Source organism: Dermacentor variabilis, unplaced genomic scaffold (assembly GCF_050947875.1).
Source record: "Dermacentor variabilis isolate Ectoservices unplaced genomic scaffold, ASM5094787v1 scaffold_13, whole genome shotgun sequence".
NCBI classification, from domain to species: Eukaryota; Metazoa; Arthropoda; class Arachnida; order Ixodida; family Ixodidae; genus Dermacentor; species Dermacentor variabilis.
The window spans coordinates 42,677,377-42,965,734 of record NW_027460291.1 but is presented as its reverse complement, the minus strand read 5'-3'; the positions used below and the strand labels follow the sequence as shown (position 1 = coordinate 42,965,734).

The following is a 288,358-nucleotide window of genomic DNA, read 5'->3' as shown; positions in this document are numbered from 1 at the left end:
AAATGATATCACAATTCTGTGAATTGCACCTAATACTACATCTACAACGGACAAAATTTCTGTGTTACACGTGAATCTCAAGAAATCAACATTATGGGAATACGGCTTTCGCAGAATCCCTGTACATAACGCAGCCAATTCCCGTAAGATACGAATTGACACGCCAAATTCGTCCGCTTTGACTGTTATAATAGATGCCGTTTACTGAAAAGCGACATGTGTGCTTGATGCAGAGCAATTAGTTTGTGAACGTCATGCTTTTAGTTAGTTAATTAGTTGTAAACGTCAGCGTTTCCCCCTTGAACATTGCCAGTATTATATTAACCACATCAGTGACGTGGGGACGGCATTGTCGTGGAACAAGATGACCCGATTCGTCAATTTTCCACGTAGTTTGTTCTTGATAGTGACACGCAGCCGATCTGGCGTTTTAAAATAACGAAACGAATTGAGAGTCTCTCAAGATGTAGCAAATTCTATCAGTAATAGCGCCTGATGAGCGAAAAAAAATGCCTCAAACACCTTTCCGGCGGAAATGACGGCCTTTCCTTTCTTTTGGGTGGTGAATTCGAATGTTTCCACTGTAAGCTTTGCTGTCGTGTTTCAGGTTCGTAGAAGTGGCACCATGGTTCGTCCTCGATCACAATTGGAGACAAGAAGTCGTCACCCTTATTGTGATACCGGGTCAGATGAGTCAAGGCAGCGCTGAACTTCTCCGTCTTCTGGCCGTAGTTCAAAATCTTTGGCAACCATTGTGCGCACAAGAGCGGATAACCGAGATGTTCCTGAATTATGGCGTGAATTGAACCGCGACTAATGTTCACACGCTCTGCCAGTTCATCGATGCTTATCTTCCGTTCTTGTCTCATCAGCTCATCAAACTTTGCAATTTTGTTAGGGGTGATTGCACGATGGTTTTGGTCCGGTCTTGGATCGTATTTGCAACTTTCACGTCCTTCTTTGAATCGTTTGCTCGAACGCTTCACAGTGGCCAGTTAATGCAATATTCAACGTACACGGCAGCCATACAGCGACTAATTTCTTTTTGGTAAATAACTTCAGCTGTCAAAAACCTCAGGCCACCACGCTGCTCAACTTCTAGAGTGTCCATTATGTCGCGCAACCATGTTCAACCCAGTGCATGAGAGCATTAAACAACCTTGATACTCACACCTGCGTGTCACTTTTGTAATAGAGATATGCTTCTGTGTCACGTGCATGCCTCGCGGCGAATGGACCGAACAATTATTGCGCGGGGTGGGTAGGGTCACTCCATTAGAAATGCGAAGACACAATGGAATATACAAATGCGAAGATACAGCTTGATAGAAGGCAAAAAAGTGTTACTGGAAACAAAGTTCACTGCACGTATACACAAAACCTCGCAACAAGATATTTAAGTATACGTATAAGTCTCCAATAAAGGTACGTATCTAAAAAACGTCAGTGTATACAATGCGTCAAACAAGGCAAATAAACATGTTGCGCAATCAGAGATTCACTGAATCCTAGATCTCACCCCCGTTCCATCCACTCCCCCCGATGCGCGACGGAAGGCGGCGCGCTTGCTCCCCGCTTATCTCTTTTGCGCACACAAGACTGAGCCACCATCGCCGTCTCACCCATTCCAGCCCCCCATCCCCCTCCCTACGCTTTCACTCGCAGATACAGCATGCGGTGCGCGGTGACGATGTTATCGCCCTTGGACTTTATACGAAACATGAGGGTGATGGCGACGGCAGGAATGCGCCTGGAGTGTCCATATAACTGCTATCGCAATACTATACAATAAGACTATCCGGCAACTGAAGCGTCCCGGGGCCCATTACTGTCCGCAAAAGAAGAAGTAACAAAATCGAACTTTCACCATACGAAAATTCGCTGCGCCACATCTCTTTTTTTTTTTCTTTTTTGGGGCCGGGGCACCTAAATGAAAAAGCGCAAAGTATGTTGGCCACAATCAAATGCCTGCTTTGGGCACCTGATGTAGCTACTGAAAGAATATCGAAGAAAACGCGAGACGCATGGTCCACCGAGAACCATACGCATACTGCTCGGTATCCTACACTGGCGAGACAAGACTTTCCGTAGAGGTTGCACTCAAGCGAACGCGGTGCAATTCGTCGAGTCCCCAAAGTGATGGCGGCGAACGACGACAGTTTCTGTTTCTCGTCTGCTAGCCAGAAAGTGCCCAAAACTCTGCCAGACGAAAATCGACTCGGCCAGAAAAAAAAAAAAAGAAAAAAAGCGAACGCGCACTGAAGTGCGCCGCGCAGTGGTCGGGGTAACACCAGTTTGTATAAGTGTTCTGTGGTAACACGAGAAGAACGCATGCACTCTAGCTGCCTCTGCAGCCCTCGGGTATTGGGTAGCGAGGACAAAAAAAATTGAAGAGGCTCAATGTGCCCTCGCGAATAAAAGTCGAACTAGAAAAAATAAATAAGAACGTAGTTACCTTGGCTGACTTTAGTGTCTTGACATGGATGCTTTGGCGTAGGTGAAAAGAAAAATGATATTTTTTATGTGTCATGACGGCAAAAATGAACCACCACAACACTTCATCCCATCCGACCTCGCTGATGGCTTTGTCAACTTGTGTGATAGTGTGTTGATTTGGCTTGTCTCGTTGTATGGTCTGATGTAAGACTTTAGAAAAGTCAATGCACCTCTTTCGTCCAATATTTATAGTAACGTAAAATCCACAAAGTTCCGCAATTGAAAATCTAAAGCACAACTTTGGAAATGTCAGTGCACCTTTTACATCAAAAGTTTATGAGAACTTCACACCCATAAATTTCGGAATTGACATCCATGTGCTGCGTAGATTCCGCGGCCTCCGCAAGATGCCGTGGCGAGCCCGTTCGCCATCAAAACGCCCTTGAAACTTTGTGCTCGGTTGTGGATGCTTGCGTCACGTGACTCCCGGTGCGTGGGTGCTGCCGCGAAATCCAGCGCGAGTTCGCAAGGTTGACGCTGAAATGTCTTTTCGAGCGTGAAAAAGACATTCTAGAGAAAATTCCGAATGATTTCCGGCAGCGGGGATTGCTTGGGTGGGCAGTGCATGGACAGCACGAAAAAATTTCGGGGGGGGGGGGCTGAAGCCCCATAAGCCCCCCTCCCCGCCCCCTGGCTACGCCCCTATCTGTGGTGTTTTATAAGCAAAACGACCATCTGATCATGAGGCACGCCAAAATGAGGGACTGGGGATTAATTTCTCATCAGTTGGGGTTCTCTAGAGGGCCCCTAAATCTAAGTACATAAGCATATTTGTGTTTCGCCCCCGTAGAAATGCGGCCACTGCGGCCAGATCAGAACGCACCAGCTCGAACACAGCCGCGCAGCTTATGGGCTTCCTGAGCTTATGGCTCTAAACGCGTTCCGAATATTAATTGCAAGAAACAATCTGTTTCCCCAATTTTTTGCATTTACCTAAACAAAAAAAGGAACTACAACGCTGTCACAAAACAGTGAAAATAAAGAAAGAACATCAGCTCCATCAGTGCATCTACGGCCGTCTATTGAGTACAGTTCAACCTTGTTATGTCACTGTCTCCGCCTTGTACTTACCAAAGGTTACGTGCCCTTGGGAAAATAATAAAAATAATGAAATTCAGTTCAGAAGCTCCTGCAGACCACAAGTTGACATTCTACTTAGCGATATTGCGTCAGTAATACATGCACGAAGAAGAGTAGAATGTTTAGAGCTGAATGCTGTGTGCCCTGAAAATACTGCGATTTCAATTTTCTCCGATGTAACACAGACTAGACACGTTCGCAGCAACATTGGAAATACCATACACCATACATGTTGAGTAACGGATACACTAATAGCGTTGCTCGAGTTATTGCTATACTTTCTTTTACTTAATTCTTTGTACCTTCTCCAATCGGTACATGACCGAGTGGTACCTAAGCTTCACTGCTACCACGCGCCCCTGTCGATCGCGGATGAATGTCATCGTCAGTACCAACGCACAGAGACGCTGACGTGCAAGTCCAGCTTTTATCAGTGTTATCGTAGCAACAGAAAGTACCAGACCGGCTCTAGAGCACAGGACGACCGCTTACGGCATATGCCCGCATAATTTAATAGAATCATACCATGCGCACTGTTTTTAGTGTCGCCAGCACATCGTAAAGAGCAGCAAGAAGACTCCGCGGCCTTAGGTATCCGCAATTGTCGATTATACAGAGATCCCTCGAAGGTTTCTTGTACATAAGCATTTCGATGGCAGTAATTAAAACGGGGATATTGGGAACGGGAAGCGTTACGAAGAGGTCAGAGGAAGAAACGGCGTAAGAAAGCAGATGTGCACGGTTTCGTTCAACCTGCCGGGTTCAACTGTCGAAGAACGAAGGGGGTACGAGAGGTGACATGAGGAACGGTTGCTCAGTAATTTCAACACTTTGTTTTTTTTTCAAACACGCCACTCATGCTTTGAACGGGCTGGTGTCTTCTTCATACAACCCTCTTCGGGAAGCGGAAGGGAATGCACTACACGTCCTTGGGCTAAGAAGCGGAACCTCCCATTGAGACGTCAAGCGGGGTATACAGGACACTCGAACAACTCTTAAAACTCTGTCGTCTTATCGAATGCAAATTATCTCCGTAGTTTTGCGCAAATGTTGGTTGGAATAACCTGTACAGGCCACTGAGTGGTTCTGGCTTCTTCAGGCTTAGCCGGGCTGCAGCGAACGCATATCTGTGGGGTCCGCTCATTTACCTTTATCGCGCACCATTCCTCAGGTATGCGCAGAAACACCAGTCGTTCAATGGCAATCCGCAGCCTATTTTCTGCATTGTCCCGTTAAGGCATGCATGGTTAACTGTAGGAGCTGGGCTAGCGTAGCTTCTTTAGATTGCTGCGATAGTTTCGTTACAGTTGAGGCTTAATCGCGCTTTTTGAACGAGAAGCCTGTCCGAGGCGATGACAGACGGCTCGCCATCACTTGTGCTGGGCACTCTTCTTCGCACTTTGGCAACCAGTGATATTTGTGCAAGACTCACCACGTCGACGTGGAGACGTCCGGTTCCTGTTTCTGCAACAGCGAATCCTCGCACTCCTGCAACAACTACACCGTCGTGGAGGTCAAGTGATTGAAGAGCAAATGCCGCGGGACAACTAAGCGCGTGAGTGAGCACAGCCCCAACGGACCGCCTACTAGTAAGTTGCAATATTGCGTTTGTGCCTCTCGACGTCTCAAATAATTCCGTAAATTCTCAACACATACCTTGGCTACTCTGGCTCTGAAAGGAATTGATGAGGTGCGTTTAAACACTAAGAACAAATGCAAGCGTTATTTACGAGGTCGTGATTGACATAACAGATGAAGAATTCCAAGGGCTTCTGTCTTGAACAGTGAAGGTCATCGACGAGCTTCAAGCTTCTTTTCGAGGGAGACACGATACCTGATGACGTCATGGTAAGCTACGTGAGACACACGGTGCGTCCTTACGTGCCCCAACTACTGCGATGTCGCAAGTCCCAAAAACTTGCCCATGCCAGCGCTGTCTCCAGAGGCCAGATAATGCAAGAGGATTGGCAATGCAGGCAGCCACTACACGTGTTTATGCACGGTCGAAAAAAAAATTAAGTGCTTGACCAACAAAGAAGCACACGACGCAAATGCCAATAATTGTCCCCAATAGAAAAGAAGATAAATATTGAACCAAACGAGCAAGAGAATTATATCACACAAAGGGGTGGCAGCGTCAGCGCAGCACCGGAAGAGACTATCGCGTCGTCGACGTGAACAAGCTGTAGGTCCAAATGAGATTCCCCTGGATCCCATTCCGCAGTTCCAGCGGAAGGTACTTGAATCGGCATCGATGGGCCTCTCCAAGCCATATTGCTTCAAGCGAGCAGCACAGGCCTGGAATCGAATGTATGGCCACGCCTGCCGCCGCGCACAGGGGCCTTGGACTGTGAGCGCCAGGAACGGCAGTGCAACGAAAAATCACCAACGGGCTCTCGCATCAATGTCATGCTGCGACATATAATCGACGTCCTGCAGCTGCTACTATCTGGTTTTAACATTTCATCGGCTCCAAGAGCTGAAAAAAATCTTGCAAGCTATAGACATTGTCGTAACTACACAGCAGTAACCTCTACCTCCATCCGCGAAGATGACTGTGCTGCTCCATGAAGTGTGCGTGTACGCGGTACAGAGGAACAGTATGCTACGCCTCTCTCATCATTATCATCATCTTCAACACACCACCACCTCCCTTTCGCTTCATAGCCTACCTCTGTTATTCCCACAATTCCCTTCAACAGCGAGTAGTAGCAGGTTAGAGGCACTTCACTCACGCCGACCTCTACCTCTTTCTGCAACTGAATACTGCCTCTATCTCTCTCTAGTCAAATGTGTAGCATCGGGATGTTCAACAACACATGTATTCATTATTTTTGGTGAAATAAACATATTCAACACTTTTATTTGCGTCTCTATCTCTCACCTTAACAATTATCACGACAGATATGCACAAAAGTTCCAGCATGCAAGGTGCCATTGAATGTATCTCCGGCGCTCGGCGTAATCACACCGACACCGACTTCGCATCATCAAAGTTAGATGGCGCAGCGTCTGCAATGAGAACCATAAGAGTGGGCCCAGGCTGTATACACGTTTCGGCATCGGAAGTACCACATGTCACTATATAGCTTCAATGCCAATCGCAATAACGTAGATGTTCATCGTAAGATGAGTTCTGCCGTATTTTTTCTTTCATTGTGTTTGTGCCTCACATTTTGAGGATAATTCGAAGCAACCATGAAAGCGGTGCACTTGAGATACACTAGTAAATATATTAAAAGGATGTCAATCTGCACTGTATGTAGCATTGCCTTTCTGGAATGGCAGGAGACACCCTTCTCTGATTACAAACATCTCTTCGAAATGGTCGTACTACATCGGCATCAGAGGTGCAGACTACGATTGATCTCTGCCACGTATTACGTTTCCTGTATCTCCTCTCCTTTATTTCTGGCTTTCCTTTGAGTGCCTTTCTTGTACAGCTTCATTTTTTGCTTCCTCACTAATGAAACCTAAGCAGAAAAGCTTGCCAATTTAATAACAAAAAAATGTCACCATGGTTGTCGATGAAAGCAGCGTATTTGTAAAATATAGTTTCCTCTGCAGTGGCGCGCAAACGTAAAAATATGAACCTCGTTCCGAAAAGCCGGCCTCCATACGGATCATTGAGTCCATGAAAGTGCCAGGTTTTCACAAGTGGGTATACAACTATCGTACCTCTGTGTGGATGTTCATGACAATAAACACATTCCATTCTCGTATTCATAAGCATATTAATAGCGATGCCCGTCGCGTGCGAGCGAGGATCACGTGCGCGTAAAAGACGAAGCGCCCTTCTACGTTCGATGCTGCACGAGACGCTGCACGAGGGCAACCAGCCAACCGAGCGAGCACTTCGGAGACGATGGCGCCTTCATCCGCTCTGAATTCCAGCACGCGTTCCCGTATGCCAAGGCACCCTCACGCAAGACGTCAACGGCGCATTGATGTCGCCCACCGTCCATCGCCACTCTGCATCCGACGTCGTGCAGACTGGGCTACGCCGCGGACATCGACCGACCAGTTTTCGCTCCGGCTGCCTGGGCGCCACAAGGACTGCAGCAGGTCTCCTCGCCACGTCTTCCAGCGCAAGTGCCAACAAGACGCCATGTCGGCCTGCGCTCGGGGATCAGCAGCAGCACCTGGCAACTGCAGCATCGTACCGTGCTTCTGGCTCCGGCACGAAAGGCTGCGCTCCTGCAGAGCCCTGGTAAGTGATGTTTATTCATTGGCCCTAGGTGTATGTAGCTGCCCTGCCGTCAATATGATTTCATACGCGCAGATGGAACGGTGCGTCACGGCTTATCTTCATACTGAGTATAAGATGCGCCTTGCTGACTTTGTGACCTTTAACTTTTTGGATAGAAAACCGCTTCACAATAATTGTCAATAAAAATGGAACCGTCGCTAATGTGCTTGTTTATTCATTTTAATCTTAAAGCTGGTGTCTTCGTGTACATAATGGTCATTACGTATCTGTAACTGTCATTTACACGGTTTTACAGAGATTAAGCCCCGAAAAACATGTAATCAAAGAAGGGCCTCTGTGTGCAGCCAATCTATCCATCTTTTGTACAGATATTTTGTCCACGCAGTGACCGCGGTTCTAAATATTTTATAAAGAGAGAATAAGAGTAGCAACTAATAGATGACCAGGCAATAGGCAGTCATGGTAGCCCAGTGGTTATCCTGTCGCGCTCCAGAGGTCGAGGTCATGGGTTCGATCGTAGAGAGCGGGAGCCAAATTTCTATAAGGGCCGAATGCGAAAACGCTCGTGCAAGATAAATTCGGTGCACGGTAAAGAACCCCCGGTGGTAAAATAAATGCCGCAGTGGTGCGACTGATCATCGGATTGTAGTTCCGGCATGCAACTTCCGGTAGAAAACTGAATCATTTAGAACGACAAAATTATTTGATCTGAATGGCTGCTTCATTGTGTAGTTGCGCAAACTGACCAAATATACATGCTGACTTCGTGCTGACGGGGCTACGCAGCGGGCTTCCAACGCCCAATTTTCGCTCCGGCTGCCTGGGCGCCACAAGGACCCCAGCAGGTCTCGCCACGTCTTCCAGCGCAAGTACCACCGTGACGCCATGTTGGCCAGCCCTCTGGGATCAGCAGGAGCAGCAGGCGGCAACCCCCGCCAGCTACCGTGTTTCTGGCTCCGGCACGAAAGTCTCTGCCCCTGCCGAGTGATGGCAAGTTCTGTTTCTTCATTCGCCATGAGTGTTAATAGCTGTCCTGCCGTCAAGATTATTTGATAGGCGCAGGTCCTAGAGTGCGTCACGTGATCTTTTTATATTAAATTTGACGCTACGATGGTGCGGTCTCTTTTGAGCGCTTGCATTCGGCACGTCTGTTTGGAGCGCCGCGCTCCCATTGAGATTGTGAGGAGGCGGTGCTGCATGCCTGCAACCTGAGAGCGCGACCGAGGTCCGACAGAAGTTCCATCACGTGTCTACTCCCATAGCTCTGGCAGCAGCTAGCACGTTAGGCTGAGGCAGTATTTCTGCGGCTCCAATCTCGAGGGGCTCCGCATCCCTGTAAACCGACTTGGAGCGTCGTAGGAACCAGCAGAGTGTACCTTAATAGGCACCGTGTTGGCCTATTTTCCCTAAACAATTTGGATTAATAGGCCTCTACTCATCATGAAAAATTGAATGGCATTTCAAGCGTTTATTTTTTATTTTTGAATTTGGATGCGTTTGGTTAGAGAATATTCAGCATGTTTTCTTGTTTTTTTTAGTTATGGGGTTTGACGTGGGGCAAACCACGATCTGCTTTTGAGGCACGCCGTAGTGGGGACTCCGGAGTAATTTGCACATTTTGGTTTCTTTTTAACGTGCACCTACATCTAAGTACACGGGTGTTTTCACATTTCTCCCGCCATGGCTAGGATTGGATCCCACGACGTCGTGCAACGACGCGGGTTACAGCGTGTTTGTATAAGTCATTTGCAAAGAAAGGTTAAACCGAAGAAGTGCTTGTGTGTTGCTTGTGTGTCCAGTCAATCATAAACGTCTTCTTCTAATATATTTCGTCCATGCAGCGATCGCCGTTCTGCAAGATAAGAAAAATAAATCAGTTATTCTAGCAGCTATATCTTCGCGAACTTTTCTTCGCGCGACAGCGAAGGCTATGGAACTAAAGCGCCACCGTTGCAGGAAGAAGTCCCGCAGTTTATTTGACGTTTTCTTACGGTCGAAGAAACACATTGTCTTGTTTTTTAGAGCAGCTAAATTGCAACAATGGGTAACATTCAGCAGTAAGCAACTGACATTTTGCTGTATTCATTAGTTTTCCCAGTAGAGTTTTCAGATAAGCGAGAAAATAGCCCATTTTTGGCGTCCGTCAAAGTCAAAATGGCAAAGGCAAAATGGCGGCCGCGTCTTATGGTGTGTGTTCGTCGCTTGCTGTCCCGCCTGTCGGTTGATCACCCGGTGGTCAAAATTAATCTGTAGTGTCCCCCAATACGGAGCAAAACCCCAGAATTCCCCTTGGCACGTAAAACGCCAGAATTCATTCATTCCGTCTCTGATCTCCCCCGATGGACTGATGACCAACAAAATACTGTTGAGGCAAACAGAACAAGTTTTTACACTGTCCACGTGGAAGCACGCTCACTACGGCATGCCTCATAATAATATCGTAGGTTTGGCTCGTAAAATGCCCAAATTAAATTTTTGAGAAAGACTCAGTAACGAGATGGATCATTTAGTTGAATGCCAAAAGAATTATCTGAAAACTGCAGTTGCGTGTTGTGGTTGCACAGTCTGACGAAATGTACTAGCCAAACTTTTCCTCACCATTTAATGACGTGCTCGTCGGGGCACTCAAATCATTTAAGCATGCAGTAATTATAGCCAAGAATAAAAGAATTACGTACACGCATCCCCACGCCTTAAAATCTCTGACGGTCAACGTGCCGCGAATACGTTGCGGCAGTTTTGTTTTGATGGTTTTGTAAGCGTGAATTACAACAGAAGTACGCTGTGTGTATTCTGTACGCACTCCATTATAAGCAATAATTTCGCATTTATTCTGCTAAGTACAGGGAATAGCAACTTCCTCGAAAACTCGCAATCTCGACACGAGCAAGACGTACTTGAACTACGCGCGAGATAGCTGAGCACATTAGTTTAGTGAACTGTACAAAACAAGACCTTCCCCCCATATAAATAAATAAATAAATAAATAAATAAATAAATAAATAATGTACCATATGCGATGTCCTTCTAAGGCAAGTATAATTAAAGTGAACTATTCTCAATAGTCGTCACACCTGATTGCTCGATAAAGATTAGGAGGAATTTCGACTGCCTTTATGTTCAAATTGTCCAGGAAAAAAAAAATCCGAGGACACTTAAGCACTTCTTACCAGTTATGAATATGTAAACATAAACGTAGAATTCAACACCGCTGGACAATCTTTTGAGTTATGAGCTCTTCGCGGGTGTTAAGACAAGCGCGTCAAGACGCTTGGCCAACGCCTCCTAGGTAGCACAAGACCGGTGTACTTCGATCAGTGACGTAATGCTACCTTGCCCGCCTGCCATGGAATCTAATGGGGACGCTTCCGAGTAAGTCGGTTTGATGTTGATGTCACTGCATGCGTCACGCTGGGCTTGGCAATCATGATCTCATAAAGCAGAGTGGAGAGGCATACGAAGCGCTGTTTTAGCCGAGTGGGTAAGGCATTCGGCTTCTCAACATGGGGTTGGACGTTCGAAACTCACCATCAACAATGTCTTTCCCATCATTTATATTCTGTTTTTTATGCATTAATTTCTTTATAGCGATTACCGAGGTGAAGGTAGAACGCAGGCGAGAGCTTGCGCGGTCAAGGAACGCGCTGATAACACAGGCTTCCGAGAGCGAGGGTAGCGTGCATAGCGGCGATGCCCTCTCCCTTTCCGTCGAGGCGCGCACGTGACATGGCAATGTAGCCAATGGGAATTTAGGTGCCGTTTCGCTGCTAAGGACGCCGGTATTCATCACCGGTGCACGTAGGGACGATAAAATGAATCTGTCCGCGACCACCGACACAGTAACATCTTCATTTACTAGGCTACCTCTCTTTGCCAGTGCGTCAAGCTGGGTTCACACAACGGAGCAAACACCTGGGAAAGCATCACGCGACTGAGCTGCAACGAACTGCTCCGCCAACAGCTTATCTGCTTACTTCTGTGCGCAGTGATTGGGCAACACTATAGAAGTCGCCTAATGCTCGTCCGCACAATTTGGTACATCCCGTGAATCCAGCTTGAGTGTGTGCCTAGAAGCGGAAACGCAGCGCAAAAAAAACGAGGATGTGTGTCATTGAAGCTCACTGGCCTCTTCGTTCGATCGCCAGTGTTGTCTTCAGCTTTCTTGTCGTTTTCAGGGGGAGTCTTTGTAACGCAAAAAACTTTCCCACACTAAATGAAAGGCTAACACATTAAACCATCTTTAATATGAGAGAGTATTTCAGTAGCCTTGGAAGACTCTTAGCAACGCAGTCGCGCAGAACACGAAGGAAAATGTTGTGAGTTGCTCCCCTTCATACTGCATGGCTTGGTACCTGCAGCTCGCAGTCAGTGTTGCCCGCAACCTCCGAGATCCCAACGGTGCAAAATGGCTCGCATGTGATCTCTGAGGCCAGGTGCTGCCTAACTGCCGCTCGCGAACCTCGCGCCTTGCGTTCCTCCCGAGAGAAAGACAAGGCGCTTGAAAATTGTTGCGAACTATACTAAGACTTGACATTGATAGTTAATGAAAAGCATGCGCATCTGGTTTACCTCTGAAAAAAAGTATTAATAGGCTTGGACTTATTATAGCCTCCTGAGACCCCGCTATGGGAATTTGTCCAATATATTGGACATTCAGATATGAGACAGTACTCCTGTGACAAGGCTTTCATCGTCATAAAACCGCACTGTACAACTATTGGACACCTGCTTGCGCCATCTATGCAGCATTGATGAAAATACATCGTTCAAATTCCCGCCGAAACAGTTTCACAATGGCGGCATTAAGCGGCGCGGCGTTTTACGGCAGCCGCCGGAGAAGTAAGCACTGTTTCTCGCATTTCTACCTGCTTTTACGGCATATCTTTGATTTTATATTCAAGTTAATACAACAGCGTACGCGCAGAATACAAAATTTTACCTGTTCGCGCGCTTACCTTTTTTTACTCTTCATTTGATTTCGCGTGTCCATTACGTTGGACGCTAGGACTCAACCCGGTTATTTTGACCGCGCTTTTGCGATGGCCTTGTTATGAACAGCAGGCGAGTACTGTTCGCGTTTAGCGGCTTGTGGACGAAATCGCGTCTCTTCTTTTCTTCGGGGGACCGGCCTCGCGTGTCTGATGAATTAAGCCAATAACGTTTCTTTTTTCAATCCATGGCTTGGACCCGCAAGACACCTACTGTCGAAGGTGGTCTTGTAAGGGAAAAAGATATCAATATCCCTCTACCAGATATTGTTCGCATGTACAACTTCAACATGGGCGGTGTTGACAAGGCGGACCGAATGATAAGTTACTACATGTAAAAGCAGGCGTCAACAAGTGGACAATCAGAGCCATCTTTCACCTCTTCGACATTGCCCTCAACAACTCCTGGGTGCAGAACACGCGGGACATACGCTCCCTAAAGAAACAGCGGAAAGATATACTCAAATATATGCAGTTCCACCAATCTGTTGCTGAGAGTCTCGTGGCTCAAGGGAAGAAGCAGGATGAAACGGAGAGTGAGAACGAAGCCGAGCGGCATCCGCCATCAAAGCAGGCTCGGCTGCCTCCTCGAGAACCCCAAGAAAAGAGCACTGCCCACTACTCAATACTAGCAGACACTACAAACGCTGCCCGTTGCAGACTACAGGGCTGCGACATGAAAACAAAGTTCTTTTGCACCAAATGTCGGCTCTTCTTCTGCATCACCAAGGACAAACAGGTGTCTTGAAATTGCCCACTGGAAATGAACACAAGAGCAAATTTTTTTTTTGAGCAGAGGAATGCTCTTCTTATGTACTTTATTGAATACTTTGCCTTTTGAGTTATTAAAATATTTTTGCTCACGAGTTTTGCGTAATATCTGCGGTACGTCATTACGTGCGCGCTGGGTGAAGAAAGACCGGGTAGCATCCTTGTGTCCAATATATTGGACATCGCGCTGAGCTCAAATTATCACGGCTACTGAAAAAACATTTAACACTTTTCACCTACATAACAATACTGATTTATTCTGAAAGTTTCGGAAAAATCTGTGAACCCAAATGCATCCCGGGTCTCAGGAGGATAGGCTGCCATCAACCTGTGTACTGAAACATCAGTAACCACCCTTCGTAATCACTGCCGCATTCTTCACCCTTCTCATCAGCGTGGGAGAGCTGCGAAGCCGTGAAAATGTTGACTCCGGTGGAGCGTGAATGAATGATTTCTGGGACGTTACCTGACAAAACCGCGATTTGATCATGAGGAGCGCCGTAGTGTTGGGGCTCCGGATCACTTTTGGCCACCAGGGGGTCTTTAACCACCCCCCTAATGCATGATATACGCGCGCTTTTGCATTTCGTCCCGATCGAAAAATGGCCACCGCGATTTGATCCCGCTACGTCGTACTTAGGAGCGCAACGCTGTAGCCGCTAAGCCACCTCGGAGGGTGCCTTTGAAGCATGTTACTGATTAAGAATGGCCTCTAGTCAAAATTTTCCGTACCAACCCAGAGAGTTATCATCTTGCGCTGCCGTCTAGTTTTCTGCCCCAAATGTTGAGAGGTGACGTGCAGTGGTATGGATCAAGCACTTATGGGGTGTACTGCCTGCAGCAAGATAAGGATGGTGACAAAGATAGGCATGCCCTGAAAATCTTTATTTATTTATTTTTATCTTTATTTCGCATTCATTCATTCATATACAAAAAATGAACGCTGGGACAAGAACTAAAATCTGCTTTTTTGCAGCTTTGCAAGGTTCTTGCCCGTATTCACGACAACGGGGACATAACATAATAAAGTTTGTGCACTTTAGTGTGTGCAATGTACAAATGTATAAGTGAAAACAAGTAAGGCGAATTGTACAATCAGTGATACAAAGCAGTGTGTTAGTTAGTACGAATGACATATATGAATATACAGCACAATGTACAATCAGTGATATGAAGCAGTGTAGTTAGTCAGTACAAAGGAGATATATTAATATACAGTATATAAGAGAAATACATAATTATTTTCAATTGCTGAAAAAATTATCATATAACGTTCTCTTAACATACGGAAACATAGATAGCAAATGAAGGTGCGCATAAATGTCTTGCAGATTACATCCTATATGCGAAAATACCATCAAATATAAAACCACTAAATTAAAGTAGGTAAGTAGTGACTTCCCCGAGCCAAAGGAACGTTTAAAAATAATTACTCAGTTTGAATTAGGAAGCCTCGTATTGTTGTCCTAGTAATGTCGGTTATCTCAAGACCGTTTTCATGAGGTTTATTTAATAAGGATGGGACGCGATTGGAAAAATGATTTGATTCATAATTTGTACGGGAGAGTGGTAGCTGCCACCTCTTTCTTTCCCTAATGTTATAGGATATATGTCTTGGTTCTGTTAGTTTGCACAACCTCAAGAACGCCTCATTGTTCTACTTAAGGTACCTCGGCTACTTTAGGGCAAGGTTAACGTCATATAAACTTGTTCGACAAATGATATTAAACTTCGAAAATAGTTCAGATGTACGTGCATCGAATGGCGCGTTTGCGATATGACGAACAGCTTTTTTTTGCAGCAGTAATAATTTACTAATATTTAACTTTGATGTGCTACCCCACACAAGGTGGCAATACATTAAATGACACGAGAATAGTGAATTATAAAGGATCAGCTTAGCTTTAGATGGTATCGTCTCACGGAATCTACAAAGCACGCCGGAAGCTTTGACTACTAAACGGGATTCAATAAGTTCCACATGTTCATTCCACATTAATTTTTGATTAAATATAACACCCAAAGTTCTGACGTTAGGAACAAGTTCAATTACTTCAGAGCCAACCTGCAACAGTACGTATTCTCAGATGTTATTGTGCAGGTGCAAAAATAACAGCTTTTGCTTTTGTTGCATTTAATTTGAGAGCGTTAACCTTGCTCCATTCGGCTAATTGTTTGAGTGTGACATTTGCCAACAACGAGAGATCGCCGATATTACGAGACTGAAAAAAGAGGCTGGTGTCGTCCACATAAATTGTGAAGTTCGCGTCATTAGAAATCTTTACAATGTCGTTAACATATATATTAAACAATACTGGCCCTATTATACTTCCTTGGGAAACGCCCTGTGTAATTTCCCGGAGACGTGAGTGTTCTGGTGAAATCGAAACGATTTGTTTCCTGTGGTTAAGAAAAGATTGCAAGCGTTTGAGAGAAATGCCCCGAAACCCATAATGCTCCAGTTTAGTAAGCAAATTCCGATGATTTAGCCTATCAAATGCTTTAGAGTAGTCCACGAAAATTCCTAGTGTTAGTTCCTTATTTTCAAAACCATTTAAAATGAACTCTTTTTGGGTTAGCAGAGCCAATTCAGTTCCACATTCCCGCACGGAATCCAAATTGTTTATTTGATATGATGGAATGTTTATCACAAAATGACTTTAGTCTTTTACAAATAACTTTTTCTAGTCCCTTGGATAGGACAGGTAGTACTGAGACTGGCCTGTAATTCGACAGCATATTTTTGTCACCGGATTCGAATAAGACTAACTTTCGCGTGTTGCATTTCGTCAGGAAAAATTCCAGTTGACAGCGATAGGTTAAAAATATGAATAATTACTGGGAGCAAGAGATGAAACACAAACTTAATAGGTATTATTTGAAGCCCGTTCACATCACGGGATTTACGATTTTTTAATGACATGAATATCGTGTAAACTGGTGAAATAATCATTAAACACATTTGCCAATTCTTTGCCTCTTAGTGTTCTATCCTCAAGTACAAGTTAAAAGACAACACTATTGTGGACATCGGAAAGCAAAAGCTTTTTTAATTTCGCGCCATCATAGACTGCTTCGATTACTCACCTCTTGAAATAGGTCCTCGTAATACAGCTTTCTAGCATTTCGTACAAATTTTGTGACATAGTTCCGGTATTTCCTAAAGCCTGCAAGATCATCAGGGTTCCTTGTTCTGACAAACTTATGATACAGTGAATTCTTCTCAACGATCATCCTAAGGCATTCGTCATTAAGCCGCCGTTTCCGTTTTCAAATTGACTTCGTTACTCTTTTATATTTAAAGGAGTTGTCATGCATCTTTTTAAGGGAGCGCATGAGTTTACCATATGCATCATCAGCGTCCTGAGATTGAAGCACCGAACTCCAATCAATATTACAAATTTTTTGCCAGGAAGTGTTTAGTGTTTTGTAATTAATTTTCTGGAAAACAAATGACTGAGTCTTACGCACTGGTTTTGAAGCCTGATGAAGCTTACAGAACATGTATATCGCCAAATGATCGCTCATACCAGCTACAATCACTCCCGATTTGGTGGTATCCTCAGAACAGTTTGTGAGGAATAGATCGAGTAGGTGTTTCAGATGTATAACTTACACGCCTAGGTTCTGTAATAACATCCCTGCAGTAAAAAGAGTGGAGGAGTAGTTGTAGTTCTTGGGATTGCGAAGTACTTTGTAAAAGGTTGACATTGAAATCACCACCAACGCAAAAGTTCATGTCGTTTAGAAACACGAAGCTGAGAATCCTTTCAAAGAAAGTAATAAAGTTATCGATCTCTCCCTCAGGTGGGCGATACACAACCACAAGAACGTATTTTTTGTACTGCAAGCTTAAAACTTCATAATCTGGCGTTATAGTAGAGAACTCAGGGATCAACATGTTCTGCTATAGGGAGGAAGGCACAGCGTAAGTGGTGTTCCGACCCAGGCGTCCCTTGCTAACTGGGTAGCCTGCTCCACCTATGCGTGGTCAACGGTGGGGACGGCACCTCTGCTGTTCGGCACGTGCTGCTGGTGCCACGCGATTCCCCTAGATGGCGCTTACGACAGCACCCATTGTTCCTCTGCTCTCTAAGCCATCGTCCCGCTCACTTCCATCAAAGGTACTAAATTCGATGAGATTTTCGAGGAAATATTCTGTAAATATTGATACGCGAACGCAGGATTAAGAACTGGAGACTATTTACAAAGTACATTTACAAAGGATAACTGCAGCGCTGGCCAGTTCAGCCGACAGCTCGAGAGCCAGAAAACGTTCGTCGTCTTCGTCGGGGCGCCCGCGTGCATCGCCCACAAGAAACACGCAATATGCATGTATCATTATCCCCGGCGGCAGAATCACCGTTCTGGGGCGTCCAAATAGCGGTGATAACAGGAGAGTAATACGGTTTGAGGCGTGCGACATGTACAACGTCAGTAGAATTCGAGGCAGATGAGGCACTGGTACTGACTGAGGCGATTTCATACGTTACCGGAGTCACAGCACGCAGCACTCGATATGGGCCTGTGTACCGAGACGGGAGTTTTTCTCTCACGCCAACGTGACGAGTCCGGGACCGCAGGATTACCAGAGATCCAGGTTCAAAGTGGACGTCTCTGTGTTAGCGATCGTACAAACGCCGTTGCTTGTCTTGGAAGGTCAGGAGGCGAGCGCGGGCAATTTCACGTGCTTGGGCTGCACTGGTGATGGCGTCAAGTGCATACTCGCTGGTCTCTGCTGCGACGGATGGAAGGGATGTGTCCAGTGGCAATGTGGGTTCTCGGCTGAACTACAGAAAGAGCGGGGAATAACCGGCAGTGTCGTGACGCGAATAATTATATACAAAAGTGACATAGGGTAGGGCAAGGTCCCAATCAGTATGGCCGGACGAGACGTACTTTGCAAGCATGTGTGTTAGGGTGCGATTCAGATGCTCCATGAGACCATTAGTCTGTGGATGGTAAGACGTAGTCAGCTTGTGCTTGGTCGAGCAGCACTCCAGGATGTCGTCGATCACTTTAGGAAGAAATGTCCGAGCACGGTCTGTGAGCAGTTGGTGTGGAGCACCATGCTGCAGAATCACGTCGCGTAAACGAAAGTCGGCGACATCTGTGCCGCAGCTTGTTGGAAGCGCTCTGGTCATGGTGTAGCGCGTGGAGTAATCTTTCGCTACAGCGACCCACTTGTCAGACGTGGATAGAGCCATCAATGATGGCGCGCAAGGTGGCATTACGGCGTTGCTTTTCGGCAACGTGTAGCAGCTGAGAAACGGAGAAAACGCAAGCGTCGGTATCGGGGTCAGGGTCGGCGGGTGGTTCATCCACTGGATAGCGTGATAAACAGTCTGCGTCTTGATGTAATCGGCCCGACTTGTACACTACTGCGAAGGCATATTCTTGCAGCCGCAGAGCCCAGCGACCAAGCCGACCGGTAGGATCCTTGAGTGCGGTGAGCCAGCAAAGCGCGTGGTGGTCCGTGATTACAGAGAAGTGCGTGTCATACACTACGGGCGGAATTTGGAAACCGCCCAGAAGAGAGCCAGGCATTCACGATCTGTAATCGAATAGTTGTGCTCCGCTTCTGTGAGGAGGCGGCTAGCGTAGGAAAAAACACGATCTTGGCCCTGCTGGAGCTGGGCTAAGACGGCTCCGATACCATGATCACTGGCATCGGTACGCACCTCTGTAGGAGAGGACGTGTCAAAGAGGGCCAGTATAGGCGGCGTGGTGAAAATGTTGGTGAGGTGGGCAAACGCGGCAGTTTGTGCGGAACCCCACGTAAACGGCACGTCCTTCTTGAGAAGATCAGTAAGTGGTCGGGTAGTCGCTGCGAAGTCTTTAACGAAGCGTCGGAAGTAGGAGCAGAGTCCTTCAAAACTTCGGACGTCTTTGACAGACTGGGGTTCAGGAAAAAACGTGACAGGACGAATTTTCTCTGGATCTGGTTGAATACCGGAAGCGTCGACGAGGTGGCCAAGCACTGTAATCTGCCGACGACCGAAGTGACACTTCGATGAATTTAGCTGGAGCGCAGCCTCACGGAAGACTTGAAGAGCAGCTCATAAGCGCTCAAGGTGGGTCTCGAATGTAGGCGAAAATACGAGAACGTCGTCTACGTAGCAGAGGCATGTTTACCATTTGGACCCTTGAAGCAAAAAGTCCATCATACGCTCCAACGTTGCTGGGGCGCTGCATAGACCGAATGGCATAACTTTCAATTGATATATACCATCGGGGATAACGAACGTGGTCCACTCTTGGTCCTTGTCATTCACAGAAATTTGCCAATAACCAGACCGAAGGTCTATTCATTAAATGTATTTGGCACCGTGGAGACAATCGAGGGCGCCGTCAGTGCCAGACAAGGGGTAGACGTCTTTCTTGGTAATGATTGATTGATTGATTCTTTATTGGTTTATCACATATAGATGTGGTAAGAGGCGAAGGGAAAAGCCATTCAAGGATGGCTTGAGGGAGTCCTTCGCCCCCATACTGGCAAAGACAACAGCAGAAGCACATACATTTTGTTCACATGGTCGTACAATTTTTCTCAAAACCATCATATTAAACACAACATCGTCATGCACTTTGACAAAGCCGCAAAACTAAACACATCATTAGTTACTGTCCTACGTAGGGCATCATGCGTTAACATGCGTCACATGACCTGAGCGTCGAATGCCAGCACAACATTTCATAACAACGTACGCGTAGTAATAGTGGCATTAAAACAATATAAATAAATAAAAATCATAAACAGCTCTGTAGGTCAATGTTAGACTATAAAGAATGTGTAAAAGTCAAGTAATTTTACTTCGAGAATATCGATTTGTTTTTGATTAAACTCATTTAGTAGACGTGGAAGTTTGTTTTGAAGGTTTTGCCGACCATAGCCAGTGCGACAATACGGAACATTCCTTATTTCCGTTGTTCTTGTGTAATATTATACTTCCTTCGGATGGAGATTTACTAAACGCATGAAGAGAGAATTATGACAGTCATAGTTAAGGCGATATTCACGCAAGAATGTATGCTCATATGTGTCTTGTGCTCTAATTATGTAAATTTTTTTAAAGAGCTCCACAGTAGAATGCCGGAGTGGCACATTCTCAGTTATTCTGAAAACTCTTTTTTGCATTACTAATAGCCGCGAGAAATTCGATTGTATAGTAGTCCTCCAGACCAAATGACAATAGTTTAGATACGAAGCGAAGAGGGCATTATAGATCAACAGTTTCATTGACTTTGGAATTAAGTAGCGCTTTCGGTTCAAAATTCCCGTTATCGCACTTAACATTTTAATTATCGCATTGATATGCTCATCCCACTGCATTGATTCTGAAAAATGCACACCAAGTACTTTAACAGGGCTAACTAGCTCTATCGCTGCGCAGTGAAAAACTACGTTACCTACAACTAAAACCTGCCTACCTATAAATGAAACATCACAGCCTTTGTCTTTTGTTTCTTGTATTTATCTGTCATTGGTTATTAGCTGCCCGCGTACTTAATTCCTCTAAAATGGCATTACCTTTATGAAAACGATCGGCATCTGGCGAAGACAAAACAAATATGCCAGTGTCGTAAGCATAAATTATAAATTTACCTGCTGAAGGTATATGCACTATGTCTACCCTGCGGTACTCCTGAGATTATTTGCTTTCTGTCGGATGCACTTTCATTCATCGACACAAACTGACATCTATCCGAACGATAGCTTTTCAGTAGCATCAAGGGAAGCCCACGAATGTCACAGTGACTTAATTTGTCAAATAAAATTTCATGATTTATGTAATCAAAGGCTCGCGTAAAATCAAGAAAAACAACAAGAACAAATAGTTTTTTTTTTGAAATTTCTCCAATACATATTCTTTCTGGTCGAGAAGGGCTAGTTCTGTTGATCGATTTTTTATAAATTCGTAGTGGCATTTTGTTATCACGTGCTTGTTACAGAAAGGATATAGACGATTATAGATTGTTCTCTTGAAACCTTTAGAAAATACAGGCAGTATCAATACTGGTTTCAGACGGTTTCAGATAATTTCAGACGGTTTTTGCCTCCTTTTTTATATAAATCCACGCCACTACACGAACCACTTGCATTTTGGATGGAATATATATATATATATATATATTGACGCGTGCATTCGACTTAGAGGACAACGACTATGGGGGTATTAACGGACTCCGTATAGTGGGTGGCTGAGATTGGGTGAGGGCGAATAAGTGCTTTTTGTTTCAGTTTGTTTTTGAACAGGTTGTCCTGTTGTTCTTGAACGTCTCCCTGTCTTCTGTCCGCGTTGTACCGCGACACTGGTGGAGGCGCTGCGTACTCAATTCGCCGGATGCTCCGGAGTCATTCCGGGAGTCGTTCATCTAGCCCGGAGGCATTGTCACCAGTTACGACACCCGTGCATCGGTTTAGTCGCCGACTGCTAAGCCTTGCCCCGGAGTTTTCCCCTCTTCAACCACTTCTCTCCGGCAGCTGCAGACATCTCGCAATGGCCGAAACCAGCTCACCGCAATCACCCCAAAGCAGCCGGTTTCCCAGTCCACAACAGGTAACCATTCTGCATCCACTGGTTCCCGATCGCTATCGCGGCGCCGTCTTCGAAGACATTGAAGACTGGCTTGACAAGTATGAACGCGTCCCACAGATTAACCAGTGCACTGATCAGCAGAAGCTGTCCCACGTCCATTTCGCCCTTCGCGACAGTGGCCGTACTTGGTACGAGAACCGTGAAGCTAGCATGACGACATGGAATGACTTTCGGCAGAAGATCACGGATACTTTTGCAAGTACCGACCGGCGCGACCGCGCCCATCAGATGATGGAGCTACGGGGGCAACAACCTAATGAGTCGGTCACAATGTTCGCCGAAGACATGGCCCGCCTCTTTCGTAGAGCCGACCCGAACATGACCCAAATAGGAAGTTGCGCTACCTCATGCGAGGTGTAAAGAGCAGTTGTTCGCGGGGCTTGTGCGGAATCCACCAGTCACCGTCACTGACTTTGATATCAAAGAGGCTATGGCTATTGAGCGGGCCCTTCATCAATGGTGCAGGCAGTACGATCAACTGTCCACCAGCAATGCAATCAATGCCGCCGCAGGGACTGCCGAGTATCAGAATTCCTTGCGTGAACTGATGAGAGAGCTTGTGAGAGAGGAAGTGCAAAAGATTCTGACACGGACGTTGGATAGACACGTAGCATCAATCGCCGAACTGGTGCGCGACGAAATCAGGCAGGCGTTCCCGGCAGCCGAGCTTCAAGATCACCAGCGTCTCATGACTTACGCCGCCGCTGTCCGATGTCCACCACCCGTCACAACCACACCGCCGTACCACCAACCTCCGACAGCCGCTCCTTGGTCGCCGCTGCAAGAGTATGCCCCTTGGCCAACGCCGCAAAACGACGCTACGGGAAGGCCGCAATTTCGGAGAATGGACGTATGGCGTACCGCCAATAGCAGACCACGTTGTTTTGACTGCGGAGGTGCCGGCCATATTTCGGGTAATTGCTGGCATGGCGACACATCATTTCGACCTCATCGTCCGTGGTCCTATGGTCGACGTGCAAATGACGATTCCTTGCTGCGCCGCGCCGACGCTACTTTTCGGGAACCTCCAATAACGCACCCGAATGACGAATCCGTGCCCAACGATAGGTCCGATTTCGGCCGTCGGTCGCGTTCTCCAACCCCTCCACATCAGATGTTCACCTACTGGACGTACTTTTGCTGACTTCCGAGGTCGAAGGTCGCCCAGCCCACGCCGGGGAAATTGAAGGCGGCGACCTCTGGGGGCAAGGTTGCAGGCCCGCCGCAAGACAATAAAAATCCCCCAACACTCCCGCTGCAGAACGCTGTGAAGCCGATAAACACCGAAGATATTGTGAGCGCCGACATTGATTTTTGGTGGATGGACAGCCTGTGACAGCGTTAGTCGACACCGGTGCTGACTTCTCTATAATGAGTCAGGAACTCGTCCGCCGCCTGAAGAAAGTAAAGACGCCATGGAAGGGACCTCACATAAGGACGGCAGGCGGCCAATTACTGATGCCTACTGGAAGATGTTTCTAGAATTAATATCAGGGATTCTTCTTTCGTGGCCGCTTTCATCGTTTTGCCTGTGTGCTGTAAATATTTAATTATTGGAATGGATTTTGTGAAAGAATATGGTACCGTGATTAACATCCCGGATCGCATGGTGACGTTTTATAACAATCCTGGTTTAGTCTATTGCTTAACGCCGCAACACCACTCCTTTCGTGTAACAGAAGACGACATTGTCCTCCTACCTCGATAATGCACCCTTGTTTCGATAGCATGTGACGTACAGTTTCATTGCGAAGGAGTTGCCGACAAAATAACCACATTGTTGTTCACTCATGGTATCTCGGTCACACGAGGAATCGTAAATGTCCCCGACGGGCGCACGAATCTGTTGCTAACAAATTTTAGCACAGAGCGACGGCGCCTTTTAAAGGGCACGGCTGTGCTTATTTTGACGGTGTTGCGTATGTCCGCGGCTGCTGTTCACTTTTCTAAGAAGCGCTTACACAAGACCCAGCTCCTGTACTTGACGTCAGCACTGCTTTGTCGCCACACGAACGAGAACGACTTCTTACACTACTGGCCAAATTCAGCGACTGCTTTGCATCGACGTCGAGCGTCGGTCGGATACTTGTAACAAAGCACCGAATAATTACAGAGGATACGGCAAGACCAATTCACCAAAATCCTTATCGTGTTGCTCCCAGAGAACGTGAAGCCATACAACAACAAGTGATACAAATGCTTAAAGACGACGTGATCCAACCATCAATGAGTCCCTGGGCATCTCCTGTAGTTCTAGTGAAGAAAAAGGACGGCAGCTTGCGTTTCTGTGTGGACTACCGAAAACTAAATCAGCTGACAAAGAAAGACGTGTACCCGCTTCCCCGTATAGACGATTCACTCGACAGGCTTTGACACGCGCCTTACTTCTCTTCAAAGGATTTAAAAAGCGGATATTGGCAAATCGAGGTAGACCCGAGAGACCGTGAAAAAACTGCTTTTGTGACACCAGGCGGCCTATACGAATTCACGGTTTTGCCCTTCGGCTTGTGCTCTGGCCCTGCTACGTTCTAACGCCTCATGGACATTGTGCTTCCAGGCCTCAAGTGGAAAACCTGCTTAGTGTACCTCGACGACGTGATCGTGTTCTCCGCAACATTTGAAGAACATCTCGAACGGCTTGAAACGGTTCTGCAGTCCATCCGATCCGCCGGCCTCACCCTGAATCAGAAGTGTCACTTTGGCTTTGCGGAACTACAGTTTCTTGGTCACATCGTCAGACACGCAGGTGTCCGCTTGGATCCCGAAAAAATTGCCGCCGTCGCACAGTTTCCCGTACCATCCGGCAAAAAAGCTGCCAGGCGTTTCCTTGGCCTCTGTGCCTATTACCGGCGGTTTATTGCAGAGTTTGCTCGTTTAGCGTCGCCGTTAACTCGCCTGACGAGACACGACGTTGCTTTTGTATGGGCCGACGAAGAGCAAGGTGCATTCTACGACTTGCGGGAACATCTCCTGACACCTCCAGTGCTTGCTCACTTTGATGAGACCGCTCCTACATTGCTCCACACTGATGCACGCAATGTTGGCTTGGGAGCTGTTCTTGTGGAGCAGCAGGAGGGCACAGAACGAGTACTTGCCTATGCGAGTAGAACACTCTCACGCACAGAGCCTAATTACTCCCCGACTGAGAAAGAATGCCTCGCCGTAGTATGGGCGGTTATGAAATTTTGCCAATCTTTGTATGGCCGCCACTCCACAGCTATCAGCGACCACCATCCACTGTGCTGGTTGACAAAGCTTAAAGATCCTTCGGACGACTGGCGCGTTGGAGCCTACGGTTGCAAGAGTCTAACATGACTGTCAAGTAGAAGTCGGGGAAACGACATACGGATGCTGACTGCCTGTCTCGATCGCCGATAGTATCGTCTGCTCTCCCGAAGAAGATTCGGCATTTCTTTGTGTTTTGGACACATCCACCATCGCTCAACAACAACGGGACGACCCTGAGTTGCTTGAACTCATGAATTACTTAGAAGGCAGATCTGCGAAACCGCCTAGAGTTTTCGCAAAAGGACTGTTGTCGTTTTGTTTGCGGGCGAAAGTACTTTACAAACGAAACTTTTCATCGACCGGGCCCCCCTATCTACTCGTCATTCCTGCAGCTCTTCGTACGGAAGTACTTGAAGCCTGTCACAACTAGGTGACTTCTGGTCACTTAGGCTACATGAGAACGCTGGCCAGAGTGCAGCAGAGGTACTACTGGCCGAGACTTAACACCACCGTGAAACATCACGTCCGCACTTGCCTCGACTGCCAGAGGCGCAAGTCGCCTCCGTCGAAACCAGCCGGCCTCCTGCAACCCGTCCAGGTTCCTCGAAGACCATTTGGCCAAATCGGAATGGATATATTGGGCCGACTTCCTACTTCTACTGCAGGGAATCGCTTTGTTATCGTCGCAACCGACTATCTCACACGTTAGGCTGAAACAAATGCAATCCAAAGAAGCACAACAGCCGAGGTGGCGCGCTTTTTCATTGAGCATGTTGTGTTGCGACACGGCGCACCAACCGTCGTAATAACATACCGAGGAACCACATTCACGGCTGCACTTTGAGATCACATCTTGCTGCTAAGTGGAACGTCTCATCGGAAGTCAACCGCCTGCCATCCACAAACCAACGGATTAACAGAACGCCTAAACAAAACCATTGAAGACATGCTCTCCATGTACGTGGATGTTGAACAGAAAAATTGGGACGACATGCTACTTCACATCACCTTTGCATATAACACGACGAAACAAGACACAACGCTCATAACTACGTTCACCCTTGTTCACGTACGGGATGTACGAACGATGTTGGATGCAATGCTTCCACACGACTTTGACGACACTGATACGGGCGCCGATGTGTTTACGCAACGCGCAGAAGATGCTCGGCAGCTCGCACGCTTGCGGACCTGCCAGCAGCAAGGCTACAACGCAGGGCGCTATGATCATAACCTTCCAATGGTAATCTATGACGTCGGCGACAGAGTGTGGGTTTGGACACCCATACGGAAACGAGGCCTCTCCGAGAAGCTGTGAAGACGATACTTCGGACCATATCGAGTATTGCGTCGACTCAGTGATGTCACGTACGAGGTCGGCCCCGATAGTCCCAGTTGTCCTCGGCGCCGCTCGCATTGTTCTGAACTTGTGCACGTTGTCCGCATGTAGCCGTATGTGAGCGAATGTATATATATATATATATATATATATATATATATATATATATATATATATATATATATATATATATATATATATATATATATCATACAGGAGCAATTTTATTTATCACATATTAGACTGGCCTTACTTGCAGCGCATCAGCATCGCAACTACGGCTGTTTCTGAAGCCTAAGAAAACAGCGCAAACATCATGTTCTACTGTTGCTTCTAAAAGAACGTATTTACATTATGAGGATTAAGCGCTGTGTAGGATACACGTGGCACTGTGTCAAAATCTCGCTGCATGAAATAGTTGTTAGAACGTTTACCATACGGTCACCACTGACTTCCCCCACCGTGTAAAAATTCCGTCACCGGTTCCTTCCTGTCACCCCGTCCTATAAGTGAAATCAGCTTGTTCCACAATACATCTGTTCGTTTAGAACAGGAAGATTATAGATGAAAGTAATACATTTCCTTTTATTTTTAAGTTCCTTACCTAAGGCATTTCGAAACCGCTTAAATGCAATTAGGTCTATTTCTTTACACGTACGCATAAACTTCTTAAATAAACAATCTTTTTTGTCAATCTTGTGCAAAAGTTCACGTGTCTCCATGGCTTTCGACAGCCTTTCACCCTTTCTGGACATTTGTAGATGAAGTGTTTTTTGTATACTGCCGAGAAACAACTCAAAAAAGTATCATAAGCCACATTGGCATCACTAGAATGAAAAATATTGTCCCGACACACGCTACTTATATCCTAATTGAAACCATCCAGAAACGTTTGGGAGACGCACTGCAAACCAGAAGCAAGCATCAGTGTGCACTCTAGGGCTGTCGGTCTTAATACAAGAGCATATTGGCCTATGGTCGCTGATGGGGTACGAAGGCACACCTGTTGTAACCAAGGACATATGATAATTTGTTATAAACAAATGAATAATAGGCTGCGAGCACATGGTAACCCTTGTCGGAATACTTACTATGTTTTCACAGCTATAGCGTGAAAGCAGAGTTTCGAACTGAATTTTTTTTTTACATTATCGGAATTCATATGTATATTGCAGTCTCCGCAGATGACATTATACTGATTTTCATTCACAAATGTAAGCAAGTTATCTAAGTTAACAAGAAAAGGATGCATGTTGCCATCTGGAGGACGATAACAGATTCGGTTTAGATGACGATAATCTACGCAGAAACACCAAGTGCCAACTTTCTTTTTAACAAGTACCACGGGCGTCACCCAAGGGCTCGACGAAGGTTCAACAGTGCCTTTGGCAAGCATCTTGTTCACTTCAGCTTGAGTAACCTAACGTTCTGCAGCAGAAACTCTATATGGCCGGCGATCAATAGGACTGGCATCACCAGTATTTGTGTGATGCTTAAGAGGAAGCTTTAGCTCGAGTGCTCCTATCTAAATACATGTAAAAGGAGAATTCGTTTTTCTCGGCAACCACTGCGCCAAATTTGACGAGGTTTGTTGCATTTAAAAGACAAACTTAAAATCTAGTGACTGTTGGTTTCGAATTTTTGAGTTAGATCGTCAATTTTTTATTAAAAATTGGCAAAAATAGAAAATTTTCAAAAAACGAAACTATCTAGTTTACAACTCTGTAACTTAACCACTAAAAATGATAATACAATTCTGTGAATTGTATCTAATAGCACATCTAAAGCGGACAAAATTGATATGTTACACATAAATATAAAAAAATTTAATCATAGAGAAATACAACTTTTGCAAAACCGTTGTAACCAACGTAACAAATTCACATAAGATGTAAAATGACATACTGAATTTGTCCGCTTTGAATGATCTAATGGATGCCGTTTACAGAACCGCGATATCTGTTCTTGATGCAGAGCTATGAATTTATAAACTTCGTGCTTCTATTTTTTTCAAATGGTCAAATATTTGAAAATCGTTTTAAGAAAATTCAAGCCCTAAATCGAAATTCCGCTTCCAACAGTCACTAGAATTTAACATTCTCTTTCAAATGCGACAAATTTCATTAAAATCGGTCTAGGGGTTATCTCATAAAAACGTTTTTGCGTTTTACATGTATTTGAATAGGCCGCGTCGGAGTTGGGCCCGAGCTAAAGCTTCCTCTTAACAATTGAAGTCTGGCCATATTGGCGATTGTCGAGGTTGAAGATATCGTGGTAGGAAACGAAAAGGCGACACAGAGCTGCTGCTTGTTCAGGCAATAGGTCCGTAGCTATCATGGGACGAAATGGTGCGTCAGGGCAAATAGCATCCTGTGGACATGGTGAAGGATCTGAGCAGAAGTCTACTGAAAAAGTCGTGGCGTGGTCATCTCCGATAGCACGCAGCGTGGCAACCGATATGCCTTGGGGTAGAACTTCCTTTGGCAGGCCCAAATTGACGATGAGGAGGCATGTCGGTTATCGGCGACGGTGACGACGGAGTGCGGCACAGTGATATTGCGCACCAAAAGGACATCAAAAACAAGTGTGGCGACGTAATCACCATCGGGCACAGGAAAAGATTACAGCGAAGCACCGAAAGTCAAGGCTTTAGGCGGCAGGCGGGTGAAGGCGGGATAAGAAAAGAGCAGATTGGGTGAGGGAACAAACGCGAGTTAATGACATCTTAGTTGAAATCAAGAAAAAGAAATGGGGGGCATAGGCAGGAATGAGGAGGAGGGAATGAGGAGGGAAGATAACCGATGGTCATTAAGGGTAACGGACTGGATTCCAAGGGAAGGGAAGCGTAGCAGAGGGCGGCCGAAAGTTAGGTGGGCGGATGAGATTAAGAAGTTTGCAGGGACGGCATGGCCACAATTAGTACATGACCGGGGTTGTTGAAGTATGGGAGAGGCATTTGCCCTGCAGTGGGCATAACCAGGCTGATGATGATGATGATGATGATGATGATGATGATGATGATGATGGGTGAAGGCGGTCGTACTAAAGCTGTGCGGCAGTTCGATACGAATATGCGCGAATAGAGGAAGTTCGAGGCAAAGGGTACCGGCAGAGCAGTCGATCAAAGCTGAATGCGCCGTAGGAAAGTCGAGTCCGAGGATTAGGTCATGGGGACAATTGGTCAGCACTGTAAAAAGAACAGGAACGTGGTGGTCGGCGACACTTATACAGGAAGTACACATTCCAGTGACGTCAACAGTGCGGCCATCGGCCACGCGTGCGGCTCGTGTAGTAGCAGGCGTGAGAACCTTCCTCAGTCGACGGCGGAGGTTGAAACTAATTATGGATGTCTCGGCTTCAGTACCTATTAACGCCGTCAAGGGTACACCGTCGACGTGAACATGATTTATTATTATTATTATTATTATTATTATTATTATTATTATTATTATTATTATTATTATTATTATTATTATTATTATTATCAAGTAAGTTCGGGTTCGTTGGGAGCGTCAATGGAGGATTTCGACACGACGAAGATAATGGAGCACTACCTCCGGGAGCTGCATGGTCTAGTTTTCTGTCCGGGAGGGTCCATAATTGGTCGGCGACGAATAGCGGCGTGGCTGGGGCGACGGGGACCGACGGCGCTGAGGTGACGGCGAGCGAGCCGGACGACTGTCATCGACGGATGCGTCAGAGGTAGCAGGCATACGGCGAGGAGACGGCGAAAAGGAGTTTGAATACCGCGACATCCAGGAGGCGCGGCAGTGGCGAGCGACGTGGCCAATGCGGAGGCAACAGAAGCAAATGGGCTTGTCGTCCGGAGTTCTCCACTCGGCAGGGTTGCGTTATCTGGGAGGGGAATACAGATCGCCGTGAGGCGGAGCACTCGACACCGGTCGGGCGTACAGGTCGCGAGACGGATCAGCCACTAGGAAAACCTAGGTTTGCAAATTTTTGCCGCACAACTACCTGAATGGGAGAGATCGCTGGGGCTGGTTGGTCAATGGTGGGGACAAGTGGGCGTGAATAGAACGGCTCAGGATTTGATGCCTCGAGCTCGCAACAAACAATACGTGTGAGGAGCTGATTTAAGCGTGGTGAAGCGGTAAGGTCGACGCAAGACGACGTCACCGCCGTGTTAGGGAGCCGGGAGAACTGTGCAATGACGGGGCGGCTTTTGGCGAGCTGAAAGCGGTGGCATTCCTTGACACTAATTAAGTATTTATAATTATAATATACATTATGTATTAAATATTATATAGATATATATTTCTAAGTAAATAAATGTTTATTATACCAGCACAGCAAATGTATGCTCAAGTCAATATTTTCCGTATCGTAAAAACTGTACAACGTAGGGGAAGTTGCTAGTGTAGCCACCTCATTTGGTTCAGGTACGGCAGTTCTTTCAACAGCATGCACTTCTTCGGTCGTGCTATTGTGCCTGGCTGACCACATGTGAAATCAGCTGAATCATTTTCCATGTAAGACATGCGAAAAAAAACTGTTGTGGCAGTTTTCACGTTGCTCTGGTTTACGTTTCTTATTTCTTGCACGCTCAATATATTGTATGGAAACGAAATGACAACCTCATCCGTAAAGAAGAGATTTTGGTATAGCAGCTGCAAAGGCTGCACTATTTAAGCGATACATTTTAACAGTAACTGAGAGTTCATAACGAATTCTTACGCATAAGTCCGTCGAGACGGTATTTGTGCCTAGCTTTCCCGTACAAAATTTATTATTTCGCTAGTACCTATTGGATTTCCGTCGCGTGACTGCACGGGCACTTATAAATTCATAACCGCTTCTGTATAGCACTTCGACTGAGTGCGGTATTCCTTACTGTATTTGCCACAGAAGTGTCACGCAAGGATGACAAAGGGCCTCTTTTGTGCTGTCACGGTGCCAGGACATGTGGCCACGCTGCCCTTCGGCGAGGCTGCGGATGCTGCTCGACGCCTAAGAATCGCACGCAGCAGCACAACTGGCGTCGTTGAGCAGGTAATGCACGGTGTGTGCACATCGGTCATTAGCGGCGGTCTACTGCGAATTGAGCGTTAGAACTCACTTATTGATCATTTGGCGCGTGAGTGCTTCCGCAATACTTAATGATATTTTGCGATTAAACTTTCTGAAACAAGACGGAAAAGTGGGTCCGATTCCTTTTGCAAGGCTTGCTATCTGCGTAGGCCGCAGTAAGGGTTTGTAAACACTGCTTGCGAAACACAAGATTGTGCAGGACAGGAAGACATGAGGCAGCAAGGCTCACAACGCTTATAATTTTCTATAGAAAGTCTATAGACATTTGTCTATGAAGTCTATAGACTGTCTAGACATTTCTTTAGACTAGTCTATAGACAGTCTATAGACTTATGACTATACACGTTTTACCGACTAGTCTAAAAAAGTCTGAGTCTATAGACTTTCTATAGACTGTCTATAGACTTATGGCCATACACTTTTATAGACTAGTCTATAAATTATAAAGTCCGAGTCTATGGAATGTCTATATACTGTCTATAGACTGTCTATAGATTACTGAAAATTCGTTTGTAGACAATTGTCTGCAGCATGTCTATAAGAAGTGCATAGACTTATAGTTAGATCTTCTTTTGTAGACTGAAGTCTGTAGAATGTTATAGACAAACGTCTATAGACTATCTATAGACTATTCCTATAGACAAGCCTATAGACAGTCAAGACAAGGTATAGACAGTCTATAGACATATGGCCATACACTTTTTATAGACTGGTCTATAAAAAGTCTGAGCCTATAGACTGTCTATAGATTAATGAAAATTCAAGCTTTTAGACAAATGTCCGCAGTATGTATATAGACAAAAGTATATAGGGTTATACAGTTCTATTTTTGTAGACTGAAGTCTATAGAACGTCTATAGACTATCTATAGACATTTATCTACAGACATTTTATACACTTCAGTCTACAAAAGTATAACTATATATACAGTTCTACTTTTGTAGACTGAAGTCTAGGGAATGTCTGTAGATAGTCTATAGACATTCTATAGTCTTCAGTCTACAAAAACAGAACTTTATAATCCGATACACTTTTTTCTATGACATTCTACAGGCATTTGTCAACAAACATGAATTTTCATTAATCTATAGACACAGACATTTTATAGACAAGTCTACAAAGAGTGTGCAAGGCCATAACTTCATAGCTATCGGCTATATACAAGTTAGTTTACATTTTTGTTTACATGTGGTAGCAGAAATTTTGGATGTATTTATGCATGTGCACATGTTGCTTTTGATCTGCACTTACGCATTAACGTTAGTAGATTAATAATGCTCCTGAACTAGCTGTACTTTCATATATGTTGCATAAACAGAACGAATTTAGTGCTGAATCATGCAGTGCAAAAAATAAAACGAATACACCGGCAATGATTTAACTGTTTTTATTGCACGATATAATAGATGAATTCCTTAAAATGCATGTCTTATGCAATTATGGAAACAGACTAAATATTTACACTACTTCCCCTTGGCAAGCATGGTCGCCAGGCTGGCGTTGACCTTTGTGTCATTAGTCCCGAAGGTGCTGCAGGTGTATGCTGCAAATAAGTAGATGCAGCAATATGAGGCAAAAATAAGTGTGTATATTTTGTATGGTCATTAAGCAGCTTAATATATTTGCTCAAACCATCTAAGTCAATACTTCATGCGGTTTAACTATGACTAAGGGCTGCTTCTCAATACAAATCAGTACCTTTATACAATGTTTTATTTTATGGTATGGTAAACAATTAAACAGTCACAACTGCAGCTAGTGCCTGCAACGGTATGTTCCCTTTTATGACAAGCTCATATACGATGCATTAATGTACTTAACCCAAATTATTTCTATATTTATTGCTGAAACGTTACCCAGTTGGACTGTCTGTACATTATTTTTGGATGGTAGTTAAATATGCCCGTGCAGAGGGATATGCTCAGAAGACGTGACTGGAGTGTCCACAGTAACATGCGAAAGTTTGTAATTTATTTTGCTTAGTACGCATTTAAATGTCTTTCTCAGACTCTTAAATGAATGGGTCATTGGTCATAACTTAAACAGAAGGCAGATGGATTGATTGTATTGATATGGTCACTTAGTTTCTTACAGGTAATGAGGCCTCTTGGGCATGCTAACAGGATTCCAAGTTAGGTATACCACATGCGCACCCGAAATACCACGCAACCACTTTGTGTCATGGCACGACAGATATGTACCTCCTAGGAAACAATACTGATACGATAGTTCGAATGAATGCTATCACAGTAAATTATTTAAGGTGCTCTCAAAGATTAAACATTTTTCTAGGGTTTCGAGGTTCAGGACTTTTATTAACGCAAAAAAAGCACAAATTGAGTAAGAAATGCTTTGTCAGTATTCTTGACTTTCTTTATTTTCCAAATAATGGAACCAATTTACCTCAACTTTTTATAAGGTGAAACGTTTTTAAAATATATTTAACATAGAGATTCTCTGGAAACTTTGTATGACATATAACAAGACAGCATACCTATGTGGCCATTTTAAAATTTCCCGATCTTTTTCCAAGCCTTCCCTGGCTGTTTTCATGAAAATTTTCTGGCAATCTATGACGCCCGCAGCTTAAGTGTAATAAAAAAATGGTTTAATGCTTGCCAAGTATTGCCAGTCCATAATATTTAGATAAAACCAATAACACGTCAGTCACTTGACATGCAGAATTAGATTCAACTGACTTGAATCCCGTGTTTAATAAAGCTGAGAAGTGCTTGGGGCGAGTTCGTAATTGATGGCCACACGAGTACAGCACGTAAGACAAGGACACAGAGACACACAGGTGAAGCAAATGCAACAATGTGAGGGAAAACTATTCAATTAGTTATTTTTGTGGTTAATAGCAGTTTTCTATATCATTTGCTCTCATCACTTATGCCTCTAGTTAACTTTGTTTACATCTGACTAAAGACTACATGGCAATATCAATCAGTACCATTAAGATGTTTCCTTATATTACAGTATGATAAGCATATCATGAGAAGCCAACAAACACTGACACCAAGGACAACATAGGGGAAATTACTTGTGCTTAGTATATGGAATGAAGAAACGATAAATTAATGGAAATTAAAGTGGATGAAAAGACAACTTGCCGCAGGTGGGAACCGAACCCACAACCTTCGCATTTCGCGCGCGATGCTCTACCAATTGAGCTACCGCAAAATGCGAAGTTTGTGGGTTCTGTTCCCACCTGTGGCAAGTTGTTTTTTCATCCACTTTAATTTCCATTAATTTATCGTTTCTTCATTCCATTTACTAAGAACAAGTAATTTCCACTATGTTGTCCTTGGTGTCAGTGTTTGTTGGCTTCTCATGATATGACTAATAAAAACCGGGCCCTCGGTTAACCCCCTTTCTTCTCGAGTATGATAAGCAGTTAGACAACCGTAATGGTCGCCGGTGCCAGCAACGTTTCCTTTCAAGACAGGTTCATGTGACACACAAGGTACTTATAAAAATCAAAGAAATGCGAGAATCCCAAACGATTCCTATAATAACAATTGTTGAAACAAAAATACCCGGTGGGACTGTGCATACTTTTCAGGCGTTAATGCAATATGGCCGTGCTGAACGAACATGCTCAGCATAGTGACTGCAGTTTTGAACAATCACGTTAAGAATTGCAATTTATTTCCGCTTAGAACAGTCTGCAATGTCTCTTTTCTCATACTTCGAAATGAATACATTTGCCACACTTTCAGTAGAATACACATGCATGGGGGCGTATTGATAAGTTTACTTATCAACTAAAACATGTTGCGATCTCTTAGGTGTCTTGATAAGGGTAGAGAAAATGCAATGTCCACTAAATTATTTGAATAATCTGTGCATCATCTACTAAGAAAAGACCACCAAATGGATAATCTGGCTCTTTTTTCTTTTGTACAGCGCATATTGTATGCAGTCTGTCTAAGACGACGGCACTGCATGCAACAGTAATGAAAACCGGAACACTTATTACGCACGACAGGGGCTCCATACCATGCACGACTGGCACAATGCGAATCTGCGCCAGCAGCAGCCTAGTGATTAACAGCACGTAAAATGCATAACGCCGAAGCATCGAAAGGCGCTTAACGCTTTTCATATAGCCCGAAAAATAACTTCTAATGCTAAACATTTTATAAATGAGACAAAAAAACAAATCTTACAACTACCGTAAAACGCAAGACCTTCAGTTCGAAACGTGTAAAGGTGCTTCCCGGAGCAACTAATTTATTCTTCTCTAATTCTTTCGGCTAAGTTGCGAAGTTGCGAGTGACTGAGCTTATCGCAGGTTTCGGGCTCCAAAAGCGTTTGCGGTTGCACATGAATAGATTGGGTGAATCTATATATTTGTGCTAGATATTTCTTCAATTCTCGTGTTTTGCTTGGGGTAACTTCCGAAATTTATTTGGATAAGTTGTCAGGAACCTTAAAAATACTGCTACTTTTAACTATACGAAAATGGCAGCGCACACACTGCTGATGCATGCCCCGCAAACACGGCCTTTCATCCGAGTACGCTAGCAGTTACTCAACTATACGTGTCGGTTTGAAAATTCTTCATGCTAACACAATTTCGAGATATATACGTAAAGCGTGTCACGAGAATTTCACTACACATGCGGCGAAGCATTCATCGCGGTCGGATCGAGCGCCACGAAATGAGATCTACCACACTGGCTGCCCAACACACACAATCCGCTTAGTGGCTGCTCAGTATCAAGTTAAAACATGGCGTACTTCCTTTTTTACGCACCTAAACTATAACACTAAAATCAACAAGCCCGAGCGATCACTCGCCGCAAAACATTCCGTATAGCAGAAGCGAGAGCAAGAGCGCGTTATCAAATAATGTCAACGACAAACCGACACTATATATCCGAGTCGCGCGCCTGTGCTACATGAAGCCGGTTCGCGCTACGAAATGCGCTCACATAATCATGAGTTATTGACACAAAACATCTTTGCTAAAGCTTACCGCTCAGTGTAGTTGACGCGTGATGTCACAAAGAAGACACGCATACAGACACCAAGGTTCAAGCAGGCACCGCTCACCGCTACAAGCGTTTACGGGCCTGGCGCACTCTTAGAGAGTTCAAACACAGAACACCTATGGTTCAAATTGACGAGGACAGACGGTGCACCGCCGCGCATGCGCAAGAGCTCTGCGCATGCGGAGGAGCTCCGCTCGCGCTAGGGCGGGCGCGCTCCGAGGAGTGTGAGCGCGTTTTCCTTTATCTTTTTTTTGTCTCTTTCTTTCTCTCCCTGGGCGCCATGTACGCCGGAACGGGCTGCTTTTCTTTTAACTTTTCATCTTTTTTCATGGACGAAGGAAATGCGCTGGCAGGTTGTATTAGAAACGCTGTGGGGGCTATCGTATGAGACTGGAACGTACTATCGGCCAAAAAAGTAAACGGACCACGGCACCGCTGGCCGGAGCGGCTGCGGGGCCGCACCGGGGCGCTGCTATCTCGCTCCGCGCGCTGACGGCGAGAGTGCCCCGAGTGACGCCAGACTTCGCCCTCTCTCTCTCTCTTACGGATCCTTGTCACGCTTGATAAATTTCTAGTGCGCCGTTCGGTTGCTCTGCTGCTGACGGTCGCGACGAAGGGGACTGTGCATCGCCGGTAGTTTAGCACATGGCGCTGTCGAACAGTAGTGGACGGCCGCGGGGCGTCAAACCGCGCCACTGAGAAGGAACGAAGACTCGTTCTTAATGTTGTTTTGCTTATATTCACCATACCTCTCATATGAGTGCATTTCGCTGGCGTCCACCGCTGCTCGATTTTAGACAACACAACGAAAGCAGCCGCAGCGGCGGCTACGGTGACGCGCGCTTGCAGGTGCCAAGCTTTACTGCCGGCGCGGGTTCTCTGTCGATATTACTTTTCCGGCATTGTCTCCAGCAGTGGGTTTATTAACTATAGCAGTGCGCCTCTTCACACTGCTTTAATTCGCTACTACAATACACAGTCCGTTATGAAACTTTCCTTATAAAAGTACCGTCAGAAAGAGATGATTGGAAAGACTAATCGGAAAGAAAAGTCGCTCGTGAAAGTTTATTCACGGATGAAAATAAAAATTGGGGTTCCATGCGTTGAAGATGTCCTCAATGGGATGAAAATTCGTCGTCGACTGCGATGACTTGGCCTACTCGCCTTGGCATCGAGACATAGAGCGCGGCCACTAGCTCCGGACGTCCGCGTAGTGCTTCCCACTCTTCCTTCACGGCATGCCAAAGCTGATACGCTGTGCCACCACACAGGCGCCGTGAGGCAAGAGTCTTCTTCAACATTGCCCAAATGTTCTCGATGGGGTTAAGATCAGCCCCGTTAGGCGGCCACGGAAGCTGACTCACGGCGTAGCTCTCCAGAAGTGCACTCATAGCGCGGGCTTTGTGCACAGGGCTGCGGTCGTGCTGGAACATGTAGCACCCGTCCCGGAATGGCCCGTCCAGAACGTATGGAATCAAGTGCTTGACGAGGAGTTCGCAGTACTTCGACCCAGTGAACGAGCCCTCAATCCGCACGAGTGGGCCAAGGCCGTCCTTACTGATGGCGCCCCAAACACTAACCGAGCAGCGGCCGCTGCTGAGCACGCTGTGGATGTGGCCGGGGTCATATCTGGGCATATGAGAGAGCTGTCATTAACATATGTCGGGTACAAAACTTAACGCGCAGCCACCTCACTCTGCTGTAGAAAAGAAAATAATGAAGGCTTAAATCATACCCTGTCTAACATTCAGCTCGCTGATATGCAATGACGCAAAAGAAACACTTCGTAGTCAATACTGCGCCTACGTGTAGTCAAGCAGTAAGACGAGAAATGAGGCTGTACAGCATTCTTAAGGCTAGTATGCGTTGCAAACAATCCCTATTTTTTAGCACTGACTAGCTATGCAAACTTTACCCGCAACTTCCCTCAGCTGCAAGGATGACAGGTCGTACCTGCTGTTCAACGGACGCCACAGACGCTGCTGTTGGTCCCAGCGTGTGCTGAACGTTGACTCATCCGTGAAGATGACCTGCCGCCACTCCTCTGCAGTGCATTGCTCGAACGCTCGGGCAAAATTCAGTCGCTCTTCCCTCTGCTTCGTCGTCAGGTGCGGCTTCTGAGCGGCAACGCAGTTCATGAGACCTGCCTCTCGCAGTCTGCTCCTGATAGTCTCGCTGCAGCAACTGAGGTCCAGTGCGTCGCGAATTTCCCTGGCGTTCAGAAAGGGGTCAACAACAGCGGCAGCAACTATCTGTTGGTCCTCTTCCAACGTTGTAAGCCTTGGCCGCCCACTGCGCTGAGCATTAGCAATTCTGCCGTATTCATCCCTATAGGCTTGAATAATGCGGTTCACCGATGTTCTGCTCCTCCTAGTGCGGCGGCAGATTTCACGCTGAGGGACACGTTCTATGCTAAGCCGCACGATGCGCTTTCTTCCTCGATCGGCACCCGGGATGGCATTTTTGCGACGAAACGAATGCGACCGTTCTCGTTTTTAAACATTTCCTAGTCTTCCAGTGTCCAATGGCTGGACACAACCATATCTGGATAGCAGCGCGCACTACAAAGCGCGTCGCCGACACCGTTCCAGAGAATAAAAAGGTAATATTGAACGCCGGTGTCCTATTGGCCCCTTTGCTGTGGCACCGCGGATCAGCTGCATCACACCGCGAAAGAAGGGTGGGAAGCACTACGCGGACGTCCGGAGCTAGTGGCCGCGCTCTATGACTCGATGCCAAGGCGAGTAGGCCAAGTAATCGCGGACGACGGCGAATTTTCATCCCATTGAGGACCTCTTCAACGCATGGAACCCCAATTTTTATTTTCTTCCGTGAATAAACTTTCACGAGCGACTTGTCTTTCCGATTAGTCTTTCCAATCATCTCTTTCTGACGGTACTTTTGTAAAGAAAGTTTCATAACGGACTGTGTATTGTAGTAGCGAATTAAAGCAGTGTGAAGAGGCGCACTGCTATAGTTAATAAACCCACTGCAGGAGACAATGCCGGAAAAGTAATATCGACAGAGAACCCGCGCCGGCAGTAAAGCTTGGCACCTGCAAGCGCGCGTCACCGTAGCCGCCGCTGCGGCTGCTTTCGTTGTGTTGTCTAAAATCGAGCAGCGGTGGACGCCAGCGAAATGCACTCATATGAGAGGTATGGTGAATATAAGCAAAACAACATTAAGAACGAGTCTTCGTTCCTTCTCAGTGGCGCGGTTTGACGCCCCGCGGCCGTCCACTACTGTTCGACAGCGCCATGTGCTAAACTACCGGCGATGCACAGTCCCCTTCGTCGCGACCGTCAGCAGCAGAGCAACCGAACGGCGCACTAGAAATTTATCAAGCGTGACAAGGATCCGTAAGAGAGAGAGGGCGAAGTCTGGCGTCACTCGGGGCACTCTCGCCGTCAGCGCGCGGAGCGAGATAGCAGCGCCCCGGTGCGGCCCCGCAGCCGCTCCGGCCAGCGGTGCCGTGGTCCGTTTACTTTTTTGGCCGATAGTACACACGAAAGAATGCGCTCTTTGTAAAAGCCGTTACAGGGCCCTTCAGACGCTTCAGACGCATTATCGCCAGCGACGATGAGTAATACAGCGCATTTGTAGCATATCTTCCAGCGTACCGCCAAATGTGATGCCCGCACGTATGTTAGTGCTATTTTTCCGTTCCAATGATAGGTCAAAGCAATCAGTACAGCATTGAGGTACTCATATGCGTGGCGGCGCAGGCATACCGCCGGCGAAATACTGGGTGGGCTCAGAGAATTTGGCACATTTCTTAAGTGAATGCGAAACTTTGATCACTTTATAGTGCAGGATATCAGTAAAAAAAGCCGCCCGATGTTAGTGATGCAGCCGACATATGAAGACAATGTGAAAAGTATCTGAGAATCGGACGACACACAACGCGCACACCACAAGCGCGACATCGCTTCATCGCACACTCACAAATTCCGCGTTGTCAGCTACAAACATTACGAGTCTCTGCGCTGTTAGCTTGATGCCTGTTTGGAATCCACTCGTAGCTGAAGTTGGCGTTCATAACATCTATTATCATAATTGGATCGGCGTTCTGCTTTCTTTATTCTACTGCCGCAAAAGGGATGCTATGACAACTGTGAAGACTGTCTTGGGATTGCCGAGAGCGACTGCGTAGGTCATATCATGTGGTCAACACATGCCGGAGGTATAGACTATGTGTATACTAATGTCTACAAATAGGCTCTACAGCAATCTCAGCTGTATACAACTTCAGTGGCTTATATCAAACGCAGCTGCGTATTATCCACTGGTACCTGTAGGCTCTTGGTTACAGCGTACACGGGTTGGGCCCAGATTAACGATGCTTGTCTATTGTCAATCTATAGACGCCTTGTAAACCTGAAGCAATAAAAATTTTACAGTATCGGCTGTTTTATACTTCATCTCACGCCTTACCACAATCGGTATATGGGCTGCTCGCACAAGTTAACATTACCTTTCGTGACGTCCCACTCTAGGGTCTTCACCGGCGGTGATATAGGAAACCGTGGAAAATACTTCGAATTGCAAAGAAGTATACGGGATGTTTAACCTAATTTCAGCCAGGTTTTAAGATATGCAAATGCTTCGTAGCTGAAGAGAACCAAGGTAATATGGTTTGCCATCGCTTGGAGACACTCAGATTATTTCTTTTGCATTTCCCGGTTAGGTAATTAGGTAATTAATGTTAATTAATTTCTCAACTAGTTTAATTAGACGAAAATTCTCAATGATAAAATTGTGAAGCAACATTAGAAACTCCCGATACAGATTTCTGTTCAACGCGTGCTCCATAGAAGTGTTGTTCCGAGCGTGAGGAAGCCCGCGATTACACGCAATGTGACTCGAGCGGCCGGGCGCACAGCAATATATATATATTTCTGTGTGTGTGTGTGTGTGTGTGTGTGTGTTTGTGTGTGTGTATGTGTGTGTGTGTGTGTGTGTGTGTGTGTTTGTGTGTGTGTGTGTGTGTACGTGAATATATGCATGTGCGTGTTTGAAGAACTACGTAGAGTGGGAATAGACAAGAAGAAATATACACCTTATCAACTCTCGTCTATAGACAGTCTGAAGACGAAGAATGAACAACAATATATAGAGACTGTACCGACTTTTGTCTATAGGTAGTCTATAGAGGGGCAGTAGACAAAAAACAAACAAACACCTTATCCACTTTTTTTTCGATAAACCGTCTATAGACTGCAAATAGACAAAAAGAAATAGATAGCTTATCGACTTTCGTCAGTAGAAAGTATGCAGACAAACAATAGACAAAAATAGAGACTGAATCAACTTTCGTCTATAGGTGTCTGTTTTGGGGCAGTAGACAAAAAACAAACAAACACCTTATCCACTTTTTTTTTCGATAAACCGTTTATAGACTGCAAATAGACAAAAAGAAATAGATAGCTTATCGACTTTCGTCAGTAGAAAGTATGCAGACAAACAATAGACAAAAATAGAGACTGAATCAACTTTCGTCTATAGGTGTCTGTTTTGGGGAAGTAGACAAAAAAGAAACAAACACCATATCTACTTTTTTCTATAGACCGTCTATAGACTGCGAATAGACAAAAAGGAATAGAAATCTTATCGACTTTCGTCTATAAAAAGTCTACAGACAAATATTAGACAAAAGTAGACTGTATCGACATTCGTCTATAGGTAGTCTATAGAGGTGAAATAGAGAAAAAAGAAACAAACACTATATCGACATTTTTCTATAGACTGTCTATAGACTGCCAATAGACAAAAAGAAATAGAAATCTTATCGACGTTTGTCTATAGAAAGTTCATAGACAAATAAGAGAGAAAAATAAATAGAGGCAATATCGACTTTTGTCTATAGGTAGTCTATAGAGGAAAGTAGACAAAAAAGAAACAAACACCTTATCGACTTTTTTCTATAGACCGTCTATAGACTGCAAATAGACAAAAAGAAATTGAAATCTTATCGACTTTCGTCTATAGAAAATCTACAGACAAACAATAGACAAAAATAAATAGAGACTGTATCGACTGTCGTACATAGGTGTCTATTGTGGGAAAGTAGACAAAAAAGAAATCAACACCATATCTACTTTCTTTCTATACACTGTCTTCAGACTGCAAATAGACAAAATAAATAGAAACTTTATCGACCTTCGTCTATAGACTGCCTATAGACTTTATAGACGACCTTTCCTTTCTATGGAAAGGCAAGGTCGTCTATAAAAAGTATATAGACTTTCTATAGAAAGTCTAAAGTCATTTTGGTAAGAGATGGGAGAATCGTTGCCAACTGCTAGAACGATATGTTGCTCGTTAACGAGCATTCGCGCATGCCTGGTTACCTGTATGCGGAAAATCGGTGAATTGGCTCTCCCCAATTTGGTTGCAAATGGCCTATGCACTTCATTCGTCATCATCCTCATGAGAGATTTTGATCGAACGAAGAGTTATACTTCTTTTTGCTAAATGTGAGAGCCACGGGGGTGGTTGCTTAATATTTGAACCTCGCAGTGTCCCGACCAGCCGGCGTGCAGCCCTTCGGCGAAGCTGCGGTGGCTGCTCGATGCCGGAGAATCGCACGCAGCAGCAGCGCCACAAGCAGCGCGCACTTCGCCAAGTGCATCGCATGCTGCAGCTGCTGCGCCCGGAGCGACCCAGTGTTGCCGAATGGGGTCACGTGGACTTCTCTGTCTCTAGAAAGTGCCCGCGTGCGTGGCCAGCACGTTCATGTTAACGTTCTTGATTTCATGATCCGTCGCTTTTTGTTCTTGTATTCCTTTAACATTTTAATAAATATGGTTTTGATTGTCTAGTCTTGTGACGTCTACGCTAAAACGCTCTCGTTATGCGAGAAGAGATGATTTCAAGCTGTGCCGAAGTCTCTCCAGTCCTATACCCTTGCTATTAACAATCGCAATAAGGGAGTACAACTACTGAATAGATTACGGTGCGTTTCGCGGTAGGTTTGCGAAGCCTCTAGTTTAGAGCAGCAAACATTTTTTTTCTTAATCTGTATTTCCTGTACCATTGTGTAATAGCAGTGAGATTAATGATCCGTGTACACTGTTTGATGCAACCTTACACGTTTGTGTGCACACTAATTGCGTTTCAATGCCGGTTCTGCGCTCTCTCGGCTCTCTGTGCAGACTATGATGGGAATTATATTGTCCTATACCATTCCGCAAGTTGTACACAACTACCTGTGTTCCTTAACTTGAATGCGCATCAATGGTCTAGAAGAGAACTTCACTATTCAGCAGTGACATCGTAGAACAGGTCTAGAAAATGTTTCTTCGCACATACCAACATCGCTTTCATTACACCGGCACTGTACCTCATTCTATAGCACGGTTGGATTATCGGCACTGACATGACTTCCTTGCCGATGTAATCGTGCTGACATTCTTTTCTTTTTCAAACTTCTTCCTTGCATCCATACTAGCACCCGACTCCTCGGTGGGCAGATTAGGGTAAGCAGTTCAAATTACAGGAAGCGCGTTTGAAAATTACACTTAGACGACTCGCCGTGGTTCCTTCGTGGTTATGGTGTTGAGCTGCTTAGCACGAGGTCGCGGGATCGAATCGCGGGCACAACGGCCGCACCCATGTACTTAGATTTAGGTGCACGTTAAAGAACCGCTGATGGTACAAATTTTCGAAGTCCCCCGGTATTAGGCGTGCCTCAAATCAGATCGTGGTTTTGGCACGTAAAACCCCATATTCTAAAATTACTTTTCTGGCGTTTGCATTTGAAAGCCAGGACTCTATAGCTAAAAGAGACATGCATTGAGGGGGTCCGAATTATTCTTTGATCGCCTGCGGTACTTTCACGTGCGCCATTGCTCGGCACGCGATCGTTGTTGAATTGCGTCCCTTTCGGAATACGGCTAACGCTGTCGGCAGGAAAACCCGCGATATCGCGTTCAGCAGTGACACCGCTGAGCTGCGGTATGCCACTGAGCCACCGCAGCCTGTCTTCGACCCATCCTCTGTCGGCCGCGACCAAATCGGTGGTTGCGGGAGAATCTTCACAGATGCGTTTGTGTTTCCTTTTTTCTTGGGGGGGGGGGGGGGAGGGAGGGTCGGTGGCGGAATTGTTTTGCGAGGAACAAACTTGTCACGGATAATTTTTGCAAGAGATGAGTAGCCACCAATGCCGAAAAAAATAGTGGCGCCACCAGGCGTCAGCATCGAAACCGATGACCTGAGTGCGCCAGCGGCACTCCGAGAAGGGCGGCTGTTTATCGAGGCTGTTAACATTGCTGGGCGCAGCATGGCACGCGGCGGCTATTTTTACGTTGCGATCGCTTCAAAGCGAAAACAAAGGCGGCCGAAGGCTTGCTGCACGGGTTTTCCAGCGTCCGTCAGCATCAACAGCGCCTGCTTCGACGGAAGCGTCGTCTGTCTTGAGGCTGCATCGTTCGCAGTTAATGGTAAGTCATTTTCTTCTCACTTGAATCTATGATAGCGACGAAATAGTTCTTTACACTCCTTTACGTCTTAATTCTTTAAACCCTAAAATGAATCAGGTACTATACACTAGTTTAACATTTGTCAATATTTACTCGGGAATCATTAGAAAGAGCCAAGCGCAAACGTGAAGTAAGGAACTAGTTACTCTATACTTGTATTTAGTATAGAATTATCACGGCAATAGGCTTCTTTTCAAGTTCGCCTCCCCTTCTGCTGCGGAGTGAGTGAGTGAGTGAGTGAGTGAGTGAGTGAGTGAGTGAGTGAGTGAGTGAGTGAGTGAGTGAGTGAGTGAGTGAGTGAGTGAGTGAGTGAGTGAGTGAGTGAGTGAGTGAGTGAGTGAGTGAGTGAGTGAGTGAGTGAGTGAGTGAAAACCTTATTGAGCTCTAGTAATTTTGTTCTGCGGCTGGGACGGCTTCTTCCGGGTAGTCTTCCTCCTTGTGTCTTTCCCAAAGGTCTTCACCAGCTGCTTCGTCCATCCTCTATCGCAATGGTCTGCTGACCTCAGTCCAGGGCTCCGCTGGCCTCTGCTGTCCGTCGTGCAGGCCGCACTAGACCTAACTGGTTACAGAGACAGTAGGAAACGGTACCCCCCCCCCCCCCCCGCACAAGCCCCTTAGCAGGCAAGAACCTGTCACATGGTGATAGCTACAAACAGGGTGGTACCCTAACCTTCTCGTACTAAGTAAAATGCACCCCACACTATATAAGGACACTTGTCCATGGTGCAAGAAGAAGACCACATTATACCACATAACATGGGCATGTCAACAAACTGACGTACTCCCAGTCATGTCACACCCAAATGCGGAGCGATCGGAGGAACTGCTGTCCAGTGACCGCTGCGGAGAGACAAAACAATTTCTCGCCTCGGCAGCAGCGAGCCGCCTGTGCCAATGAAACTTCCTGTCCCCGTCCTATCAGTGTATGTGTATGTGTCGGAAAAAAATAGGTTGTTATAACGCATGCCGATATGCACCGTGTCAGTCATTTCTTCTCACACCGTATCTAGCTAGTAGAAGTCTACCTTTCAGCTTAATACACCTAAGAGTAGGGATAGTAGCCGTCTTTTGTAAGCTGTAACCTAGCCCTAGACTTCTACAAGCCAGCTGGTACCTTACCAGCTGTACCAGCTGCAATGTACCATCTGGTACATTAGCTCCCTCCACGCACGGCTAGTAGCCAACTCGGCAAACACTGCTGTAGCTGCGATGTGGACATTGAATGTTCAGGCTTGTTTTAGCCTCGCAGCTGCTATTGGCTTTACTGACCATGTTTGCGAGCCTGGAAGGTTGAACACTTATCTTGCATGTCACTACACTAGCACAAGGCATGCAAGGACCACGGTAAAATTTTCACTTTGACTGTGGTCAGTGTCTTTCTTATGTCAAGTTCATTCCCAGATAGATTAGCTGTTTTCATGCCCTTGATTCCATGCCACTGTGATACTGCACAATTAGAAAATGTCCCTGATAGTCATTTAAGGAAGTAAATAATACAGTTAAACAGATTAGTTTTTGTCAACAAGTAGCACCAGTACCGAAATAGTTATTACAAGATGCAAGAAATGTATTTGTTCTCTTTATACTGTTCTTCTGTTAAGCTGCAACACAACAGTTTGTGAAACCAAGAAATTAGTCTAAACTCCTGCTAGTATCAGGATTTCTTGTAATAACATGACGCCATGTGATTACAAGAAAATTACAAAAAAAAAACGCCGACCGATAACAGCTTTTTTGCGGTCTACTGCTCGCAACACTGGCCGACCCACTCCATCGTCTTGTGTATAATGATCGCGCGCACGCAGATAGTGGGCTGCCAGGGGCTGCCAGCACCGCACATACGTCGATGCTACTCGCATGGTAGAAACACGTTTTGTGGAGGGAGTACTTTTTGTTGAGCTGTTCGCTCATGCATAGCGATTAACAGAGGAACGGTGCAATGGTGTCTGCGCAAAAACGTTATTGAGTGCCCGCTCCGGGGCCGAGAACAATCAATATTCAGCACGGAGTTACACATCACGTCAAATTTACAAACGGGCAGCACACGCGTGTACAAAGATTCGTATGTGTAGCATTTATTTCGTGGACATGAAAACTGCAGTCGATGTTGATGATAGAGCGGTCGCGGAGGCAGAATGAATTGAGAAAACGACTCTCACTACTCCGTGTGGTGAAAGTAAACGGATTCCCTAATATTCTATGAAAAGTCCGAGCACGTAGGAGCATGAACTGCGATTCTTGAATAAGCTCTTGTGCATTTGCAGTGCGACTTTCCCATGATATTTGTAGGAAAGCAACAAAAAGCACACTACAAGGCTGTGCTCAGTATAGAGTGAAGCACGTCGAGAGTGTACCTGCCACGAAGATGTCTATATCGGAACACTATAGCATTTGGGGACGTGCTATGGCTAAACATGTGATATTTGGCTGCCTAAATACTCGTAACAAACAGAACTTTTCTTTTATTCCCTATACCTGAGGACAGATATTGCGCTAATGTTCTAACGGTATTTGAGGCAGCTAAGAAAAAAAACTTTGCTTAGCTTCTGAGCCACATACCATAGTATTTATTTGTTTAGAAGCTAGTATTCGTTTTGTTTTTGTGTGCGCTGTTGCGGTGATTAATGACTTGCGGTATACTTCCGGCACCCCGCAACGCCATAGTGCACGCTCACGTACAGTTCGCGATTTTGTAGAGAATGACCAACGGAGAAATCGACACAGCACTGGACATAGAGAGAGAGAGAGAGAGAGAAAAGGATGCATAAAAAGGCAGCGAGGTTAACCAGAGGTAGTTGCATTTGGCTAACCTGCAGGGGGAGAAGGAGTAAGGTAATAAACAGAAGAAAAAAAGAATTGTGGAAAGGAGGAGATAGAGAAAGAGAGACGAGCACAAACAAACCACGTAAACTATAGAGCGGTTGGCGGAAGATTTCTTAAAGTCTGTCGTGAAGGCCCGTAGGCCAGAGGAACTTTAATAACGCGAGTAAGACCTTCAGCGCGAAATTTCTTTGGGAGCCCCGGCCTAAAGCTGTTAATTCTGATAGTGAACGATTGTCCAGTTCAACAATCGTCCACTATCAGAATTAAAAGCTTTAGGACGTGTTGTGCTCTCGAACCATACCAGATATTGAAGAACTTATTACGACTATATTGACGCTCAAATGTTCGGGCAGCCTTCCGGAATGCGATGACGTTACAATAATACTTAAACTTAGATTGCACTTCTCTTGAAAGTTGCAGAGGTTGCCTTATCTTATACCTGCTATACTGAAGAGTATTCGGCAGGGTGCCTGCGTATTATGTGCATGTGCTCTCAGGACCGCCAAATCCTGACTGAACACATTTTAGACATCCTTCCTCGCGTTTGCCCGACATGCCTAGTTGAAGGCGGACATTCATAAACTATCCATACGTGATCGACATGATGAATGTGGAATATACGAGCGGGGGAGAATCGCGTAGTAAGATAGTCGAATCATTGCTGTAATGTTTCTGCAGCGCTTTATAGTGGTGATAAATAAGCTTATATATTATTTTTTTGCACAACTCCTCGCGCTCACTGCGATTGATTTGCGGTGAATGTTGCCATTGTTAACGCTTTTATCTCAACAGCTTTTTTTTCTTAATTTTCACAAAAACAGTTAAAATTGATAATGCTACGTTACCTCCCGATGTCGCCTAGTACTGACACCCGTTCCTGCTATCAGGTCTATCATCTTTGTTGCTTGCTTTGTGTGCTAAAGATCAATATGTATTGAGGGAAGATTACCGTAAAAAAAATTTGAAACACACTTGGAAGACCTGAACATTTCTATCACAGCTAAGACAGCTGTTCTAGTTACGTCATATTTGAAACGGTCCTACCGCTGGAAACTGGTTACGCAACAAAACTGAAAAGAAATAGGAATGAACGCCAAAGAAAAACAACATGCAGTTCACGTAGAACAAGCAAAGCAAATGATGAACTGTATATATAAAAAAAGAAAGTTACAGGGCTTGCCACTGTGAAAAACGCTATCAACGGAACCAAACGTCCGGTTACCGGACAGAACTTCGCGCGAGACGTGTAATATCAGCACACAGCAAAAGGGTACAGGTAACGCTATTCTCGGCCAATAATCACAGCTCGCTCATCCGCACTCGAACACTCGTACCGCTCGTTTACATTAAGCTCAGCGCGCAACTCTCGCCGGCGCACATGCCGGCGATACATAAACGCGGCCTCGGCGCGAAGAGGAGGAACGATCGGCTTCCGCGTAAACCGAGAGACAGCCGCCTCGGTGACGTGCCTGCTCAGCGTCGGCGGATGTCAAAGTCGCGAGCGTTAACAGCGCAGAAAAGGAAGGGGAGACGGGCTCCGGCAGCAGGCCTTTTGCTTCCGCTTGCTGTTGCCTGCCGAGCCCCATGCCTACGTTCGGGCCGGAACCTTGCACATCCTTTCCAGCGCCCGAGACAAAGAGCGGCGGACCTCCGCGAAGACACGGCCACCCAGCCTTGTGGCACCTTGTGGCATCGGACGCCGCAGCAAGCGTGTACGAGTTGCAACGGCTAGTCTTCACTCGTCGTGTTCGCCGCTCGCTGGGACCTACTGGAATACGGTAAGCTCGTGACTTCGTGAAAAAAAAAACCTTTTTCTCAGAATCTTTGACAAGGCTTTGACGAAGGTGAACCCCGTGATGAGACAGGCCAACTCACTGCGACGCGCCCACGTGCAAATCAGCTTCACTGCTACGTTTGCGCTTGGACGCTGGAGCAGCGACAATGAGACGAAGCTGTCGAAGTGCTCGTATGTTTTGAATATACCTATGTGTAACTCTTGTGCGCAGTGGGCGATGAAGCGTGCCGTTGACAATTCTTTTTTTTTACCTATTAAAGGCACAATGGCTTTTTTTCTTTTCTTTTTTTGTCGGAAAGCTCTGCAGACTCAATATTGTTATGAGATAAAGCGGCATTCAGAATGTTAAAGTGGCATTTGTTGAATGAAATGTTTCCCCATTTTATTACATGAAACGTGACATAGTTGCTTTTAAGGAAGTGTAATAACTTTACTCAGCCCTCCGCTTCTCCGACGCGCCTATCATTGTAGTTGTTGCTACAGTTACTAAGCTGGGATCGGCGTGCGCGACCAGTCGGTGAAAGAATTAGCTACCTTTAAAAAAAAGATAAATAAAACATCACACCTTATTCTTCAAATTTTGCTGGCGGAAGGATAAACTGTTCATAGAGTCGTAGACCGTGCAGTTTCCGGTCCAGTGACTTTCATATCTACCTTCACTATCAGTCGTGAAGATGTTTAAACCATACGATGGTTGCATACCACCTTCTGCGTATATTGCCTAAAACAAATGAGAACCATGACTCTAATTATGTAAAGGCATTTGTGAATTCTAATTAAGACATAACTTCAAATAATGTTGTATAGAAAAAAATCAGCAATGTAAGCGTTAAATAGATGTCTTCGATGAACATTTTCACTATTTCTGTGGACATAACTGTAGAAACTTCCAAACCGTTTGTTCAAAAATTAGGGCACAACAGCAGTCAGCTATCTCCTCGTACGCTTTTTTAGTTCGTAGTTTGTGCGACTGGATATGCGCGTAAATACGGCCATCCACAACCAACACCGTGACCCACCAGTCTTCGCTGGTCTGCAGGGACATGACGTCGAGGAATCGCTCCAAAACTACAACCTGGCAAGCGACTTCACTAAGTGGGATAATTCGCAGAAGTTGCAAAATGTCACCTTCTACCTCACCGATGTCGCGAAAACCTGGTTTTGGAACCATCAGCCTGATCTCCCTGACTGGGAAGCGTTCACGCAGCAACTTCATCAGATCTACGGCGCTTTCATTGTCCGCACTGAGGTCGGGAAGAAGAAGCTCGGAGAGCGCGTCCAGTTCCCCGGAGAATCGTACACATCCGACATTGAGGATGTACTAGCTTTGTGCAAAGATGTCAACGCCACCATGTCCCAGACCGACCGCATATGGCATATTATTAAAGGCATAAACACTTTTAGTGCCCTTTAGCGCACTTTAGCGAGTCGCCTTTAGCGCACTCGACACACAAAGTCCTGCCACCCTCCAAGATGTAATAGCCACTTGCCAGCGCCTAGAGGACCTTCAATCGCTACGGCTATGCATGGCTAACAGAGACCTTAGTTTGCCTTCAGCAGTAGAATCGCGCGCCATCATACGTGATATCGTTCGGGAGGAACTTCACGGGCGGTGCTTTTCACGGGAGGTGCGCCAGAACCTGGCGTCGCCCCTTCTCCGACCGGCTTACGCGAGATGATCAAGCAAGAGATCGCCTCTGCGTCGCGTCTAACGTGCTCCGACGGCGCCTGCGCTCGAGCGGTGGCAACGTACGCCGACGTCGCGGCACTCTCTCCGGTCACCGCGGCCCCTCTACAAACGGACCACTATGTCCTTGTGGCTTCATTGTCGCCATCAGTGCGTGTACAGCCTTACCGCTTCGCTCTGCGTCCTGCTCGGCCCATTTTCTGCTACTGTGGCAATCGCGGGCACATCTCCCGGTTCTGTGGACAGCGTCAACAGGATGAGCAACGTGGTTATACATCCGAAGAGCCAACAGCCGTCCGTCCAGCAGCGGGCTACCAGAGAACCTCCTACCACTGTTCACTTCACCGAACTCCCTCTCCACCGTACCCTACCAACACGCCTCTGAATTATCGAGAATCTCGCCACAGATCGCATTCTCCACGTCATCGTTCCGCATCACCTCTCCCACCTGCTTCTCATGTCTGCAACGCTCCCTCGGAAAACTCTCCGATGCAGCTTTAGGAGGATAAACTGCATCCACCGGACAGCCTACAATTCCTCCAGAGCGAACGTTGAACTTGGGGTCAGTGGTTGCGGAAGGTGTGCCCGTCACAGCTCTCATTGACGCAGGTGCCGCAATTTCGATTATTCGGGCAGACTTTTGTTCCCGCCTCCAATAAGTGATGACGCCTCATTGCGGCCCGTCTCTTCGTGCTGCGACCAATGCCATTCTTCGTCCCATCACGCAATGTACATTTCGAGTATTCACTGACGGAATACGTCATCACATTGTTGTTGCTGTGTTTCACGGGTGTTCCCACGAAGTTATCTTAGGATTGGATTTCTTGTCTTTGGCGTTCGCTGTTATATCTTGTCGTGAGCGACTCGTACACCTGAATGCCACCGGTTATGCTCTCTTCCTGATTATGAAGAACGCATGCGCCTGGTCAACTCTCCGATTATGTTCTTTGGCCATCGAGTGAAGAAATAATGGGTGTTAATTCCAGTGACAATCGGGATGGCCACGTTCTCATTCTTCCCTGCGGTTACACACTATACAGAGGAATTCTTATTACCCGTGGCCTTGTTCGCTTCTCTCATGGCTCTGCATTCTTCACCTCGTTAAACTAAACTACCGAACCTCGAGTGTTACCCCGCGGATCAAGTGTCGCTTGCGCTGCTGATACACAGCTTAATGCAGTTGTTGCCTTTTCGACTCTGCTACCAGAGTCAACTTCGTCGGCACTCACTGCCTCTTCGACACCGCTGTCGGCAACCATAAGCCGTGACCTGACCCCTGCCCAGAGTCGCGATCTGCTCGCTCTATTAGAAGAAACCGCGTTCCTTGTTCGACATCAATTCGCCAGTCCTCCGAATAACGGCTGCTGCGACTCGTCGCATACACACTGACGGCTCCCGCATTGTTCACCGGCAACCATATCACGTGTCTCATAAGGAGCGCGAAATAATCGAGGAAAATGTATCGGACATGCTTCGACGGAATATAATACGAACTTCCTCGAGCTCCTGGTCCTCTCCAGTTGTTCTAGTGCAGAATAAGGACGTTTCAGTGCGTTTTTGTGTTGATTACCATGCCCTGAACAAAATCACGCCCAAGGATGTTTACCCTTTGCCACGGATCGACGACCCACTAGATTCTTTACAGGGTGTCGATTATTTTTCTAGTCTTGATCTTAGATCCGGCTACTGGCAAATACCGGTGTCAGAGTCCGACAAGGAGAAAACCATTTTGGCGATTCCAGATGGGCTCTGCAAGTTTAATGTGATGCCCTTTGGGCTCTGCAATGCGCCTGCCACCTTCGAATGCATGATAAATAATGTCCTGGGCGGTTTAAAATGGAAGGCCTGTTTTTGCTATCTCGACGATATCGTAGTGTTTTCAACCACGTTCCCAGAACACCTACAGCGTCTTAAACAAGTGCTAACCTGCCTAGCAAACACAGGACCACAGCTGAACACGAAAAAATGTACTTTCGCAGGAAAGACTATCAAAGTTCTGGGGCACTTAGTCAGCAAAGGTGGCATTCGACCGGACCCGGAGAAACTTTCCGCCGTTCTTGAGTTTCCTCGTCCTCTACGCCCAAAAGACCTCTACGCAGTTTCTCGGACTGGCTTCGTACTTCCGGCTCTTCATATGCAACTTCGCTGCCCTTGCGTCTCCGCTCCATCAACTCCTCTCCAATAACGCACCCTTCGTTTGGTCCGCCGATTGTGAAAGTGCCTTTTTGACGCTCAAGCAGGCCCTAACGTCCGGCCCAGTACTGTGCCTCTTTGACCAAAGTGCAGCTACTATCATTCACACTGACGCCAGCAGTCATTGTCTCGGTGCTGTTCTCCTGCGACGTGACACCACCTTGCGTGATCGAGTCGTTGCTTACGCCAGTCGGACGCTGACTGCTGCTGAGAAAAATTACACCATGACCGAACAAGAGTGCCTTGCTGTTGTATGGGCAGTGCAAAAGTTTTGGCCTTACCTCCACGGCCGTCCCTTTACAGTCGTCACCGACCATAACGCACTGTGCTGGCTATGGTCGCTAAAGAACCCATCGGGTCGCCTTGGTCGCTGGGTGATCCGTTTACAGGAATATGATTTCGATGTTACCTACAGGTCTGGCAAGAGTCACCAAGACGCAGATGCTCTATCTCGTTGCCCTTTGCGGAGCAATAATGGCTCAGCATCGCCTAACTGGACTCCTGTGCGCGTTCTAGGTTTAAGCGAAAAATTCGCCAGGCGTTTTATTGGACTCTACACGGTCATTGAGCAGACATCTCCGGTTAATTACCGCGTTTCACCCCTTAGAATTGCTTCCGACCACCGTTGCCGTGGTACAGAAATTGTGCAAGAATAGCGCTTAAAACCGTACATTCGCTGCGTTTCATAATAATGCCGCGCGACAAAGTGGCCGCTCCAACCGCGGGAGTGAATTAGTGGAAGCGCGACCTATAACTGACTTTTCTTCATCTCTACACATCATCATCACTTGTACAAAATCCTCATCTGTAATTATCATCATCAGCCGCACGGCTTGTTCTTCTTCGTCGTAGCTCGAGCTCGGCTAGATTAAACGGTTCCTTATAATCTATATATAATTAAATGAAATAGATGTGGCGATTCACTGAGTCATGCCAATTGATGCGATGAGCGGCAATGTTGGGTGGTCGCCGAAGCGACGCATTAGAGAAATAGAAGCCCAGGATACGCTAGGAGTTATAGGAGGAAGCTCAGAATAAAAAAAAAAGATAAAGTAAAACTAAATTATGGCGTTTTACGTGCCAAAACCACTTCGTGATTATGAGGCGTGCCCTAGTACAGCATTCCAGAAATTTCAACCACCTGGGGTAAATTAACGAGCACCTAAATCTAATTACACGGGTGTTGTCGCATTTCGCCCCCATCGAAATGCGGCCGCCGTGACCGGGATTCCATCCCGCAAACTCGTGCTCCGCAGCCCAACACCATAGCCACTGAGCAACCACGGCGAGTGATAAACAAAATAAAGAGTCGTACAGTCTAGCTACTTCGAATGACATGGCGGTGAACAGTTTAAGCGATTGGGAATGAATCTACTTGCGACAACATAAGTTGCCTGCTACGTATGAACGCCTGAAAGAATGCTTGCTTTGTCGCTAATAATGTGCCTATTTAGGGAGAATCGAAAGAATGGCGTGCCAGAGTGCGGATCGAATCGGCAGTCGGCCAGGTGGCAACCCAAAGGACTGTCCGTATTCTTTCAGCATTTTTTTTGTTGTTATTGCAATGCAGACACAGTAATGATATCAACACGCGCACGCTGTCTACCTTGTGCCGGTGACCATTTTGCACAGGTTAATAAGTGTTACAATATCATCGCTCGGCGCATGCATGACGCGAAAACCATGTAACAAAAGAGAGACCTATATGCACAACGATAGGTTACGGTGTCGTGTATCATCGCGGTGTCGACGCTGTAGAGCAAGGAGTGCTATAGCGACGGCTAGAACGATGTTTTGCCAGCGAAGAACACGCCTGGGGAGGACACGACCACATCATTACAGTCACATAAACGTTCTCTTTGTACACTCGCCACCGACGCCTACGGTTTCTCCCTCGGATGCCTCTGCGGCATTCTGCAGGGCGTCAAGTGGCCGCATTCACTGAGAACACGATGAGCGAACCTGAAGCCGCCGTTGTCACCGCTCGCCGTCATGTTCAGGGTCCAACAGCCGCCGCACTTTGCTTTCCCCAATGCCAGCGAATGGCTTGCCTGTCTGGACGATTTAGAGGACTACCTGTTCGATTCAAGAAGGAACCGGAGTCTCAAGTAAGGACGCTTTCGTACTGCATGAACAGAATAGCACGAGATCCTGAAAAGATTCGACTTTACAGAGGAGCAATTCTTGTAACAGCGCGCTTGTATGCAGTCCAAGTTTCTGCGCGTAGCTTGTAAATTCGAGAAACGTTGTCTACGAGAGCACCCGTTTCAACAGGAGCAACCCCCGAACTTGGAGAGAAAGCTGACGAGTTCCTGATGGCACTTCGCAGCCTGGCTACTCGTTGTGACTCGGGGGATATCAAAGAGCGCCTGATCCTACATCGCGTTGTCGTTACACCGTGAGACTCCGCTCTGTCCGAATTGCTACAGGAGGATGCGAGCCATAGGCTACAGACTGCAGCAGCCAAGTCAAGGCTCAGAGCTCATTTGCTCCGGCAATTCGCATGGAGGTCCGCGACCAAGTTGGTCGCAAATATTCTAGCACACTCAAGTCACACAGCGACCGATTGCTAACAGTCGCAAATGCTCGTTTTTGCTAGAAAAGCGACTATTCGTTACTCCTTCGCCGCTATCAGGCTACCAGTTGTCACTGGCACGCTGCTCGATTTTCCACTCGCAAACCTACAACCTACTAAACCAGTCAGTGGCGCAGGAACAGGAAGTCTGTTAACGCGGATGCTTATTTTGCTTATTTTACTTGGATATCGCGGTTCGAGTAGATGTGAATAGCACCTGCCGCGAGACATTTGAGTGTGGCGACGGGCATGTTGCGCTTGCCGGCATGAATATCGGGCACCCTGAGTCGCTCCTTGGTAGCCATTCGCGATCGGTCCCGCGACCGCTGTCAGTTGCCGGTATGAATGAGCCCCTAAAGAGAGCGTCAGGAAACAGCAGGAAGGGTTCGAGTTTCGGAACCCAGAAACCTCTATAAGACCTGCGAATCTGAACGCTGACGCTGTTCGACAGCCCTTGAACGATTCTGCGAAACGTGACGGGACCTCACTGGGCATGTTTTGCGACTACAACAGCCACCTAGAAATCAAGACTGCTAGCCCGCAGACGGACGTGCGCGATATGCGAAAAGAATGGCTACTTACGAAGATGTGTCCAAGCTCATCTAGCACCCATGTCGGTGTGTGAAAAGAAGAAAGCACTAAACCTTTTTTTATAGCCCCAAAGTGGCCCTTAAAAAGATTAGGAGAACACTTAAAGGGGCCCTGAAACAATTTTGACGATTTTCTACAAACGTACTGAATCGTTAGAGTAGGTCCTTCTGATCATTAATTGACACATCTAAGTGCTACGCGTGAAGCGTGTAATTTATTATAAGGTTTTCAAAATGTACATCGCTGCCGATCGCAGCACACTGCTCGGCGGAATTTTAGGCCGCCCCTACCCATATGACGGAAATCACCCATATGACGTCAGTGGGGTCAGCTATCCGATTGAATGACCAGGGCGCGTGATCGATAATTTTTCCAACTTTATAGTAAACAAATGATGTTTGTAATAGTTGGAATGTTAGTTAAGTTGTTCTTATAAAAAGAAAGTAACATAAAGAGAATGCACAAGAACAATTTTTCAGCACACTTAAGCAATTCCGGCACACAGCAAGTGTCCTCTGCTGGTGTTACAACGTGCTCCGTCTTTGACGAGAGCTCCGCCGTGAGTGTCGGTCTGTGTTTTCGCGAGCGCTATGATTCGACTTTGTTGCGTTATGGACTGCAAACGTAGCGACTGGCAATATATCAAGCTGCGACATCGTGTCCCTCTGCAAGCCAGTAGACGAGCGGATTGGCTGCAGCACATTAGACTGCCGCTATCCAATGGGCGCCAGGATTTGCGCGATTGCGGACGTCACTTTACACCGGAAGATTACTAACGGAATAGCGTTTCGCGAGTCCGGTATTAAGGTAAACGCAAGCGCAAGGGGACAGGGCCTGGCCGTGTCCCCTTGCGTGGCGTTTCAGGGGGTGAACAGAAGCGCAAGTGTGAATGGTCTGCACGGTGCAGCCACCTGGTGGCATAGAGCTCAGCTGCACACAGTAGCAGTAACAAAATGTATTCTTCTTTGCTGCTGGTGAAAACGTTTCGCAGGAGTGTAATCGTTAACACGTTGTTTTTATACATGTTTAAAACGTTTTACACTTGGTTAGGGCAATATTAGCTCTTTCTTTAGCTGGCTAAGCTCTGCGCCAACGGGTGGCTGGACCGTGGAGACCGATGAGGCAGCTCACGTACGTCTACGCTAAAGTTCCTTCATCAGCTTGAGTTTATGCCTTCACCGTTCCGTCGAAACGTTTTGCTAGTGAGTGATTACCGGAATATCAGACACGTTCGGCGCTACGACAGCATGCTCGCAACGCACGCTGCTTCGATAGCTCTCGCTTGGGGTTGACGGCCAAGCCGCTGGCGGAGACGTTTCGCGCGGGCGGGGGCGGGCTGCAAAACAACCGGAAGTGGACGATGTGACGTCTCATCGTGACGCAGAACCAGTGAAGGCGGATCTTATCCCCGATCGCTCGGCGAACTAGTTGAGGAAGAAAAGCATGGCTAGGGAAGAGGGTAACTTGTAATCGCTTGTAGCTCCATTAATACGTAACGCTTGACTTAAATTGCGGTGCGAATGTTCTACTTAAGCTGTACCCTACGCGTCTACAAAATTTTTCCGAACCGCTTCAGGGGCCCTTTAGGCTTCGCCTTTAAGAGTGGAATGCGATAGCATTCAAAGATCCCTGACGGCTTCTCACGCTTCCCAGCAACTGCAGCTTATGTACCCGTAATGTTTACCGTATGCGTATGCACGAAGGTAAGATTTCTGGTAGAAACGCGGCCTCTTGCGTGGGCCGATCCCGGAGATAGTGCACAATCGTGCCAAAAAATCACATAAATTTCAGGTTTCCGTTATTGTTTCGGACTTTTAATATCTCAGTCTGAGAAGCATTTACATAAAAGGCATGCACTGTCAGTGTTTTGTTTCATGACATTTGATTTTCTGCTGTCGTTCTCAAAACTCTGAGGAATATCTCTGGGAAGAATGTAAAACAAGGTATGAGCAACTTTAGTTATAGAAGTGTGCTGCAATATAACCCGTATATACCGCATGTCCACATAGCAAGATGTGGCATATGTATGTACCTAAATATATGCGGCAATTTTTGCTCACACAGGACGCCAACGCCGGCTACGAGGTCGACACTGTATTTTCTGCTACGCGGGTGCTTTACGCTATCGCGTTGAAAGGCCGGTTTGCCGATGTCACAGTTACCGGCTGTCTGTTAGGTGCCAATATAGAATTTAACATCTCAAACGTGGCGAAGTACTTAAGAGGCCAAGTGAACAATACGTAGGCAAGCTTCAAGTGGAGATTATTTGGAAATAAAAACAGTTAACCCACATGATTTACGTCATCAAGGGCCTAAAGACACCTATTGACACTACCAGCAATAGAAGCGTTAGGTCTTGTCCTTGTTTTGAACGTTCTTACCGAAAAAGACTACTTTGCAGCTAAAGTTCCCAGGCTTTTTGAGGGCCTGGTACTTTTTCCTGGTGAATACATAATTTGTCCGAAGTGAGGGGCACAGCCTTTCTCGGTTTCAGCGACACGAAAGATACCATTCCCCATGAGGCCAGCAATTCAGAAGGAGCTGAGGCGTCTGAGCTGAAGGCATTATCAACAATGTGGAGGGTCCAACACATTGGTACGCGCCTACTGTCCCTGTACAAAATGCGTCCAGCGAGATTCGTATCTGTGTCGTCGTATCCAAGCTAAACCGATAGGTTCGAAGATAATTGAGTTGAAGAATTGAATTTCATGTCTTACCGACGGTACGTAGCAGAGACATTGGCTAACATGGGTGAACCCATGCACTTCTCCATGGTTAACGCAACTCTAGCTTTTACCATATAAAGCAGACTGTAGACTGCCAAAAACTGACCACACTCATCACATCCTTCGGAAGATATTTTTGTCATCGCCTGCTCTTAGGAATTTCTTTTGCCTTTGATGTCTTCCAGAAGAAGATGTCCTAGATACTTGAGGATCTGTCTAGACTGCACAACTTGGTGGACGATATCTTTGTTTATGGTTAAATGAAAGAAGAGCATGAGAGGCACCTGAAGGCCGCCCTACAGACTCGCCGACTTTGGCATGACGCTGAATGAAGAAAAATGTCATGTAGGCTTGACAAAGGTGCCTTTTTTTGTGAACCATAGCAGATTTCAAAAATACAGAAGCAATCAAGCCCCGGCTGGCATCCCAGAATGCGCTAGCGGTCTTGCGATCTCTTTGGACGATGAACCATGTTGGCGACGTTCTTCCAGGGTTCTACGAAACTACCGCACCTGCGAGGGAACTTCTTCGGAAGAGCCTACACTGGAGCTGGGGCATGCCACCGCAGGCTGCTTTTGAAACTATTCATGAAGTCAGAAGCATGCCTAGCGAGATAAAGCGAAGTACAAGAGATGACGCGGGAGGAATAACAACAGTGCTGATGTGATTATAACGCTGTTTACAATACCTGTCACCATCTGTGAAGAATTTTATAGCCAGCAGAAAATGTCGCACTGAAATATAAGTGAAAACCAATGATATGTGCTTCCAGAACAAATAAAATGCTATTCCACGCTAGAAAGCTAAGCGAACAACTGCATTCATTTTGTTCTATCGCTGTAAGGTACGATGTGGAACACTCATTAACGGCGTTTCTCGTTTTCGAATGTTTACAAACTTTGGAATAAAACATACTGTACGATGAAAAGGAAGAACCTGCACATACAGCAGTGCCTCCCACACTCAGGCTTAATTTCGCAACGGACTGGAGAATTCCTTGATATAGCTGATCGAAAGCGACATTTTAGTCACGTTTGCAGGACCCCTTTTTTCGTATGGCATACTAAGAAAAACGTACATTTATTTTACAGCGAAGCTGTATGTGAGTATGGTTTTGTGCATTTTTGTTCTCGGTAAACAGAAATCATCATCAATGGCTCATACCCCCGTAAGCATTCATGCTCTCGTAAGCAAGCCAAAAATGCAATGGCTCATAGCCCCGTAAGGCAGAGGCTACAAGCACTCAGCAAAGTGAAGCGAACAGTGCTTAAATTCTTTCTAAGCACGCATTCAACATACAGAACAGCATGTCGAAAACTCTCATCATCAATGGTTCATACCTCCGTGAGCAATGGCTCATACCTCCGTAAGCATGCAAAAGGTCAAATGATTAATAGTTCCATAACGTTCATGGCAACTCACTTAGCGTGAATTAGCTGCGATGACACTAACCCTGTTGCCGTTGTCGGTGATTTCAACGTGGATCTGTCGGTACCGAAAAGGGAGGAGTTTACGCGTTCCGTGTTGCAGACACATCTCTTGCGATGTCACACCGATGCGGCCCAACCGCCCACTCAGTGGCGTACGTGCATCGATTTCACATGATCAAATTACGCGATTGCAGTTGCGAGTGAAATGACCCCCGATTAAGACAATCAGTGTGCGTCCCTTTCGTCTCGATGACCACTCATCAAGACAATAAACGAGTTCGTCCTTTTGTTCAAAATTATGTGTCACCTCAGTGTCGTATGCTAAACAGCTTCGCTGGTCTACCACCTTCACCGAGTGGAGTAGCTCAAGATTTTCTCAATTGTGTATGTAGGAGAACAGCGCTCTACATTTAACACTAAACCTGTGCATTTAAGGGAGCGTTTACTCTCTGCAACGGGTCCCGAGATTAGGGTCACGTCTTATAATGATAGACAAGCATAGATATATTCCTTATAGAAGGAGTTATATTTCCAATTCAACACCGATAGTCGCGAGAGGATTACACGGATTGACATAGCATGGTTAAACATCGCAACGGAATCAGCTGTCTTCGCACGCGACGTCCATAAATACATAGGTATTCGTTAATGGGACCCTCATTAGGGCCCACAGCAAATTTTGGTTATGCGCTGAAAGTTGTTACATGTCCTCTAGGGAGCGTTCTGCCGGAAAACATTTTCAAATCGGGCCCATTAGTAGTCGAGATAGAAATATTTCAGTGACGCGAACCCATCATTTCAGGAGGCAAGCTCCACTGCATAGCCAGACACTCTCTCTGCTCGGCCCGGCTAGCCTACGCAAGCGAAATTCCTTCCCTGCGTTCTCCCATACCGGACCTCGAGGATCGCGTGACGCATACGTAACAGGCCCCGACTTCATTTTTTTTTCTCCTCGCTTTTCTTTCGTTTCTTCTTTTTTTTTGCGGCACTGCGCCTTTTTGCTGATGGCGTTGCGCATTAGCTGTTGTGATTGTCTGGCTTCGCGCAGGGCACGATTTTGCGCGCTGTGCACAAGGGCACATGACTAGCGGTATAATTCAGTGCTACACGAATACTGAGGCAGACCAAGCGGATCGCAAAGAATGATCACGCACTAGAACACGGTAGAAAACGGCATAGTTTCGGTGCCCGCGCACGTGACTGCACGGCCGTGGGAACGAGCACACGAAGCGGAAGTACATCTCTCTTGCTTCGGTGCGATGTAAAACAAAAATATCAGTGCCCTTTCCACTGTGTGAAGAAAGATGACCAGCGAAGCTGCCTATGAGGGCCCCCAAATGGCGAAGTGCGCCTCCGCCGCAGGTCGGCCCGGCATTGCACTATGTCCGGGATCGGCCCACGTATGGGGAGTTTTTTTTTTTTTTTTGCTTACGACAACGACAAGAAAATTTCCTTAGACGGTAGAGGTATACAGTTTCGCTGTAACTACGCGCAGACATTCCGTTTGTGTGTTTAATTATTTCTCTAAACTTCACTTCGTCAATTCAAGCAAGAGATCACGCAAATAACAGATTGCCTTGAATAATTCTCGAAGTCACATGTCACCACGAGTGACGTCATTTGCGGACCCGAGTACGAAGGCGCAGGGACACCAGCACGTCACCGTCCGGCTTGGAGAGCGGTCGCCGGAAGGAAAGGGAAAACAGCGCTCGGATTGAAATTTCAGACCTCTCCGCGGCACGTACATATGTAATTCTTTGCAAACACGATCGTTAGCGCGCATTGTATGCTCTCCGCTTGTCACGTCAAAATGGCCCCCTCTGGTGAGGGGTCCTTTAACCGCTGCCAAGTAGGCTGTGTTTCCTGTCAAGCTTATGTCTACGCTACCACTCGTGCTTGTCTATCTTTATTCTTCTGCGTGTAACGACGACTTTGTTCAATATATGTGGCAACCGCACTGTTACGATATAAAAAGAACGTGGCTGTCTCGCAACACCGCCGACACAGACGAGACCGCGCTCGCCTGATACGACTCGGTGCTGTTACGTCACTATTGCAACACCGCCGTTGGCAAATCACTGTGCGGCATAACGAACCCCGTTTCTCTGGGCTTCTGTGCCCGTAGTTTCGCACCGTGCTCTGGCTTTTCAACGGGAATTATTTTACTTAGCCCTGTATGGTAGTGAATTGCTGAAATATGGCCGCAGCCATCAGACCATGTGTCCTCCCATCGGCTTGAGGTGCAGCCTTGTGCGCTTCACGCGTGCTTATACTACGTTCCCCGCTTCCGGTTCCCTCTATAGGAGTGTCGTGTGTCAGTTCCATACTGTTGCGTTGTCGCTTTTTTTTTCAAATGCTTTTGTGGCACCGTCTGGTGACCGCGTGCTTTCCAATAACCGGTAATGTTCATCTGTGTAACGCTCACCGTTTATTTGACTTGCAGTGAGAATGTTACTTTATACAACCCACAACCTAAGCAGGTAACACAAGTAGGAAGAAAAAACGAGGCTGTCAGTCGCAGGCTGTCCTCAGGCGTGAGCGAAAAAATTTGGGCTCAAATCATCTACGCTGACTAAGTATGCGAACAGCCTAAACATGTCACGTAGAAGGCCTGTGCTGCAGCCGGGCTCCATGGCGCTTCCCTCTGGATATGCCATCCATTTATAGCAGTGCGCCCGCGAAATATACAGCGTGGTCTCAGAGATACGGGGCGCGTCGGTACGTGCAAGCACTGAGAAATAATCCCTATCTGCCCGGCTGGGCATTTGTGGCCTAAAGCGTCCGGCTGCTCTGCTTGAGGAATCCGTGTGACACGAGTTCGATTCCGCCCTGCACCGAGGAAATTGTAACGTATTTTAGACCACACTACCTTAGGGTCCCACCGGAATCGGCTCACGCAAACACTTAAATGAGGTGGATATATAGCTTGAGAGAAAGCTTTCAAATTTTCGTCCTTCTTCTTAAGAAAGCCTTTGTAGGCATTTCTGAGCCCTGCGCAAGAATTTACTTAGGCTCTGAACAGTTGTACGCAGCTCCATGGCTGCTCTGTAGCGGACAACTGGCCATGACGGCGTCAGTCGACCGTCGTTTCTGGTCTGGAATCACAGAGAATAATAACTTTTCGGCTTTTTTTTCCTAATCGTGAAGCATGCAAGATGCGTAATAATGTGGGCCGTGTCAGCAATATGCAAACATATGCGCTACTTAAAATGCGTTCTTCTGACAGCGTGTAATAATAATATTTGGGGTAATAATAATATCTGCATAGCGTCGGTTGGATATGATGCAATAAGATGCCGAGGGTGAAGGTATTAGTCTGGAGTGACCTGTAGTCGGCGCTTTCGTCTCTTGTTAGTTTTCGATGTGGGGGAGGTAAGTAAGTGGCATGGTTTCTGTTTCCTCCGCTGATGTGAGTGGGTGGGACGTGTGTAGGATATCGTGCTCAGAGGCCCGGTGGACGCTTGCGCGGGCCGCGATGTATGCCGTTTCATTCCCTTGGAGGCCCTAGTGTCCCAGAACCTACATGATGCAGGTGTAGGGTGGAGGAGCGTCGCTGCATTTCAGTATATTCATCGTTGTGGTGGAGATCCTGCCCCTCATAGTTGCGTGCCGCTGTTTGGGAGTCGGTGAAGACCACAATGGCATCCTCGCTCGTCTGAGTGGGGAGTGCTATAGCGGCCTCCTCATCTGTGTCCGCGCGTTTGGCGAAAATTGTCGCCAGTGCCAGTGTCGTTCTCTTGGAGTCTGTGAAGCTGAGGACGAGGCTTTTCGGCTGGGATACTTGGCTGCGTCCACGTAGCGCGCGCGCGGGTCATTACGGTGGTTGTGTCTAATGGCATTTACCCTGGCAAGCTGTCTGCTTTTGTGGTGTTCAGGACGCACTTTCCGAGGGATCCGGTTGACTTGTAGACATTGTCGGAGTTGCAACGGGATCTTGTCCTTACGTTCGTCATCGGGTTCTAGGCTGGTTGCGTACTGTGCGTCGGAGGACTGCTCGGCCTATGGGTGGGAGCTTGAGCCTCTCAACCTGGTTGATGTGGCGTGCTTCGGCGAGTTCTTCCCAGGAGTTGTGAACACCCATGCGAAGCAATCGTTCGGTAAAGGTGGTTGGTGGCAGTCCAAGGGCAAGCTTCGTGGTCTTAGGTATTTTGAGGTTTAGCTTGTGTTTGCCCGCTGCCTTCAGGTTGTGGCATGGAGTTCCGTTTGTTATGCGTCTGTAAATCAGGGCTTACACCATTCGCAAGGTGTGTCGCCCTCTTTGGGGGCACTGCTGCGGTTGGCCACCGGCAAAAGAGAGAGAAAAAAGGAGGGCCTATTAAACATTCACACAAAACTTATGGGTCAGAACAGGCTGCAAAGATTATGCTGAGACAGTAGAGGTGTGTAGAGGAAATAAGTTTTATTGCGATAGCACTTAACTTCACTTATGACCATTACCATCGGTGGTGTCACGGTATGTATGCGCACACGCTGCATGAACGTGGAAGACTATTGGGTATCCAAAGGCGCGACAGACGCGCTGTGCCTCCTTGTGCAGAATCCAGGAAGCCAAGTGAACGCACGCTCATGCCCCGCTCAATTGACTCTGTATTGGAGCTAGGACATCATTCGGCTTCCCACTGGGGGCATTGTGCACACCACTAACCTTTCAGCCGAGTAGCTGCGTAACACCGTGGTGCATACAGATTGCCCCACCGGAACGGACAGAACACTTTAAGATGAAAAACACTGACGTTTTTTTTTTTATCGGTCTCACATGGTGCACCATTGAGGTACGACGCCTGTAACGCCACTGGAGGCGCTGCTCAGTACGCCAGTGTTGCGTGACGCCTGCTAGGATGTTGTGTCTGCTGTGGAGTGGCGGTCGCAAACTATTGCGGCCCCAATAGTTTGGAGCCCCGAAGAGCTTTGCGGGTGTTAGCACTGGGGCACGAAGGAGTGAAGAGTTTTAGAATAGGGCTTTGCTTTTGCGGATAGCGTCTTGCGCTGACAGCGCCACTACGGCGTCAAAGAAAAGCTATTAGTAATGATTAAATGAAATATACCATTTTATGATAGGAATAGTAATTTTTTCTGGCGTGTATTCGCGTTTAATCACAATTTAGAGGTTATTCATGTAAGCAGCAAACTATTAGTTGCGCTTAGTTTTGAGCAAACCAACTTTACGTGCCTTCGCCAGCCAAGCTTAGCCGTGTTAGGCCTACGAGCCATAAAATCCACAATCGAATTCGGAATCAGCGGCGTCTAATGAATCAATCTTCATAACACACGCTAGTTGAGAGAAAGCGATAACTGCAGTGACTTCTCCTAGCTACCCGCCGTGGTTGCTCAGTGGCTATGGTGTTAGGGTGCTGAGCACGAGGTCGCAGGATGGTCGCGGGTGTTTTCGCATTTCGCTCCCATCGAAATGCCGCCGCCGGGGCCGGGATTTGATCCCGCGACCTCGTGCTCAGCAGCCCAATGGGCATAGAATTGGCGACAACATTCGAGAATGTCCCGATGCAGGAAGGTGCGTCTTGCACCGGGTGATAACTTTGTAACAGTGGTTAGCCTGTGGAAAATAATCGCCGGAAGAACAATGCACACGTGTCAATATTCTTAACCATTACGCAGAACCTCACCTATCGGCTAATGGGGCTATTTTCTGACTTCTCTATATTACAGGACCATGCAACGTCTGGGAACGTGCCTCTGTGTTCTGGCCAGCGCGCTGTGCTGTTCCAGCCAAGGATCCGGTATATTTTACTTGAAAATGGGAGGCGTGGCACCGACAGGTGACACGTCACACGTAATACACCTACAAAACGTACTCCTTCTATACATGCGTTCGCTACTTTGTGTCTGCGAAGAAACCGTAATCGCGAAATTCGTGACTCGGGTTAGCAGCATAGGCACCTGTATAGCCATTTGTAACGGTACCTGTCGTGATGAACGTTTTTTTTTTAATTACGCTTTCTGAGTGTGAGAACTAAGTATCGCATTTTCGTGCTTTGCAAAGCACGTCGCAGGCATGCTGTGTCTCGCAGAAGCTGCCAGGCCAGCATGTTGACGGCAGGCGCCTGCATGGATGACGTCTCGTCGCTACGCTAGCCACTCCCAAACCCCTTCATTCATTTATGAGCAGCACCAGAATATACAAGGACCGTAAATTATTTAAATATAGAAAGTATTTCAACAAAGGATAGATATATATATAGATAGATAGATAGATAGATAGATAGATAGATAGATAGATAGATAGATAGATAGATAGATAGATAGATAGATAGATAGATAGATAGATAGATAAAACTGACAAATGATGTGGTATTAGAGAAAGAAAAATGCTTATACAATGTGGGACTATATCTTTGTGATGTATGCAACTCCACTTCTGTACGGTGTAGAAATTCATGTTGTGCAATTCGACATGCATGGACAGACTATAACACTCTCATAGTTCCCGTATCTAAGTAAACTAGATGTATTTAGTTCAAATGTACAGCTTTATGGAACCGTATGCTCGCAACACTTAAGCCAAAGACGGTCCAAATTTTGTAATGTTAAACATTTGAATGAGACAATATCAGTGCATCGTGCTTATTTTTGGTTCTTTCGTGCATAATTATGGTCAGGTTGACTTGTGATCAGTGCAATAAATTTCGAGTTGTGTAAGACAATCATAATTTCTGTTTGCGTAATTTAGTAGGCATATTTTCTGCTTACGTAATTTAGTAGGACAACGTCCAAGCACCTATCGGCCCTGTGTGACGGCAATGTGGCGGGTGGAGTTACCTTTAATTAGTATCACATTCCGTTACGCCTTTTTCGAAATTCAGCGAGAAATATTTTTTTAAGTCTCTGCTTCAGCCACCCCTAATGCAGCACTTGCCATATTAAAGGCGTCTTGCTTTCCAGACTCGATGAGTAATCTTTAAAGTTCCGGCTGGGGGTCATTCAATTACTTGGCCAAAACTTATTCAACTCACGTCACGAGCAAAATAACGCAGTGCCTCCTACGAGATGTGAGCGAAGGTTGTTTTCTTTTTATTTCTGCCCATTTTCAATGCTGTTGTACGAGAAGGTAAATCAAAACTGCGCGAAAAACGAGGACAGCGAAAGAAACACACAACACGAGCGCAGGGGTGTGAGCACTTGGCGGATGTGAATCTCGTGAGCTGCTATGCAAAAAACTGTGCGGCGGAAATGTTGCGACGTCGTTGTTTTCAGTAGCACCGTCGCACTTGTGTTCCACCAATCGCCCCATGCCCCATTATGGGTATTTGCTATGTTTGAAGCTCATGACCATCAGCCCCATGGGCGCTCCTTTTGGGCCATTGAAGCTGTCTCCACGATCTTGCCAACAAAAAAGCTGCACGTCAAAACACCGCTATTCTGTAAAGAACTACTTCTATAAAATGCACATCATTTCATCCCAGTCCACCATAACATTGCTTGTTCTAGGCTCTGAAAAAAAAAAATGTTTCGCGATAAGGCAGTGGTTTGGTCTCTCGACACACATATTGCTGCACTGACAGAGGTTCGAATCCCAGTAACGACAGCCATAAGCAATGTTTTCATTTTCTCCACCATGTATAGAAAACCAGTGCTGTAAGCGCTTAAACTTCGCGTTCCAACAGCCTCGCGGTAACGCGCAGCCAAGCGGGCGGAGAAAAGTTTTTAGTAGGATATCGTCGTCGTCGGCTTAATGAAATGAACGGAGGGACAAGGCAAAGTCCTGTTAGAACCGCTTCACAGTGAATGCCTTTCTTGAGACATGACCAATGTCGAGTATGAGAACCCTGCGGTAAGCTGTGTCGTCTGTTGCTACTTTTTTTAAGTAGCGTTCGCAGTCTGCTTGAGGGCAACACTGCTGTGGTGCGCAAGCTGGAGGTCACCACGGTTGTCATTTTTCTTTAATTTTCGGGGGCTATCGTTCTAACGCGGAATGGCCACGCAAAAGTTTAGCGCGCCGCAATCATCTGAAATTAGTTTGAATGTCTTCTAGAACGTAGCAATGGCCATGATAGAATAGGTAAGCGCGACTGCACGAGGACGTAGAAGGAAACAGATGCACACAGACAGCGCCACTTTCAACTATAGATTTTATTTTCGCACGCATGGATAAATATGCACCGAACAAGCGGTGAAAAACGAGACCAAGAAGAACATTCAGCGGTGCATGTCGATGAACCGCGCACGTGTCTAATGCATGATCAAAACATACACTACAATAGTTACAACGATAAACCAATAAATCGTATCTCTTTTTCAGATAGCGACACTGATGGCATGCTCACGTACCTTTCCTCTAAGTTTGCAATTTCATAGGCTTCCACAATCTCCCTTGTCATCCTTCTATGAGGCCTCTGCAAAATAGACGTAATTTAAAACATGGGATTGCATTGAAAATCTCGCAATGAATGTCCAAATGGCTTGAGATTACTCTAGTGACATTATATCAATTATCTTTTAGTCTCTCATTGAACATCTGCCAGTTTGATCAACATACGTTTTTCCGCCCGAAAGCGGAATGGCGTAGACAACGCTATGAGTGCAGGTTACAAATTGTTTACGATGCGGAGTAGAACATGCGTTCCTTTTGGTATTCTCTTAATTGACATGTTTGCGTAGCTTCTGTAGACGCAGAGAAAACCACGTCCACCCCCTACTTTGCCGCTATTCTTCTGAGATTGTGTGAAATACAATAAATACATCAAACAACGGCAACTTTCATTATTCTAGCAGTGCTACTGCTTTCCTTCGATACGTTTTGATACCTCCAGCTTAAGTGCCCCGTAGCCGAGGTGAGCATACGCATCGGGTAACCAGAAAATGCCAGGCGCTTGGCGTGATCTCTGAAACCGGTTTACACTTTGTGGCCACATGACTTCATGAGATAATTATTGAAACAAGATGTTACTTTTGCGCGTTTTACGAGTTTTAATGAGCGGAATGAAATAGCATTGGATTATTGCCTCTCTTCTCATGCCTCCAGCAGACTTTTGAGGTAAAATCTAGAACTGTGAAATTGCCTACGGGTACTTCGTGCGTCAATGACAAAGGAGGCAAACTTCAGTGATCGAGGTTAGGGTATTTAAAACCACCGAGTGAAAATTACGTGATTCGTTATTCAAAATAATTCAAAAATTGTCAACAAGTCTGAATACTTTCACGACAAAAGTGTTATTTTTCAGGCGTTCATAAGCATCCTGGTCACCTAAGCTAGATATAGGTCACCTAAGCAGGGATCAATAGATGACCCAATACATATGCCATCTTTTTGTTTGACAACATTTCCCTCCCAAGTCGCGTACTTCGAGTTAGGATAAAAACTAAGAATTTCTAGAAATTTGTCGCAAGTCAAACAGGAAGCTTTTTGAAATTCAACTGCTCCAGACCTGTCAGTGAAGTCAGTTACACATTTCATGACGCCATTTTAAGGAAGAGAATAGTACAAGTTTTTTTATTCAACAGAAAAAGCAACAAGGTTCCCGTCTTGCCAGTTTTTAAAAAAATCCACCACTTGTTCACACTTAGTTACCAAAAATGGGTCGTGTCGATTGGCAAGAGCTTGAAGTACTTTTTTAAGAACGTCGCTACATGTTTCTGCCAGGTTGCATTCTCTGACACTATCACTCGTAAGGGACATTCCGGCTTGTGATTTTTTCCTGAGAAAAACAAATCAACGTTCCCGTCTATGCCTTTTTTGATTGACTGGGATAAGGCACATTGTTTGAAAATTTTGCATAGATTCCTGGCTTCATTTTGTACTTTCTTAAGTGTTATGTCTTTGTGCATCATTAAAGCTGACGAAATCACCTCACGAGCCTTTTAATCATACACCGTCCTATTCATCACCACGAAACCACCCTCCTTATCGCGGGGATAAGTGTGATTTGTAACTGCACGTTGCCTATGCTATTCCGCTTTCGGGCGGAAGAATGTACGTTGTCAAACTTGCACACGCTTCATTGAGAGACTAAAACGGCATCAATACAACGTCATTAGTGTAATCTCGGGCAATTTGGGCATTCATTGCCGAGATTGTCCCTGCAAACCCATGTTTTAAACTACTTCTATTCTGTATATAGGCTCATAGCAGGATGACAAGGGAAATTGTGGAGGCCTATGAAATTGAAAAATCAGAGGAAAGGTGTGTGAGCAAGCCATCAGTGTCGCTATCTGAAAAAGAGATACGCTTCCTCTGTTTATCATTGTAACTATTGCAGTGTATGTTTTTATCACGTCTTATACAGGTGTCCGTTTCTTCGACATGCACCACTGAAAGTTCTTTTTTGCATCATTTGCTTCCGCTCCTTCGGTATATATTTATCCATGTGCGCGAAAGCAAAATCTGTGATTGAAAGCAGCGATGTCCCTGTGAATCTATTGCTTTCTACGTCCTCGTTCAGTCGCGCTTACGCATACTACCACGGGTTCAAACCAACTAGCCCGCCAACGTGTTTTAGCAGCAATGACATATTTGCACTGGCCGTAGCATTTAATATCAGTGGAATAATCGTTGAAAACTAAATATACAGAGAGAAAAATACTCGAGGCTTATAGAGACTATCGTTTTAGCTTAAGCCATTGAGAATATATAGTTCGCTTTGCTTTAAACTTCCAGCGTAATAGCTTGGACACCCTGTACACCCTCTGCAGTCTTCAATAAGATGATTTTGTTTATTAATAATCTTTTGCGTGTTCCTTCGTCATATTTATTATCGCGCTCAATGTGCTGGAGTTGAACTTAATTCTGGCGGCGATGAAAGAAAACACTACGTGATTTGGTCGGAGCAGGAGCAATAGCGTACAGGCTAGATTGCCGAAACACTGTTTGTTGTCGTCACCACATGGTAAAAAAAGATGCTTTTATAAAAGTAACAAGTGTAACAAGAGTATCTGAGTGTGCTGACACATCTTAAGGCACAACTTTTCATTATGTCCACCAGGGGGAGGCCAAGGTCACGGGGCACTTCGGTTCACGGTGACTGTTGGGACACTCCGCACGTTTGATGACGCTCGTGCCTTCTGTGGTACCGACAGGTACCTGCTCAACCTACATGCTGCCGTGAACGCGTCCCATGTGCAAGAAACCTTACTGCAGAACGGTGAGAAGACCTAACGTTCGGGAAAACCATAAATAGGGCTAGGCTTCTCAAACATTAATAATGAAAAGTTTCCGGAAATATGGTAATGTAGGCATCGGACGAAAATTCATATTTTAAAGAAGTTCAGTAAAGAGTTCTGACCCATCGTAGTTGCTTAGTGGCTATGGTGTTGGGCTGCTAAGCACTAGGTCGCGGGATCGAATCACGGCCACTGCGGCCGCATTTCGATAGGGGCGAAATGCGAAAACACCCCTGCACCTAGATTTAGCTGCACGTTAAAGAACCCTAGGTGGTCCCAATTTCCAGTCTCCCACTACGGCGTGCCCCATAAACAGATCGTGGTTTTGGCACGTAAAACCACGTAATTTATTTCTTTGGAAAGTTATAAAAAAGAGTGAAAGACAGAGCTCTGAGTAACAAGTGAATTTGGTTCAGAAAATAGCGGCCTTATTAACATTTCTTCTTTAATTTTGCACAACATACGAACTAACCACGTATAGCAGCTTCGGTCTTCGGGCGAAGCTTTGACACCGATAGCAAGATGTTACGCAAAGTAAAGGTCGTTTTCGATGGGCACTGCAACATGCTCACGCCGGGTACGATGTACGTCCTCTTCCTGGTCCTGAACCACACGGGACCCGTCAGGGTTTGCGCGTTGCCTCAGCCGTCTTAGTGCTGCAATGCCACGTCTACGCGACTCCGCCATTGAGCTGCAGCGGTCATCACCCGCGCCGCTGTGGTTCCATAGCGTCCCTGTGTGGGGCCACGTGTGCTTATTTATGTTTTCCGGTGACCGTCTTTCATTGGCTGACAAAACCTGAAAGTAATCGCCCAGCGCAATACGCGCATTTCTGTATCGCAAGTTTCTGTAACGTTATCGTTGGTTCTATGTGTTCTTTATGTTATCACCGAGCCGTGTGTAATCACTACTCTTAAAAAAAATTTCAGCCTTTGGGGCTTATCTTGTCCCGCAACAATAGTAGCCATCTAGCGTGCCCGCATTTCCTTAACGCTGCGCGCCCAGTACTTCCAGGTCACAAACGGCGTGTGCTTTATTAGCGTGACACCGCATTCTAGACAGGAAAGTAGCGAGCGCGTACTTTTGGAAAAAGAAAACGCAAGCAAAGCACATGGTGATTATTGTCGTGGGACGAGATAAGCCCCAGAGGGGGCAAACTTTTTTAAGAATCGTCTGCCTTGCTTCCCTATCTTTTTTTAAAAACTCTGTACTCGCTGCTTTCTTTTCGAGAGTGCTATGTCACACTGCTAACGCGCTAGCCGTTCGTGATCTGGAATTACCGGGATCGCAGCGTTAAATAAAAGAAATGCGGGCAAGATGGATGACGCTTATTGTCGTGGGACAAAGCAAGCCCCAAAGGGTGCAAACTTTATAAAGAGTGCAGACTGCGTGTGCGATGAGAATAGTGGCGTACATTCTAGAAATTGCGCTTGAGACCCCCCCCCCCCCTCCCCCCACCGCGATAAATTCAGAAGGTTTATTGCGCCACGAGTAAATAGCCGACGCGTCTGATCCGCAGACGAGATTTTCGACTATTGATGATTTTTAAATTATTACGTTTTACGTGCCAAAACCACGATATGATTGTGAGGCACACCGTAGTGGGGGAGTCCGGAAATTTGGACTACCTGGGGTCCCTTAACGTGCACCTAAATTTAAGTACACGGGTGTTTCCACATTTCGTCCCCATCGAAATCCAGCCGCCATGACGGGAATTCGATCCCGCGACTTCGTGCTCAGCAGCCCAACACCATAGCCATAACGCTAGCGCAGCGGATTCATCGACGATTCTGCTCGCTGTTGTCAATGTGCTTAGCGCACCTTGTTTTGTTGGGCACAGGATCGCCCTGTAAAGAGTTAAAGTGATAAATAAGTTTTGAAAATGGGTCTTTCTTCAGCGTCACTACAACGGGAACATAGTAATGCGAAAGCATTATAAGCCCCATAGCGCGAAAAGTCGGCGTTGTCGTCGGCAGCTTGACCGAAATGGTACCAAAAATGGCCAACGGCGCGACCAATTAAAACGCGTCAAGAAATCCCCGGACTGACGGCAGATTTCTCAGGCTCGCACACCGCTACTGTTGTGGCGCTTCCGGTTCTCGCGCTACTCGCCGGCACGGGCGTGCGCGCTACAAATACACGTGACTCGGCTGCGCTATCTGAGTTATGTCGCGCGTAGGCCTGTAGTACTTGCAGATACAACAATTGGCGCGCAAAAAGTATCGCGCGGAAGAGAAGCGGAAGAATGCAAAGGTTCTGCGCAGATTGCAGAGGTATGCGACGCGGACCGAAGCGGCGAGGCAGGAAGCGAAGCGCCGCCGAGATACGCGCGGCCGTGCAGCGCGAGCGAGAAGAGAAGCGACGCGCGGCCGAAGAACGGCGGCACGCCAACGAATGGTCACTGGACAGGTCGCCGATACCGAGCGGCACCGATTTTAGGACCGGCGCTTGCGGGCAGGCGCCTACTGTCAAAGGCACTTTGTCGAAGACGAATTTGGTGCCGCGTTGTAGCGTCTGCGACCCCCACTGGTTCCGATTGCGCGTCATCGGGGTGTCGCGTCCCGTGCGTGTGGCGGTCCTCGAGCGAGTGCTTTCCCCGGGAGCACACGAGTTCGTCCGGGCTTTGCGCCACGTGCAGGACTGAAACGCTTCGCACTGACTTAGGTAATCACCGAGGATGTTTTTTGCCGTAATTTTTCATATATAGATGTTTACCACAAAACGTTGGCCGCCACTTAAGTATCCTTACGTGATTTGAAGGCGAAAGCATAAGAGCTTGTCCAAGTTATCACCCCAAATGAAAATTCCACAATATTCCACCTTAATTCACCTTCCTTTTATTGGTACCAACTATAATCCACCTTTCTTCCCTTTAATCCACTTTAATTCAATTTTGCGAGTGGGCCAGGTCGGTTTTTTGGGTGTGGGCCACGGCGTCCTACCGAGGCCGTGGCTCTTCACCGTGGGATTTCGCAGTGGGAGCCGCAACAGGTCCAGCCCCGGGAACGTGATGTCATCACTTGGTCGCGTGGGTTTTGGTGCCATCGGACGACAACGCCGGACGGACGCCGAAGTTTTCGTTTCGTGGGGCATGCAAGGCTTTCGCCTTAAAATATAGTGCACGGACATTACCCACAATGCAAAGCGTATTAGCGCATCATAGCTCGAACTTTTGACGAGAGAACGATTTTTCCCGCTTGAGCACACGTGATACTCTTGTAAAATGCGCGTGTAGCGCGGATCTTGCTGGTTCGCTGTGTGAAAAAATTTTGTAAGGCTGTGCTTCCCAATTAAAATGCTGTTCGTATTCAGCGTGATGTCTGTCTTCACATTTTCACTGCGACTTCTTGCGTGGCTTAAGTTGACGCACTTGAAGATGAAGAAACTCCGCCCTGCATTGAGACGTTCTTACGCTTCCTGTTCGTTCTCAAATTTGTGCGGCTACAGAATGCAGCAAACCTTTTATGCGTGAGAAATTGCCTATTTCAAGTGTCAAATGTGCGCTTTCAAACGACGTATGGATAAAATGCAGCAGCCGAAGTGCTTTATTCGCTGCCGCTGTCGTTTTATTTCTGTTTCTTTTCTTTTGCAATCTTTTTCAAGCTTGCAGTTTCATCAAGTAAGGAATACGCAGATATCTCCGCCTGCAAGCTACGCTTGCAGGCGGAGATACCTGCGTATTCTTTAATTTACGAAACTGCATCCTAACTTGTCAATGCAGCCTAAATTTGTGTCGTTGATTTGTTTTATTTATTTAACCGAACCTGACCTCACTATAATATTGAGGGAAACATCTCCCTAAAGATCCGCGACGTTGCGACACGTAGGCCGGGAACACTTGGGAAATTACATGGTCGTTGGCTACAGCTATTGCTAAGCACTTGCTTGTGCGCGTTGATACAAAAAATCTACCCAACTATAACATTCGAGACGCGTTTGTTACGTTCGACTGTGACTTTATGCACGGTGCAGGTTGGGTATCTTCTTTATGCCCTTCTCGTATAATGTGTGTTTATGCATTTTTTTTTCTCACTAACTTGTACAATTCAGGGCTCGGCTCGTCTTACGTATGGCTGAACTTGCGGATGATCCAAGGGTTCTTCCACTGGCTAGACCCCATTCCTCAACTTTTCAAGTATGTATGTTTTTATCGTGTTACCTGCCAGTGCTACACGGCGTATCGACAAACGAGAGAACGCACTGATGTTTGCGAGCGCAACTATTATTAGCCTACAGAGCAATCTATGAATAGCGAATACTTTTCTTTCAACGTTTTAACAATAACCACGGTATGCAGCCGACTTTTGTTTTCTAGTTGGGGTTTTTTGGACACACAGGCGCAAACTTGCAGAACCCATAGCGATGGCTCAGCAGTTCTGGTATTCTTCTAATAAGCGCAGTACGAAGTAGCGGGCTCCATACCGGACGGCGGCGGCTACATTTTAGTGGGGGCGGAGTGCAACGTCCCTGCTCTTCTGTTTAGGGGTGCGCCAAAAAAAAAACTCTATAGTCGACCGCATCCGTCGCTGCACTCGTCAGACCACTCGGAGCGTATTTTGAACGTTAAGCCCCAGTAATTCCAATTAATTAAGTTGAAAGGTCAATCGTGATGATCAATTCAGCAATGAGAAATTTGTGACCAATTTGTCTCGGAATTTCAGACATACAAGGGGATCCTGAATGTCTCACAAGGCAGGAATAGTCCATTTGCAGGATTCTCCTGGCGAACTCGAGCGTTTAGTTTTGTTTTCCTCGCATGATCGTAAATAACGAAAAATCTATCTTCTCGTTTGTTCCTTATTTTCCTCACTCCCGTAGAACGTAGTGAACTCGTCTATTATGCATTCGAATACGTGGAAGCTTGGCCGACGTCTCCTCCCCATGTATGCTAGGTATATAATAGTTGCAACAACCGCCTTGCGTTTGTTGCCCTGACCTTCTTGATGACAGTATGTCGCTATGAGTGCCAGCGGACCCGAGTTGCATCAGAGCACTTCCGCATACCGACCAATTGTACGTTTCACTGGTTGAAAAGACAATCAAATGCCAGCGCGGTGAAATCCCGGCGTAGCACGTGTGTCAGTTCAGACAAGATCGTTCGAATATACAAATATGCAAATGCCACGTAGCTGGGCAGAACCAAGTTAATGTTTTTTGCCGTCGCTTGGAGATACTGTGATTATTTTTCTTTGCATTCCGCCGAATTACATAATTAGTCTTAAAATAGTAATCAACTCCCCAAGTATTATTATTAGATGAAAATCGTAAAGGAGAAAATTGTAGCGCAACACAAAAAACTCCCGATACAGGTTTCTGTTGCTCAGTACATGCTACATAAAAGTGTTTTCCTCCGAGCGTGAAAGAAGCCCGCGAATACGCACAAAGTGCTTCGAGCGGCCAGTCGCGCGGCAATTTTAATTGGGACACCCTGTAATGACGTGTGTTGGACTCTGCCCAGCACTGGAGATTTTTGAATGATTTATTGAAGAGTGGTGCATACCCAGTGGCTCATGCCGAGTGACCCTTGTTGGCGTCAAAGACTTTCATTACGGAGCCGCTTACACACCCAGTGACACTTGCCCGGAGAGCCAGGCTGGCGCGAAACCGGTTTGTTGAAGAGCGACACATGCCTTGTGGCACGTACCCAGTGATCTAAATTGGTGTTAAAGAATGGAATTGAAAAACGTTTATTGTGTAAGGAAATGGCTGTGGAAGCAGCTGGGTGGATGGTGCCCCTATAGTCCAGGGCTCCACAGGCCTCAGCAGCCCGCCGTGCTTCACGGAGGAGTGCCTCTTGGGCTTCCTTTTCCTCTCTGGTGAGCCAGGTCTCCCAATACACTGTTCTGAATTTTTGCGCCGAAATGCGAGGCGTATTAATTTTTGGTGGTCTGAGCTCCCATTCCCACGTAATGCGGGCGGGAGTTGGCTGGCCTTCGCACCAAGGTAGGGTGGATGGCATATGTTTTAACCGTAGGTACGGGTATGTATTTGTCTGCAGGCCGCGCCATTAATACGCTTCCTATGCACCTAACTGAGGGTCTGCTGGAGCGAGGGGGGGGGGGAAGGGGGGCGGGCTAGCGCTGTTTTTCGCGACGCTGGTGTTCTACAATATTCCGGGGCGTGTGGGGCGCCTGGGACGGGAGGAGGGCGTCTCGAGGGGGGACACTCGCTCGGTGAGTCATAACTCGAGCTGCACTGTCAACTCTGTCGTTCCCCGTGGCTGCGATATGTCACGGGCGCGTGTTCACAATTGCTAGTAGGTACAGTGAGGCGTGGCGTTTCTCGCGGCGCTCGACGTTTCTGCGCAGGATCGAGTAAGAGCGTGCGCGAGAGAGAAAACCTGGGGGCCTCTGCTCCTTGAATGTGTGACTGCCTAGGCACTACCGAAGAGGTTTACTAGCGCGTGTTGTATGCGTTTGTACCCTAGACATGCCGGCATTGCGGAGTGTGGTCGAGTTTGTTTACGCTCCGCCGCTGGCTACCCGCGCGGTGAGGTAGTGGGCCCGGACACCCCATTTAGTGATAGCAGTGTCTGAAGCGGCAAGTTCCTGACAGGCGTTGTAAAAGTCGCGGGTCGCTTTTTTGTCATGACGACAGATTGCGTTTTTTACAAGCACTGCTCCAGGAGGGCACATGTAACCGGCAAACGGAGGCCTCAGGACAGCACCTGAGGTTATAATAAAGCAGGCGGCGCAGGTTCTCCCCGGCAACCAAGGGGTAGCGGGGGGATCAAAGCTGGAAGCAGGGCGGCCCATGCGTTGGGGCCGCGGAGGTCGAAGCGTGCCAGTGGGTGTTCCCACAAAAAATTGGCTGTTCGCGATAGCGAACAGCCGATCTTATACACCCCTGGCATGCGCATGCCTCGGTGAGGCGCAACCCATGGACCAGTCCGGGTTCCAGCTTTTATTTGCCCGTTGCCGCTTTGGTGTCCTGGAGGAGCCGACGATAGTGCGAAATAATGACACGTTGTTTCAATTAGTAAAAAAACACGATTGAATAAAAATAATTACTCCCTTCCCTCAACTTGCGACGCTAAGTTCAGCACTAGAGCGCCCCGCGACTTCTGCCGGCACGCCTAGGGACAAACGCATACAACACGCGCTAAGAAACTCCTCCATAGTGCCTAGGCGGAGTCATATATTCATGGAGCGAAAGACCCCACATTTCCTCTCTCGCACCCGCTCTTACTCGCGCATGCGCGCAAACGTCCGCCGTCTCCGCAAGTGCCACGCCCCGCTGTACCTACAAGCAATTATAAATACGCGTCCCGGGCAGCATATCATTCTGTGTGTGTGATGTATTCTTGTACTTAAGAGGCCGCCTACACACGTAGGAACGCGGCCGCTAATAAATAACGGCACGCTATTTGAGAGTCCTTGAGAATATAAGACCCCTGCCTCATGGTTTCTTTGGTTCTGATTGCGAGGGTGACCGCTAGGGCTTCCGCCGTGTTTGCCCAGCTGGTCTTGGCTGAGGCGTACGTGAATAAACCTGGCATTCGGGCCTAGCCAACGACCGCCAGCGAAAAGCCATGTGTGCCACAGTGGGATGCGTCCACGTAAAATGTGTGCGGGTCAGTTCCGTACTGTTTTGCGAGTTGTTTGGCTCTGGCGTCGCGACGCGCTCGGTGGCACAAGGGATTCTTTTTTTTCTGTATAGGTGCGGTGTGGATTTGCGTCTGGATATTGGCGGAAAGGGGTACGAGTTCTCCGTCCCTGTATTGCGGCGGCATGGGATTCCCTAAGCCGCGTAGGATCTCCCTACCCGTGGGCGTGAGGTTGAATCTTTCTCGTTGCGACATGAGGACCGCGGCCCTCAGTTCCTCAATGGTGTTGTAAATACCTAAGGCTAGAAGGTGATCCGTAAGTGTTCCTGTTGGTAGACCGAGGGCAGCCTTGTAGGCCGTATGGATGAGCGTATCGGCTTGTTCGACCTCGGCCTTACTAAGTTTTCGGTAGGAGAGACCGTACGCGACTCGGCTAACTAGAAAGGCGCGCATTAGGTGGAGCGTATCCGCCTCTCCGAAGCCTTTGCGATGGTAGGTTACTCTCTGTACCATGCGTGCAGTTTGTTTAACTGTCGTGTGAAGAGTTTTAAGTGTGTGTTCTGCGCACCTATTACTCTGTACACAGAGACCAGGTATCCGTGCTTTGGCTACCTCGCGTATAGGGTGGTCACCAGCTCTCAAGTCGAAGGGTTGTTTGCCTCGGTGGCCTTTGCCATACAGCCGTATAAGTTCCGATTTTTTTTTTGGGGGGGGGGGGCAACAGCTCATACCACAGCCATCCGCGAAGAGGTGTACTGTTTGTGCTGCTTCCTGTAGAGTATGTTCTTTGCGTCCGGGAGAGCCTCTGTTCTCCCATAGCGTGATGTAATCGGCGTACAAGTCATAACCCAAGTCTGGTATGGACTGGAGCTGTCGGGCGAGGCGAGCCATACCCATGTTGAAAAGCAGTGGTGATAATGTGACTCCTTCAGGAGTTCCTCTATTGGGCATAATTAAAGCGGACAATCTCATTTCTCCTATACATATCGTCGCTGTCCTGTCAGTGAGAAAAGAGCGAATATAGTTATATGTCCGTTCCCCACAGTTGGTGTTGGTGAGTTCCTCCAGGATGAGCTCATGACCCATGGTGTCGAAAGCGCTCTTGAAATCTAGAGCAGCCAGGATGTGTTCCGTACCCGAGCCAATGTAGCGTAGGAACTCGTCCCACAGGCGGAGGAAAACGCCCTCTGTTGAGAGATTCCGGCGGAAGCCATACATGTGGGTCGGGAGAAAGCTTCGATTCTCTAGATATTTAACTAGTCGGGTTTGAATTACTTTCTCGAAAAGCTTACCGAGGCATGCTGTAAAGGAAATCGGACGGAGGTTTTGTGAAGTGGGTGCTTTGCTGGGTTTGGGGGTCAGTGCATTGATGCCTCTTTCCATTCTGGAGGGAGTGTCCCAGATTCACATACGTGCTCGTTAAAATATTGGACAAGTTCGTCCAGGCGATCGTCACTTTGGTTCCGCAGCATGGCGTTGGTAACGCGATCCGGTCCCGGTGCGGTGTTACGTTTGACAGCTTGCGCCGCGGCAAAAAGTTCCGCCCTTATGCTTGGCGCGTCTAGCTCTGCATTCGCGATGCCCTTGTGTCCTAGGGTGCATGGCGGGCCTCAGGCATCGCCTACGTATTTTGCGCGCAGGGCGTTCAAAATCTCCTGCTCCGTGCCGGCAAAATCAACTAATCGCCGGATTCTCCGGGACACATTAGTTTTGGTCCTGCAAGGGTGGAGCAAGCTTTGCAAGATAACCCAGGTCTTTGCCGTGTTTAACGTATCCCTCATTGAGTCGCAGAAATTGACCCAGCTTTCCGTCTCGATTTCGCGAGCATATTCGTTTGCGCGTTCCGAAACTTCGGCTATTTTGAGTCGTAGGTTGGGATTGAGACGCTGGCGCTTCAAACGCTTAGTTAGGCTACGTCTAGTCTCCCACATGCGGAGGAGGTGCCGGTCTACCACCGGCGCTTCCAATGTAAGTGCTATGCATTTCGAGACAGAATCACGCGGATCACGTTTGTGGTTTGCCCATGCCTTAGCATCCGTAAGGGTGGTGAGTGGTAGCGGGAATCGTCTGTATTTTGACCAGTCCGTTATCCTTACCTGGCCCGTAGTCCGACGGATCTTCGGAGAGGCTATCGACACACTAATGAGGCAATGGTTGCTTTCTAAAGTTTCGTTAAAATTAGTCCAGGTGGCTTTGCCTAAGTTCAACGTGAAGGTTAGGTCGGGAGGATTGTCGACGGTGACACTGTCTCCCGGTCGAGTGGGTGCGGTGGGGAGTGTGATGAGCTGGAGTCTATGATTCCCTATTACCTTCTCTAAGAGGCCCTCTTTTGGGCGTGTCCCTTGTGTAGCGCCGCTTGTGTAAGGTGCGTTGAAATCAACCAGGAAAACGAGGCGGCCCTGTCTACTGAAAAGTGAGATTGTTCCGGCAAGCATTGTTTCAAAATCTGCGCCTTTGTCTTTGGGCGGGCTTGGGTAGACGTTCACGATGAGCGTATGGCCTTGCCTCGCTTATATGCGTGAATCCCAATAATTTGATGTTGAGTGTAACATCCTGGTATGTAATGTACATTTGATGAGATATCCTTAGACACCAGCGTCGCGACTTTTAGATAGTCGGTATTGCATAAAGTACAGTAACACCGAAGCGTGAGTGGCTTGGCACTTGTTTCCTCCAGACAAATAATGTTCGGTTTTACTGGCGTTATTTGTGTGAACTGGTGTTAAAGAGGTTCCTTGATGAGCCGCACATTCCCATTTGCACATACCCCGTGACCCAAATTGAGATCAAAAAGGTTGATTGAAGTGGGGCCCATACCTAGTCCCACATACCCAGTGTTCCAAGGTAGAGTGAAATAGGCTCACTGAAGAGCGGAACGTAAGCTCTGACGCAAACCTAGTAACATAGGTTGGTGCGAAACGGTTTAACTGATGAGCGGCGTGTGGCTGTACTCGCATATCCTTGACTCAAGCTGGCCCAAAGATTGTTTTCAAACCTGGTTCCCTCATCACAGCAGTCATTAAACCGTGGACTACCCAGTGACCCAAATTGGCACGAAAACAGTTAGAGAGAGGCAGGACAGATAGCCCCAAGAAAGTGCGTGAAGCACCCGAAAAATGCGAATCAGACACAAAAAAGCCATGATACTGTTATGAGTGAAGTACGTGAAAGTTGTGCGAGATTTCAGGCGGTGGAGAAAAGAAACGAAAGACGATGGAAACAAACATGGCATGAGGAACAGGCCGAATGAAGAAATAGATGACGAACATCTTCATGTAGCGTGATGCAAACGGAGCCGCCAATTAACGAGAACAGTACAGTCAGTCAAAGACTGACACGCTCTTATAGAAATGAAGAAAGAAAAGGAGAAATCGAACCAGTTTATCTTCAAGCAATTCTGCATTATTTCTCTTCGATTAGTTATTTTTAATCTTTTATCTTTTACTTATTCATTTAATCTCTTTTTATTCTAAACATACTGTCAGCTTATTGGCCTTTCTCCCGTTGTGGGTACGTTCCATAATAGAAATATCATCATCGTCATCAGTGGAATGCAAAACGAGACAGCGCCGATGGCTTATTAATATTATTCTTTTTCTCTTTTTTATACCCGGTTTTCTTCTGAATATTTCTATGTTCTCTAAACACAAAACATTTACTTTTAAACTCCAATGCTCAACTTGTTAACTTCCTTGTTATTATTATTATTTTTATGCACCTAATTTAACCATCCGATTCATGGCCAATTCCCCACTGTGGTTATGCGCCACGGCCACTTAGGACAACAACAACAACAACATCACACCCACGATGGCTCATATACTCGTTGGTATGAGTCGTGTTTTGAGGCAACAACAACAACACCGCGGGTGCATCGGATGTTAGAGGAAGCTGTCGGGCTCAGGGTCCGTGCTTCCGGGCTCCAAACTGCACCTGCTCCATTGGAAGTTATGCACCTGACGGAGCTACCTGGCGTTCACCCGTGGGCGACCAGGAAGCAATGCATGCTGTGCCATCGCCATCGTTCGTCTACTCGTGCTGCCGCACAGCCTTGGACACGACCTCTCGTAAGCCACCACGCTTTGTGTCACTGGTGACCACACTTCGAAACATTTTTTTGCCACGCTTCGCGCTATATTTTGTTACGATATTGCATTAACACAGAATGAATTTCTTGTTATGAGGAACTGGTATCTGTTTATTCTTACACCCATTCACTCTGTACTCTGTGGTCTAATATAATTATTTTGAATGAGTTAGCATTTCTAGGGTCCTTCACGAATTTACAGGAGGCCGAGTTTGCATGTATCTAACCGTTATCCCGCCTACCTGGATGACTGGGTAGACCATTGTGGGATGGGCAGCGCATCGGACTGAATGCTGAGTGCTGAATGAACAGGGTTCGAAACCAACCGTCGACAAACTTGGCTCGCTGAATGTGTCACCACGTACGCGTATGTACCGCTCTTCAACAAGCCTCTGCATACATGGGCCACTGTAGAGGCGGGACTGGGTAGGTACCGTTGTTCGAAGGAACTCGTAGACGCCAACTTGGATCACTGGCTATGTGCCACTCGGTCTGTGCTGGAAGGTAGTAGTGAAAGGATCCGGATTAATTTTTACCACTGTTCTTTAGCCTACAGCCAAAAGGTACCCCGAATGTAGGGACGTCCACTGGAACACGGCCGTAGCTGGGAATTGGATCCGGAGACCTTTTGTTCAACAGCACAACGTCATCAGTACTGAGCCACCAAGGTGGTGTTCCTGTCGTCTTGACCATGGAAAGCCAGTTAATTGCTTAAGAGTTAGAGAAAGCACTAGAGCTCGTTCGATATTAAGGAACTTCTCAGGCTGGCAACTTTTGTGATGGCTAAAGAAGCCAGGCACCAAAATTTAACTCTAAATCGATGGAGTCAGCCTTCAGTCACCGGGCGAGACGAAGTTTGGCCGTCATTTCGTTGTCAAACATTCATAAATTTGAAGGCCAATAAAATTAAGAGGCACAGTTTAAATATTACCGTACGAAAAAACAACCAAATTTGCAATTTTCACAGTATCCTGTATGTCAAGCAGCAAACTAGCCGCTGCCATCGGTCAAAGCGGCAGGTTGCTAAGTTTTGTACTGATCACTGCAATTTGTTTCGCAAGCTGTTTCCGGCTGTACAGGAGACCTTGACGGAAAGGTAGTATTCGGCTACGTGACTTTTTAGTTCGGCTACGTACTACGTGCAAGCTTAAACTGCCAATAATAAGAATCAATAAGCCCGTTTAGCCTGGTGGAAGATGTTCTCAAAAATATATCTTCAGTATTTGGCTTTGTCCTTTGGTTCGAGATCGTTTATCTTAGCGGGCCGATTCCATTTATTAAAATTCGTGATAAACCACGAAGGCGTCCTAACGAGCCAGGATCTCAAGGTATTTTCCCATGCGCGTATCTGTCTTGGTGCCCGAAATCTCCGTAAAAGTTACCAATTTGAGAATTTGCTGGCGGTATAAGTCAGTATAAGAGGTATAACTAGCAGCGAACAGACTCTGGCAGAATATATGACGTCACTATCCATGAGATACGACGAGCGTATCTCACACAAATCGTGCGAGCATCCGAGCAATCGGTCGTATGCGAGCGCTGCGCATACATCTTTTAAATGTCGTCCATTAATAAAACAATACTTTTCCCATTTACCCTGATTCTGATCAACTACACCCCTGTCATTCTACTTCCGGAGTTGGCTCGACGGATGTGTGTCTTGAGGGCGGATCGATTTCCTTTTCTCTTTTCTTTTTTGAACATGTGTTGTAGATTGTACAGACATCTTTAACTGCAGATGTTTCCCGAATAACAAAGACATTAAAATCCTATTAACCGCACTGAAGCAAAGCTTTCGTTTGAGCTTCTTGCCATGAAATCTCTGTTGCCGTGTGAACGTGACTATGGGGGCAATCGGCGCCTATGCATAACAACAAAGAAATAGACTGATTCATTGCATTCCAGAAACGTCAGGCACTTGTCAGTCTAGCGAGATCATGCAAGACGTCTCGTGTGCGGGAACGTCCCGTAAACAAAGCTTTCAAGAAGTTGAGCACGCCCCTTGCCTATTGTCGCACCATGCCATGGTGCACGAGGCAATCGTAAGCCAGCGGCGAGGTAAAACAAGCTAAGCGGCACTGTCAGCCAAATCCCGTGGTCCTTTTTTTTATTGTTGCTTTGATTTTTTTCTTGTCGCGTGTACTTTCTGTACGTATTTTTCAACCCATTCTAGGGAAGGAGCCATGCTTATGTGGCAGCAACCGCAGCAACCTCTTAGCTCCTGGCGATGTATAGGCGCTGAAAGTTGCGCAAATGTTAACGCACTTTTTCCCGCTCGTTACTTATTTCCTCTTTCGTTTTTTTACTGAGTAAGTGAATAATGAATCCGATAGATATGTAGCCGGATATGCATGTTCGCCGGTCAGTCATAGAGGCGGTCATTAGATAAGCAGTGCCAATCAACATACGACTGTGTTCATCTTCCATAATTCATTGCGCCTAAATTTCATGCGGCGCTACAGCTAATCGTTCGATCGATGATTTCCCACAGACAAACATTTTCCTTGCCCTACGGAAATGCGATTGCTTTCCACAATTATCACCACGGCTGCGCTGTCCTGAACACTTCATCCGGCGCCATTGAGACGAGACCGTGCGATGAGCAGTACCCTTTCGTCTGCATTGAGGACAAGCAGCTGCGGCCACTCGACGTGTCAGGTGGGTTAAATGCGCGGCTTTGTAAAATGAAGACAAATTGTATGAATTTATCAGTGTATATCCTTGAACTATGCTTCTATGAATTTCTCTGGTTCTGTTCTGTTGCAACAAATCGCCAGTTTGCGCAGAATACCGAATTTCAACGCTGCGCACCCGTTTTTTCGACCGTAATCGTCCGGGAACGGCGCAATAAGCGCGGAGTCGAAGGTTAAGCACACCTTGCGCTCCGATATTGAGCGGTTTGTTCATGCGAAGGAATGCGAAGTCGTACTTAACGACTCGGAAACGGCAGTAAAGAATTACGCCAAAGGTCCCAAGGAAGACCTCTTCGTTCTGGCCAAAGCGGGCAGATCCAAAACCGCGAGCTCGAGGATCATATGCTTCCCCGTGCATGTCACCACGGAAGCCGACGCGCTCCCGAACCTAAACGAGACGGTGCACCGGACGGCGCGAGACATGATCTGCCGCGCCGAACAGGGCGACGCCTCTCTCACGATAGCGAACACTCCTCGCGCAGAACGGGACACCAGATACAATGACATAACCATTGCATATCTAGACGCCAGAAGGATATACCCACCGCCGAGTCCCAAATTGAACAGGAGGCAGGCCGTCGCCTGTAGACAGCTCCAGACGAACACGTTCCCTATTCCATCCCATCTGGAACCTATCTTCCCAGGTAAGCATCAGGACGACATGTGCAAATTGTGCCAGGAAGGACCAGCAGCACTGAAACACATGCTGTGGGAGTGCGATGTGGTTATAGGAAGGATTACAGTTGCTCCGGAGACCCTGTCGTCGAGAATTCAAGAACGCTTGTGTTCTTAGATTTAGATGGACATTGAAGAACCGTCAGGCGGTGAAATAATAACCCGGAGTCTTCCGCTAGAACATCACTCACAATCAGATCGTGGTTTTGGCACGTAGAACCCCAGAACTAATTAAATGAGGGATGCCCATCTCTCGTTCGATATCCACTAATGTTCTGTAAGTAAAATGCACTTGATAAATGCTCGCGTGAGTATGATTTCAGAAGTGTCGAGTGAAATTTAAAGTCATTCGTTGTGGAACTTGTTGCTGGGCGAGTTGGTACATCTCAATGACAACATGAATGACGCAAACACATAAACGTGCAATGTCACAGTGACCAAAAAATAGCAGAAAGACAAGCGGAGCGCCACTACCAGATCATATTTTTTTTAGGAGACGTCTTCATAACATAGTAGCTGAGCATGCGGTACATTCATAATAGACATGCATTACATTCCTGAGAGGGGTTACAACAGAAAAAGCTTTCCTTGCGTAGTAACCAAGAAAGCGAGTTCCGCATCATAAATCGAAAGAGACGTGTCGATGACACACCTCCCTTTCATTTTTTTTATGTGATAGGTTTTCAGGGCTTCTCTCGCTGCCGCACCATAACTTTTGCCGAGTATACCAACAGTAAATTCTACCTAGCACCCGCAGGTATTTACATGCGCGGTTAACTGCGCAAGATCCCAGTTTCTTAAATATTGCGCATGCTCCCTGGTACGGTTATTGACGCAGCGACCTGTTTGGCCAACGCAGACCTTGCCGCAAGACAACAGTATGTCGCACACCCCTTCTGTGGAACATTTCCTGAATAGCGTGCCGTGTTTCTTGTCACTCCCCCCTTTGACTCTGCTTATTCTGCACGTATAAAGGGACGTGCTTATGCTGCACATCCAGCGCTTGGCACAGCTTGGCACTGCCAAGCGCTGGGACGCTGGCCGACGGTGACGAGTGTCGTTTCCATAACGACGGTGGTAGTAGCAAACGCCGGGCGTTGTAGGTGATGTTTCATGGCGGGTGAGTGTGCGTCTTGATTTCCTGGAACTACTCCTTCGTTGGCAAAGAGATGACGTGCGGCGATGTTCCGCGGAGCTTCAGCGGTGGCGTAGAGTTGAACACCCGCCTCGCGTGCAAGAGGTCCGTGGTTCGAATCCCGGTGCCGGCAATTTTCCACCGGATTAAAAAAAAAAATCCGCGTGTTGATAAAATTGCACAAACAGGCCTGGAGTGTGGCCAGATCCCGGTGACCAGAACCGGTAACGCACTCCCTCACCAGAGCAGGATTGGCCACCCTGGTGCAGTACTTCGCCACAACCTCCTATGAACACAACAATGAAACCCCGGCCCTCAGTCCCCAGCAGCTGCGAAGCAACTGACCACGGCGGCGGTCAGACCTGCGACGCAGCAGAGGGTGCTAAGAATCACTGGCTCCGGACAGGCCGCCATTGGAATATGAACCTGGCAACGTTTAACGCTAGAACGTTATCTAGTGAGGCGAGTCTAGCAGTGCTATTGGAGGAATTAGAGGGCAGTAAATGGGATATAATAGGGCTCAGTGAAGTTAGGAGGCCAAAAGAAGCATATACAGTGCTAAATAGCGGGCACGTCCTGTGCTACCGGGGCTTAGCGGATAAAAGAGAACTAGGAGTCGGATTCCTGGTTAATAAGAATATAGCTGGTAACATACAGGAATTCTATAGCATTAACGAGAGGGTGGCAGGTCTTGTTGTGAAACTTAATAAGAGGTACAAAATGAAGATTGTACAGGTCTACGCCCCTACATCCAGTCATGATGACCAGGAAGTCGAAAGCTTCTATGAAGACGTGGAATCGGCGGTGGGTAGAGTGAAAACTAAATACACTATACTAATGGGCGATTTTAATGCCAAGGTAGGCAAGAAGCAGGCTGGAGACAAGGCAGTGGGGGAATATGGCATAGGCACTAGGAATAGTAGGGGAGAGTTATTAGTAGAGTTTGCGGAACAGAATAATATGAGGATAATGAATACCTTCTTCCGCAAGCGGGATAGCCGAAAGTGGACGTGGAGGAACCCGAACGGCGAGACTAGAAATGAAATAGACTTCATACTCTGCGCTAACCCTGGCATCATACAAGATGTGGACGTGGATCAGGTAACAGCAGATTTGTTGAAGGATGGTGGACAGATTGTTCTAGAGAAAGTGGCCACCCTGTATACGCAATGGCTCATGACCTCGAGCGTACCGGAATCTTGGAAGAACGCTAACATAATCCTAATCCATAAGAAAGGGGACGCCAAAGACTTGAAAAATTATAGACCGATCAGCTTACTGTCCGTTGCCTACAAAGTATTTACTAAGGTAATTGCAAATAGAATCAGGAACACCTTAGACTTCTGTCAACCAAAGGACCAGGCAGGATTCCGTAAAGGCTACTCAACAATAGACCATATTCACACTATCAATCAAGTGATAGAGAAATGTGCAGAATATAACCAACCCTTATATATAGCTTTCATTGATTACGAGAAACCGTTTGATTCAGTCGAAACCTCAGCAGTCATGGAAGCATTACGGAATCAGGGTGTAGATGAGCCATATGTAAAAATACTGGAAGATATCTATAGCGGCTCCACAGCCACCGTAGTCCTCCATAAAACAAGCAACAAAATCCCCATAAAGAAAGGCGTCAGGCAGGGAGATACGATATCTCCAATGCTATTCACAGCGTGTTTACAGGAGGTATTCAGAGACCTGGATTGGGAAGAATTGGGGATAAAAGTTAACGGAGAATACCTTAGTAACTTGCGATTCGCTGATGATATTGCCTTGCTTAGTAACTCAGGGGACCAATTCCAATGCATGCTCACTGACCTGGAGAGGCAAAGCAGAAGAGTGGGTCTAAAAATTAATATGCAGAAAACTAAAGTAATGCTTAACAGTCTCGGGAGAGAACAGCAATTTACAATAGGCAGCGAGGCACTGGAAGTCGTAAGGGAATACATCTACTTAGGGCAGGTAGTGACGGCGGATCCGGATCATGAGACGGAAATAATCAGAAGAATAAGAATGGGCTGGAGTGCGTTTGGAAGGCAGTCCCAAATCATGAACAGCAGGTTGCCGTTATCCCTCAAGAGAAAAGTATATAATAGCTGTGTCTTACCAGTACTCACCTACGGGGCAGAAACCTGGAGGCTTACGAAAAGGGTTCTACTCAAATTGAGGACGACACAACGAGCTATGGAAAGAAGAATGATAGGTGTAACGTTAAGGGATAAGAAAAGAGCAGATTGGGTGAGGGAACAAACACGAGTTAATGACATCTTAGTTGAAATCAAGAAAAAGAAATGGGCATGGGCAGGACATGTAATGAGGAGGGAAGATAACCGATGGTCATTAAGGGTTACGGACTGGATCCCAAGGGAAGGGAAGCGTAGCAGGGGGCGGCAGAAAGTTAGGTGGGCGGATGAGATTAAGAAGTTTGCAGGGACGGCATGGCCACAATTAGTACATGACCGGGGTTGTTGGAGAAGTATGGGAGAGGCCTTTGCCCTGCAGTGGGCGTAACCAGGCTGATGATGATGATGATGATGATGTTCCGCGGCCCAGCTGATGCGTGCCAGGCGCTCACACAAGGAGTCGAGCGGAGATTACGCTGCTGAAGAGCAGGGAAGGGTGCGCAGGGCGGTTGTATTGTCACCCGGAGGCAATGTAGTGACTGCGATGGTTGGGGTGGCTACTTACATGACTTAGCCGTCAGCAGGAAAATTAACAGGCCGGCGGACTTCTAACGGCGACCACTGGTCCCGCCTACACACAAGTCGTCTTTCCTACGTGACGGACATATTTGCAGGACAACAGTCCTTACTCGACACAGGAGATGACATAAGCATTATTCCCGCCCAACAGCCCAACCGATAAGTGACGCCTGTGTCGTTTTCGCGAGCGGGCAATGACACCAAGATTCCATTTTTTTTTCATCACACTCCGTCATGCTAAACCTTCACCTTCGAGGAGCGTTCCGCTGAATTTTCCTGGTTGCAGATGTCCGTCGTGCCCTCATTGTAGCAGACTTCTTGCACAACTGCGGACTCCTTGGCGACATTCAACGACGCCGTCTCATCGACTCCGTAACAAGCACATCGCCGATCGCACCTATTTCTGCCATGTTGAATGAACCCTTCGCCGAGCTCCTGCGCGAGTTTCCCACTTTGACGCGCCTGCCGGACTGGATGCAACCGGTCCAACATGACATGTGCAATCACAGCGTCACCTCAGGCCTACCAGTCTATTTCCGACCCCGGCGTTTCACCCCAGAGAAACAAGATCGTTCGCGATGAGTTCGAACACATACTGCAACTTGGCATCATCCGCCCTTCCTCCAGTAATTGGGCATCACCACTTCACACGGTGCCTAAGGAGACTGGAGACTGGCGCCCATGCGACGATTACCGGGCGCTAAGCTGCACTGCAGTTCGGATCTCTACCTCCTCCCGAACTTTCAGGACTAATTCACGGTAGCTTTGCATGGCGCGGCGACTTTTTTTTTCTAACATCGATCTCGTTCCCACCTATCATCAACTACCGGTCGCTGCAGAAGACATTCCCAAGACCGCCATCACCATACCGTTCGGTGTTTCTTTTTAATTTCTCCGCATGCCCTTCGACCTACGGAACGTTGGCCAGTCCTTTCAGTGTTTAATCAATTCCGTCACTCGAGACCTGCCTTTTGTTTTTGCATACACTGACGACCTTCTCGTCGCAAGCTCTTCTGCAGAAGAATAGCTTCAACATTTGTGGTTGTTTTCACGCCTTGCCAGTAAAATAATTGTCATCAACGCCGCCAAGTACGAATTTGGTCGACCGGAACTCGAGTTCCTCGGGCATATCGTTGACGCTAACGGCATTCAACGACTCCCATCCAAGATTTGCGTCATCGAAGACTTTCCACGACTGACCACACTCACAAAGCTTCGACAATTTCTCGGGTTTGCCAATTTCTACCACCGATTCGTTCCCGATACTATACGACTAGTGGCTCCGCTAGACTCTGCTGGGAAACAAGCGTAAGCAAGTGCTTTGCTGGACTGAAGAGGCCGCCGATGCTTTCACAATATTCAAATCTGCCCTCGCCGACGCCACGCTGCTCTGACACCCAAGGCCAGATGGGCCTACTGCCATGATGACAAACGCTTCTAGCACCGCTCTACAGCAATTGGCCATTCTACAGCAATTCATCAACACTGCGTGGCAACCACTCGTCTTTTTCTCCAAGAAACTGAAGCCTGCGCAGTCTCGCTACAGCGTGTTCGACCATGAATTACTCGCCGTTTACTTGGTTATCAATCATTTTCGCCATTTCCTCAAAGGCCGTGTATCTACTGTCTTGACAGACTACAAACCCCTTGTGCACGCAATGAACCATTCGGCTACCTTTTACTCGCGCCGCGAGAGTCGACACCTTTCCTACATCTCGGAGTTTACAACAGCGATTTGTCATATCAAGGGCACCGACAACGTTACAACTGACGTTATAAGTCGCGTCAATACCGTTTTCATGTCGACGCCAGAGCCTTTTATTGTCATCGATGTCGACTTACTTACCAGTCAACACCGTGACGACCTCGAACTTCGTAGCCTCCGCAATTCGTCAACTTCCCTTAAATTGGGGGACGTCGTTTCGAACGCAGATGGTTCGTCCACCGTCTGCGACACCTCTTCCTGCACACCTCCCCTATACGTTCCGGCATCCCTTCACAGACTCCTGTTGGAAATCATGCACAACTTGACGCATCCTGGAATACGGGAGACACAGAAGCTTCTTTCCTGTCGTTTCGTTTGGCGTCAGATAAACACGCAAGTTCGCGACTGGGTTCGTTGCTCTTTATAGTGTCAGCGCTCCAAGATTCATCGTCACCCCATCCCGTCTGCCAAATCATTTCTTCCACCGGGTGCTCGTTTTGACACCGTGCACCTGGACATCGTCGGCTCTCTCGCACCTTCGAAAGGTTACTCCTGCATACTGACATGGCATCGGCCGCTATACACGGTGGCCAGAAGCTACACCCGTATCTGGCATCTCAGTGCCCCCTGTGACAGCAGCATTCGTATCGACATGGATTGCAAGGTTCGGCTGCCCATGCACCATAGTCACCGATCGCGATCGACGTTTCAACGGGCTACTCAAACTTCTCCGAACGACACATTTTCGCATGACTGCCTACCACCAACAGTCAAATGGACTTGTTGAACGCTTCCACCGGCATCTCAAGTCCTCCCTTATGGCGCATGAATTGCCGGAGAAGAGAGTTCTACATTTTCTTCTCGTCCTACTTGGCATCAGGGCCGCACTCAAGAGCGATCTAGGTGCTCCTCTGTTTAGTTATTCTACGGACCTCACAGACGCCTTCTGTGCGATTTCCTTGCCTCCACCACCAAAACACCGATGCCTTGACCTGCCGACTACGTTGTCGAACAGCAACTTTTCTTCATCCAGATACGTGCCATGCTTACAGGCTCGGACGAAGCAAGGTCTCCGTACGTTTCTCCTGCCCTGACTTCTGCTACCCACGTTTTCGTGCGTAACTGTGCCGTGCGGAAGCCTTTGTAGCCACACTACTCGGCCCATATCCTGTTGTCAAGCGCCGTCAGACGACTTTTGTCGTGAACATCAACGGCTGAATAGAGCCAACTGCCATGGAACGTCTCAAGCCCGCCTACACTGAAGCACCCTCACCGTCGACACCACCAGTGTGCGGCGGAACCCTGCTGCATCCCTCGACGCGCATCCGCACGCGATCCCCAAGACATGCCACGTTGCGTAGCTTTTCCATCGTTCGTCGAACTTTCCTCCTCTGTAAGGGGGGGGGGGGCTCTGTAGCAGCAGCAGAACCGGCGTAGCATCTGAATTACGCAGACGCTTGCGTCCTACACGTGGCAGGTGCTGCTGGCACGCGCCGGCACGGGCTAGCTTTCGAGGATTTAAAAAGAAAATGCCACGGTCAGATATAGGTCGTGTCGGTTTGCTCTCTCTCTCACTCGGAAAGCCGAGACTCCACCTGTCTACGCGGTCGCTCGTCGCCACACCTTCATGTCACGTTGCAGACTGCGCCAGGGCCGGCGTACTATAACTTCAGCGTAAGTATATTGTACACGGTTTGTCGCACATTTGCAATGGATGTGTTTCCGCGGTTCGAGACTGTACCAAACCTCTTTTTAGCGCCACAATAGGAAACACTTCTGGTTACTGATATTCACAAACATAAGTGCGCGAGACAATAACCGTTTATTTCTAGTGTGTATTTTTTTCTTTTTAGGCGCGTCAGAGGAGTATACCTCCACCCCCTGTAGACTCCAATGTTGCTTTAAACGTGGCTATTTTAGAAGAAATGTCATACAAGGCTGCAACACTGAGTGAGAATAAATTGAGAAATCAGTTATTTTTCTGTCGAAATCAAACTGTACGTGCTCAGTTGCATCTGACCGAGCTGCGCAAAAGCAATCGCTAATTAATTCGCAACATTTTCAATGGGTTCCACGTGGACAGTAGGACCCACAAATCAGACTTGGCTGCCCGACGGCTCTCACTTTTTACTTCGATGGCGCTCTCTCTCCCTACTTCACCCTCCGCAGGCGAGTCGGTGAGCGTGGAGCTGACCTCCAACCAGCCACCGGTCCTTTTGAGCTGGAACCTGCCCTACCTTAGGCTCACGTGCCGGGCCAAGCTGCGCAACGGCACCGTGATCAGGGAGGCGGTGCCGGGCAAGTACGCGTACACGCACGTGTGGACCAAGAACGGCGTCTTCCTCGACCACACGTACCTATCCCTGCAGCCGGAGAAAGTGAGCGAGCCCAATGTGTACACGCACAACAACATGTCCAGCCAGGGCAGATACCGGTGCGGTCTCAAGGCGCTGCCATCGGGGAGCATCGCCTGGTCGAACGTAGTCACCGTGGTGCTCGAAGGTGGGCAGAAAAGTGCACTCGTGTTATCTGCTTTTAAACTACATTGTCTATACAATAATTGTGAACATAGCTCAGCGGCAGTGTGGCATTTAAGTGTACTTCTAAAGGTTTTCCGCTTCGGACCCCTGTATAGGACGAAACAGGCCAGGCGGTGTCCCTCCTGCATTGAAGGACGAAGGTCTGTCCTACAAGACAGCCATATCCTTAAATAGTTTCAAGGTCTCCCCGCTTCCTTTAAAAATATCGTACTTCCTTGAATTTCCTTCCCTACGGTGAGAGTTAGTACATTTTGGCGAAGCCAGAAGCCCATAGTTGTTTGTGGGGAGGCGTGGTTAGCGTTCGTGTACGAAACGCGTCTCGTGAAAAGCAAGGGAAGCGTGCCGCCAATGTTCGCGTCAATACGCACAGTCGAGGGTGGGCACGATCCCACAACATCGTCTAGGCGCGTTGCCCATATTGGGAAACGCAGCTGTGCTGTGCTTTCGAGCTACCTGGCCCACGTGCGGTATTGGGTTCGATCTATGCGCAGCTTATTGGGACTCGAAGAATGAGACGGGATAGGAAGTATTTCTTTTTTTTTCTTGCCTTCTGTGGCAGCCTATTTCGAATACAACCACCACTCTTCGCATCACACCATTTCAGGCCAGGGCAGACAAGCTACGAACGCAGAACCAACGCTAGAGACATAATGCACTGATAAATAATATGAAGCTCTCGTACTATACCGTTTAGCAGACGGCCACCACATGCCTCAGTGGGAACATCCAGGTTGGCGATTCAAGCGGTGCGTAGGCCGTGTCACCTAAAAACGTACAGCGCGGTTGCGCAGCTGCGTTCCACCGACAAGGCATTCTATCAACAAAAACAACGAATGGGAAGAAATGCGTGGTGCACACCTACAAGCATAGAGTGAGATGCACTGATGAGTTCAGCGCTTATTCAGCGCGTGAGTTCTTGGAGAACTTTGTCGATATTTCGTTTTTAGGTCTCGCACAGATCGCGCCGAAATCGCGAAGTAGATACTTGTATAGTTAACCAAAAAAAGATAAACTTCATCCCATCAGAAAAAGAAAAGGCGCAAAGTCCACTGCGCTATAATCCAAGGAGCTGAGCGTATTTACGATTCACAGAACAAATTAAATACTCACGCGTAAGCAATAGATCAATATCAAAAGGCGTAGAATGTCAGTGTAAGGCTAAAAAGAGGCCTGTTTTTGCTCCTAATAACTTTAGATTTGTGGACCGCCTGGCAACGCATGCTACACTTTTGAGAGAGAGTAGCTCAAACAAGGGCGCAACTACGAAAAGTGCAAACAAGAAACAAGTGGAGGGAGAGAGCGCACAACACAAATATAGACTAGAACTGTTCGAGGCAACTGATAGGGCATATGGAAGTGACATCAGAATTTGAAGAAAGCATAGGAAAAAGCGTAAGAACGTATAGAATGCTTATAATGTGTAGAAACTTTACAATCTCAAGGCAAACGCAGAATTTAAGCTGTCATCATCCATTATCAAAATATATTAGCTAGGTTTGAGTCATCTATACCCCGCCATAAGATTCACTGTTTTTTTCTTCACCTGCACACAGCAGAAAAACGTGAAACTATTAGGTGAGTGATTGAGGTCACGTTACCCTATTGCATATTGTTCCAAAACCCTTATGTCTTGAAGATTCACTTGACAATCTTAGCGACAACTTTAGGAACATTTTTGTCTAACTTTTTCTTTAGAGTTTAGTATTCTTTATTTTTGCACAAAATCAGAACATACAGGTGTCTACCCATATCCACAAGCCTAGTAAGAGATCTATGGCAAAATAGGCATACAAAACAACCAAAGGGCGGGAACAGACATCACATGAACATAAAGTATTTGGGCAGCCAAATATTTGATGTGAATGTGGAAAGCAATAAGCAAAAAGGAAAACACAAAGTCAGGCTTCGCAGCAGAACTGAAATAATAAAGATGTACACTAAATAAGTGAAAACCCAAAATTTTTGTTCATTAAATGATTTGCTAGTTTTTTAGAGGTCTGATCAAGCTAAAAAGATAGCTCAATATCTTTCCTGAACTTGACATCATTTGGAATTTCATTCCATATAAGAGCGTCAGAAACTTCACGCAACCTTTCATTTGAAGCATTGCGGTGCATAGGTAAGTTAAACATTGAGCTCTTGCAGCCCTTGTGTTCCTTTTCAGTGTCATGAAGACACTATTCGATATGGGGTAATTAAACTCCTATCCATGGTGAATTGCACGAACTACTAATTCTAACTGTAATGCGCAAAGGGGACGGGGACACGAGAACTTGCAGTCATTGCAGTAATTTTACATGCAGTGTGCACACAGATTAGATAGTTAAAATGTGGGAAGACTAAAATACAAGTCTTCAGGTCAGTGTATTTCAAATGCGTCATAATTCTAAGTGCTCGTTTCTGCAGTCGTACTAATACTTGCAGATATGTGGGACACGTATTGTTCCAGGAACTGATGCGGCGATCGGCGACACGCTTCGACAAAGTTTGGCAACACTGTCTATAAAAGTTCCTCATATGTGATTGATAATCACATCTGCCAACGACAAAGGTAAATCTCACTGACACATTTTCCAGCCTATTTTAATACAACAGTAATTAATGGACACGATAATAACAATAATAAATAGATAAACGCTGATACACTAATAAATAGACAAACTGTAGAACAAAGGAAAACCGAGTGGCTCGATTTTTCCAATCATGACCACATGAAGCCCACAGAAAATGAAGCCAAGTAAAGCATCGGTGTAATTAGCTGTGGTTGAAATTTAAATGTAGAAAATAATGAAGAAACGGCAAATGAAAGCGGATGAAAATATAACGCCGCCGGTGGGAGTCGAGCCCACAACGTTCACAGTATGCGTGGGTTTTGTACTACCAATTGTGCTACGGCGACGGCTATCAATCCTTCCACTAACTTGGGTATCTATGTTTACTAGATGTAGGCCTGGGAGTGTTAGCTAGCGCCGCTCAGAGGCATTGTGGGCGGACACCCAAGTTACGGGATGAATTCATGGCCTCTGAGATTGCGCGCGCTGGCAGATTTCGCTCCGGCCGTCCCACTCGGCGCGCTCCCCAGGAAAAATTTGTAAAGCAAAGAAAGAAAATCAAATAAGGAAAGAGAAACAGAAAAAAAAGTAAGACAAGGCAACAACAACAAATAAACTCTGCCAGCTGTACAATAAGCTAAACGTTCAGAGACGAAGAATGGTGTGTGAGCCTACACAGAATTTCATTATAAAAATAAATGATGAAGCACAGATAGTACAACATGAATGAATAACCATATAGAAAAGTAGCGGAAAAAATACGGACACTCGGGAACTAAATGGTTGAGACGTCAAAATGTTCGAGGCAGAGCTAAAAATTACCTGAGATATATTCCTGTGAAAATCTTCAACACGCGAAAGAGAGGCAATGCGCACGTTGAGATCTTGCGCGGTCTGCTTTCTACGGGCTTCCTTCGCGTGCTCCGAAGCCCTCAGCTAACACTACTATCCAGGGGTGGCCGGGAACGCACGCCGCATTACATTTTCTTTTTTCTTTTTTGCTGGGGAACGCGCCGAATGGCATGGCCGGAGCAAAAACCGCCCGCGCGCAAACTCGGAGGCCATGAATCCATGCACTAACTTTTGTATCTGCCCACCATGGCTCTGAGTGGCGCTGTATAACACCCCCAGGACTGAATTAGGGTGTCTAACTACATCTAGTAGACCTAAATACCTAAGTTAGTGGAATGATAGCCTTCGCCGTAGCACAACTAGACCCATTAGACCCACATTAGACGCACACGTAGACCCACTGTGGTTGCTTAGTGGATATGGTGTTGGGCTGCTAAGCACGAGGTCGCGGTATCGGATCCCGGCCACGGATTCGGTGTGTGTGTGTGTGTGTGTGTGTGTGTGTGTGTGTGTGTGTGTGTGTGTGTGTGTGTGTGCGTGTGTGTGCATGTGTGTGCGTGAGAAAGGGAGGCTCAGTGTCACTGAGCCCTCAGTATGCGCCACTGAGCGAATCTCATTAAATTAGTAACTGCCTGGCGTTTGGTGGCAGTGTGTGTTCCCTTAATTTTAGCCGCAGTACTAATATCAAATTATGAATGGTAATTAAACTGGTACCCTAACAATGGAGCTTGGCATAAATTCGAGTCGCTTTGTGGCTTATTACTATTTGCTCACTGCACGCGCCAGTTGTAGAATGCCTGCTGTGATACAATCGTGCATAAGTTGTGCTGTCAGCCTTCGACATGCTTTCCCACAAAACAGCTTTGCGCTGCTTTTCAATTCTCGTGATATGCTGCTACTAAAAATTTCTCTGAGAGTGGGCAAGGGTTCCAATATACAAAAAGAAAGTACGAAAAGGTAGGCTCAAAAGCTTCTGAATTGATTTCAAATACCCCTGTACCCGCGTCTGTGTGTAAATGTCTGCGCGTGTTTTCTTGCGTGTTTGTGTATATTGTCGCAGCACTGCGCGACTGAGCCAAATAAAAAAGAAGTAGAGTTGGGTGCATGAGCTCAGCTGTACACCGCGCCGGCTGGTCCTTCCCTGTGGCTTCCCTGAAAAGTTTGCAGTGGTTCGCGACTTCCAACAACCACAGACGGTGAAAGACCCGCGAAGTTTTTTGGGCATTTGCACATATTTCCGGCGGGTTAACAAGAATTTAGCACAGCTTGCCTCTCCCCTGACGTCTCTCCTTCACAAAGACACCCCACACATGAGAACTGCTGCCTGCTAGTCTGTGTTTCAACAGCTGAAGTTTTTGTTGACTTCTGGATCGGTTTTGCCAAGCATAAAGTTACTAGATATGCGCCGTTCTTTCTGTTGTATGCACGCACTCCCCAGAGCTTTCCGGGCCCTATTCTGCCTTTCTCATGTCAAGAAGTTCTTTCAGTAGCCTAAACTCTGTGTAGCGTTGAAGAAGCACGTCGACTGGTGCACCTGAGGACATTGTCCTCGTAAGACCACAGCAATGATCGGTACGATGCATGGAATGTCCCCGTCAGCTTTACTCCCGGTGGCTATGTTTGGTTGTGGACACCTGTCCGCAAAAATGGATTGTACCGCAAGACCGCAAGTTTCTCGCCACTTTGGACCATTCGTTAAACTCACTTGCTAGAGTGATTTGAACTATGTCGTCGCCAAAGTGACGGCAAATAACCGGTGTTGACGCACGATGCAAGTTGTTCACGTGACGAGACTGAAGCAGTACCATCACAGGTACCTATGTCTCAGAAAGAAGATGTAGAGAAGATGGAGATGGAGCCATAGAAAGAAGATGTAGACTGGGGCCGCGGGAGCATGGCTGTACTCCGCGCCGGCTGGTCTTTCCTTGTGGCTTCCTCCTGTATCTCGTTTCACCGCGTAAGTGATCATCTTTGGGAGCATCATTTTTTTTATTTTCCCCACTTTTATATTTTAGATCTGATGGCGTTTCTCAGTGGTCGATCTGGAGCGGACGGCGAAATCCTCGAGCGAGCGCTCGGGTTTCACTAATTCGAATCGGCCAGCAGAGCGCCGAAACGCTCCGTGGGGGATCACACAGGAAGTCTGCATGCGTACACGTGAAACAAACCGGTTCCGTAAACCATGCCCAACTTCCACTCTGTACGCTTCCATGGGAACCAAAGTCGCCGTCCCCGAGCGTAATCTAACCGCGGCAGTCGCAGAGTCCGTCATTTCCATGTCGCGCCCGCAAGGATTGTGCATGGATAACGTGCATAGAAGGCTTCGTACAGCACCTGCGTCACATCGTAATCGCTGTCGTCTGAGTTCTCATCGCTAAACGCGAGCTCTGCAGCAGCACCGAACGCAGCCGTTTTGCGAAGCAACACAACGTTGTGCGTACCAACCGGGTAGCGATTTCGCTTGAAGACGGAAGTGACGCGAGTTATTTCCGCCCGAATCCGCGCCTCGGCGGCGGAGCGAGCTGATACGAAACGACCAGTGGAACGCGCGAACCCGCTCGAGGTCGACCGGTGAAATTCGAATTCGTTGCCGCCGAGCAAGAAATCCTACTCCGAATCGACCAGTAAACCAGTGCCTGTGACGACGAAAGCTGCAGCGGACAGGAGAGTGATTAGATCAACCGGAGGCCACGCGGACCATCACGTGGGGTACACCCACCGTTGCTGCCTACAAAAGGACATCGCCCCCTTCGAACTGTCGCACACGCACTCAGCCGCAGCAGCGGAGCTCACAGTTGTACGGCGGCCAAAAACGCTTTTCACAGACAGGTTGGTCTGTTCTCTTAGCCTATCAACGGCACTTTTGTTCTGTTTCGCTTCTTGCTGCTGCTGGGTGCACTCTGTGAGCGAACCATAGTGTATGTGTGCTGGGTGCTATGAGTGACAGATATCCAGCATGCGACGGCAGGGTTCCCAACTCGGTGTCATGGTTGCTACGTTCAGAATGCAAGTGTAGTTACCATATCGGCTCCTGCTCTGCGGTAACTGACAGTGCTTACAAAAAGAAATCTGTGGCCGCAAAAAAATCTTGCATATGCGTGACGTGCTAAGCGTTAACACGTGGCGCCAGTTCCGCTGAAATGCAGAATGAGACGTTAGAAAAGAAGTTCACCTCACAGCTTGCGACAACTAATCGCAAGCTTACTGAGCTGCTGGACATCAAATCAAAGGTTTACGCTTTGTCCCAAATGAAAACAACTGCCAAAAGCATTGAGGAATCTATTAAAGTTATGTCCAGTAAATACGATGAAGTTCTTACTCAAATGACTCAGCAGTACGCAGACATCTCAGACTTCAGAAAGCGGGTTGTGAAGCGTGAGGCCCACGCTAAAGTAACAGACGTGGAAAAACTTCAGCATGAGTTGAAGGAGCTATATCAGTACAACAGGCGCCTAAATCTTGCAGTGAGTGGTTTGGCCTATCACAAAAAATGAGAACCTTCTGGTAAAGCTCAACCAACTGGCAACTGATCTTGGGCTTCCACAACTTTCTGAGCCTGACATGGAAGCCGCCCACAGGCTAGCTTCAAGAAACGAGAGGAAGGGAGACAAGACCAATACTGTGATGGTGCGGTTTTCATCTCGTCAAACTAAAGAAAAATGGCTTTCAATGAAAGGGGAATCGAAGAAAACAAAGTCAGCTATATTCTTCGGGGAAAACCTCACGGCATGCAATAATAAGGTTTTCTGGGAAGTGAAAACTAGGGCTCTTGAAGATGAATACGATTTCGCATGGCACAAGAATGGCAAACTTTTCGTGCGCCACAGCCCGAGCGATAATGTGATTAAAACTGCAACAATGGATGACCTAGAAAAAATACGATAAAATGAAAGATAGCTGATCGCAAGAAGTGATTACGTTCAGTTTCAGTTTCAGCTTATTGATGCAATTGAAGTGTTTTACAGAAAAACTAACTCTAGAAGGTCCCATACACAAACACTGGGGAGGGACCTCGAACAATAAATACATAGAAAAAGTACACTTATTATGGTTAGTATTATCCCTTCACAAACATAACAAACTACGTTGACGCTGAGGCGTTCCAGAAAATTGCTTCACCCCAGATAAAAAACAGTTATCATTGATTCACCTTCAAAGTCTTCAAAACTAAAAAGAATGTGTTGACTTCTTTTTGAGCAACCTAAATCACCAGTTTGATTTCTAAGCTTTCATTGAAACGTTGTCTACTGATAACCATGATGCTGTGCCATTTGCGAACTACAATTGTGCATCAATCTACAGGGAAAACAAAAGGGGTGGTGATGTATCGATTTATGTTCATGACAGCATTAAATACAATATTGTCAATGAATATACTGTAATATCCTCTAAGTTTTAATCTGTCATGATAAAATGTCGAAGCCTTTTAGTAGTTGCTATATATGTCCCCGTTCTTGAAATGTGTCTGATTTCCTAAATTTCATAGATGAAATGCTTGAGTACTGTGAACAGAATGGCGCATGCGTAATTGTTACAGGATATTTTAACATAGATATGCTATCACCAAGCAACAACAAACAAAACTTTCTTGACAGAATGCTTTCCTTTGGTTATGAAAACACAATTCATGTACCTACAAGGATAACACAGATGACCGAAACTGCCCTGGATTTATGTTTCACTAACTACAAAAATGAGATAAGCACAGGGGTTCTAACACCTGGAGTCAGCGATCACTTGTCGATTTTTGCTTTTTCTCCGTATTGCATAAAACAATGAAATTCTGCAAATCATATGCAGCGTACAAAAATTAACCAAGAAACAATTACGTATTTCCAGAAAGTTGTCGCCGAAACAGATTGGAGCTGTATTTTCAGTAATACTGATCCTGTGAATGCCTATGACATATTCATAACCCAGTTAACAGACCTTTATAATTTAGCTTTTCTGATTGTGGCGCATAAAATAAACAAGGCAAGAAAACCATGGATAGACGCTACACTTTTGAAAAGGATGAAATAAAGAGATAAGCTGTTCACTGAATTCATAAAAACAAAGCGCTTTGAGTACTTGGTTGAATTTAAGCAGGTCAGAAATAAGCTAGGATCTGATATTAAAAAGGCGCGAATTAGCTGCTACGAAAAAAAGTTTACAAACATACTCAATGATCCGAAAGCCTTTTGTAACGCTGTGAACGATCTTTTGAAAAAGAATACGAAGGTTATCTCTCAATTTCAAATAGAGGTAGATCTTGTTCAGGTACATTACTTGCCGATATGTTCAATGTTCATTTTTTGAGTTCAGGACCTTTTAATATTTGAAATGGTGCTGACCTGCCTTAAAAATCGTATATTATAGCACGCGTCTCGGAATCTATTTTCCTAACTCCCACGATTGAATCAGAAGTATCCTCACTGATACAGAACTTAAGTAACAAATATGCTGTGGGTTTTGCCAGTATAAAGGCAGAACCTCTAAAAACAGTTTCAAAGCACATTAGCGCATCATTTGCACATATCTGCAACCTCATTTAGAGCACTGTAATGTTCCCGGAGAAATTGAAAATTGAGATTGAAAGAATATTCCTTATTCACAAAGGTGGTGATAAAAATGACATGAATAACTACAGGCCCATTTCTGTATTGCCCAATTGTTTTTCTAATATTATAGAACGTGTCATATATGTACGAATTGCAAACTTTTGTAGCTCAAAAAAATTATAACAGGACATCAATATGGATTCCCGAAGAACAAATGTACTGAACAGGGGCCGTATAACACAAAACTATTCCAATATATTTTTATTCCAATCTCCTGACGTCAAATTTGCGTAAGCGCCGACGCGAGCACCGGGCGGTTACCCGCAGGGTTGTCTGAAAAGACCAATCGAATGCTCTCCTCGTTTATAGGAGGTCACTTTAGTTTACTCTAAAAACGAATAACATTGCGTACACTGAGCGGCTTGTCTTATCTAATTGGCTGACATGAAGCGAAGAGCACGCTCAAGTGGAGAGGGATTCGATAGTGCTGAGCCAGTGCACTGAAAATCGACAACTCGATGAAGAGGGCGGTACCGGCGTCTGCGATTGGTCCACTTTCCCTCCTTACGAGCTTGCGATGGCTCGTCGAAAATCGCGGCGGCATGCAATGGAAGGTTAAGATTGCAGCTAAGACGAATCCTCGTCAAAGAAGAGTTGGCAGAGCGAGGTAATAAACGTGCCGAAAATGCTCGGAAACGTTACAGGGCCATGCAAAAAGTTTTATTGTGCGCAAATAAACCCACGCTCTTCGGCAAGTGCGAGATAGCCAGTGCTTGAGCGATCGCGGGCAGCCGTCTTTTATTCATTTCGGAACGGGGCAGCCTGCGGCTCTTCAGGAGAAAATTCAGTTTTGTTCGGCATATTAGTGCATCTTTCACGCGTACACGTCACTTTGACGCGATGAGTTTTTGCGGTTTTGTGACGTCGCGCAACAGGCAAGTGAAATGGCTGCAGCCCGAAAACTTTTGACCAATTGCAGAGGGCTGACGGCGAAAAGGCATCGAATCAGAAATAACTATTTTTCTTTTGTTCGGTCAAATCATGCATAATCAGTGTGTACACGTCATATGAGATGGGAAGCTATCGTGGTTTTCGTGACGTCACGTGACAGACAGGTGAAGTGGGGGTGGTCTAAAATAGTTCTTGACCAATAGCGGAGGGCTGATTGCAGAAATTGAATAGAAAAGTTTGGAACAGTTTTACGTTATAGCGCCCCAGGACGTATTATCTATTAAAGATCAAATTATTGAACATTTTGAGCAAAAACCATAACACAATTCAAATATTTCTTGACTTTAAGAAAGCTTTTGACTGGATCAAGCATGAAATTCTTATGCAAAAGCTGAATGAATATGGAATAAGAGGTACGCCCCTTAATTTAATAAGAATTTACCTTAATAATCGTCTTCAGTATACAGCTATGCAGCACACGAAGTCACAAATGGGCAAGCTAAAATACCGCATCCCACAGGGGTCTATACTTGGTCTACTTCTATACTTATTTTATATAAATGACTTTGTAAACGTACCTCTGACACCAGATATTATATTATATGCAGATGACACTAACGTCCTTTTTCCGGGTCAAGATATACCTACTCTAGCACAAAAAGCGATCCTTTGGTTTAGTAATTTGTCGATATGGCTCAGAACAAATAAACTGGAATTAAACATTATGGAAGCAAAGTACAATGTTTTTCAACGGCGAAACCATTGTATTCTCCGCAATACGCAGCTCACATTCCGAGGAGCTTTGATTGAGCGCGTCCAGACTCAAAAGTTTGTAGGCGTTATCTGTCACGAAACATTGAATTGGTCCAATCACATAGATAATCTTCGCACGCACATATCGCGGTCCATTGGCATAATTGGCAAAATCAGATGCTTACTGCCGCTTTGGGGTACAAAGCAGCTTCACTACACTTTAGTTTACTCGCGCATACATCACTGCCTATTAATTTGGGGCACAACAACAAAAAAAAAATAGAGATAGTATTCACAGGCTGCAAAAAAGAATCTTGTGTATAATCGAAAATGTTCCGCGCCGAACGCCTTCTGCTCCACTTTTCCATAAGCAAAGCACAATATAATTCGAAAATATATTTATAAAAAGCTAGTGACAGTCGTCTACTGTCAAATTAAATCGAACGCAGATATATTTGATACCTACTCCCGGAAAACACACACGTATAATCTTAGCACATCTCATTCCTTCATCTTTAAACTCTAACATGGTGGCCGTGACCATAGTGAATGATCAGTAGCAGTTTTCAAAAAAAGAAACGCGCTTGCCTACTGACGCTTCTTTCCTCTTTCTCTTCTCAGTAAGACTTGCTTATCTTGTATATTTTTTCCATAAATGTATTGTGCCTTAAAATTCAGCCATGAAAATTTCTTTTCGATAAGCTCTTGATATCAAGTATGTTCTAGTTCACTTATGAAAACCACGACTTAGTTCTTTTCTTTTCCTCCACTGTATTATCTATTACAGCACCAGGCTGAGTGTACTGCAATATTTTTGGTGTTGTTTTCTTTTTTTAGTGCATTTATGTGTTACAGAGAGGTGACACGCTGAGTGTTGTGCAATATCGGGGTCTGGGCGGGCATTGGCACATTGTCAGGCATTCAGTTGCCTTTACGCCACCCCTTCCCGCTGTACCACTGGATATGTATGCTTGAACTGATGATGATGATGATGATGATGATGATGATGATGATGATGATGATGATGAAAAACGCCATTAGTTTTCGCGCTCGCGTTTGTGTGCATTTTTGCGTTTGTTTATGTAAGTATGCTTCCAGCCAAGTCTTCTTTCACAATTTCTGTAACTACTCTGATTCAAAGCACCAAGTCCTATGAATAGGAGGGCTGGCCTCCTCGATCTCATTAAAGCCTTTCACTCTCGTTTACCTCGTCTCCTCAATCTGCAATCTTGCTGTGTTTTCTCCTGCTATTCTGTCCATGTTTTTGTGCTAGTTGTCCTGTGTTGTTGCCGCAATATGATTAACCAACTTGAACTAAAGGGAGTTCTATCAGCTATGACAACAGAAATGTTGACAGATACGTTATGTTAACAGCATCACGTGGCTTGTAAAGTAAGCTTGCCTCTTATCCCTCTTAATGTGTTTATGCATCAGTGCATGCGGCAGCTCACCAGAAATGCACATGAAAGGGTGCCATATTGTGAAACCGCACCTTGCTATGTTGTTGCTTCTTTCACGCTTCCAGTCTTCAAAAACAGATGGTTTCACTGCCCATCACATATGGAGGTGCACATGTATAACATTTGCAGTGGGGTGTCATTTCCTGTCTAGACGCTTGATGCCAGTTATTAAAGTCAGCACGATTTCCAATGAGGAATTTCTAGAGTCTACAGGAATTTGAAATCCCACAAGTAACGCCGGAAGAAGTAAAGAAAGCCTTAGGAGATATGCAAAAGGGAAGGCATCTGGGGAGGATCAGGTAACAGCAGATTTGTTGAAGGATGATGGGCAGCTTGTTCTAGAAAAACTGGCCACCCTGTATACCCAATGTCTCATGACTTCGAGCGTGCCGGAATCTTGGAAGAACGCTAACATAATCCTAACGCATAACAAAGGGGACGCCAAAGACTTGAAAAATTATAGGCCAATATCAGCTTACTGTCCGTGGCCTACAAAGTATTTACTAACGTAATCGCAAATAGAATCAGGAATACCTTACACTTCTGTCAACCAAAGGACCAGGCAGGATTTCGTAAAGGCTACTCAACAATAGACCGTATTCACGCTATCAATCAGGTCATAGAGAAATGTGCGGAATATAACCAACCCTTATATATAGTTTTCATTGATTATGAGAAAGCGTTTAATTCAGTCGAAACCTCAGCAGTCATGGAGGCATTACGGAATCAGAGTGTAGACGAGCCATATGCAAAAATACTGAAAGATATATTTAGCGGCTCCACAGCCACCGTAGTTCTTCGTAAAGAAAGCAACAAAATCCCAATGAAGAAAGGCGTCAGGCAGGGAGATACGATCTCTCCAATGCTATTCACAGCGGGTTTACAGGAAGTATTCAGAGACCTGGATTGAGAAGAATGGGGGATAAGAGTTAATGGAGAATACCTTAGTAACTTGCGATTCGCTGATGATATTGCCTTGCTTAGTAACGCAGGGGACCCATTGCAATGCATGCTCACTGACCTGGAGAGGCAAAGCAGAAGGGTGGGTCTAAAAATTAATCTGCCGAAAACTAAAGTAATGTTTAACAGCCTCGGAAAAGAACAGCAGTTTATGGTAGGTAGCGACGCACTGGAAGTGGTAAGGGAATACATCTACTTAGGGCAGGTAGTGACCACGGATCCGGATCATGAGACTGAAATAATCAGAAGAATAAGAATGGGCTGGCGTGTGTTTGGCAGGCATTCTCAGATTACGAAGTAATAAAACGATGGACACCGACCAGCAGAAGTGCTAAAAGATGCTTCATCCCAACCAGACGGGCTTCTGTCGAACCATCGATTTCATTCTCAGATTACGAACAGGAGGTTGCCATTATTCCTGAAGAGAAAAGTGTATAACAGCTGTGTCTTACCAGTACTCACGTACGGGGCAGAAACCTGGAGGCTTACGAAAAGGGTTCTACTTAAATTGAGGTCGACACAACGAGCTATGGAAAGAAGAATGATGGGTGTAACGTTAAAGGATAAGAAAAGAGCAGATTGGGTGAGGGAACAAACGCGAGTTAATGACATCTTAGTTGAAATCAAGAAAATGAAATGGGGGGGGGGCATGGGCAGGGCATGTAATGAGGAGGGAAGATAACCGATGATCATTAAGGGTTACGAACTGGATTCCAAGGGAAGGGAAGCGTAGCAGGGGGCGGCAGAAAGTTAGGTGGGCGGATGAGACTAAGAAGTTTGCAGGGACAACATGGCCACAATTAGTACATGACCGGGGTAGTTGGAGAAGTATGGGAGAGGTCTTTGCCCTGCAGTGGGCGTAACCAGGTTGATGATGATGATTATGATTGTGGGGTGGTGGTGATGATGACGATGGTGTGGTGATGATGATGATGATGATGATGATGATAACGTGTACAGGACGGTGCTTATCACACAACTGAGTTTCGATTAAAAGACATATGCCACTGAATGAACTGCTTACTTATTCGAGAGGTCGGGGGACCGATGGTCGGCTGTCCAGTACCCCCCGGCAATTGTTTGGTAGCCCTAATAGGGGCTGTTCTTTCTTCAATAAGAAGCCGTTATGCTTCGTCGAGTGGCTCGATGCCAGACAGCTGGCAGTCGGAGTCGCTTTCTTCAGTGTTATCTTCACCCAGTTGCATGATGATGGGGTGGATGTGGTCATTCCCAGACCTGTCAAGTCTGAACTATGCCTCCACGTCCATCACGTGCTGAAAGTTCTGCCTCCAACCTTCCGCCGTTACGTGCTTACTTTTCTCCCTCAAGATATCTTCGACCATCGACAACTTGAAGTCTGTTGTCCGCAGCCATGCAATTTCTCACTTTCGCCCACACGAGCTCAGTGGAATTAAATTCGCAGTGATACGGCTAGACCTTGAGTACAACGCAACCGGCCCTTTGAGCTGCGTTGTCTACGATGTATCTCAGAAAGCGGGACTTTACAGATGCCACCAACTCAAGCAGCTGCTTCTTTACCATCCTTTCGCTGTAGGTAAAGTTATTGCTTTTGAGCCACTCCTGTATTTTGTCCTTCTTCCAGGCCGTCGTCGGCAATTTTTCTTCTCGCCGGCTACAGTAAGGTGCATTGTCCATAACAATGACGCTACCAGCTGGCAACGTCTGCAGAACGTCATTGTACCATCCCTCTAAGCGATTGCCGCCCATTTTTTAGTGGTAGTCGCCTGCCTTTTGGTCTCGGAATGCATCTAAGCAGCCGTCGACGAAGCCATTCTCATTGGCGATGTGCACCAGGATCAGGCGCTGGTCTTTCCCAGAAGGTTGTTTTAGATCCGTCTAAAGACCATTTGCTCGAGCATAAGGCGTCCGCACTTCTGCACCACGGTGTCTGTCCACACAATCGACCGTGCGTGTCCCGCCGTCACCCATTTTTATTTTATTATTTATTCATACTGTCGATCCCATCAGGGATCATAACAGGAAGGGCATACATAGTTATCTTGCAGTGTAACAATAATAATTAGCGCAATAATAAGATTAGACATATTAGACATGCAGTTAGCAGAGGCAGACAATGTAGTAGGCAGAAAAGTAACGTTATACACTGTACTAATGTTGCGAAAAAACCTGTCTCGTGAAAGATGTCTCGCGCAGGGAGAACATCTTTCAGGCTTTCGCCCGGTAGCGCTCTACGTCGCGGAGGTAGCGATTCGCCAATCGGCGATGTCATCTCGGTCGACAAGCAGCTAGTTGCAGCTTCTCTTTTCGTGCTTGAAGCCTATCTCAGCAAGCAGGCGACGCAAAGTATACCGCTTTAGGGATGACATAATCATACGCTTCGAGAACTCGTTAGTTATCTTGTCGACCGTCGACATCTTGTTGCAGTGAGAGAAATCGTGCACACATGACCTCTGCGCGCACAACGTGAAACTGTCGGACTTCGCACTGCATCTTGCCTTCTCCACATTTCGTGGCCACTTTCGCGAGGGCATCGACGGTTTTTCGCCAGAAAAATGCGAAGCTTTAACTTCCTCCCTCACCCTGAACCCTGCTTTCGCTGACACCATGCTTTCGCTGACACCGAGCATCTCGGCGACAAACTTGGTCGTGTCCTCCACACTGCGTTCAGGCTACCTGTTGCGCCAATACGTGTAGCAGTGGACGATCATAGTGCGTGAATCGCTGCTCACGATGTGCTCACTCTTGTTCTCCTTGTCGAGGCTCCTTCCTGGTGCGAACATCGAGGCGACACAAGTCTCGTTCGTCAGCGAAGGATGTCACCTCGCTGATGTCACCTCGCTTATCTTCATGGTGGAAATCTTGCAGGGAACACCGTGCGCGAACTCACGAGATTGGACGTTTCCAAAAAGAAACAAAAAAGAAACCGTGAAAAGGAAAGAAAATTAAAAAGAAAGCCTATTACATTTTTTAAAAGAAAATCTTGTGAAAGTGTGAAAGAAAGCAAAAGTATAATTATTATGCTATATAAAACCAAGATACAAACACCGGGTATTTATTTCAAAACGTTGAATGAAGCATGTTGGTACATTTCCTGCCTCGATCGTCTTCACGACCCGACTTAGTGATAGGTTCGATGAATGTATTCTTTTTTTTAAGTACTTATTAAATAAAAAAATATTTATTTGAAGCTCAGGAAATGAGTAGCAAATATTCCGTGCACGTGTAAACCAGCTCAAAAGCCATGCAGCGCAGCTCTTTCTACATTTGACCCCTGCAACGAAGCTAAAAATATTTATTGGTGCGTTTTAACGTCCCAAAATCGCTTTCTGATTTGAGGAACGCCGTAGTGGAAGTCTCCAGATTAATTTTCACCTCTGGGAATCCTTATTGTGCATTACAACGCGAGCACGCGGGCGTTTATGCATTTCGCCTCCACTGAAGTGCGGCAACCACAGCCGGCATTCGAAACCGCGGTCTCGTGCTCATATTGCAACGAAGCTATATCCTACATAGTCTTCTTTTATAAATTCAAGCAAACATTTCAATTTCCTATTTGCAGGGCGGTACTCCTGCGAGAGAAGAACAGTGGAATAAACCAGCGACTGCACTTGATGATTATACGCCCAATGCAGTCGCTCTTGCTCCGTAGCAGACGACGCACAGCGTTGTAGAAGGCACGGGGTTATTTTTCAATTGCGATCCGGCTTGTGCTGTAGCATTCCCACCCCGAGAGTTCTACCAAAACAGTCATCCAGAGACAGAAATCTTATTTATACCGAGAAATACGCGTTTTAGTAGCAGTCAAAATTTTTTGAGCGGGACTATTTCTTTTGTCGCAGACAGCAATCGGCTGCCGCGCTTCGGTGATCTGCGCGGAGCGTCACCCGAGTTCTTAAGTTGTATCCGATTGCAGTAGAAGCGTTTCCTTGCCTTCTGATGTCCCCTTTTCTCTCCCCCCCCCCATGTATGCGAGCTACGAGCGAAGAGTAGCAAGGCTGTTATTCCCTAGAGCAGCAGCTAGGGCTTGTTGGTTTTTTATCCTGCTGTTAACAGCGCAAAACGTAGATGGTGACACGAGACGAGAAGACACCACGATCGCTGTCACTAGTTATAGTTATTCACTATTTTGGCGACTGGGTCCGTTTTATGCATTCTCTGCCTACTCTCCCTACCTCCTTTCTGGCATTCTATCTACCTCCCCTCTAGACTGCCACACGTTAGTATAAAAGTAAGCGATGCAGTTCCTGCAATGCTTATCCGCGGGGTCACGCAATATTTACAGCTGTCAAGAGGGTATTGTGGCGACGCCCAGGGAGCTCCAGAGGGTATTGTAGCGACGTGATTGAAAAGTCCAAACCAGTTTCTCGCTTCGTCTTTCCTCGTTGCCGTGCACCTGCCATGTATATAGACGCTCTGAACCACCTCCCGACACAGCGTGCAAGACAGCGACAGCTGCGATGGAAAAGTGAAAGGAAGAGGCAAAGAAACCTTCGCTTTAAAAACGGCCCCGAATGGTTATGCAAAGTCCAGATGAACGGTTCGCATAGTCAGCCTCAGAGCGCCGCGGCCCTCCCGCGGGGAGCCCGCACTTAAATGCATGTTTGGAACGCTTCAGCGAGAGCCAGCGGCCGTCGTCTAGCGCGCAACCGGGCTCAAATGTACCCAGCAGTCGTCGCACGCCGCTGCGACGCATGCCATCGGATCTGTCGTGGAACAACAATGGCTTGCGATAAGCGACAAACCTGCCTATCAGCCACACCAGCTACGCCTGCGGCGAGATCGCGCCATGTTGGTTTCCCGGATGCAAAATAGAAGCTCCGCTAGGAACTCAGAGAAACGACAACCTGATAAATCATCCTAAGTATTGTAACAGCAACTTAGACACTGCAGAGGCAATAATCGTCCTTTCTTTTGGTAAGCTACTCTTTGAGCAACTTCAGTCGTACTTTTCCTGACCGTACTACAACGCTAAAGGACAAAGTTCCGCGAGCTCTTACGCTGATAATTCAGCGCACAATGTAAATTGGAGCTTGCGCAGCGTTTGAGCAAATATTTTGTTGTCTTTTCTTGTTCCAGACTTCGACACCTATCGCTTAACGGGCCATCTTTTCCAAACTGTCGATCCCGGACCAATACAGTTTATCGGCGGTAGTTTCGTTTCTTTCGCAAGAAGCATAGAAGCGGCTCTGAGTGTCCAGCAGGTCTCAGACAACTGGAGCTATTCTGGAATAACAACGTGAGTTCTTTCACCTATAATCTCAACTGCTTTTAAACTAAAGCTGGGATACTTGTCATGATATGTGGCTCAAGGGGCATGTTCCACCAAGTGTTCACCTTATTGTGCTCATAACAAAGAAAAATGATTGTTTGATCGAATCATTCATTCATTCATTCATTCATTCATTCATTCATTCATTCATTCATTTTAGATCCTATGGGAAGATTAAGTTGTGAGAGACGTCGTATTGGACGGCTCCGGATGAATTTGGCCAATCTGGGGCTTGCTTAACGTCCTTTCACTGCTCGGTACTCGGGCGTTCTCGCATTTTACGCCACGGCGATTTGGGATGAGGCTGCTCTGCCAGGCAATCGAACCCTCTTCCTCGACTTGAGCGTCAACCATAGCCACTGAGCTGCCGCGGCTGCTCGTCACTTTTGCTCCGTGGCTGCAACGTACAAACTTCTGGCAAGTCTCACAATTTAGAAGGCGGAAAATACTCAGTGAAAAGCTGTCTGATGTTGTCAGTTAATCTGGATTGCCTGGATAGTCGGTCGATCAAAATTCACTTGCAGTATTTGAAGCGCTGTATAAGTAGAGTGTAGCGGGTTTATTTATTTATTTATTTATTTATTTATTTATTTATTTATTTATTTATTTATTTATTTATTTATTCCAAACACTCCAATTGCCTAATGGTGTCTCAGAGAGGAGCTGTTTACGCTGGTGTTAATACGATGTTGTATAGAACAGCTTGAAAATGCTAATGGTCTGGATTGCTGGTGACTGATGCTATAGCTGGTTCCATTCTGATGCTATCTTCGGCAGGAACGAATGGTAGGAAAGGTTTGTTCGGCAACTTTGGGGCACCTGTACCTTAAATTTGGGGTCCATTCACGATGAGACGTAAGCAGGCGATGCAAAGAGGATATTTTAATTGGGGATTCATGAAGTAAATTTTATGAAAGCGGGATAAGCGGGCGAGTTTTCTTGCGGATGACAGGCAAGTTTTGATAGCTGATGTGCTTGTAGTGCGGAAATAATTGCATACAATGAAATCCGTGGAGCGGTTTTGATTGGCTTGGAGTAAACATCTTATATGTGCTTTATATAGATCTCAAATTGATGAAACATACCCTAGTTTAGACTGTACAAGTGGCTCATAGAATATGAGTTAAAGGGAAGTGGGAGCCCGAGAAATATCGCAACGCTGAAAGCTAAGTGTTCGGTTAGGAGCATTAGTTTCGTATTCGATGTCAATTTGCCATTATAGATGTCAATTTGCCATGATAGTAACGTGAATTCGTAAATGGTTACTGGACGTTACAGAAAAAAAAAATGCGCTCACTATTTGTGTAGATACACGTACCAGCAGTCCTATGACCCGAAAATGCAATAATTGTACATTTTTTACGTTTACTTTCATCAGCCACTCATTACACCACGAAGAGAGGTTATCAACATTGGACTTAAAAGGCAATATCCTTTGTCCCCGTCTCAGTTTCTGCCAGTAATCACAGCAAACAGGTTGTACTTTTCTGCAGAATTTCTTTTATTTTACGTATCTACTAATCAGAGTTCCATAATTTTACTTACCGCAATGGTAATTATCAAAGAAAGCTACAGACCGAGATTTGGCTCCGTATTAAAATAATGTAAAGAAAGAGAGAGACGGGATCGATCTTTCAGTTGGCGTCTCATTTTGCGTCGTTTATACCAAGCGATACACGGTGAAGTTTTCCAACAGTCGATGCATATTTTAAATTATTAAGGAAAACAAATGCGACAGAATTTTGGAGAAAGTCCCTGAAGTGAAGGGAATTAACCCTGACACTAATGTCAACAATACTAGAGATGCAATGATGGGGTTATTTATTTCACATCCTGCTGCTTTAGTTAAATGACCTACCTTTCAACGGCGAAGGTGCCTTGTTACCCTATTAAGTATGTACTTATTCATCGTTGTGAGTGCAAGGTCATTCTGCGTAATCTGCGCACTTTGTGAATAAGTGTTTGATTTTATTTTACATAGAAATAAAAATTATTGAGTTCCATATCTTCTTATTTTTGTTCTTTGTTTCTTTTTGTACCATGCTATATTTAAAAGTGTAGCTCTATTTACGAGAAACGACAAAAACCAGCCATTGGGTGTACCAATGGCAAGGAAACACATTTTTTATCAGCGGGCCATTTTCTTTAAAGGTAAGCAAATCTACGCAAGCGTGATTGAGAGCTCTTCATGAATTTCACCTTCTCTCGTGGTTTCCTCAAACGCTGCCATCGATTGTTCCGTCAGCGATAAAAATAATGTCTGGCGAAAACGCCTACATATATAAAGAGCTCCACGTAGGTGCTGCTTGTTTGTTTGCTTTGTTTGTCGTCGTTAGAAGGACATGCTGAAACGTGTCCGCTGGCTATGGTTATAGAGAGGATCAAACTCTAGTTATGCGGCACTGTGCGATCATGTTGGGACGCCTTCTCGATACTGCAACACGCGTGTTGCATTTGACTGTTGGAACGAGGCGCGTGGGCGCGACCACTCGAGAGAAGAGAAGGAAGAACGAACTAGGCTTGCGCGGTGAATCTAACCGGTCAGCGCTGCAACCGCTTTTGTAAATATAACCTGTAAATAGTTGCCCGTCTTTGAGGCTCGTCCTTCTCGTAACATTGTGGTGGAGGTGGTACGTTCCCCGTTCTCGCCACGGAGCTCCGAAGCGACCGCACCGTCGTCTTCTCAGCCATGGTTTCCGATAGAACCATCCCGTCACCACCTACACCTGCGGCGCCAAACACAGCGTATGTCAAGGATCCTAGTATCCGTGATCCTGGGACATTCTCCGCCCAAAATGGCGTTGACGTCGACGACTGGCTCAGCATGTATGAGCGTGTTAGCCAAAGCCACCACTGGGGCCCTACCATCATGCTTGCCAATGTGATTTTTTATCTGGACGGGACACAGCGTGTGTGTTTTCACACCCATGAGGTCGAGCTCTCCAGCTGGGACATCTTCAAAGAGAGGCTTCGCGACCTATTCGGCGACCCGTCAAGTCGCCAACAGGCTGTGCGAAAAGAGCTTGCCACCCGTGTCCAGTCGTCGACTGAATCGTATGTCTCCTACATACAGGAAGCGCTCGCGCTTTGCCGGAAAGTCGACGAGCACATGACCGAGGCTGACAAGGTGGGCCATATCCTAAAAGACATCGCGGACGACGCCTTCAATTTGCTGGTCCATAACGACGTTTCTACCGTCGACGCCATCGTCAAAGAATGCCGCCGCTTCGAGGTAACCAAAAGCCGCCGCGTCGTCCCACAGTTTTCCCGGCTCGCAAACACCCCTGCCACGTCCTCTTGCTCCGCTCTTACCGCCACACGACCATTTCAAGAGAACGTCGCACGTATCGTCTGCCGTGAGACGGAAGCGGCGAGTCCGGCCCCCCTTCATCCACGACCCCTTGACGTTACCTTCGACCAAGCGGCCCCCCCTATTTCCGTTGTTAATTAAAGCAGTTGTGCGGAATGAAATTGCAAACCTTGGCAACCCTACCGCCTGCTCTGTCTCCCGACCTGATTCGCCGCCCATTCCCATGTCCACAACCGGTAATGGCCATTATTTAGCTCCCAGACCACGCAATCCTGCTGAATTTCGAACCCCAGAGGACAAACCTATCTGCTTCCGCTCCCACCGCGTTGGTCATGTAGCCCGCCACTGCCGCACCACACCTGGATGCTACCGTACCGGAGCTCATTCCCTGCTCCTCGCCCATACGCCGACGCTCGCCGTTATTCACCTCGCCGTCTGTACCCTACTTCTGATGCCCCTGACAGCCGCTCCTCCGTGCGATCGACGTCGCCTCAACGCCGTCGTCCCCGTCACCCCAACCTCGCCGCTTTTCCTCGACGAACCGACGGACGGAAAACTAGGCCATGCAGCTCTTGGAGGTAGCGCTGCATCACGTTCGTCCTGTCCAAATATTCCATTGACGCTCTTCACCACCGCGAACCTAATTGAAGTAGACGTAGATGGCGTTCCGTTGACGGCATTAATTGATACTGGATCCCAAGTGTCCATAATGAGAGCTAACCTATGTCGTCGCCTCAGAAAAGTTCTTACGCCTGCCATCACTCGCACCGTACGCGTCCCCAATGGCGCCACTGCTGCCGTCAGTGGTATGTACACTGCTGGCAGAGGAATTGCTGGCCGCCAAGTTCCAGTCCTGTTCACCAAGCTGACCAGTCGCCCTCATGACCTAATCTTCGGGTTCGACTTTCTGACGACGCATTCTGTCCTCATCGACTGTTCCACCGGTACGCTGTGCCTTGAGCTTCCTCTTCTTTCAGATGTTCACCCCGAACAGCCAAATACCCTCTGCACTACAGCGTTTGTTCGCTTAGCTCCAAAAGCCCTAACGTTCGTCGAATTGGCCTCAATTGCAACCGTGCCTGATGGCGACTATGTCGTCGCACCTATTCGTGATGTCCTCCTGGCGCGCGACATCGATGTGACACACTCCGTCGTAACCCTTGCCGCTAATTGGATGTGTTTCCCCGTTATCAATTTTGGCTTGTAGAAGCAAGTGTTACCTGAAGGCATAGCGGTGGCCACGCTCCGGGCAGTGACAGACTACCACGTCACTGCTTTTTCAGCCGATGCGTCTCCAGATGCTGCTGATTACCCACAGGGCGCTTTGAACCTCGACGGCGCATTACGTCCCATGGTCGCTCAAGACCTCGCACCTGGCCAAGCAGCAGCCCTATATCGCCTTTTACTTTCCTACCACGGCATATTTGACACTGACAATCGACCACTTGGTTAGACGTCCCTTGTTAGGCATCGGATAAACACTGGTGATGCTGTTCCCATTCACCGCCGACCGTATCGCGTGTCCACGGCAGAGCGGCAAGTTATTCAGCAGGAAGTAAACAAGATGATCGCCAAAGGCATTGTTGAGCCCTCGTCGAGTCCTTGGGCGTCGCCGGTCGTGCTTAATTGTCAAAAAAAAGATGCCACGTGGCGTTTCTGCGTTGATTACCGCCACCTAAACCGAAGCACTAAAAAGGACGTTTAACCTTTACCACGAATTGACGATGCTCTTGACTGTCTTCACGGTGCCAAATACCTTTCGTCCATCGACCTTCGATCTGGTTATTGGCAGATTTCCCTCGATGAGTATGGCCAAGAAAAGACCGCTTTCGTCACTCCAGATGGCCTCTACCAATTCATGGTTATGCTGTTCAGTTTATGCAATGCCCCCGCCACCTTCGAACGGATGATCGACTATCTGCTGCAAGGTTTCAAATGTCAACTTGCCTTTGTTACCTCGACGACGTTCTTGTGTTTTCTCCTACATTTGAGACGCACCTTGAGCGCATCGCAGCTATCCTTGACGTCTTCCGCAAGGCTGGGCTCCAATTAAACTCATCGAAGTGCCACTTCGGGCACCTACAGATTACAGTGCTAGGCCATCTCGTTGAGGCTTCCGGCGTACAACCCGACCCGGAGAAGTTTCGAGCAGTAACGCCTTTTCCTGTACTTCAGTCTGTCAAAGACGTCCGGATTTTTGTGGGGCTCTATTCTTATTTCACACGGTTCGTGAAAGATTTCGCAGCAATCGCTCGACCACTCACTGAACTTCTGAAGAAAGACGTGCCTTTTACGTGGGGTTCCCCTCAGGCCGCCACACTTTCACGCCTTATCACGATTCTCACCAATCCACCGGTCTTGGGTCACTTTGACCCGTCCGCACCTGCAGGGGTTCGAACCGATGCCAGTGATTATGGGATCGGCGCCGTCTTATGGCAACGCGAACACAGTCACGACTGCGTTATAGCCTACGGTAGCCGGCTCCTGACAACTGCAGAGCGCAACTATTCGTTTACCGAGCGCGAATGTTTTGCTCTCGTCTGGGCTGTTTCAAAGTTCTGCCCATATTTATATGGCAAGCCCTTCTCAGTAATCAGAGACCATCATGCGCTCTGTTGGCTTTCGTCGCTCCTACTGGCCGCCTACTGGCCGGCTCGGTCGTTGGGCCCTCCGACTACAAGAATATCGCTAAGCAGTGACTTAGAAGTCGGGACGCCAACACCAGGACGCAGATCGCCTCTCTCGCTACCCAGTCGAAGACGTGACCTCTACGTTTGATACTGACACCGACGCCTGTATTCTCTCTGTTCTTCCACTGCGCCATGTCACCGACGAGCAGCGCCGTAGCCCGTCCTTGCGTATCATCACTGACCGCCTGGAATCGTCACTTGCCGACAGTTCCCTTCGCTTATTCACACTTCAAGACGGCGTACTCTACCACCACAACATTCACCTCGGTGGTCCTGCATTACTCCTTGTTATTATTATTATTTATTTATTATTGTTGTTATTATTATTATTATTTACAATATTATTGCATAAAAGAAGAAAAGAAAAAGCTACGGTTGTCAACCCCCTCCCCCCTCCTCCTATCCAAAGAAGCGGGTGGTGCGCATAATGGATAGACACTTCCTGTTCGTGTGCACCATGCCTCTTTGTACGTATACACTGTGCGTCGCTTGCATTTGCATCTTGGAAGGTTTGAGGCAAGTAACCTGGAAATATTCGACATCCACTAAGAACCGCCATCTGTGATCCTGCGTTCTTGCAGCCAGTGTTTTGCATTCCTCCTTTCGTTACAGAGATGACGCCAACCGTGTGAGCATCAGCATATTTCTGTATTACAAACGACCCGAACTTGCTGCCTTCGCAGACGCCAACGAAAGAAAGCGCAATGTCCTAAATGATAGCACCGCGCTCGAGCACTTGGTCGCAATTAACAATATCACTGATGTCTGTAAGTAGGCTTTTATCTTTCTTCAGGTAAGCCACTTGTGTTTATTTATCGTTGTTGTTTTCGCTGTTGTTTCTTGCACCTGCAATACCTCGGCGGTATGACGGGTACGTTTTACCGCGTCACGCTGTGCCGCGTCCAGTTCTCCGTCCGCTTGTCCTCTCACTGGAATGAATTTGACATTCGTCGACATGACTTTGCGGGTGTCACCGGTGATTACGCTCGCAACGTACCTAAAATATAAAAAAAAATATGCCGGAGGCTAATTCTGTTCGCAGCAGCTTTAGGGGACGGATATATCAAAGCGCGTGCTCAGTCCTCGTGTGCTGGCTGAAGGCAATTGGCCGAATATTCGAAATTGGTTTTTGTACACAGTGATTTCTAGTGTAAGCAGTGTCCACCTTTTCAAGTAATCACGCTGAAGAACCGGAATATCGCTTCTGCCACGGGCAATATTCTATTCTTTGACATGTGAATACCCAAAATAATGGAACTGCCTGGTAGCATTGACGTTTGTTAACTCAAGTTGAAGCAGCAAATAATATGGAGAATCTTACTCCTTTTTAGCTATTGGCGGAGAGGGGAGAGGTGCTAGGACCCAGATGATATCAGATTTTTTGTTAGTTCTTGCGGCTCAAGCAGTATCTTATTGCGCATTGCTCAATGCCAAAACGCTCTACCTGCTCTACACTCTCTAATTGGCACCTGTCTGTCCATCCTTGAACGACGAACAAAAAGACTTGACCTGAAACTTAAGATGTATAGCGAGGAGTACCTGTGGACAGCGCCCAGTATGTATACTGACCCATTGTGGTTCATAAATGCTGCGAGAGATGGGCGATGGCGCAGGTACTTTTTAAACTTTTTGGACTACACTGACTTATAAGCCACTATTGCGAGGAGCTAAATGACCATACCGGGGACTGAGTGGATCAAATTACATCAAAAGTGCTGCTGGTTGCAGCAGCCTTGGTCCCCACAATAACCATGACGGCGACATCCATCTCGGTACCAGTACCATAACCAACAACAACAACGTCAGGTGGCCTTTGTCGTGTGTACTAATGGCAGTGGCAGAGCCATGGTGGTATTTGTATTGCAAGTATAGGATTCGCACCTTCTTATTGTTATTGCCCAAGGCCTTACACAGAACTCCTAATATTTCGATATTTTGATTTCTTTTTCTCGGTCTATATATCTCTACAGTGCACTGCAACTTTCTGCAACAAGGAGTTTTCACATTCCACACGGAAGGCCATGTCGGACTCGTAGAATCGATGCCACCGTGCCTGACTGGTGAGTTGTGCACTCACAGCGGCGTCGCATTGGACGGCCGCAGTGATCCACGGTGAAGTACGTAGCTTCTGAAGAGCGAATTGCGACACGTCGCTCATGAAAATCTCTTGGCTGAAGTCGTTTCACACAGACTAGCGACATGTGCGGCCCGACCACAATTGTGTTGTAAAACTGTGGTCCTATTCTTCTACGGGACCTTCAGTGAAAGCAAGAAAGGTATGCAGGTTCCAAGCACCGCAGTAATCCCTGATGGCAGGGAAAGCTTGCTTTTGGCGTTTGCGAGGGGCGCTGTCCTTGTTTAGCGAGTATAGAGTGTTTAGAGTATTGCCTGTCCTTGGTTAGCGAGTATTTCGAGCGCGGTCTGTACTTTCTTTAGCAATATAGAGATCACGACAAAGTTGGACACGTTTTTATTGGAATGACATCGATAAAATAACCTTTTCGCGCTTCAACACCGCAGAAAGTGTTGTCAGAAACCGCACTCTAACGCACACATAACGCCTCGGACCGGAATAGATGATCTCGATGGAGTATCTCTCAAAGCACTTGTTTGCAGGAGTAAACGACACGGTCTCTCCGCTGACTGATCACTGCGTGCCGACCACGTCCCGCCTCGAGTCTACACCCAATCGTGCCCCTCTCGTTACGCCGAATTCTTCGCAACGTATTGAGGCCGATTCACGTCGCCTTTATTAGCCATTATGCGCTCGCCTTCTGGGCCACAGTTCTCTGCTTAAGAAAGGCGTTCGTGCCCCAGTACGAGCTTTATTCGAGTTTCTGTCTTACTTTAATGTTAGTGATGGCTGTCGTGCAACGAATGTGCATAACTTAAGGATTATTCTGTCTGCTTGTAAAAGTGATGCGTTGGCGAAGATTGATTTGTGTAATAAATAAAATAATGTTATTGTTGCGGCATGCTTTCTCAATGTTTCGTAGCACGTACAGGGCGGTCACCTCTTAGAGAGACACCTGATTAGTACTGAAGCACTTTCAATGAGGAGCCTAACTTTGGCACGGTCAGTGTTATAATTTATATTTCATTACGGAATATTCGCGTAACGTGTCACGTCGGCAAGTTTTTTCTTTTTTTCTTTAAAGGCCGGCCCTCATGCAGTAAATCTGCTCGACGAAGTTTGCGCGTCAGAAAACGCAGCCCGACCCACAAGCGCATATTCACTGCTCCCTATTATGCGGCGATTCATCGGAAAACGTCCGTGTGCCGCTGCAATTGTCGCTATGCGTGGGGCGCGACTGTCACTATTATGGAAATTAATCAGAATAATTTTTGTACCTGTTGTACTAGAAAACAATATGTGTCCAATTTTATTAGTGTAGTAAAAAGGGTAAAGAAAGCTTTTAGGTCTCTACAGTTAAGCAAGAACTCGCGATAACTTTCAGCATGCCTACATTTTTAAAATGTGGCAAAAACGGTGTTTTACGACGTTTACTGTACTCTGGAATTTAAAACAAAACTAAAAAGAAAGGACGTTCGAAAAAAAAAACAATTCACCGACGATTACGATACTTCATCATTCAAAATTTCAGCGCAGATCTATAGGCGTTTTCATACGCGATATATTGGGCACGATACACAGCAGCCGCCTCAGACACCAGACGACGCGCGCTACTTTGGCGTCAGCCATCTTGTAGCCATCGTCGCCGCACTGCGCGTCTAGCGCTGCACTACGCTTTTCTTCTCACGCTTTCCCCATACCCTCCTCCTCCATTTTCCTTCTCGCGCTGTGCTCGCCGCTTTTTTTTTAACCCCCACTGCGGTCCGCGTTCGCTCTTTCACCCGCGGCGCTTATTACCTCGGTGACGCCAACGCCGACGCAGGGGCGGGCGCCTAAGAGCTGAGCTCTCAAAAAACGTTTACGGTAGTCGGGAATCGAGCTTAGGCGGAGACCGTACCACGAACTGCACTGAAACGAAGAGGAACACAAAAAATTTGCGGTACGGTTGCATTCTGACGGACGTTTTGATACGTTGTGAGCAAGAGGCACGTTCGAGTACTTTCGCAGCGCTTTTATTCAGATCCAGGCTTGTTAAGGTACCTTTGTTCTGCCGCTCTCGCCAAATTATGCACAAAAATTGGCTGCCTATCAAATGCGTAACTTGTGGTGGGTTGCTAAATGGTGATTTCTTTTCTAAACTGCGGGTGATTGCGGTGTTGACAAATGCGATCAAAAAGAAGCATAGGCATAACGGATCCCGTAGATATCTGCTTGGGCGCACACCTGAATAGGTTCATTGAGAGTTGGCTGAGTAGTGTTAAGTTGCGCACATAACATGACTGTATTGTGCAAGCAGTGCGCCGTTTCTCGTTGATCGAAGCTCCAGCTGCGCGTCAGCGATCATTACGTTTTACCGTCTGCTCGAGCGGCCTACAATAACTCCTGGTTTTGGGCGTGATTTCTAGGCCACTGTGCAACATCTCCAAAGAAAGAAGATCCCATGATGAAACGCGGCTAGCTGTCAGCAATGACACGTAAAAAAATGTTGCAGTTTCGCCCAAAAGACGAAGCATTGATGGTGATAGCAAATTATTAGACAGCTATACGAAGTAAGGATAGTAGATTTATCTGTCGCATAAAGCCGTAAACTTCGCCAACTAAATTAAAAGCATGCTGTGACGCGCGCATAGGCAACATACACATCGCGGACACACGCTGCCAAAACGTCGGCGTAAGGAAGAGTGGCAGCAGCAGCGAGCGAATTGACCTTCGTAATGCCGCTCACATCAACGCTAACTTAGCGCCGAGAACACATTGCACACGAAGTTATCCGGCCTAGGCATACCTATAGATTTTGCACTAATCGCACGTCGCTTTCAACATAGGGCCCGCGCGGCCGCACTCAGCCACGCCATACACAGCCGCCGCCGCAGTAGAACGCCCCTCCCGCACCCCCCCCCCTTTCACTGGTGCCTTGCGCACGATGGAAGATGGGGCGCTTCGCTCCTGTCTTCCTCCCTTGCGCGTCCGAGATCAAGCCACCATCCTCTTCTCACCCTGGCACGCTTTCACTCGCACCCACAGCATACAGCGAGCAGCCACGATGTAATCGCCTTTTGACTTTATGCGGAACATCACGGCGACGGCGGCGAAGCACCTGGAGGGCCCATATAATTGCTACCGCAAGAAAACAGTGCCGCGGGTACCGCAGGAGTGAAGCCCGCGAAGCGTCGGGCGCAGCCATTCCCGTCAGGCAAGTCAGCCGGAAATGGCGGCTCCCGATTGGGTAGCGTGCATCTCCGCGCGCTTGTCGCTTCCGGCAGCGAAGTTCGATCACCCAACGAAAATATCTTTCTGGGCAGATCCGCCGGCGGCGTCAACATTTTCGACGCCGTCCGTAGGGTTTTCGCTTGCGGGTGAAGTTCAAGCAACACCCCTGACGCAAACTGTCGAACAACAACAAAATAACTTCGTTGTCCCTCAACACTACCGTGCCCTTGAACTGTAATGAAGCTTCCGCCTGACCTCGGCATTGTCTGTTTCTTTCCAGAATCCGACCATCTAGTTCCTCGGTATTGCGATATGAACTTCGTGTCGGAACCAACATGGGCACCGTTTGACGAGTCGACGTGCAAGGCAGGAACACTATCTCAAGGTGATATTTCCCGAACACCAGTGCGGCCGTCGTGTGCGCACCGCTACTGGACAGCTTTAGCACAGCGTAGGTAAAGCGATTGCGTAAGGCAGAAAACAATGTTCCTAAATTGCGTATGCGGAGAACGTGATGAGAAGTTTTTACGGGTGTTACGTATGCGCGCTATTGCACTTAGAGTTCCGGGTATTGCGTAACTTGCGCGACTATAGCGTAGTAGCACGGCACTGCCCGCGGAGCACCGGGAGCGTCCGCTTAAATCTGAATCCACTCTTGCTTTCCGCAGTGATCGCAAAAAAAAAATTATCAGTTCGACGTTGTAGCTCTAATAATATTTGTCGCTGTTTTCAGATCAGCCTTCTGTTTCGGTATCGTTAGAAGTCAGGACTAACGAGGGACGTTACAGCTGTCGAGCAAGTGCTTAGATTTCGGCCCTCAACATTGGCGAAATAGGTGCGTGCGTTTCTGAAAACAAACCAAGGAAACCTAGCAGACTATGAGAAAAGGTATGCCATGACTAGGCTGTACAGTACGCGCTTCACCATTTTTGAAAACGTTCCTGGACGTTCTTACTATTGCCAGTTCCAACCTTAGATGCAAACCTACATGCAACGAACAAATTTTTCTTCGCTTGGCAGCTTCTCCGCGTGAGCGTATACAGTGTAAGTAATACTTACATTGGCTAGCCTGCGTATTCGAATAAGGACATGGTTTGCAGTATGCCAACACGTGTGTAGCATATATTTCTTGAAACAGGCTTTTTCAGAATAAGACGCCTTTTCGGAAAGAGGTCATTTCCATGTTAAGTTTTACACGTGGTAGGTATTTTAGCCGAAGTATTCGTAGCGTGAGTTTTAGCGGTAGTGTCGCAAATTCATTAGAGTGAACTTAAATGGTGGAGGCGAGATATCCGAGTCATATACTGAGGTTACCAATCGCTGTGGACACCAGAAAAGGGCCAAATCAGTAATTGCACAGCTAATCACAAATTCTCTAGGTAGCGTTTCAATCGAGCTATAGGCAAGTTCTGCACCAGAAGGGAACTTGTACTGTTTTCCATGCAGGGCTTGTATGCACACGACAGCACATCGACGCTACTGGCGCGAATTTCCTTTTTTTATATCTGAACACCATGATGTACTGAATAAGTATACTGCATATTCGCACGTATACGACGTACAGCACATTGTAGATGCTTTACAATGTGTCTACTAAGCAAAATGTAGGTGTCTCCGCGGCTGCTCAAATACTTAACATAGTTTGACTTGCCCGGGTGCAGGTTCTCATTAAAAATTTCAAAGTGAGCAAGTGGTGAAACTGTGCTTGCTGTTTCAATCAGCTCAGAGAGGATGGAAATGAATTATACCGGATAGCGCACGCGATGTGTGGATTCTTTAGCACGATGTTTCGCTCAGCTACTCACAGAATCTCGTTCAAAATCTCTTCGATCTTCCGCTGTTATCTATAACTGAAATAGAGCTAAAACCTTGCATGACAGGTAATCGAAGCCACACACCTCTGGACTCTCACGTCTGAACTCCTGCGGGTTGGCTGCGAGTTTGTCATGTAAACGAGTGTGCGAGGTGGAAGTAGCGCTCGCATCATGAAGAACAAGGGGCGCATATCGGTAGATGAAATAAATTTGTGAACAATGAGGACAGTAAGTGGCAAGTAGAAAGTACAAATGATACCTGTTTGCAGACAGCATCGACAACGTGAAAAAAAAAATGAGGAGGCTGAGGTAGACCATTAGATATGAAGAACATTAAGAAGATTGACAGCTCAAAACGGCTGTATATGTCATGTTTCCTTAGAAAGAAAGGCGCTTCATCGTACTGAAAGAACGATAGCTTTTACATTGAAAACGATCATCCAGAGCACCTTTCCCGCACAATGTGTCCGCGCATACCGTAGTTTTGCATGCAGTCAGCCGGCATATTTTGTTCAGTCTGAGCCCAAGAGACTGCTCATAATGAACAAGTCGAGCGTCGTAAAAAGCAGCGCAGACTTCTTTCATTGAGAACTCCAGAAAGCCGCTTCTCTTCAGTGTAGTCAAGGATATGGGTTTACTCAGAATATGACGTGTCACGAGCAGCAACACAGAGACCACGCGCAATGTGAGCAAAAATGGGGATTTGCTTAGGAAACGTGGACCCCGCTGTATAATTTACTCGCATTAACTGTAGTTGCGTAAACGTCCACGCAGTTAGCCGGATAGACCACAAGCTGTACAAGGTCCCTGTATTCTGTTTGTGAAGTGCCGTGATCCAGAAACGCTGGGAGCGACTGCTTGCGTCACCTGTTCTCTCCACGCAGCGTTCGACATCCACTTGGATGCGCACAACCTGCTGTGCACTCCGCGCTACTGCCTACAGCAGCCTGTATTCGGCGCCTGGTCGGAGGTCCGGGAGCTGTGCAACAGCTGGCGTGGCTACCTGGCCAGCAACGGCCCAGGTAGTGAGCGACCTTCACACGCTCTTTCTCTCTGTCGCCGCTACTTACGTTACTTACGTAAAATGTTACTTACGTAACATTTTACGTAAGTAAACTGTGCGTCTTTGTTAAGGCTACATCGGCAGAAGCTTTAGTTGTGAACATTGCTTTAATCCCTCAGTTTACTATGTTATTTGGGGGGGGGGGTTACGAGGAAACAGCTCACGAGCAAACTAGCTGCGTAGGAAAGGCTGTTGGAAATTGCACAGAAGAATTCGCAACTGGTATTCACGTACTGTGAAGCATAGTGTTTCGATCACCTTTACCGAGGCACCTAAAGTAGCAACAAAACATTAAGGAGCTATGGATGGTGTCCCTTCATTGAATAAGCAGGTGAAGCACGAGCATTCAGCTATTCACACGACATGAACAAGGCACGTGAACAAGGATTCCCATGTCACAAGGGTTCCACAACGACAGCAACCCGACGCTTTAGCATGCTGCGCCACGGAAGCACTGGGTATTTGCCGTTCTTTTATGAACGACTTTCACGTCAACGCTTTATAGCGAACTGTGCCATGAATTCACTCGGTATGCGCTGCTCTTCAGGGAACCGCTCGCCAACTTGGGTGGATGAGCGTGTGGCACAGTGTGTGCGGCAAGCGAAGGAGCAATTCTCGGCGTTCGCAGGCACCGGCGCGCCATGCTTCTCGTCTCGGAGGTCTCGCGCAGACTTCTCGGCAGCGCCACTAGATGGCGCGGCGCATCCAGAAAGGAGCGGCAGAGTGGAACCAGTAAAGCCCCTTAAACTTCGTAGAGTAGTGACACTCTCCTCCTCCTTCACTCCTCGTTTCTCCTCTCTTTCACGCTCCCTCCTCGACCATGGCGCCGCCTACACTGCTCGAGCGTAGCAACGGCACCAACATGCGCTCTTCGCCACTCCGTAGACGCTTCTCGAGCAATAATGGCGCTGATGCACGGCGCGAGGGCCCACGTGATGCTATTAGGCCAATAAGGACGCGGCGTCGGCCTCGGCCAGAGCGCGCGAGGAGGAGGCGGCATTCTTCAAAGCGTGGCACTACTTTACGAAGTTTAAGGGGCGTTAGGAACCAGGTTGCCGCGTGACGCGTTTCTCGGCGTGCATGTCGGAGGTCACACGCACGTATCGCGGCGGCGGCGCTAGATGGCGCAGTGTTCTTAGGGAAGCGCGAAAGAGGAATGCCGCTGGAGTACACACCTCATCTTCAATTCCAATGGCGGAGTCGGAGCAAGTTTTTCTGCGCGTTTCAGGGCAAGTTTGTTCCAATGGCAGAGTGAGGGCGGGAGTAAGGTGTTCCAATGAGAGAGTCGGAGGGGATTCAGGGCGGGAGTCAGTCCGTGGAGCAGAAAAAGATGCTCCGCCAAAATCGGCGGAGTGGACCGGAACTCTGCGTGACGTATTTCCTTTACCACGTTTGTTTGCTAGGAGGCGCCACCGGTCACGACTCGCGAGGAAGCAAAAGCTGCTGCACGCTTGGCGAGATATCCATTCCGCACTTTAAAAAAAACAACAGGTGAACGGCGCTGAAGAGACAAGTGACCGGTGCAGCGGTGCTGGGAGCAAACAGCGGAATGAAATGACAACACGCAAGGTATCCTGGGTAACTCGGTGATAGAACTTCCGCTTCCGCCTTGCTCCGGTGGCGCAGGTTTTGTTCCACTCGCGGATCTGGAGGCGTTGCTCTGCGCCAGAGTCGAGTGTTCGCTCGCGGAGTCCGTCGGCTGCTCCGACTCCGCCATTGGAATTCAACATCAGTCTCAGCTCGTTTCGACGGTGGCAATACGTTGTGTCTCCATATTGATTAAATACTGAAAACATTGCAGTCGACAGCCAGTGTGAGACGGGTTCTGCCTCATTTCGTTTTGAGAGAGCGCCTTTTTTTCTCGCACTGATCGAATCATTTTGCTCCGTCGAAAGCTACCACCAAAATGAAACAAAGCTTTGCTTCCAGCATTTTTTTTTACTTCCCATTTCATAGCTCCGTCAGATTTAGTGACCGCTAAGACAAGATTCAAGCGGGGCCCACTGCTAATTTTGTTTCTACACTTATAATAAAAAAATTATTAAACGTTGACTTGAACTTTTTCATTTCGTTAGATACCACCAATATTATTTATTAATTTTGTCCTTGGGGCCATCTTCTACCTTTTTAGGCCCTAGTGCGCATCATCATGGACGGGGTTGTCATGGGTATCGGTGTCTTGAACGGCACTTCTAAATGCAAATGGTGTTATTCTTTGTGTAAAGCCATGAATGAAAAGATAATAAACAAGATTTCAAACTTTCTCTTCATCTCGCCGCTCATGCCGGACACCGCTGGAACAAATATATAACATGGGAAGGAATGTCAAAACGCGAGCAGCAAGGTAAGAAAGTAAGGGTCACCGAAGTTTGATCAATTAAAAACCTGTATTTTGCTTTGTCTCGTGTGTAATAACCGCTACAGTATGCGTGCATAACAAAGCGCTTCCATTATTGAAGCTTTCTTCCCCAACTATGTCCTTACTTTGGGCAGAAGCTCAAATTCCGGCCCCCCTCCCTCACACCCACAACCCCGTTTTTCATTTTGCCACAATACTTGACTGTATAATGAACTGACAGAAGGTAACGTGTTCATTCAGGCTGGACAGACATCGTCAAGAAGCACGGATATCTTCAGTCGGATAGCGCTGGACATCCGCAAGTTTTGGAAGCACTAAAAACGTGAGTGCCGATCATCCCTTGCATATCCATGCAAACACTGGAAGCAATCCACTTTCTCCCGCTGTTAAAAAATATGAGAGTCGCTGTCACCATACCTTGCGAATACACGAAAGTTTGTTCATAACTATCAGAACCCGGGGCCCTATAACTTAAAACTATTCCAGTATGTTTTTATTGCAATCTCCTGACGTCAAATTTGCATAACCGCCAATGCAAGCATGGGGCGGTCATCCACAGGCTTGTCTCAACAGACCAATCAAACGCTCCCCTATTTCATAGGAGGTCACTTTTGCTTGCTTGAAAAACGAATAACATTGCCTACACTGAGCGGCCTGTCTTATCTAATTGGCTCACAAGAGGTGAGGAGCATACTCAAGTGGAGATTGATCTGGTGCGGCCGAGCCACTGCACTGAAAATTGATAACCGGATGAAGAGTGTGGTGCCGGCGTCTGCGATTGGTCCGCTTTCGCTTACTTAGCTTGCGGTGGTTCGTCATCAATAGCAGCGGCATGCAATGGAAGCTTAAGAATGACGCTAAAACGGATCCTCAGCAAAGAAGAGTTGGCAGAATGAGGTTACGGCTACGCTAAAACGTTACACGGCTACGCAAAAAGTTTTATTACAGGCAAATAAACTCATGCTCTCCGGCAGGTGCGAGTAGCCAGTGCCTGAGCGATCGGCGGCAGCCATCTTTTATTCCTTTCGGAACGAGGCAGCCTACGGCTATTCAGAAGAAAATTCAGTTTTGTTCGGCATATTATTGCATCTTTAACGAGTACACGTCACTTTGACGCGGTGAGTTCTTGCGGTTTTGTGACGTCGCGTGACAGGCAGGTGAAGTGGGTGCAGCCCGAAAACTTTTGACCAATAGCCGATGGCTAATCACGAAAAGGCGTCGAATCAGAAATAATTGTTTTTTGTTTTGTTCGGTCAAATCATGCATAATCAGTGTGTACACGTCATATCAGATGGGGAGCTATTGCAGTTTTCGTGACGTCGCGTGACAGACCGATGAAGTGGGCGTGGTCCAAAAATGTTTTTCACCAATCGCGGAGGGCTCATTGCAGATTGGAATAGAAAAGTTTGGGATTTTACGTTATAGTGCCCATGGTACAAAAAAAAAAAAAGATGCTATTTGCAGTTGGCTTCAAACGGCAAAGCGCAACACACCAGCCGAGGTGGCTGAGTGGCTCTAGGGTTGCTCGGCTGCTGGAAATGAGGTCGCGGATTTCATTCCCAACCGGGAAAGCCGCATTATGATTGCAGTGAAATTCGTAGACGCTCGTGCACCGCGCTTTTTAAACATGGTAAAGAACCCCACGAGGCCTAAATTTATCCGAATCGCTGTGCTGTACAGCGTCCCTCATGTAACGTTAGGACGTTGAGCTCCAACTATCACGAAACAGTGCTTGTAATTTTCTTTATTCGGCGAACTATTTGCAGTGCCGTATAACTGCCACTTATTCAAGCATCCTTCACTTTTACCAGAAGGAGTAAGTCGTTCACTTTCAGTATTCTCTTATTGGACATATGAAAGTGGGCGGCAATCTCTTACCTGCTCCTATATTTTTCTACATCGCCTTAGAACCTGCAAGGAAATCCTAAACCTAAAAAAAAACACGGCTCATATCAGGAACTAATACGTGCGTGTAAGGGAATTGCTTGTATCAGGTCAGAGGGGTCCAGATTTCAGGACGAAGTCGAGGGAGTGAAAACATTAAAAACACTTGGTACATTCAACGAGTGTTGTACTAGGGTGCTACATTTTTTTTATTGATTTATTTTCCATTCTTGTGACTCCCTCCAATCACTTGAAAGACAAATTCAAGCCCCCCTCCCCTCAGTCCCCACCCGCCAAATAACCTCGCTGTGCGTCTTTCTTCGTCCGATCTCTTGTCTTGTTGCACAGTTTTATAAATACAAGTATGTCATACCAACTCGCCCAAGTTTTCACTTTAGCCCGTTTAGGCCACAGGCCAGTCCTCTGATAATATTAATTAATTACTTACCTAAAGAATTCATTACTTCAATACCCTTCTGATGCCTAATGTATCATACCGATATTTAACACGAGCAGTTTACTTTTTCTTTGGTTCCCAGGGTACTGACCCGAATTAGAAAAATAGTACAATATACTTTCGCATACTGATAAAGAAAAAAAAACGAAGAAAAACAATGTAACTCAGTGCACACAGTCTGGAATTTCTCGAAATATTTACAACTGTTGATGCTATGATATTCCCGTCGACTACTACAGCGTCGTCGTAAGGATTTATAAGTGACGACAAAGTGGACACTGGGCGGAGGCTCCTGCTTTATCTTAACTATAATACGTCTACTATATATTTATATGAAATAACGCCAACAACTGAAGCTCACAAAAATAACTTCATTTCTAGCTAATTAACGTAGTAGCTGATATTAGGTCAGTCACGTTTAGCTTACAGGACTGCTTCCCGAAATGTGCACATATATTCTAATAATAATTATTGTTGACCAATCAATTGTGGACCAAGACGAATTTTTTCCTCATGTGTGAAGCGTTATTTTTGAGAGACCCCGTATGGGTTTTCTTTGCAGCTTCGTGCTACATTCGGGTGGATAACAACTTTAACCTTCGGTAGCTATTATTAAGTAGTACCATCTTACCAATATGTTTTTCATTAAACACTATTGAACTGCCCTATAAGGAACTATCAGTCGAAACCAGTATCCCCGATCCAATGCAGAGGCTCGGAGATCAACGCGCGTTTCTCTGCCTCGGAAGCCGTGCGGATGCGCGTCTGGTTCTGAAATCTACGCACCACCGCGTGCCACGTTAGGCTTAAGTCCTGCGTCCCCCTCAACTTGTCTTGCTATAATTTGAGCCCAAATGCAGATTGTGGTGGTAATTTATCAATCTACTATTTGGATATAGAATCGCTCAAAACAACGTGCAAGTTTCTTGCCACGGGTCATGTAAGAAGTACACTACGTTGCTTTGTAGCTAATACATTAAGATGCCTGAAATGTCAGCGCAATTTCCTATACCGCGCCAGAGAGCCGCCATCAGCGAATGAACACGGCCGAACGATGCATTTGTCAGAGCCGCATTGCGTAATATTAGGCTCGGTACGGAGTACGAACAATGATAGGATTGTAAGTCGTAAGTTAGACTGTAATAAGTGAAAACGGGGAGAGGTTGTCTCGAGGGACATGTCTCGAGCCCTGCTGCTCCAAGCAGGGGAAGCAGACCGGGGAAATAGAAAGCTGGATACCGGGCTATTAAAGCCGTTGTCTAGCAAAACACCCAAATAATTTGAACCACTCCATCGTTTTAAGGACTCCTAACTTCTAAACCCTATAGTATACGAGCATGCCCGTGGTCCACTTTCGTCGGAGTACACCCGCCATACAGCCGCATCACTAACGCCTGACCAAATGTTCAGCAGCCGCACCCGACACCACTTAGCTACCGCGACGACGCTTGGTTCCAGAAGAAGTCGTCGTAATCGGCGTAGAAGGCTAAGAATTTGCCCCAAGAGTAGATCGAGAGCGGCGCTGACAGGAGAGCGTTAGTTTGTCTTAGCTGTGTGCGAAGACAGCTGAATAGAAAAAAAAAGCTGGCATTCTTTTTATCATGTTAATCGCGACGCTGGTGAGCGTCACATCATGCATACCTTGTGTCCGCGCTGCCTAAACAACACGTCGTACATCAGAAACAATCTACAATGAAATGAGATTTCATCTTTGCCAGTCATTAGCCAAATCAACCATTTTTTTCTAGAAAATCTGTCTCGTTAATGCACGTCTTCATTTTCGTCTAATCAAAGCATCCGTTAACGTAAGCTTTTCTAAAATTAACATCACCGCGTGTTCTTACGGGCACCTCTTTGTTGGCCTGCAGGTCGGAGCTGCTGGTACCAATCATCTTGCCCCATGGCGCAAATGCGACCAGCTGCTTCTTGGAATACTCGGGCAATGTTACGCAAACATCGTGCTCCGATGAACGGGGGGGAAAGTGCGCGTTTAGGTACCGCTCCTTTTTCCGTGGTAAGTACTTCGCATCAATTTCTGCCTCGACTTTGTCTTTCGTAGAATCTAAAGACAATAGGCTATGGGTGTGTAACTTCTTTTAAAAACTAATTTACAGAAAGGTACCGGAATGTACAGATATGGCTCAGTGTAGTTAGCGCCTATGAAGCACAGCGTATACATACACCAGCAACGTCAAATGAAATGTTGGTGTTGTATGGGCTCGAGGATCTGAGGAGGAGGGAAAGGACTAGAGGGCAATGCTTGGGTCTACGTCCTGAAGTTCATGGAACCTCATGGCGCAGCTCATAAGTATAAATAAATACACTTTGTTTCCCTCTCTTTGACGTTCTACAGCGCTTCTGTAATTTTTGAGCGTAGAGATGTATGGTGGCACTGAGGTACTCGGCACTTTTGGTATTTTTCAGTTTTTCTTTGCATCGTCAACAACTTTCCTGATCATGCGCTTTAACTGTGTTAGGGCTTTGCCTCTCTTAGGTTTTTTCCGGGGCTCAATGACAACTAAACGCATTGCTTTCAGTTGTTACTCAGCATCATTATCATTTTCCCTCGTTAACACCATACGCTAAGTGACAGCTGAATTCGTATATATTTCTCTGAACAATCGCGCGGTGTTTTGTGGGACAGCTCTGAAAGACCCTTATGCTCTGTGGCTCCGCTATCGTGCAAACTGCGACGATACAATGGGTATTGCTAGAAATTACCACAACAGGCATAATTCTCACCACGACATACGGTTACTATGCCGGGCTATGATGAGAATACACCTTTACGGGAAACTAACTGTGCCGCACTTGGCGTCGAACTTGCCTGCTTTAGGCTTGTGCATCAAGATTCACGGCCCCTCTCTCCACGTTACGTCTCGCATACTTCACTAAGCACAGAGTGATGCGCAGCCCTGCCCCCTTATCACGCTGCGCCCCAGAGCACACGGTACTTGTAAACCAACAACGAAACAGAAGCTAAGCTTTCCTGGCAACTCTGATTCTCCATGTTGTGCCACTGCTATACGAATTGGTTCCTTTGCACCTTCGGAACCTATTAGCACGCGGCAGAGCCACCAGTTTGCGTACTGGAAAGAGCAAACCCTCAAACAAGGAACGTGCTGACAACCAATTTATGCTTCAGGCTATCTCGGCATCGTAGGCCTAGTTTAAATTTACTAAATTCATCTGTCGGTTTGAGGCACGCGTGAGATTATACTTCTAGCATTACGCGCTCACACCTTTCATATTTGCCGTCTCAACGCATTTACCGTTTCTTTTTCTTCTTTTCGAGCCCTCAATCCTTGTCCAAAAGGAGGGTGGCTGGACTTGTCGAGCAAGAACACCTGTCTGTGGCTAAACTTGTCGCCGTTGGATTACGAGCGAGCTGCTGAGAAGTGTCGCGCCAGTAATGGGCACTTGGCTTTCGTGGATAACTCTTCATTGTCCTACACTCTCGCGCTACTGCTCGCTCCGAACGATGGTGAGTGCAGTTTACGTTGCACCTGTCTTTTATCCGCATTCTGAAAAAGAAAATTGATTCGCTCCCGTGGTGGGAAATTAGTGCCATATCATGGATTGATGTTAATTGCATATACGAGTTTTCTTATTGTGCACCGCACTGACTCAATATGCTGCAGCATCGCTGATGATCAAGAGACCATGGGTTATGTACACAGACCGTGGTCGCACAAAGATAGGCGGAAGTGTCCCCGAAGCAGGTTGGCTGTCGTGACGGCCAGGCCTGTCGTCGTGGGTAGCCATCAATCAAGACGATTAATTTTTCGCACAAATTGAGGTGGCGTTCTGTTAGCAATTTCTAGCTTTTGTAGAGATTCCACTGTAGGCACTTTTTGTTTGTGTCTTTCGTTTTGGTATGCGGTACTTTCCGACTGCGTGTGACACGGTCCGAACACGAGCGACCACACATATGCGTGGGCTACTTTGCATTGTTTGTTTAAGGGAACAGGTGTAAAAAGATGAATAACGCAGAGTGGGCGAAGTGTGCTATGGACTTCAGTTAAATAATATGAGCATAAATGTAGGAAGGTTATTAACCTCTACATTGAAGCTGATGAAAAACAAAGGCTTCCTGAGTGAGTTCGGGGTGATATAGGGTCGCCGTCACAATGAACCGTACTCAAACGCCTCAGCCCTCGCGTGACGAGAGTAGCAGAATCGTTGGTCTCTGAAATGTTTTGACTGTAGGATTTTCGCTGTCGGCTCATAATTTTAGACTACGCTATTTTAGCGATCGGCCCTCATTTTAGCGTGTGATGACGTGTTGATCAATTTTAAATATTTCCTAGGTTTTGCTTGCGAAAACTACGACGCGCTTATGAGGCCCGGCGATTTTGGCGAAAAACGTTAATGGCGTGTTAGAGTATATCTGGCTTCTGTGTCAGAGGTTCCCTGTTCGAAGCCGGCTGCTCGACAGTTTCATTGATTTATTTATTTAGAAATAACAGCTTCGCCATAACGGGCGAAGCACTGAACTGCGGTAGCATCATGATAGAATATTACTCGAAGTGTAAGGCTCGCAGCTGCATAGTGGCAGTATGAAGGCAGTAAACATAAGCTGACGAAGCAAACATGCGTGCTGGGGCGTGAGCAGGGCACAGAAACAGAGGGAGCTCGACGACTGCGAGCAGCATCGGTTACAAACAGAGGGTCTTGTCGGGCCTTATCGCCCCGGGTCGACTTCGCGTTCCCGTACTACGGCATGCTCACCGCGGGAGGCAAGTCAGGTTCGCGCGTTTTTTAACCACACGGGTTTGTCAACGTTGTCGCTGAGCCTCGACCTCCCGTTGCCGCAGTGCCACATCTGGGGCGCCTCCGGCATTGCGCTGCAGCGTGCGCCGCACAAGATAGTGGCGCATTGTTTGTGCATCTGAACCGACGGAGCGGTCTGGGCGCGTATGCGGACCCGCCGTGCTTCAATGCGATGACTGCGTTTCGCTCGCGCTCCTCGGCCGGCGTCCTGACAACATGCGGGGGCATGTTTTCTCGACGGGAGGGCCGCGCTGTTTCGGTGCAGAAATCCCGCAACCGGCCGTTACTATATTCTAGCCGCCCTAGCTACTACGTGTAGGAAAACGATGACACGAGCCGGCAGGGCATGCATGGCCTTCATAGACTGTGTTACAATTACTTCCAGTAGGCGAACGTGCCGAACCTGAGGTCTTAGAATACAGCTTTTCTGTGCACCAGTCTCCGCGATTGAAACACGAACACGCCTAGAGATTTTTCGCCCCCTGTTGCTAATAACGTAATATAAGTAATAAGTAAGTATATTTATGTGCAATTATTGACAACGGAAAAATCCGCAGAATATCAAATAATTGATAGTGTAATAAAACTAGCCAAGCTTCTGAAAGCTTGCACGTGGGCAATTCTTAAGGATGTTCTCTTCTGCCTACTGAGCCATGCGGCCGTGTCCTAATGGTTAGAAGATCGGCCCGCTATCCTAGGAGGTCCTCTGTTCGAATCCTGCCGTATGATAATTTTATTTGTGTTTAGTATACGTATATAGCCGGAACATCACGGCAAAGAGCGGTCTCTGGGGCACATACTCGGTAGCACATATAGGCCTTCTTCTTTAGGCTAGGACCCTTGATTTACTTCTGCTTAAGCTGACTGAACTTAACTTGGACGTAAATGTACTCGAGTGGATAAAACATTTTCTTTCTAACAGGACGCAGTTTGTAAACGCTAATAACTGTAATTCTCGGTTTTCTAATGTACCAGCAGGTGTTCCTCAAGGCTCAGTCCTGGGTCCACTTCTCTTTCTAATCTATATTAACGATCTTCCGAACTGCGTTCTTTCCTCTTCCATAAAGCTTTTCGCGGATGACTGTGTTCTTTACCGTAAAATTACTAATCATTCAGATTCCCAAGAGCTGCAAGACGACCTTAACCGCATGACTGAGTGGTGTTCTAATTGGTGCATGCAACTAAATTCAAATAAATGCAAGGCCATGCGTATATCTCGTAACACTGCCACGCACACGTACTTTATTAATGGTGCACCTGTGACGTCAGTTACCTCTTAGGAGTATCTCGGCCTTCACATATCAAATAACCTTTCTTGGCACTCGCATATTGACTATGTTACTAAAAACGCTAACCGCATGCTTGGTTACTTGCGCCTTATTTTTAGCTCTGCCCCTTCTTCCCTGACGCTAACTCTTTACAAAACTTTAGTTCGCTCCAAATTGGAGTATGCTTCAGCCATTTGGGATCTGACTCAGTCTTCATTAGTTTCTACTCTTGAAAGTATTGAAAACCGCGGTGCACGCTTTGTTTTATCCAATTATTCTCGCTATGCAAGTATCTCTTCAATGAAACGAACTCTTAACTTACCTGATCTTTCGTCACGCCGCAAATGTTCCCGTCTCTCCGTCTTTCACAAAATTTTTCACTTGAACCCCCTTATAAAGGAAACCCTTCTTGCCCCTCCATCTTATATTTCGGCCCGCACTGACCACAGCCTTAAAATCTGGGTGCCATTGTGCCGTACAAACCGGTACAGTGACTCACTCATTCCTAGCACAAAGGCGGACCGGAATCGCCTTCTCGCATCAATCGCACTCATCACCGACCCTACCAACTTCAAGACCGCTGTTCAGAATGTCTTTTGTTAATATTTTTTGTTAATACCTTTTGTTTGTATTTTTACTGCATTACTTCTTGCTTTGACTCCACTCCTTTCTGTAACGCCTACAAGCCTTGAAAGTACGTGAAATAAATAAAAATAAACACACTATCAGACAAGTTGACACAGCATGCAGCGATGTCCGATGAGACGAAGCGTTGTGGTGGTTCATTTGTGCCGTCGTGTCACAGAAAAGAATATCAACGTATTTTTTCACCTGCTCCAAAGCATACATGTCTAGACACTAAAGTCAGCAAAGGTAACTACGTTCTTATTTATTTTCCTACTTTGAATTTTATTCGCGAGGATACATTGAGCCTCTTCAATTTTCTTGTTCGCGCTACCCGCGGGGTGCCAGAGCCAGCTTGCGTTTTTCTCGTGTTGCCCCGACCACCGCGCGCCGCACTTGGGTGCGCGTTCGTTTTTCTCTGACGGAGAGGATTTTCGCCGGGCAGAGTTCTGGACGTTTTCCGGCTAGTAGACGAGAAAAAGAAACAATGGTCGCTCGCTGCCATCACTGTGGGGACTCGACGGATTGCAACGTGTTCGCTTGAGCGCAACCTCTCGGGAAATTCTTGTCTCGCCGGTGTAGGATACCGAGCAGTATGCGTATGCTTATATGTGGAACAAGCGTCTCAGGTTTTCTTCGATATTCCTTCGGTAGCCGCATTAAGTGCCCGAAGTAGGCATTCGACTGTGGCCAACATGCTTTCCTTTGAGTTTTTTTTTAAATTTCGGTGCCCCCGCCCCACAAAATAAAAAAAAATTACCGACGATTACGTTACTTCCTAATGCGAAATTTGAGCGCAGCAAATAAGCTGTTTCACCTTTTGGATAGATTGAGGCAAAGAAATCGAGCAACACATGTATGCGCTATCACATAATTTTTTTTTATTTTTCACACGTATTCCTTTAACAAAGACTCCACTAACAGTTCTTGACAGTCATGAAGGAAGCTTTGTGGTCGGAGAAATAGACTGATATATGTTCGACTTGGTACACCAATGCTTGATTCTCAAAGACGAGATCTATACAAGTGCCTCGCGAGGTTGTCACAGCCGTGGGGGAAGCAGAGGCTAAGCGCCGCCGCCGAGAAGACCCTGCCGTTCGCGCCGCCGAAGCGGAGGCTCATCGCCGCCGTCGAGAGCAACCAGCAGTAAGCGAGGCTGAAGCAGAAGCTCATCGCCGCCGCCGAGAAGACCCTGCAGTTCGCGCCGCCGAAGCGGAGGCTCATCGCCGCCGTCGAGAGCAACCAGCAGTAAGCGGAAGCGGAGGGGGGCGGCGTGTACACCCAGCGGCAAACGATGGGGGCAGAAGCGCGCGCAGCAAGCGGACAACACGATAAAGGGAGGAGGGAAGAGATAGCAGCGACTGACTGATGCCGCTGACGGCGATAGTGAGTCAACCCCAGCTATCCGCCACACAAGAACAGGGGGGGGGGGGACCCTTTCCTCCTCTTTCTGCATGGCGGCGACGGTGTTCTATGCAGTCACGTTATCTTGACTCTCTAGCGGCGTCAGCGGCATCCAGCGGTATCAGTCGGTCGCTGCTAGCGCTGGGGGGATGAAAGGGGGGCGGAGCTGGTTACGAGGCCGACGACGACGCCGACGCCGACGACGACGCCGACGACGACGCGAAACCCAGGAACGGACGCCAAAGAGCTGCGCTCTAAAAAGACATTGTTGCGTCGCAGCGAATTGTCGCGTGGGGAAAGTTCGATTTTGTTACTTCTTTGAGGGAAATAATGGGCCACGGGACGCTTCAGTTACCGGATATCCTTATTATATTATTGCGGTAGCAATTATATGGACACTCCATGGAGGTGCATTCCTGCTGTCGCCCTCATGTTCCGTACAAAGTCCAAGGGCGATAAAATCGTGACCACGCGCCGCATGCTGTATGTGCGAGTGAAACTGTTGGGGGGTGCAGGGTGGCATGGGCGAGCCGAAGATGCTGGTTCATTCTTGTGTGCGCAAGGGAGAAAAGTGGGCAGGAACCGTGCCGCCTTAGGTCGCGCGCGATACATTAGGGGGAGTGGATGGAGTGAGTGGGGGGCCTTAGGATTCTGTGATCTGTGAATCTTTCGTTGCGCAACATGTTTATTTGCCTTGTTTGACGCATTATATACAATGACTTTTTCTTAGATACGTAGATTTTTTGGAGACTTATATGTATATTTACATATCATGTTCGAGGTTTTTTGTATACGTGCAGTGAACTTTGTTTCCGGTGACACTTCTTTGTCCTTTATCAATCTGTATATTCGCATTTCTAATGTATGAGGGCGAGTCAAGTGAAAGTGAGCCTACCCACCCTGCGCAACAATGGGGCCGTATAACGTAAAGCTATTCCAATATGTTTTTATTCCAATCTCCTGGCGTCAAATTTGCGTAACCGCTGACGCAAGAATCGGACGGTCACCCGCAGGGTTGTCTGAACAAACCAATCAAATGCTCCTCTCATTCATAGGAGGTCACTTTTGTTTGCTTGAAAAACGAATAACATTGCCTGCACTGAGCGGCTTGTCTTAACTAATTGGCTCACAATACGCGATGAGCACGCTCAAGTGGAGAGGGATTCGATGGGGCCGAGCCACTGCACTGAATATCGATAACCGGATGAAGAGCGTGGCGCCGGCGTCTGCGATTCGTCCGCTTTCTCTTACTTAGCCTGCGGTGGCTCGTCGACAATCGCGGTGACATGCAACGGAAGCTTAAAAATGACGCTAAAACGGATCCTCAGCAAAGAAGAGCTGGCAGAACTGGGTCGTAAACGTACCGAAAGTTCTATAAAACGTTACACGGCCATGCAAAAACTTTTATTACACGCAAGTAAACCCATGCTCTCCGGCAGGGGCGAGTAGCCAGTGCCGGAGCGATCGGCAGCAGCCATCTTTTATTCTTTTCGGAACGGGGCAGCCTGCGGCTATTCAGAAGAAAATTCAGTTTTGTTCGGCATATTAATGCATCTTTAACGAGTACGCGTCACTTTGACGCGGTAAGATTTCTGCGGTTTTGTGACGTCGCGTGAGAGGCAGGTGAAGTGGACGCAGCCCGAGAACCTTTGACCAATAGCCGAGGGCTAATGGCAAAAAGGTGTCGAATCAGAAATAACTATTTTTGTTTTGTTCGGTCAAATTATGCATAATCAGTGTGTACACGTCATATCATATGGGGAGCTATCGCGGTTTTCGTGACGTCGCGTGACAGACAGGTGAATTGGGGGAGGTCCAAAATAGTTTCTGACCAATCGCGGTGGGCTGATTGCAGAATTGGAATAGGAAAGTTTGGAATAGTTTTACGTTATAGCGCCCATGGTTGGGTTCATTATGTGCAAGGCATGCGCATAGCACACAGGTGAATTGGGGGAGGCCCAAAAAAGTTTCTGACCAATCGCGGTGGGCTGATTGCGGAATTGGAATAGCAAAGTTTGGAATAGTTTTACGTTATAGCGCCCATGGTTGGGTTCATTATGTGTGAGGCATGCGCATAGCACACCGGCATCTCTCATTTACAAAAGTTACACGAAGGTGTGAGGATACAGGTTCTTTAATGCTTGAACCTGGTTGCGTGACATAATGGACACTCCTAAAGTTGAACAGCGTGGTGTCGTGAGGTTTTTGACAGGTGAAGATGTTTCCCAAAAAGAAATTAGTCGTCGTATCGGTGCCCTGTACGTTGAATATTGCATTTCATTGACCACTGTGAAGCGTTGGAGCAAACGGTTCAAAGGACGTGAAAGTCGCAAAGACGATTCAAGACCGGGCCAAAGTCACCATACAGTCACCCCCAACACAATTGCAAAGGTTGATGAACTGAGTAGACAAGAACGGCGGATAAGCATCGATGAACTGGCAGAGCGTGTGAAGTTCGGTTCACACCATAATTCATTAACATCTTTTTTATCGGCTCTTGTGTGCGTAATGGATGCGAAGATCATAGAAACCACCGCCAGAAGACTGAGAGGTATGGCGCTGCCTTGACTCATCTGATCCGGTATCACAATGAGGGTGACGACTTTTTGTCTGCAATTGTGACTGGGGATGAATCATGGTGCCACTACTACCAGCCTGAAACAGGACGCCACAGCTCACAGTGTAAATATTCGAATTCAGCACCCCCAAAGAAAGTAAAGGCCATCATTTCCACCGGAAAAGTGCTGTTGAAGTTTTTTTTTTAAATCGCCAGGGTCCATTACTGATTGAGTTTGCTAAACCTTTAGAGTCTATCAATCGTTTCCGATATTGTGAAACGCCGGATCGGCTGCGTGTCGCAATCAAGAACAAACGACGTGGAATATAGACGAATGGGGTCATCTTGCTCCACGACATTGCCCGTCCCCATGTCGCTGATGCGGTTAACACTAAACTGGCAAACTTCATGTGGTAAACGCTGCAACGTCCGCCATACAGCCCAGACCTATCGCCTTGCGACTTCCACATTTTGGGGCAATTAAATAACCAGATGAAGGGAACCAGGTTCGTGTCGGACGTTGACGTGAAAGAGTCAAGTTACCGACTCTTCGAAGCAGGAACCTAAGGAGCTTTATGAGACGGGAATCGTACGACTTGTTAGTCAGTGGGACAAATGTCTAAATGCTCATGGAGACCACTTTTAAACAAAGCACGCCGTTAGTCATATGTTCGCATTGGCTTGCTTTTATTTAACTCGCCCCCGTATATTTTGCAGAACTTCTGCTTTCTACATGGCCTCTCTGTTGCGACTATAATTTCAGCGTGATTACTCACACCGATACCGATATTGAAAACAGAACGCCGTGAACTCATTGCACCATGATATAAAGGGGGTGTTTTTTTGTGTTTAGGTTCTTTTTCATACTTGGCAGAAATTTTTTTCAATCGCCGATCTCAGATAACGCAACTGCAGTCCTTGAACTAGATTACTCGAAGAGACGGTTGTTAATCGCACGAGAAATCTAAATGTATAATCACTAATTAACGTTTGAGTTAATTAATTTGTGACACATATTTCAATTTACAAATTGCAAACTCGAGTTGACAAGGCGCATCTGCTTGGAACAATTCACAGGATGACACCAGCTTTGAGATATTCATTCCCAAAGCGTGCGACGAGACACACTGGCGATCCAGTAACTTTTGTGCCTCAGTGAACATTTTGCTAAAAAAGTAAGCAGAACAACATTGCTCTTCTTACCTGGAAGTTTGACGGCGCATTGAGTTCAAGGATTATGATTGTGCTATCTGCACGAGTTAATTTTTCAAAACTCTATGTATACTAAAAAAAAGCACAACCTGATAGCCGTATACCAACCAGGGCAGTCAACTCGCCAAAATTTATTTCAGTCGACGGTACTCTTATTGTAAAGAGAAGTCAGCAAAGCCAATTAACGCAGCCTCATAGACGCCATGTTTCCGTCACCTTTCCACAGTCCCGCGCCAGTTCGACCGCTACTGGATCGGGCTGCAGAGGTCCCCAGACGGCGTCTACGTGTGGGAGAACGGCGATCCACTGCGGGAGTTCGCCTGGCACCCTCGGACGGACTACAAACATAGCGCGGGAACGTTGTTCGTTGATCGCTATTCCGTCCGGTTGGGTCTGACGCTGCGATATTCCCTCGAGGACCCGCGCCGCAAGCTTCCCTCGATATGCCAAGCTCCCTTGCAAACAGGTGTGTGCAAGGTTCTTCTTTTTCTTCTCACAGAACTCGCCTGTTTTTGTCTCTATATCGCGCGAGCGCTTCACATTGTACTTTCAAACGCTCAGTGAAGTACCATAATCATGCGAACGTAATCGGCCTGGTGACTGGGTGCTGCCGTTGGCAAGCGTGGTATAAACGCAAAAATCAGGATTTCAACGAGTCATGCTCCGTGTTCGCGAACTTTGGCTTTGCATTTGATGTGAGATGATATTGTGTCATGGCGTTTACTGTGAAGTACCACTCGGTGTTAAAGCATTACGTCGGCGGTTGTAGCCACGCTTGAAGTGTGCTGCAGCGGATAAAGACGTTCTCATAAAACCTGAACAAGTACTGCCGCATCTGTGCAGTTACCAAAGAAATAAAAAAAACATGGAAGCATGATTATTCTCGTCGTGAGGCTCAGAATACTTACCCGCCAAGCAGCCAGACGGATACTTCAATTAGAGGTGCTTTATGCAAAAAAAAAAAGAAAAAGCTCGCAGAAAAATATTGCTCTTCTGATGTTTGATGGGAAACAATAACGGTGCTGCACGTTTTATAATAACGATTCAATGGTTCCACTTAGCCAATATTTCGCGAAACCATTGTGAAGCCTGTTTGGTCTGCTGATCGAAGCACGGAAGGGTAAATAATAAAAAAAAAGATTGTTATTCACCTGATACACTTTTTTTTCCAGCTCAGTTAAACGTTTGCAATAGCTGTGCAATAGCCGCGCACCAGCTGCGGTCGCTCAGTGGCTATAGTATCGCGGTGTCATGAGTTCGATCCCGACCACGGCGGCCGTATTTCTGTAAGGGTGGAATGCACAAGAAAAAAAAAGACGCCCATGTAAGCAGCTTTCGGGTGCTCGTCAGAACGCCGAAATTAATCTGCAGCCTTCCACTGCACGGCTTCTCTCATGACGAGTGTGCCGTGGAACGTTAAATCAGATGCATCGGTAGAAGCCAGCAGTATACCGTTCGTACGAGCGCACAGAGGATACTCTGTGGAAAGGCGCACTTCCTGGCACTCGCTCAAAGATATTGTTACGTAGGAAGACACCGACGAAAAGCTATTTACAAGTATATTTACAAGGCAATACGGCGCAGCTGGCCAAGAGGCAACAGCCCGCGCTAGCTTCCAATCGTCGTCGTCGTCGTCTTCTTACTGCTCGGCTCTTCGTCATTGGAAATACTATCCCGTAGCACTACCCCCGGCGGCAAATGCGCCGTCCCGGAGCGAATAAAGGCCGGACTCTGAAGCAGTGTAGTAGGTCTTGAGCCTAGCGACGTGCACGACATCACTAGATGCCAGAGTAGATGACGAGGTTGAGCTGACACGAGCAATTTCGTACGTCTTAGGCGCCACCTGGCCCAGCACGCGGTAGGGCCCTGTGTAACGCGAAAGGAGCTTTTCTGAAAGTCCGACGTGACGAGAGGGCGACCACAGGAGCACGAGTGCACCAGGCGAAAACTGTACGTCACGGTGGCGGGCGTTGTACTGACGCTGCTGTGTGGTTTGCGAGTACGTCAGTCGAGCATGGGCAAGCTGGCGTGCATGGTCGGCGAGGGCGATGGCGTCGCGCGCATACTCGTTTGTTGACGTCGCAGCAGGAGGAAGTACCGTGTCAAGGGGCAAGGTCGGTTCGCGACCGTAGAGTAGATAAAATGGAGAAAATCCGGCGGTGTCGTGCCGGGAAGAATTATAAGCAAATGTGACGTAAGGAAGGGCAACGTCCCAGTCGTGGTGGTCCTTCGAAACGTACTTGCACAGCATGTCGTTAAGAGTACGGTTTAACCGCTCTGTCAAGCCATTGGTTTGAGGATGGTATGAGGTAGTCAGCTTGTGTTGAATAGAGCAGGAACGCACAATGTCGGCGATAACTTTCGAGAGGAAGTTACGACCACGGTCAGTAAGCAGCTTCCGCGGGGCGCCATGAAGTAAGATAATGTCGCGCAAGAAAAAGTCCGCGACCACAGTGGCGCAACTGGTAGGGAGAGCCCGCGTGATAGCGTATCGGGTGGCGTAATCAGTTGCGACGGCTACCCATTTGTTCCCAGAGGATGACGTGGAAAAGGGACTGAGGAGGTCTAATCCAACACGAAAGAACGGTTCCACAGGGACGGTGATCGGCTGGAGATGACCGGCAGGTAGCACCTGAGGTGTTTTTCGACGCTGGCAGATATCACAGGCAGCAACATAGCGTCGGACGGAGCGAGCGAGACCAGGCCAATAGAAGCGGCGGCGGACGCTGTCGCACGTGCGGGTTACCCCGAGATGTCCTGCAGTGGGTGCGTCATGCATCTCAAAGAGCACAGTCTGTCGTAGATGTTTTGGCACGACAAGAAGAAGATCAGGGCCATCAGGAAGGAAGTTCCTTCGGTACAGGATGCCGCCCTGGAGGACATATCGGCGAACGGATGCGTCGGTAGGTGTAGAGCGCAGACGCTCGATGAGTACTCGCAGCGATAGGTCTCGGTACTGCTAATCGGCGATGTTAGCGAAGGCAGACACAGAGAAAATGCCGCTGGCGCTACTACTGTCGGCGTCGTCAGGCTCGTCTACCGGGTAGCGAGACAGGCAGTCAGCGTCCTTGTGTAGTCGGCCAGATTTGTAGGTGACAGAGAACGAATATTCTTGGAGGCGTAAGGCCCAGCGACCAAGTCTTCCTGTAGGGTCTTTCAATGAGCGTAACCAGCAAAGCGCGTAATCGTCTGTGATAACGGAAAAGGGTCGGCCATATAAGTATGGGCGGAACTTCGCAACCGCCCAAACTAGGGCCAGACATTCACGCTCAGTGATAGAATAGTTGCGCTCCGCGGGCGAGAGGAGCCTGCTGGCGTAAGCGATAACACGGTCGTGGCCACGCTAGCGTTTAGCCAGTACTGCGCCAATTCCGTGACCGCTGGCATCAGTACGGACTTAGGTAGGCGCAGAAGGATCGAAATGGGCCAGAAAGGGAGGCGTTATGAGAAGGTCGATTAGAAGCGAGAATGCAGAGACCTCGTTATCGCCCCACTGGAAAGGGGCGTCTTTTTTCAAAAGCTTGGTTAGTGGTCGTGCTATGGCCGCGAAATTTTCCACGAAACGGCGGAAGTACGAGCAAAGGCCGATGAAGCTGCGCACATCCTTGACCCACTTGGGAACAGGGAAGTGCGTAACAGCATGGATCTTGCCTGGGTCCGGTTGCACTCCGTTCGCGTCAACGAGATGTCCAAGGACGGTAATCTGGCGACGGCCGAATTGGCACTTCGATGCGTTGAGTTGGAGACCGGCTCGGCGAAAAACGCCCAGGACTGCTGAGAGGCGCTCGAGGTGCGTAGCGAATGTTGGGGAGAATACTATAACGGCGTCCAAGTAGCACAGGCACGTGGACCATTTGAAACCGTGAAGAAGGGAGCCCATCATGCGTTCAAAATTGGCAGGAGCGTTACATAGACCGAACGGCATCACTTTGAATTGATAAAGACCATCGGGTGTTACAAAGGCAGTCTTCTCGCGGTCGAGATCGTCCACGGCAATCTGCCAATAGCCGGAGCGAAGGTCAATAGAGGAGAAATAGCGAACACCGTGGAGGCAGTCAAGGGCGTCATCAATCCGAGGTAGGGGATACACGTCCTGTTTGGTAACCCTGTTAAGGTGCCGATAATCCATGCAAAAGCGCCATGAGCCACCCTTCTTTTTTACCAGCACAACAGGTGACGCCCATGGACTACATGACGGTTCAATAATGTTCTTGGCAAGCATTTTGCGAACTTCGGTGTGAATAACTTGACGCTCAGCCGGTGATACTCGATACGGGCGGCGATGAATAGGAGGGGCATCGCCGGTATTAATGCGATGTTTAACAGCTGTTGTTTGGGCCAAAGGACGATCGTTAAAGTCAAAGATGTCGTTGTAGGAAAACAGAACGCGGTAGAGTTCACGAGCGTGCTCGGACGGCAAGTCGGGCGCAATCATTTTTTGTAAGTCAGCGATGGTACAATTTGCCGACTGCGATGGTAGAGAAGTATCGAATGAAGTGTCGTCTACTGCAATGGGTGCTACTGAGTAATCCTCGAATGAGCAAAGCTGAGCCAGAGACATCCCGCGTGGCAGCACTTGTGTCGTCAAGCCAAAGTTGACCACTGGCAGGCAGACAAAATTCGCCGTTATAGATAAAACTGTATGAGGTACTGTGATCCCGTGTGTAAGCAGGACGTCTTGCATAGGAGCCGCGATGTAGTGACGGTCGGGGACTGGTGGGGATGACACTAGGTCAACGTAGGTCAGTGCCGAAGGTGGCAAGCGAACGAAGTCGACGGAACTGAGGCGAGTAGGGTGTTGTTCAGCGGGATCCAGAACAGGCAGGTCGAGGCCGAGAGTACTCGCGGAGCAATCGATGAGAGCAGAATGTGCGGAGAGGAAGTCTAAGCCGAGGATGATGTCGTGGGGACAGTGAGCGACGACTGTGAATAGCACGGTAGTGGAGCGATCGGCGAAGGAGACGCGGGCGGCACACATACCAATTACAGGGGCTGCTCCGCCATCGGTGACACGGACAACAGGCGTCGTGGCGGGCGCGCTTATTTTCCTCAGCCGGTTACGCAGGTCAGCACTCATTACCGACAAATGCGCCCCAGTGTCTATGACAGCAGATACAGGAACACCGTCGACTTGCACGTCAAGAAGGTTCAGATGAGTGGGCAACGTCAGGAGAGGATTTGGCGGCATAGGGAGCAACGCAGCGTTATCTCGAGGCGCTGCATCTTCTAGTTTTCCGGCTGGGAGCGGCGTCCGAAGGGAGTCGGCGAATAGGAGCGAGGGGGCTAGGTGGAGCGAGATTGTCGTCATTGGGGCGAAGGCGAACGAGAATAGGGGTGGTTCGGCGCAGGAGAATCGGTGGCGGCATTATCTGAGCGGGCAGCATAGGGACGAGAAAGGCCACCTGGGGGGCGAGAGTAGGCAGTATATGTACACTGGTTCAGGGAACTCCAGTGACTGCGACAGTGCCGAGAAATGTGCCCAATTCGATGGCAGTGAAAACAAATTGGCTTGTCGTCTGCAGTGCGCCATTCAGAGGGGTTACGGAAACGTGGTGGGTAAGGAGGTGCGGGACGGGGTGGAATCGAAGAAGCCGGGTGGGTATCAGGGCGATTGGCCGGTGTGAATGATGGTGTGAATACCCACGTTGGCGAACCCCTGGCGGACAACTGCCTGGATCAGGGAAACAGTGACTGCAGGTGCGTTGGAGGGGCTGGAGTCGAAGGCAGCCGGATAGGCGGCCTCGATCTCACGCCGGAAAATCCTGGTAACATCGCCAGTGTTGTTGGGACGAGGAGCGTCGGCACAGGAAGATGTCGCTGGGGTATTGGGCAGACGGGCAAACTGTTGGTCGATACGTCGGCTTTTAGCGAGTTCCAGGCGGCGGCACTCTTTTATAACTGCATCCACCGTCGCCACGTTGTTAAATACGAGCAAGTTGAAGGCGTCATCGGCAATGCCTTTGAGGATGTGGGAGACCTTGTCAGACTCAGTCATGTGTGCGTCAGCTTTGCGGCACAGAGCCAAGACGTCCTAAATTTACGTGACGTAGGGCTCCGTTGACGTCTGCACACGACCGGAAAGCGCCTTCTGCGCGGCAAGTTGATGACCGTAGGGGTTGCCGAACAAGTCTCGAAGCTTTTGCTTAAGCGAATCCCAACTGGTCAGTTCATCTTCGTGCGTCCGATACCAAACTCGAGGTGTGCCACCGAGGTAAAAGACTACGTTGGCGAGCATGATAGTAGGGTCCCACCTGTTATTGCGGCTGACGTGTTCGTACAGGCTGATCCAGTCCTCGACGTCTTCCCCCCCATCTTTTGCCGAGAATACGCCCGGATCACGGGGAGCGGGGAGAGTGATGTAGGTCGTCGAAGTGGCAGCAGGTGTCGGAGCCGGCGGAGTCGAGTTGTCGTCGCCGGGAGCCATGAAGAAAGGCTCGACGTAACGTCCACTGCGAAGCTCCGTGACGAGATACAGGGAACGTCCACCTCCACCAGATATGTTACGGAGGAAGACACCGACGAAAAGCTATTTACAAGTATATTTACAAGGCGATTCGGCGCAGTTGGCCAAGAGGCAACAGCCCGCGCTAGCTTCCAATCGTCGTCGTCGTCTTCTTACTGCTCGGCTCTTCGTCACTGGAAATACTATCCCGTGGCAATATTGCTGCCGTCCTCCAAGCCAGAAGTGAGTTACTTCATAGCATTGTGCGTGTTACTTGTGTTGTCCATGCTTTGTTGCTAATTACGTATTTGTGTCTTAACTGAGGATGTCTTCTACTCGTACTTGCTTTTAAAAAAAGTATCTTGAAAGAAGTAATTAAAAAGACGCTTCTTTAGTTCTATTTTCTTTCTTTCGCGAATAGATGCCGATCTATTGATTATGGCATTAGGGCAACCAAGGCTTCATTTAGTAAATGACGGCACAACCACTAGTTCCATCATAATATACTGAAAAAGAAAACCATGTAAAATACGCGCCAAATGCGGCGTGGCTTCGCCTTCACGCTGTTTATACTCCTGGCCGAGAACGCGATAGGGCAGCGTCGAAGCCTTTCGCAGCGAAATTCGCTTTAGGTTATATTTCCGCTGACGAAAGTGGCAGGAGCAGCGGTCCGTCATCATTTGTGATCCAAAGGAAGCCGACCTGGAAGTCGCTTCCCCCCCTCCTCCTGAGACATGCCGGCCTTTCGGCGCTGACAGAACAGAGCGCGCAGTAAACACCTCCGTGGGAAGCCAACGCATTTTGTGGGGGATATTGCGGGCACATATCTGGTACGTAGCCGGTGCTCGAACTATTAGGATTCCTACTAAGTGCTGTTACGACTTTGCACCGCTGTCACTACTATTACGACTTTGAGGTGGTCCCGTAGCGCTCGTCACCCGTTTCGTGACAGAGCGTTGGTAGCGAAGACTCCGAGTCAGGCGTCGGTGAGAATAACGAAAGGGATTTTATACATTATATACAGGTCATTATACAGGACAAGATCGGATCGGCACGGGGGCCGAGAGCTCACAGCAAACGCGACTGTTCCCGCACGGCGACGTCCGGCGAAAACGCGTGACACATCTCACTCCAGTCGAGAGCGGCACTCTGCTCCCGGTGGGTCGGCGGATCCGGTTTTCCAGGCGGCCGCGTCGCGGCTTTATAATCCCCGAGGAACCATTGTCACTCCAACGGCCCAATACAAAGCCAGCACTCGACGGTCGTCCGAGAGGTCTAACCAGCGACCGCGCTGGCCCCCCGGTTCAAAGTTCGCGGGCGCGGTGACCTCCAGACAAAGGGAGGTACAGCGCCGGGCTGTCTGGTACTTCGTTGCACGTTTGGACATGTTGCTCGCCGATGCTTCTCCGCAGGACACCGCTGCCTGACGGCTCAGCATCTTGACTTGTCAAGGGAGAATTATGGCGCTGTGCCTTTCGGCGCAGCCCAGAGTTTGTCCAAAGGGCGCTCGCAGGATAAATTCTGCATCTTGTAGATTCGGAATCCGGGCTGGTGGTAATGGCACAACAGTGCTCACGCTTTAGACGTTTCTTTGCTTTGATTACGCCTTAACATGCGCAAGAAACTTACTTCAGTGTCATTTAGTGAACTATTTTAGTTAGGTAAAAGTGTTTACAGTCAGTTATTGAGCCAATAGCTGACCCACCCCGCGGGTAACTATGTGCCGATGATTATACTTTCTAACGGTATTGTACCGTCTTTATGAAATACTTTATGAATTTGTTCGCCAACCTGCAAGAAATATTATGGCTTTGAGAGTCCTTGAATGTTAGCGTAGCTTTCCGGTTCAGTAAATTGTTCAGGAACACTTAATAGGCAGCATTATGTGAACGTCTGCTTATTCTTGCCAATCACCCGTAATTACGCTCGTGAAGGCTGGCCTCTGCTAGGATTTGCCGCAGCTTCGCTTATTGTTGTCCGCAATTTCGGGCATACGTGAGTGTAAGGCGATTATTACAGCTATGGCCGCCGAAATCCCCGACGAGCGCTTACTGCTGCGTATCGAGGTCAACTATATATGAAAAACGAAACAATAGACAATGACTTGGATACTGAAACAGACTATCCTTTCGTTAGAAAACACCTCTCAAACACCTATTGTAGATGGCTGAACGAATCATTACGAGAACCGAATTGTGCGCGAGCGGCTTTTTAAACTTTTTTTATTTGTTTTGCTTTTTGCCAGGCACACCATGGCTGCGCGTTGAGCAAAGGAACGCCGGCAGCCGCGTGCTGCTCACGTGTCGTGTGTCAGCCGAAATCATTCCCGGCAGCGTCCTCTGGTACAAGGACGGCATCGCTGTGCAGGGCGACCGTGCCAGTACTCCGGACGGCCACGACACTACGCTGGTCATCGAGGGAGCCACACCCAGCAACCCCTACTTGCAGGGTTACTATTGGTGCGAGGGGATGAGTGTGGCCGACTTTGGCCCCGTGGAGTCGAGAAAAACGCTCGTCCGCTTTCCGGGTGAGCAGGTGCACACGTGGCCAACATGGTCGTCTGTAGAAGGTGCAAGCCATGTACTCCAAAGTGCGCTTCTGTCGTCTCTTCCGAGGCATTTAGGCGACTTTGGCCCAAGCACGCTATACATGACGTCACAACCCTTGGCTCATCTTGTTGAGTGGTCTTCGCCATTAAATCCCAAACACGGCTCCACACTACGCCACAGTGGCACCAGCGGGTGTCACGCAGCTCAATTAGGTCGCTATCCGCCACGCGCACGACCTAGCTGCCGGAAGAGCGCGTGGTTTTACCGAGAAGTGCAGACATTGGTGGCCACTCTACCTATTGCAGCGCAAGCGCAGGACGCAAGCTTTTTGATTTGGCGCACTTCAATGGACGAAGTAATTGCACGTCGGAGGAAACTACTTCGTTCCGTATCGTTGGGTGCCTTGTTTCTGTTTCGATTTAGCCTGATTTTCAGCCAGTGTGGCAAAAATCTCGTGAGAAGTCAAAACGAAATTCCGTAATATGCAGGGCGTCTCAGTTAACTTTAAGCCACGATTGAAGAAATATGCCGGTGCAGTGTAAGACAATCCGACCAAGACGACCCGACCGAATCCATTTTGCTGAATACTCCTGTGAGTAAGTCACACTTTTTTGTATTCTGCTTAATTGCATAATTACTCATGATTAATCAACCAACTTCTGAAGCAACGAAGTTAGGCAAAAAATTCCCATTCGAAAGTTGTAGAGCGGTTAGCAAAACGTCCGCTCTATAACTATCTACTAAATATTAGTTGTTTTCCGCTTACTGCAGATATACACGGAAAAAAAAACATTTACCACGTGACTAGCCCCATTGCGCGCCGTGATATCTGCTTCCAAACGTTCCATGTACAAACGACCACAACATTAAGCGGGTGTGCTGCCGCTTAAACGGACACAGGGCAACCGTTATCGTAGCGCAAGCGATACCGGTTGCGGGCATAAATCGCACATCTAATGCCTGCGACGCTGCCCGATCGCCTGGTTTTTTTTTTCACACTACTGAGAAATTTTAACTTATCGGTTTTTTATATATTCCTTGCGTATTGTAATACATAGAGTTGTGTTCGCAAATAAGTGTAAGCAGAAGCCGTTATCAAATACAATTCCACTTGCACATACTTATACACGATCGCCTTCATTCAAGCAAAATAGGTAATGAAAGTGTATCGTACAACGACGATTACAGAGAGCCATTAAAAAGTCACTACAACGCGAATATAACACGAATCGCCACCTCTATAAGAGCCGTCGGACGCTGTGGACAGTAACAGAAGCATTGATGTAAGGAGCACAGCTTGACTTCCCTTTATTTCAGGCATCAAGACGTACGCCTGTACCATACCCCTGGTGGGAAAGAATCCGGAACTCTACGACTTCAATTCGGTCCTGGCTCTCCGGTTCGCTTCCGATTTTCGAAGAGACTTCTTCTACGCCATTCGCGACACGATTGTCGAAGGTTACCACCTGTATGAACTGCAAGTCGTTGACATCGCTCAGGACACGTGAGTAGAGTGCGCCAGCCGTATTATTTACATCCGACACGCCTTGCCTCATGCGTGTGGGTAAACTTAACGTAGGTTTGAGAAAACGAGCGGCTCTTTTGAACTGCATCAAAAGTTTCACAGTTAGGTCACCGTTGTAAGATTGGATAATGTCGACAGCCAACGTTAGCACTATCAGTATGCACAGATGTGAGAAAAAAGCCATAACCGAGCTTTACACGAAGCTAAAAGGGGAACCTGGAACACCCTCCTACCAATGTAGTTTTTCTTTTTTTTTTAATTTGCGGCTATACACCAGCGAAATTGCAAGCGCACTGTATCGGGGTTGGCGCCTCTCGGAGAACATTCACGGCAGTTGGCTAATCACACAGCCCCATTTTCCCAATATATCGCTGCAATGGTTCTCATGATTTTCACGGCAGGGAGTTTACATGATGCTAACTTCTACCTTTGATGACAAAGTTGATTGGTTTGCGGTCACGCCATACGCACTAAAACAGAGGAATGAGATAAGAGGGTTGCGGCGGGTCCCTTTAAGCACGTGCCGTTTATTTGCGCGAGCAAACTTTGGTGAAAATTGTCTCGAAGAGGAGGACCATGCAGAATTTCGATGGCAGTTGGAGTGACAAAGTGCAGGCTTGTGCCACCTTGATACTTCGCTTAACTTACAACAAGCCAGCAGAGTGTCATACACAAGAAAAGAGCAAAACCCCAACGCATGCCACACTACGAATGAAAATTTAGAAAGTTGGCAAGCGTTCACAATTGCAAAGATAGGTGCACCAACACGCTCACAAGTAGAACAAATATCCTTTTCGTTCCTCCTTCTGTATGTGCTTGCACGCCTGTCTTTCAGCATCATACATCCGATGCATGACTCGCATTACGAGGTATGTCGTTTGACCTTGAACGCTCTACTTTCTTCTCAGCTTTCGCGGCTGTGAGCCTCGCGCTTTATTTATTTTTCAATTAGAGCGGATACGTGCGCCGCGAAAGCTACGATTACGTTCAGAAATTCATCGAAATTAGCAGTTATTTCCTGACAATCCCACGTGCGAGTTCTCTGGAGAATGACGCCTTTCTGTCGTGTAGCAACCTAGCTCAAGACCTGCGGAAGTTACCTTGGTGTGATTACGCTTCCAAAAGAGATTAAAGTTAGCCTCGAACATTCATTTACCTTTGCCGCGGCGGACAGTTGTCTGGGAATGTAGTTTTCCTCTTGGAGTATGGAGAAAATCTACTATCCTTTCTAATACGTTATTGCTGCGGACATAAATCTTTTTGTACCTTTACAAGCCACAGGCCGATGAAAAAGTTAATAACATTGCTTCATCACATTTGCTGCTAGGTTGTCTCTTTCTTTTCTTTCCTTTGGGAACAAATCCTTTCTAAGGTTATTTTTCTTTATCTTTGCATTCGTCCCCAACGTGTGTTTGGACAGATGCTTTTCCAGAAGCTGAACAAGGCATTGTATAACACTAAACTCTGGAGGACAAGCTGATCCAGCGGTTAAGAGCGCAAACCCTTTGGAATTCTGAGCAAACGTACTGGCCTAGGCAGCATGTGCTCTGCGTAGTTGATAACAAAATTTTCCCACCACTTTCTTTTCGAAAATCAGCCTATTTTTAGATTTTCATAACTGTGATAATTAAATGGTGAAAAATCCAAGTACCGTTGTCCGTACTAGTATCTGGCGTTCGTGTGTCATCCAATGCGCAAGCAGAAAACTTGAAAATTTGCATTACTATGAAAAACATGCCAACGATAAGTCAAATAAATAAACTTCAGTGCATTATACTCATAATCCCTGACTTAACGAACGAAAATGTTATAAGCAAGCAGGAACAACTAAAAAGTAGTGTTGAAATGGCACACTTTAAACAGAAAGTGTCTTGCATCTTTTTCAAAATGTTTATGCTTCTGAACACATGGGAAGCATAGGCAGCCCACGTATATCCTTCCGCTTCCGCGTACTTGAAAAAAGAAAATGCACCACAATAAAGTTACTCTTTTTACTAGAAAGGTCTTACAGTTGGGTCGACGTAGGCGGTCACTTGCTATAATCCCACGTAACGAGAATACGTTATAGCATGATCGCATATAATTTTGCAACTGCGCCTTAATTTGGTATCGTTGTGTAGAAGGAGGAAGTGATTACCAGACGGCGCTGTTGTCGCAGCACGTATGACGCAATCGGGACTAAATTTATCCACTCGCTTGGCACTCAGAGAGGCATAGCTCGGCAGCACGTTTGGGGATCTGTGCGGTAGTGGTCGTGTTTTAGAGAGCTCACTCACTCGCAATGGGTGTAATTTGTCAAACTATAACCGGTACTCATCAGGAGTTATGAGCCCTACAAGTGCGCAGTTTGTTGCAGAAATTGGACGCTTGTTCGGCTATATGCCGCCCCTGCGTTCGACACGTAGGCACCGACAATGACATGAAGATACCCTGGCAGTAAAACAGCGGAATAGGAGATTGTTTTTGAAAGGCGTAATATGCTGAAGATTTAGGCAAGCGAATGAGCCCCAACCATCTACTAGAGCGGCGGGCTGTAGGGGCGCATGGCTGCCCCGGGTGCATCCAGTAGGGGTCTAATTCATGTACCCTCGTGCCCAGACACCCGCTGCACAACATTCGGACCCACTACGAAAAGTGAGCTAGCACGATTGCATCATTAGGCGGTAAGACCTCCACTAGCGGTAGCATAAATTAGGCATGCTAGCTTTCTAATGCATCATTAAATCTAACGAGTGTGTTTCGTTTCGTCATTTCTGTACCTTAGTGCCCATACACGGTCTGCAGCACGCACAAGGCGTTTCACGTGCCCTACTGCGGTTGTGTCCTCGATACTTCCTACCCAGTATATTTAATAGCTCGATTATTAGTATTGCATTTGTGCCGTTGTGTCCGGCTTCAGCAGGCGTCGTAAACGACCGTAATAGTTATCATTTGAGAATCTCCAAACAAGCACACGGATGTCATGCGACACGTGGTCGTCACAATGATTTACCAATATCACATATATCATTGCCACGAGCCTGGCATGTACACTCGTAAAGAGGAATGTGAATAATTGCCCTGTAGCTTTGCTGCACTTGTGTACAAGTCGTTAAGACCATATTTCTCTGGAATGCCAACAAACGTCTCTCGACGCACGTTGAGAGCTGCACGAGTGCGCAAGTGAAGCGAAGAGGGAGCCGATGTTTATTACGTCTACTTCGGGTATTACTTCGGCTTTCCGTTAAGAGCACTTGGGGAAGCGGTTCATTTGTTTATCTTTACATTGGCAGTAGACCTCAATATTGGCAAATGAAAATATAGAACCTGCCGCATCTATATAACTATACTGTAGTAAGAGTTTTTAAGGACTTCCTCGATCTTCATCAGAATGGGCGACCCGCCTTTAATTAGCACTTGGGAGTCTGAGGAGCGCCTGGGAAACCTTCTACGTATGCACGTCTTCGCCGCGACGTTAGGCATTCTACTCCGGGATACATCGCGACATCTTCGCCCGAGGACATTCGAGAGATGACAAATATACGCGGGCCGTGGCCACGTGTGTCGCTATTACGGAAACCAAGGCGGGCGTTGCTGCAGTTGCTGAAGGCGACCGACGGCGTGGTGAGCGCGTGTAGGCGCTGGAAATGGGCGTGAAGTTTTTTTTTTTTGGCTGTCCTTCATTCAGGGGGGGTGGGGGGGCGGTCCTTTTTCTGCCAGAGTGTAGGGTAGCGAACCTTTCGTGCATCTGGTTCACCTTCCCGCCCATCCGTTCCCTCTCTGTGTACGCGCAGGTCGACGTGAGACGAGAGGCCGTGTGGGTGAACAGGTGGCGCCTTGGTTCATTTTTAGGCGAAATGGAGCCTGACTCTTCAATGTCTTTCAATTTCTGTCCGCCAGAGCCACTGCCGACATCGTGAGGTTTCTCGTGTTCTTCAACCGGCTGAGACGGCTGCCAAGGATGACGAGCCAGGATGAAGAAGTGCGCATCATTGACTTCCTGGAATATACCCTAAAGAACAGCACTTTCCGGCTGGTCACGAATCTGTCGGTCCTTCCCGAGGCAATGAGTATCAGGAGCACGGGTGAGTTGCAGTTGTAATGTTGCTGCTTGCAGAGTAAATACGTGTGAGCTTTTTTTTTTTCGTCTTTTCATCTCCTTTATTTTATTACCCGTACGAATAGCATTATTTCGCTGCGTATGTTTCTGTAGAAAATTTATTTGGCTATTAAAGAATTTATTCACGGCCAACATAACTGTGAAACTGCAGGGTTGGGAGCCGACTTTATAGTTTAAATCTCCTCAGCGTAAAAAACACTTGGCATCTATTTTGTAGCGATTCCTTCCCCTCGGTGCTATGCGCCTCTTACCCGCCGTTCACGGCCGGCTTATCCCGCTGCTAACGCGGACGGAGCGCCATTCAGACCACTCACGAAGCGTAAAAGAAGCATGTCATTGAAATAAAATCGTCGCATTATCGCGCCCCATGTTCCTTCACTTTATCGATGTGAAATTCTCCCCAGGTACCACTTAATAGGATATGTACCACTGTTATCAGATGACACTAAAAATATCTTACAAATGATAAATTTTAGTATACTAGCAAAGCCTGCTTCAATCATTTCTTTTCTTGCAGCGCAATTCGATCACCTGTAGATTTCTTTCCAAAAGAAAGTAAAAAAAGAAAGTAAATAACACAGAAAGGAGCGGAATGCTCTGCGTTTGCACCTAAATTTTTTTAGAGGCCATCAAACGGTCACAGGCTTTCAATAGTTCAGCGACGCCTCACGTAAACGTAAGACCGACATGTATCAAACACAGCACGGCTCTTCACAAAAGTCGGCGCTGCTTCTTAGGGCTCTTAAGAATCATGAAATTGGCAGAGACTCTACATGATAAAGAGCCGTGACAGCTGCATCGAAGTGTACTTCAATCTTGCTCTCTGGCTTCTCACAGAGATGTGCTTCGAGGACACAACCATGCATGACACCGGTCTCCAAAAGGAGCTGACGTGGCCAGCGACTCCTACTGGAGGAGTAGCCATTCCACGGGAGACATGCATTCAGGGTGAGCTAGTGATGTCCTTCGTACGTTCTTAAAAGCTCTACAAATGTGTTTCCGCTTCATGGGTGCACCTGGTGTAAAACGCCTGATGAGTCTGTCGTCAAGGTTGACAAAGATTGCTAGCTGTCTGTCGACACGCCCACGAAATAATTTCAGACTCGCCTTTCCCACTCTGCACTGGCGTCGTCCGTTTGCACTCATTCCCACTTAGCGATGGCGGTGCTTTAGCTGCAGAAGCGCTCGGCCATTGAACAGATGACAATGCTGAAGAAGTGTCTGCATCGGCGGAGACAACGCACGTGCACTAACTTTGAAGCCGGAAGCGCTGACAACGAAGTTACGTCAATTACACGTTGCGGCACCCGAAGTCTTTACCTTTATGGGCTCACGTGGGCACAGCATTGCTCACCTGACCTATATTGAGTTGCGAAGTGCGCGCACTGCTTTCGTGATCCGTAATGTAATCCCGCCTGAATTTTCTTTGTATGCGGTCAGTGATTGGAAAGCATGCATCACGCTATGGCATGTCCGCCGTAATAACAGTGTGGTTAGCGCGCAAGCGTGAAACCGCACTGCCGGACGACGCGAAGCCGAATATTTGTCGAGACTTATTCAACTTAGTGATTGCTCTTCGTTACACAGAATCAAATTCAAAATCGAAAAGAGGGGCGACCTGAAGGGACCAAATTAGATCCGTGATTAGAGTTACTCTTCTTATACACTGATGACTAGACGCAGTAAACTGCACGAAGAACACGTAGTTAAATTCAAGGCCGATCTAATGAAAGTAAACGCTTGGTTGTTTTCTCACCCGGAGGCATCGATAGAATCACCGCTGCGGTTGTCTGCGAGTGAAAATGTGAACAGGGGTGTTCTGCAGGAAGGCCCGACTTCGGCAAAGTTCGGCATCTCCGCGAGCTCTGGCGACGCCCTGAGATAAATTAGCTGATCGTGCCAAGACATACAATTCAATCCTCGTCACGCCTCCAGTTTCATTGGCTTATCTTGGTTCACTCTTGGGTTTGCACTTAGACGCTACCTCACAGGCGGCGGAAAAAGAAAGTCACGTGGTCAAATCTTCGGGTGCCTTCTTTCATTTGTATAGCGTTCCACCCAGTGCGAGTAAGTTAGAGCAAAAAATTTTCTTTTAACGTATCTGAAGTAAAGACTTGCCACCAGAATGCCCCACACGTCTGCACTGTTCGCATTCAACGGTGGATAGACAGAAAATTCAATATAGAGTAGACAAACGCATGACGCGCCCTGGAAACTGCAACCATGCGAGAAACTGCAGAGTGCAACTGCATAAGAAAGCAGACCTTAGTCGTATAGAGTGCGTGAAATCGAAAATTCAAAGGGTGGATGCTTGCAAATCATGTTTGTTGCAAGGATACATAAATAAGAATGTCCTCTAAGGGTAATAGTTTCGGAAAACAGGACGTGGCGAAAAGCGATTGCACTTTTCTTGCAAAAGAAAAAAAATTAGGGTTCTGAACGTTGACGTCCAATTTTTGGTGAAAAGCTCAAAGGAAGTCGCAGATTTCCTGAATGAAAACTCTGACAAGTTTTTCTTCATGTTCTTTTGATATAAAGGAATTGTAATACTCCTTGCCTCATAATAAACACCAAACTTACGTGGAAGAGTACACTGATGACTTCGGCAGAATTGCGTTTCAGAACTCAGTTGGGTCATCCATCTAGGGCTTTTTAGATTTGCATCGAGTCGTGTTTGGTGCCTATACATAGCTACATTTTTTTTAGCCGATCATAACAGAAGCTTGTCAGATGCATTAAGTTCGGCGTGCTTAGAGTGTTCAGGTATGTCGATGACTGTTCAGTTCTCCTTAATCTGGACGCACAGTATGCAGTAGATAAATTTCTTAAAAGTTTTTACTGAAGCCCTTAATCCACCAACACTGACGGTTGAATCGCCCGCTGAAGGAGCATTGTGGTTTTTAGATATTCGGCTTGAGTTCTCGGACTAACACACGTATTGGACATATATACTACCAAGAGCTAGTAAGACCGTGTTATGGTACAACTTCGCCCATTGAAAACTTGTTAAGAGGAGCATTGCTAACCTGCATTGAAAATACTTTAAAAAAGTGGTACCATTGCAGGATTTTCACAAGCATGAAGAATCAATCGGAATTGTTGTCTACAGCTGGGCTTCCGATGTCTCCGCAGGTTTCCGTAACAGAAGGTTTGCTGAAACGATGTGCACAAAATAGCACTCGGGACACGCCCAATGAACAGACGCAAAACAAACAAAAGATAGCTAGCGGTTTGTGCCGTGCCTACACGGGACGGCACACTGTCTTAAAAAAACTGTTAGTCGCGTTAACACATAAGTTTTTTTTTTTTTTTCAATTTCAGGAAAACTTGGTAGAATGTGTCGGTTGAGAGATCCGTGCCGAAGATCTGCGGTTGGGGGTTCCAAGAGACATAGAAATCCTTTTGTGGACTGTAAGGAGGCAGATGTGTACGGGTTGCCGCTGTACACTACATGCATAGGACAGTCAGGACAGTGTCTTAATGACCGCTTAAGAGAGCATAGTTTAAATGTGGAAAATTACCGTGGCGGTTCTCTGTCTGGTCGTTGTCATGAATGCGTCGGCACTCCTTTGTTTGGTGATTGTGTGGTTCTGCCCAGGCACAGAGATAAAGATGTGCGCGAAATTATTTACGCACACGCACGCTATCAATCGGAGTGGTCAAAGCTGTGCAAGCACCCCGTCTATCGACCTGTTAGATAAAGAAATTGCGTTTTTGGAAAGCTCAGTTTGATGTACTCATCAGGTGTGGCGCTACTGTGCATGGTGCATAAAGGTGGTTCATTGTGGGAATAAATTGTTGAAGTTAGCGCACTGTGTTGTCAACGTCTCCTATCTGTCCTCGTCCGCTGGCGCTAAATGTGGTGGCCATGTAATACAGTAAAATCTCGTTACAACGTTAACGAACTTTTCATATTTACGAATTTTTTTTTAAAATACCCGCCAAAATGATTATACTTTCAATGTAAAAAACATTCAGTACTACGAATTGCAGATTACCGAATATCTCAGAAAAACGTACGTAATTTATTCCCGTAATCAGCGAGATGCTTTGTTATTACGAAGTTCCGTTGAAGTTTCGGTACCGAATCCCTGAGGCTTACACCTATCATCATCATCCGCAGCAGCAGCAGCAGCAGCCATGCGCTGGGGAACTCGTTTCAACGGGTACAGTCCCAGCAGCATCAGCGTGAGTGTCGCGTATGGTCATGTTCGGACTCTCCTACTACGTAGTAGGCCTAGCGTCACCGCGTTGATAGCGATCGGCAGGAGCTGCGAAGTTATCGGTGCTGTGATTGTGTGTTCGTGTTGCTGACAATGAAATCTCCTGGCCTCGTGTTATAAAGAAGCGACACCAGTTTTCGCTCAAAGAAAAAGTTGACATTTTGACGCAGCGTAATGCTGGAAGAAAGCAAGTCGACCTGTGCAGGGAGCGTGATATTCTCCCGTCAGCAATGGCAACGATGCTGAAGCATCGGGAAAAGATCATGAAATTGCATCGAGAGCCACAGCTGGCTCACTGAAGAAAACGCTTGAGGCTTGGCAACTACCAGAACGTTCACGACGCCGTCCTCACGTGGTTTAAGGATGCCAGACAAAACAATGTGCCCTTGTCAGGTGCAATCATTCGAGAGAAGGCGCTACAGTTCGCGGCCGCCTTGGACACCTCCGGTTTCGATGCAAGTGCCGGATGGCTTTACCGCTTTCGGCAAAGGAATGGCATTGCGCGGGAGGTTGCTTGTGGCGAAAAACAGGCAGCAGATATGCTGAGGGTGCGGTTGCCTGGCAGAACGAGTGCTTTCGAGAGATCATCGAGCCTTTCTCTCCAGACGACGTTTTCAACGGCGATGAAACGGCGTCCTTTTATCAGTTGTTGCCTGATGAAACAATGAACTTCAAAGGTGACAGGCGCAAGGCGGGAAAGAAATCGCGTCTCCGCGTATGGGTTCTTTTCTGCTTCAACTCCACAGGCACGGAAAAACTCAAGCCGCTAGTTGTTGGCAAGTCTGCTAAGCCGTGCTGCTTGAAAAACGTTTTCTCGTCGCCTTACGACCACCGAGCCAACAAAAAAGCGTGGATGACGCGAGAATTGTTTACTTAGTTGCTGCTGCAGCTCGACAACACAATGAAGGAGAAAGACAGAAAAATTATCCTCATCATTGACAATTGCTCGACGCATATCGTGAACGTGCGATCGAGCAAAGTGCAACTTGAATTTATGCCCCCGAATTGTACTTTTTTACTTCAACTTTTGGAGCAGGGCATCATCAGATGTGTGACGGCCGAATTTCGAAAGCGTCTTGTCCAGCGCCTCCTGATCAATATTCGACTGAGGCTGCCCACGAAGGTAAACATCCGTCAAGCTGCAGAAATGCTTACAGGGTCGTGGTGGAACGTGAAGGCAAGCACGATCAGCAACTGCTGGCAAAGACAGGCCTTTTAAAGGCTTCACCTACGCCACCAGACTGCGAGGACACGGAGGAGCTCAACCCAGAACTGTGGAATGAGCTTACCGAGTCGAGACCGCGGTGACCTTCGATGATTACATTGACAGCGACAGCGCGGCGGCTACATCCGCGGAGCTTACCAACGAAGACATCGTGAATGAAGTGCGTGAGCAAGTAGATTGCAGTAGTGATGAAGACAATGCCGAAACTGGATCAATACATGAAGAAGAGATTGTTTCCAGCTCAGATGTTTTAGTTTTTCTAGAAAAGGCGTGATCATTCCTCTGGCCCCGTAAAGATGTCCCCGATGACGTTCAGAGGAAGGTCGAGGATGTGGAGGCGTTCGTCCTGCAGTACTTGCTGTCTACTCGCCTGAAGATTACAGACTTCTTCAAGCAATAAATTGTAGTTAAATTGTTCCCAGCGTTCTCGTTTATTATTTACGTAGGAACACGCGCATCTGCTGCAAAGGTATGTAATTTTCGTTGTTGCGTTACATTACTGACATGAAAACATTGGTATTTCAGTACTACGATAATTAAAATTAACGAATTAAATTTGGTGGTCCCGCGAAGTTCGTCGTAACGACTCGACTGCAATAAACAGCATTGTCGAACATGTTGGCACCATGGGTCCCGTATCAGCGTGAATTCTCGCGAGGGCTACGCTCTCGCTGATCGCCATGTAACTATTAAAATTTGGTTTGGATTATTCTAAACTCCACCGATACGTTATTAACGAGCGCATAGCACTTCCAATTTCTGAGATCCTTTGGCGATTCAGGCGCCTGTATATGCCATAACGAGTCGGGTCCGCATAGAAGTGACAAGATGCTTGCTAATCGAATGTATTTTCTTGAATACGTTAACCACATGACACCAAACGGTGCCCCGTCTTCTTACGTCTTCCTTACGTTTGTGTTTCTTTACGTTAAACTAAAAGTCTTGTTGTGACGTGCACTGTAAGGTCCCGGAAAGCTGCTTCCGTTTAACGTAAGTAATGCGGACAAACGCTATCTTAGAAGTGTCTCATAACTGGCGCCGGCGCGTAACATTGCCAACCCTTCTGTGTTCGAAACGAGGAAGCGTTGTGCGCAGAGGGCGCACATGTTGACACACGTGGCTTTATCTCGGTATTTCACTGTCTGCAGATTTGGAGCGTTCCGCGCTACCTTTATGCACTGACTGCCGTCGAGCAAACTCGCGCTAGCGAGAAACTCAGCACATCCTGCATGACAACCCAGACACGGAATAGCACCAAGAAAACTGCTCTACAACCGCCTGAAACCCGCGTAGAAATCAGCACTGCCAAAGAGTGCTCACCAATTGAGGCCAGTGCGCCAAAAAGACGGACTGTAGACTCACGAAAATGATACCAGCTTTTGTTTTGTCATGTGTTGCTTGCGCGTGAGCGTAGCACGAGAGTGTTGCTGGTCAATTTCTGCCCACCAACTTCACAGTTACTATTTCGATTTCATAACGAGATGCCCAGCCGGGCGCTCTTGGTAGGGTTGGTAGCGTGGGTGTCTATTTGTTCGGCAGTAGTAGCTCTTCGCTGCATACTGACGAAGAATGCGGAGGAAGAGCGCCACGGTTTCGGCGACCACCTTGCAACGATGCCTCATAATTATGCACGCGTTGTTCGTTTTTTCGCAATACAGATTTTGCATCAAAAAGAAATGAAAGCAGCGCCAACGTGGCATTATTGCAGAACAGTTTCTAGGTGCGGCGGACATTCTTTGCCGCTAATGATGTCAGCTTCACAAGACTAATAAACCAAAATTGATTAATTAACTTTTTTTATTAGTCCCTTGGGGACAGCTGTCTACATGGCAAATTTGGAGGCAGTCACATTTTCGTGCACACCTACTTTTTTAGAGATCTCGAAAATGGCGCCTGATTCGAGGTATTCATCATCGAATTTCCCAATTCAATCGAGGCAATATCACGACTGAGCGCGTCCCGCTGCACATCAGGCGCCGGCCGTAAAGCATGGGGCGAAGTTTGAACGATAGCATGGCCGCCGCAAAGCCTGGCCCGATGCACACACGAACCTTCTTGCCTGGCAAAGCGGGAAGTAGCTGCGGCGACTGGCCGAGACGTTCGGTTTCCGACTTCCTCGCGCTTGTCGTCACGGGACGCCTTGGTCTGACACGATAGAGCGGCCGCCTTTTCTGCGCTGCCGCGGCGCTCGGTTTCGATAATGCCTGGATTTGCTGTTGAAACTCATTGACAAAACATCTCGAATTAGGTGCGACTTTCAAGATATTGAACAAAATGATGGTGCATTAAAGTGTGACTATACCATCAGATTCGCCGTTTTAGCAGCTGCTCTTAAGCAATAATTAAAAAGGTAATACATTTTTGGCAATTAGTGTTCTGACTCTCACGTTATTAGCCGCAAGGTATGTGCACCTCGGCTACGTACTCGTCAGCAAAAATTCTATGGTCGCTGCGTTGGTAGCCTTATAAAAAGTCTGTATTGCCTAAAAAAAAAGAGAAAAAAAAACCTTCTATACAAACATGCCAGCGACTGAAGGTTCATTCTACGACAAACGTTAAAATGACCATTACCGATTTCCACAGAAGAAATCATGGTATTAACAATATCTCAAGAGCGACATAACCAAGATATTCAACTCAATTTTCTTTTCATTTTCATTTCCCACTGGAGAACAGTGCGTAGTAAAAAAGAATAAAAAGGTATGAAGATAATTTTTCTCCAGATGACCATAAAACTGTTACAGTGTCTTCTAGAAGGATGAGGCTTCGAAATTAACTAAGCTTAATGGGCATTTGCGTTAGGTTCTGTGTGTTTGTAATCGGAGGAAAAAGCGTAATTTGACGGGCATTAGAGATTTTTTATAAAATTGTTTATTGATTTCCTATATTGATAATGAACAACTTGATATTCTCGCCCAATTTCCAAACAATGAACTCAAAGTGGTTTCGTGCTCTGTTAAATTAAAATTTGCGCGAAAAAAATTTTGAGCATGATAAAATTTCAATTGAGCCGTGTGTTCAGCCATAAATTGCCCATTGAAGTGGTGCATACAAAATTATGCAACGTAATGCGATTGATATATGAGCACAATAATATTTCATTCAGTACATTTGATCGGAGTCAGTTTTGTTTTAAGCAAGAAAAAAGTTTTTTTTTTTTTTTTTTTGATGTTGGGTGCACCCCACCACTTGGCTCGGTCCGCCGACATTGCCCCGCACTATGTCTTTACTGCACTGCACGCAGCAAACCCGCCCCGGAGGCTCAGCGGCGACGGTCTTGCACTGCTAAGCACGAGGTCGCGGGATCAAGTCCTGGTCGCGGCAGCCGCATTTCGATGGAGGCGGAATGCAAAAACGCGCGTGTCCCGTGCATTCGGAGCACGTTAAAAATTCCCTGGTTGCCAAAATTAATCCGGAGTCTCCCACTACGGCGTGGCTCATAATAAAATCGTGGCTTTGGCACGCAACACCCGCATATTTAAATTCCCTGCACGCAGTCGCTTGTCCACAGCTGATATAGCGCTGCTGCTGATTTATTGCTTGACGGTACAGGAGTCCTGTCCGGTTGCCAGGCTCACATTAGCGCAGCTACACTTAAAGATGCTTAGCCACTTGAAAGCCTTGAGTCCGCGAGTATGAAGCCAGCCCAGCGCGAACATTGCAGAGTGATGCGAGTAGGAAGTGGTGAAGCGTGCCTCTCACGGAAATGGCCTTTTCAAAACTCGGGGCGATGTCGGCTTTGCTTTCTTTCACAATGCTGGCTGAAAGCCCGATGACATCACCCTCGATATATTCTTCTGAAATAGCTGGTGGGGCGTCGTAATGTGGCCCCCGTAAGGCCTTTGAAGACTTGCCTTAGTGGATAAACGCTTAACTATTTCGCCAACGCCGTCGCAGGTGCATTTTCTATGCGACGTAGCAAAAAAATTCCATTCAGCTGTGAGGACATAAGCGTCATCGTTGTAAAAAAGACATCGTTGCTTGCAAGTCTGGCACAGTCGGTTCCCTAGAATGAGGCCCTGGGAAGGGTCAAGGTTTGCTCTTCAAGTTGCATTTACCAAGGACTCACGTCGGTTGTTGCAAGCGAGGAGAATAAATAGGTCGATGCACCACTTGGCTGCAATCAGTGAGGGGCACTTTTTCGTGTATACTTTACAGTGATGGCCACAGACTGCCGTGAGGTTCGTGCGTTTTTCTTGCATTTATAGTAGACGACGCTCTGTTTCACTCAGCTTCTGCGCACAGCTGTAATTTGCTGCCGCTTTGTGGCACCGTGTTTGTTTTAGAGAACAAGACCGAAATTCACTTCATGATATAAAGCACAACCTGTCATAAACCCACGTTTCGTCACCCAACAGAATTTCGTTGAAATGTGCACGGCGAATTGGATGCCTTTTATGTCCAATATCTATTTGCGGCTCGCAGCCTATGTATTTATTTCATTCGTGAAGAGGACGACCAAAAATACAAGAAGCTGGGAAGGCGCATTAGTACCGGGAACAAGAAGCTGTATCAGCCACCGCTCACTAAGATACAGAACACGTCTGCAATAAGGTAGCAACGTTGAGGCATTCTCTCTTTATTAACCTCCATCACCATACGCCGGAACTGCAGAATCACCTGTCTCCTTATAACGGTGTCGTGCGTGTGACTTAATGCCGATGTGTTTGGTAGGCCGTCTCTCCCAGTCCGCTACATAACGCTTAGCCCTAAATATGGTGTACTCATCGAGAGCAGGAAGGACGTGACGGAATTCACTATGAATCGCTCGTGGCGGACCACACCGTCACGTTTTTCGAACTGAAGGACGCGGTCGTACATGAGCTCTAGCACGGCACAGACGGCTATGCGCCTCAACAACTGCAAGTAAAGCAGGCACACACGTGAGAAAGAACGGAGAAGAGAGAGAGTGGTAGAGAGCGACAGAACAGAGTAGCCGAATGGGCGCGTATGGTATCGCACTGAAGCTCCCAATCGTCTTCCTACCCCAGCCTGCAATGCGACTATAGGCAAGGCCAAGGCAACCATCACGGACAGGCGCGGGAAAGCCGCGAATGGGGCGGAGGAGGAATACGCGTGTTTGGCTTCGCACTACGGAGCCAGGTCCTGTTTGTTTTACGCCCGCACCGCGATGGTCGCAAAACTGTGCTGAAAGAGCGCAGAGAGAGCGGAGGAAGAGCGCAGGAAGGTGCGCAGCCTAAATTCTGCAGAAAGAGCCGCTCTAACAGCGATGCATGACATGCTCTATCTCAGAGCAGACGCAGGAGTCGTATTCACAAAGCTCTTCTTTCCCAAGGCCTTTTTGCCATTGGCTGACCGCCTATTATAAGCTAATATGCCCAGTATCAAGGTGGGCAAAAATGTTCTATGGCGAACAATTCTAGCGTAAGACGTTTTTGTGAATTCGGGCTCAACTGTTCCACACTGGCCGCGAGCGAGTCAGGAACGTGCTGTTAGTGGCCCGCATCATCGCATCGAGATCCGTAAATAAAAACCCATATTCGGAGAAAGCTTTTGCCCTAGAATTGTTCGTGACAGCAAATTCCAGCCAATCCTAATGTTGGTCATATTATTAGTGAAGGCGACCCCAATTACAGAGAGCCCTTGCAAACGAAGAGCTTTGTGAATTTGGCGCAGTGTTCGTGCTACACTCTGTAAGAAAGCCCAGCGTAGCGTTCACCGAGAGTTCGCGAACAGCCTGTTGAATCGAATAAACGCGTTAGGAATCCGGCAGCGCAGACAGAGGCGGGAGCAATGCGAACTTCAGCTGACTGCTCGGTCGCTTCCGCCAACGCTTTTGGATTAGTGGGCACGCGCGGCGAAGGTGGTGTAAACAAAACATCACACGCTTCACCTCTTGCGTTACAGGTGGTTTCTTCAAACTCTGAGTTAGTATAAAAGGGGTTCCACCATTGGGCGATCAACTTCAATGGAAACAACGGCCGTTGCATGGCGACGGTGAGACACCAGTAGGAGAGAAAATTCCGGTAGTTGCTTTCAGGCAGGAATCGCTGGGCTGACCTGCGACCGCTATGTCTTCCAGAGTGGCCAGTTGAGAGAATTCCCAGCGGGGATTTAGGAGGAAATAAAGCGCAAGCCAAACCATAAGCAAGTCGCTATTCAACCTGTGCCTTTGAAACCTACATTTGCATTCCAAACAGGCAAACGGATTGTCACGCGTGTGTCGCCACTGGGCTTCGGCACGGAGACATAGCGGATGTTGACGTACCGACAGAACGGCGCGAACCAGTATCTTAGCCCGTAACTATGCTGTCGCGCACGACATGCTCTGACGCAAGCGGGCAAACGGCGTCAATTTCTGTGGGCGGGGGCGCGACGACGAGCGGTGGAGCCCGGTTGCACCAACCCCGATGGCAGGACATGTGCGGGGCAGAATGCGTCTTCCTGCACCAATTTCTGCGTGGCTGATCAAGTCTTTTTCGATAAAAATATTACGGGACACCACTACACGGTACGTGACTCTATTACCCGTTGATCAGGTGACTGCATTCAACGTACGCAGGTTAGCACGCACTCGGTTTGAATTTGGCGGCGGCCTCATTCTGATGGCGCGGAATGTGTCATGCCCTGACGTTAGGGTGCTCGTTTGAGAGTCACGGTATGCGTTCTTTGTTATTACGGTACCCATAATACTGCGTGTTCTCGTGGTCAGATTGCGAATTTGGGGCGCGAAACTGCGTAATTTATATTTACGCGAAAACATCCGCGCCTGAAGTTCGTGCCAGCACTGCTTTAAACAAAATCCGTGGTTGAAAACGATTTTTCACTCGTCATAACACGATTTGGCGCACTTTTCGGTTGTAACGAGCCACATGCTGACCTTAATTAACCCCCATTTTACGGTATGTTCAACGGGCTGCAATTGGCTGCCTTGTGTTTTGGTTCGAATGCTCAGCGACGTTTAAATTCAATGTAATGCAATTATTCTTTCATAACCTCCGCAAAGGCGCGCTTGTGAAGCTTCGCTTCCGTCTCTGTTTACAGGTGACGGTCAACCCGTAGTACGGCGCTGCGAAGGCAGCTTCACAACGGGCGCCTACTGGGGCAACGTGCAAGGAACGTGCGAGCGTCTTGCGTCTGACACAACCTTGAACCTCCGGAACCTCTCTCTGGCAAGTTGTGGTGGCATCACGTCACGTCTCCACGGTCCTTAGCTGAAATGTTTTGTTTTGTTTTTCCTTAATCCAACCATTCTGTGAAACATTGCATCACGCAAAAAAAGAAAAAAAAACTCTCAAGCAACCGATTTTGTACCTACATTCAGAAAATTGTTCGTTCCTTCGGTTTGGTTCCGGCGCTTAGACGGCTTAGACGTATTAGTTGCCAGCAGTCTTAGCTACCCCATAATAAATCACTGACCGCGTCTTCATGATTTTTATTTGTCATATGTAACTTGTTCTAAATTAATTATAACTTACTCCTCTTCCATTTTGATAACTGTTATCACTAAAAATGGAGCGAGTTAAAATTTTCATGAGTAATTATGAGGAACCTTTGTTGCCAGCTTCAAGGCATGCCATTGTTCTAAGCGTTCTGAAAAAAAAAAGGAGAACGAGCAAAAATGATTTTTTTTTCGATCGAGCGGAACCTTTCCTAAGTGTTAGCTTGCCTGTTCAGCTAAGAACCTTGCTAAGACTGTGGTGGTGAAGCCAACGTTTCTAGCACCACCCCCCGCCCCCCGCCCACACACACACAGACCTCCCGTGCACACACATACGCGCACGCACGCTCGTACGCATGCCCCAATGAAATAACAAAATGAAAATGAAATTCGGAACAAGGCTCCCATGGCGGAGCATAACGCTTTAACGCGTTCACCATTATCATTCATCACTATGGACGCTATGGGACGATATAACGTTCACTACGATCACAAGAATTCATATACGAATATGGAGAGACCCTGCGGTGCGCCATATTTACGGCAACACTGAGCAAGCTCTCATTTACCAATGGCACCAGAGTTTGACAGTTCCTGGAAAAAACAAAGAAGAAGAATTCAGCGAACCACATTTTTTTCTCTAAACGCGGGATACCGTATAAATTCTCTCCGTAACCAGGAGGTGGTGACGAACGCGACCATGGTTCCCACTGCCGAACGCCTCCGAGAGCTCACGGCCGACAGCGGGAGCCTGGGCGCCCAGGACGTCCTGTACGTGGCGACGACTCTCGAGAACATTGTCTCTGCCGGCGCCATCGAAGTCCAAGTAGGTAACTGGTGTCCAGCTGTGCCGTTGCCGCGTGCTCTTTGCACTAAACGCGATAGCTTAGGCAGAACGCGCTCTCCAGAGTGGTTTTGACGCACCGTCATTTTGATGGCTACTGACGCGCCACGTGCTGGAAAATCGGGGTCGGCCTGGCCCTTTCCTCGCTTAGCTTTCAATTTAAAAAAAGAAAGAAAGGAAGAAAAAAGACATTCTTAATTTCATCGTTTGGATTGGAAATAACTACTATAATTGTTGCGAATTATAATGATGAAATAGACCGGTAAATTGACGGTTACGTACATGTGATGATGATCACGGTCGCTTGTCCCTGACCGTGTTAGCACCCAATCAGGTGAACCTTCCTTATTAATAATGTTAAGTATCAAGTTATTACAATATTATGTCTTATGCACCCTATGCAGCTTTGCAGATCCCTCATAAGTATTTATATTGCTTCTTACTTGGCGACATTTACCAATGCGCGTGTCACCCGAAATTTTATTGTGACGGTACAGAATGTTGTGCCACAGTCTCGTCATGTGACTAGCGAAAGTAGTCTCCAGCGTGACAAAGGTGGTCGCCCCTCACAAGACGTCTTTCGGGCCACTTCGAACACGTATTTGTCGCACTTCACTCCGTCGGCCCGGAGGTATTCTTGCGTGAGTTAATGTTTTCAAAGGTGTATGTTTGTGTTTCTGTATCATTTTCGGGGGTTCACGTAAGCAGTATAGCGTCACGCTTTGTACCTGAGGTTCGAGTAGACAATATTAAATTGCAGCCTGACCTCTATGACCGTGAATTTGCATGATTTATACTAAAATCGAGGCGCTTCGTCATCTCGAAGATGCAGGTGCGTTGAGTATTCTGCACTTTACGGATGTTTTGATAGGTTAAAATTTTGTCAAAAAGTGCTGACGTCCAGCGAAAGCGCGCAAGCCATTTGTAACAGAGCATAAAAATGGAAGCCTTCACTGTGCGCAACTTTCCCGCGTTGCCTAGAAACACCTCAAGATGAGTACGAATCATCGAGCAACATAAATCCACGAATATCGTGGTGAACAAAATGGACTGAAAAATGTGACGGCCGGACGGACGGACGGACGGACGGTTGGGTGGGTGGGTGGGTGCATGGATGGATGGATGGATCGATCGATGGATGAATGGATAGATGGATGGATGGATGGATGGATGGATGGATGTATGGATGGATGGATGGATGGATGTCGAATGTCGATGTCCTTGCGATTAATAGCATTGATTCATTCCTACCAACACTACTGTAAAGGAAACAGTGCTATTCATGCAGGCGTTTCTCTATAGCTGCAGTAGACTTCCCGCACTTATTCTCTTGTAATCTTTGTTTTGAACTCTTTCTTTGCCTCCTACGGAACAATCCTGTCCTGGTGAGTAGTTGTGATATATTTCTTGCGGGCGAAGGGGTGGGGGGCGTGAAGACACTTAATTCTCTCAAAAGCGAATTTCGCGGAAGCTGTAGATTAACGCCGCTCACAGCAAGACCCGCGCAACCTACAACTGAGACTCGACTCTCTAAGCCATAACGGAACGAAGCGGCAGGAAGCCGTATGAACGGCGTTACCAATTCCCTGACTCCACGCGCTGGAGCTTGGTATCGAGAGTATTAATGCGCTTAAGGGTTTAAAAAGTAATTAGGAGCCCCGCGCTACTACGCTCGTTATAGCCGCTGTGTCCTTTTGAGGCGTTAAAGAGACACTGAATAGGGGAGGGGGATGTATTCAACTTTACTTTTTTTAGTAAATTGCGATTCCCTAATAGCGAAAGTGTCTTTCTTACCGTGAGAAGGGGGCGTGGTAAACCAGACAAGACAAGTGGTAACCAAGCGTGGTCGTCAACGGTCACTCCCGAACGTCCCGCACCGGGACGTCATGGGTATCGGACAGTGTCTATGCCGCGTCTAGTTTATTATTTATTGGCATAGAAAGACACCGTGGCATTATGTAAGAACGAAATACTGCGCCTAGCGTATTTCGGGAACTTTGACTGCTCAACAACATCCCAAATGCGAGAAAAAAAGCTTAGAAATCTGTGATATCACATTATCGGGCTGAGGTTTTGTTATGAATACCGGAAGGATAACTTTATTATTCGCTACCAGTAATAACCATTTTCCCCAAAGAAATGAAATATTACAGTTTTGAAAGAACGCGTTACGAGTTTATAGTAATCTACAAAGTTGCTTTTTAGTGTCCCTTTGCTTCTGCCCGACATGTTCTGGCGCATTCAGCACAAGTTTCGACAAAGCGAGGTAGAAGATGGTTGAAGGCTGTCTCGCTACTACAGTAAAAAAAAGTTTCTTCGTTAGCTTTCTATTGCGCGTGAAAGCGTACGTGTTTTACGTTGTTTTGGATTAACAGCAGGCAACATTGTTACGTTCGATTTACTTCAAGTAGGGATCTTTTTGCGTTGTTTTCTCAGATCACCGCATGCTCTAACAGCTGAGCCGTCCTTTTAGCGAAGTACTTGAAAACGAGTATTTTAAGCGAGACGTCCTAATGTTTGAAATTAAAAAATGTGGCTTACAAGGCAAACTCCATTTCTTGGCACTCAAAATTACATCCGTCGTTTTTTTTTTCTAGAGGTGTATTACTACCCTGGGTCTACTTTATTTTTCAGACAGCAACGGAGATTGCATCAACAATCAGCCACGTATTGAAGGCTGACAGCCAGGCACTTCAGCAGTCTCGTTCTGGCAACTCCACAAACAGGTACGGGGCGCCAGCAGCATGCCGTGAAGGAAACTGGTTCATGAAATGGTTGCGCGGATGTTCACTGATCTGCTGGCATGCGAATCTTGATTGTCCATACAAAACGGCCCAAGCCTAACTCAAACTGTTCGTGACCACGTAAAGGTGATCGGAGATGCATGAATTTGCACTTATACCACGTGGTTCTGTTTGTTTAGTTCAAACAGATTGTTAAAAAATTGCCAATCTTAAAACTTGTTCCGTTTTTTAGGTGAATTTGTAGAACAGGAAGGCAATACAAGCGTGTTGAAACAATGTTCATGTTTCGAAAGCAAACATAATGTAATGGACTTTCCGTTCACATTAGGGCCTATGCCACGCTGCAGAAATGAAACCGCGTAATACTGAAGTCAATTGTACTAAACAAAAATTGTGAAACTGCCGCTGTGTCGAGATAGCCTTCATCAAAATCTGCTAAAAATGCATTGGCTTCGCAGGTAATATCGCCCTGAACTTCTGGAGCGAGGCTTTTCGCAAACTTTTAAGTGAAACGCCAGCCTATGTCATATATAACAGAATTTTGGGAAGCACATTTTGAGATGGGGGGGCTATCCCTTAGATTTTTGCTAAGTGTAAGTAACTTAACTCCTAGTAGGCTTCAATTTCGCAAATTTAACATGTGTCTTAAAGTGAATAAAGAGAAATATTGATTAGTGAAAGTTCCTTATCAATTTCGCTCAACATTACGGCTTGGGTGCAAGTAATGTCGACTTCAGGTAATCTACCAGATATGTCGAGTTGTACTAATACTTAAAGCTATTTATTTCAATGTCTTCCAACTAAAATAAATAAATAACAAGATGTGTCTTTGGACTTCATTATAAGATTTAAGTCATCGCGCGAAACGAGTAAATAACCTAATAGTACGCCTTCCGGTATATCACAGTCTTTACTCAGCTATAAAGCGAAACTCTTTGTTGAGAGGAAGCTTTAGGTCGAGGCTAACTCTAATTTCGACACCTTGACAGTTCCACTAATCGGTTTTGGTCCTGCCTAACGGGGGCATATGTGCGTTTCAAATGTGAGGCACATGCGCTCTGTCTCGCTCTCTCAAACACACACGCACGAACGAACGAACGTCATATCGTCCATATCTGTCAGATATGGCACACACAAACAGACAGACAAAACAACACCCACACATAGACAAAGGCATATCTGAAATTTGAAAGAACAATGAAGGAGGCATGCGCCATGCTGCGGATGATAGAGAATAATTTCAACAGCTGCCATGCCATTATTTCACGGTTTCGTGCTGCCGCAGACACACAAGATATTTGTCGTCTAATTTTCATTATTGCAGAAACTTGGGGCTTAAACGAAAAATATGCTCTGATGAATCACTAAATCATTCTTGTTTATATTAATGCAACCACTGTTAATAAAACTTTAGCGTCTGTTCAAGGAGACTATTTATGCGTTGTACATGTGTTTGAATGAATACATGTAGCTCATGAGGTCAACATTTTCAGTCTCATACTTAAGTGAAATGTAAAAATAGGGCAAAGAAGCCGCATTGCGCAGATTAAAAAATCATCCATATCTCTCAGATATGAATAACACTCCGTGAAACCGAGATAAATTAATTTGTGAGAAAGAATAAGGCAGCATAGGAAGGTTGTTTGATGACTTGCCCCTCATTTTCTCGTTGCATTTTCTAACTTGCAATTTCTTTGTCGCGAAAAATTTCCTCCAAATTAGCAATAAGGTTTTAGTACAGCGAAAAAAAGGAGAAGGCAGCGGTGTTATTCAGATATGAATATCCGGTTTTTAGTAGAACTTTGCCTGGGGTAGGAGCAAAAGAGCTATTTAAAGCTGTAAGCAGGGAGAATACACCTCAAATGAAACAAACGGCATCAGGTGTTTGTATTATGTGCATTTATCTTTTCGCTCTATTGAAAATTGGAGGAGATGCCCTCCATCTGATCGTTTTGATAAATTGTCGATTTAAGCTTCAACCATATGTTTGTGCTCGATGTGCATTCCAGTTTTCATTATTTTGTGAACGCCTTAAGATAACAATACACGAAAAATAAATTTCAAAATGATTAAATAACACGACGCTGAACGGCTAGAAATTAAAATAAATTATTTTTCTCAGAACCCTTCTCGGGAAAGAAATTGTGCCGACCTTACGTTCAACGAACTACAATGCGCAAGTTTCATAATGGCCCCGTAAATGCTCCTGCATCATGCGTGGAACATCGTTCACACACGTGTGAAGCCTGACATTTGCACGACTTGACACAAGCGATTACGCCTTTGATTTGCGGAGCACATACCAAGAAGTATTGACGTCTTTAAAAAGGTATAAACTGCTTGAAGTGTTTCTTCTGGATCATAAAATTCAAGTGCACTATTACCATAGGCTTGCTTCCTCAGTCAAAAAGAGCAGATAACGTCCTGATCGGGTCCTTCTCGCCCATCGCTCGCTTATCGCAGAATCCTCGCAGCCATAGAGGATGCCTCTGCAGGGCTCTCCTCGGTCACCGTTGTCATCAGTGGTTCCGTGGCACTGGGCAAGGTGGATAGCGCAGAAGCTGCTCGAGGCATCGCCATTCACCTGCGAGACAATTCGAAGTACAACTTCAACGACCCGGAAAACCTGACCAGGGGCACCGACGTGGCTTTCATGCTCTCCGAAGCCAACGCGTCCATGCCGCGCCTCGCCATTGCCTTGATGCAGGACAGCGCGCTGTTCCAGGAGATGGCTCCAAGGGACAACGAATCTGAGGTCGACGGAAACGACGGAAACGCGGCTGCAGCATACGAAGTGTGCACCTCCGTACTGCAGGTCAAATACGACACGGACGACGGTGCGGCACATTCGACCAGCAACGATGCCAGATTCAGCTTCTACTTTCGGCAGGCTTGTGTAAGTGTTCTTCTAGTGCTACCCTTTCTGCATTATCATGGCGGACTATATTTTCTGGCGTAGATGGGTCGGCGGTGGGCGTGCGTTGGTCATTATATATGGGCTCTCGGGATACACATAAGTGCGATATAGATAAAGATCAACGGTGACAATATACTTAAAGACCGCCTTAGAACAAATAGAAAACAACTCATGCTTTGGTGTAGCCTCAGTTTGAAAAGAAAGCGCAAAATGTTCAAACTGACAAAATGAAAAAAAGAACGTCTCCCGCAAAGCTCATATTCTACTAATAGTATTCTGCATGTTATCAATGAGAGACCTTGCCTTTCCACAGTAGTGAGAGATCTAGCCTGAGACGATAATTCTATAATGACCAGTTCGGCTTCGATGTGAGAGAAAAGCGTCAAATCACTCAGCAGATATTTGTGTCGCATATGCGTCCCGAAATACTATGGAACGTTCTTCTTTCGAGGTGAAAAATCACTGCTGTTTTCCACTGATGCCCTTCTTGAGAATTCATGAGACCGCGAGACCAAGACATTGGAACCAGGCTAGAAAGCTTACCATTTCCAGTGCAAAAAACACTTCTAAACAGTTAGTGTGCTGCTACTGTAGCCGTCATGTTTTAATACTAAGCCTTTTTTTTGTTTTTGACATTGCAGGCACTTGTATTTTTCCCCGCAGGTCGAATCTGAAGCTTCTTGATTGTTCACTTGTGCGCCCGTAGTTCAAGAAATATCTTTAAACTCTAGCATTCTGTCATCCATGGATGCACGAATCCGTGAAATTCTGCCAATATACTCCTTTGGTATACCAAAAGAGCATTCCCTAAACTAGAAAGCTGTTTCTAAAAAAAGTGCTGATTTCTTCGCTTAGGCACCAAGAAATGCTTTGCTTCCTTGTCATCGTTCTCCGGTTATCTTTTCGTACTGGACAACACTAGGGAATCATCTGGCATATATATAATGGCAATATTGTCTTGATGGTATTTTTCAATTTTGCAGTGGGTCGCTGGCTATTCGCTACGAAAGTTTTAGGACCGGTTTTCTCTGCGGTGTCCAGACGAGCAATTGCAATCTGTCCGGTATTTCTCACGCTCTTGGATCATCACGAGAACTAAACCTGTAGTATTCAGAAGCGCTAATAGTATTTATACATGTGTTTTCTTTCTTTCTGTGAGCGGAAACTACACTTTGCTTGGTCTATTGCTTCATTAGAACCTTCCAAAACAAGGTGCCAATAAGTGGCGTTTCAGATGTGCAGACCAACTGTTATTTCTTTTTACAACGGAAGTTCAGTGCTGAGAAAAAAAGAAAATGTGTCTATGAACTGTGCAATGCCGTCATCAAATTGCCGATGAAATCTCGGCTCTAAGGAAAGGAATGCAAGAGAGGAATTTTGTAATTGAGAATAGCGGGTTTTCTAGAGGTAAAAAGTTCCCTTCCTAACAGGCCCACTGCGCTATCACCCTTGTATAAGCGGAAAACGTCAACTTTTGAAGGTTAATATCTGCAACAACTTAAGTACTTATCTTACTACGAATCGTACAGTTACGGACTAGGAAATGGGCCGACCGTATTTGTCGCAGCACTTTTGAGACCCGGCACGACCTTAACCCTTTGCGACACGCATTAGGATATAGTCATCAGAAAATTTTGAAACTGCCTGTGTGCACTCTTGATGAACAATATTTCAGTAAAAAACCATAAACAAGCCGGTACCTTAGGTACTTAATAAATTAGGTCGCGTCCTCATATGTACACACTGTGACTCAATACAACTAAGTCAGCAAAAGTCAACCGAAGGCTTTATTGCATGAAAATATTGCAGGTAGAGCGATAAAAAATTCCTCTTTGGTCATCAGCTGATCAGCCTTCTTGCTTACTTGGTGTGATATTCATAAAAACAGTCATTAGTGGCGGACAGGCACAAGAACACTTCGCACTTCCTGCACCGAACTCGTGATTTGGAATTGCATCCAGGCTTCCGGCAACGCTGTGGGAATCGTGCATCCACGTGCTGAGGCCAGTGCGCTTTACCATCCAAACGAACAGTGTTTGTAAGGAGGGGTCCACTATTATGAGGTGCTTTTGATACCCTCTGTAAGCTTTCCGCACTTGGTCGCCCTCGCTTCTTCTCCAAAGGTTTCTCGGAAACAAGCAGGCTCATGGCAGTATCGGTTTGAAACTGTAGCATGTCCATCGTGTTCTTTCGGACAAGGCCTTCAGCAGAAGCATCTCTTAAATACTGCAACCATGAGTTTGCAAGCGCAAATGAGGTGAGGTGTGAAATTACCCTTACAGGCCATTTTTTTGTCTTTGCTCTGATGTGATAGAGCGACATGATAAAATCCAACTTATCAACCCCACCCATGTGGCGATTATACTCTAGTATAGCCTGTGGGCATTCTACCTCGATGCGCTCCTTTTTCGAGGAGCTCCACCTGCTCACAGCCCTAGCTTCACCAGTGGAAACCTGTGTTGAGGCCACCGTGACCAGATTGTTGTCCTTCCATCGCACAAGGGCAACGTCTCCTTCCTCTGTCACCTTGACATCGGTGCTCCCACGCTCCTCCTTTCGCATTTCTTTTTCGCCCTTCAGCTTACAACCCAGCAGCCTGTTGCACCTGATCGTACCCGTGGCAAGGATTCCAATACCTTTTAGCTCCCTCAGAAGCAGCACGGACGTGAAGTAATTGTCAAAGAACAATTTCAGGTTGCGGTGCTGTGGGAATGACTCCACAAGTCTCATTACCACACAGCCCCCTAGACCAAGGTAGGAGAACTCCCGGTCTACTCCTGTGCCTTTGCCCTGATAGAGTTCAAAATCATGCGCCAGACCATCGGTGCTGCATCGCACAAAGATCTTCACACCAACAGGGTTTGGCTTACTTTTCACCACCTGTTTTGCTGGGACCCTTCCTGTAAATGCCACCATCTGCTCATCAATGCAGTTATGTTCAAGCTCTTCAAGCTGAAGGCACCGGGACCTAATGACATCGAGGAGCGGCCTCACCTTCCAGAACTTGTCCACACTGGATGCATCCCTTGGCTCATTCTGGTCAGTTATGTGCAATGCGCTTCGCAATTTAAAAAATCTGTTTACCGCCATTGCATCTGCAATTGCAGAAATTCGGGTACCGCTTTGCCAATACATGCGGACACGTGGGAATTTCAGGACACCCATGTAAATGAGAATTCCAAAAAACACTTTCATCTCTTGCACGGAGCACGAAAGTTCGTTTCCTGTGTTCTGCAAGGCATAAATATTTGTGTACTTCGTGAAGTCCTCGAACACTTCATCGGTGAAATACTTCATTAAATACTTTAGCGGTTCTTCTGGCGTTGATCCGCCAAGCGGGTGGTAGGTGCAGCGCGTGTCCACTGGATCGAAAGGTTTGGAGAGCCACTTGACATGCTTCACTTTTTTCGCAGGCATCTCATCACTGTCACTGAGATCACCCTCGTCGTCTGCAGGATGCATTTTAGGGTCATGCTCCTCATTCGATGCAGTTACCTGCAAACGTAAAGGCAAAATGATGCAACTGCTAACAAGAAATTTCGCTATTTGCCACTTACCGCTTGAGCTGCCTGTACATCGGCGACTTCATCGTCAGAAAGATCGGCGTCTGACACATCTCCATTCATGATGGCGTCAAAAAGCTGGTCTACTGACGAGTTCGGAGTCTTGCGTCTTGTTCTCGCATGAGTCTGGATGCCTATAAAAGGAAAAAAAGGCTCAGTAAAGCAGAAAAGCGACATTCGCCGCAGTTACAGCAGGATGAACCGGCGGCCGCCTAAACGGTGCATTTGTGACACGTTGTGTACAAATAGACACGCCATCGTAAACATGACCACCGTTTCCTAACCAGTAGTACAATAAAAAATAATTCCGTATTATTCTTATCTATAGCACTTAGTTATCAGGTCCACAGCTTTAGTTCCAGCTTAATCAACGTTTTAAATAGGCAGAAAAGATAAAGCCAAGAGCACCTACTTGACGCGCCGTAGAACGTCGAGGCGTCCATCTTGTTTTCTTGTTTTGGTAATGCATTTGGCGCGGCAATCACGAGATGGCAGCACCGTCCGGTAGAGCGGTAAATTCGAATGCGGCTCCAATGGCCCAAGTGTTGATGACGACGATAGAAGCTCGCAAAAAAGCTCGTGAAAATCGCGTGTACAATTGTACACGCCGTGTCGCAAAGGGTTAAGGCAAGAAATTAAAATCGAACGTTACAATGACTACGCCATGGTTATTTGTGCGAGCGACTACTTTCAGTGGTAAACCAGCCCTCCTACATCAAAAAACGTACCAAATTCGTATAGTTAATGGCGTAATGTGCATACTTGCGTGAACCGAAGAGGTATTCAGTGGGTAGTAGTGCTCGGCTGTAGTGAGCATATATGTGGGATATCATGCATGTTCTGAAACATTATTGGGAGATGGACACGCGGTCTAGCCGTTTGCGCAGTTTCGGGTGCTCGGCTACATAAATCGCGTTGAGTTCCATGACAGTGCGTGCACATACACACATTATGCTGCTGACTGGACACTCCGGTTCGTCCAACCACATTGGAATCCTTGCACTTGACAGAAGCTGCCGGCGATGATTGAGTTAAATGAATCAAAGCCTCACGTCTCAGCCTTAATATAGTTTTTAGAAAACCCCTTCGCACGTTCTATTTTTTTATATAAGACGTGTTTTATTCTGCACGATTACCCCCAGAGAGTCAAGGTTTATCTAAACATAACTCTTGGATTTCTGTTTTCCAGGACATCGTTCCCGATGAAATTGAATGCGTATTCTGGGATGTGAACGAAAACGACCGATTTGGTTCGTGGTCTGGCGACGGATGCGAGTACCTTGGGAACGCGCACGGATACCACCAGTGCAACTGCACACACTTGACTAGCTTCGCCGTGCTATTTGTGAGTACCAACCACAATGTCGTGGTCGTGCTTTTTCAGTACAGTTAGTATCTACTTTATATCTTCACAACAGCAGCTGAACTTTTTTGCGAAAATACCTGAATCAGGGACATGAATTCACAGCGCAATTAATATAATTCTACATCTACAGAGCTTTATGAAACTTCGAACAATTCACTGCCTCCCCACATCGACGTATTCAAATAAAGGCATATGTCCCAAAATCAGTGCCTAATGCAAAAATGGAATTGTTTTGATACCTGGATAACAAAACGTGGTTATCACAGCATAATGCAGCGACTATAACTAATGACTCTATCGAAAATAAATGCACCCTATTAGTGCCTATGTAGGTGCTGCGAATATTGATTTGAAGTAAAAAGTTATGTTTCCAATAATATTCAATCAATGAGCAGCGGAGCTCTCTTGACCTATTGAACTATCAACCGGCTTCTCAAAAACGTGCTTTATTATTTTGTCTCTGCCAAAGTCTGCCAAAAATGTATTGTTCTGTTACATGTGCAGTTTATTTTTATCAGGATCACTGCTGATAATTACTACATGTTTGCAGAAATACGACAAAAGCCGGAGCGGAAGAAATGTGCACGATGCTATTCTCAGCTACCTGACCTTAATCGGAGTAGCCGTGTCAGGCTTAGGCCTGTTCATGGTGGTTCTCACATACATTTTTTTCAAGTAAGTAGCAAACTCTAAAAATTGTTGGTGATGTGTGCCTTAACGTTGAATGCTGGAGGTTATGAGGTGCCACCTGCATTTATGCTTTTTCGTCGGCTATTACGTCCTTCTCAGGTTGAACTGCAGTTATAAACGAAGTAGTACATTTGTGGTTATACGCCTGTAATAAGAAACAAAAAACAAAAACACGCTTGTCTTCAAGTTACTTCGGAATTAATTGTATTTGCAGAGTAGATAGACACTATTCTTTATTTCAGTGTTGGCCAGCATCTGAAGCACCTTTGATATAATACTCTATTGCATTACCAGCATAAACATAATAAATTAAAGGTACAGAGCATTAATTTGTCTAAGGACATCAAAAAATTGAACCGCTGAAAGTATGGTGTGCCAAGCTGTACAGACGCACTCCATTGAATATATCGATGTCAGATGAACTGGTATTGTAGAGTTGCTGCAGCTGTGAGATGAGGCAAGATAGAGGGAACCTGCTGGTTTTGAATGACGGAACCCGAAACTGCAACGATGCTAGTAACCCAGAACAGTCAATGAGCTCGCGCACGGTTTTTGTGAAGTTTGTTAAGCGTGAGTCTCCGTGTCATGCAAAGAGGGCATGCATAAGTCAAGTAGCAGGCTTGAGTGCTCATAGTACCACCGTCGGCGAACTATTCTATGTAACCTGACTTGCAAGTACATGCAGGGCTATACGTTTACTGCCATGCTAATAAAAAAGCGCAACGACGCAATGCAAGATGCGAGGCGTTGAATTAGAGGAGCCAGCGCCCGCTTTGTATAAGCCATGTAGATATATGTTGTTCGTTCTTCTTATAGTTCTGGTTGCGTCGCGGTGCCTGCATAATATATAGAACGGGAGAGTGACCATGGCGCTAGTTGTGCTGTAAATTTCTCAATAGAGAGAGAAACTGTTTTGCCCAACCCATGCACCATATATGCGACCGCTAGTTTGTGCCAGTGGACCTCTACTTGACGACTCGGTGACAGTACTGACTATGCTAGTTTTCTTCTTGACAGCAAACACTCGCCAAAGTTTGAAAAAAAAAACGGAGTTTATGACGTTTCGAGTCCCCTACGGTTATTTTGTTCACATAAAAGCGAGACCCGTTGGGCCGTGCCTTATATACATATTAGGTAGCGCAGCGATCTGGTGTATAGCTCTGGTAGATTTCCAACTGTCCGCTTTAATGTGAGAGGCGTCGACTGGTTTAATGATTCAAAAGAAGGCGGGATGATAGTGAGCTTTCCGTGTTGATGACAGTCGCAGAATTCCAGTCAATGTTCTGACCCGTGTTAAGGTGATGTTCAGCTAGCGCGTTGGCGGTGGTGTGTCCCTTAGCTACATCATTTTCGTGCTGCTGTCGTCTGAAGTTGCCTGTTTATCCGATGTAAGATGCGCGGCAGTCTTGACAAGCTATTGTATATATCACTCCAGGGTGACGTTCACGTTCAAATGGGTCTTTCACGCGTACGAGCTGGCTTCGCAATTTGTATGATGGCATGTGTGCGACTTGTATGTCATGATTCTTGAAAAGTCTTTGCCAGGGTTTCCCTTAGGTCGGGAACATAGGGAATGGGTGCATTTTCCAAACGATGAGTCAGTTTGGTTCTGGGAGGCTCTGTGGAGCGGCGTTCCTGCTAACGTAGAAGTTGGCGAGGGTAGCCATTACTTGCGAGATCATTTTTAAAGCGAAGAATTCTTTGCCTCTTCATTCGACTTTCCCACTGCTGTTGCGGCTGCTGCAGCTGCTGCTGCTGTCGCGCACAGCGCGTCGGAGGGTGGTTCAGAGAGTGTATATAGATGACAGCGCGAGTACGAGAGAAAAGGCGACGAGAGAAACTCGTTTTCACCCCACGACGTTGAATGTGCACAGTACCCTCTGGAGCTCCCTGGCTGTTGCCCCATTAGCCGCTTTACAGCTGTCATTATCTGTGACTCCCCTCAGAAGCATTGAAGAAACTGCAGTGCTTCCCTTTCTACTAACGTGCCATGGTAGAAGGGACGCATATAGAACTGTAGAGAGGAGAAGAAGGAGAGGGAGAAGAGGCAGTTCCAATATAAGAGAGGGGGGAGGTCAGGTGAGAAGGCAAGGAAACTCCACTACTGTACGACAGCGGTTGCGGGGAACCAGGATAAGCTTAAGTTCAAGGTACGGTACAGTACATTGCTGCCATTTCTGAAAAATAAGCACCATGCAAATATGTCAAGGAGGCAAATTACGCAGGGCATGCAGAAGCAGAGCCGCATTGATTAAAGTGCTCCGCAGGGTACAGGAAACACTACGGAAGCGGCCGACCGTCGAATCAACACTTCTGTGGCCGCCGCATTAGCTTAGCGGCTATGGCATTGCTAGAGGTCGTGGATTTGATCCCAATCACGGCAGCCGCCTTTAAACGGGGGTGAAATAGAAAATGCCCGTGCAATTAGATTTAGGGACACATTAAAGAACATCACAGTGTCAAAATTAATCCGGAGTCCACAACTACGGCTTGACTCATAATCGAAGTGCGATTTTGGCATAATCCAATTCAAGTTTAATACTTCTGCCATGGTGGGATGCGCCATGTGAGGCAATGGCAATGCTCAACAATCTCAGAGCTTATGAAACATGGTGCGCAACAACGCCTCAAGCAAACACCTCTCCCTCTGTGTTCTGTGTACTACGCAGACAAACAGCAGTGACACACGCAAGGTAACGTATAACATCAACATACTACTCTCGTGTTAGCCTAAACGCTGAAGAAATTAAGCTTTGGCCGTCAAAATCACCGCTCATTATCGTCAATCAAAGTATCCAGCACGGAAGGCTTCGCTTACATCGATTCCCACAGTGCGTGGAATATGCATAATTTTTTGTTTGCTTTTTTGAAATCCCGCCGTCAGTGCGGACGCGTCTGAGGAAAGACGGGACACTCTCCTGAACAAAGAAGCCGCCACAGAGGGTTTGTGCCCCTTGGAATAAATCGAGGCAAAGCTGAGGTAGTTGCCAGAATGTGTGGGCCTACTATATACATTTAGTAAAGCAATGAACGGTGCCAGTTGGCGGACGTTCATGATTGTATTGCGCTTCGTGTCTGCAACTTACGCAACGTACGTCCGCGTCTTGTTCCTTATGTTCGTCAGTGTAACATCAAACGCATACAGTTGAGTTGAGTTGTCGAGTTGAGTGGTTGTAGGCTACTGGTGGGATTAGCCTTGCAGTAGCTGCCGGCAATTGCTCCACCGTAGCGACACTTAAAATACATAAATCATATAAATCAGAAACAGACCTCACAACTGCACATAATCACTCCTAAGGTCACCATGTGGAGGCCAAATCCGTGTCCTGCAGTTAATTTAAAAGAAGGCGAGAAACCTCCTTCCTATCCAACTGGTTCCCGCGCGGGAAAACAATGTCCTGAAGAGAAATGAGGGGAATTCCTGTCTTCTTGAGGGACCCGAATAACACACTCCTTTCCGCGTTATACAGAGTACAGCACATAAGGTAATGTTCTGTCACCGCACACACCACAAGTTGAACATAATGGAGACAGCGGCAGGCCAGTCTTATACATCCACGCAGGGGTACGAGCAGAGCCCGTGCGAATGCGGAGCAGTAAAGTGGCTTGGTTTCTTTTGAGACCCTTGGTCACACATGGCTTGTGAGGTGAGCTCCACAAAGAGCTGAAGTGGCACGACACCGCTTCTCTGAAGAGTCTCTTGTCCTCTTGAGGCACGTTTCTCAAAAGATTCACAGACAGCGCTCTATGGGCGAGGCTGTCCGCCATCTCGTTGCCTATGATACCTATGTGCGAGGGCACCCATTGGAATCTTATGGAGAAGCCTTTGATGTGGAGATTGCGCGCCGAGCGTAGGGAACTTAGACATAAGGTATCAGTAGGGAACCCGTGTTCTAACCTTTGAAGAGCGGATTTCGAATCTGTAATAGTTACAACAGGTTGAGGCGTACAAAACCGTAGCTTCTTTAGAGCTGCCTCAATGGCAACGCTTTCGGCCGTTGTGGAGGACACGACTGCAGTGAAGCGAACCGACCAATCGTACTTCAAAGAGGGAATGTGAAAAGCAGCTGCACTAGATCCTCTGACCTTGTCCACAGAGCCATCAGTAAAAATTTGAAGATGACGTGCATTTTCAGTTTCGAGATGTTCCAGTACGACCGAACGCGTTGCCGCCAAAGGAGAACTCCGCTTAGCACGAACGTGAGGAATTGTCAACCAACAATCGAAGCTCGCGAAAGACCAAGGTGGTTTCAACCTGTTAGTTCGACCTCTAGCGTCAAGACCCAGGTAATCAAGAGTATTAACGGCCAAGTACGCTCGGGACTCAGATCTTTTTCGAAGGCTCTGTGGAAGGGCTCGCCCGGCTATTGTCTGTTTTAGGCGGCCAATTTGCATCAATAACCTTTGTGAAGCGACTAGGCTAAGAGGTCTCGATAGAGACTCATAAAGTACTGCATTGTTAGGAGCAGTCTGCGGAACGCCAAGAGTCCTCCTTAGGCCCTTTCTGTGCAAAACCTGAAGTCATTCCAGCTGTGATATCGATGGGGAAATTAAAGGGAGCTGATACATTATTCGACTCGTCACTAGTGCATCGTGCAACCTGATCATTGAAGAAGGGTGATTTCCCCATTGCTCAGTTGCAACTCTACGGATCACATTGAGACGCAGAGATAGTGATGTCACAATAGAGTCCACGGCTCGTCGCCACTGTAGACGGTAGTCAATTATGACGCCCAAAAAGCGCTTGTGCTTGAATTGACGAAGGCAAGATTGATCAAGGTCTATCTTCAGCCACGCATACCGTCTTTCTCTACCTGGAAACATGATGAAGCCAGATTTTTCCACCGAGAGAGTCAACCCAACACCTTGAAGGTAATTTTGAACTGAAAGTAATGCCTGTCGAGCTATCAGAGCTAAACGCTTGTGTTGATATTCGCTTAACAAAATACAAATGTCGTCCGAGCAACAACTGATGCGGAAGAAGGACGACAGATCCTTGAAGACGACCTTCAACAGGCTTAACTCTGCCATTCGACGCCATACGAACAAGCTCTGTAGGTCGCAGTGGGTGTCCTTCTGCGCTAGCTTGACTGTTTTTTCACCGATGACGAGAATTTGGTGAGTCATTGGTAGCCTTGCTGGTGATTCTCGTCCTAGTAAGCCTTTTGAAGCGCTTGCACTGCTCAAGCAGAAACCTCTCGCGTGCTTGGCAGAAGAATTTGCACAAGCATTTGTACGTGCAAGCTCAGGAATTCATCCATGTGCTCTGCCTGCAACATCTACGTCTGTTATGGACGCCCCGTTCACACTTCGAGAGCTACAGACAGCACTCAGCAGCCTGCGGCGTCGATGTGCACCAGGTCCTGGCGGCATTGCCAACCAGATGATGCAGAATCTACCTCTAGAACACCGGAAGATGCTCCTAAGCTATCTCAATCGAGTATAGGAGACTGGCGACGTTCTTCCTTCATGGAAGGTGGCTTGTGTTGTCCCAGTGCTGAAGCCCGGCAAAGAAATGACAGACTTGGCCTCGTATCGTCCTGTATCACTGACATCGTGTGTGGGTAAGCTCATGGAGAATCTGGCAAGTAAGCGTTTATCATGGTGGCTTGAAGATAGAAGGGCTCTGCCAACATGCATAACTGGATTCCGCACAGGTTTAAGCGGGCAAGATAGCGTCTTGGACTTGATAAGCCACACTGAACAACAGAGAGCTTTCGGCCTCGCAACACTAGCTATTTTCCTCGAAGTATCAAAGGCTTATGATAGCGTCCTTCAGAGCTCAATACTAAGTAGCTTGCCGGCCATAGGCGTACAGGGCCATCATCTGCGATGATCGTAAAATTCAAGTGCGATTAGGAAGTACCATAAGCACCGAAAGGGCGGTATCGCGAGGTGTACCTAAGGGAAGTGTTCTTTCCCCGACGCTGTTTAATGTTGTAATGGCTGGTCTTCCCGCTGAAGTGCAAAAACATTGCAGGCATATCCATATGTCGATATATGCAAACGCAATACAATCATAATGTTCCTTTATACACTTGTAGAGCAGCCTCCGGAAGATCGTTGTACAAAGACGTCAAGGAAGGCAATCCGTCCGTTGCTTTCTTCTTCAACCGTGAATATGATGGACTGTTCAATACATTTCAGGTGGTCCAGGAACGGTTGCACTTCTGACTTGTTCTTCACGTAGAAATAGTCGTCTACGTAATGAAGGAAGGTTTTTGGAGGCCGCGTGCAGGTCGCTTTGCCAGTCCACGCTTCTCGCACTAAATCGGACACGTGGAAATCTACCAGAAATATACACCAGGTCGCTGCGCCATGTACTACGTATATAAGGCACGGCCCAACCTGTCTCGCTTTTATGTGAACAAGAGACCCTTAGGGGACTCGAAACGTCATAAACTCCGTTTTTCTTTTCAAACTTTGGCGAGCGTTTGTTTGCTGTCAAGAAGAAAATGTACACCTCTCGCCAGACGGTGTTCCGTCGAACCCTGGACTATACTATGCTAGTTGCAGTGGTGGGGATGATGATGACCGTAGGTTGATCTGGTCGTGCAATAATTTTCAAAAATCACAACAACGGCTTCATCACCTTTTATATACACTGATTAAACGCGAAAAGATGATTCCGCATTATGGAAAAGAGACGGGTAGTATACAAGCATCAGAAATCTGTACGACACAAAAGGCACTTTAGCGATGCCCCATAAACACTACCTAGCACACGCTGGGCCATGTTCCACAGAGCACTGTCAACCAACGAAAGAAAGCGTTCCGTTCACTACCAAGTTCTTTATGACGAGAGAACTTCATGAGCAACCTGTCATATACCTGTCCCGAAGGGACCAGTCACCCACGGACACACCAAATTGAATTCTGGAGTTTTTACGTGCGCAAACCACGATTTGATTATGAGGCCTGCCGTAGTGAGGGACACCGGATTAATTTTTACCAGCAGGGAATCTTTAACGCACCCCTATTGCACGGGTCACGGGCGTTGTTGCGTTTCGCCCCAGTGGAAATGCGACCGCCGCGGCCTGTACTTGATACGGATAGACGAAATCATTCATTACGGTTTAGAGTGTACTTTTTCTTCAATTCGAACACCTAAAATAAATCCACAGAAGTTACTCGAATAATGTCACTATACATTATTTATGTGCCCAGACAGACACCATTCCCAAGAAAATCTAAAGCAACCCGTTCACTAAATAACCTAGCTGCATTCATTGCTAGTTACAAACTTTACGGCACATAATCATATTGGAAAGTTGACGGGAATCTTCACAAAAGTCTCGTGCCATGTTTTAACATTTCAGAACGGCCACGTAAGCTGAAACACTTGGCCTCGAATCATTTCTCGAATTCAACTGATTACGAGCGCAGCACTACACGGAGCGCGGCTGCCAGAGCCAAGCGTCATGCGACGGAGCCCGGTGGCCTGAAAAGAAGCACTGCCCTCTTCCGCGATTTGGTTCCGGTTGGCACAGTGCGCACCTCCCGATGGGACGCATAGTCACTTCAGCAGCAGGGGCGAGACGGGCAGCTTTATGACGCTGTATACACCGTTTTTTCGTAGGCGCCGCCATATTGTGAACGGAGTGGCGCCGCCTATGAGCAGCGCCATACTGGCTTGGGCGGCAGCGGTGTTTTGCATGGCAGGTCGGCGGTAGTTTCTGACGTTTGTTCTCGCGCTCGTGCGGTCTGTTTAGTATGACGTGCGTGTTCTACGTGGTAAACGGTTCTGTGCGACGTGCTGAAGTGGTTTAAGGCATCATGGCCGGAGTTTCTGCTGGCGTTGAAGTGGACGGAATACGCAGCGCAATGTGTGCGCGCATATTTGAGCCTACAATCAGCCTCGGAGATCAATTGTGTATTTCTGAATGTTCCATTCACTATTGTGAGCTTATTGCAGTATTATCCTCTATTTCTAAGCGGCGGTTTAGGAGTCATGAAGCATACACCACGATCGTAACAGCGTGGGTACCGCTCTGCTGCGATAGGAGCTGTGATGTAAAATTTTGACAAACGTTCAAACTGTTCGCTGCATGTTACATTGCGTGACTACTTGGTTCGATGGATGAGGTTTCCGCCCCTGAATAAAATAGTTTGTGCAAGTAATAGCAGCATAACTTACTGTCTGAATTAAGCTTGTTCAGCAAAGGACTGTTTACGAACTGCGCGAGCGTGCTAAGCAGTGGTAGATGCTAGATTACAGATATATTTGTTCTATATACCACATGGTCCCAACATACGGCATCAGCGGTTATATATCTATGAACGTTGTGCGGAGTGACTATGCCAGGTCGTATTGCGGCATTAGCCCGTTTTCTCTTTCTTTTTCGAGAAAGAGTGTAATAACCGAATTTTTTTTCGGATGTGTTCGTTCCGTTGTCTACAACGCACTCACATGTATTACGGAAATTCGGTCCTCAAAAATAGCCATCGCATTCTTTTTATGCGATACCTCTCATATATTATGGCTGTATACAGGCCAAAAAGGCAATGCCAAAGCGCACAGCTTACATTTGTATCGTGCTACTTCACCAACCGCAGTGATCACTGTGTTGAGCAGCGCCATCGGCCTCATGCAGTAACGCTAGCTTAGACATATAGTAATTTCAAGCCTACTAGACTTGAAATGCGCGAGAACGATACCGGTGCATCACAAATATTTGATAGCGCCTGCTGGTTAGATGTTTCGTGGTTGCCTTAGGTTGGCCGTGCACGAGCACGTGCTCTTATGCTTTGTTTTACTCCCTACGCCAAACAATCAGACAGTGAGCTGGTTGACCATTTAATGCTGGTAATACAGAGACACCTGTTTTCTTTGTTGAATTAAAACCGATATAGGCAAAATAGTTCACAATACGCACCACGACTTATAATGTGCGTACACCGCGGCGTATAAAGCGCGTCACATTTTTGCGCCCCCAAGACATATTTCCTCCTACTGTAGTTACCGATGCACCGAAAGGCTTCCCTGACGACCCTATATGAACGGACATGGCGTAAATTTCACAGAGTAAGGCCTAAAACATTCCGAAATCGTTCCGCAGCACGCGCCAGCAATACTTTCAAGCACCGCCGCGTCGGATCGCCCAAGCCAGAGAGGAGGAAAGGCTCGCCGCACGCCCTATCCTCCTCGCACGATGAAACGGTTTATAAGCCGGCTCCATTTTACGCCGTCCTGCTACGTGAACGTCGATTCGAAGCCAATTAATTCTGTTTGTGTGGCGGATTTGAAATGTTGCAACAGGGAACTAGGCTTTTATGGCGATTTCCTCCACCTTTCCAACATAAACATGTGCAGTTTGTAACTCAATGACTAAAAAAATTAATTACTTTACTTAGTGAATTGATTGGTTGCTCTTCTTTTTTCATGGAAATAGTGTCCATCTGGCACGTAATTAGTGTGTACTGACTTCATATTAGTAACCCTCACGGGCGTTCTTTTTTTTAAGAAACAATTTTCGAAGTAAGAAAAAAAATCTATGGACACTTTGCTGAGCTAAACTGCGATAGGCCAAAGCCTGTCTATGACTGCCTCTGTTGCTGTTGTCTGAACTGTTCTGCGAACGGATGCCACCGTGACCACGAGCATGGGATGCAATCACAGCCATATGGCTGCAAGGTTTGTCGCCGATGTGCGTTGTCCGCGCTGTCCCACGCGCCCATTCGCGCAGCGCTACTGGCATGGAGCCTCCTCTCCTTTCTCCCCTGTCCGGTGATCACTGCTTTCCTGCGTCCATCATGGACTGCGCCCGGACAGTCATGAGCCACTAAAGGCTTACGCTTAATATACTCTTGAGAATGTGCACGCAGTGCCGTTTTAGTTGCACTACTACAAAGCCCCATGCGGTATTCATCCACACCGCGAAAATCTGACAGAAAAGTGCTTCATGACACCACGTGCCAAGTAGCACTTGCATACTGGCGATGCCGACATCCCTAATTTGCTACGCTAGGCTATGGTTCGAGCTCACGCCGTACATTGCGATATAATGTAGAGCCTTAGATTCTGGCGACACCTATAGTTAAAGTCGCCCACGGCTGGCTTGGTGGAAACCGAGCCTGACCTATGGTTACATGTCCTAAAGGAACTCTTGGGCAGTAGTGTTCTGCTAGGCATTGCCGATAAATTACACTAACGAATTACCACGACAGTCGGCGTTACGGCGTGAAAGAAACGCAGGAACGAAACAAAGTTTCCGCGCATATTTTCTCGTGATCTAATAAAATTTGGACAACGCCTGTTGCGCAATAGGTATTTGCTTATCGATAACAAAAACGATGATGTTCGACTCTATAAGAACTAAAGACGAAAGATAATAAATTTCAATGACATTTCTGAGCAAAAATGGTCCGAACATGCGAGTGCACCTTGAAATCCGTGGCGCAATACCAACGTACCCGTGCCGCTCATCGATCGCGAGCTTCAACCAACAAGATATTTCTTGGTCTTTTTCTCAGCTAATAACCAACATTACCTCCCTCCACCCCCCTCACACAGACACAAAAAAAAAGAAATGTCAATGAGGCCATAAAAGTAATTCATTAGTTTAAATGTTGGCTTAAGTGTTCCTTTAGGAGGTACTCTGACGGATGGAAAAAGAAGCAGCACAGCTTCATCACCAATACTCGTTGCTCGTGAAGTTCTGGTCGTCCAGAGCTTGATCAACACAAAGTCCAGCTGAGGATCAATTCACATGAGTCAAACAGGTCGGCAGAATCAAGCTGCAGGTGTTGCCCGTACTTTTTTAAAATTGTTGTTGTTGTTAACGCTGGAGAACAAGTGACTTCGAGTCCGTCGTAGTCATGGTTGTTCTTTAACGAGAACGAGATTAGAATTCAAAACCATTGAAGGCTTTCGAATGGCAATAGTAATTCCAGTAATGGTCTTTTTTTTTGAGGCCGAGGAGTCAAAAAGCCCCAAGTGTCGCACGTGCTTCTCCTGGGGAGCTGGAAAAGTACTTTAGTGGGATTACTGTGCCGTAAACTAGCTAAGAGAACGAGTAGCCTCTGATAGTCTGGAGGTAAGAACGAGGTGAGTGCGGACTCACGATGGTTTTCGTTTGAGAAAGCCTTGTTTTTCAGAGTTGCAGTGAACTGGTCCTGCGTTCTACTTCCATTGCTCAAGGTAACACACGGCGATGTTGTAATTCTTTGCGGAACTATGCTGTTTCCAGTTATTTCTAGCTTTATTGCAATTTCCAGTCTCTCGCCTCCTCCAGCCGATCGTCAATTTGGTATCTCGGTCTCTAGGCTCGGGCAGGTTTTCTTCGCTCGTGGCGCAATTATCAGCGTTCAGATTCCTCGTTCACCACTGCTTCGTCTCCCTCCAGGAAGTGGCGCAAAGGGGTGGGCCACCAGATCCTGTTCAACCTATGCCTGGCGCTTGTCGGAGCCCTGGCCTCGTTCGTGGCGATGGCCACGCTTCCCAAGCACCGTGCCAGCCTGGTCTCCTGCACGTGCGTGGGCGCCGCTCTCCACTACTTCCTGCTCGTGTCCTTCGCCTGGACCTTCGTCGAGTCCCTGCTGCAGTACCTGCGCTTCGTGCGCGTCCTGGGGGCGTACGTGCCCAACCTCGTGCTCAAGGCAGCCTTCGGAGCGTGGGGTCAGTGCTCGCAAATCATCGGGGGAGTATAGGGTGCCTGTGCGCTATACATCTCAACACGTCACGTAGGATGCGAGTTCAACTGCCTGCCTAGCACATGGAACGAGCAGTTTGTCGCTCTAGGCCACCACAACATGCATCCGAACAGGGAGGTGATGCGTATAGGGAGTACTGAAAACAATATTGAGCGCGATACGCAAACTAAGACAAAGGCAGAAACACGTAGGCGAGACCCTATGTAGCCTTGTCGTCTTAGTGTTCATTTCGCGCTCATTAATGTTTTTATTTTTTTTTAGATCAGAAACTTCCCCAGCCAGGAGGAAGACACGTTTTGCCTGTCTGCAGTGCTCGTGTAATTTTTCAACGAACGACGTGCGCTTGTTGACTGCAGCAGGCGCATGGACAAACAAAACAGTTGCACTCAAATTTCGTCGTCGGTCTGTACCTGTGTCACAGTGTATCACTCGGTGCCGTGGTGGCTCCCCATGCTTGCACAGTGACGGTGCTAATGCGGCTGTTTTGCTTGCGCTGGATGCTTTGTCCGTGTAAAACACGCAAAAGAGATCTGCACTGCAGACATGCGGACGCGTAGGGGCGTCACTTTTGATACTTCACAGTTTTCTTTGGAGCTCGCAAGAGCATAGCCGCGTCTCAACGGCTGTAGGTCGTGTTTCTGTGTGCATTCTTGAACCTTTGATTTTCTTTGTTCTTCATGACAGAGCAAATACACAAGGTCGAGCCGACTGTAAATGAACCAGCTTAGAGCGAACTTTAGCTTTTGTAGGAACATTTCGATGTCGGCCGACAGACCTCGCAAGAAGGCTGCAGGAGATTTTCCAAATATACCGGCAAAGTCTTCGCGCCAGCTGGGTTACGATGAAAGGAAAGTAGGAGATGCGTGGCCGTTCATGGCTGTGGAACCCATAAGCCGGGACACGCATTGAAACGTAGCCAGCGCGCACACGCCTGAAGTCGGCTGGAAAGAATCGAGCATTCGCAAAGGAGCGCTTTGCAAGGAAGCACTTTTGCAGTGATATTAAGGGTTGTTCAAATGCGAAATGACACTTCTCATGCCACACATTAAACACCTCCGTGCCAATATCTTCCCAGTTCTCGCATTTCCTCCCTTTTTAAAAAAATTATCTTTAGCTGACTCATGAGGAGCATCGGATCGTTTCCTTGTTGTTTATTTCAGGTTTCGATATGGCGTCGGCTCACGTCTACCGTCGGCATCACATCACTTAATATTCGCACAACTCAATTCATTATAGCAGAGTTAACGTCTTCTTTATTGTAGCCAGAAGATGAACACGAACTTCAAGGAATAAAATTCTACGATGTAGTTCGGGCAGCAAATTTAGCGCGCTGCATATTCGCCAAGCAAGAACGGTGGCATTTTGAGAGCTTGATGAACATGACGATTTTTTTGCCAGCACATTGCTAATAATGCCAAGGAAGAAATTCTAAGCCATACGCGGTGCACGAATTAAATGAACCTCTGAAAGCACCATAAAACTTGTTATTTATATTGTGCAGCAACTTATAACGATATCAAAAAGAACGAAAAATTCGGTTGTTATAACCGATTATCGCTATATCTGGACTCATAAAAAAAAAAAAAAAAGTGCCGAATATACCTTTGTAGCTCCGCAACCAAATTTGCCACTTACGATAAAAAAAATTGACGTTGTAGAAACAAAGCTGTGAAAAATTAAACGCTTATTTTAACCTCCAAACAGCGTGTAGAGCGTTAGGCGCGCTGAAATAGTCTGAAATCTGCACTTGCTTTCACGGAACTTTCAGGCTCACAACCGCAGTGTGCATAGCGTCCAGCGGCTGCGTGAACACTGGCGGTTATAATTTAGCGTGCATCAAATCGGTGAGCGACTCTATCGACGACATTGCATCTTGCGTGAACATTGGGGTCGGTGTTAGAGACGGGCCACGTATTGTCAATCTCGCCGTCGCTGCCGCTGCTGTCGTCGCCTCCGACGCACAACGCCGCCGTTTGTCGCGACAACGATCGCCCCATCTGAGATTCTTCGCCGAACGAGGCAGCGCTACCTGCGCACTCAGAAACTCCTCCGTCGAAGCACCCCGTATCTTATGGCCAGTAGCGAAGTGCTCCCAGAGTTCGGTTCTAGCCTTCATAATCGTGCCGCTCGCCGTTATCCGATTCGTCGATATCGTAGACTGCGCGAGCTCGTGTACTTTGAGTCTTGGACAACTTGCAGCTTCGTCTCAAACGACACAGCTTTGCGCTTTGTCGCTGCACTTACCGCTGCTCCTGCGGCGTGTTTCTGCTATCGCTGATGAAGAGAGGGAGATTGTAAAAAAGGACCCCAAGCGCGGATCGCCTTTTTATTACAATTTATTTCCCCCTTATTCGACGCTCGCCCACAACGCGGACGCAAAGCAGGTGGCGCCATCTTGCGGCACGCTGCACTAACTTGCGATGCTTTCCGTAGGTTTCGCAATGGGCGCGCTGGCAGATACGCTGCGCGGTAATCGCGGTGATGCGAACTCGCTAAGACAAACTTTTCACCCCGTCTCGCTTAGGGGGAACTTAGCAAAGTAAATTTCACGATTACTCTGCATGGAAAACGCCGCCCAAAAGGTAGAATTTCGATCGTTATATCCGATATGCGGTGAATAACATATCGTTATGTTTTTTTTCTCATAGCCCTAATACAAAGTTCATATTCTGAAGCCGACTCAGCGTTATAACCGATATGTTGTTATATGTGGTATCGCTAAAGTGGACTGCAGTAGAATAGTGTGCTGAAGATTGCATCAACAATATCATCCAGCGAGAACTGAATTGGTAACTGAGCTTGAGGATCGTTCCAGAGACGTATAATAAAAAAAGAAAAAAAAGATGTAATCGTCAGTAAGAGTTATCAACAGCTTTATAAGTCTAAGGTTATGCGCATGCTTTAAAGCAGGCGCAGTTGGCTATTTTTGACAATAATTTCAACCACCATATCATTATATACGCTAGTTATGAGTGCTCATTTGTGGTATTAACACTGGACTCGCAATTAAATTACGTAAAGTACATTACTCACTTAAAACGCAAGTTAGGCACCTGACGTCATAATACTACTCAAGGTCGATTCTCTTTCAGTACACCAACCTTTCTTACACTATACTATGCATTTATGAAAAGTGCGATTATTATTTTATGACAAGATGTATAACAAGATTTAACTTTGCTACAACGTTTACAGAACCAAGCTACCGTAATCTGAAACTTCAGCCCATTCTATAGTAATGCTTCTGTGCTCCTTTATGAACACAGACTAGTGTGATTATCAGATTAGTTAATTATATTCTTTGGATCACCTTTTTCAGGGCACTTAACGACCTTATTCATGTCAACATTTTCTGCGAGTCCTCTTTCGTTAACACACATCATGCTAACTTGCTACCTATCACAATTTATTTTACCGAAGACATGAACTAATTACGAAAAACACGATGCATAGTTTTCAGCTTTATCCTTTTGGATAACCTCCCGTTATACACCGGCCGGGTGTTTCAGCGAACACTTTCAAAACTTTTTTAAAGATGGCCTGTACATGGCAGGTAGCAAAATTATAGTCCATGAACTGGTCTACTCGAAGAGGCGGAAAAAATTGAAATGCAGAATCGACTAATTAAACAAAATCACAAATTATGTTTTTAACTTACTACCTTATGAAACATATTGCAACTTATAAGTTCGCAAGGCGGATCCACTTGGAACGAATTATCAGGATGACACCGGTTTCGAGGTATTGATTCCCAAACTTTGCGGAGAAATGCATCAGCGTTCTCTTACTTTGGTGCTTCAATACCTAAAACGACGTTTTGTTAAGTGGAACGACAGTGCATTTTCCCCGCAACTTTGACGGTGCATATCTAGTGAATGGTGAGATACAATTCTTTTCAAGTGATTATGCCTTGCGGTCTCACCCGCTACAATCTGTAAATTGCAGCATGTGCCATAAGGTAATTAGTAATCGCTTAATTAGTGTTTTTTATTGATTAGTCGAATATGCATTTCAATTTTTTTTCAAGTAATGTCCGCCTCTTCGAGTATACCAGCTCACGGACTAGAATTGTGTTATCTGCCACATGCAATTTCTAAGAACCTTTAAAATTCTTCGCTGAAACAAACACCTTTTCTATTATGTTGTCCCCATAGTTATGTACTTCTAAACAATTGTTTTATTTTCGGTTAAATAGCTAACATTTGATGCGTGGTGCATAATATTTCACTTGCTAATCCCGTATTCATACTTTTGAGTGTTGACATTACTTTATGTATTTTTGTGAGTTTCTAATCGCTGGCATATTTCTTATGTAGTTTGTAGCTTTTTGTTATTATTTGTTATTGTAGCAGCACACACTTCCATTGTTAGTCTACTCAAATTTTGTGCTTTATCTTTGCTGCTTTTAAAATGTACTGCACCATTCACTTATAGACAAGAAGTCCCCACGCAGCTTCACGAATTGGGAGCTCCTCCGGAATATTCCAATAGGAAGGCACAAAACTGGCTGACCTGAATAAACTGAAACTGAAATTACGTAAGATTTATTGTTGAGGATGAAGCGCTACTCGTATACAGCTTGATCACTTGATGAATTGTTTTGAGCGCAAGTCTAATTCTTCTTTTATGGCAAGGACTTTTTGAGCGGGGTTTTGTTACACGTCGGCTCGACTGTCTTGCATGTTTCCAAAACCTTTCGAGGATCTATTTTGAACTTCAAAATAAAATGAGCCTCAATTTTCTCTCTTAGAAACAATTAGGCAAACCTCCGAGCCATCACGCACTTCTCGTTGCGCAACTGCAAATGCATCTGCGTAGTGCGATAGCACATTGCCTTAGCAAATAGTATGTTACAAATCTCAATGGACGGGTTATTTTGGCGACTGTACTGCCATGGATGAAAACAGAAAGACATGAACGTTATGATCAATAAGTCGCACACAATGTGTGCTGCCTGTCCGCAATACACCTTCAGCCCTTTTTTTTCTCCTTTGTTCTTTAGGTGCTCCAATGCTGGTCATACTGTGCGTGCTCATAGTGAACCCTACGCAGTATCACAAACGGAAAGACTTGTAAGTATGGGAGTCAGGAAAACATTTCTCTGATCTATGCAAATGCGCTTCTAGCAGCACTACTTAGAGACCCATTCAAGGTGCGGCCTCCCTGGCGCCGAAAACGCGCGCGGCATACCGCGCGTTTCAAATTCAGGATTCGCCTCAATTCGAAGAGAGAAAGAGCTAAATTCGTCAAGAAGAAACAGGTCAACCTAGAGGCAGTAAGGGTAAAAGCAGACAAATTCAGGCTGGTACTTGCAAACAAATGTGCTGCCTTGGAACAGAAAGATGATCATGACATAGAGCTAATGAGTGAAACCGTGACTAGGTTGGCTTCATAGGCAGCATTTGAAGTGGGAGGCAAGGCACCAAGGCAACCAGTAGGCAAGCTCTCCCAAATAACAAAGGACCTAATAAAGAAACGACAAAAATGATAGTGTCCAACTCAAGAGATGGGATAGAATTCACGTAACTGTCAAAAGTGATCCACAATGCGAAAATAAAGGATATTCGAAACTATAACGCCATAAAGACTGAAGAAGCCGTAAAAAATGGACGCAGCCTGAAATCGGTAAGAAAGAAACTTGGCATAGGACAAACTAAGATGTATGCACTGAAATATAAGCAGGGTAATATCATCAGCGATCTCGAAGATATAGTAAAAGCAGCGGAAGAATTCTATACTGACCTGTACAGTACCCGGAGGAGTCAGGATACCTAAATTAGAAACAGTAATGAACAGGATACAGGAACTCCTCCTATAACTAGCGATGAAGTCAGAAGGGCCTTGCAAGGCATGAAACGAGGAAGACCGGCAGGAGAAGATGGAATAACAGTCGATTTAGTCAAAGATAGAGGAGACATAATGCTTGAAAAACTGGCGGCTCTTTATACGAAGTGTCTATCGACTGCAAGGGTCCCAGAAAACTGGAAGAATGCAAACATTATACTAATCCACAAAAAGGGAGACGTTAAAGAATACAAAAATTATAGGCCCCCTTAGCTTACTCCAAGTATTATATAAAATATTTACCAAAGTATCCTCCAATAGAATAAGGGCAACACTAGACTTTAATAAACCAAGAGAACAGGCTGGCTTCAGGAAGGGATACTCTACAATGGATCACATCCATGCCATCAATCAGGTTATCGAGAAATCCGCAGAGTACAGTAAGCCTCTCTATATGGCTTTCATAGATTACGAAAAAGGCATTTGATTCAGTAGAGATACCAGCAGTCATAGAGGCATTACATAATCAAGGAGTACAGAACGCTTACGTAAATACCTTGGAAAATATCTACAGGGGTTCTACAGCTACGTTAATTCTACACAAGAAAAGCAGGAAGATACCTATAAAGAAAGGGGTCAGACAGGGAGACACAATCTCTCCAATGCTATTCCCTGCATGCTTAGAAGAAGTATTCAAGCTATTAAACTGGGAAGGCTTAGGAGTAAGGATTGACGGCGAATATCTCAGCAACCTCCAGTTTGCCGATGACATTGTTCTATTCAGCAACAATGCAGCCGAGTTACAACAAATGATTGAGGACCTTAACGGAGAAGGTGTAAAAGTCGGGTTGAAGATTAATATGCAGAAGGCAAGATAATGATAAATAGCCGGGCAAAGGAACAAGAGTTCAGCATAGCCAGTCGGCCTCTAGGGTCTGTGAAGGAGTACTTTTACCTAGGTCGATTAATCACAGGGAACCCTGATCGTGAGAAGGAAATTCACAGAAGAATAAAAATGGCTTGGATCGCACACGGCAGACATTGCCAGCTCCTGACTGGAACATTACCATTATCATTGAAGAGGAAGGCGTACAATCAGTGAATTTTACCAGTGCTGACATATGGGGCAGAAGCTTGAGAACAAGTTAAGGACCGCGCAAAGAGCGATGGGACGAAGATTGCTAGGCATAACGTTAAGACACAGAAATAGAGCAAACGGGTATAGACGATATTCTAATTGACATCAATAGGAAAAAAATGGAGCTGGGCAGGTGATGTAATGCGCCGGTAAGATAACCCTTGGACCGTTAGGGTTATAGAATGGGTACCAAGAGAAGGAAAACGCAATCGAAGGAGACAAAAAACTAGATGGAGCGATGGAATTAGGAAATTCGCGGGCTCTAGTTAGAATCTGTTGGCGCAGGACAGGGGTAATTGGAGATCGCAGGGAGAGGCCTTCGTCCTGCAGTGCACGTAAAACAGGCTGATGATGATGATGATAATGATGATGATCCCGCGCGTTGTCGAACGTTCGCCGAGAAAACTGACAAGCGGTAAAATTTTCCTGTCCTGCTGCGGAGCGAATAAATCTAGGGGCGTTTTTCTTTTTGCAGCATAACGTTCGCCGTCGATCGGGGAGAAAGTGAGGAACGGTCGATTCTTTCACGTGGCCAAACCAGTCAAATGCCGCGAGCAACTACGCCCTCCCCTTTCAGCATCACTGATCTTAGCCACAGTGATTACAGCTTAGAGCGAATTGCTGGTCTGAGGCTACGGCAAAGACCCAAGTGTGGCCATGCCAATGCTGACGCGTTCTGCCTCCTGCGGCATGCCGCGTGCGCAATTTACCAGCTAGTGCTGATGTACCTTTACGCTGTGCCCTGGTTTCCAGGTGACTTGTTCTGTAGAAAAAAATTACATCGCAGAAACGGTGGCGAACTGTGTACGCTTACTTGTACCTTTCCCTCGCTCCTTTCCCCACGCGTGGTCTACCATGAGCAGCTGCTGGCTGGAAGCTGAGGCCCTGCTCTACAGCTTCCTCTTGCCCGTCGGGCTGATCCTGGCGGCCAACGTGATGGTGTTCGGCGTGGTCGTGTTCAGCATCTACTGCCGCCGCCAGAAAGGACTGCGCAGCACTCAGAGCCAGGTGGAGCTGGCCAAGGCACAGCTCCGCGCCACCATATGCATCGTCTTCCTCCTGGGTAAGTAGACACCTTTCTGTAGCACGTGTAGCAGATTGAGCAACAGAATGGTGCGTCAGGAGTTTTTCATGTTGCTCTACAATTTTCGCATTGACACTCTTTATCTAATTATAATATTTTTAAAGTTGGTTAATTAATCAGGACTAATTATGTAATTAGGCAGAATGCAAGAAATAATCTGAGTATTCCAAGCAACGGCAAACAGGATTACCTTGGTTCTGTCCAGCCACGTGGCATTTGGATATTTTCAGATCTCCCGGTCCATGATAGTTTCTTTTAATAAAATCATAAGAAGCCAAAAAACAATGACACCAAGGACGACATAGGGGAAATTACTCGTAATTACTAATTGAATTAAAGAAATGATAAATTGATGGAAATAAGTAGATGAAAAAACTCAGTGTCCTTCCACTCTGTGAAGAAGGATGACCAGGGAAGCTGTGTATGTGGGCCCCTTAATGGCGAACTGCACCTCGAGCCGACGCGGGTCGGCCCGGTATTGCACTATCTTCGGGATCGGCCCACGTGCGGGGAGTGCTTAACGCCTGCTTCACCTCAGCCGCGGGTCGGCCCGGTATTGCACTATCTTCGGGATCGGCCCACGTGCGGGGAGTGCTTAACGCCTGCTTCACCTCGGGCGCGGGTCGGCCCGGTATTGCACTATCTTCGGGATCGGCCCACGTGCGGGGAGTGCTTAACGCCTGCTTCACCTCAGCCGCGGGTCGGCCCGGTATTGCACTATCTTCGGGATCGGCCCACGTGCGGGGAGTGCTTAACGCCTGCTTCACCTCGGGCGCGGGTCGGCCCGGTATTGCACTATCTTCGGGATCGGCCCACGTGCGGGGAGTGCTTAACGCCTGCTTCACCTCGGGCGCGGGTCGGCCCGGTATTGCACTATCTTCGGGATCGGCCCACGTGCGGGGAGTGCTTAACGCCTGCTTCACCTCAGCCGCGGGTCGGCCCGGTATTGCACTATCTTCGGGATCGGCCCACGTGCGGGGAGTGCTTAACGCCTGCTTCACCTCGGGCGCGGGTCGGCCCGGTATTGCACTATCTTCGGGATCGGCCCACGTGCGGGGAGTGCTTAACGCCTGCTTCACCTCGGGCGCGGGTCGGCCCGGTATTGCACTATCTTCGGGATCGGCCCACGTGCGGGGAGTGCTTAACGCCTGCTTCACCTCAGCCGCGGGTCGGCCCGGTATTGCACTATCTTCGGGATCGGCCCACGTGCGGGGAGTGCTTAACGCCTGCTTCACCTCGGGCGCGGGTCGGCCCGGTATTGCACTATCTTCGGGATCGGCCCACGTGCGGGGAGTGCTTAACGCCTGCTTCACCTCGGGCGCGGGTCGGCCCGGTATTGCACTATCTTCGGGATCGGCCCACGTGCGGGGAGTGCTTAACGCCTGCTTCACCTCAGCCGCGGGTCGGGCCGGTATTGCACTATCTTCGGAATCGGCCCACGTGTGGAGAGTACTTAAAGAGACACTAAAGTGAAAAAGGATTTCTTCTGCATCTGTAAATTACCGTTCTACAACACCAAAAACACCACTCTTACAACGATAAGACATTTGGTAAGCCAGAAAAAGCGCGAGAACGAAATACAGATGGCGACGCCTACTTATGTTCCCGCACCTGGGGGCTGGGACGTCATGGATTTTGATGACATCTTCTAGGGCCTACTAATTACATATAGCGGTACAGATTGACTACATTGTATTCTAAAGGAACCAAATATTAAACATGGCAAGTTTCGGGAACCTTTATTCAGCCAACGCGGCCCAAATGCGAAAACCTACTTTAGAATCCCTGACGTCACGCTGACGTACCGGCGCTGGGGTTTCGGCGCGAAATTCAAATACTGATACTTAGACCTTCATTTTCTAATCTAATAATCAAAATATTTTTCTGAAATAACTACCTGCAGGGTTCTCAAACAATGCTTCATTAGACTAAACTTATTTATTGTTTCGCTTTAGTGTCCCTTTAACGCCTGCTTCACCTCGGGCGCGGGTCCGGCCGGTATTGCACTATCTTCCGCATGGGCCCACGTGCGGGCAGTGCTTGACGCCTGTGTCACCTCTGCCGCGGGTCGGGCCGGTATTGCACTATCTTCGGGATCGGCCTACGTGTGGGGAGTGCTTAACGCATGCTTCACCTCAGCTCTGGGGCTGGGCCCGGTGTTGCACTAACTTCGGTTTCGTCCCACGTGTGGGGAGTGCTTAACGCCTGCTTCACCTCTGTGGCGGGTCGGCCTGGCATTGCACTATCTCCGGGATCGGCCCACGATTAGGGAGGTTTTTTTTTTTTACTACGCGAAAACTTCCTTGGATGGTAAAGGTATACACCTTCGCTGTAAGAACTTGCTGCATGTGGGGAACGATCCCACGTCATCGCATTACGCGTGCGAGGCTCTGCCGGTTGAGCTACCACGGCGTCGTTTCCCATCCACTTTCTTGGGTATTTATGTTTTATTACTAGAACTACCCCTGGGAGTATTAGCCAGCGCCACCTCTCACGAGCCTTGGCGGCGGATGGGAACATCCTTTCTGCCGCAGGCGTCATGCGTACGTGATCTTTTTGGGTGAAGAAAACTGGTCTGTAAACCCACGCATGCTACATATATATACAGGATGTCCCAGCTAACTTGGACCAATATTTTGAAAAAAACCTATGCGTTCTTCAGAACAGAAATCGCGTGGATGTTGTTAGCGTTTATCTAAACTTACAGTACCACTTTTTGCTAGTATTCTATTGAGTAATTAGCCGAGATAATTTTAATTGACTTTTTAAATATAGCTTGAAACGTTCAGGCGTCAATAATAAATTCGTGGAGCTTCACATATATTGCCTAACCCAGGTACTTCCAACGAGATCGACTTAGCGTGGCCGTTTTTATTCGGGACAAACGAAAGCCCGCGGAGTTTAAAATATACAACGTGACAGCGCGCTTTGTGCGCCTGTATGCGTCGCGATTACAGCGCTCTCATGAGCGATTTGTAAAAACATCTCCAGCGCTGCGCCTTCCCTTCACTTATGAGAAAGGGCTTCAACCTTTGCTCGGCTCCTACATTACAGGCAGCGGCTGGCGACGGCGCTCCGAAAAAGCGCTTCGTCAGCAGCCGCTCGCACTCATATCGCCGAAGAACATGCCGTCATCAGCCGTTCGTTCCGATATGACGAGAAGAGCAATTTTTTTTCCAGCGTTCAAGTTAACGCGGAATAGAAAAAAAATGCACACAAAACATGCATCATACATCTGGAACCTGTGCGAGAGAGAGCATCATTTCTTACAACACCGCTTTTCTTCCAAGCTGTGCCAGCGGCTAGATGCATGTGAGCTCGACTGTCTATTACTGTTGTGCCGCGCAGCCGTTTCGAAAAATTTGCAGTGCCTAAAGCATGCCGTACTCAAGCGAGCAGAAGGCGAACATGGTCTTAGCCTTGGGAGCGGCACGGGGCGACAAGAGGAAAGCTGCCAAGGTATAGCGAAATTGGCAATGTGGGGGAAGACCTAGCGCAAACACAATTATGAGGAGTTTATTGACGCTGAAAGAAACAGGTAGCCTCAAGAAGACGCCGCACAGAAAGGGGGCCATCAGTGAAGAGGCTGAAGGAAACAGTTTGGCTTTCATAACTGCATACCCTGATTCAGCGTGCCCGATGTGAGTGGTGAGGTCGGCATTTCAGTCTTCAGTGTCAAGAGTTCTTAGGAAGGCTGAAATGCATCCGCATCACCTCCGACTGCATCAAAAGCTGCAAAAAAGAGACTTTCAATGGCGGCCTGATTTCTCAAATTGGATCCTTGTGAAGAGTGACGAAATACCGGATTTTGTTCATAAAGTGCTCTGGATATATGAGGCAACCTTCTTCAAAAATTGTCAACATCCATAATGCACATTACTGGAGCGATACGAACCCGTATTGGGTGGCGCAGACAAGACACCAGTACCAATGGTCATTCAGTGTGTGGTGCGGTATCTTTGACGGAAGAATAGTTGGCCCCATATTTTGACCACATGCTCACTGCTCAGCGGTACATGAACGACATTTTGGAAGGCCCAGTCGAAGATTTTCGCTGTGATCTTCCTCTTGCGTTTTTAAAGCGACCTTGGTATCAGCACGACGGTGCACCAGCTCACAGCAGCGTCCTTGTCCGAGCCTGGCTTGACGAAGCCTGCAAATGCCAGTGGGTCAGGCGGCATGGACCAGTGGCATGGCCTGCAAGGTCACCGGACTTGACACCTCTTCTTGTGGGGACATATGAAAGACCGAGTGTGCCGCAAACCTACAACTACACCAGAAGCGCTAAAGGCAGAGATTGCTGAGGCCTGCAGCGAGATACCGTCCTGCGTCATCAAAAAAGCTACATCAGACGTGCTGAAAAGGTGCCAATACTGGATTATGGCAGAGGGCGACTTGTTTGAACACATTCTTTAGACAGACATCACAGCGAATAAAGCTCTACAACCCTTATCCATGAAAAGAGCCATCTGTGTGAAACTTTTGTACGACGTGGAAAAGGCACGTAAGTTATACGAAATTACAAATTCTCTGCCGACAAGCAATGGACAAGAAGCTAAGAAGCAACCTTCCGTGTCAGTTTACAATTCTTCCTTTTGTGACAACCAGTGTAATTCACACGACGTTATCAAGGTTTTTATAATGCCTGTTTGCTTGTTGCGGTCTTCCTCCCAGATTCGAACTGATGAGCTTGTCATTTTCCCCTCCGTACGTATGCATTCTGCTAGCGTGAAAGTGCAATTATCGCCGCAGAAACGGGAGCCGCACTGTATTTCAACTGCCACCCCAACTCACTGGCGTTTATCTCGGAACCAACCACAGCGTGAAGCTCTGTCGTGGGCAGCACGAAAAGCGCGAAGCGAACGATGTTTCTTACAAAGCACGGTTGAGAGCGCTTTAATCGTGGCGCATTCGGGCGCACACAGCACGCTGTCACGTGATATTTTTTTTTAACTACGCGGGCTTTCGTTTTTCCCGAATAAAAACGGACACGCTTAGTCTATCTCGTTGGAAGTGCCTGGGATGGGGAATATATGTGGAGCTCCACAACTTTCCTATTGACGCCTGAGCGTTTCAAGCTATATTTAAAAAGTTAATTACTTCATTCCGGGTTATTATTCAAAAAATGACGAGCAAAGAAATAGTACTGTAAGTTTAGATAAATGCTAACAACATCCACGCGATTTCTGTTCTGAAGAACGCATAGATTTTTTCAAAATCTTCGTCCAAGTTAGATCGGGCACCCTGTATATAACATATTTCTTCCTTTATTTTTTTATCAGTACAAATTTCGTTATTACCAAGAAAATGAACAGTAATGTTTTAAAGCAGAGCTTTCTTTGCGAAGCCCCTGTGCCTGTCTTGCTGACCGTTGTTGAGTATTCCAGGGTAGCGTATCGTACTGCTGCCGAGAAGTAGCGGCGCCTGCCTATCGAAGCTCGACCAACGTTACTTATTGCGTAGCGTGGCGTTGTCGGCGGGCTGCAGGCATCCGGTAGACCATGGCGACCAAGCAAGGGCGACACGATTGCTAGTGCGAAACTTGCACGGTTTATTCAAAGGTAGATGAAAAAAAATGAGAAGAGCATGAAGTGATTAAAAGTACATTTCGGAGCCCCTTAAGCAGGCTCTCTACAATCATGGGCGGGATCTTGCTTTCGTCGATGTCACGTGACCGGCAAAGAAAGAGGGCCCCTCCTCCTCTGGTTATACCGAGCCTGCTGAAAGGAAGAAGTCGTCCCGCCTCCTGGAATTGTAGACGCCTGTCCGCCTCTTCTGCGCGTTGCGGGTTCGTGGAAGTTCTCTTCTAGGTCCAATTCGAGGAAAGCGCCTCTCTAAACTCGCACGCACACACACACACACACACACACACACACACACACGAAAGAGGCCTGTACACAGCGGGGCTTCCGGCAGACAGGTAGACACTCGAAACGGTCATGGCGAATTAGGAAGTCACGCTTCATTTCGACGAGGCCTGGTGGAAGATGGTCGGGTGAGAGAAAGTTCTTTGTGCACGAGCTGCGGGACGCCAACTATCGCAGGAGAAGTCACGCGTCATTTCGACGAAGATGGTCGGATGAAATTCCTTTCGCCACGTGGTGTCAGACGCCAACCCTAACAGGATCTCCGGCGGGGGAGGAAGCTCCCGACGTGTAGGGGCCAGCAACCGCTGTACGAGGGATCGACGTTTCGGTAGCAGAATTCCCCTTAGAGGTGGCGAACCCTTAGTTCGTAGCAGGTGGATACCTGGGAGTGGTCATCAGTCCTTTTGGCGCTATTGTGACTTTTCTCCCTGGTCCGGTCCCGTTAAATTGGTCTTGAAAGCAGGTCTGGCAACTTTTCGTCTCCTGCGCGGGCAAGCAATCACCCCAGAAAAGTGCCGGGCCCACAACCTCAAAGAAGCGAGCACAAGGCCACCCTCCCCCCAAGACACACCCGGCTTTAAAAAAAAGAAAACCCGCTACACCTTTCCCGTTCCCTACGCGCGTCCTCCACCCCCCCCCCAACACTAAAAACAGCTATTTCTTGAAAGCGTTAAGAGTGGTTATTAAAATCAGCTAACAATCGGTTACACTTCGGAAAAACGTATGAATTCGGAAAAACGTATGAACGAACGTAAAAAAAATTACCGACGATTACGTTACTTCCTAATGCGAAATTTGAGCGCAGCAAATAAGCTGTTTCACCTTTTGGATAGATTGAGGCAAAGAAATCGAGCAACACATGTATGCGCTATCACATAATTTTTTTTTTATTTTTCACACGTATTCCTTTAACAAAGACTCCACTAACAGTTCTTGACAGTCATGAAGGAAGCTTTGTGGTCGGAGAAATAGACTGATATATGTTCGACTTGGTACACCAATGCTTGATTCTCAAAGACGAGATCTATACAAGTGCCTCGCGAGGTTGTCACAGCCGTGGGGGAAGCAGAGGCTAAGCGCCGCCGCCGAGAAGACCCTGCCGTTCGCGCCGCCGAAGCGGAGGCTCATCGCCGCCGTCGAGAGCAACCAGCAGTAAGCGAGGCTGAAGCAGAAGCTCATCGCCGCCGCCGAGAAGACCCTGCCGTTCGCGCCGCCGAAGCGGAGGCTCATCGCCGCCGTCGAGAGCAACCAGCAGTAAGCGAGGCTGAAGCAGAAGCTCATCGCCGCCGCCGAGAAGACCCTGCAGTTCGCGCCGCCGAAGCGGAGGCTCATCGCCGCCGTCGAGAGCAACCAGCAGTAAGCGGAAGCGGAGGGGGGCGGCGTGTACACCCAGCGGCAAACGATGGGGGCAGAAGCGCGCGCAGCAAGCGGACAACACGATAGAGGGAGGAGGGAAGAGATAGCAGCGACTGACTGATGCCGCTGACGGCGATAGTGAGTCAACCCCAGCTATCCGCCACACAAGAACAGGGGGGGGGGACCCTTTCCTCCTCTTTCTGCATGGCGGCGACGGTGTTCTATGCAGTCACGTTATCTTGACTCTCTAGCGGCGTCAGCGGCATCCAGCGGTATCAGTCGGTCGCTGCTAGCGCTGGGGGGATGAAAGGGGGGCGGAGCTGGTTACGAGGCCGACGACGACGCCGACGACGACGACGACGCGAAACCCAGGAACGGACGCCAAAGAGCTGCGCTCTAAAATGCCACGGAAACGCGGATGAGCATGAGGCTTTCGTTACTCTAGGGGCAACGACTCAAAGCGTCGGCATTGCCGTTGAGCTTACCCTTCTTGTAGCGAATATCGAAGGTGTACTGTTGAAAAGCCAAGCGCCAGCGCAAAAGACGACCGTTTTTCGTAGACATGGACTGCAGCCATGTGAGGGGACATGGTCAGTCTCTATGGTGAACCTTGAACCAGCGATATAGCAAGCTAGCTTCTGCACCGCCCATACTACGCAGGCGCAATCCTTTTCTGATGCACTGTATGCTTCCTCACGAACTGAAAGCTTTCTACTGGCGTACAGTACAGAGTGTTCGTTCTCGTCATCTCTCTTTTGACAGAGCACCACCCCCATACCCCTGTCGCTAGCGTCACACAGAAGAATGAATGGCTTAGAGTAGTCGGGCGCGTTCAACACTGGCTGACTCGTTAGTGCGTTCTTCAGCATACTAAAAGTCTTTTCTTTTGCGTCATCCCACTTTACCGTTTGTGGTTCTGTTTTTCTGAGAGCATCCGTTAAAGGACTCGCAATCTCGGAATACCGCGGGATATATCTTTGGTAGTAACCTGCCAAGCCAAGGAATGATCTGATGTCCCGCTTGGTGCGTGGTTGCGGGAAGGCGTCTATTGCGGTCAGTTTAACCTCGGAAGGTCGACGATGACCTTGCCCTATTACATGACCTAGATAAGCAACCTCCGCGAGCCCTAATTGGCATTTGGGAGGTTTAACAGTTAAGTTGGCCTCTCGTAGACGACACAGCACGGTTCGCAGGTGTTGCATATGGTCGGCCCATGATGAAGAAAAGATTGCTATGTCATCGAGATACGGCAGTGCAAAGTCCTCCATTCTTCGTAGCACCTGGTCCATAAGGCTAGAGAAGCAATATGGCGGATTCTTCAATTCAAAGCTCAGGACTTTCGGACGAAAGGTTCTCATCGGGGAAATAAACGACGCAAGCCTGCTTGCCCTCTCGGTCAACGGAACCTGCCAATACCCTCTGACTAAATCGAGCGTAGAGATGAAATTAGCACTGCTCCCTTTCTCAAGCCTTTCCTCGTTATGCTGTATTGGATAAGTCTGGTCCTTCGTGATTAAATTGAGCCTGCGGTAGTCGATACATGGTCGCGGCTCTTTTCCTGGAACCTCAACTAAGATATGAGGCGAGGTATAATCACTCTCTCCTGGCTCGATTACACCTAGCTCTAACATCTTGTTTATTTCAGCGGTCATGACTTCACGTTGACGAGACGAAACGCGATAAACTTTCGAACGAACTGGGTCTGACGTGGTTAACTTGATATCGTGAACGATCGCAGTGGTCCTGCCCGGTGTGCCTGAAAATACGTCTTTAAATTCAAACACGAGTTCCCTCAGTTCGGCCCTTTGATTGAGATTCAACTCCGCCTGTTCTACTAACTTCTCAATGGTCTCGTGAATGTCTTTTGCCTCCGTCACTGCTGTTAATTCTGGAAAGTCGACAGGCATCTCCTCAGGTTGGTTATTCAACGAGGGTTTCAGGATCATTACCTTTTCCCCAACTTCAAAGCGTCGCATGCGAGCCGTCCTGTCACTGTAATGCTCAGCATTGCTTTGTGCCTTACGCATTTCCTGCTCAGCGATCATTGTGGAAGGGCTTACGTTCAATAACTTTCTGCATTATGCCTCGCGAGACATTTCAGGCTCCGCTGTTTTCCTGACCTTTTCATTAGCTGGCGTACTTTCCGCATCATCCCCTATAGGGCTGTCCTGCTCGGTACTGGTTTACGAATCCTCCGTCAAACCTGTTTCCTCCACCACTGGACATTCGTACACTGCTTTGGCCGCGAGCTCCCTTGCCTTGGAACGAGTTAGGGCTTGCACTGTTCCCTCACTAAACCCGATTCCCTTGCGTCGTAGCAAATCATCTGATTTGTTAGAAAACAAACACGCATACTGCGGCGGGAGGTGTGCCGAGACGGCGGCTTCAGTGTGCAGTACTCCAAAAGGGCCTTCGGTACGAATATTGGCCACAGGGAGACAAACACTGGAGACCTGTACGGCTTGCCTTATCGAAGCCCATTCCCCTGTGAATTGGCCTTCCTCTACGTACGACGGATGGACTACGTCCATTGTGGCTACCGAGTCGCGAAGAACTCTACACGGTTTGCCGTTGACCATATGGTCTCGAATGTATGGCTTTAGCAAGTTCGGATTTTCTACGTTACGGCTTACTGACATCAAAACTAGTTTGGGATTTCTGCACCCCACGGAGATACGCCCCGTTTGCTGTCAATTGTAGCAAACTACTGGTTTCTTTGCCTCGAAAGTTTTTTTCCTTCTGCCTTTCTGCACCCCGTTCGGGTGGTTCCTCTTCTCTCTCGCTTTCCTCGTCGCTAGTTTTCACCGAATCTGACCTTTCCATGTTTTATACCGACTCGACTTTGACCATCATTTTGGTTCGTCGGGTCTGTGTTTTTTCATCTCCTTCTTATGAGCTTCGTTGCCTTCGTCCGCACGGCGAGTTACGTAGTCCTCAGCGAGATCGGCCGCTCTCGTAACAGTGTCTACGCCTGGCCTATCCTGAACCCAATACTTGATGTTTACTGGCAGCCGGCGGTAGAACTGTTCTAAAGAAACGCACTGCATTGTCTTTTGGGCGTCGCCGAGTGCACCCTCTTCTCTGAGCCATTCCTTCGGGTTTACCTCCAAGGTGTATGCAAAATCTGAATATGACTAACTTTTGTCTTCTCGACTTCCCTGAACTTTCACCTGAATGCTTCCGCTGATAATCTGTACTTTTTAAGCAGATTTGCTTTGACTTCATCGAAGTCCTGTGCGTCTTCTTTCCCCATGCGGGCGATAATATCAGCTACCTCACGTGGCAGTAACGTAAGCAAGCGTTGTGGCCACGTGTTTCTCGCGAATTTTGCCTTCTCACACGTACGCTCAAACTGTACCAGAAAAAAGACCTATGTCCCCTCGTACTGCGTAGGGTCCCATCAAGTCTGTCATTCTGCGCTCGCTTTCACGTGCCTCTGGGCTAGGTCTTTCAGAATTTTGAGCTTTCAAGAGCTCAATCTCTAGGCGCTTCATTTCGAGGTCGCGCTCTTCTTTGGCTTCACGTGCGGCGCGCTCGCGCTCTTCAATCTCTAGGCGCTTCATTTCGAGTGCGTCGAGTGCAACACGTTCGCGCTCTTCTTTTTCCTCTAGGCGCTTACGCTCTTCCTCTTTCTCTTCAATGCTCTCGAGGAATTCCTTCAGTTCATCGTCGTCTGCTCCGATCGCTTCGATCGCCTCAATGATCTCCGGCTTTCTCTTTGATTCGGCAATTTGGAGGCCCAACTCTGTGGCCAAGCTCAACGATTCCGGCTTCTTTATGCCCTCAAGTTCATGGCTGCCCTTAGTGCTGCTAAATCTTCACTCTATACAACCTTGACGTACTCAAACTTCCATCAATGGTTAAAGAAAAATCACTGCAATGTACTTTTCAAAAAATACGTAAAAGCCAAGTGATATTTCAGTGAAGAAAAGCCGTGCACTCACCATATGCAGTCATGAATCCAGACACCTTTCTTCCGAACGTTGTCACCAGCACGAAGAGGATACGATCTCGTAGTTGTCGTCCAAGTTGGGGTCTCCAGCGTTCCGTATCCCAATCGCTGCCAGTCAGTTTGTTGCGTACTCCAGGGTAGCGTATCGTACTGCTGCCGAGAAGTAGTGGCGCCTGCCTATCGAAGCTCGACCGACGTTACTTATTGGGTAGCGTGGCGTTGTCGGCGGGCTGCAGGCATCCGGTAGACCATGGCGACCAAGCAAGGGCGAGACGATTGCTAGTGCGAAACTTGCACGGTTTATTCAAAGGTAGATGAGAGAAAATGAGAAGAGCATGAAGTGATTAAAAGTACATTTCGGAGCCCCTTAAATAGGCTCTCTACAATCGTGGGCGGAATCTGACTTCCGTCGATGTCACGTGACCGGCACAGAAAGAGGGCCCCTCCTCGTCTGGTTATACCGAGCCTGCTGAAAGGAAGAAGTCGTCCCGCCTCCTGCAATTGTTGACGCCTGTCCGCCTCTTCTGCGCGTTGCGGGTTCGTGGAAGTGCTCTTCTAGGTCCAAAAGGTCGCAAATGGTCTTCTAGGTCCAAAAAGAGCCCTGTACACTACGGGGCTTCCGGCAGACAGGTAGACACTCGAAACGGTCATGGCGAATTAGGAAGTTACGCTTCATTTCGACGAGGCCTGGTGGAAGAATTTCGGGTGAGAGAAAGTTCTTTGTGCACGAGATGCGGGACGCCAACCATCGCAGGAGAAATCACGCCTCATTTCGACGTAGCCTGGTGGAAAAAGGTCGGGTGAGAGAAAGTTCTTTGTGCACGAGGTACGGGACGCCAACCATCGCAGGGGAAGTCACGCCTCATTTCAACGAAGATGGTCGGATGAAATTCCTTTCGCCACGTGGTGTCAGACGCCAACCCTAACCCCGTGGCCGCCGCCTGCTGCTGCTGCTCGTGCGTTCTCGACGAATAGCTCACATTCGGCTTCGGGACCGCCGCGCCATCTAGGAGTGATTGCTCACACTACTTCGCCCGCAGCAGTTGTAAGTAAAGGCGGGAAGCTTGCCTGCCTGCGCATGCTGGTCGTTGGCCACCGGTGGAGAGGGCGAAGGGGTCGCGACGCGGAAATTCACTACGAGACGGAAGAGAGGAAACTGGAGGAGATGGCCTCATGGTTGTACACGCGTTGTGCCGCCTGGACACTGCGTGGACGGTCGCATGTGCGCCTATAAGGGAGGTCGAGTGCCCCCACACCAATGGCGCAGAAAGCCAGCTTGCCTCTTTCAACCCCTATAAGACTTTCAAAGGTGCACTGCATAGCAGAGCTCCTCGTTTGGGACATCCTTGAGCGAAATGGGAAGTCACGCGTGAACAATGCCTCTTAAGCTTCGCGGTATAAAAATTCCGACAGGACACGTTGGTTCTGCTGCATTATTTTTCTTTCTGAATTTCGCTCTCCATGTATGTAGCTGGTAAGGATCCATCCCACTGGGCCAACACTTAAGAGCTCCATGAAAAGCCCCACTCAACTGCATGTAAACCATCCCCAGGAAGCCGGTTGACTGGAGAACCGTATTTTGGTCGACAATGCAATGCCATGAAGCGCATCTCTGTTCTTCGTAATGAAAGAAATAGCATAATAATACTTGTATATCTGATCGACTCATAGGTACCCCGTAGCGCACAGACCTGCTAATAAAATAGTGCATGATAGTAACGGTTTCTTTACTTAACACAGTATCTGTTACGCTTGAAGGTCGACAAAACGCCATGAGGGTAACTAAAAAACGTTTGTAGACGTAAAACAAAAATGCGCCACTTCCGCCACCGGAACTCTAATTCATTCCCCCATCGCATTCCGCTGCAAGCACTAACCATTGCACTATAGCGCGTAATGCGCGTTTGGCAATTTCTGAAAGCCTTTGCGTCCCACAAGGCTCTGAGAGGGGGGCTGTCTGCGTGCGTACGTTTAAATTCACAACATACAATATTGCTGCGGTCAAGGGCAACGCTGTATGCATCGCAGAGTTATTGATCACGGAAATAGCAATACTGGTGGCGCGAGCCTTATGCTGATGCTGTAAATGAGTTCAGCGCCCCAGGAACCGCTGAAATATGTTAATCCTCTGAAATTTCTATTTATTGTGAAAAATGTTGTGCCTCATTCCAGACGCTTTTGGGCATACGTAGGTAGGTAGAAAGGTTTATGTCTCGCCATGGTTCAGGGTGTCTTCAATTAAAGGAAATACGTGTCGGAAAGTGGGATTGAACTTCGGTATTCCAGCACATTAACCGATGCTTTAAAAGAACACTAAAGTGCAAAATGATTTCTTCTGCATCAGTAAATTGCCGTTCTACAACACCAAAAACACCACTCTTACAACAATAAGACATTCGGTAAGCAAGAAAAAGCGCAAGAACGAAATACGGGTGGCGACGCCTACCTAAGTTCCCGCACTGGCGGCTGTGACGTCTTGGATTTTGATGGCATCTTCTAGGGCCTACTAATTATATGTAGCGGTACAGACTGACTACATTGTGTTCTAAAGGAACCAAATATTAAACATGGCAAGTTTCGGGAACCTTTATTCAGCCAACGCGGCCCAAATGCGAAAACATGCTTTGGAATCACTGACGTCACGCTTACGTACCGGCGCTGGGGTTTCAGCGCGAAATTTAAATACTGATACTTGGACCTTCATTTTTTCATCCAATAATCAAACTATATTTTTGAAATTACTACCTGCACGGTTCTCAAACGATGCTTCATTAGTCTAAACTGACTTATTGTTTCGCTTTAGTGTCCCTTTAACCATTAGCGACGGTCATAGACGCGCTTTTGTTGTGACAAAGCCGGCTAGCTCCAACAGTCCGTTAGCCTGCTTGTCACGTGCCACTTCCTCGCTTTATTCCCTGATCGCAGCTAGCGCTTTGAGACGCTGTGCTAGATTACATCCGCCTGCGGGATCGGCCCACGTTCAGCAGTATTCTCCTCGTTACAGCTCACGCCACGTAAAAGCTGTCCGAGATTGTACGGGCTTCGTGATCGCGCCAGGTCGAATAGGCTTTAGCGTTTCTTCGGCGGGGTACAAATTTCATAATTCTTTTAACAGCGACCACGTGACATACCTGTAGATATAGGTAAATACGAGCGCATAGAACTCAGGCGCAGCTGACGTCACAAACTGTGTTTTTCTCGCCTACGTCCGTACAGTAACTGTGTTAAACGCAACAATCGAAATACCATAAACTTGCGCCAAATGGCCGGGGTAGAAATCATGATTTCGCTGTCATGTCATCGTCGTTACCGTGTTCATCGTCTTGCTGACGTCGTCATACACACAACCGCTGGCAATACACAAAAACACTTTGGTCAACCTGGTCCCGCTTTGCGGAACGCCAAACGATGCTGGATAGCCGCTTACCTGCGAAATGCTTCGCGTAACATACATTACCACAGTGCATGGGCTCTGTATAGTTATTCAAAGCATGGACATAATTTTTTTTGTTGAAGACGACTAATGGTGGTTATGCATTATCACCAGCGCAAAGTACGACATTGTCTCTCGGGCACGGGCTGGACGTAGCTGAGGGTTGCAGTTGCAAGGAGAGGTTACTATAGTAATTTCTCGCAGTTTAGGTGCCGAAATGTGCGCGCCCTGCCACAGTGACCCATAGTGACCGATGTTTGGCGTTTTCAAACCTTACCAACGGATTTGATACTATGACGAGAGACGTTCAGCTACAATCAAGTTTGTTCGCTCATTCCTCTATTGAAATGTGCCACCTACGGTTCTTGAACCATCGGACTTCCTATGGTGTATATAAACTATGTAACTTTTCGTGGAATCTGCTGAAACAAATCTAAGGTCTGAAAAAACGCCAAGACGTTACGCCTCACCAGACTCCCAAGGGATTGCAGCCTCTACATTGCCCTGGCCATGGCCGTTTGACCGCGTCGGCATTGGCCTGTATGGGCCGCTTTCTGCGACGTGTGCCGCTAAGCAACAGGCGATCGTCGCAGTCGACCATCTCGTACCATACGCCTAAACCACCGCCCTCCCTGCAGTTACAGCGCGCGAAGTTGCCGCCTTCCTTCGTTGCCCTCTTGTCCGGCGTCACTGTATACACACCAGGAACTGCTCAGCGATAGCTAATGCAACTGCTCGTCCGAAGTTGCTGAAATCATTTTGTAACAGTGCCGCGTTATTGATTGGAGTTCACTGGTGTGGGTGTTGGGGGCAGGAAGTCAAGCGCATAATACAGGAATGCGAAACAACGTGTCGTCCAGAAGATAATCGAGGTTGGGTCCTTTATATTATTTCATAGCCCTGCTTACTGCTTCTTTTCATGTTTGCCTTATTCTTAGAGTTGTTTATTCCTATATTTGTTTCTGTGGGTATGTTTCTTTCATCCTTTATTCTGTGCCCATCTAATTTCTTTCTACATGTGTTTTTTACCGCGTGGCACATCCTCGTTTCATTTTTATCCTGACTAGAGGCCTCCTTTCAGGCTTCACCTGTATATGTATGCAATATATTCCCAACAATATCCATTGACTATGTATTAAGGATGTGGTTAATAATGTGAACTACCTCACTCGTGGACCAAACACCTAATCATCTTAAGTATGGTTTGCAACTATGCTTGGAGGGGCAATATTTGACCCATGCGTTCATTAGAACCTAATAACGTGACTGTGCTGATTAAACTGCCGCTTTCATGACCTGCTCGTAGCCCATTTCTTATAGCCCGACTTGATCACATCTAACGTCGAATTTTTTTTCTCGCTATATCCGCATTCACGAAAGTGGTGCCGTTTTGCCTGGTGACTCAGATCCACTCGTGTCACATGTTTACACAGTCAATCCTTTCTTTTTTTTTTGCAGGACTGACATGGATTTTCGCGTACCTGAGCCTAATAGAAGCCGCATCAAAGGAGTGGGGCCGGCTTTTCGAGTATCTATTCGTCATAACCAGCTCTTTGCAGGGTCTCGTGATATTCATATTTCACGTGAGTTATGCCCCCCCATTTCCTCGTATATTTTACATCTAGCAACTTATACTGTACTGGCTTCAATTACAGCCCTTCTTATTATCTACAAAGACTAAAATATTTTCACAATTTCGACTAATCATAGCGCGACATTCTAAATTAACAGCTCTGCTTTTATGTAGCACTGCAGTGGTGATAGTAACGTCTTCATTTCATGTTTATGTATCCCTGTAAAATAATGCAGCTGTATTATTACGCTGCCTTCATGAACGTCGTGACACACATACGCGGAATGGTTGCGCTTAATTGATGTGCGATGCTTGGTTCAATGTCTTTGCTTACTTTGAAAATAGCTACGGCACTTGCGAAGGTAATCGTCAATATTCAGGCATGACCTTAAGCTTGTGAACGTCGTGGTCACGTCTTTGAATTTGTAGCTCTCAAATCTTCATACGTGTCCTACTTCTATTACAGATAGCTTACGAGAAAACTGCAAGGGAGTTCTGGCTGGGTCACATTGTGTATCGTATATGGCCTTATAACAGGAAAATGAGTTTTGACCACCACGGTTCATCTAAGGCTACGCTCTCCTCATCCGCACAGAAGACTACGTCGACGTGACATTTGGTAACAAATGTTCTGTGTCCCTTCGTGTAATAATACCCTTTTCAATAAAATCACGTTATCAAAGCTGCTTCCATGAGCAGCTCAAGTTCAAGACTCTACGCACAAAGTTACTCTCACATGGTAGTGACGGCTGTAGCCGTCACATTGGAAAACTGAGTGGGATACTGAGTGAGTGGACTGCCGGTTGTCGCCGCACAAGCCCTCTCGTGGCTTCGGCGCTTCCGTTTTGTATACTGTTTTAACTATACTGAATAAAGATTATTATTATTATTATTTGTAGGCGGTCAGATTTGACACATCAATGATATTAGATTCCAGCGAAGCTACGTCCCAGAAAATATTATTTTCATTAGATGGTGATGAGAACTGGTCAAAAAAATAAAGCCAGCAAATAACAGAAAATGTGTGAAACACTGACATTGGCGTGTTTTCATTAAAATATAATTTGGAGGCTCTTGGTAGTCATAATTTTCACATGACGTTGTTTAACTAAATGACCAATGTAGTATATCTCTACAATGTAGAGGTACGACTCCACTAAGGTACAAATTCAATAAGTTGTGAACAGAAGCATGCTGAATTAGGATAAAAGCGCGGATAGGCCATCTTTCGCTGATCAGGTCAAACGCATAGCAGCTTTGAATTAAAAAAAAGACGACTGTCACAACATGTAAAGATCTTAATCCGTACATTACCTTCTATTTTACGTGATGTTCTGTGATGGAGAGAACGAATTTGGTATTTAACCAGATTTTAATGGATTTTCCAAACTTATTAACAATTGCACACGCCATTTTCTACTAGTGTCGTGAATTTGTCCGTAAAGCAACCACCTAATTACAAGAAGGGCGACTGTCATTCAAGGCGTAAATGAAACAAATATTTTAGTGCAGCATGAGAACACGTCTATGCTAGAGAGACCTTGCACTGCCCCTTGGAGTACGCTTATTGTGTTTGCGTTTTGTATGAGTGAATACGATAACACATAGGGGATTAGAAAACTCGAAAGGTAAGTGACTTCAATAGGACAATGGCTATTGTCTCGGCATTCTGTTGACTTCCTGCAGATTTGTTTCATGCGCGTGTTGGGTATTTATGGATGGCGACGAGCAAGCGTTTGCCATCCGCCGGGTGGCCAAGCACCTCAAGACTACGCCTGAGATTCCACGGGTGCACTTTTTATCCGCGTTGCTACGGCAACGCGCTCATTACAGCTGTCCCCGCTATCATGGCCAGCGACACATCCTCAACAGAGTTATCTACCTCCACTGCTCCAGCAGCCGGGCTTCATCATCTTGTGAAAGTCGCCTCTCATGTTTTGTACATATACGATGCTCTGTTACCTACACATGTAAACGAAAATAAACCCACCTGAGAATTTTTAACAGGTGATGTTCCCTAAAACCTCCCCATCCTTGAATATTAACTCCGACGTATGGGAGAAATACAGTGACATTCTCTCGTTTCACTTCGTTGGCTCACTGTGGGAGTATTAAGGCGACATGACGCGATTTTACTCCGCTACAAAATCTTGTTCTCCTGTGAAAACTCCACACAAGGAGTTAAAAAAAATCCCCCGCCGAAACAGGTTGTCACGTGCCGCTTCCCATAAGGCTGTGCGCCGCGCCAGCGACTGGCCGCGTCAGCCGGTTTGGCTGACGGTTTGTTTACATCTGTGGAGTGGCGTTCCGTGACAGCTTTTCCTCAATTTGTTTCCCGTATTTCCTTCCAGAAAGTGTTACAGACGTGACTGAAGCTCACGGTATCTCAGCTTCATTTACGTTAGCTGTGACCACTTTGCTGACGACGATGAATGCAAGAGCAACGTTTTCAAGTGCGGAAAAAGGATTAGGTGTACCTCGAAGCTGCTCACTCGTAATGTCGGCACACATTTCTGACTGTGTTTACGTGCTGCGTGACCGTGGCTTGTGTTTTTCAGTAAGTGAAACGCGGCTCTTATGTCCTTGTGAGTACATGCTGACAACATCCGGTATAATGTTTGAAAGGACAACGTAGCAGTGGTAACAGTGGCCACTGTTCGAACGACGACGTACGTGCTAGTCGTACATGGATGGCATACTCCAAGTTTGTTGTGGTGGTGTGTTGCCAGTGAGAAAGACCGGAGTGCAAGTAACAGTTTTTATGCGTCTGTGTACGGATACCCTCGCCTAAGAACAACGGTAAGGCATAAGTACGCGTACTGTAAAGAGCTTCTTAGTTAACGATATGAATTGAATTGTCATCGCGCCCTTCTGTTTTCAGCACGTCATTGCTTCTCATATTGCATTGACACTATGTTCTACCCCAGACACTGATTTAGAAGCTTGCCTACTGGCTCCAAGTGTGAGGATTGACTCGACCCATCAGTGATGTAGCTCCTTTTCACAAACCATAGACATTGCTCGCACGCTGAGCAAGTAGTGCGGTCTAAAAATGTATGACTACGCACTTTTCGCTGTTACGTTGCCTGCTGCGGGTCATGCTCACATGTGATAAATTCTTGCTACGTTACCACTACTTTGCACAAGGTGTATTTCGCCCTGAAGCACACGCACTTAAATTTTTGTTGCTTACTGTAACTAACGCACTACTTTTTCGGCGTGAACGCCAGCAGAGTGCGAAGTCGCTTCAGCACTCACAAAATGGCATGCTAATTTTGCAATACTATGCCATTAACTTTTTTCTCACTATTCTGAATTACCAGTTTTGTGTTGAATAAGATATTCCGTTAATTCCAGAGACGCAGGTCTCGTATGAGCGAGCATGTGAGCCTTAATTCTGAAGACAGAGCAGCTGCTCGCTAGTCTGTTTCGAGGCACACAATATCGTGGCTATATGTACTGGCATTGCAATTTCTTGGGCGTGTTGGTAAACTGACTTGGAAAACATATTTAGCGCCAGCGAACAAAGACACAAGGGTGAAGGGCGCATTGTGGTGTCGTCTCCCTTCTGACCTTGTTCCCTGGTGGTAAATATGCTTTCCAAGTATATGTACTGGCAGCGTTGCTTCTTGTGTGTCGCGTGTACGTTGTATGTATTTCAAAGTTCTGCATTGGGCATTTCTCAAATGTTTATGTATGTCACGATTTATGTGCTTTCATTGGCGTGTTTTGTTGATTTTGATGCGATCTTGTTTGTATAGTTCGTACTTTGACCAGTATATTTCTACATATTTTTTTATTCACAAATTCTCCAAGTTTGCTTACAGAAAACCAGAAGGGTCAGGACTAAAGGCGCTAGCATGCGCCTGACTGAGGCCCTGACCCTTGTACAATCTGCGTTCCAGCGAAGCAGTCAGGGCAGCGTAAGAATAAGGAGAAAATGAAAAAAAGAAGTGTGGCGGGGGGGGGGGGGGGGAGGAATTTGAACAAGGAATACATGAGGCAACTTCGAGAAAAAAAAACATACACTGCAAGCTAAGAAAAACAAGCACATGATGTGGAACCATAAAAACAGAATGTGCAACATAGATAGGGCGAATAATAAAATGTGATTGACCATATTTGTAGTATTGCTATTTCAGTTCCTAACGTCACAATTTGCAACAGTACGCATTCGAGAACAAACAGGAATCGGGAAACAAAAACAGACATAATTCTTTACTATGTGTTACATATAGAAACTTTACAGTATTCATTGGGCTCAAACTGGCATGAATAAGCATTTAGAACGCACTTAGTATAAACGCACAGAATTCGCAAGAAAACCGCACATCACACCAACGAGCTATGTTCAGTTGCATATATTTCTTTCATAAAATTTTATTGAAGACGATTGCTTTATTAGGTCTAACAGTGTTTTCATTTTGGAGATTTGGAATTTTATGTCTCAAGCTTTGCATTACATAATTAGTTCTAATCTTAGGTAGTTTATAGTTACTAACACAAAAGTTGCGGTCTGTGGTCGTTTGAAGATACATAGATTCAAAATTTGCCCTCTTTTCTTTAATTTGCGTGAACATATAAAGAGAGCCTCTCTGTATAAATACGATTTGGTGGAACTAACTTTAGATAGATAGATAGATAGATAGATAGATAGATAGATAGATAGATAGATAGATAGATAGATAGATAGATAGATAGATAGATAGATAGATAGATAGATAGATAGATAGATAGATAGATAGATAGATAGATAGATAGATAGATAGATAGATAGATAGATAGATAGATAGATAGATAGATAGATAGATAGATAGATAGTACTTATAGCTTATATATAACTTATAGCTCATTTTATATGCAGATGTGGTATCATTGAAGCGCACGCTTTCAAGAGCACGAACAGCTCTCTTTCGTAAAACCTCTAGTTTATTTAAATTTCTCGTCGTTGTAGAACCCCATATGAGTAAACAGTATTACAGATCGTACTGAGTTACTGCATGATATGTGACAGGTTTTAATCTGTTTGAAATTAAAGTACCTATTTTCCATAGTGCGCCAATTCTTCGAGATAGCTTACTTTGGAGGTGGGATATGTGGTCATTCCAATATAAATATTCCTGAAAAAATACAACTAGGAAGTTTATACTGCTCGTTTTTTCAAGCACTGCGTCATGACAACGCAGGTTGAAACGATTATTTATATGCGAGTTTCGAGCTCTGAAGATGACATATTTTGTTTAATTTGTATTTAACTGTAACTGATTTGCATGCAACCATAGTGATATTTCTCTTAGCCATATATTTGGTCTTAATTCGGCATGTTACAGATTTTTACTATGAAAAAATACATTTGTATCGTGGGCGAAAAGTACTATCTCCTCCGTATGGGTACGTTGCAGGTGTTATTCACATGTAAAAGAAATAAAAGGGGACCTAATATTCAGCCTTGTGGTACTCCCGTTGCGATTATTTTGTGATCTGAAGAACAGCTGTTTAATGTCGCGCACTGTTAGCGATTTCTACATAAATTTTGATTAACTGGTAAGCCTGACCCCTTAAGCCGTAATATGGTAGCTTATTCAATAATAGAGAGTGAGTAGCTGAGTCAAACGCTTTCTTAATATCTAAAAATATTCCCACCGTAAGCTGTTTGTTTTCAATATTCTCAACTAATCTTTCTTTAATGCCTAGTAGCGCTAGCTCAGTGGACTTGTTTTTTTTTTTTTTTTTGAAATCCAAGCTGCTGGGGTACTATCAATTTGTCTTTTCCTAGAAAGTCAGTTATTCTTCTGAATAATACGCGTTCAATTACCTTCGAGAATACATTCAGAACGGAGATAGGACGATAGTTTCCTAAGTCATCTTTCTTTGCACCTTTCTGTACAAGAGTTACGCGTGCTACTTTTAATTCATCGGGAACATATCGGTCTTTTAGAATGCACTTACAAATGTGTGCCAGTGGAACTGAAATAGTTGACGCTACAGCTTTGATTGGACCAGACTTAATTACGTCATGAACAGCTGCAGTTTTACTATTATTAGATTCAATTATGCTAATTATTTCCAATTCGCTCGTAGGCATCAGGCATAAAGTATCAGAGCAATCTGTTTATATAACTGCTTGGGTCAACTTTTATCGTATTATTTAATTTCCTGCCGCAAGTTAGAAAATGCTGATTAGATTTGTTGCAAAGTCTTGACCTGTGATAGCTTTGCCAGCAAATTTAATTTCATCGGGGATTAAGTGAGTGGGCTTTGAATGACATATTTCATTATAGATATTCCTTAGTTTACTGGAATCATCAACGCCATCAAATTTATTACCCTAAAAACTGTCTTTTGCTTTCTGATTTCCTTGTTTAGTTTATTGCGATACCTTTTATATTCATTGAATTTATCACTATCTTTCAGTCTAAAGAACTCTTGAAACAGCTTGTTCCTGTCTTGTACTTGTTAATAAATTGAAGGTGTCATCCATGGTTTCCTAACCTTTTTCTTTTTTCCCATATAACTACTGGGAATGCTTGGTGGTATAGGTCCAGTCATCATCATCATCAGCCAGGTTACGCTCACTACAGGGCAAAGGCCTCTCCCATACTTCTCCTACTAATTACTAATTACTAATTGTGGCCATGTCGTTCCCGCAAACTTGTTAATCTCATCCGCCCACCTAACTTTCTGTCACCGCCTGCTACGCTTCCCTTTACTTGGAATCCAATCCGTAACCCTTAATGACCATCGGTTATCTTCCCTCCTCATTACATGTCCTGCCCATGCCCCCATTTCTTTTTCTTGATTTCAACTAAGATGTCATTAACTCGCGTTTGTTCCCTCACCCAATCGGCTCTTATCTCTTAACGTTACACCCATCATTCTTCTTTCCATAGCTCGTTGCGTCGTCCTCAATTTAAGTAGAACCCTTTTCGTAAGCCTCCAGGTATCTGCCCCGTACGTGAGAACTGGTAAGACACAGCTGGTATACACTTTTCTCCTGAGGGATAATGGCAACCTGCTGTTCATGATCTGAGAATGTCTGCCAAACGCACCCCAGCCCATTCTTATTCTTCTGATTATTTCAGTCTCATGATCTGGATCCGCGGTCACTACCTGCCCTAAGTAGATGTATTCCTTCACCACTTCCAGTGCCTCGCTACCTATCGTAAACTGCTGTTGCCTACCGAGACTGTTAAACATTACTTTAGTTTTCTGCAGATTAATTTTTAGACTCACCCTTCTGCTTTGCCTCTCCAGATCAGTGAGCATGCATTGCAATTAGTCCCCTGAGTTACTAAGCAAGGCAATATCATCAGCGAAGCGCAGTTTACTAAGGTATTCGCCATTAACTGTTATCCCCAATTCTTCCGAATCCAGGTCTCTGAATACCTCCTGTAAACATGCTGTGAATAGCATTAGAGAGATTGTATCTCCCTGCCTGACTCCTTTCTTTATCGGGATTTTGTTTGCGTTCTATATGGAGGACTACGGTGGCTGTGCAGCCACTATAGATATCTTTCAGTATTTTTACCTACGCCTCGCCTACACCCTCATTCCGTAATGCCTCCATGACTGCTGACGTTTCGACCGAATTGAACGCTTAATGAAAGCTTTATATAACGGTTGGTTATATTCCGCACATTTCTCTATTACCTGATTGATAGTGTAAATGTGGGCTATTGTTCAGTAGCCTTCACGGAATCCTGCCTGGTCCTTTGGTTGACAGAAGTCTAACGTGCTCCTGATACTATTTGCGATTACCTTAGTAAATACTTTGTAGGCAACGGACAGTAAGCTGATCGATCTATAATTTTTCAAGTCTTTGGCGTCCCCTTTCTTATGGATTAGGATTATGTTAGCGTTCTTCCAAGATTCCGGTACGCTCGAGGTCATGAGGCATTGCGTATACAGGGTGGCCAGTTTTTCTAGAACAATCTGCCCACCATCCTTCAAAAAATCTGCGGTTACCTGATCCTCCCCAGCTGCCTTCCCCTTTTGCATAGCTCCCAAGGCTTTCTTTCCTTCTTTCAGTGTTACTTGTGGGATTTCAAATTCCTCTAGAATATTCTTTCTTCCATTATCGTCGTGGGTGCCACTGGAACTGTATAAATCTCTATAGAGCTCTTCTGCCACTTGAACTACCTCATCCATATTAATGATGACACTGCCGGCTTTGTCTCTTAACGCATACATCTTATTCTTTCCAATTCCTAGTTTCTTCTTCAATGCTTTTAGGCTTCCTCCGTTCCTGAGAGCATGTTCAATTCTATCCATATTATACTTCCTTATGTCAGCTGTCTTACACTTGTTGATTCACTTGGAAAGTTCTGCCGGTTCTACTCTAGCTGTAGGGTTAGAGGCTTTCATGCAGTGGCGTTTCTTGATCAGAACTTTCGTCTCCTGCGATAGCTTACTAGTATCCTGTCTAACGGAGTTACCACCGACTTCTATTGCAAACTACTTAATGATGCCCGTAAGATTGTGGTTCATTGTTTCAACACTAAAGTCCTCTTCCTGAGTTAAAGCCGAATACCTGTTCTGTAGCTTGATCCGGAATTCCTCTAATTTCCCTCTTACCGCTAACTCATTGATCGGCTTCTTATGTACCAGTTTCTTTCGTTCCCTCCTGAAGTGTAGGCTAATTCGAGTTCGTACCATCCTGTGGTCACTGCAGCGCACCTTGCCGATCACGTCCACATCTTGTATGATGCCAGGGTTAGCCCAGAGTATAAAGTCTATTTCATTTCTAGTCTCGCCGTTCGGGCTCCTCCACGTCCACTTTCGGCTATCCCGCTTGCGGAAAAAGGCATTCATTATCCGCATATTATTCTGTTCTGCAAAGTCTACTAATAATTCTCCCCTGCTTTTCCTAGTGCCTATGCCATATTCCCCCACTGACTTGTCTCCAGCCTGCTTCTTGCCTACCTTGGCATTGAAGTCACCCATCAGTACAGTGTATTTTGTTTTGACTTTACCCATCGCCGATTCCACGTCTTCATAGAAGCTTTCGACTTCCTGGTCATCATGACTGGATGTAGGGGCGTAGACCTGTGCAACCTTCAATTTGTACCTCTTATTAAGTTTCACAAGACTTGCCACCCTCTCGTTAATGCTATAGAATTCCGGTATGTTACCAGCTATATTCTTATTAATCAGGGATCCGACTCCTAGTTCTCTCCGCTAAGCCCCGGTAGCACAGGACGAGGCCGCTTTTTAGCACTGTATATGCTTCATTTGTCCTCCTAACTTCACTGAGCCCTACTATATCCCATTTACTGCCCTCTAATTCCTCCAATAGCAATGCTAGACTCGTCTCGCTAGATAACGTTCTAGCGTTGAACGTTGCCAGGTTCAGATTCCAATGGCAGCCTGTCCGAATCCTGGGATTCTTAGCACCCTCTGCTGCGTCACAGGTCTGACCGCCGCCGTGGTCAGTTGCTTCGCAGCTGCTGGGAACTGAGGGCTGGTGTTTGATTGTTGTAGTCATATAGGAGGTTTTGGCCAAGTAGTGCACTAGGGTGGTTAATCCTTCTCTGGTGAGGGAGTGCGTTATCGGTTCTGGTCGCCGGGATCAGGCGGCACTCCAGGCCTGTTTATGCAATTTTATCAACACGCGAATTTTTTTTTATTTTTTTAGGTCCAGTAACTTTTCGTACAATCTTGAAAAACATAACGAAGAGCGGTCTTCGTTCAGGACTTCGCACCAGTCAGCATCAAGCACGATCACTTGAACACACCTGTTTGAGAATTGTCTATTCTTCTAAATTTATGGCATTTATCATAATTTTTCTTCCGTACTGTTTTCCCTAAGATACAAAAGACAGGCTAATGATCACTAACATCGATAGATAGCATCCCAGAGGTTATATTGTTTTCCACACTATTTGTACAACAAATATCTAGCACTGCCTCATTGCCAATAGTTAATCGCGTGGCACATTTTACGAGGTTTTCGCAACAATAACTAGACATGAGGAATAAAAACTCGTTCTACGGGGCTGTTTGACAAAAGGTTAATATTTATGTCACCAGTGACAATAATTTTTTTCGCAGAAGTCAAGATAGCAATATATCTTGATTTCAGATAGATGATCAGGATATCCAAAGAAGCGTGTGGCATTTCCCGATGGAGGCCTGTATATAGCGATTAGATAAGTGTTGCAAAACGGTATTGTAACGATTTCGTAATTCTTTGAAACCATTCAGTATTTTTTTTTCCATAGAGCAATCAACATCGTCGCTTATGTAAACAGTGACAACACCACCCTTTTTCGAACTGTGAAATATACCAAACTCCACGTAGCCATTACACAAATAGACATCCCTATCACTCGCAAACCATGTTTCAGTGACGCATAGTACATCAAACTTCAATGAAATCCTTTCCAATTGGCACTCAATTTGTTCCGCCTTGTTTTTCAAACTATGTGCATTGAACTGTAGCATAGAAAACGCATTGTGTGTCCGCGCATTCTGTCTAACGTAGTGGTTACAGTAATCAGGACTATACATTGAACCCCCCATGGTATTTACGAGTTTATCGAAAAATCGAGCAAGTTATGCAGGCCAGAACACTTATACCATCATCTCGAGATGGCTCTCAGTAGAAATTTTAATTGCAGTTTGCTGGTTTCTTGCGTGCAAGCACTGTTCCGTGATGTTCACATACGAAGTGGTAGCCTCATTCCACTACCTATGAACGTGCAAGATAAAGAAGCTTCTTACTTAGCGCTGTCAAGTTTTCAAAAAAGCTGACATCCGGCTGTCTTAGTAGCTTAGCCTTTGCTTTCCATTGCTCTTTCATCTTGCGAGTGGCAAAATGAATGATGATGGGTGGCACACGATTTGCGCGTGACGGCAATCTATGAATACTGTCAATGTCAGAGTCTGTCAATTCCTGTAGCCCAGTGGCTCACCCACAGAGTTTACTACGGCCAACAAATTTTCATTTGTTCTTACTTGAATGCAGTGAACCTCTAGGTTCTGTCGCCTACTATATTGCTGAAGTTCATTTAGCTCTTTCTTCGACCGAGGTATTTCTTCCTTTGGATTTGCCGCTTTTATTTCAGTCACCCTTTTCTGAAGATTATCGCCTGGTATTGCTTCTTTTCAACCGCGTTGCAAACTAATCATGTTTATCAGAGAGCATTTGCACAGAACTCTCAATGCTATCAATGGTTTGTTTCATTCCTAGTACTTATTCCATTTTCTCGGAGAGGGGCAGCAAAGTGGTTAGCATTTTCCCAATGTTGCTCAGTTTATGAACACTGCTCGACTCTTCCCTTGTCTTAAGTCGTCATCTGACGACCTGCCATGGTCAGGATTTGCACAAGAACTGCATTGCCAGTCATTTGGCAACTGGGCACATTGATCTGCTTAAATGCCTTTGCCGTCACTCCCGAACACTTTGCTATACATGGAAACATGCGTCACACTCGATGCATGTGAATGATTGCTGATTGTCTAGAATATGTTTGACGCAAGTGCCACAAACGTCATCAGGCATCACCGAATCTTGCGAGCCCGCCATTAGAACATGTATACAAATGTCACTCCTGCTACGGCAGAGGCAGCAGCAATGCTATCTCAATAGTGTTTTACGCAATAGTAAACAAGTATAAGCTACCAACCTTGGAATACGGAAGGTAACACTTTAGGCCGGGTGAAGCGTTCGAGCTGCCTGTCGCTGCCGTCGCCGTGCACAGAATGAGGGGGCGGACAAGGCCGGATCGTTGAGCGGTAGTAATGTATTCCCTCGGCACTTCTCTTCGGTATACGGCTATCGGCGAAACTATCAACAGCCAAGGTGTAATTCCCTGATGTCAGAAAACAGCATCCACTGCGCCAAGCCTGCGAATATATGGAAGGTAACACTTTAGTCCGCGTGAAGCGTTCGAGCTGCCTGCCGCTGCCGTCGATGAGCATAAAAATCTTCACACAAACTTACGCGATACATCTTTCTATACTCCCGTTGTGCCTCTAAAAAGCTCCGTCCAGTAAAAGAATAAAAAATAGAAAAAACCTCCCACGGTTTCCCGCTAAAATTCCACTCGCGCGCAGTGAAAATTCTCCCCCGACCATACGGAATATTAAAAAAACTCTCCCCAACCGGGCGGTCGCTACACTATAGCGCTCTAAACCCGCCGTGGTTGCTCAGTGGCTATGGTGTTGGACTGCTGAGCACGAGGTCGCGGGATCGAATCCCGGCCACGGCGGCCGCATTTCGATGGGGGCGAAATGGGAAACACCCGTGTGCTTAGATTTAGGTGCACGTTAAAGAACCCCAGGTGGTCAAAATTTCCGGAGTCCTCCACTACGGCGTGCCTCATAATCAGAAAGTGGTTTTGGCACGTAAAACCCCAAATATTATTATTATAGCGCTCTAAACAAAATTACACCCTTTGAGTTGTATCTTGCCACACAATACACTCTAAGAACAGTTTATACCCTTTGGAGTGCCCCTTCTGCCACATAACGATAATCGTCATCTGCCTTGATGCGTTTCCTTTCTTGAAAACGCCGCGCTCGCTACTTTCCTGTCGGAAATGCTATCATGCTGATAACGCGGATGGCGTTCGTTGCTGGAAAGTACCGGACTCGCAGCGTTAAAGAAAGGAAATGCATCATGGCAGATGACGATTATCATTGTGTGGCAGAAGGGGCACGGCAAAGGGTGTAAACTGTTCTTAGAGTGTAATAAACCTAATCTGTCTTGTCCGCATTTCCTTTCTTTAAAGCTGCAAGCCCGGTATACTTCCCAGTAACGAACAGCAATTCCCGTTATCAGTATGACATAGCATTCCCGACAGGAAAGTAGCGGGCGCGGCGTTTTCAAGAAAGCAAACGCAAGCAAGGCAGATGACGATTATTATTGTGTGGCAGATATACACCCCAAAGGGTGTACCTTTGTCTAAGAGTGTAAGAAAAGTGTACATACACCCTTTGAGTCGTATCTTGCCACACAACAATAAACGTCACCTGTCTTGTCCGCGTTTCCTTTCTTTCACGCTATGAGCCTGGTACTTCCCAGTAACGAACGGAATACGCCTTATCAGCATGACATAGCATTGCCGACAAGAAAGTTGCGGGCGCGCCGTTTTCAAGTAAGGAAATGCAAGCACGGCATATGACGATCATGGTTGTGTGCCAGATATACACCCTAAAGGGATAAACTTTCTTTAGAGTGTAGAGGAGAAGCATTATACTCCCACTGGGAGTCATTTTCGTTTACAGCGTGATCGCTGAAATAAAACTGAATTTTATTAATTTACTGTTCTACTATATTATATTCTAAAATATTCTATTTTCTTACCACACACGAGAGTTTACTAAGCTCATCTCGCGCAAAGAACGGCGGTCATATTGGTTCCTTTTCGGTTTTTGAAGTGCGACTGCAAGTGCCGCTCTTGCTCAAATGGCCTGGCCTCTTGCAGAGATCGGCACGTTGATTTCAGCAAGTGGAGTCAAAGTGGCTGTAATTGCAGAACCTTGCTGCCTTCTGGCACGATGCGAAACTGCATTGCTTTGATAAGCATATTTCTAGATTTCCCTATGCCGCAAGTAAGCCCTCCTTTGACAAAAAGAACGCAATTTCGGCAAGTCGCAATGGATTCATTGCGAACGGTGCGCCAAAGAAACGGGACATATAGCAAGGAAGCACAAGGACGCAGCTAACGACTAAAATAAACATGTATTGTGGCCCAAGGCCAGCGTTTAAGTATAGATAAGAACGCGGTCGCATATGAAAGAAAAAGAACACAAGTCACGTGCGAACATCTCGCAGGGTCATCAATACTAGAAAAGGCGATGAAGATGCAGATGATCTCACCAAATTCACTACAGTTACGAACACTTTAGAAATCACTTTTTCTTTCAGCGCAATCGTTCGCACACTCACACGTTGGTCACTGAACTGGTAAATGTGGAAAGCGCGAGTAATTTAATTACAGTTTTTAGAAATAATATTTTTTGAAGAGAAGCCTTCTAAGCCGACTTCAGATCAATTCGGGGGTTTACGCAATCTGAGCTTCCTTTCACTTTTCTCTCGTAAATTAGGCTATTTGAGGCCTCCTACTGAACGTAGGGCAACCAAAAAGGCCTAAAAAATGCACTTGAAGGAAAAATTCCCACCAAGTTGGCGTAGAGCTATGCACAAAGCAGTGATAATGCTTAATTAGCGCGAAAAAACCGAGATAAAACCTAGATGAGCCGATCTTCGAGTTTGTGCAGTCAAAATACGGGCCGATTCCGAAGGTAGCTCAGTTGAAACAAATCACATGGTACAATAATGCGTCACAGAATACCTTGTTCTTCTTCGATGTCGACCACTGTTGAGCCACCTCTTATTTCGCAAATATGACGTAATAATTACGTGTAACGCGTCGCAGGTCTGAGCCTATTTTTAACAGCACAGGAAAACTTCCAAAAACGTCGTTGTTGGCTTAGTTAAGAATACGAAATCTTCGTAAATGACAGCATGTGTTCCTTCAATCCCACATTGATCCTTCCGGCGGTTTGCCCAATGCACGTTTTGCAGAAGGACAATGAAGCAAAACATACAACGCACGTCATACATCGCGCACAAATGTTTGTGTTTTTTATGTTGCAACCACGTTGCATAGACACCTGAGGAACCATCGACTTCCCATGAAGAGCCTTATGACTTCGTTTTGAAATGCGCTATTTTGTTTCTTTGTCTCCGAAGGGTCTATAGTAGACAACAATTACATCATACTCAGGTGAACATCTTGGCATCGCGTTGCGCGACAGCGAGAAAAAAGCTGATGGGGTAAGTCAAATTGTAATTTAAATGAGTGTTGAGTCAAAACTTTGCGGTCTCTCTCTCCTGCCACCGCACGCTATAGTCGCTGGTTGACTCGCATGAAGTGCATGCATGAGGCGATGACCATGCTAGTTGATACACAGTCCTATCGGCTAAGGTTATTTCTGTTACGGTTCCCACGATGCACTGTGTAACTTTTTACTGCATGGTGGTTTACTTAAATGCAATGGCAATTATATGGACACTCCGAGCACATGTCTGCGGTCGCCATTCCCGTGTGATTCCGTATAAAGTCCAAGACAAATATACCTTTAGCGAAGCTTCCATAGAAACCCGTACGTTCAAAGCATGGCGGTTCATCGGCGGTTCACGAGGCTTAGCGCCATCTGTACGAGGAGGGAACACTTCCGGCGGAAGAAAAAACAGTGTGACGCCATATCCGTTAAAAACAGAAGTGACGTCATCTTGTTCTCAAAGGTGCGAGATTTGTTTAGTGGTCTGCCATTAGAGGTGTATATATATATATATGCCCCGCCATTCGACTTCATGGGCGTTTCGAGCTTTCAGCGCGGAAAGCGATGCAAGAAAAGGCCAGCCGTGCGGGTGCCGCAATCGCACCCCTGAACAGAACATACTTTCTTTGGAGAGTCGACGAAAGCTTTAGGTGTAGAGTGCGGATTCTATCATCGGACTCAAACCCGTTGGCCCGCGCAGTCACACGAAAACAGCTAAAGTAAGCAATTATCTGGCGGTCGTAACTCACTACTTTTGGATGAACAGGTTGAGAAACGATGAAGCTAACCGCGTCACTAAATTCAGACAAACGTCGACGAGCGAAACAGCATAATGTGTGAGGGGGGCCTATGGTAACAGGCGAACTTCCCGAGCGCGCCTTTCTGCACACTTCAAGAGCTACATTGTTTTGCAAGCGATAGCGGCGCGAACGATGGGCGCTGAAAAAAGTTATTCATTGATAATGATAAAATAAAACAGAGTTATCTTTTCTTCACTCGTCACACATATCTAAAATTGATAAGGAATTTTTTTTTTCGTTGAATGAATCTGTGTCTCGCTTTCATTAAAAAACTATTTTTTTCTTTCCCAATGTTTGTTCCCTCCAAACATAGTCGTGCTTCAATCGCTGCTCCCATAACCATCCTTCCTGATGTCGGTGACAATTCGTTCTGAACGGCTTTTCGCCTGAAGCTTAGCGACCTATTTGGATCGGCCTTGTAAAGCCCAAGGCGATAAAATAGTCACCGCGCGCCGTATGCTGTATGTGCGAGTGGAAGCTTGCGAGGGTGAGTAGGCGAACGTGGCTCAATCTAACGTGGGCGAGCGAGGAAAGCGGGCCGGATGTGCGCCCTCTCCTGTCGCGCGCGAGGCACGGGGATTAGGTGAGGGAGGGGGTCTCTTTCTCCGGCGGGCTGCCGCTTTCGTTAGTGTGCCTGTACATGCCGCAGGGAGCATATACCTATAGGGGTAGGACCCCCCCTCGATCCCCCGAAATAAGATCCTCACTACGCCCGTGGGTCGAACAGCTGAAAAGTTCACGTGCGAACCCGCAGTGCCTTGCAACAAGATGCGGTGCAATGTTTTTTAGCATGCACATGAAGTTTTCTCGCCGAGGTCGAAAGGCAAGAAACGTTTTAAAGGTTATCTAACGAAAACTTTACACACGTAAAGTGGTCAATTACACGAGCGCATCTTGGCTGCCGAAACTAGCCGATTAATGATCGGCGTCAGGGGAACTATCGGGGCTGTAGTTAAGTCAGTGACCGTTAACAGAGCGTCATTTATCACTAACCGTCGTTCACAGTAGCTGCACTTTTCGATATATCCGCTGCAGACAGGCAGATTTAAACGCATTTGAAATGTTCACATGCGTACATTTTAAGCAAAGCTAATTTTCACGATTCATTCATACCGCAGACTAAACGGCTGTTCCTAGCAGCAAATGTGAAAGTGGAAAAAATTGAAGATGCGCGAGCTTGTAGATCAAATTTGTTTCATAGAAGGGAATAGGCGACCAACGGCTGCTGGCAGCCGGGTAAGAGTGCTAGTTCTTGGAGCCTTGGACGGCAGAATTCAAGCCAGCTGGAAAGGCAACAAGCGATTAAGAGTAACAGGAGGTTATGTTTATGGCACTAATCACATCAAGTTGGCAAACTTGCAAAGTAATTATTCGCACATTGGAGACTGTAACATGACAACACATATTTCTTTGTCTCTTCGTACTACTCAGCTCAGTTTTACTATAACACAGCGCTTATTAAACATTCAGGCAGAATTTTACATTCCTCACGTTGACTAAGGCAGATCGAACGAGCAAGATATTGAGGGCGGTAAATGTTGAAGCTACCACAGCTCTCTCATAAGCGAAAGAGCACGATGTTTTCGCTTACTACAAAGCAATGAACAGCAGCACATAAATCAACGTTACATGAAAAATCAGAAAGCCGACAATAAAATCAGAACAGGAGAGAAAAACGACTGTGCAGCGGGCAAATTGTACCTGCTAGTGTTTACTCTGCTTCAAACACATTATTCTAGACCCGCGCAGTCAAAGCAATCCTAAAAGCAACACAGCGAATTGGGCTAGCTGGTACGTTAACATTCTTGGCGTATATGTGCAGCGCGTCGTTGATTCTTTATCCTGTGTCTGTGTCGTGCTTCACATATACGCCAAAAATCGTACAAGTGAACAACCTTTCATGCCACCCGTGAAAGCGTTAACAGGGCTGTTACTCGAGTTCAATATTGCTTTATTGTAAAGAAGTCAAAACTCACCTCTGTAAATAAGGCGAACGCATCTCGCATATCCTGGGGCGCGATCGGAGGTCTTTGTTCGATACGCGTTCTGTTCGGTTGTTGCAAGGTCACAAAATGGCAGTATACAAACGGGGCGAACCGGGCGGAGAGAGCAGCCGTGAACTCCCCGGAAGTTTACTGCCCTCGTTTGTCGCCTGCTTGCAAATCGTATCTTATAAAACGAAATGTTTCTCGTCTTCTAATGAATGAAATCTTTCTCTAAAAAAATGTATTCCTTTATTCTCAAGACTAAACATGTTTTTAAATAGTAGTACGTGTGGCTACTACAATTTATAACTATTAGTTTCTGTGCGTCGTCCCTAGGTGGTGTCGCGCACAGCGAGAAAAAAATGAAAAAAGAAACTACGGGAACAGTGGCGCACTTTTCAAGAGGCAGCAACAACATTCCAGTGGCTCGCTGGCACCGATGATTGGGTCGATATCGCCGTACAACCAACGCACCATTTGTTTCGAGAAACGAAAGCGATGCCGGAATTCGCTTTCTGCCATTTCTTCAAACGTGTTTCACACCGCCACCCGCTCTCTTTCCTCCTCGAGCAACGCCAGCGCAGCAACCGAAGTTCCCAATGCAAGCGCCATTTTTCTCGAATTAAACTGTGGATTGGATCCAAACGTGCTAGTCAGCTGTCGAAGCCGCCGTTTGGATCCAATCAAATCCACTAGACGCGCCATGCGAAGCCGGTCTCGTAACGAGCGATGATCGCTCCAAACTTCCCAACTCCCGTCGGGTTCGGAGCCTCGCAGACGACGTGCTCGGTGGCAACATGATTGATAGGAGCATGTTGTCATTTTGACGTCACCAAAAAAGTGGCCGCGCCCCGCGAGTGGCGACGTCGACGCGGAGTAGGCCAATCGCGCGCGCCGGTAAACGAACGAACGCGCCGAACAACGATCTCCGATTGCACCCCTGGTCCCTTTCGGAGCCGGTCAGTCTCGGTCCATGCGCAGTAGCCATACCAGTCGCCGGCGCACGTCTGTCGCTCCGCGCGTCACCCCGTAAAAAGCTATAGCACCAACCGTGCGGTTCGTGCAGTTTGGTGCGCTGCACCCCGTCATACTGGAGTACAAGTGTCAATGTGATGTGTTGCGTATCACATCACCAAGTTCCTTGACTTAATATCGTCGAATACCGTACCTAAAACCCGGAGCCGACCAATGAAACGCACGCTTGACGGTCCACTGATTGCAATGTCGATGGCACTGACGGAAACGAGTCAGCATTGGGCCCGTAAAGTTGGCTTCACAGCGGCGCACTCGAGCACTTGACGTCATTTTGCCCCACGTGATAGCGTTCGACGAATAGCGGTGCGAGGGGCGCCGGAAAAGTTCTGCGCAACTCTGCTTCCAGCGGGAGCACATATATCAACACTAGGCGCAGTATCTTGAAAGCGACCTGCGACGTGACCAAAGTACGCGCCCACGCCAGCCTCATCTTCAAGCGATCTACAATGCTTGGAGAGTGCGCGTAGTGCCGGTAGCTTCTATGAGCTGTGCTTTCGACGTTTCGTTCGCGTTGAAGCGAGAGATGCACGAAGGTCAGTTTGCTCGCGGCTGCCGCCGCGAGTACTCACTCAATCGTTTTGATAGCGAGTTTCTGCTGTCATGCGTGTTCATGTTGCCTGTGCGTGCGTGATACCGTACTTTTTAATGTACTTAAAACTCGTTGGCAGGCTAGTTGGTTTGAATCCATGATAGGAAGTGTAAGTGCCACTCCACGAGGACGTAGAAGGAAACAGACACACAAGAGACAGCGCTTTCTCTCTGTGTATGTTCCTTTTTACGTCCTTGTTCAGTCGCGCTTACACATTATATCATTGTTAATTCGGTTAGTAAGCGAATGTTTACAAGGTTATACGGCCAATAAAACTGCTGTCCTTACTTCGTGTAGCTGTGTACTAATTTCCAATCGCAATCGGTGCTTCGCCTTTGGGCTAAACTGCAACTTTTTTTATTCTCACGTAATTGAATTATTGTTCCGGAAAGAGCTTGTCGGAGACATCTATCATAGGAATAACGCTTCCGTTAGGTGCATCTTTGTCTTTCTTTCTGTTCAAATGTGTGGGTGGCGCCGAATAAGCACACGTACATTTAAAAAAAGCAATGCGTGACGAGCGGTTGCCGTCTCCGATAACAGTAACATTGAAATCAGCTGGATATAAAGACAGAGTCAAAGCTCGTTGGGAAGAAAGTCGAACTGTTCGAGCAAGCACCAGCAACAACACTTAGAGGGTATTTGCCTCAACAACAAGCCCTTCGAACAAGCAGGGGCAAGACAGGAAGGAGTTGGCGACTAAAAGATTTCCTCTAATGATAGTATCACATGACTGGAGGTGCCCAAAGAAATAATTAGCAAATGACTGTATGACATCTGTAGGGCCCAATGACGACGACATAATACCGCCAAAACGACAGAATACTAACAGCTGTAACATAGGCACAGTCGGCAACAAAAGCTTATAGTACAGGGAGTTTCCGAAAAGGCAGAATTCCCATGAAATACGCAATATATATCTTCGAATTTAAGGTTGAGTCGATGTGCTTCGGCTCCATATACACTGCAAATTATACAAACGGAAACAACATATAGTGCCGACACTGTAACACGCAACAAAATCGTCATACGGGTATATGCATGTACGTCCTACAATGTGACATGGCGCATGCGAAAGAAATCGACACTCGTACTGGAAGATGCACGCACTGAAATCACGCGTGCAATTGGGGGCGAGCGCTACCGCTTAGCTACATTGTCGGTTTTTTTTGTTGTTGTTGTTGCTAGTCGGGTCTCTCTCTCCTTTTTACTTCCGGTCTCTATCTCCTTCATCTTTTTCTCCCCATACCACTTCCCCGTGCAGTGCTGTTGAGGTGTCCTCCTGTGAGAGACAGTTACGGCACTGCACTTATCTCCTCCATTTCTCTTTAAAAATCACTTCACGCACACGCGAGCGCTACAAGTGGAGTGACTGGTGCTGTCGTCGGCGTAACGTGCATGAGACGATGAATCGCATGGATACGGCTCCCGTGTTCGCTGCGTCGGAAGCACAGAAGCAGGCTGAGAGCTAACTTCTTTAGTAAAGCCATGCGAGTGTAGCTGCTTCGTACGGGAAATCCTCCGCTGAGAGGCTATATTTCCTTAGCACCGCAGTTTTTACTTTCTGATAGTCACCTGCATCGTCTCTAGTTAGCCTTGCAGTTATTTCGGTTGCTTCGAAAGCGAGAACGGTCAGAATCTGTTGTGGCCAACTGTCCAGTGCCAACCCGTTTTTCTCGCAGGTTCGTTCAAAAGTAACTACAAACAATCCGATGCCATCGTTCACATTGTACGACGATATCTGATCACTTATTTTTACTCCTGCTTCACCTGAACATCTTTCATTTATGGAGAGGTTGTCTGCTAATTGCCTTACCAGATCCCGCTGTACGTTCAGTTCATTTACCTTTATTTCGTGAGCTCTCTGTTCCAATAGTTCCTTTCTTTCTGCAGCTTTATCAGCTCATTGCTTGTCTCCTGCAGCGTTTTGTTCAGCTTTCTCAGCTCGTTTGTCTTTCTCTTCTCCATGCTTCTGAAATTTCGTCCACAGGAACCCCGCACTTCTCAATCGCCTCAATAAGCTGCGGGTTTCACTGGCTTCTTCCGAAATCGATTCCTAGCTCTTCATAAAGCAATAACAACTCTGGCTTCCTGCGTTTGTTCAAATACATGGTCAATCCCGAACGAGGACTCTTATTCTTCTGTGATGTAAGGAAGCTTTCAACAGGAGCCTGCACACACAGAAACTAATTTGTCGTTTTAGAAAACACACGAGCTAAAACAGGCAAATTCTCAAAGTCAAGCGATCACCGTTTTGCTGAAGCAAGGACGAAGCGTGGAGTATGCTAACGCTGCCACCAACTGATACGGTTTCCACTGGGTGAGGTGGGTCTTCATCGCAAGGATCAGGAGACGGCGACGAAGGCGGCCATCATGTGATTATGAAAAAAGAATAGAAATAATTTATTCACTTTATTCGTAGATACACGTGACCCTATCCCAATTTCGAGCGGCCTTGCCTAACAGGGGGGCCAGGACGGCCTTAACCAACCCCCCGTGTACAGCCCATACAAGAGGTGGAGAGGTACCCACCGAAACGGTCATTCACTTCTCGTGGTCTTGTGGTAGTCGAAGTGTGCTTGTGGGTGAGCCCATGGAGGGGTCAGTGCCTGCACGTTCAGTGCAGTCTTGTGTCCACATGTAAACTTGCGAAGTCGACGGCCCCCTTCCGTTCGTTTCCTCTCCCTCGTGTTCTCGCCTTCGTGCCCGCTTAGGGCCTGGCAGGGGCCATATAGGGTTGACGCTTTCTCGTGGATAATAGCAATTACCTCGACACGGGAAAGCGAGTTGGGACGTTTCCCACACTTTAGAGGTCGAATTCCAAGCCGATCATAACACCTTGTAGCCATGTGTCTCTGTGACGCCTGTACTATGAGGAGAGTGACAAGTAACGAGTGGAAAAAAGTCAGTAGCTTTGTTGAGCAAGCTTCTGGCATTGACATTAAGAACTTGCAGGCTGTTATGTGAAGTAAGAAAATTTCATCTAGCGTAATGGGTTTAACTATGTGTGGCAGCACCTGACGAACGCGCGGATGCTCCGACAAGTTTGTTAGTATATTCATCCCAGTTATATTGTACGTTATCAATATACGCTTGATCAAAGCGTATCCGTACAGAAGACCCATTGTTATGAGAGAACGCGATAGCATCCCATAGTTTCTTACAGATTATGCGGACACGGTTGGAAAAACCTTCCCTGATGGTGCAGCAAGCATCCTTGAGCTTTGGTGAATTCCTGAATATCTGTATTTCGACTCTATCCAGGATCGACGATGTCGGACTAAGAAAGGCAGCCGGCCAATAGCAAACAACGCCAACAAAAACCTTTATCGATGCGGGCCCTGTACATTTAGGTGATTCATTTGCGTTCAAGAAGTAATTGACCGTTTTCTGGACTGTTATTCGCTCAATGTTGTCTGAGAATGAGTCTTTCACAATGTTGTTAGCGTTCGTTACTTGCCACAGTGGACGCTTTCTAAATGTGCACGTCTTGGCCAGGATCATGACAGACCGAAATTTTGTACTGACTTGCATCTATACGCTGCGGCTATACTCCACTCGGTATGAGAGATGTCTCGGGGACTCAGAAATTCGTATTATTTCCCGCGGCCTTGGAGAGCATTCGCGTCATGACCAAACAGAAGACGTTGTGCTTAATACAATCTGGTCAACTCGTTTTAACATTTGTGTCCCGCCGAAATTCAAATCAACGGTGGTCGTGTTGTCGATATTTGATTCTATGGAAATTCTGCATCAAACAGTTGGCACGGCGAAGTTATGAAGTTCAAGTGCTTCTGCCGTAGTGGCAATCCTCTGGGGAGTTCCCCACCTTCACGCCAATATGGGCAGTGGTGCAACATAGCTGATTCCACCAGTGAATTCCTTTGGCGCACAGTTCGACCTACGCTCCCGATGAAGAAAAAAGTACAACATGTTCAGGGCCATGTGCTTAACCTGAGCACCATGCCTATTCCGGAGGAACACAAGCGCGTTTTGGGTCTCGGCCTGAAGTACTGCATCGAACCTTACCTGCAACCCTTTGAGAAAGTGGCCACAGCAAGGTCGGTCTCAAGGTGTGCCAAAGAGGACGAACGTTCAAGGTGTGTTTCGGAGTGTTTAGATGCCATTGCTAGGACAGGAAGAGGGAGGGGCGGCAAAGAGGTGCTTAGGCCCTTAGTTGACTTTCTGTGTGAGAAGAATTGCCATGTGTTAGTAGCAGACAAAGAAGGGCACTTCGTTGTCACGAATTCTGGTGTGCATTCACAAAAGTCTGAGGATGCAATTCGAAAAAATTTCAAAGGTGTAAAGGTTAAGGATGCGAAAGTAAAGCAGCAAGCACTAAGTTTGTTGGAAGGAATGAATTTGCAACGTTTAGCGGCCAGCGTAAGGAAAGCAAAAACTCTGGAGCTACAGGTTTTCTTTACGGTGAAATCGCAGAAGGATGACATGCCGTTCCGGGCCAATGTCTCGGAAAAGGACATCTGGCAGTTAAGTGTGTCGGATTTCTACAGAGGAATCTTGGGAGCTTAAAAATAGTTGATCCTTTCCGGATAGCCAATTCGGACAATGTGTGCAAGTACCTGGAAGACAGTTCAATGAACATTCGCTGTGCCTTCAGCGTAGATGTGGAAAACCTATATTACTCCCTTCCACATGCCCAGGTCATAAAATGTGTTAAAGACTGCACAGTGCGTGACACTGATGAACAACCCTTCATCAATGGTGGCGGTATCTAAGTGAAAGCCTTTCTTGAGCTTCTTTCCTTTTACTTGAGATCTACCTTTGTTCCATAGAAAGGGGGTCTGTATATACAAAAATCGGGGGTATGCATTGGCTCGTGCGTAGCTCCTATCATTAGTGACATTTTTCTAGGTTATATTGACACAGTTAGAGGGCCACCTTGCTAAACTTTCCAATAGGGTTTTTCTCCATGTTGATGATTTCGCTATATTTTTTACCAGTGACATTCACGCCGAAGGTGTTGATGAAATTTTAACGTTATTCAGGCAGCACGGCATGGGCCTTCCTAGGTATATTTTGTGGCGGAAATCTAGGAATCTTCCTAGGAAATCTAAGAACCAACTTGCCCAAGAAGAAGGCATGGGCCTTGATTTTACTTTCGTAGTCCCTAAGGATCATCAACTGCAGTTTCTTGACCTGTGAATAATTTTTGGTAAAAATCATGTGCGCTGGAAATATGGTCCCAGGTCAAATAAGCCCATTTTTAGCTATAAATTCGGTAATTCTAAAGTAGTGAAGCGGGCTATAGCGAAGACTATCCTAAATGCTGCATTAAGAAAAGTCGTGTTTTCATATGACGAAGGCTGCTTTTTCTGATCAGGTAAATCGTTTATTGGACGCTGGTTACCCCGAAGCGATTATTTCATATGTGAGTGAAAGTATGGTTCGCGGTGTCAAGAGCATAAATGACCAAGGTATTCAAGCTAAATTAGAAGAAAAAAGATAAAACGCACTTGTACCGTATGTACACAAGCTAGCACATGGGCTTAACAACGTTGATTCAAGGTACAATATAGATGTTCGTTTTTCTGCGAAACATAACATAGGTCACATATGCCCGTTACTTGATAATTTGCTGAAGAAAAAGGAAGTGAAGGGAAAGTGCACTGTCAAACATGTGAACAGGTACATCACTTCTGCTAAGCAGGTTGTGTATGCCATTCCATTATCTTGTGGTCTAGAGTACATGGGACAAACGAAGTGATGTGTGAATGTTCGACTTTGGGAGCATGAGCCATCTCTTCAAGGGGTTGCGCCACTTCATCTCCTGGAGCATTGCAAGTCGTGCGGTTGTCGCCCTGAATTTAAAAAAAACTAGTGTCATTTTTAAACACGTAAGCCGATTGACAAGGGAAATCGCCAAAGCTCACAATATAATGATTAGGGACAAAGCGTGTATCCGTGAACCGTCTATCACACTTCATGACAAGGAACTCCGTTACCTATGTCAATTTTGATTATGCGTCAGTTTGTCGCAGTTGCCTCGACGCATCTCTGTATCTTGTGCATGTCATTGGTTATCAAATGGCACCTAAATATATATATATATATATATATATATATATGTTAGAGATATCTTCAATAAAATATCAGTTGAGAGTCAGCGCCTTGTCGTCGTTTTATTCCTTCTGTTGTCCTTGTCTTGGGTGCGCTGTTACAAGCCTTACCACGACTCCCAACCAACTGTCCCAACTTGCCGTTCTGATGTAGACAGAAGGAGACAGAATAGAGACGCACAGTAAATTCAACATTATTTCATCTTATGATTTGAAGCACCTTATAGGCCGACCTCGTCTTTTTTAGCACCGACACTTGGATGGCGTCGCTTTTTGGATCACGCAGCTGCACGTGCTCGTAAGACTCATAAGTTTCATTTTTTTTGTTACGGCGATATGGCACATACAGTTGAGTGTTACGCTTGTGTCTTGCCAGTTTCTTTTTATTTGTACATGTATAGTGCGCGTTTGTGTCTGTGCGTTCGTGCGCGTTTGCATGCACCCGCGCGTGCGTGCTCGTGATCCCTCGCTCGCGCTCGTGTGTGTGCGACGGCATGCGCGCCCGCCTCTGGTTGTGTGTTTATGTTGAAATGCGCACTTAATGCGATGTCACATATGTGGTAAGCGGAGTCTCCGCGTGTCTTTTTAAGTGTGATGGTACTTTTGTAATCCATAGATTGAAACGCTAGATCGAAATAGGGGTCGGAGATCAAAATTTTCGCTTGCTTGGCTAGTTTGTAGCTAACCTCAGCGAAGTTGAAATGAATTTCAAATACTGCTGCTTAATGCTGCGCGCCAAGGATGCTTTAATTATTGCTGTGAACACTGTAAGCCAACTAAACTGTGGGTATTTGTGCGATATTAAGGGTGATTAAGTTTCCCATATTGGGGAACGACGCTATTATTGGCAAGAGCAGAGAGGACCATCGAAATACTCCGAAAACGGGGCACAAGCGCCGATTCTTCAAGGCTATTTGAAGCACGTTTACCGGTTTCACATATTACGGGAACCGTTCATTAGGCAATAACTGTTCTAGAATGGGTTAATTGTCACTGCCATCATTGAAATGAGTTTAGATGAACAGTTGTCACGGGAAGAACCGCATCAAGCTCTGATTATATGAAAATGCCTTTGTTTCTTTTTTTTTTTTTTGCTGGACCCTTTTTATTGCGAAACCAATTATGTGTACATCTGCGGCAACATCTGAGGTTTCGTATGAACTCCAAGTGCGACAACATCGTGTCTTGTATGCCATTTAATGTGGGAGCGAGAGAAAGCGTGCGAGCGTTACACATGAATGATGTTGGCTTGTTGCAGCGCCGTCATACAGCGGGCGCAATAGGGAGGTGGGGGGGGGGCACAGTTGAGCGCCTTCTCCTCTACTAGCCCGACCGTCGCTGTGCATGGCTGTGGGCGCGTCGGAGTACGAACGTGGCCCGCACGCCCTTTCTTCGAGGTTTTCTGCCGCGGGTGCACATACAAGCGAGCTGAAGTGGCTGGTCGCTTCACGCAAGATGCCTTCCTGGGCTTCTAATGTTGGAGGTCGCATAATCTCAAGTTTCATGCAGGCGTTGAAGCGAGAGGCAGCCCGAAGCATTCCCTCCACAAATGTCGGCGCTCTTCATCACGCCAGATAGATATAGCGAATGTTCGCGGTCATCTACTGAAATCTGTTCAAGTATGCCTGTGCACGCGGGACACTCTGCTTGCTAATTTAATTGTTAAGCTAACGTTTACGTCAATTTATATGACTGATAAAACTAAAAACATTACTTAGTGTAGTTGTGTATTACTTTACTATCAATATTAGTGCTTTGCCTTTCGGATGAAACTGCGCCTTTAATGTGAGCACACTCCTTAAGGGCACTATTTCAAGGGACCCTGAACCGCAGCTCAGGTTGTCTTAAAAAGATCGCCATCGTCATCTTCGCTCGGTGCTTTCTTCACTCGCACATACAGCAAACGACGCGTGGCGACCTGTAGTCGTCATTGGACTTTATCCGGAACATAACAGCTATGGCAAAAGTGTGCTTGGAGTGCCCATATAATTGCTATCGCAATAACCAACAATATTAAAATTATCCGGCGGCAGTATTCGAATACAGGACCTTCAGCGTAGAATCCCGATATTGAAACCATTACGTTACGGTCAAACGCACCGAGAGGCGACAAAGAACGCTGTTACGACTTTGCACCGCTGCCACCACTATTACGACTTTGAGGTTGTCCCGTAGCGCTCGTCACCCGTTGCGTCACAGAGCGTTGGTAGCGAAGACTCCGAGTCAGGCGCCGGTGAGAATAACGAAAGGGATTTTATACACTATATACAGGTCATTATACAGGACAAGATCGGATCGGCACTGGGGCCGAGAGCTAACAGCAAACGCGACTGTTCCCGCTCGGCGACGTCCGGTGAGACTCCAACGCGTGACAAATCTCACTCCACTAGAGAGCGGCACTGGGCTCCCGGTGGGTCGGTCGATCCGGTTTTCCAGGCGGCGGCGTCGGGACTTATAAAGCCCCGACAAACGATTGTTACTCAAACGGCCCAATACAAAGCCAGCACTCGACGGTCGTCCGAGAGGTCAAACCAGCGACCGCGCTGGGCACCCGCTTCCAAGTTGCCGTACGCGGTGACCTCCAGGGAAAAGGAAATACGGCGCCGGGCTGTCTAGCACTTTGTTGCACGTTTGGACATGTCGCTCGCCGATGCTTCTCCAGGGACGCCGCTGCCTGACGGCTCGGCATCTTGACTTGTCAAGGGAGAATTAGGGCGCTGTGCCTTTCGGCGCAGCCCCGGGTTTGTCCAAAGGGCGTTCGCAGGATAAATTCTGCATCTTGTAGATTCGGAATCCGGGCTGGTGGTAATGGCACCAACAGCATCCCCGCCATCAGGTAAGGCTCCGGGAAGACGAGCTGCCTCCACGTGGCTCGGATGCCAGGCGCGCACATTCGTCAGGCTCGTCCAAGTTCACGTCGAGTGTCTGGACGCCAGGTAACTTCACGTGCCCAGGTCCCACTCGCCAGGACAGTAGCTCTGCTCACCGCGTTGTCGCCAAGGCACCTCGACCAGCTCCGCTCGGGTCGTTCCTAAGCCCTTGCTTCTCGCCACTGGTCCCGGTTGGTCGTTCTGCAGCTTGCAAAACGGACCGGCAAAAGGCAACACCCAACACGAACAAGTGCCCTCTGTCTCCCGTCAAACACCAGACAAGGCCATAATCCAAATCAACCTAACTAAATTGCTATCCCCCTTTTTGCTCCCGCTGCAACAAGAGGCAGGTGTACGATCTAGTACACAAGGCTCAAACAACCATTTTTCAAATGAACAACACACCAAAATATCAGGAACAATTAATAATCAGCAATAATAATGACAAATAGAATGGTCCCCTTGAAATCACTTGGACCGAAAACATACTACTGAGGAAGCAAGTGAGGTCATTCATTTTTCCCGGTGATATTTTCGCGGAATCAGAAGCTGCTTATATTTGCGACCCTGCTTATCCGTGTAGCGGCGGTAAGCCAGATTCCTTGTAAAACGAAACCCTCTTTTTTTCACTCCCCGTTTAACGCTCTTCCTCAGATCGGCTATTGAACAGTCTTCCTGTTGCTCGCGAATCAGACTTTCCCTTTCAACTGCAGCCAGCTCCTGTCAGCTGGCGGAAACCGGAGCGAGTGTGGAGCCCGCGTCGCGTAACTGCGGCGTAGTGTCCATATCGCGGCTAGCACTGCACGTGTCACTCCCACTCACTTCCAGGACACGCTCGCCCAGGCCGGCCTCCGAGCTCTGCCTCTCCCGTGCCTGCTCGCCACTTAAGTTACCTTGATCGGTCCGTGTGCCGCACCGCTGTTCGCTCACCGACGCAAAGTCAAGTTCCCTCGACAGCGGGCGCGCTTTGGATCGCGTGAGGGCCATGCACGCCACGTCGGCAAAGAATGATTTGCCCTGATCCTTCAGCAGCTGCTCCGAGCTATTTGAGAAGAGATAGGGAAAGTTCTCCGGGAGGGCGGCAGACACTGCGGCTTCTGTGTTAAGTTTCCCAAACGCTCCTTCAATGATAACCGTTGCGATCGGTAAACAGACACTCTCCTCCTCGGCCACTTGCCGTATCCTAGCGCACTCTCCCGTAAAATCACTCGAGGAGACGAAAGACGGGTGGAAAACGTCCATAGTTGCTGCAGAGTCCCGAAGTGCACGGCACTTCTTACCGTTTACCTTAATTTCCTGCACAAATGGCTCCAATAGTTGTATGTTTTTGTGAGTTTCCTGTATTGTTGCAAAATCAATTTTCTCTGGGCAGCTCGCAGCGATGTGCCCTTGCTTTTTGCAATTGTAGCAGGTTAACGGTTTCCGTTTTTCAAAAGAACGCGTCGTATCGTTTCCCTGTTTGGGACCATCGTTATCATTCTGAGATGCATTCTGTCCTTCCCTTACAGTTTCTTTGGTAAGGGACTCGTCTTCCCGAAACTCGCGACGCGTGTTTTGCTTCCGTTCGTCGGGCTTCCCGGAAAACCTATCTGTCCTATCTGCCTTTTCTACACGCACTGCCTTGCCGTGCAAGCTGCGGTGGGTGTAATACTCTTCCGCTAACTCTGCTGCCTTGTTTAGCTTAACCTCCTTTAGCCTATCTTGCAGCCAGAGCCTCACATCCTCATCAATGCAACGGTAGAACTGCTCCAACGCGATGCATTCGACGATTTTGTCGCGGTCGTCGTAAACCTCTTCGCCCTTCAGTCATTCCACCAGGTCGGCTTTTATGGCGAATTCCATTGGGAGAACAGGAGTAGAGAGCCGAACAGTGCGGAGTCGGGTGGCAGCGCAGTGCGAGCAGGAACACTCGACCCGCCACTGGAATGCGGCGTTGATCCGGAGAGCAGGTGGGAGGGAGACGTGTGAGGAGAAATGTATCACGTGACACAAGCAATCGACGTCCCAGCATTCTCTGCGGGAGAGTGGCAAAACACGTGTAACCGTGTTGTGGTCGTCGGACGTTCACCGGTTCGCCGCAGCGTACAACGTGCATCTGTGCAATGCCGAGGCATCCCGCAACGTTTCCGTCTGCAAGATTATCCGAAATGGATTCTGAAGCTCAGCGCATCCTGCTTTCTATTATTCGTCGGAGTATGAAGAGACAGTCTTTCCAATGTACGAGTCCACTTTTGGTCTTTCCTCCGGCAACGAAAATAGCTCTTGAGAGATCGCCGCGTACATTTCGTAGTCATCATCGCTACTAGTGTCGTCTGTAGAACTACAACTCGAATCCGAAGTTGAGCTCCAGATGCTGTCGCTGCTGTCACCGTCGAGCGTCTCGAGCACTTCAGCAAGGCGAAGACGCTTTGCTGCCACTGTTTCCCGCGCATCCGAAGAGAAGCAAGGTGTACTAGAAATGTTGGTATCTCTCGCTGAATCGTTAAGCCCGTTCATATTAACGACGTCAAAGTCACTGGGGCCAAAACAGTGCCTACGCTTGGCTGCCGCCATTGCCGCCGCTACCGCCGCACTCGCCGGCTGAAGCAAAATGAGGAGGATATGACGGTTTGGATCACGGGACTTCCTCGGTACTCCGCTTTTCAGGCGAGAGCAGTGCGGACTGCTCCCGGCTGCTCTCGGCGCAGCGAAACTGCTCTTGTTCTACCACTGGATGACGGCGCTCCCACTCCTGTTCGACCAATGAAACACGCCGCGCCTGGAAGGAGCACTTTCAGCGTGCTTTTGAGTGCTCCTGTTCTCGCAATGGAATTCGCCATTAGACGAAACGCAAAGTCAACATTCGACTCCCTGCCCTTTTTTGCATACCGGAACCTCTGCCGGAAAGCTTCGGGCGACAATTTGTACTTCCGCAGTAGCGCTTCCTTCACATCACTGTAGCTCTCAAAAGCCTCTTTCGCTAAGCAAGTTATTACGTCTGATGCCTCCCCAGGAAGCAAGGCTAACAGATTCTGTGCCCAGAGGGATCGCTCAATGCTATTCCGTTCGTACACGTGCTCAAATTTCACGAGGTATTTGGCCATATCCTCTCCGACGACAAAGGGTGGAAGTTGATCGCGTATTCTTGGAACGTTGGAAGTTAGACTAGGCGCCGGCGCGCTATTTCGGGTCTCCAACTCTTTCATTTTAAGCTCGTGCTCACGACTCTCCTTCTCTCTCCTTTCCTCACGACGTTCCTTTTCTCTCCTTTCCTCCTTTTCCTCCTCGCGACATTCCTTTTCTCACCTTTCCTCCCTTTCCTCCTCGCGACGTTCCTTTTCCTTCCTTTTCTCCTCGCAACGTTCCTTCTCCCTCTTTTCCTCCTCGCGACGTTCCTTTTCTCTCCTTTCCTCCCTTTCCCGACGTTCATTGATATCCGCCCAGGCCTCTTCGGCTTCCTCAGCCGTTACGTCCCCAGTCCTCATGACCTCAAGGATCGCATTCTTTCTTTTGGTTGAGCCCAACTCAATGCCCAACTCCTCACAAATTTGGAGAAGTTCCTTGACCTTGTACTTCTCCATCGTTCACACTGTCCTCCTGCTGTTTACCCTTTTTGAATATACCTGCCGTACGCTACTATAATGCTACTAGTAAGACATATGCAAGTATTTCACACACTGCCCTGCTTACCTCCTCAGCATCCCCTGGTTTTCAAAACACTCTCACTAGGCTTGAAACACACAAGGTTAACACAATGCAACACCAAATCCTTCCCTAAGCTACTATAACCTGTGTCAGAGAAAGTCTAGTGTTTGAGGTAAACTTCAGGCACTCATCGCGCCGAGGTAGCTGATGCCGGTCATTCCCGTAGCTGCCATCCATTGTTACGACTTTGCACCGCTGCCACCACTATTACGACTTTGAGGTGGTCCCGTAGCGCTCGTCACCCGTTTCGTGACAGAGCGTTGGTAGCGAAGACTCCGAGTCAGGCGCCGGTGAGAATGACGAAAGGGATTTTATACACTATATACAGGTCATTATACAGGACAAGGTCGGATCGGCACTGGGGCCGAGAGCTAACAGCAAACGCGACTGTTCCCGCTCGGCGACGTCCGGTGAGACTCCAACGCGCGACACATCTCACTCCACTCGAGAGCGGCACTGGGCTCCCGGTGGGTCGGTGGATCCGGTTTTCCAGGCGGCGGCGTCGGGACTTATAAAGCCCCGACAAACGATTGTTACTCAAACGGCCCAATACAAAGCCAGCACTCGACGGTCGTCCGAGAGGTCAAACCAGCGACCGCGCTGGCCACCCGCGTCCAAGTTGCCGTGCGCGGTGACCTCCAGGGAAAATGAAATACGGCGCCGGGCTGTCTAGCACTTTGTTGCGCGTTTGGACATGTCGATTGCCGATGCTTCTCCAGGGACGCCGCGGCCTGACGGCTCAGCATCTTGACTTGTCAAGGGAGAATTAGGGCGCTGTGCCTTTCGGCGCAGCCCCGGGTTTGTCCAAAGGGCGCTCGCAGGATAAATTCTGCATCTTGTAGATTAGGAATCCGGGCTGGTGGTAATGGCACAACAACGCCCTCACGAATTTCTTGCGAGCAAGCCAGCGTGTTGAGACGCTTGGCGCGTTTCAAGTTGGCCACCTCGACAGGGTGAGCCGCTGCTCTCAGGAGCGATTGTGAGCATTCGCGCAGTATTCTGCACTTAGAAAAGTATAGAATTCGCTGAAATTTACGACAGTGAAGGCATATAAAGCGTGATAAACGAATGCACAAGCACGGAGATCAGACAAATGCATGTACGAGGGAAAGTAAGAAAGTAACGGGACTTTTGCAATTTCTCGCACGATGGTTTGGTAACACTGCTAGTATCCAGCGCTGAATTAGTGTCGTGTGCAACCCTTCTATGGAACTCGTCACTCTGATTCTTGCGTTAGTCGTTAGTGTGTAGCAGACCGTTAAACATGGCAGCTCTATTGTCGATCTGCACACAGGAAGAAGTGAGGAGAGTGACTCAATTTTTTTGTTTACGGAGAGTGTTAAACATGCGGAAATTATTCGTCGAATGCAAGCGCAGTATGGTGACAGTTGTTTATCGCTAATCAAGATCTACGGATGGATAGAGCGTTTGAAACAGGAAAGAACCTCTTTATTTGACTAGGAAACATAGGGCAGGCCATCAACGTCAACGACTGAGGACAATTTGAAAGTCCTTGAAGGTATAGTGATGAAAAACAGACGAATCACAGTGGACGAAATCGACAATACTTTTCGTATCAGTCATGGTTCAGCGTATTCCATTTTACACGGCAGGCTAAATTTTCGAAAAGTTTGTGCAAGCTGGGTCCCGAAAGAACTGTCACCGTAGCATAACGCACAAACGTTGGACATCTCTTGTAAACGTTTGGCCCGTTATCATCGCGAGGGAGATGGGTTTTTACAGCAAATTGTTATTGTTAATGAAATTTGAGTAGATCATCCCGAACCGTAACGTTTGGACGCTTGATCTGCCAACACTAATCATGACCAGAAGTTGAGAAATTTAAACGTCAACCTTCAGCTGGTAAGATTTCGCTAACACAATTCTGCGTTGTAGCCGTACATTTCACGCCAAGAGGCGAAACTGCGAACAGTGAGAACTATTATGATGTGTTGCGAACTAATCTGAAACCTGCAATCAGATCCAAACTTCGTGGAAAACTGCGAAATGGTGTCATCCTGCAGCGAGATAACGCTCGGCCACATTCTGCCAAACGGATGGCCGCAACAATAAAGGAGTTGAGATTCGAATCGCTGGAACACCCGCCATACAGTCCAGACCTGGCTCCATACGGTTTTCGAATGTCTGGACAATTGAAGGAAGCGCTCTCGGGAAGAACATTTGCAACGATGCAGAAGTCATTGATGCGGTGCAAAATTGGTTACAGGTGCAACTAAAAATTTTTTTTCCGGAAGTATCAAAACAGTTAAATGTTGGGCAAACTGCATTGAAGTGAAGGAAGGCTATGTAGAAAAATAGTGCATGTTTCCGGTTTCAATCAACAAAAAAAAATGTACCTTTTATCAAAAGTCTCTTTACTTTTTGACTTCCTCTTCTACTGTCCACCATTCCCATGGTGGCTGAACGTTCGAAGCGCCAGAGTTCCCACTAGTAAATATTGTATGAAACTATATGCCAACTGCAGTGCACAGCACACAGCAATTTCCTGGAGCAATGAGTGAGGAAGCAGGCGGTGCTTGCGCTGTTATCGGGTGCGTGAGTCAGCGAAAGAAAAGGCAGGATCACCGCTCGCCGCCTTCTTCGCAACAGCGCATTACATTTCTATCACAGATGTGGAAGAACATACGCATTAACGGTGGACATTTTGCACGCCAAGCCTGTCATTATGATCCAGAACTTCAAAGCACGTGTGTGTCTGTTGTGCAAATCTCCGTTGTAAGGCATGTGAAGACCGGCAAGTAAGCGCAACTTGTAAATTTCGTCATTCTTCTTCTACAGACTGCAATAGCAATGGAAAATATGTTTCTTTATTATTCGAAATGTAAATAGCGTTTGTTCAGCAGGTATATATTGACCTACGGCAACTGTAGCGTGTATTCAGACCATTTAGAATGCCTGTATCTCACGTGGGCTAATACGCAACACAATATCATGTCCATTCAATATATTTTGCTGCTGCTATCCCCGCTACTATGTTGATGCTACTTCTAGTAACAATGCTGGTGTTTCTCTTTTTCTGTATACACGCAAAATTTTTAACTAGTGGGCGGAATGACTGCACCTTACTTATTTCGAGATAATAGAACTATTTCCATCAAAATCAGAATGTTGAATATGGCCCTGAATAAGATTAACTGAATTCAGTCAAGTCATCTTTCCAACAAGAAAATGAAGCAGGTGAGTACTGTTTGCAAGCCAACATCACATGACCTTGCCACTATTCATAGATTTTCCACACTTAAGTTTCTTATGAGGCGATAAATCGATTTGGTGTTTGAACAAGATTTGTAATGTAACGAATATATTATCGATGAGGAAAGTGTGGTAATCATTTCATGCACCTATGATTTGTTGCGCACATAATTCTAGCTTATGAAAAGCTACGGAACTACAAAGGTGGAACTCTGCTATGCCTCCCCCCCCCCCCCAAAAAAAAGGAAGACAGAAATTGGTGCAGGTAATAAACGCCCTCTGCATGGGAGAAGAGTTTCAAGTACGTTGGCAACTTCAGGGCTTACTTTATCGGCATTTACTTCAACGTGAGAAGGCCCTAGAAGATTCCTACGTAAATGCACAGCCTCGTCGGCGTCACTCATCAAACACTGCCTCAGTAGACAACGATTGTCTCACAAACAATTGAAGGAAGATATTTACCAGCGCCACGCTGTTAAAAAAAAATTTACGTGCGCACCTGACGTCGCCTTCTCCCTCCACCCCGCTTGTCTCTCAGTGCGTATCTCGCTAATTTAATGCTGTCAAATATTTTGATCTTGAGAGGAACGTTTCAAGGTCCCAGTAAGGACATGCCACGGTAAATTAGCCTGGAGAACCATCAGCACTCAATACCTTCATTTCTCTTTATGCAGTGAAACTGTCCTAATAGGAAACACTTCTTTATGCTCTGCCGTGCCACCCACAAGTAACTTAGGCGAATTTTAATGATTATTATTGTTGGTTATCACGCCTGAGCTGCTTTCAAAAGGCACTGTCTGTATACTTCAAATAAATGATGCAACACTCGCTCGAGCTGATGGCGCCTTGAAATGGCCGCAGTGCGCGACAGACGGCCGGGCTATGCTCGAGTGATCAGCCTTTTTTTGGTATTAATTACGATGGGCTTTGTGTCCCGGCGCCAGTGCAATGCCGGGACTGCCCGCGGCGGAGCAGGTGAGCAGCCGCCGCACGTCAAAAAAATGCTGCCCAGGCCCGCCTGGTCACAAGCGGGCTCTGTTGCAGATTGTGGAAACGTGCAAGAAGCAGATCCCACCCGAAACAGCCAGAGGCTCTTCGGAAGGCAGTGGAGGATCGCATCATATCTAAGGCGATGAGCGTTGCCATCAGACACGAGAAACCGACATCTCGGGCCTGCCTATATGCAGATGCTCAAGGGCTACATTTGATGGTGTCCACGACTTCGTCTTTCTCGAAACGAAAACAAAAATAAAATAAAAAGCGCAAGCTCACGCAGAAGAAAGAAAAGAAAACACTGCGGACGCGCGAACACTCTTCCCGAGCTCACACACTGCGAACGGGACATCTTCTATCGACACTTTGCCTACGAAAGTGCACGCGAAGGCGTAATGACGGAGTTCTACGAACCGTGCCAAACTTTCGCCCACTGTAATTAGAGGGATGCATTTTTTTGTCCGAGTTCATACTTAGTTAAAATAAAGCGAACGATAAATGGGTGTGCGCGAAAAGTACAATATGTGTGTATTAACTATAGATCCTAATAAATTACAATACCAATGTACTCGAAAGCGGCCTCATACGCTCGTTACACTAATTGTTACCCAGTGTCTGGGGTGTGGCGGCGCAGCGTTGGAGCTGCGCACCAGCACTGCAGCCATGAACAAATCCGTGGGGCGGGCCTCCCGTGCACCTTCGTGAGTGCTGCACACTGCAAGCACACGACCCGACTCGCTGATCCGAAGGCCGTTCAGTGCGCGAGCTCCCTTTCCTCGTTACTCTATTCACTGCTTTCCTTTCGCACTATAGGTCCGCCCACCGCACTACCCTTTGCTCCTTTTGCCACTTTTCTTTTCTCTCCCTCTAAAGCTATCGCCACATCAATTCTCTCGCTTCCTGAACAGAAACGAGCTAGACCTTGTTACTTGGAAGAGGTGGCGACAAGGGAGCATCATCTGAGCGCCTGCTGCTTTTCTTTCTTTTTTTTTTGCTGCAGATCACCGATCAGCGCAGCTGCATCCGACGCCCTTTACCGGTACGGCATCCGCACGCGGTATCCGAGCACTGTCATCTCCAAGAGGCGTCACCAACAGGAGGCGTATCTGTGCAAGAATCTGAGGCATCTCGCCGAGCAGCTGGCTACAACAGAAGACATCGTTTCACTGGCCGGCTCACTTGGCAGTGGTTGCGACAACGGAGCATCATCTAAGCGCCTGCTGCTTTTTTTACTGCAGATCAGCGCAGCTGCATCCCACGCTCTTCACCTGTACGGCTCCCACACGCCGTATCCGAAAACTGTCATCACCAGGAGTCGTCACCACCAGGAGGCGTATCTGTGCAAGAATCTGCGGCATCTCGATGGGCAGCAGGCTATAAAAGAAGACATCGTTTCACTGGCCGGCTCACTTTGCAGTGGTTGCGACAACGGAGCATCATCTACGCACCTGCTGCTTTTTTTTTGCTGCAGATCGCCGATCAATGCAGCAGCATCCGACGCCCTTTACCGGTACTGCTCCCACGCGCCGTATCCGAGCACTGTCATTACCAGGAGGCGTATCTGTGCAAGAATCTGCGGCATCTCGATGGGCAGCTGGCTATGAAAAAGACATAGTTTCACTGGCCGGCTCACTTGGCAGTGGTGGTGACAATGGAGCATCATCTAGGCGCCTGCTGCTTTTATTGCGAAAGCAATACTGCTCGCAATATCGGCCAATCTGTGGTCGTGGCGCCTCCTTACACAGCTACGCGTCACGCGACCGTGTGACGTCACGCCAGACCGAGAGACGGGGACCCAGCTCGCGGCATCGATGGTGGAGGCGAAGCCTTGCGCGCCGCTGCTGCGGCGCTACCGACAGAGGGCGCTCGCTGGTGTGACGTCACGCCAGATCGAGAGACGGGGCCCCAGCTCTCGGCATCGATGGTGGAGGCGAAGCCTTGCGCGCCACTGCTGCGGCGCTACCGACAGAGGGCGCTCGCTGGTGTGACGTCACGCCAGATCGAGAGACTGGGCCCCAGCTCACGGCATCGATGGTGGAGGCGAAGCCTTGCGCGCCGCTGCTGCGGCGCTACCGACAGAGGGCGCTCGCTGGTGTGACGTCACGCTAGGAAGATAAATGGGGCTACAGCTCGGCTCCTCGCAGTGGTCGGCGCGCTGCCTTGCGCTATGTCGGATGATGTATAGCCATCAGTTTAACAAAGGGCAACCATGTCCACATCATCAGCCGAACCAAGGCGCAGCCAAGGGTATTGCTTTCGCAATCTTCCAGGCTTAACAAAGCTAAGCCTTCAGCCAATTTTTTTTTTGCTGCAGATCACCGATCAGCGCAGCTGCATCCGACGCCCTTTAGGAGTACTGCTCCCACGCGCAGTATCTGAGCACTGTCATCACCAGGAGGCGTATCTGTGCAAGAATATGTGGCATCTCAAGAGGCAGCTAGCTACAAAAAAGACAGTTTCACTGGTCCGCTCACTTGGCAGTGGTGGTGACAACGGAAGATCATCTAAGCGCCTGCTCCTTTTTTTTTTGCTGCAGATCACCGATCAGCGCAGCTGCATCCGACGCTCTTTACCGGCATGGCTCACACGCGCCGTATCCGACCACTGTCATCACCAGGAGGCGTCACCACCAGGAGACGTATCTGTGCAAGAATCTGCGGCATCTCGACGACCAGCTGGCTATAAAAGAAGACATCGTTTCACTGGCCGGCTCACTTGGCAGTGGTGGCCACAACAGAGCATCATCTAAATGCCTGCTGCTTTTTATTTTTTTGCTGCAGATCACCGATCAGAGCACCTGCATCCGACGCTCTTTACCGGTACGGCTCCCACGCGCTGTATCCGAGCACCGTCATCACCAGGAGGCGAATCTGTGCAAGAATCTGCGGCATCTCGACGAGAAGCTGGATATAAAAGAAGACATCGTTTCACTGGCCGGCTCACTTGGCAGTGGTGGCGACAACAGAGCATCATTTAAGCGCCTGCTGCCTTTTTTGGTGCAGGTTAGTACGGTGCACACCTGACTTTCTTTTCTCTACGTCAGTCGCCGCTACTGCCAAGTTGTCAATTTTGTAGTGCTTACTTTGTTGGTTGTCTCGCGAAGCATGTCGAAAGATATGGCTAAAATGAAAGACGATTTTGCTAGGCTAAAGAAGAGCTCAAACAAGAACTACAGATATTCAAGGAATTTATAGAAAGGGAACTTCGGAAGGAAATCAGGGACTTACGCCTTAATCAACGTAATCTTATTCAGAGTCTTGAGTACGCTCATGCTGAAATCCGTGATATGAAGAAAGAACTGCAGGATCAAAAAGCACAAAACAAGCAAGTGAAAATGGTGTGCTTAAGGCTATATGTTCTACTCTTGAAATGACTGCCTCAGACCTAGAAAAACGAGTTGTTCATTCAGAGCAATACTCACGGAAAGGAAATCTTGAGATTTTTGGGGTCATCTAGAAGGAAAGCGAAAACGTAGGGGCCATTTTGTCCGAGATTGGTAACGCCATCAAAGAACCTATCACTGAATCTGACATCAAAACATGTCATCCTGTTCCCAGCCGGAAGCCTGCCATAACAAGCATAGTGGTTCATAAGTCAAGAACAAAGCGTGATGCTGCTCTCAGGAAAGCAAAGAAGACACGGCTCACTAACAAAGACATAGGACTAGTGGATGAAATACCGGTATATGTGAACGAACACCTTTGTCCGGCACAGAAAAAACTGCTAGGAATGGCAGTGAAAAGGAAGCATAACTATAAATGGAAGTCAGTTCGGACAAGCAATGGTAAGGTCTTTGCAAGGCGGGGTTATGACTCTCAAGAGACATATACATCTTGTGACGGGGACCTTGCAAAGGTAGTCCCTGAAGCTGCAGGTGTTCCTTTATCTGGTGAAGCGGACTCGGCCAAGCGGGCCCTGAACCAACTTCCGCCATTTGATACGTCTTCACAAACGGTCAAAATGGAATATTAGGATTTCAATTTACTCACTCACGTTCAGCTTCCACACCAGCCTCTTAGTTCAATTTTACATGTCAATGCTCGCTCCGCTAATAATAAAGAAGACCAGATAACAGAACTGCTGAGCGAATTCAGGTTTCATTTTAGTATTATTATGCTAACCGAAGCGTGCTTCAATAGCGATAGCAGCGCACTACGCCTAAATGGATACAGCAATTATTGGATTAACCGGCCGAACAGGCGTGGCGGCGGTGTTGCCGCATACATTGAAACACAGCACCATTGCGCTCCTGTTCCGGAGTTCTTCATTTCAACGAGTGATTATGAGATGTTAACCATGAAATGCAACTTGGAAATAATAACGGTAGTATACCGGCCTCCGAAAAGCATTATTTCAAGTTTCATAGACTTCTTTGAAACATTTTAGACTACGTTAGCGCAAATAATTTTCGCCTCTTTTGCGTAGGAGATTTCAATGTAGATGTCACAGGGGATAGCACCTCAACCCAACGTTTTCTTATTACCCTTCAGTCGACAGGTCTCATGAATTTAATCAACACACCTATACGTGTTACAGAGACTACTTTATTCAGTATTGATATCCTCATTACCAATATTGAAACTATCGTCAACCAAGCTGGTACCATTACCTCAGATGTTAGTGATCACTGTCCTGTGTTTAAGTTCTATTACACAGATCCGCAAAATTGCAGGCGCCCTGAAACGCCATTTCATACTCAATATATATCAAATAACGCTCTGCAAACATTCAAGTACAAATTATAGTATTCACGAGTGGTCCCACTTATACAGGATACCTCCTTCCTCAAGTGAGATAGCCGAAAGTGGACGTGGAGGAGGCCGAATGGGGAGACTAGAAATGAAATAGACTTTATACTCTGCGCCAACCCTGGCATTATACCATATGTGGACGTGCTCGGCAAGCTGCGCTGCAGCGACCATAGGATGGTAAGAACTTCAATTAGCCTAGACTTGAGGAGGGATCAGAAGAAACTGGTACATAAGAAGCTGATCAATGAGTTAGCGGTAAGAGGGAAAATAGAGGAATTCCAGATCAAGCTACAGAACAGGTATTCGGCTTTAACTCAGGAAGAGGACCTTACTGTTGAAGATATGAACGACAATCTTATGGGCATCATTAAGGAGTGTGCAATAGAAGTCGGTGGTAACTCCGTTAGACAGGATGCCAGTAAACTATCGCAGGAGACGAAAGATCTGATCAAGAAACGCCAATGTATGAAAGCCTCTAACCCTGCAGCTAGAATAGAACTGGCAGAACTTCCCGAGGCAATCAACAAGCGTAAGACAGCTTACATAAGAAAGTATATTGTGGATAGAATCGAACATGCTCTCAGGAACGGAGGAAGCCTAAAATCAGTGAAGAAGAAACAAGAAATAGGCAAGGATCAGATGTATGCGTTAAGAGACAAAGCCGGCAATATCATTACCGATATGGGTGAGATAGTTCAAGTAGTTGAGGAGTTCTATAGAGATTTATACAGTACCAGTGGCACCCACGACGATAATGGAAGAGAGAATAGTCCAGAGTAATTTGAAATCCCACAAGTAACGCCGGAAGAAGTAATGAAAGCCTTGGGAGATATTCAAAGGTGGAACGCAGCTGGGGAGGATCAAGTAACAGCAGATTTGTTGAAGGGTGGTGGGCAGATTGTTCTAGAAAAACTGGCCACCCTGTATACGCAATGCCTCATGACCTCGAGCGTACCGGAATCTTCGAAGAACGCTAACATAATCGTAATCCATAAGAAAGGGGACGCCAAAGATATGAAAAATTATCGACCGATCAGCTTACTGTCCGTTGCCTACAAAGTGTTTACTAAGGTAATCGCAAATAGAATCAGGAACACCTTAGACTTCTGTCAACCAAAGGACCAGGCAGGAGTCCGTAAAGGCTACTCAACAATAGACCATATTCACACTATCAATCAGGTGATAGAGAAAAGCGTTTGATTCAGTCGAAACCTCAGCAGTCATGGCAGCATTACGAAATCAGGGTGTAGACAAGCCGTATGTAAAAATGCTGAAAGATATCTATAGCGGCTCCACAGCCACTGTAGTCCTCCATAAAGAAACCGAAAAAATCCCAATAAAGAAAGGCATCCGGCAGAGAGATGCGATCTCTCTAATGCTATTCACAGCGCGTTTACAGGAGTTTTCAGAGACCTGGATTGGGAAGAATTGGGTATAAGAGTTAATGGAGAATACCTTAGTAACTTGCGATTCGCTGATGATATTGCCTTGCTTGGTAACTGGAACCTGGAAGCTTACGAAAACAGTTCTACTTAAATTGAGGACGACGCAACGACCTATCGAAAGAAGAATGATGGGTGCAACGTTTAGGGATAAGAAACGAGCAGATTAAGTGAGGGAACAAACGCGAGTTAATGACGTCTTAGTTGAAATCAAGAAAAAGAAATGGGCGGGGCAGGACATGTAATGAGGAGGGAAGATAACCGATGGTCATTAAGGGTTATGGTCTGGGTTCTAAGGGAAGGGAAGCGTAGCAGGGGTCGGCAGAAAGTTAGGGGGGCGGATGAGGTTAAGAACTTTACAGGAACAACATGGCCACAATTAGTACATGACCGGGGTAGTTGGAGAAGTATGGGAGAGGCCTTTGCCCTGCTGTGTGTGTAACCAGGCTGATTATTATTATTATTATTATTATTATTATTATTATTATTATTATTATTATTATTATTATTATTATTATTATTATTATGATACAGGATAAAAGACGCAGATGTTGCGTAAACAAAGTTCATTTCCGGATTCATAACAATATACGCTTCACATTTTCCTTTCAAAGAAATTAAACACTAAAAAAAATCAGAAAACCGTGGGTCACACCCGCACATCTCGTATACACCAACTCGCAAACAACTGGTATAATAACTTTATAAGAACGTTTAAAGAACTTTGAATCGTTTCCTCTCAAGACACATCACAGACCAAACAAATCGCGGGAACCATGGATAACAAGCTTTCTAAGGCGACAGATAAACCATAAAAATAAACTTTACCAGCAGTTCGTTAAAACACGTAATGCGGACTTATGGGCTGAATACAAGACTGTCAGAAATAAGTTGAATAAAGAAAAGGAAAGGGCAAAAAGGGACTACTACTACCACATATTCGGTCCACAACGTCCAGAACGACGTAATACCATGTGGAAGAAACTAAATGAAGCACTGAATAAAGGAATAAAGGAGCCACTCCCATTAAAATCGAAAATCTGGAAATAGACGGAAAAACGTTAAACGGGCCTGAGCTTGCAGAACAATTAAATGATTTCTTCGTGAAAATCGGAAGTGTCAGCCACAGCGCACAGACAACGACCGGCATAAATCCGTTACCAAACACGCTTTTTCTTAAACCAAATTCCAGTTCTGAAGTAATTACACTATTCAGTAGAATAAAAAATAGTCGCAGCTATGATCATGGTAGCATACAAATGCGACCAATAAAGTATGTATTAGATATCATAGCGGAAGTACTAACACATATCTACAGCTTGGTGTTATCAACAGGTATTTTCCCAACGCTCATGCAACTAGCAAAAGTTACCGCAGCCCACCTATCCTCGCTGAAGGAGGAGCCGATGGCTTCACACTCCCACAACACATGGTCCAATGTTGCCCTTTGTCCACAGGCAGGGCAGTCCGCACTGGGATATCTTTCAGGGTATGTGGCATGAAGAACCGCGAGGCTACGATGCCAATTTGTCTTCTCTTGCTTTATTATGTGCAAAAATGATCCTACATGTACTATTATTTTTCGTACTGGTGTGTAATAATTATTTGCTTCCGCTTGTGTGTTTACCCTGCCACTTTTATTATTCACTTTTTGCTTGTATAATTCTCTTTTTGCTTGTATATTTACCCTGTCATTGCTCCTACAGGGTGGACAGTGCTTAGTCAAGCTGCAGTATCCGCAGCTTTTTCGCCGTCTCCCCTTTTTCACAGATGTTTTTGTTTGGTGAAAATAAAATACTGACTGACTGACTGACTAACTGACTGTGATTGACTGACTGTGACTGACTGACATATTAAAATGATAAAGAACAAGAATAAGCTTACGTACTCGGTCGTCAGCAATTTTGATTAGATTCAAAAGCGCACGAAACAAACTAGACGCTGAGCTTAGGCATACCAAGCGAACATATTATCAGCAAATATTTTCAGAACTTACAAGGAAACAGCCCAATGTAGTTTGGAAATGGATAAATGACGTTATTGACCGCGGAAGAACGCGCCAGTAGGAAGAATAAACCATAAACGAAGTGAGCTGTCGGGGAAAGCACTTGCTGACCATTTCAATAGTCATTTCACGAATATTGGAATACCAGTAAATCAGATACCGAATTCAGAAACGCCGATAAACACATGCGCCGACAGTGTTTTCGTTGAGCCTACCGACAAATTACAGGTTTACAGGACATTCATGAACTTAAACAATACCAAGGCCTTAGACATAGATAACCTTCATATAAAACCAGTTAAGTATGTCATAGAATTCATAGCTCCTGTGTTTGTTCATATTTTTAACCTCATTCTAGAAACTGGCGTCTATCCTCATCAAATAAAAAAAAGTAGGGTGAGCGTCGTATTCAAGGGCGGTGACAGAAACGACACAAGCAGTTATAGGCCAATCTCTGTCATTCCTATCTTTTGCAAAGGATTAGGAATGGTTATATTCACTCGTTTGTCTAAATTTTTCCATTGTGAGAATATTGCTACGTTCGCTCACACCTCGAGCGCCTCTCGGCAGTCCTGGACGTTTTTCGTCGAGCCGGTCTGCAACTGAACGCATCGAAGTGCCAATTCGGCCGTCGCCAGATACCGTCCTTGGGCATCTCGTTGACGCGAACGGAGTGCAACCGGACCCAGGTAAGATCCATGCTGTTACGCACTTCCCTGTTCCGAAGTGTGTCAAGGATGTGCGCAGCTTCATCGGCCTTTGTTCGTACTTGCGCCGTTTCGTGAAAAATTGCGCGGCCATAGCACGACCACTAACCGAGCTTTTGAAAAAAGACGCCCCTTTCCAATGGGGCGATAACGAGGCCTCTGCTTTCTCGCATCTAATCGACCTTCTCACACCGCCTCCCGTTCTGCCCCATTTCGATCCTTCTGCGCCTACCGAAGTCCGTATGCCAGCGGTCACGGAATTGGCGCAGTACTGACACAACGTCAGCGCGGCAACGACCGTGTTATCGCTTACGCCAGCAGGCTCCTGGTGGTGGTGGTGGTGGTGGTGGTGGTGGTGGTGGTGGTGGTGGTGGTGGTGGTGGTGGTGGTGGTGGTGGTAGTGGTGGTGGTGGTGGTGATGTTGAAGCAGGCGGGGTTAGCCTGGCATACATAGCCGGCAATTGTTCCGCCTGATCCTCCTTCGAGTTGAGATCAGGGTTGTGTCACCAGGTGTCGATGAGCCCCGTGTCTCGCAGGAAGGCTATCAGCAGTCGATGCGCTCTCTTCCTGAATGTCGCGGGCCCTCCGGGGAAAACAACGTCTTCAAAGGTCCTGTGCGTAAGACCGCTCTTTTGTAGGTTGTCAACCATCGCTTTTCTTTCTGTGTCAAACTGCGGGCATAGCCAAATGAAATGTTCGATGTCGCCAATGTCACCACAGAAAACACAGAGTGGGGAAGCGCGAAGCCCAGTCTTGAATAACCAAGCTGGGGTTTACGCGGAGTCGGTCCTGATGCCTCATAAAAGCGTCGCTTGTTCGCGTGTAAATCCATGAGTCACACAGGATTCGTGTGGATTCTTGTGCATCTCTCTAAAGTGAAGGCGTAGTGCCCCCTTAGGGTTTTGAAAAGCTTTTGGAGCTTTCACTTTTGGGACACACGTCAGCACTAGGCGTGCAAGGGCGTCAGCTTTCTCGTTTCCATCAATTCCTACGTGTGAAGTTCAGTGTTTGACGGAAGCCCGTCTGGTCGGGATGAAACATGGTTAAAAGGTTAACAAAAACCCGGGGCACTTCGCCTACGTGTGATGGAATCCACTGAAACCTTATGTTAAATCCTTTGCTCGTTAGGTCGTCAATCAGTGCCAGAGACTGCCTTGTAAATTCCTCTAGAGGTAGGCCCCGATGTAATCTCTGTAATGCTGACTTGGAATCCGTCAGCACCACGACATCTCGTGCAGAAAAGGCCCGCAGTTTCCGCAAAGCCGCGGTGATTGCGGCTCTTTCTACTGTTGTAGAGGAAACTACGCGGTCCAGTCGGCCAGACCATGACACATGAACCGTCTGTGTACACTTGTACATGGCTTTGAAACACAGTGCTCAAGTGGTCCAGCACTATAAACTTGGCTTCGGCAGTTGAAATGGTGCGTTTCGTCGGTAGGTGGGGTGAATTGAGGCTGCAGGTAACGTCCGAAAAAGACCATGGCGGGTCAAGGCAACTTCGTTTAGGCCATGCCAATCCTAAATATCAGAAGGTGTTCAGCGCCGCATGGAAATGTGAGCGAGTTCTTGCTCTTAGCCGCCGGAGAAGCGCCGTGCCTGTGCGTGACTCACCCAGCCTTAATAGCTGCGTCAGCAAGGCCTGAGATGCCAAGAGGCGGAGTGTAAGAGACTCTGCCTCATTAGTGACTTTCTTGTTTAAAGCCGCCGTTGGAACTCCCATCGCGAAGCGAAGTAGTCCCTTTCTGTGCACTGCCTCCAAGCGCTCGAATTGACTCGATGAGGGTGATATCAGAAGGAGCTGATAGAGAATGCGGCTTGTTATCAGTGCAGCGTTCAGTTTAAGCATGGATATAGGATTGTTTCCCCAACGTACACCTGCGAATCGACGAAGTGCGTTGTCTCTTTGCACTGATGTAGCCACAACACTTTCTGCCGCACCACGCCATAGTAGCTTGTTGTCGATGGTGACGCCCAGGAATTGAACATGAGTTGCACGAAGAATTGAATGCTCTCTAATATTCAGCGTCAGACGTGTTGACTTGCGTCTCACTCCCGGGAAAAGCATGAAGGCAGATTTTTCTGCTGATAAAGATGGGCCAAGCATCGATAAGTGGCGATCGATAGTGGAGATTACGGCCTGGGCTACCCGGGCCAAACGTTTGTGTTGGTACCCCGAGATCCAAATGCAGATGTCATCTGCGTGGATGGACATTTTAACTGCCGTCCGACTTACTTTCAGGGCATCTGGAAGGCTGGTGATGGCAACGTTAAAAAGCAAGGGAGATAGGACACCTCCGTGTGGGACGCCGAGAGAAATTCGTCGCTTGTCACTCATTATACTTCCGAGCTTAACTTGGACACACCGATCACTGAGAAATTCATGGACGAATGGAAGAGCATTTCCCGAGGCGCCCATGGCTCGGAGTCCGTTGATGATGCCTGTATGAAGCACACAGTCGTATGCCTTGGCAACGTCCATAAAGATGGCGAGTGTGGAAAGGCCGTCTACGCGATGGCGCTCGATATGGCTTAGTAGATCCAAGACACTGTCCTGGGCACTCAACCGTGGACGAAATCCGGTCATACATGATGGCAGTCTATTTCCTTGCTCAAGATACCATGTTAACCTCGTACATATTAGTCTTTCCATCAACTTTGATACGTATGATGTTAGCGATACTGGCCGATATGAGGTGAGGTTTGCAGGATCCTTTCCGGACTTGAGCACTGGCACCACCCATGCTGTCTTGCACGCTTCTGGGATCTCTCCTGTGCTCCAGACGTGATTAAATATGTCTAGCAGGGCTCGTTTTCGTTCATATTGCAGATTTGTCAGCATCTGATTGCTGATCGAATCGGGACCCACAGCACAGCGTCTTCTTAATTTACTAAGCGCCAAATCCAACTCACGAAAGGTGAACGGCGTATCTATGGTATGGAATGCTTCAGACAACAGAGGGTTCGATACTCCTGCTGATCTGCCAGATGTGTACACGTCTGCAAAATCTTCTGCAAGGGTTTGCAAATTTTTTCCTTGCTTTAAAGCAAGTGCTTCGAATGGTCTGTGTAGGCGAATCTTTCCGGATAGGCTATTCATTACTCCCCATATCCTTGTCATGGGAGTAAACGCCGATAACCTCTCACAGAAAGCAGCCCATTGAACTCGTCTTAACCTTCTTGTGTGACGACGGATGACAGCGTTTATCCTGATGTATTCAGTTTTCGCAAATGGATTTCCCGTTTTTCTCATTAGTTTTCGCTCCGCTCTCCTACGCGCTGCGCAGAGGTTCTTTAGTTTCAAATCAGGAGTAGGGAAATGATCTGGCAGTTTCAACATTGAGGTAGCCGCTCTTTTGCTCCGCAGCATATCTGCGAACAGCTCACCAGGGGATTCATCCAACGCTTCTCTGTATGTGTCCCAGCGTGTCACAGCACAGAATTGTCGCCCAGCAGTGTGAAATCCGGTGATGTTGGTGAAGATCGGAAAGTGGTCACTGCCCATCCTGTCTGGGGCCGTTGTTGACGATACGACAAGGTCTGTAGAATGGATCACGAGGTCTATGGTATTCCATGAATCTGGTGGTCTGAAGAAAGTCGGTTTGCCATCGTTCGCGATACATAAGTCAGCAGCATCCGCGGCTGCGACAACTTCCTTGCCTCGGGAATCTGCAGTCTTCTCTCCCCAAAGCGAATGATGTGCGTTAAAGTCGCCACAGATTATTCTAGGAGAGGGGCAACGAATGCAAAGGTCCTTCATAAACGCCTCCATGGAGACCTTCCTGCGCGGACTTATAAACACCGACACCACACTGAGTTTTGGTTTTCCTAGGCACACTTGCACAGCGGCGACTTCCAAGAAGGTAGAACAAAGGTCTTGCACTGGTAAGGTAACGTGAAGTATTTCTCGCCTGATGCATATCATCGCACTTCCATTTGCAAATGACGGTATACTCGGATTTCCATGTCTGATGTACCCCGGGATCGTTCTTCCATTTGGGAGACCGGCCTCCGAGAGGGCTAAAATTGGTATAGGTATGTCTCGAAGGAAAAGGCTGAGTTCAGAAAGAGGCTGCAGAATACCGGCGCAGTTCCATTGCATTATTAAGGACAGTTTTGGACGACGGAATGGACCAAGTGGGCGAGAAATTGCCATTATTCTACTGAGGGTATCTGGAAGTAGAGCAGAGTATTACTGACTCAAGAGCCAGCGCTGCTTCCCGCATATCCTTCGTTGAACTAGCAGGTATCTTCGCGACGTGGGAACGTAGTGCCGTGAACAAAGCGCGTATCACCTGCTGGCAGTTTTCCTGCTGACTGTTTCCAAGTGGTACTTGAGGTTGGTTTACTGCGGCCGCATAGGTGCGTTTTTCGGACTCTTTTCGAACAGGTTTCTCAGCGGCTGTGACCGTTTGCGTTGGCTCAATAACTTCGTTTATCGGTGTGAGACGCGGGAAATGAGATGCGTACTTTGTTTCCAAACCAGGTAGTTGTGGCGCTCTGGACGTCTTCTTCGTGTTCGATTGTGCGCTTGTACTCTTTGGACCCAGAACAAACAACTTACTTCTTAGCTGAACAGCTGTCCGCGCAGGACATCGACCATAGCTGGCAGGATGGTCACCGCCGCAAGCAATTTGCACACACAAAGTTGTCTTTACTTGCACACGTCTTAAAGTCATGAGGTCCCCCACAGCGCTTGCACCTCTGTTCCCCACGACAGTACTCAGCGATATGTCCGAAGCGCTGATACCTAAAACAGCGTGGTGGTGTCTCCACGTAGTCGACAAGCTGGTGTCTGGTGAAACCAAGGTTGATCTTTTCCGGGCATTCGGAATTTGGAGCAAATGTGAGAACCACCGAGTTAGTGCGCCTTGACTCCCATTCAGATGACGAGGTTTGGACCCAACGGATGATTCTTCTTGCATGGAATACTCCCTGAGGTCTCAGGTAGGTGAGCAGCTCTTCATCCGAGTACCATTTAGGGACTCCTCTAACAATGCACGTGTTTTTCATATAACTGTGTGGGACACGGGCAGATATGACTATGCCGCCGATATTCTTGGTCTCTAGAAGGGCGTTGACTTGTCCCTCTGTCTCTACATCTAAGAGCAATGTTCCCTGAGCACCAGTGAAGTGGCTCTTCACTGGTGCTCCACCAAGAATCGTTTCAAGCTCAGAATACAGGATAATAGGGTTTACTTGCCTTAAATCATCTCTTTCGGATGCTGCAGTGATTAACACTGGAATGCCATCCGCCCTGTCTTTACGATGGCGCACAATTCGGAAACCACCCTCATCCATGTATAGGTCTGAAGGGTTCGCCACGTTGTCGTCCTTGATAATAGTTGACTCGTCTTCAGATTCACCAGTGTCTTGTCGCTTGCAGTCAGGCTGGCTTGTACAAACCAGCTGGCGTTTCTGAACCGGTGTCAGCCCTTGGGAGGTCATGGCGGGGTGCTCGTCAGTGCCATCTTGGTTCCTTCTAGCATCTTGTGAGGCGGTGGGTGGTGCAGCACCCGTCGGTCTCCGATACGGAAGGTACCTTTTCGAGTCGACAGACGTCTTGAACCGTTTTCACCAGTAATATTACCAGAAGATAACGAAAATAACGATAAATGTAGGCAGAGCTACTCAGTCAGGCTAGCTGCAGGTTCGTCGTCTTCTTGTTCCGCCAGCAGGCTCCTCGGAGGGTGAGAGGAGCCAGCAGGCTCCTCTCACCCTCCGAGCGCAACTATTCCACCACAGAGCGTGAGTGTTCGGCGGTTGCGAACTTCCGCTCATACTTACATGGCCGACCCTTTTCCGTTGTCACAGACCATCACGCGCTTTGCTGGTTATGCTCACTGAAAGATCCTACAGGAAGACTTGGTCGCTGGGTCTTACGCCTCCAAGAATATTCGTATACTGTCACCTACTAATCTGGCCGACAACACAAGGACGCTGACTGCCTGTCTCGTTACCCGGTAGACGAGCCTGACGACGCCGACAGTAGTACCGCCAACGGCATTTTCTCTGTGTCTGCCTTCGCTAACATCGCCGATGAGCAGTACCAAGACCTATCGCTGCGAGCACTCATCGAGCGTCTGCGCTCTACACCTACCGACGCATCCGTTCGCCGATATGTCCTCCAGGGCGGCATTCTGTACCAAAGGAACTTCCTCCCTGACGGATCTGATCTTCTTGTCGTATCAAAACATCTACGACAGACTGCGCTCTTTGAGATGCATGAGGCACCCACTGCAGGACAACTTAGGGTAACCCGCACGTACGACCGCGTCCGCCGCCGCTTCTACTGGCCTGGTCTCGCTCGCTCCGTCCGACGCTATGTTGCTGCCTGTGATACCTGCCAGCGTCGCAAAACACCTCAGGTGCTACCTGCCGGTCATCTCCAGCCGATCACCGTCCCTGTGGAACCGTTCTTTCGTGTTGGATTAGACCTCCTCAGTCCCTTTTCCACGTCATCCTCTGGGAACAAATGGGTAGCCGTCGCAACTGATTACGCCACCCGATACGCTATCACGCGGGCTCTCCCTACCAGTTGCGCCACTGTGGTCGCGGACTTTTTCTTGCGCGACATTATCTTACTTCATGGCGCCCCGCGGCAGCTGCTTACTGACCGTGGTCGTAACTTCCTCTCGAAAGTTATCGCCGACATTGTGCGTTCCTGCTCTATTCAACACAAGCTGACTACCTCATACCATCCTCAAACCAATGGCCTGACAGAGCGGTTAAAACGTACTCTTAACGACATGCTGTGCAAGTACGTTTCGAAGGACCACCACGACTGGGACGTTGCCCTTCCTTACGTCACATTTGCTTATAATTCTTCCCGGCACGACACCGCCGGATTTTCTCCATTTTATCTACTCTACGGTCGCGAACCGACCTTGCCCCTTGACACGGTACTTCCTCCTGCTGCGACCTCAACAAACGAGTATGCGCGCGACGCCATCGCCCTCGCCGACCATGCACGCCAGCTTGCCCATGCTCGACTGACGGACTCGCAAACCACACAGCAGCGTCAGTACAACGCCCGCCACCGTGACGTACAGTTTTCGCCTGGTGCACTCGTGCTCCTGTGGTCGCCCTCTCGTCACGTCGGACTTTCAGAAAAGCTCCTTTCGCGTTACACAGGGCCCTACCGCGTGCGGCGCCAGGTGGCGCCTATGACGTACGAAATTGCTCGTGTCAGCTCAACCTCATCATCTACTCTGGCATCTAGTGATGTCGTGCAGGTCAGTAGGCTCAAGGCTTACTACACTGCTTCCGAGTACGGCCTTTAATCGCTCCGGGAGGGCGCTTTTGCCACCGGGGGTAGTGCTACGGAATAGTATTTCCAATGACGAAGAGGCGAGCAGTAAGAAGACGACGACGACTATTGGAGGCTGTCGCGGGCTGTTGCCTCTTGGCCAAGTGCGGCGTATTTCCTTGTAAACATAGCCTTATATAGCTTTTCGTCTGCGTCTTCCTACGTAACAATATTGTATGTGACGCCCTATTCGGCTTCTGGAAAAGGCGACAAACAGAAACCGCCCTGCTAACCATTAAAGAAATTACTGTGCAAAATATTCAAGACAACCCTTTCACTCAGCCTATTTACCGATTTTAGTAAGGCGTTTGACTGTCTCAAACATAATATTTTAATTTACAAGCTTTCACTTAGTGGAATCTGCGGAGCACCTCTGGCTCTAATAAAGTCCTACGTATAAAACAGGAAGCAGCCAGTACACATGGATATTCAACAATGCTTTTTTTTACCAGTGCAAAACGGTGTGCCACAAGGCAGTGTGTTAGGGCCTTTGCTTTTTAATATATATATTAATGATATCCTGAGCATTGATTCAGCCGTAAAACTTATCATACTTGCAGACGACAGCAACATATTAATTTCGGGTCCTAACGCAGACGATCTAATTATCAAATGTAATCAAATATTTGACAAATTACACCTCCGGTCCAATTTGAATTGCATTAGAATAAATCCTTAGAAGAGGAAAGTAGTAACATTTAGAGCTAAAAATAAGATAGTCAAAACATGCCATGCTGTCAGATGCCAAGGCCAAGATGTTCCAAGTAGTGAATGAACACAAAATTCTCGGGGTTACGTTTTCTTCAAACTTAAGTTGGGATAAACACATGGAAAATGTTTGTAGAAAACTAGCGGCATTGACGGGAATCTTATCTCGTTGCCGGCATCTTCTTTCAACACAGGCAAAAATCCTAATTTATCATGCACTGTTTGCTTCACATATTAACTACTGTAGTCTAGTATGGGCTACTACCACAAAATAAACGTTGCAAAGGTAGGTGTATTTGAAAAGAGGATCATGCCACCTCTTGCTAACCTTGACTACCTGTCTCCCACGCGAAGTGCTTTTATAAGCTACAATATAATTAGTGCAGAATATATGTATCCGTATCGCCTGCTCCGCTCTTTTTACTTTTCCACTGTAGCTTTCCAAGATTTTTAATGAATCTAGCATCTCTAAGAAAAAGACATGTTACACTATCCACACGTAACGATGATGTTTGGCTTCGACCGAAATTTCGAAATAACTATAAAGGTCAGTCATTACAGCATAATCTGCCATTTATTCTAAATGAGCATAAATGTGTGATCAGTTACGGCGTAAAATAACTGAGATTGTATTTTCTATCCAAAGAATGAATGGCTATGTGTGTTTGCCTTTTGTTTTGAAAGTGATGTTTAACATGAGCATGTATTTATTTTGTTTTTCTTTATATTCTGGTGTCTTAACTTCTTTTGTTTGTATTGCCATGTGCTCACAACTCTAGATAAAGTTATTGAAAGCACATTTTGAAATCATATGCTGTTGATTTATTAATTAATTGCCCTTATCCTACTGTAATACTCATTGTTCTTCGCATTTCCTGATGTCATTTAATATGGACACTACCCGTTGCTGTTAACCAATACTGCCTTGTAGAGGGGGTCATGGGTCTAGTCAAGCTGTCGAGACAGCTTTTAGCTCTTGAGCTTTTCCAGGACCCATTATTTCTGGAAAAAATAAAACATTGTATTGAATTGAATTAAATTCAATTGAAATTGAAAGGACGTGTGTCCGTCTCGTTCACCGCGGCTCTCCATTTGTGAACATAATTTAGCCACCATTTCATATTTGATAAGGACGGGTGGGTGGCATGAGTAACCTGTGGTCAAAGACTAAAGTTCTAGATGCAATAAAGGACTCTGCAGATTTTTAGCGAACGTTTACTTCATCCATATTTGCAGGCGTTATGCGAAACGCGTACAATGTTTTCCCGGTGTCCTCGGCGAACTGGACGTGGTACCTTGTTTGTATTTGTAATATTGCGGCCAGGTTGTGGGTTATACGCAGGCAAAAATTAAGGTTCGTAGGTTAATCACCTTTGAAGCAGCAAATTACTGGTACATGCGTTCTGTTGCGTTATATGCATGTTTGCCAACGGAGAATGTTTGCCCGCTGTTTAGGGAGAGCTAGCTAACTGGCACCGACTTCAAATTTGGTAAAACTGTTGGACGCAAAACTGGGCGGATGGTTGGGCGAGATTGGAGGAGGAGTACATGCGAATGTTGGGCACTGGCAATGCTTTAAGATGCGTGGAATAATTACGGCGTAATCGGAGAGTGGAACAGCGGCATCCAGCTGAATGGAGAGGAAATGAAACCAAAGCACGCATTAAGTTTGGAAGAGACGAACTCCCGAAAGAAGCGTCGACCTCAACAATGACATTTTACCAATTTAAAACGTGCCTCGCATATACTAAGTTCAATGCGCATAAGTGTCGCGTTATTACGGAGGCCCTCCCTACCAACCGAAATACTTGCGTCACTGTGTCACATGTGCGTGATCGCGTTGCAGGTGCATGAAGATTTTCAGGAAGTTTGCCTCGCTGGCATTATATTTGCGTAATTAGCATTAATTTTGCATAAAATGTTTGAACCTTTCTTTAAACATCACATAAAGCACTGCACTAATTTTGACATACGCATACATGGGTTCTGACGATTTTTTAAGGCGAAATCCTTAGGTGTCTATATTTGCGGTGACTTTGGAGAAACTGCGCCCCACCGCAAAGAGTAAAAACCCGTCAAAGAATGCTTGGATCGACGTCATATTTCTCAAGGAGGTTTCTATACAAGAAAAGTAAATTACCGGCTTTGAAAATTAAATTTCATAGATTTCGGTCTGGGTAGGAATCGAACCCGGCCCTTCAGTGTGCGACACGAGCACGCTTCCCAGAAGCCACGGCTGGTTCTTTTTGTTTTTCTTTGTCGCATGGAATTATGAGTAGCGTCAGTCCAGAATTGTTACATTACATTTGCACATACATGAGAAACAAATGCACACACAGTGAGCAGTTCAAAGAAAGTTCAAAAGTCGGGCAAATGAACACAAGCGTCCAGACGAGAAATACATTCAAATGCGGGATAAAAGGTATACGCACATGAGCACACTCTTCTCGAAAGATAGACCTTGTCGAGCGAGGTGGCTCGCCATGTTTGTCGATCACTCGGCTTTTCGATAAGCAATGAAGTCCTAATAACATAAACAAATCATATGGTGTATTACTGGCTATCTTTTTGAAAGGAAGGAAGCGGATAACATAAGATGTGAGGGAAAGGTCTTTTGTGATAGTTCTTTGTAAAATGTCCCAAAAATGAAATGCGTCACGACAAAGTATAAAGCAAGCACGGCTGTTTTTTTTATTTCATATTATTTATTACAGTAGCATGCGACGCGATGAAACATTCACCAGTTGTTCATAGTCACAAAATATCGGGCACAATAACAATCACACACTGAAGAGGCTGCGTTCATACTTTGGGTGGAAACGTTGCCTCCATGTTAGAAAGGTAGTATAAGGATGGGAACCTGGCCAAAATGGGAAACCAGTCCTGTTGAATATCAGGTCCATCATAAACGTGTTTTTGGTGCGCAGTCACCTGGATGAAATGCACCCTTGTAGGTAGAACCGGTCCGGCACTGCGGTCCATCGTTTGCGTTTTCAAGAAACTGTACATTCCCATGAGAAAAAAAAAAGATGTCGAAAGGTGAATTATCATCAGAGGTCCGCAGCAGGTATCGCAGAGTATGAGCGATGATTTCAAAGCGTTTCTTTAAACTACGTTGGAGGAAATCCCAAAATAGGATGGCGTCTTTGCAGCTAATAACATAATGTTCAATTGTCTCTGGCACGTAACAAATACGATAGTTAACAGACGAGACAAAGATACCCTTTTTCTGTAGCCATGTTTTACCGGTATCGTTTCACTATGAAGTTTAAATAGAACGTTTTGCAGCAATGGAATATATAAACTTGACGAACTCGCTTTAGTACATCGTGGTCTGGCCATTTAGTGTATAGTGATCGGTAAAATGGAGGCAGGAATGGCATGGACAGTAAATCTTTGTATAACGTTTTACGCGACACGTAGTACAATTATTCAGTGGAAAACCGAACTGTCAGCAAAGGAACCGCCACGTGAACTTCTTGCAGTCACTTTTTCACGTTCTCCGCCTTAAAAGATTTATCGGCCCCCGGCCGAGGTGCTGCTCAGCCTTCAGCCAGTAGGAATGACTACCGCATTGCGCTACCTCGTCTTCCTACCGGTAAGATGGTTGTGGACTATGTTTTCCTGCATGCTGAGTAACGTGGTAGGCTGCGCAGAGCCCAAAACTTCAGAAACGCCCTTCGGAATGTTATTGACCTGAAGTGAATAAGTTCCACCGGTCAATTTCATATGTCGCACGTGTAGACGGTGACGTGCAAATCAGCAATGACACAATGCAAGCTAGTCACGTGCGAGGAATTATCAGTGAAAGGTAGACACTGCGTCTTTATCGACTCTGAGCCTACGGAAGTTAGAATGAAGGTTTTATGGTTTCCTCAACGTTTGGAAGTCGCCTAGATTCGAGATGCACTCCAGGCTTACGGGAAAGGGTTGTTTATACCAGAAGAAAGGTGGTGAGTATCGGAGATGGAACAAATGCGTACCATAAATCGTCATGTGGCGTCGGATCTTGTTGATGGAGTCGGAGTGGTTGATGTTCCACATCTCCCACCTATCTGTGGAGTGCAGAGCCTTGTGTTGATTCCAGGCAGGCCACCGCATTGTCTCCGCTGTAACAAGCTTGGGCACGTTCATCTCAAACGCAAAACCACACGCTGTGAATCCTCCCGGCGCTTTGGCCAGACAACTGAGGAGTACGTCGCAATATACGCCGATAAGTTACGAATCAGAACACGGCATCCAGACGAATGCTTGCAAGGTCACATAATGGATGCCATGCAGGTTCTCGACGAGACTGGAGACGTTCCATCTGCCGCGGAGACCAATTATGCCTGCAAGTCCCTATAGAGGTTAAAGACAATGGCATCGCAAAACTTCCCGAGGAAAAGGAAAATAGCGAAGACTCAGACGATCAATCCAAGCAACAACGCAACGAAGCGATCGCAACCACGCAGCCAGTTCCTGTCCTGCAAGAGAAGCGCCGGTAGGCTTCACAACGTGCAGTTTTGCAGTGCGACAAATGTGCCCAACCTTGTCATAGCGGTGACAAAGTGGTGGCCTGCCTGGAAGCAATACAAGACTCTGCATTCCACACACACGTGGGAGATGTGGAAAGTCACCGATGCCTACTCTATCGACAAGAGTCAGCACCACATCACGGTTTAGGGTACGCATTTGTTCCATCTCCTATATACTGCAGATTTCTGTTGATATAGACTTCCCTTTCCCGTGAGCCTGAAGCGTACCTCGAATCTAGGCGACTTCCAAACATTCAGGACGCCATAAAAGCTTCATTCTAACTTCCGTGCGTTCAGAGTCAACAACGACACAGCATATACCTTTCATTTATAATTCCCCGCACGTGACCAGCCTGTATTGTGTCATTGCTGATTTGCACGTCACCGTCCACACGTGCGACATCTGAAATTGACCGGTGGAACTTATTCACCTCAGGTCAATAACATTCCGAAGGGCGTTTCTGAAGTTTTGGGCTCTGCACAGCTTCCCACGTTACTCAGCATGCAGGAAAACATAGTCCACAACGAGCTTACCGGTAGGAAGACGAGGTAGCACAATGCAGTAGTCATTGCTACTGGCTGAAGGCTGAGCAGCACCGCGGCCGGGGGCCGATAAATCCTTTGAGGCAGGAAACACGAAAAAGCGACTGGAAGAAGTTTATTTGGTGGCTGGCTTGCTGACATTTCAGTTTTTCACTGCACAACTGTACTAGGTGTCGCGTAAAATGTTATACAAAGGTTTAGTGTCCATGCTATTGCCGCGTTCTTTTTACCGATCACTAAACACTCAATGACCAGACCACGATTTACTAAAGCGAGTTCGTAAAGTGTATATGTCACCTTGCTGCAAAACATTCTTTTTAAACTTCATAGTGAAACCATACCGGTAAACCATGGCTACAGAAAAAGGGTATCTTTGTCTCTTCTGTTAACTATCGTCTTTGTGACGTGCCAGAGACAATTGAACATTATGTTCTTAGCTGCAGCAACGCCATCCTATTTTGGGAATTCCTCCAACCTACTTTGAAGAAAGGCTTTGAAATCAACGCTCATACTGTGCGATAGCTGCTGCCGAGCTCTGATGATAAAACACGTTTATGATGGACTTGATATTCATCCGGACTGGTACCGCATTTTGGCGAGCTGCCTATCCTTACCACCTTTCTAACGTGGAGCCAACGTTTCCACCTAAAGTATAAACGCTGCCTCTTCTGTGTGTGACTGGTTTTGTGCCAGATATTTTTATGGGTATGCAAAACTGGTGAATGTTTTCTTACGTTGCATGCTACTGTTTTAAATACTATGAAAGACAGAAAAAAAACAGCCGTGGCTTCAGCGAACCGTGCTCTTGTCACACCGCGGATGGCCTGATTCGATACCCACCCACACCAAAATGTATCAAATTTTATTTTCAACGCCACTAATTTACTTTCTTTACAGGAAGCTTCCTGAGAAATACGACGGCAATTCGATAATTTGTTGACGTGTTCTTACTCCTTGCGGCGTCAGCCATTTTTCGTTGCGGCGCAGTTTGGCCAAGGGCACCACCAACACAGACACCTAAGGATTTCGCGCTAAAAAATAGTCAGAACCCAGGTATGCATATGTCGAAATTAGTGCAGTGTTTGATGTGATGTTTTAGGAAAGGATAAAACATGTCACGCAAAATTAATGCGAATTACGCAAATATAACGCCAGTGAGGCAAGCTTCCTGAAAATCTTCATGAAACTCCAACGCGATCACGCACATGTAACAGAGTGACGCAAGTACTTCGGTTGGTAGGGACGGCCTCCGTAGTAACGTGACACAAATGCCCATTGAATTTAGTAGATGCGACGCACGTTTTGAATCGGTGAAATGTTAGTGTTGACCTCGACGCTACTTTCGGGCGTTCTTCTCTTGCAAACATGATGCACGCTTTGCTTTCATTTCCTCCACACTCGGCGGCATGCTTCTTTTCCAACTCCGTTTACGCCGTAATTATTCCACACATCTTAAAGCATTGCCTGTGCCCCAACGTTCGCATTTACTCCTCCTCCCATTCCCCCCACCACCCACCCAGATTTGAGTCCTCAGTATTACCACATTTCAAGTCGGTGCCAGTAAGCTAACTCTCCTAAAACAGCGGACAAACATTCTACGTTGCCGAACACGCACATAAGGCAACAGAACGCATGTTTAAGTTATTCGCTGCTTCAAAGGTAATTAACTTACACACCTTAATTTTTGCCTGCGTATAACCCTCAATATTACAAATACGAACAACGCCCACCCCCAGTTCACCAAGGACAGCGGGAAAATTTTGTACGCGTTTCGTATACCGCCTGCAAATACGGAGGAAGCAAATGTTCGCTAAAAATTTGCAGAGCCCTTTATTGCATCTCGAACTTCAGCCTGTGACCACAGAATACTGATGACACTCGCCCCTCTTTACGAAATATGAAATGGTGGCTAAATGAGGTTCACAAATAGAGAGCCGCGGTGAACGAGACGGACACAGGCATTTTTAGTAACCAGGTCTAGTTTATTATGGTTCGAGACGCGAGAAAATAGGTGTGGCGAGAGGTTTAGAGGGAGAGAAAAGAAAAGCGGGAAAAGGAGCAGAGAGGCAGTGCGGTGGACGGACCTAGTGCGAGAGGAAAGCAGTGAATGGAGTGACGAGAAAAGGGAGCTCGCGCACTGAACGACCTTCGGCACAGCGAGTGTCGGGTCATGTGACTGCAGTGGGCAGCACTCACGAAGGTGCACGGGAGGCCCGCCCCGCGGATTTGTTCATGGCTGCTGTGGTGGTGCGCAGCTCCATCGCAGCGCCGCTACACTCGCGGCACTGGGTAACAACGGGTGTAACGAGTGTAGTAGGCGCGCATTGCTAGGTAATTCATTAGGATCAATAGTTAACCCACAGAAATTGAGCTCTTCACGCACACCCATTCATCCTTCGATTTATTTTAGCAACATATGAACTCGGACAAAAGAATACATCCCTCTAATTACGGTGGGCTAAATTCTGGCGCCGTTCGTAGAAGTGCGTCATTACGCCTTCGCGTGCACTTTCGTAGGCAAAGCCTGGATAGAATATGTCCCGTTCGCAGTGCGTGAGCTCGGGAAGAATGTTGGCGCGTCCGCAGTGTTTTCTTTTCTTTCTTCTGCGTGAGCTCGCACTCTTTATTTTATTTTTCTTTTCGTTTCGAGAAAGAAGAAGTCGTGGACACCATCAAATGCAGCCCTTGAGCATCTGCATATAGGGAGGCCCGAGATGTGGCTTTCTCGTGTCTGATGGCATCGCTCATCGCCTTCGATATCATGCGATCCCCCGCTGCCTTCCGAAGAGCCTCTGGCTGTTTCGGGTGGGATCGGCTTCAGGCACGTTTCCGCAATCTACAACAGAGCCCGCTTGTGACCAGGCGGGCCTGTGTAGCATTTTTTTGACGTGCGGCGGCTGCTGCCCAGCTCCGCCGCGGGTAGTCCCGGCATTGCACTCCCGCCGGGACACAAAACCCACCGTAATTAATACCAAAAAAAGGCTGATCACTCGAACAGAGCCCGGCTGTCTGTCAGACAATGCGGCCTCTTCATGACGCCAGCACCTCTAGTGAGCGTTGCATCGCTTATTTGAAGTGTACAGACACAGGTTTCTGAAAGCACCTCAGATCTGATAAACAACAATAACAATCCTTAAAATTCGCATAAGTGACTTGTAGGTGGCACGGTAGAGCATAAAAAGTGTTTCCTAATAGGACAGTTTCGCTGCATAAATAGAAATGAAGGTGTTCAGTGCTGGCGTGCTCGCGGCAAATTTACCGTGGCATGTCCTTACTGGCATCTTGAAATATCCCTCTCAAGATCAGAAATATTTGATAGCATTAAATTAGTGAGATGCGCGCTGACAGCCAAGCGGCGGAGAGAGAAGGCGACGTCGGCTGCGCACGTAAATTGGCTGCGTGTGGGGCTGTTAAATCCTCATCATCATCATCAGCCTGGTTACGCCCACTGCAGGGCAAAGGCCTCTCCCATACTTCTCCAACTACCCCGGTCATGTGCTAATTGCGGCCACGCTGTCCCTGCAAACTACTTAATCTCATCCGCCCACTTAACTTTCTGCCACCCCCTGCAACGTTTCCCTTCTCTTAGAATCCAGTCCGTAACCCTTAATGACCATCGGTTATCTTCCCACCTTGTTACATGTCCTGCCCATGCCCATTTCTTTTTCTTGATTTTAGCCAATATGTCCCTAACTCGCGCTTGTTTCGTCGCCCAATCTGCTCTCTTCTTATCCCCCCTGAACGTTACGCCCATCATTCTTCTTTCCGTAGACCTTTGCGTCGCCCTCAATTTAAGCAGAACCCTTTTCGTAAGCCACCGGATTAATTTTTAAAACTACCCTCCTGCTTTGCCTCTCCAGGTCCGTGAGCATGCATTGCAATTGGTCCCTTGAGTTACTAAGGAAGGCACTATCATCAGCGAATTGCAAGTTACTAAGGTATTCTCCATTAACTCTTATTCCCAATTCTTCCCAATCCATGTCTCCGAATACCTCCTGTAAACACGCTGGGAATAGCATTGGAGAGATTGTATCTCCCTGCCTGACGCCTTTCTTTATCGGGATTTTGTTGCTTTCTTTATGGAGGACTACGGTGGCTGTGGAGCCGCTATAGATATCTCTCAGTATATTTACATACGGCTTGTCTACACCCTGCTTCCGTAATGCCTGCATGACTGCTGAGGCTTTGAATGAATCAAACGCTTTCTGGTAATCAATGAAAGCTATATATAAGAGTTGCTTATATTCCGCATATTTCTGTATCATCTGATTGATAATGTGAATATGGTCTATTGTTGAGTAGCCTTTACGAAATGCTGCCTGGTCCTTTGGTTGACAGAAGTCTAAGGTGTTCCTGATTTTATTTCCGATAAACGCTTTGTAGGCAACGGACAGTAACCAGATTGTTCTATAATTTTTCAAGTCTTTGGCGTCCCCTTTCTTACGGATTAAGCCTATGTTGGCGTTCTTTCAAGATTTCGGTACGCTTGAGGTCATGAGCCATTGCGTATACAGGCAGGCCAGTTTTTTTAGAACAATCTGCCCACCATCCTTCAACAAATCTGCTGTTACCTGATCTTTCCCAGCCGCCTTCCCCCTTTGCATAGCTCCCAAGGTTTTCCTTACTTCTTCCGGAGCTACTTATGGGACGTCAAATTCTTGTAGACTATTCCCTTTTCCTTATCGTCGTGAGTGCTACTGGTACTGTATATATCTCTACAGAACTCCTCAACCACTTGAACTATCTTATTCATATTAGTAATCACATTGCCGGCTTTGTCTCTTAACACATACATCCGATTGTTACCTATTCATAGTTTCTTCTTCACCGCTTTTAGGCTGCCTCCGTTCCTGAGAGCATGCTCAATTCTATTCATATTATAATTCCTTATGTCAGCTATCTTACGCTTGTTGATTAACTTTGAATGTTCTGCCAGTTCTATTCTTGCTGTATGGTTAGAGGCTTTCATACATACGCGTTTCTTAATCAGATCTTTCGTCTCCTGCGATAGCTTACCGGTATCCTGTCTAACGAAGTTACCACCGACTTCTATTGCACACTCATTAATGATGCCCATAAGATTGTCGTTCATTGTTTCAACACTAAGGTGCTCTTCCTGAGTTAAAGCCGAATACCTGTCCTGTAGCTTGATCCGAAATTCCTCGATTTTCCCTCTTACCGCTAACTCATCTATCGGCTTCTTGTGTACCAGTTTCTTCCGTTCCCTCCTCAAGTCTAGGCTAATTCGAGTTCTCACCATCCTATGGTCACTGCAGCGCACCTTGCCGAGCACGTCCACATCTATTATGATGTCAAGGTTAGCGCAGAGTATCAGGTCTATTTCATTTCTAGTCTCGCCATTCGGGCTCCTTCATGTCCACTTTCGGCTATACCGCTTGCGAAAGAAGGTATTCATTAACCGCAAACTATTCCGTTCTGCAAACTCTACTAACAACTCTCCCCTGCTATTCCTAGAACCTACGCCATATGCCCCCACTGACTTGTCTCCAGCCTGCTTCTTGCCTATCTTGGTATTGAAGTCGCCCATCAGAATAGTGCATTTTATTTTGACTTTACCCACATCTTCACTACCACATCCACTTCACATCCACATTCCACATCTTCATAGAAGCTTTCGACTTCCTGGTCACCATGACTGGATGCGTGGACCTGTACGACCTTCAATTGTTACCTCTTGTTAAGTTTCAGAACGACACCTGCCATGCTCTCGTTAACGCTACAGACTTCCTTTAATCAACCTATCCTATTAACTTCATATCCTTATTAGACTTAGTTTTCATATCCTTATTAATCAGGAATCCGACTCCTAGTTCTCGTCTCTCCGCTAAACCTCGGTAGCACAGGACGCGCCCGCTTTTTAGCACTTATATATGCTTCATTTGTCCTCCTAACCTCACTGAGCCCTATTATATCCCATTTAATGCCCGCTAATTCTTCCAATAGCACTGCTAGACTCGCCTCACTCGATAACGCTCTGTCGTTAAACGTTGCCTGGTTCAGATTCTAATGGCGGCCTGTCCGAATCCAGAGATTCTTAGAACCATCTGCTGCGTCACAGATCTGACTGCCGCCGTGGTCGGTTGCTTTGCAGTTTCTGGGGACTGATGGCCGGGGTTTGATTGTTGTATTTATATTGGAGGTTGTCACCAAGTAGTGCACCAGGATGGCCAGTGCTGCTCTGGTGACGGAGTGCGTTACCGGTTCTGGTCACCGGGATCAGGCCGCACTCCATGCCTGTTTATGCAATTTTATCAACACGCCGATTTTTTTAATCCGGTGGAAATCTGCGCGGCACCGGGATTTGAACCACGGTCCTATTTCACGCGATGCTTATGCTCTACCTCTACGCCATCGCTGTAATTTAAGCGCTGCTAAATATTTTCCTTCAATATCTTGTGAGACAATCGTTGCCTGCTGAGGCAGTGCTTGACGAGTTACGCTTACGAGATTGTGCATTTCCGCAAGGATATTTTATTCTTTTTAGAGGGCCTTCTCGAGTTGTAGTAGATGCCGATGAAGTAGGCCCTGAAGTTGCCAACGTATTGAAACTCTTTTCCCATGCAGAGGGTGTTTATTAACTGCACCAATTTCTGTTTCGCTTACTTTTTTTTTGGGGGGGGGTGCATAGCAGAGCTCCACCTGTGTAGTTCCATAGCTGGAATTATGTGTGCAACAAATCATAGGTTCATGAAATCATGAATACACTTTATTCATCAATATTATAATCGTTACATTACAAATCTTCTTGAAACACCAAATTGATTTATCGCCTCGTAAGCAATTCCAGTTTGGAAAATCTATGAATAGTGCCAAGGTTATGTGATGTTGGCTTGGAAGCAGTACTCACCTGATTCTTTTTCTTGTTGTAAAGTTGCCTTGACTTAATTCAATAAATCTTATTCAGTGGCATATTGAACATTGTGATTTGATTCAAGTAGTGATATTGAGTCAAAATATGTCACGCCCAATCGTTCCTTCCTTTGCGTGCATACAGACAAAGAGGAACATCAGCATTGTTACCTGAAGTATGATTAGCATAGTAGCGCGGAAAGCAGCAGCGAAAAACATTGAATGGGCTTGATATTGCATTGCGTGTTAGCCCACATGAGACGCAAGCCTTCTAAAACATCTGAATACACACTACAGCGGCCGTAGGTCAATATATGTGTACTGAACAAACACTATTTACATTGCAAATTATAAAGAAACATACTTCCCATTCCAATTGCAGCTTGTACAAGAAGAATCGCGAAACTTGCAATATGCACTAACTTGTCGGCCCGCAAGACCATTGTCGGCTCTGCGGATGCCTTACAACGGAGATTCGTCCAACAGACGCACACATGCATAGAAGTTCTGGATCGTAATGACCGGCTTGACGTGCAAAGTATTTACCGTTAACGTATATGTTCTTTCGTATCTTTGACGAAAGAAATCTAATGCGGTGTGGCCAAGCAGACGGCGAGTGGTGATTCTGCCTTTTCTGTCGCTGACTCACGCGCCCGATGACAGTGCAAATACCACGTGCTTCCTTACTCGTCGCTCCAGGAAATCGCTGGGTAGTGTGCACTGCAGTTGCAATCGCACTGCAGTTGCACTGCAATTAGAAGTCTCATAGAATAATTACTAGAGGGAACTCTGGCGCTGCGATCGTTCAGCCACCATGGGAATGATGGGAGGTGCATGGATTTGTCTGATCTTCGTGTTTGCGGATTCGTTTATTACCCGTTATTCGCCTTCATTGTCGTAAATTTCAGAGAAATTTATACTTTTCTAAGCGCAGAATACTCCGCGAACACTCACGATCGCTTCTAAGAGCAGCGGCTCAACCTGTCGAGGTGGCTTGCCCGCAAGAAATTCATAAGGGCGTTCTTTGTCACCTGTCGATGCTTGTGTCCGTAGCGCAATGGTTTCAATATCGGGATTCTGTGCTTGAGGTACTGCGTTCAAATTCTGTCACCGGACTATTTTAATATTGTTTACTATTGCTACAGTAACTATATGGGCACTCCAAGGACGCTTTTGCCGTCGCCGTAATGTTCCGTATAAAGTCCAAGGCCGACAGCACCGTCGGCGCGCGTCGTTTGCTGTATGTGCCGATGAAGAAAGCACGAAAGGGAAGCCGACGATTGCGGACTCTTTAGCCGAACCTGAGGGCTGGTTCAGGGTCCTTTGAAATAGTGCCCATAAGGTGTGCGCGCTCTCAGTAAAGTAGCAGTTTCATCCGAAAGGCAAAGCACTAATAGTGATAGTAAAGTAATACACAACTACACGAAGTAATGTTTTTCAGTTTTATCAGCCATATAAAGTAAACATTAGCTTAACAATTAAATTAGAAAGCAGAGTGTCACGCGTGCACAGGCAAACTTGAACAGATTTCAGTAGAAGACCGCGAACATTCGCTGTTTCTATGTGGTGTGAAGAAGAGCGCCGACATTGTGGAGGGAATGCTTCGGGCTGCCTCTCGCTTCAACGCCTGCACGAATCTTGAGCTTATGCGACCTCCAACGCTAGGTGCCCGGGAAGCCAGCGTGTTTGAAGCGACCAGCCAATTCAGCTCGCTTGTATTTGCACCCGCCGCACGAAACCTGGAAGATAGGGCCTGCTGGCCACGTTTGTGCTCCGACGCGCTCACAACCATGGACAGCGACGGTCGGGCTAACAGAGGAGAAGCCGCTCACCTTCACCCTCCCCCGCCACCCTCTCTATTGCGCGCGCTTACTGAGCGCGCGCAAGAGGGGCTCGGTGTCAAGCCATCATCCTTCGTGCGTAACCCTCGCACGCTTTGTCTCGCACTCACAGTAAATGGCACGCAAGGCACGATGTTATCGCACTTCGACTTCGTACAAAACCTCACGGCGACAACGACGGTGAAATTTCGCCGGAGATGTACATATAATAATAATAATAATAATAATAATAATAATAATAATAATAATAATAATAATAATAATAATAATAATAATAATAATAATAATAATAATAATAATAATAATAAATGCTTTCTTTGCCGTAAAAGCACCGCATACAAAACGGGTCAGCCCAAGCCAGTGAGGCTTGTCGGGCTCTACTCGGCAGTCAGTTTCAGGTACACAATAAACTATAGGAGTGAGGGAAAAAAAAGAACAAAAGAAGAAAGCAAAAAAAAGGCAGTAAATTGGGGTTCAATGCTACATGAAAAAATACTGAAAACAAACAGACATCAAACAGTGACACACGATTTTTCCGTTAAATCCAATTTGAGAGCACGTTTCGATGAAATGGAAAAAAAATTCCGTGGGCATGGAATTAAATGTATCGGCAACATAATAATTTCGCACATAAACGTCGCGTATAACATCGGGTATAATCGCGTAAAGCATCGGGGTATACAAAGCATGGGGTGACGCGTAAGTGGTCTTGTGGACACAAAACGAAACAGAAAATCACTATTCGAGATATGACGGCAAATAACAGTCTCAAAAAATAATACATCAAAGGAAGGCAACTGTAAACCAGAAAGCAAGCTAGTACCGCCGGGAATGTTAACATTATAGGCCACATTTCATAGCATTTATTTTAATATACCTTTATTTTTGAACGCCATGTGAAAGAACAATCATAAAATACTGTTATACCGTATCTCAGGATACTGTGACCAAGGGCATGAATGAGTATCTTGATCACAGAAAAGGGGAGGATGAAGCGGCTATTGTGAATAATACATGATAACGCCTGGAGCTTATTACAGAGGAGAGATAGGTAAATGTTTCATGTCATATTGGAGTCGAAGAGAATTCCCATGTACTTTACATTCGGCGGTGTAGGAGAGAAGAGCTTTGGCAATTGGTACATCGTGAACCATGAAGGAAGATTGGGAGAGTGAGATCAATTCGTCTATGCGGATTGTGGAAACAAGCCAGATTTGTTTCTTGTTTCTTAATAGTGATAGAGTTTCTGGAAAACCAGTTCATGACAGACACAATGTCACTTTGGAACATTGCAACTGATGAAATGAAAGGAGAGTGTGTGGCAAGAAGTAAAGTGACATCGGCGTATTGAAACATTTGACATTGGGATGTAGATTTAGACAGATCGTGTACATAAACGTTAAATAGTAGTGGAGATAACGCGGATCCCTGCGGGACACCAGATTTTAAGAAAACCTTCGACCTAATGTGATCCCCTGTCTTGACTGCCTGCGAACGATTAAAAAACTATTTAGTTAATTATTTGGTAACAAGCTCCCGAGATCCCAAGAGATGTAGTTTGCGCAAAAGTAATGCGTACACTGCAGAGACAAAAGCTTTGCTTCCATCCAGCCGTTATTACCTCGTTGTTATTGAAAGCCGAGAAAATTAAATCAGCTCATTGCTCCAAGAGTACTGCAGTCCCCTTCCCAGGAACGAAGCCAAATAGAGAGGTTGACGATGCATAGTTTTTTTTTTGCAGAGAACCAGTCAACATTCTGGTTAAGTGTTTTTCCAGAATTTGACTAATTGCAGGTAAAATTGAAATCGGGCTGTAGTTGTCAACCTGTTTAAAAGAGCCGTTTTTTGTGTGATGGTCTAACAACTGCAATTTTTATCTGAACTGGAAGAAAACCGAGTTTAATATAATTCTTCAGCATAACTA

At 46.8% G+C, this 288,358-nt stretch overlaps 1 protein-coding gene across 1 annotated transcript; it reads left to right on the top strand.

Moving 5' to 3' along the window:
• The first annotated feature begins 49,678 nt into the window (after positions 1–49,678).
• On the top strand, positions 49,679–220,415 carry LOC142566758 (uncharacterized). The gene is made up of 30 exons (XM_075677648.1): positions 49,679–49,842; positions 66,726–66,796; positions 71,996–72,154; positions 76,224–76,308; positions 86,298–86,464; positions 94,889–95,221; positions 113,386–113,545; positions 120,191–120,345; positions 121,549–121,638; positions 125,143–125,247; positions 127,561–127,698; positions 130,339–130,420; positions 134,308–134,453; positions 135,735–135,923; positions 144,504–144,743; positions 152,965–153,246; positions 154,586–154,772; positions 158,673–158,857; positions 159,730–159,840; positions 171,346–171,470; positions 172,419–172,568; positions 175,221–175,312; positions 177,794–178,226; positions 183,000–183,155; positions 183,727–183,851; positions 195,212–195,483; positions 200,521–200,590; positions 203,304–203,503; positions 219,591–219,715; positions 220,172–220,415. Exons 2-30 carry the CDS (start codon positions 66,730–66,732, stop codon positions 220,316–220,318), a joined length of 4,776 nt encoding a protein of 1,591 aa, XP_075533763.1. The 5' UTR covers positions 49,679–49,842; positions 66,726–66,729; the 3' UTR covers positions 220,319–220,415.
• The last annotated feature ends 67,943 nt before the right edge of the window (positions 220,416–288,358 follow it).

Bases quoted from the DNA above. Each gene is read 5' to 3' on its own strand.
- LOC142566758 (XM_075677648.1), top strand. From the start codon at position 66,730: ATGCAACGTCTGGGAACGTGCCTCTGTGTTCTGGCCAGCGCGCTGTGC. The intron at 113,546-120,190 runs GTGAGTTCTTTC...CTTTCGTTACAG, and splicing joins AGCTATTCTGGAATAACAAC to AGATGACGCCAACCGTGTGA. The intron at 183,852-195,211 runs GTAAGTAGCAAA...GTCTCCCTCCAG, and splicing joins CTCACATACATTTTTTTCAA to GAAGTGGCGCAAAGGGGTGG.